Source organism: Anolis sagrei, chromosome 7 (genome assembly GCF_037176765.1).
Source record: "Anolis sagrei isolate rAnoSag1 chromosome 7, rAnoSag1.mat, whole genome shotgun sequence".
NCBI lineage: Eukaryota > Metazoa > Chordata > Lepidosauria > Squamata > Dactyloidae > Anolis > Anolis sagrei.
Window position 1 is genome coordinate 5,877,638 of NC_090027.1, and position 245,292 is coordinate 6,122,929.

The following is a 245,292-nucleotide window of genomic DNA, read 5'->3' on the forward strand; positions in this document are numbered from 1 at the left end:
ATAATATACTATAATAATATAATATACAATAATATACAATAATATAATATAATAATAATATAATAGTTCCCCTTGTCCCATTTGGAGTTTTTTTTAGCATATTGCGCAATCGCGTCCGCCATTAACGAATTGATTCGAAATTTACGAAATTTCGAAATTTTGAAAAGGACAATTTCGGAAGTCCAAAAAAAAAAAAACACGCCATCGCCCCCTACAAATTAAACGAGTTTAGAACCAAATTTTTCCGTTCTTATCCAAGCCTAGTATTTTCTGTTGGTCATGGGAGTTCTGTGTGCCAAGTTTGGTTCAATTCCATCGTTGGTGGAGTTCAGATTGCTCTTTGATTGTAGGTGAGCTATAAGTCCCAGCAACTACAACTCCAAAATGGCAAAATCACTCACTCCCCCAACCCCACCAATGTTCAAATTTGGGTGTATCTAGTATTTGCACCAAATTTGGTCCAGTGAATGAAAATGTATCCTGAATATCAGATATTTACATTACGATTCATAACAGTAGCAAAATTACAGTGACGAAGTAGCAATGAAAATAATTTTATGGTTGGGCGTCACCACAACATGAGGAACTGTATTAAGGGGTTGCAGCATTCAGAAGGTTGAGAAACACTGCTCTAGAACATGGCCATATAGCCCGAAAAAAATCTACAACAACCCAGTAATTCTGGCCATGAAAGCCTTGGACAATACATTGATTCCACTTTGCTTCCCTGCAAATCAACTTGAGGGGAAAAGGGGGAAAGGTAGGACTGCCCAGTCAATTTTAAACTGATTTTAAATTGACATTTTATGGATGATTTCAATCTGTGTTTTAATCTTGGATTTTTAATTAATGTTTTAAATGGTTATGTTTACCGCTGTGCTGCAGAAAAATCCTGCCGATCAAAGGTTAGCGATTCGAGCCTGGGTCGAGATTGAGCACCCACCGTCAGCCCACCTAGCGGGTCAAAAGCAGAAATGTGAGTAGATAAATAGGTACCGCTTTTAGTGGGGAGTTAATAAAGGTGCTCTTAAGGACATCGATCGGAGGAAAGCTCCTCGGCATGGAAGATGGAGCAACAGCACCCCCTGTGGCTAGAGTTGATGCTGAAAATAAGATGGGAGAAACAGACTTTACTTCTCAGTTCTTGTGGGGTTTTTTCGGGCTATATGGCCATGTTCTAGAGGCATTTCTCCTGACGTTTCGCCTGCATCTATGGCAAGCTTCCTCAGAGGTGAGGTCTGCTGGAGCTGGGAAAAAAGGGGTTTATATATCTGTGGAATGACCAGGGTGAGACAAAAGGCTTTTGTAGGTTGGGCTAGGTGTGAATCTTTTCAACTGACCAACTTGATTAGCATACAATGGGCTGACTGTGCCTGGAGCAAACTCTTCTTGAAAGGTGATTAGATGTCCCTGCCTGTTTTTCTCTCTGCTGTTTTAATTTTAGAATTTTTTAATACTGGTAGCCAGATTTTGTTCATTTTCATGGTTTCCTCCTTTCTGTTGAAATTGTCCACATGTTTGTGGATTTCAATGGCTTCTCTGTGTAGTCTGACATGGTGGTTGTGAGAGTGGTCCAGCATTTTTGTGTTCTCAAATAAAATGCTGTGTCCAGGTTGGTTCATCAGGTGCTCTGCTATGGCTGATTTCTCTGGTTGAAGTAGTCTGCAGTGCCTTTCATGTTCCTTGATGCGTGTTTGGGCAATGCTGCGTTTGGTGGTCCCTATGTAGACTTGTCCACAGCTGCATGGTATACGGTAGACTCCTGCAGAGGTGAGAGGATCCCTCTTGTCCTTTGCTGAACGTAGCATTTGTTGGATTTTTTGGTGGGTTTGTAGATTGTTTGTATGTTGTGTTTCCTCATCAGCTTCCCTATTTGGTCAGTGGTTCCCTTGATGTATGGCAGGAACACTTTCCCTCTGGGTGGATCTTCATCTTGACTCTCGTGGCTTGTTCTTGGTCTTGCGGCTCTTCTGATGTCTGAGGTGGAATATCCATTGGCCTGTAGAGCCCAGTTGATGTGGTTCAGTTCATCTTGGTTCTGTTGTGTTCTGTTCTTGTTAGTTGTATAATCAGCATTGAATGTGTGTCGTATGTGTGTTCTTTTCTCACCCCGAATCGCCCTCGGGGTGAGAAAAGCGGTATACAAATACTGTAAATTCTGTAAGCCACTCAGAGTTCCGTTCGGATTGAGAAGGGTGGGGTATAAATGCTGTAAATAAATCAATAAATCAATTATCTCTTGCATTTTAATTCTGTTGTTGTATCCCAGAGCAGGAACACCTCTGTCCTTAAGCAGCCCACCAGTAGAGTAAAATCAGCAAGCAGTTTATTGAAGGATATAAGTAAGCAAAGCAATAAACATGATAGAAACAGTATAGTCCAAAACAGTATTTTCTTAAGGGTACAAATATTCCATGAACTTCAAGGTATTTATTTATTTATTTATTTTATTTACAGCTTTTATATTCCGCCCTTCTCCTCACCCTGCAGGGGACTCAGGGCGGATTACAGTGTACACATATATGGCAAACATTCAATGCCAATTTTTGACATACAAACATATACAGACATACACAGAGGCTATTTAACTTTTTTTTTCTGGCCGCCAGGGGAGCTGTCACTTTCATCGTCCATCTGTGACGCTGATGAAGTACTTCCGCATTCCCTGCATGCTTCCCCGCTGGAATGCTTTGCTGGAGTCTTCTTTATGGCCTCATAAATCAGTTAATTTAGCCTCCCCACACTTTTTTTAAGGTGGTACCTAATTTTCCTACTTGACAGATGCAACTGTCTTTCGGGTTGCAAAGGTCGACAACGGGCTACACACAATTGGTTGGAAACCCACTCCAACCTGGGCTGGCTTCGAACTCATGACCTTTTTGGTCAGAGTGATCTTAATGCAGCTGACACTCAGCGAGCTGCGCCACAATCCCAGTACAAAGGTAAAAACACAAGATCCAAAGATGCAAAATCAGAGGTGGATACTTGCCATAGATGCAGGCGAAATGTCAGGAGAGAATGCTTCTAGAACATGACTATATAGCCCAAAAAACCTATGAGAACTTTTAGTCGATAGTCATCTAGCCCAGGTATGGGCAAACCTAGACCAGATGTGGCCCCTTGGGCTCTTTTCTCAGGCCCTCCTCTCTCACACCATCCTATCCTTCTTTCCTTCTCTCCCTCCTCCCTCCCTCCTTCCTTCTTTCCTCCCTCTTCCTTCCTTCCTTCCCTTTTGTCTTTCTTTCCTTCTTTCTTTCCTTCCTCCCTCATTCCCTTCCTCTTTCCCTCCCTCCCTCCTTCCTTCCTTCCTTCCTTCCTTCCTTCCTTCCTTCCTTCCTTCCCTTTTGTCTTTCCTTCCTTCTCTCTTTCCTTCCTCCCTCATTCCCTCCCTCTTCCCCTCCCTCTTTCCTTCCTTCCTTCCTTCCTTCCTTCCTTCCTTCCTTCCTTCCTTCCTTCCTTCCCTTTTGTCTTTCCTTCCTTCTTTCTTCCTCCCTCATTCCCTCCCCCCTCCTTCCTTCCCTTTTGTCTTTCCTTCCTTCTTTCTTTCCTTCCTCCCTCATTCCCTCCTTCCTTCCTTCCTTCCTTCCTTCCTTCCTTCCTTCCTTCCTTCCTTCCTTCCTTCCCCTTTGTCTTTCCTTCCTTCTCTCTTTCCTCCCTCCCTCCCTCCCTCCCTCCCTCCCTCCCTCCCTCCCTCCCTCCCTCCTTCCTTCCTTCCTTCCTTCCTTCCTTCCTTCCTTCCTTCCTTCCTCTGTTCTCTCTTTTCTTCCTCCTTCCTTCCTGGCATCATAGCAAAGGAGCAAACCAGAATTCAAGCAACCGGCAATTCATGTGCAGTACAATTAAACTATGTTACATTAAGTTTGTCTTTATTCATTTCTGTTTTCCTAGGATAGCAGCATACAGAAGAAAACACAACTATTGGGCTCATTCTGTGGACTGCACAGGCAACGAATCCTATATCTCCAGCTGCAAACTGGGCCGGCACATCAATCCAGGTCAGGTGAATGCTACCTGCGATCATGGGATTGCATTTATAGCAAGCATCCTCAGAACCTTACTATCTTTTATGGGGGGGGGGGGGGGGGGAGAGTCATGTTCGACTTCATTATGATTGGAGGTCACAACATGAGGAACTTTTTTAAGGGAGTCACGGCATTAGGAAGGATGAGAACCACTGCTTTTATTGATGCAAAATATATAAACAGTTTACACCCAATTTAACTCAATGGGGACGATAGAAGGGGTGGGTAGGCACAGGCAAAAGCAAACTGCTGCAGCCTTTTCTAACTTGTGTGCTCTTCCCCATTTATAACTTTTGACCACATCTTGATGCTTCTTGGCCACACGAGTGTTCACTTTCATCTGTGAAACACTGGATATTGTAAAGGAGGAAAGTGCTTCATACTTATCTCCCCATGAATGTGATGTAGAGATAAAAAATTGGAGTCTTTGCTAGGAGGCAGAGACCAATTAGACTCATCAAAGAGTTCTTTTTCCCTGGTGAGACAGAGAAGCATCACATATTTTTCCTTGATTTCCCAATGAAAAGTCTCACCAGTTGAAGAAAAGCCATCGAGGTTTAATGCGATTCAGCTGAAACGGATGCAGAACTGCAATCATTCGCCAAGCTAAGCATGAGGGGTGTACACCAATACAGTCATATTTATAGCAAATTCAAAGTTGCAGAGTTCAAACTCCCCGCCCCGGCTTCCCTGTTGTTCCCTGCCATGATTGGGCAATGGGCGAACAGCTGGGAGGTGGCCCTCCCGCCCCCGGTGCCTCTGGACCAATCAGGAAGCTCCAGTGGTCCATAGGATGCAATGGAGAGACCTCTGCCACCAGGTGGCGACGGCCAATCAGGAGAGATAGAGGCAGGATGATCTTTAAACAAAGGAAATGCCATGTGGCCGGCGAGACAAAGAGCTCAAGCAGGGCTGCTTTCAGTGTTGTGAATCAACATATGTAAAAATATCCAGATCCTTCCTGGCTGTGAGACAGGAAAACAAAGATGGCAGCCTGAGGTTAATGCTAAGTAAACAAAAGCAGAGGGGAAGATTTCCCCTTATCTTACAGAAACTTTTGTCAAACAATTCTTTACTCTAGTGGGCCATTTCCAATGCTAGAGATAAGAATTTCCTTCTTTTATCCATGCAAGTGTGTCTTTGGCAGGAGGTTTCAGTAACCGCCAATGGCTTTTGTTTCTGAAGGCCAGGGGGTTCCCTTACATATTTCTTTGGAGGGAGAAGGGGCAAAGGGTCAGGAATACAAGGAAACATAAAAATCATATAGAAATTATACACAGGGAAATCATATGCAGGTATCTTCCCATCCAATACCCCAGAGGGAAATTAATAATACCAATTATAAAAAGCAGATGATATCAGGACACAGCATGATTCATAAGTTGTCTTGAAGAAAGTTCATGGGTAGAGAGCGAGTCCTTGAAGAGAGTGAAGTCCAGGAATGTAGCAGAATTCAAAAAGCCACCAAAGGGAGTCTATGGAACTCCACTGGGCCAAGACACAAAGCCCTGCAGCACTGGAATGGAAGCCGGTCCCATGGTCCTTGGAAAACTACAGCTCGAAAGAGAGGCAGAGACCCCAAGCTCTAGCTATTCCCGAAGTTTCATGGGGTCCTCATTGTTGTTAAGGCCTTAGCAAATTGACCAAGACTTAACCCCTATTGTGCAGTCTGGTACCTTTGTCCTTTGCAGAACTATAAGTCACCATCCCTTGTTGGGGCGGGGGGCATGCTTGACTTCAAATGTGCCGGATGATTTCTGATACCGTTCCCCTTGACTACGTTTCCATTCCATTTACTTGCACAAGGGATATCGTTTTTTAAATTTTCTCAGTCTGATTTAGATGCTAGATGAAACCATACAACCACACAACTGGGACAGCTGTTGAGTCTGTAAATCTAATACACTGTCTGTTTGCAAAAAGCAAGAATTGCTTAGCTGTAGGTTTTTTCCTTTGCCCTAATTTCATTCCCACCCACCTCCCTTCCTTTGAGCAGCAGGGATAATAAGCCCTCAGTTTCTGGGCCGAGGAGGGGGGATGTCTAATGAAATAATGGCTTCTGCATACAAGGGCTGCAAATCCAATTGGGTCCCTCTGCTAATCATTGTGGGTTCCCGTATTGCACAGAACTGCAACTTCCCAGAAAGACTGCAGATAATATCTTATCAGAAATTAACTAGGTAAATAATGCAATGGCTTTCTGAATGATAAATGACAGTGTCAGATAACAGCTATAGGAGACATGTTATTCCCCACTGTTTACCAATGTCTCTGCAAAAGACTGTAAATAAATCATTTCAATCTGGGAACAAATATATTATGAGAAGGGGGAAGAATGACTTCTGTTTTTACTTCATTCCTTCCTCCAGGGACTGAGGCTGCCAAATACCAACAACTTTTGATCTAGAGCTAAAATTTAGGGGTCTTTGCTATGAGGCAGAGACCAATTAGACTCATCAAAGAGTTCTTTTTCCCTGGCGAGAAGAGAAGCACACAATATTTTTCCTGATTCCCCAATGAAAGGTCTCACCAAGTTAAAAAAAAGCCATCGAGGTTTTATTTGCGATTCAGCTGAAAAGGATGCAGAGCTGCAATCATTTGCCAGCAGAGCATGAGGAGAATACACCAATGCAGTCATATTTATAGTAAATTCAAAATTGCAGAGTTCAAACTTCCCGCCCCGGCTTCCCTGTTGTTCCCCGCCATGACTGGGCGATGGGCGAACAGCTGGGAGGCAGCCCTCCCGCCCCCCGATGCCTCTGGACCAATCAGGAAGCTCCAGTGGTCCGTAGGATCCAATGGGGAGACCTCTGCCACCTGGCGGCGACAGCAAATCAGGAGAGAGGGAGGCAGGACAATAGAACACAAAGGAAGCTGTGAATTCATTTTGAAAAAAATAATGCCATGTGGCTCGTGAGACAAAAAGGAAGTCTCCAGCAGGACTGATCTATTGTGTTCATGAGTGTTGTAAATCAGCAGGTGTAAAAATATCCAGATCCTTCCTGGCTGTGAGACAGGAGAACAATTGATGGCAGCCTGGGGTTAATGCTATCAATGGGAAGTAAACAAAAAGCAGAGGGGAAGATTTCCCCTTATCTTACTTGAAGAGTGATAGAAACTTTGCCAAACAATTCTTTACTCTTGTGGGCCATCTCCGATGCTAGAAATAAGAATCTCCTCCTATTATTCATGCAAGTGTGTCTTTGGCTGGAGGTTTCGGTAATCGCTAATGGCTTTTGTTTCTGAAGGCCAGGTGGTTCCCTTACATACTTCTTTGGAGGGAAAAGGGGGCAAAGGGTCAGGAATACAAGGAAACATAAAAAATCATATAGAAAATATACACAGGGAAATCATATGCAGGTATCTTACCATCCAGGACCCCAGAGGGAAATTAATAATACCAATTATAAAAAGCAGACAATATCAGGACACAGCATGAATTCACAAGTTGTCTTGAAGAAAGTTCATGGGTAGAGAGCGAGTTCTTGAAGAGAGTGAAGTCCAGGAATGTGGCAGAAATCAAAAAGCCACCAAAAGGAGTCTACGGAGTTCCACTGGGCCAAAACACAAAGCCCTGCAGCGCTGGGATGGAAGCCGGTCCCATGGTCCTTGGAAAACTGTAACTCTTTCCATCGGCTGGAGCCCAGGGACCAATCTACTCCCTGAAAGCCTCATGGGGTCCTTGCTGTTGTTAGTGTCTTTGCATATTGACCAAGACTCAACCCCTATTGTGCAGTCTGGTGTCCTTGCCCTTTGCAGAACTATAAGTTACTATCTCTTATTGGGGGGGGGGGGGCATGCTCAACTTCACTTTGATGCAATAATTCTCAGAGAGGAATTGTACATTGCAAAGTGTATACATATATAAGCCATATTTTCCTAGTTCCAACAGACCTCACTACCTCTGAGGATGCTTGCCATAGATGTAGGTGAAACGTCACAGGAGAATGCCTCTAGAACATGGCCATATAGCCTGAAAAAACCTACAACAACCCAATTTTGCTACTGTTATGCATCATCATGTAAATATCTGATATGCATGATCTGGGTAGCGGCATGACTTCCTGCTGTCAGCCCCAGCTTCTGCCAACCTAGCAGTTCAAAAACATGCAAATGTGAATAGTCAATAGATGCTTGGCTCGTGATCAGTACGTGTGAAAAAGATCTTGGAGTCCTTGTGGACAACAAGTTAAACATGAGCCAACAATGTGATTTGGCAGCAAAAAAAAGCCAATGGGATTTTGGCCTGCATCAATAGGAGCCTAGTGTCTAGATCTAGGGAAGTCATGCTCCCCATGCTCTATTGCGCTTTGGTTAGACCACTTTACCTGGAATATTGTGTCCAATTCTGCGCACCACAATTCAAGAGAGATATTGACAAGCTGGAATGTGTCCAGAGGAGGGCGACTAAAATGATCAAGGGTCTGGAAAACAAGCCCTATGAGGAGCGGCTTAAGGAGCTGGGCATGTTTAGCCTGAAGAAGAGAAGGCTGAGAGGAGACATGCTAGCCATGTATAAATATGTGAGAGGAAGCCACAGGGAGGAGGGAGCAAGCTTGTGTTCTGCTTCCATGGACATTAGGACAAGGAACAATGGCTTCAAACTACAAGAGAGGACATTCCATCTGAACATGAGGAAGAACTTCCTGACTGTGAGAGCCGTTCAGCAGTGGAACTCTCTGCCCCGGAGTGTGGTGGAGGCTCCTTCTTTGGAATCTTTTAAACAGAGGCTGGATGGCCATCTGTCAGGGGTGATTTGAATGCAATATTCCTGCTTCTTGGCAGAATGGGGTTGAACTGGATGGCCTATGAGGTCTCTTCCAATTCTGATTCAAGGATTTTATGATTCTCCTTCTCCAGTGGGAAGGTAAGGGTGCTCCATGCAGTCATGCCGGCCACATTATCTTGGAGATGTCTACAGACAATGGTGGCTCTTTGGCTTAGAAATGGAGATGAGTGCCAACCCCCAGAGTTGAAAATGACTGGACTTAATGTCAGGGGAAAACCTATACCTTTTCTTTTTTCTGTGTCTGTGACAATTCCATTTTGAACATTTTGGCTAGATGTGGAAATAAGCATTGGTGATAAACAGGGGCGGCTCGTCCATTACGCAAAGTAAGCGGTCGCAGAACACTTTTTTTGCCAGGGGCGCATAGGCGCCTCTGTAAATGCCCCTCGACCGCCACTTGAGGAGCGCCCCCTCAGCTCACAACAGCCCTACCAGTCCGGGGGGAGCCTCGGCTTTCTTGCCTCGCTGCCGGGCGATCCTCTTCCCAAAGGGGCCGGGCCCTTGAGCCTCACCTAGCCCCTCTCGTTCCTGCTCCATCCGGCCACCGGGTGCGCGAGCAGAGCCAGCGCTCAATCATTCTCCGCGTTCAATCCCTCCCCCATGGCCGGCTCCCTTTCCTGATCCCTCGACACTCTCCTCTCCCCAATCTGCGGGTGGGCCAAGGGGCGGAGCCGCCGCACCTGGCCCGCTTCGGGTCTGGAGGCGTGTCTGAAGACCCCAGCGTGCACACCAAAAGTCACCTCTTCTCCTGACTTTCTCTTCAGCCATTGGGACCAAGAGAGAGAGAGAGAGAGAGAGAGAGAGAGCCTACAGCTGGAGGTATCTCCCACCTCCGCTCCCTCCTTTGTTTTTGCACCTACCTTCAGGAAAGGTGGGCATCTCCACCTTTCTCTCTCTCTCTATCTATATCTCTCTTGTTCCCAATGGCTGAGGAGAAAGTCAGGAGAAGTGGTGACTTTTGGTGCACATGCCGGGGTCTTCAGGCACGCCTCCGGACCCAAAGCGGGCCAGGCAAGGGAGCAAGTGCGGCAAGTGTAGTTACTGGGATGTATAGTTCACCTACAATCAAAGAGCATTCTGAACTCCACCAATGATGGAATTGAACCAAATATGGCACACAGAACTCCCACGACGAACAGAAAATATATATCAATGATTGGTTGGGGGAGGGGGGGCGCCAAAATACTGTTTGATTACAGTTGAAAATTACCTAGGGCCGCCTCTGGTGATAAAGCTTCAGTTGAGACCCCTTTCCCCCATAATGACTTTCAGAAGTTAATTTCCTTTCCAAGGAGTGAATTTCTGCTGTCTCACCCTTGATCCTCACTATGAGTTGGATGTAAGTTGGATGTCTGAACTTGGGGACTGTCTGTATATAGAAAAATAGTTACTGCAGATAAGCAGAGCTCCGCTGGGGTTCCTCCCCCCTTCTTATAGATTTTGCTTGGAGACAAGAAAACTGCATCCTTCTTCAAAGCAGCCCCACACAACTTGAGGCTGTGAGCCCAGACATTGCACCAAATGATGTCAGACTTTCTTTTCTTATTTTCCCCCTTTCTGTCCTGGCTCACAGAGCGCTGAATTTACGACTCTCGAAATGAAATGGGAAGACAGCAGTAGAGCCAAGGCGGCTGTCTGAAGGGCAGCGGCAAAGAGCTGCATCTTAAGCAGGGTGTGTCCAACCCATTTCTGCTGCAGTCTGTGCTGCAGTGAGATTTTACATCACCGTTCAGACCTCGCTCTTTGGTTAACTCTGTCTGCCCCAGGCAGGAAGAAAAATGAAGGGGAGGGTGACAAATTCAGCCTTAGTGTTAGGCCAAAGTTGACAATGGCCTTCCTAATGCCACAACCCCTTAATACAGTTCCTCATGTTGTGGTGACCCCCAACCATCCCATTATTTTCATTGGGTTGTTGTAGGTTTTTTCGGGCTATATGGCCATGGTCTAGAGGAATTCTCTCCTGACGTTTCGCCTGCATCTATGGCAAGCATCCTCAGGTAGTGAGGTCTGTTGGAACTAGGAAAAAGGGTTTATATATCTGTGGAATGACCAGGGTGGGACAAAGGACTCTTGTCTGCTGGAGCTAGGTGTGAATGTTTCAACTGACCATCTTGATTAGCATATAATGGCCTGACAGTGCCTAGAGCAAACTTTTGTTGAGAGGTGATTAGATGTCCCTGCCTGCTTCCTCTCTGTTGTTGTGCTGTTGTAATTTTAGAGTTTTTTTTAATACTGGTAGCCAGATTTTGTTCATTTTCATGGTTTCCTCCTTTCTGTTGAAATTGTCCACATGCTTGTGGATTTCAGTGGCTTCTCTGTGTAGTCTGACATGGTGGTTGTGAGAGTGGTCCAGCATTTCTGTGTTCTCAAATAAAATGCTGTGTCCAGGTTGGTTTATCATGTGCTCTGCTATGGCTGACTTCTCTGGTTGGAGTAGTTTGCAGTGCCTTTCATGTTCCTTGATCCGTGTTTGGGCAATGCTGCTGCGTTTGGTGGTCCCTATGTAGACGTGTCCACAGCTGCATGGTACACAGCTGCATGGTATAGACCCACCAAACAAATCCAACCAATGCTACGTTCAGCAAAGAACAAGAGGGATCCTCTCACTTCTGCAGGAGTCGACCGTGTACCATGCAGCTGTGGACAAGAAGTCTCCATAGGGACCACCAAACGCAGCAGCATTGCCCAAACATGAATCAAGGAACATGAAAGACACTGCAGCCTGGAAAACAATATTATTATTACATTAATTATATTAATTTATATTAATCTATATAAATAAAAATATTATGTTCGTTTGTGGGATTAACAGAACTCAAAAACCACTGGACGAATTGAAACCAAATTTGGACACAAGACACCTAACAGTCCAACGTGTGTACATCACCCATAAACACACACACACACAAGCGGAACAGACTTAACCCCCCCCCCCCCAAAAACCCCAATGTATGTACTTCACTAAAAAAATGATTTTGTCATTTGGGAGTTGTAGTTGGTGGGATATAGTTCACCTACAATCAAAGAGCATTCTGAACCCCACCAACAGTGGAATTGAACCAAACTTGACACACAGTTCTCCCATGACCAAAAGAAAATACTGGGAGGGTTTGGTGGGCAGTGTCCTTTGGTTTTGGAGTTGTAGTTCACCTACATCCAGAGATCACTGTGGACTCAAACAATGATGGATCTGGACCAAACACTACAAGAATACTCAATATGCCCAAATGTGAACACTGGTGGAATTTGGGGGAAATAGAATCTTGACATTTGGGAGTTGTAGTTGCTGGGATTTATAGTTCAATCAAAGAGCATTCTGAACCCCACCAACGATAGGATTGGGCCAAACCTCCCACACAGAACCCCCATGTGGGCAGAGGCGGCCCTAGGTAATTTTCAACGTTAAGCAAACAGTATTTTGGTGCCCCCCCCCCCCCAACCAATCATTGATATATATTTTCTGTTTGTCATGGGAGTTCTGTGTGCCATATTTGGTTCAATTCCATGATTGGTGGAGTTCAGAATGCTCTTTGATTGTAGGTGAATTATACATCCCAGTAACTACAACTCGCATATGTCAAGGTCTATTTCTCCCCAAGAGCGCCTCAAGAGCGCCCCTGGGCAAAATCAACTATACTACGAATGCTTACTTTGAGTAATGGGTTGAGCCGCCCTGTATGTGGGCCACAGCAATGCTTGGCAGGGGATGGCTAGTATCGATATAAATAAAAATATAATATTCGTTGGTGGGATTAACATAACTGAAAACCCACTTGATGAATTGACACCAGATTTGGACACAATATACCTATCAGTCCAACAAGTGACCATCACTCATAAAAACACTAAAAAACACAACAGAAAAGACTTTAAAAGCCAAAAAATAAAAAAAATGCATTACAACGCATGCACAAAACCACATATATACACACTAGGCTTGGGCGATCCAGTTCGTTAATTTCGTAATTCGTTATTAATTAATAGTTAAATTAGCTTACGATCCAATATCGAATCATGCAGGAATAGTGTGAGGAGTAATTAAGAATCAAAACAATTTTCAAATTTTCGTAATTATTTCGTAATTATTTTTGTATGTCTGGTGCAAGTTTTACAATCTCGCATTTACCCCACTTCCGGTCCCTTTGCTCTGCTGCTTCCCTCCTCTTTCCTCATGCTTCTTCTTGCCTCAAGCTAATATACAATACTATAGTATAATATAATAATATAATAATATAATTATATATATATATATATATATATATATATATATAATATTATTATAATACTATTATATTATAGTATTGTATATATTATATTATATTATATATTATATTATATTATTATATTATATATTTTATTACTTTATTTATTATATTATATTATAATTGTATAATATAATATAATAATATAATATAATAAACAACAATATAATATAATAATATGATATTAATATAATATAATATACAATAATATAATATAATAATATTATAATAATATAATATATAATATAATATATATAATATATTATAATATAATATAATATACAATAATATAATATAATAATATTATAATATAATATACAACAATATAATATAATAATATTATAATAATATAATATAATATAGTTGTTGTTTTATCACACCAAGAGTCAACAACAGAGGGAGAGGGAAGCTTCAGAAGTTCCCCCTGTCCCATTTGGAGGTTTTTTTAGCATATTGCGCAATCACGTCCGCCATTAACGAATCGATTCGTAATTTACGAAATTTCGGAAATTTCGAAATTTTGAAATCTTAAATTTCGGAAGTCCTCAGAATTTAGAAACACTAACGCACCCTAGAAATGAAACGAGTTTAGAACCAATTTTTTTCTTGATCGCCCAAGCCTAATACACACATATATACACACAAAACACATATACACAGACTGGGCCACAGCAATGCATGACAAGGGGCGGCTAGTATATGTATAAATATCTATAGTTCCAATATCTCCACATCACTTGCAGATGACCAATTCTCTCACATCAGAAGCGACTTGTAGTTTTTCTCAAGTCGTTACTGACATGAAAAAAAAATCAAACTGCCAGTTCTGAAAGGCCTTTTACTGAGAAGGCCTGAGATAAAAGCTCTCTCCCGATAGTAATGCATCCATCTTTGGGAAGTCCCATGTCACAGTGGAAAGAGGCAGGAAATTGCTATGCAAGCATTATGCTGATTGATCTGTGCCTTAAGTAGACCTCACTGTCAGGACTCCAGTTGCCTTTTGAGAGTGAAAAAACCCTCCAAGGACAAAGTACGAAATGCAAACTATACGTTTTGGCTGATGACAACAAAGAGGGAGGCTTGCCTGCATTTTTAATAATCTCAAAACCTTGAAGGGCGGATGAACAAGTGGGCAAAGGGGGAAATCATCATATTAGCAAAGCCGGAGATTAATTATGGAAACCCATTTGGCGCCAAGTCCTGGACCTGTCTTTTGATTTCTCAAGTGGGTTGCAGAGTGCGGAAGGTGCCTTGTCTACATTGGCTGGAGATGATGGGAGCTGGACTCCAGAAGGCCGGCCATCGGATTGCGAGGATCTAAGCTGTTTTACAACTTTTTCACAGAGTTGTGCTGACCATAAGGTGACTCTTGTTCTTTGCAGCAGTAGGTAAAAAAATTGACATTACTGCTGATTCATCCACAACGTTTTGATCTTCACTTATAGGCGCTTTACTGCCACCCAGTGCCTATTTGCAGAAAAGGAGAATGTGTATTGTCGAAGGCTTTCATGGCTGGACACTTGACAATAAAAAGTTATGATTATTCCAAATAGTGTGAATGCTAATGAATCTCCAAAAAGAGTCACACTTCTAAAAGCATTGGAGATGCTGGTTTTCCAAAAGTTTATGAACTCTAACGATCATCAGTATGCTGATGATCGTGCCATCACCGCTCAAGCAGGGAGCTTTGAGATGGTTGAACAGAAGCTCTCCGAAGCTCTAGGTGCTCTTACGGCCTATTACAGGGAAAACCAGCGGATCCCTAATCCATCTAAAACACAGACATGTGCCTTTCACCTTAAGAACAGACAAGCATCCCGAGCTCTGAGGATTACCTGGGAAGGAATCCCACTGGAGCATTGCAGCGCACCCAAATACCTGGGAGTCACTCTGGACCGCGCTCTTACCTACAAGAAGCACTGCCTGAACATCAAGCAAAAAGTGGGTGCTAGAAACAATATCATATGAAAGCTGACTGGCACAACCTGGGGATCACAACCAGACACAGTGAAGACATCTGCCCTTGCGCTGTGCTACTCTGCTGCTGAGTACGCATGCCCAGTGTGGAACACATCTCACCACGCTAAAACAGTAGATGTGGCTCTTAATGAGACATGCCGCATTATCACGGGGTGTCTGCGCCCTACACCACTGGAGAAATTACACTGTTTAGCCGGTATTGCACCACCTGACATTCGCTGGGAAGTAGCAGCCAATTGTGAAAGGATCAAGGAAGAGACATCTCCAGCTCATCCCCTGTTTGGGCATCAGCCAACACGTCAATGACTTAAATCTAGAAATAGATTTCTAAGATCTACAGAGATACTCGCTGGAACACCTCAGCAAGTAAGTGTCCAAAAGTGGCAGGCTCAAACCCAGCACCTCAATCCATGAATGATACCACATGAGAGACTACCCCCTGGGCACACAGAGGATTGGGTGACTTGAAAGGTGCTGAACAGACTGCACTCTGGCACCACGAGATGCAGAGCCAACCTTAAGAAATGGGACTACAAAGTGGAATCCACGACATGCGAGTGTGGAGAGGAGCAAACCACTGACCACCTACTGCAATGCAACCTGAGCCCTGCCACATGCACAATGGAGGACCTTCTTGCGGCAACACCAGAGGCACTCCAAGTGGCTAGATACTGGTCAAAGGACATTTAGTCAACTACCAAGCTTGCAAATTTTGTATTTTGTCTGTTTGTTTGTTTTGTTCTGTTAGAATTGTAATACAATTGACTGGTTGCCCTGACACGACAAATAAATAAAATAAATGGCTGGAATCACTGGGTTGTGTGTTTTCCGAGCTGTATGCTATGTTCCAGAAGCATTCTCTCCTGACATTTCGCCTGCATCTATGGCAAGCATCCTCAGAGGTTGCGACCTCACAATGTCTGAGGATGCCTGCCATAGATGCAGGTGAATCGTCAGGAGGGAATGCTGTGTTTGACTTTCTATTATGTCATTTTGCACTGTTTATTTTATCTTGTTACTTTATGTATTTTGTCGTGATGCAATTTTTTGTTGTTTTGTATTTTATTTTGCTGTATTGTATCTTTGGGTTTGGTCTCATGTTAGCCACCCCAAGTCCTTTTGAGAAGATGGTGGCGGGGTATAAATAAAGATTATTATTATTATTATTATTATTATTATTATTATTATTTTACTGACACAAAAGCACAGTATGTCACAGCAAATGAGATCTATATGCTGGATTTCATATCACAATATCACAAGTTGAACACTTCCAAAGCATCTAGGACTGTGTGATGTATTTTCGAATGATGCGAGCATATCCAGTTAAGGTGACCTTGGCCTTATTGTTGTTGTGGTTGTTTGGAACATGGTCATACAGCCCAGAAAATTTACTTATTTATCCTCTCTTCAGATATCTGCCAGCACACCAATGCCTTAAATCAAGAAATATCTTCCTAAGATCTATAGCAGGGGTCCACAAACTTTTTAAACAGAGAGCCAGGTAACAGTCCTTCAAACTGTTGGAGGGCTGGATTATAATTTGAAAAAAACATGAATGAATTCCAATGCATGCTGCACATTTCTTATTTGTAGTGCAAACAATACAATAATCAAAATGAAGAACAATTTTAACAAACAAGTATTTCAATGGGAAGTGTGGGCTTGCTTTTGGCTGATGAGATAGGATTGTTGTTGTTGTTGTTGTTGTTGTTGTTGTTGTGTGCTTTCAAGTCATTTCAGGTTGACCCTAACAAACAAGTATTTCAATGGGAAGTGTGGGCTTGCTTTTGGCTGATGAGATAGGATTGTTGTTGTTGTTGTTGTTGTTGTTGTTGTTGTGTGCTTTCAAGTCATTTCAGGTTGACCCTAACAAACAAGTATTTCAATGGGAAGTGTGGGCTTGCTTTTGGCTGATGAGATAGGATTGTTGTTGTTGTTGTTGTTGTGTGCTTTCAAGTCATTTCAGGTTGACCCTAACAAACAAGTATTTCAATGGGAAGTGTGGCTTGCTTTTGGCTGATGAGATAGGATTGTTGTTGTTGTTGTTGTTGTTGTTGTTGTTGTGTGCTTTCAAGTCATTTCAGGTTGACCCTAACAAACAAGTATTTCAATGGGAAGTGTGGGCTTGCTTTTGGCTGATGAGATAGGATTGTTGTTGTTGTTGTTGTTGTGTGCTTTCAAGTCATTTCAGGTTGACCCTAACAAACAAGTATTTCAATGGGAAGTGTGGGCTTGCTTTTGGCTGATGAGATAGGATTGTTGTTGTTGTTGTTGTTGTTGTTGTTGTTGTTGTGTGCTTTCAAGTCATTTCAGGTTGACCCTAACAAACAAGTATTTCAATGGGAAGTGTGGGCTTGCTTTTGGCTGATGAGATAGGATTGTTGTTGTTGTTGTTGTTGTTGTTGTGTGCTTTCAAGTCATTTCAGGTTGACCCTAACAAACAAGTATTTCAATGGGAAGTGTGGGCTTGCTTTTGGCTGATGAGATAGGATTGTTGTTGTTGTTGTTGTTGTTGTTGTTGTGTGCTTTCAAGTCATTTCAGGTTGACCCTAACAAACAAGTATTTCAATTGGAAGTGTGGGCTTGCTTTTGGCTGATGAGATAGGATTGTTGTTGTTGTTGTTGTTGTTGTTGTGTGCTTTCAAGTCATTTCAGGTTGACCCTAACAAACAAGTATTTCAATGGGAAGTGTGGGCTTGCTTTTGGCTGATGAGATAGGATTGTTGTTGTTGTTGTTGTTGTTGTTGTTGTGTGCTTTCAAGTCATTTCAGGTTGACCCTAACAAACAAGTATTTCAATGGGAAGTGTGGGCTTGCTTTTGGCTGATGAGATAGGATTGTTGTTGTTGTTGTTGTTATTGTTGTTGTTGTGTGCTTTCAAGTCATTTCGGGTTGACCCTTAGTGAGGGCCAGGTAAATTACCTTGGAGGGCCGTTTCCAGCCCCCTGGCCATAGTTTAAGGACCCCTGATCTATAGAGATACTTGCAGGAACACCTCAGCAAGCAAGAGTCTAAAAGTGGCAGGCTAAAACCCAGAACTTCAATCCACTGCTGATACCAAAGGAGAGATTCCCTCCTGGGCACTTTGGAAGGCATTGAATAGACTGCTTCTGGTACCATGAGATGCAGAGCTAACCTGAAGAAATGTGGCTACAAAGTGGAGTCCACGACATGCGAGTGTGGAGAAGAGCAAACCACAGACCACCTACTCCAATGCAGCCTGAGTCCTGCCACATACACAATGGAGGAGCTTCTTGCGGCAACATCAGAGGCACTCCAAGTGGCCAGATACTGGTCAAAGGACATTTAATATTTCCAGCCCTGGCTACTTGATTGTTGGACTTTCCTTCAGAATGTATTGTCCTATGTGAGCCTGTACCTCAGCTATGTTCTTTATGTCAGCCATATTGTTTTGATGTTGTTTACAGTTGCGATTGTTTTTATTTTTATATCTGATGTTTTTAATCTGTTGTGTTTCGATTGTAGTTTTTGGACTTGTCCCTTGTAAGCCGCCCTGTATTCCCTTGGGAATCTGGTTGGCGAGATATAAAAATAAAATTATTATTATTATTATTATTATTATTATTATTATTTAATGCCAAGTTTAAAAACGTTTTTTTAAATACATTACAATTTTACCCTCAATACACTTCTGACATGATAAATAAATGCATGACACTTTATTATTATTATTATTATTAAACTTTATTTGTACCCCGCTAGCATCTCCCAAAGGATTCGATGCGGCGTACACAGGCCGAGGCCTCAATACACAACACAACAATACAAGCTAAGCAAATCAAACAATTAACAACAGAATTAAGCAAAATAAACAACAGGCACAATACAGTAAACACAATAAAACTGGGCCAGGCCAGAGCAATGGGTACAAGATTAAAAGTGCTGATGTGACAGGAGGTGTATATAGGGCTTCCAGGGCAAGTGCGATGTGCGATGTGCAGCAATCATTGGTTCTGATAAAGTGCTTATGGGACTTGGTATTGGAGATTTCCTAATCTGGGAAGGCGCATCGGAAAAGCCAGGTCTTCAAGTTCTTTCTGAAGACAGCCAATGTAGGGGCCTGTCTAAGGTCTTTGGGGAGGGTGTTCCAGAGTCGGGGGGCCACCATGGAAAAGGCCTTGTCCCGCGTCCCCACCAAGCGCGCTTGCGACGCCGGTGGGATCACGAGCACGGCCTCTCCAGATGACCGAAGAGAACGCGTGAGTTCGTAGATGGAGATGCGGTCACTTTAACTGCCATTGCTCAATGCTATGGAATTGTGGAAGTTGCAGCTTGGTGCAACTTGCAGTTTGGCACCAGCACTACGTGGCAGAGGAGGCCAAGGGCCTTGCAAAGTGACAAGTCCCAGAATCACAGAGCATTGAGCCATGGCAGTTAAAGAGATGCCAAAGCACATTCATTCTACAGTGTAGATGCACCCCTAGTTTCCCACTCAACATGTCCGTTCTCTGTGCTTTGTTGTTGTTCATTCGTTCAGTCGTCTCCGACTCTTCGTGACCTCATGGACCAGCCCACGCCAGAGCTCCCTGTCGGCCGTCACCATCCCCAGCTCCTTCAAGGTCAGTCCAGTCACTTCAAGGATGCCATCCATCCATCTTGCCCTTGGTCGGCCCCTCTTCCTTTTGCCTTCCACTTTCCCCAGCATCATTCCCTTCTCTAGGCTTTGCTGTCTCCACATGATGTGGCCAAAGGACTTCAACTTTGTCTCTAGTCTCCTTCCCTCCAGTGAGCAGCTGAGCTTTATTTCCTGGAGGATGGACTGGTTGGATCTTCTCGCAGTCCAAGGCACTCTCAGTGCTTTAGGCTTACGTAAATGCATCACAGTTGTCACCGAGTGCCATCTAGGGTTTATAAGGAGTCATGACAGGTGTACATGTGAGTTTATTTTGAAAAGAGCCGTAGATGTTGACAGGACTGCCTGACTCTAAAAGAGTGGCTCTTCTGCTCTTGAAAGTGGGAATTTAAATAGATAGATAGATAGATAGATAGATAGATAGATAGATAGATAGATAAATAGATAGATAGACAGACAAACAGATAGACAGACAGACAGAAAGATAGGAGGGTTGAATGAAAAGTAATGCCTCCACCTTCGTTACTTGGGTTTGGATGGGAATATTTTAATAAATCAAATGCAGAAATAATCCTTAGAACATGCTCTTTAACTACCACTATTCACTTTTCCACATAATCACCAGACAATTGGATACATTTCTGCCAACAATGAACAAGCTTTCTGAAGCCGTCACAGAAGAAGTCGACACTCTGTTTCTGCAACCAGTGTCTCACAGTTCTCTCAGTGTGCACAAATCTTCCAACAGCCAAGCAAAGCAATAATGTGATCCACACGTTCTTGTGAAATGCCGATTATGCTTGAAATTTCTGTCTGAGTGATACGACAACCGTCCTGAATCAATCTGTCAACATTTTGCTTGAGAAACTCAAGTGGTTGCTGTCACAGGACATCCTTTGTCACTGTTCTGTCATGTGCTGTTCCTGTAAAGAATTTCCTTTAGGACAGGACATGCAACCTTTGCCCAGCAGGAAGCCAGGGGGCCCAAGGAGAAGTTCTCAGAGGTTTTCCACCACAAATAGTCTTTAGATGGCTTGTGAAGTATAACAAAGTCTTTTATTAATGAACAATCAAACAGAAACTTCTCTTGTATTCAATAAAGCTAAACAAATGCTTCCAGGCTTTAGGCAACTGGTGACTTCCTAATCTTGCCCACGAAGGACAGTAACTTCTTCTTTACTTTAAATAAAAAAAAAACCCTTTTTAACTTCTCCCAGGCTGACTGTAATCTAACCCTTACTGATGTGGGCTCCGCTACCGGGGCGAACTGCGTCTCGAAGCACCAAGTGGACCTACCAGCAACTTTCTCGCCCAACAAGGCACAGTACTCACATTAACACAACCACCACAAACAGCTTGCATTCTCTGATGAATCTCCTTTGCTGTGACACCGTCTGCTGTCAAGAATTCAATGACTACACATTGCTTAAGTCACATTGACCAACCATCTGCGCAGGGTTCCATAATTTGCACTTTAACAACACAACCGTTCAATGCTAAGGCTTCCCGCCAAAATGGAACTGTAGAGGAGAGTCTACTGAACAAGCCAGTACTGCTGCATACCAGTACTGCCATCTGTTGAGGAGTTACGAAGGTGGAGGCATTACTTTTCATTCAACCCTCATAGCTAGATAGATAGATAGATAGATAGATAGATAGATAGATAGATAGATAGATAGACAGACATGCCAGCTTTCAGTGTACAAGGTACAAAAGATAAATTTGGACAGGTGTGAAAAGACATACTTAAAAGCTACTTCTTTGTCAGAGTATTTAACTGACAGTGCATCTACACTTTAGAATGAATGCAGTTTGACACTACTTTAAACACTTTGGCTCAATGCTATGGAATCGTGAGAGTTATAGTTTTATAAGATCTTTAGCACTCACAACTCACCAAACTACAGTTCCCAGGATTCCCTAACATTGAGCCATAGCAAGACAAGTGGTATCAAACCGCATCTATCTGACAGTGTAGATGCACCCTATGCCTGCTTTAGAGCATGAAAATCTAATTACTACATAAGCTCTGATGTCTTGTTTTGAGCCTTGGTCTTTAGTTCTGACTTTGTTTTCTGAAATTGCTTTTCTTTGCCTGCTATTCTTGGTTCCAAGCTTCTGGCTTGTTTCACATTGCGGTCTGCAAGCCCTGACAAGACATTGCATTTCAGAAAGTGTTTCTCCTCCACTACCAATCTTCTTCCTTTTTCTTTATTATTTACCTGCATTTTACCTGTGTATATTTGTTATATGGATTTTAATAGTGTTTTGCTTTATCTTGCTGTTTTAACAATGCTGTTTCGAGCCACAAGGAGAAGTGGGTTGTTGTTGTTGTCATTGTTATCTGGCCACAAGGGTCATGTTGATGGCCTCTATGGCCAGATCTACCCTGTCCTTATATCCCAGAATCTGATTCCTGATTATCTGCTTTGAAGTGGATTATATATGAGTCTACACTGCCAGATAATCTGGGACCATGTTCCAGAAGCATTTTCTCCTGATGTTTCACCCACATCTATGGCAGGCATCCTGAGTAGTTGTGAGGTCTGTTGGAAATGAGGCAAGTGGGATTTTATATATATATGTGGAATTTGCAGGGTGGACTTCTCAGCCAAGCTTTGAAGCTGCAAGGCCATTCAGTGCTAATCAAGTTGGCCAATGGCACCATTCACACTTGCCTCCAACAGACTAGAGTTATTTCTCCTACACTGGACATTCCACAGATATATAAACCTCATTTGCCTAGTTTCAAACAGACCTCAAAACCTCTAAAGATTTTGGAAAATGTGGCTTCTTGTTGAAACAAGGATTGGTGAGAAAGCTTCATTGTAGACTTCTTTTCCTCGTAATAATACATTTCCAGGAGTGAATTTCCGAGAACTGGGATGCCCTGGCTCTGGAGCGCTCCAGCTGGAGGTCAGCTGTGACCAGCAGTACTGTAGAATTTGAAGAAGAGTGAATGGAAGGTAAAAGAGAGAAATGTGCCAAGAGGAAGGCACCTCAAGCCAATCCTGACCAGGACCTCCTTCCGTCTGGAAACTGATGTCCTCACTGCGGGAGAACATGTGGATGAAGAATGGGGCTCCACAGCCACCGCCAAGACACCATTTCTGGAAGACCATCATCCTTGAGCTACAAGGGATCACATAAGTGTTGTTGTAGTTATTATTATTATTATTATTATTATTATTTTAATGACACTAAACCACAGTATTTCACAGCAAATAAGATATATATGCTCCATTTCGTATCACAAAATCACAAGTCGAATACTTCCCAAGCATCTAGGATTGTGTCATGTATTTTCGAATTATGTGTGCAGATCCAAGTAAGGTGGCCTTTTGCAGTTGACAGATCGTGATTTTGTCATTATTATTATTATTATTATTATTATTATTATCCTCTTGAAATAACATGGTGGAAGGACTCTTGCTGCTGTAGCAAGGTAGGCATGGTATACTGGTTTGTGTGTTGGACTATAGCACTTGGCCATGGAAACCCAGTGGGTGATCTTGGACTTACTTACTTAGGCGATCCCTCGTAGTCTGAGGATGATGGTCCTCCAAGTGTAGTGTCCTAGTGGTGGGCCCTATTCTTGATCTGCATGTTGTCCCACAGTGAGGGCATTGGTTTCCAGGTGGGAGGCGGTCTCGGTTGAGGATGGCTTGATGTGCCTTCCTTTTAGAACGTTTCTCCCTTTTGCCCTCTATTCGTGGCTCTTCAAATTCTGCAGCACTGCTGGTCACAGCTGACTTCCAGCCAGAGCGCTCAAGGGTCAGGGCTTCTAAGTGTCTATGCCAGAGTTTTTAAGGTTGGCTTTGAGCCCATCTTGGACACATCAAGCTCTATCAACCTCAGAAGGTTTGAAGTTGGGAAATAATGATTCTCACTTGACATTGCGGTCAAGGTGTGACGGCGCGAGTGGCGCCACCTATGTATAGAACTGTTAGTTGCAAGATTTAAACTGTTGTATCATGCTTAATCCTGTCCATTTTGCCCTGTTTATGTACAGTTGTATGGATCGGTTACTTATAGCTGTCAATCAGTACTATTTGGCTCCACCTCTTCCTGCAAGAGGGGAGAACTTCCTTTTTTCTTTTCATTCTGCCATCAGAGGTCCTACCAGATGGACGTGAGTAAACGACTTGATTCTAAAGGACCCTGATTTAAGTTACCTCTTAGCACCAGTTCTGAGGTTTTTTACCCTTGGGACTCATATTATGTCCAGATCGTCCTGGACAATTATTGAGGAAACCCAGGCGCCTTCAAGCCGGTTCTTTTGTCACCAAAGGAAGATCCTGAGTCTTCAAAACATAGGCCATCTGAACTGGGGTTGTGGTTTGCTTCGGCATTCACAGCTATTGAGGAAAGAGGAAACTTGGTGAGGATTCTCAGCTTCAAACCCCTTGGACCCAGGACTAATTGAGACTGTAACATATGTTTTCCTTCACCCCTCTAAAGTCTTCCAGCTCATTGCTTTGAAGAAATGACTTTGTGATCAATAAAACTTATTTTGAGCTATTTACAGTGTTTTGGGTTTTTGGGAGTTCCAGTTTCCTATAGGAGGGCAAGAAGCAATCCCCTGGGGGAAAGATGCCATGTTCATCCCTCCTTTATTGAGAATAATAGCCCCCAGGCGCGACGGCACACAAGGCATGATTGAGCACTCTGGCTGGAGGTCAGTTGTGACCAGCAGTGCTGTATAATTTGAAGAGGCATGAACGGAGGGCGAAAGAGAGAAACGTGCCAAGATGAAGGCGCATCAAGCCAACCCTGATTGGGACTGCCTTCCACCTGGAAACCGATACCCTCACTGTGGGAGAACATACAGATCAAGAATGGGGCTCCACGGTCACCTACAGACCCACCACCAGGACACCGAACTTGGAAGACAATCTTACCCGGACAAGGAGAGATCGCCTAACTCGCTCTTGCTTAAATGGCACAAGCTTTCATGGATTGGGAACCACTTCTGTGATTTTCATCCAGGAACTTACTTTTAATTCTTGGTTGATTTCTGTACTTCCTGTTGTGCCCAGGAGGTGGCAATAGACCCTTCTATATATATAAATTTGTTAGGGGCATCCAACGAGGAAACAAAACCCAAAAACCCCCCAACGAAACTTAACCAAAATTCCCATGCCCATAACACAACCCACAAGGTACAAACGTATCTACTCAAAATGAAAAACAACACAACAACACACTCACAAAACGGCAAAACAACTGAGCATGCGCATTGGCGCCCAGCCGCAAGTTCCCTGGCACGCGCACATGACCTTCCGGCCAACGTTCCCTCTGCGGAAACCATGCCCACTCCAAGCCCCGCCGCGCCGCTTCCCACACACACACACCCCCTGCCGCACACACACACGCAATCCCACGCTCCATCACTCCCGCCGCCGCATACACACACGCAACCCCACTCCCCCTGCCGCCACACACACACACGCAACCCCACGCTCCATCACTCCCCCCACCGCCGCACACACACGCAACCCCACTCCCCCCGCCGCCGCACACACACACGCAACCCCACGCTCCATCACTTCCCCCGCTGCCGCACACACACACGCAACCCCACGCTCCATCACTCCCCTGCCCCAATCTTACCTCCTTTTACTTCACGCCACCTCCAAACCCCACCCCGCCCCTTCCCGCCCTGTCAAAATCTAGGAAAGACAGGAAGGAAGGAAAGAAGGAAGAAAGAGAAAGGGAGGTAAAGAAAAAGGGGGAAGGAAGGAAAGAAATTGAGAAAGAAGAGGAGAAGGAAAGATGGGAAGGAAGGAAGGAGGGAGGGAGGGAGGGAGGGAGGGAGGGAAAGAAGGAGAGAAAGAGGGAAGATTGGCCACAGCAACACGTGACGGGTAAAGGTTGTTATTTCTATTATTATGATGATGATGCTATTGTTCCTATGAGACCCTTTTAGGGGGAATGGGAGAGGTGTCAGGTCCCAGAGGCAATGCATTGCATTATTGTTATTGTTATGATGGTGGTGAAATAAAAGGAAATAAAAAGTGAAAGAAGGAAGCAAACAGGGAGGGAAGAAAGGCAAAGGAAGAAAGGGGGAGGGAATGAAGGAAAGAGAGAAGGATGAAACCAAGTAGTGAAAGAAGGAAAGAAAGAAAGAAAGAGGGAGAGAAGGAAGAAAGGAGAGAAAGGGGGAGGAAAAGGGGGAAGGAATAGGTAGGGACATCTCTTTCATAATAGTCCAGATATCTACCTCAACTTTGATAAGTTTTACTATAGGCCACAGCAACGCGTGGCAGGGCACAGCTAGTTCTTTCTATTTCTAAACAAACTACCAAACTTTATTCTTCCATCTTTCAGTCAAAGGGTTTCCTTCACATTCTTTTAATACAGTGGTTCTCAACCTTTCTAAGCCCGTGACCCCTTAATACAGTTCCTCATGTTGTGGTGACCCCCAACCATAAAATTATTTTCATTGCTACTTTAGAACCAAAATTTTGCTACTGTTATGATTCATAATGTAAATATCTGATATGCAGAATGTATTTTTATTGTTACAGATTGAACCTAATTAATAGGCTTGGGCGATCCAGTTCGTTAATTTCGTTATTCGTTATTAATTCGTATTTAAATTAGCTTACGGTCTAATATCGAACCATGCAGGAATAGTGTGAGGAGTAATTAAGAATCGAAACAATTTTTTCCAATTTGCGTAATTATTTTGGAATTATTTCGTAATTATTTTCGTATGTCTGGTGCAAGTTTTACAATCTCGCATTTACCCCACTTGCGGTCCCTTTGCTCTGCTGCTTCCCTCCTCTTTCCTCATGCTTCTTCTTGCCTCACTCTGGGCTGCACTGGGCTACCTTCCTTCCTTCCTTCCTTCCTTCCTTCCTTCCAGCTGGCAAATCCCACATTCCCCCCTCCCTCCTCTTTCTCCTGGTATCCTTCTTGCCCAAAATTTCTCATTACTTTATTTTTCATACCCTCACTCTATGCCACAGCAATGCGTTGCCAGGTACAGCTAGTATGAAATATAATATAATATATTATAATATAAAATACAATTATAATATAATATATAATATAATAATATTATAATAATATAATATATATTATATTATATATTATATTATATTATTATAATACTATTATATTATAGTATTGTATATTATATTATTATATATTATATTACTATATTACTATTATATTATATTATAATTGTATAATATAATATAATAATATATAATATATTATATATTATATATTATATTATAATAATATAATATACTATAATATAATAATATAATATAATATAATAATATTATAATATAATATACAACAATATAATAATATTATAATAATATAATATAATATAGTTGTTGTTAGTTTTATCACACCAACTGTCAACAACAGAGGGAGAGGGAAGCTTCAGAAGTTCCCCCTGTCCCATTTGGAGGTTTTTTTTAGCATATTGCGCAATCATGTCCGCCATTAACGAATCGATTAGTAATTTACGAAATTTCAGAAATTTCGAAATTTTGAAATCTTGGAAGTCCTCAGAATTTCGAAACGCTAGCATACCCTAGAAATGAAACAAGTTTAGAACCATTTTTTTATCTTATCGCCCAAGCCTACTAATTAAAGCATAGTGATCAATCATAAAATCAACATGTTTCGGGAGTATGGACAACAGATGATGGGATTTGCAGTACCTTCAATCGATTCAGCTCTGACTTCCACAGACCACCGAGACCCTCACAAATTACAGAACTCGACCAAACTTGGCACAGAGAACCCACATGACCAACAGAAAATACTGGCGGGGTTTGGGAGGAATTGGCAGTGATTTAGGGGAGATGTAGTTCACCTACATCCGGAGATAACAGAGAACCCAAACAACTGTGGACCTGGACCTAACTTGGCACGAATACTCATTATGCCTAAATTTGAACACTGGTGGAGTTTAGGGAAAATAGACCCAGATATTTGGGAGTTGTAGTTACTTATTTATTTATTTTATTTATTTCGTGTACTTATACCCCGCCCTTCTCAACCCCCAAGGGGGGACTCAGGGCGGCTTACAAAAGGCACATCTTGGTGCCTACACAAATACAATAACATATAAAACCAGCAATTAAATGGTCAACAATTAAAAACACATAAAACAATATATCACACAATCGATAGCCAATCTCAGACACAGCGTTCGCCAACTCAGAGTTCATATTTTGTTCCACCATTGTCCAATTCCTATCTGTCGTCACAGTCCCTTATTCATCTGCCAGAGTGCCCAAACGCCTGGTCCCACATCCACGTCTTTAATTTCTTTCTGAATGAAAGGAGGGATGTTGCTGATCTGATCTCCCCGGGGAGTGAATTCCATAGGTGAGGGGCCACCACCGAGAAGGCCCTGCTCCTCGTCCCTGCCAATCTCACTTGTGACAAAGGCGGGGTCGAGAGCAGGGCCTCCCCAGAGGATCTCAGACTCCGAGATGGGACGTAAAGGGAGATGCGTTCGGACAGATACGCTGGGCCGGAATCGTATAGGGTTTTGTAGGTCAAAACCAGCACTTTGAATTGTGCTCGGAACTGGATCGGCAGCCAGTGGAGCTGACATAACAGGGGGGTGGTATGCTCCCTGTATGACGCTCCAGTGAGCAGTCTGGCTGCCTCCCGCTGGACTAATTGAAGTTTCCGAACAGTCTTCAAAGGCAACCCCTGGTAGAGTGCGTTGCAGTAATCTATCCGGGATGTAACAAGAGCGTGGACCACCGTGGCCAGATCCGACTTCCCAAGATACGGGCGCAGCTGGCGCACAAGTTTTAATTGTGCAAAAGCTCTCCCGGCCATCGCCGAGACCTGGGGTTCCAGGCTCAGCGATGAATCCAGGATCACTCCCAAGCTGCGAACCTGCGTCTTCAGGGGGAGTGGAACCCCGTCTAACACAGGCTGTAACCCTATACCCTGTTCGGCCTTACGACTGACCAGTAGGACCTCTGTCTTGTCTGGATTCAGTTTCAATTTGTTAGCTCTCATCCAGTCCGATACAGCAGCTAAACACCGGTTCAAGGTCTGGACAGCCTCCTTGGTGACAGGTGGGAAGGAGTGACAGATTTGGACATCATCTGCATAGAGATAACATCTCATTCCGAAACTCCAAATGATCTCTCCTTAGAACTACACACACTCACTCCGGTCATCTGGAGAGGCCCTGCTCGTGATTCTGCCCGCGTCGCAAGTGCGCTTGGTGGGGACACGAGACAGGGCCTTTTCTGTGGTGGCCCCCTGACTCTGGAACACCCTCCCGAAAGATCTCAGACGAGCCCCTACATTGGCAGTCTTCAGGAAGGAATTGAAAACTTGGTTGTTCTGATGTGCCTTTTCAGATTAGGAACCCCAGCACCATATCCTAAAAGCACCTTAGTAGAACCAAGATCACTGCACACCGCACTTATATTATAATCCTACATTCCTCCCGCCACATCAGCACTTTTAACTCTGTACCCCTACTCTGGCCGGCCCAGTTTTAATAGTGTCTTGTTGTATTGTTACTGTTATTGTTTTCCTGCTCAACTGTTTTTAATTTGCTTTAGGTATTGTATTGTTGTATTGTGTTTTGGGGCTTCGGCCTGTGTAAGCCGCATTGAATCCCTTGGGAGATGCTAGCGGGGTACAAATAAAGTAATAATAATAATAATAATAATAATAATTATTATTATTATTATTATTATTTACTTTGCTTCTATACCGCTGTATCTCAAGCCCGAAGGCGACTCACGGCGGTTCACAAACAGTAAAAACAGTAGAAACAGCAGTGGTTCTATACAACATATAACAATTGACTTAACACATTATCCATAAATTAACAATAAGCAATTACAATGCACAATTATTACAAAAAACAACCGTACCCAATCTTCTCATCATCCAAGCGTAGTCCAGGTTCGTCGTCCATTGTTCCATTCCTATGTTCCATTACCAAATTGCACTAAATTACTCAAACGCCTGCACAAACATCCAGGTCTTCACCTTTTTGCGGAATACCATTAGAGATGGTGCTAGTCTAATGTCCGTCGGAAGGGCGTTCCACAGCCGAGGAGCCACCACCGAGAAGGCCCTATCTCTCGTCACCGCCAGCCGAGCTTGAGAAGCAGGCAGGATCGAGAGCAGGGTCTCCCCGGAAGATCTCAAACTCCTGGTGGGTTCATAGGCAGAGATGCGGTCAGATAGGTAGCTTGGGCCGGAACCGTTTAGGGCTTTAAAGGCCAACGCCAGCACTTTGAATTCAGCCCGGTAGCAGATCGGTAGCCAGTGGAGTTGGCGCAACAGGGGGGTTGTATGCTCCCTGCGCTCCGCTCCTGTTAAAATCATGGCTGCCGAGCGTTGAACTAGTTGGAGCTTCCGAGCTGTCTTCAAAGGCAACCCCACGTAGAGAGCGTTGCAGTAGTCTAATAATGTTCACCTGTCATAAATGAGCATTCTGAATACCAACAACAATAGAATTGAACCAAATTTGGGATATAGAACTGACATGACCAACAGGCCTCGAAGGAGGTGAAAGGAGGATGGCATGGGGCAGCCGTTTGGAGGTCCCCAAAGGGAGAAGAGGAGGAAGAGGAGCCCAGAGGAGAAGGGAGAGGGGAAGCCTCGCTGGTGCCGCCGCCCCACACTTCTCTTGCCCCTTTTCGAGGCTTCCACCAGCGGCGGAGGTCTCGAAGGGGGAGAGAAGAGGCTGGCACAGGGGAGCAGCAGCAGGATGAGTCCCGAGAAGGAGCATTTCTGGCACCGGCAATGGCGGCAGGGAAAGCCTCCCCGCCCAGCCGAAGCCCTCCTGCATTGCCTGGCAGCTATTCCATGTAGTCCGAGGGGCAGGCCGAAGGAGACAGCATCGCGACCCCCCTGAAATGGCCTGGTGACTAGGCCTGGGTAACAACGGAAAAATTTGTTTCTAAAATCGATTCGTTTTTTGGGGTTTTTTGGGTTTTGTTATTTAAAATAATTACAAAATTTTCCTTTAAAAAAGTTCGATATTTACGAAATTTCGTAAATGTGAAAAAAATTACAAAACATTAACGAATCGATTTCCGAAACAATAACGAATCGATTCGTTAATGGCGGACGCGACCGCAAAATACGCTAAAAAACCTCCAAAAACTTCTGAAGCTTCCCTCTCCTTCTGTTGTTGACTGTTGGTGTGATATTATAATTTTTTTTCACTAATTAAACAAAAAACAACCATAAAACTTGCCCCAGACATGCGGAAACAATAACGAATCGATTCGTTAATGGCGGACGCGACCGCGAAATACGCTAAAAAACCTCCAAAAACTTCTGAAGCTTCCCTCTCCTTCTGTTGTTGACTGTTGGTGTGGTATTATAATTTTTTTTCACTAATTAAACAAAAAACAACCATAAAACTTGCCCCAGACATGCGGAAATAATAACGAAACGACCTCAAAACAATAATGAAACGAATACAATAACGAAATACGAAGCATTTACAAAACTATTTAAAAATTCGTTTTTTAAAAAAATTGCTCCAGAATGGTTCGTTATCGTTTTGTAATTGAAAAAATTAACGAATTATTAACAAATTACGAATTAATGAAACGAAACTGCCCAGCCCTACTGGTGACCCCTCTGGGGGTCGCGACCCCCAGGTTGAGAAACGCTGTTTTAAGAAAAATATCTTATTATTATCTGCATAGACGCAATGGTTTACCTGCCAGTTTTCATTATTTTATTGCGTTATTGTCATTTTAAGCTATCTTATATTTTTACTATCTTTAATACAGTTTCTAATGTTGTAGTGACCCTCAATGATAAAATTATTTTTGTTGCTACTTCATAATTTTGCTCCTGTTATGAATCGTCATGTAAATATCTGACATGCAGGATGTGTTTTCATTCACTGGACCAAATTTGGCACAAATATGCAATATGCCCAATTTGGAATGCTGGTGGGTTTGATTTTGTCATTTGGGAGTTGTAATTGCAGGGATTTATAGTTCACCTACAATCAAAGAGCATTCTGAACTCCACCAATGATGGAACTGAACCAAACTTGGCACACAGAACTCCCATGATCAACAGAAAATACTGAGCTTCATGGCCACTGACCTTGAGTTTTGGAGTTGACCTTGAAGGAGCTGGGGGTGGTGACGGCCAACAGGGAGCTCTGGCGTGAGCTGGTCCATGAGGTCACGAAGAGTCAGAAACTACTGAATGAATGAACAACAAACAACAATTTAGTTAAATTAGCCTCCCCCGCATAAGTGGTACCTAAATGTCCTACTTGACAGATGCAACTGTCTTCCGGGCTGCAAAGGTCGACAGCAAGCGAGACAAATGGGTGGAAGCTTACTCCAACTCAGGCTGGCTTCGAACTCATGACCTTTTGGTCAGTAGTGATTTTAATGCAGCTGACTCCCAACCAGCTGCGTCACAACCTGGTCCATTCCATTCAAAGCAGTTCAAAGCAGATAATCTGGAGTTTATATGGCAGTGCAGATTGGGCCTTAGGATCCTACCCCTGGATTTATGTTGGCAGCCAGAATTTCTGGTCCAATCTGTTCCTTTAATCACCAGATTGACTTTGCTTGTGCAAACTGCCTCCTTTTAGACCCACTGTTCATTAAATTCCCCAAACCTGGCCAATGCAGTCTTCTCTTGCTGGATTTAGAGAGATACAATTGCACCAAAAGTCATGAGTAAAGTGCTTGCAGCAAGAAGGCGGCTGCTTGGAAGCCAAAGAAGGAGAGACATGGCTGTGCGAAACCCATGTCTGTTTGGATAGGAAAGAAACAGCCTGATACCATCCAGAAGTGGATGACTAATGCATCATGCATGCAACAAACCCTTGAGCTACATATCCTGAGCACAGCTGACCAGGTGTGAGCAGTCCCGGATTTAAAGGGACAGTGCACCATTTTGAAACCCCAGAAACAATGCCTAACACATTCCATCTGCCAAAGACCATCTCATTATGAATGCATGGCTTCTGGAGGCCCCTTCTACACTGTCATATAAAATCCAGATTATCCACTCTGAACTAGATTATATGGCAGTGTAGACTCATATAATCCAGTTCAAAGCGGATAGTGTGGATTATGTGGTAGAAGGGGCCTGAAGGTGCATCTAGATTTGCAATGAATACACTTTGACCTATTGTTCAATGCTCTGGAATCCTGGGAGCTGTAGTTTGATGAAGAACCAGCAGAGAAGATGAAGGGCCTTGTAAAACTACAACTCCCATTGATCTGTAGCATTGAACCATGACTGTTAAAGGCTCCTTCTACATTTCCCTATATTCCAGTATCTGGCATGGCCCTTCTACACTGTCATATAAAATCCAGATTATCCACTCTGAACTAGATTATATGGCAGTGTAGACTCATATAATCCAGTTCAAAGCGGATAGTGTGGGTTATACGGTAAAAAGGGCCTGAAGGTGCATCTACATTGTACAATGAATGCAGTTTGACCTATTCTTTAATGCTCTGGAATCCTGGGAGCTGCAGTTTGATGAAGCACCAGCAGAGAAGATGAAAGGCCGTGTAAAACTACAACTCCCTTTGATCTGTAGCATTGAACCATGACTGTTAGGGCTCCTTCTACATTTCCGTATATTCCAGTATATGAATCGCAGATTATCTGCTTTGATAATCTGGATTATATGGCCATGTAGAAGGGCCCTGAAGGCATCTGCATTGTACGATGAATACAGTCTGACCTATTGTTGAATTCTCTGGAATCCTGGGAGCTGTAGTTTGATGAAGAACCAGCAGAGAAGATGAAAGGCCTTGTAAAACTACAGCTCCCATTGATCTGTAGCATTGAACCATGACTGTTAAGGGCTCCTTCTACATTTCTCTATATTCCAGTATCTGAATCGCAGATTATCTGCTTTGATAATCTGGATTATATGGCCATGTAGAAGGGCCCTGAAGGCATCTACATTGTACGATGAATACAGTTTGACCTACTGTTGAATTCTCTGGAATCCTGGGAGCTGTAGTTTGATGAAGCACCAGCAGAGAAGATGAAAGGCCTTGTAAAACTACAGCTCCCATTGATCTGTAGCATTGAACCATGACTGTTAAAGGCCCCTTCTACACTGCCATATAATCCAGTTCAAAGCAGATAATCTACACTGCCCTATATTCTAGGATCTGAATCCTAGATTATCTGCTTTGAATTGGATTATAGGAGTCTCCACTGCCAGATAATCTGGAATAAGAAGATGATCTAGGATTTTTTTTTCCATGACAGTATAGGTCTTGAGAAACGGCAAGTCGCTTCTGGTGTGAGAGAGCTGACTGTCTGCAAGGATGTTTGCCAGGTGATGCCTGGATGTTTTACCATGCTGTGGGAGGCTTCTCTCATGTACCTGTATTGGAAGCTGGAGCTGACAGACAGGAGCTCATCCCATCTCATGGATTCGAACCTCCGACCTCCAGGGTTTAACCCATGGTGCCACTGCGTCTCCTTGTGATTTGATATTTAATGTGATTTGATATTTCATGTTAGCTGCCCCGAGTCCCCTTTGGGGAGATGGTGATGGGGTATAAATAAATATTATTATTATTATTATTATTATTATTATTATTATTATTATTATTATTACTACTACTACTACTATTATAATACGGTTATTGTTTATTCGCATTGTGGTTTAATAATTTGAGCATTGGAATATGACTGTGGGAGGCTTCTCCCATCCTGTGGGAGGCTTCTCTCATGTCCCCACATGAGAAGCTGGAGCTGACAGGCAGGAGCTCACCCTGTTCCCCAGATTCAAACCGCTGACCTTTTCGGTCAGCAATCCTGCTGGCACAAGGGATATAGGGCAGTGTAGATCCAGCCTAAAAGGAGCCAAAATGGTGTCAAACTGCAATCATTCTGCAGCCTCAATGCACCCATTATTTTTGCATTTGTAACTAAATGTAGCCAAATAGGATGTTGCCAATCATCATCATTACTCAAAAAAAGAAATCAACAACAACATAACAGTTTACGAAACTTGAAACAGTTACAGCTAAGAATTTACATTGTATAAAAATTAAAATATAATCAAACCATCAATAAACACTTTAGAAGAACAACAAACACAAAGCAGAACATGAAAGGGTTTTTCTCCCTGAGAGGTCAACAAGGATTGGGGAGAAAGCTTCATTGGAGACCCCTTTCCCACAGGATAATGACTCTTCCAGGAATAAATTCCCTTTCCTTTTACTTCCTGTTGTCTCCGCCCCATTCTTAGCCATGAGTCGGTTGTAAATCGGATGTTTGTAACTCGGGGACTGCCTGTAATCCAGTTCAAAGCAGGCCCCTTTCACACAGTTGTATAAAAATCACATTGAACTGGATTATATGGCAGTGTGGACTCAGATAACCCAGTTCAAAGCCGATATTATGGGGTTATCTGCCTTGATAAAGGTAAAGGTTGTCCCCTAACATTAAGTCCAGTCGCCATTAACTCCCCGCCAGAGGCAGCCCTAGGTAATTTTCAACAGTAAGCAAACAGTATTTTGGCGCCGCCTCCCCCCCCCCCCAACCAATCATTGATATATATTTTCTGTTCGTCGTGGGAGTTCTGTGTGCCATATTTGGTTCAATGCCATCATTGGTGGAGTTCAGAATGCTCTTTGATTGTAGGTGAACTATACATCCCAGTAATAGTTCACCTTGCTGCACTTGCTCCCTTGCCTGGCCCACTTTGGGTCCAGAGGCGTGCCTGAAGACCCCAGTGTGCGCAACAAAAGTCACCTCTTCTCCTGACTTTCTCTTCAGCCATTGGGACCGAGAGAGAGAGAGAGAGAGAGAGAGAGAGAGAGGTGAAGATGCCCACCTTTCCTGAAGGTAGGCGCAAAAACAAAGGAGGGAGCGGAGATGAGAGGTACCTCCAGCCGGAGGGGCTCTCTCTCTCTCTCTCTCTCTCGGTCCCAATGGCTGAAGAGAAAGTCAGGAGAAGAGGCGACTTTTGGTGCGCACGCTGGGGTCTTCAGGCACGCCTCCGGACCCAAAGTGGGCTAGGCAAGGGAGCAAGTGCGGCAAGGTGAACTATTACTGGGATGTATAGTTCACCTACAATCAAAGAGCATTCTGAACTCCACCAATGGAGGAGCGGGCCAGGCGTGGTGGCTCCACCCCTTGGCCCACCCGTGGATTGGGGAGAGGAGAGGAGGCGGGTGGACCGCCAGGGGATCGGGAAAGGGAGCCGGTCATGGGGAAGGGATCGAACGCGGAGAATGATTGAGCGCCGGCTCTGCTCGCGCTCCCGGTGGCCAGTTGGAGCAGGAACGAGAGGGACTAGGCGAGGCTCAAGGGCCCGGCCCCTTTGGGAAGAGGATCGCCCGGCAGCGAGGCAAGAAAGCCGAGGCTCCCCCCGGACTGCTAGGGCTGTTGTGAGCGGAGGGGGCGCTCCTCAAGTGGCGGTCGAGGGGCATTTACAGAGGCGCCTCTGCGCCCCTGGCAAAAAAAAGTGTTCTGTGACCGCTTGCTTCGCGTAATGGACGAGCCACCCCTGCTTCCTGCTGAAGCGATACCTATTGGTGTACTCACATTTTTTTGTTTTCGAACTGCTAGGTTGACAGAAGCTGGGGCTAACAATGGGAGCTCGCCCCAAACCACCAACCACACAGTCATATCACCTAGAACCCTAACTCTGTGGTGCAGTGGATTAAACCACTGAGCTGCTGAACTTGTTGACCGAAAGGTCTCAGGTTCAAATCCGGGGAGTGGTGTGCAGTTCTGCTGTCGGCCCCAGCTTCTGCCAACCTAGCAGTACAAAGAACATGCAAATGTGAGATCAATTGGTACCACTTTGCTAGGAAGGTAATGGCACATCCATGCAGTCATGCTGACCACATGACCTTGGAGGTGTCTATGGACAATGCTGGCTCTTCGGCTTCGAAATGGAGATGAGCATCACCACCCCAGAGTTGGACACAACTGGACTTAATGTCAAGGGGAAGCCTTTACTTTTACTTATGGCTGTATGGAAGGGCCTGTAGATAATTAGGGCTCCTTTTACACTGCCATGTAAAATCCAGATTATGTGCTTTGAGCTGGATTATATGGTAGTGTAGGCTCATATAATGCAGTTTAAAGCAGATAGTGTGAGTTATCTGCTCTGATAATCTGGATTATATGGCAGTGTAGATCCAGCCCTAGAGGGCCCTTCCACACAGCCCTATATCCCAGAATATGAAGGCAGAAAATCCCACAATATCTGCTTTAAACTGGGTTATCTGAGTCCACATTCAGATAATGTGGGATTTCCTGCCTTGATATCTTGGGATATCTGCAGAATATCAAGGCAGGAAATGCTGCACTCGCAGAGCTCAGGCAGTGATGTATTTCAGTGTCAGTGTTGACTTTTGTGGAGAGGTGGCTGCCAAGGTAGTGGAAATGGTATATAATCCAGTTCAATGTGTATTTTACTTTATTTACTTAGGCAATCCCTTGTTGTCCGAGTAGGATTGTCTTCCAACATCGGTGTCCTGGCGGTGGGTTCGTAGGTGACTGTGGAGCCCTATTCTTGACCTGCATCTTCTACCACAGTGAGGACACCAGTTTCCAGGTGGAAGGCACTCCTGGTTGGGGTTGGCTTGACACGCCTTTCTCTTGGCACGTTTCTCTCTTTTGCCCTCCATTCGTGCCTCTTCAAATTCTACAGCATTGCTGGTCACAGCTGACCTCCAGCTGGAGCGTTCACAGAGCAGGGCTTCCCAGTTCTCAGTGTCTATGCCAGAGTTTTTAAGGTTGGCTTTGAGCCCGTCTTTAAATCTCTTTTCCTGTCCTCCAACATTCTGTTTTCCGTTCTTGAGTTCTGAGTAGAGTAACTGCTTTGGGAGACGGTGGTCGGGCATCCAGACAACGTGGCTGGTCTAGCGGAGTTGGTAGCGGAGGACCATCACTTCAGTGCTGGTGGTCTTTGCTTCTTCTTCCAGCACGCTGACATTTGTTTGCCTGCCTTCCCAAGAGATTTGCAGGATTTTCCAGAGGCAGTGCTGATGGAATCGTTCCAGGAGTGTGATGTCTGTAGACAGTCCAGGTATACAGCGGGGTTGGGTGGACAATAGCTTTATAAACAAGCACCTTGGTATCCCTACAGATGTCCTGGTTCTCAAACACCCTCTGCTTCATTTGGAAAAATGCTGAACTCACAGAGCTAAGGCAGTGTTGTATTTCAGTCTCAGTGTTGACATCTGTAGATAGTCCATGTTTCGCAGGCATATAGCAGGGTTGGGAGGACAATAGCTTTATAAACAAGCACCTTGGTCTCCCTACGGATGTCCCGGTCCTCAAACACTCTGTGCTTCCTTCGGAAAAATGTTGCACTTGCAGAGCTCAGGTGGTGTTGTATTTGAGTCTCAGTGTTGACATCTGTAGATAGTCCATGTTTCGCAGGCGTACAGCAGGGTTGGGAGGACAATAGCTTTATAAACAAGGACCTTGGTATCCCTACGGATGTCCTGGTTCTCAAACACCCTCTGCTTCATTCGGAAAAATGCTGTACTCACAGAGTTCAAGTGGTGTTGTAATTCAATCTCAATGTTGATGTCTGTAGACAGTCCATGTCTCGCAGGCATATAGCAGGGTTGGGAGGAAAATAGCTTTACAAACAAGCACCTTGGTCTCCCTGCGGGTGTCCCAGTCCTCAAACACTCTCTGCTTCATTTGGAGAAATGCTGCACTTGAAGAACTCAGGTGGTGTTGTATTTCAGTCGCAATGTTGACATCTGTAGACAGTCCACGTCTCGCAGGCGTATAGCAGGGTTGGGAGAACGATACCTTTATAAACAAGCACCTTGGTCTCCCTACGGATGTCCCAGTCCTCAAACGCTCTGTGCTTCATTCGGAGAAATGCTGCACTTGCAGAGCTCAGATGGTTTTGTATTTCAGTCTCAATGATGATGTCTGTAGACAGTCCACGTCTCGCAGTCATGTGGCAGAGTTGGGAGGACGATAGCTTTACAAACAAGCCCCTTGGTCTCCCTAGGAATGTCTCGGCCCTCAAACACTCTGTGCTTCCTTCGGAAAAATGCTGCACTCGCAGAGCTCAGGCGGTGTTGTATTTCAGTGTCATTGTTGACCTTTGTGGAGAGATGGCTGCCAAGGGAGCGGAAATGGTCAACATTTTCTAATGTTACACCATTAAGCTGTGTTTCTGGCATTGGAGAGGGATTGGCTGGTGAGTGCTGGAGGCGCACTTTGGTATTCCAGATGTGCAATGAACTACAAACTAGAAGAAAGGAGATTCCGCCTGAACATTAGGAAGAACTTCAGCAGTGGAACTCTCTGCCCCAGAGTGTATACAGCTGTATGGAAGGGGCCCAAGGATTCCATTATTCTGCCAGGTAGTAAGGCACCACCAAAGCCTTCCCGATAGATGGCCACCTAGCCTCTGCTTCCAAACCTCCAGAGAAGGAGGCTGAAGCAGCTGAAGTGGTTGGACCTTCCCCCTTGGGCAGTTCTATGGGGTGATGCTCCTCCTCCTGCTCCTTCTCTCTCTCTGGCTCTGTTCCTGGGAACGGGGAAGGGCTTTGGGACTGTTCCGCCCCCGGCTCTGCGGCTGCCAAGGCGGGCCAGCCCAGCTCCCTTCCTGCCTGCTTGCCTGCTTGCCCAGCATGGCCGGAGGAGAGGCCACCGGAGCCGGAGGAGGGGGCTGAGACCCCCAACAGATCCCGGCATGGCCCGCTGGATCCCCACCAAGCGGGAGAAGTACGGCGTCGGTGAGTGACACGCGTGTAGACTCTGGACCCTTCCCACGTGACACCCCTCCCTGCAATTGCACCCTATCCGTCTTCTCCCAGGTTTTTCTCCCCGGACACGCATCCCGGGGCCGTTCCCACGTGCAACACGCGTCTCGCCCGCCCTGCCTCCCCCCCTTGTTCCTCTTTGCCAGTACTTTTCCTTTCGCTCCAACTCTTCCTCTTTCCTCCTCTCCTTCAACCCTTTTGCACTTTGAATCCCCCCCCCCCCCCCCACCCTCTTGGTTTTCTTTCCTCCTCTTGGAGACCAATAAACTCAGTCATGTAAAATACAGATTTTCTGCTTTGAACTAGATTATATGGCAGTGTAATCCATTTCAAATCCATTCTAATCCATTTCAAAGCAGATAATGTGCATTATCCGCTTTGTTACTCTGATTTGTATCTGTTTATCCCAAATTATATGGCAGTATAGACACCAATAATCCATTTTAAAGTAGATAATGTGGATTATGCACTTTGCTATTCTGATTTGTATCTGTTTATCCCAGATTATATGGCAGCGTAGACTCCAATTCATTTCAAAGCAGATAATGTGGATTATCCGCTTTGTTACTCAGATTTATATCAGTTTATCCCAGATTATACGGCAACGTAGACTCCACTAATCCATTTCAAAGCAGATTATGTGGATTATCCACTTTGTTACTCTGATTTATATTTGTTTATCCCAGATTATATGGCAGTGTAGACTCCGATAATCCATTTCAAAGCAGATAATGTGGATTATCCGCTTTGTTACTCTGATTTGTATCTGTTTATCCCAGATTATATGGCAGTGTAGACTCCACTAATCCATTTCAAAGCAGATAATGTGGATTATCCACTTTGTTACTCTGATTTATATCAGTTTATCCCAGATTATATGGCAGTGTAGACGCCAATAATCAATTTTAAAGTAGATAATGTGGATTATTCACTTTGTTTCTCTGATTTATATCTGTTTATTCCCAGATTATATGGCAGCGTAGACTTCGATAATCCATTTCAAAGCAGATAATGTGGATTATCCACTTTGTTACTCTGATTTATATCAGTTTATCCCAGATTATATGGCAGTGTAGACGCCAATAATCAATTTTAAAGTAGATAATGTGGATTATTCACTTTGTTTCTCTGATTTATATCTGTTTATTCCCAGATTATATGGCAGCGTAGACTCCGATAATCCATTTCAAAGCAGATAATGTGGATTATGCTCTTTGATAATCTGGTTTATATTGATTTATCCCAGATTATATGGCAGTGTAGACTGATAATTCATTTCAAGGCAGGTAATGTGGATTATGCACTTTGTTACTCTGATTTATATCAGCTTATCCCAGTTTATATGGCAGTGTAGACTCTGCTAATTCATTTCAAAGCAGATAATGTGGATTATGTGCTTTGTTACTCTGATTTATATCTGTTTATCCCAGATTATATGGCAGGGTAGACTCAGATAATCCAGTGATCAGATTTGCTTTGATAATCTGATTTATATCTGTTTCTCTCAGATTATATGGCAATGTAAATGCCAATAATCCATTACTAAGAAGATTATATGGATTATGTGCTTTGATTATCTGCATTATATCTGTTTATCCCAGATTATATGGCAGTGTAGACACAGGGCCCTTCCACACAGCCATATAACCCAGAATATCAAGGCAGATAATGCACAATATCTGCTTTGAACTGGATTATCTGAGTCCACACTGCCATATAATCCAGTTCAATGTGGATTTAATACAGCTGTGTGGAAGGGGCCTCATATAATCTAGTGCAAATCATATAACCTGGGGTCAGATCCTGGGATATCGGGCAGTGTAGATAGCAGCCTTTAAAGTTGTTTTCTGTCAAAGTAAGAACCTTCCCTATTCTTTTGTGTATATATTGGGATATATTATAGCTAAAGGTAAAAGTTTCCCCCTGACATTAAGTCCAGTCATTTCTGACTCTGGGGATCTCAATTTCTAATCCAAAGAGCTGGCGTTGTCCATAGACACCTCCAAGGTCATGTGGCTGGCATGACTGCAATGGAGCGCCATTACCTTCCTATTGATCTCCTCACATTTGCATGTTTTCAAACTGCTAGCTTGGCAGAAGCTGGGGCTAACAGCAAGAGCTCATGCCACTCTCCGGATTTGAACCTGTGACCTTTCGGTCAGCAAGTTCAGCAGCTCAGCGGTTTAACCCACTGCACCACTAGGGGCTCCTAGGACATAATTATAGGATGCATCTACACTATAGAATGAATTCAGTTTAACACCATTTGAACTGCCATAGTTCAACGTATATAGTCTTGGGAGTCATAGACCCCTTTCTGCATTGCCATATAATCCAGATTATCAAAGCAGATAACTCACATTATTTTGATCTGGATTATATGAGTCTACACTGCCATATAATCCAGTTCAAAGCAGATAGTCTGGATTTTGTATGGCAGTGTAGAAGGGGCCATAGTTTTCCCAGGTCTTTCTCTTTCTCTGCCTGATTCTTCCCCCAGTCTACAACACCAGGAGCCATGGCAATTAAAGTGGAATCGAACAGTGTTAACTTTAGAGTGTAGATGCCCACCTAGTCTTATTTTTGATGTGCCTGCTGCAGACTCATCCTGAGTTTTGTAAGGGAGAGTCCTCAAGATCCTGGTAAGCAATGGGTAACCCATTAACACGTCTTTATCTCTGCTATGGGCAGGATGTTGTGGAAGCTGGAGAGAGAGAAGGAATGAATGAATGGCCAACTGGTTCTCCTTTCCCTTCCTCCTCCAGATTACATATTCAGACTGCAAAAGGGAATCCAGTGCATGCCAGGGACTGAAAATTAGAAATACAGAAGTGATGTACATGAGTGATATGTTCCTTCTATATGACTTACTAGCTGTCCCCTGCCAGGCGTTGCTGTGGCCCAGTCTGTTGATCTGGAAAATAAAGTAATGAGAAAGTGTTGGTTTCTAATATATTATTATTATTATTATTATTATTATTATTATTATTATTATTATTACTTGCACTTATTAACCGCCGCTCTCAGCCCTAGGGCGACTCGTGGCGGTGTACAACAACATAGAAAAGACAGTTTACAATAAATCAAGACAGTAACCAACATTCTACTACTACAGACATCTACTTATACTAAAAATCCGCTTCGTCATATCATGGGGTCATAGTCAGTCTCATAGGCGTAGTCCATTCCGGTCGTCATTTCCAATAACATAGCACTCAGTTGAAGGCCATCTCGAAAAGCCATGTTTTCAGGCCCTTACGAAAGGCCATAAGGGAGGGCGCCTGTCTAACTTCAGCAGGGAGGGAGTTCCACAGCCGGGGGGCCACCACCGAGAAGGCCCGCTCTCTCATCCCCGCCAGACGTGCCTGTGAGGCAGGCGGGACCGAGAGAAGGGCCTCCCCAGATGATCTCAAGGTCATCGTGGGCTCATAGGCCGAGATGCGGTCTGCAAGGTATTTTGGGCCGGAACCGTTTAGGGCTTTGTAGGATAACACCAGCACCTTAAATTGGGCCCGGTAGCAAATCGGCAGTCAGTGGAGCTGGGACAACAAGGGCGTTGTATGCTCCCTGCGCCCTGCTCCTGTTAACAACATGGCTGCCGCGCGCTGGACTAGCTGAAGCTTCCGGGCCATCTTCAAGGGCAGCCCCACATAGAGAGCGTTGCAGTAGTCGAGGCGGGATGTGACCAAAGCGTGTACCACCGTGGCCAAGTCAGACTTCCCAAGATACGGGCGCAGCTGGCGCACGAGCCTATATGTAATTTCTTGAAGTTTGTGGGTAAAAAAATATTTCTTTTTGTTTCTTTGTCAGTGTTGATGTGGAGATTGTCTGGTTTGTCTACTCTGGAACATGCAACATATCATTGTCCTTCTTCAGGGGTCCCTTTCAAATCTAGGATACTATATCTCTCTCTGTGTGAATCATCTCTATCTATCTATATCTATGGCTGGATGGCTCTTTGTCAGGAGGGCTTTGATTACATTTTCTTGCCCTAGTGAAGGGAATTGGACTGGATGGCCTTGAGTATTTTCTGTTGGTCATGAGGGTTCTGTGTAGGAAGTTTGGCCCAATTCTGTTGTTGGTCTGGTTCAGAACACTCTTTGATTGTGGGTGAACTATAAATCCCAGTAATGACAACTCCCAAATGTCAAGGTCTGTTTCCCCCAAACTCAATCTGTGTTCATATTTGGGCATATGGAATATTCGTGCCAAGTTTGGTCCAGATCCATCATTGTTTGAGTCCATGGTAGTCTCTGGATGTAGGTGAACTACAACTCGCAAACTCAAGGTCAGTGCCCACCAAACCCTTCCAGTATTTTCTGTTGGTCAAGGGAGTTCTGTGTGCCAAGTTTGGTTCAATTCCATCGTTGATGGAGTTCAGAATGCTCTTTGATTGTCGGTGAACTATAAATCCCAGCAACTACAACTCCCAAATGACAAAATCATAATTTTTTGAGTGATGGTCACTCCTTGTGTTGTGAGACGTTTTGTTGCCAAATTTGGTGTGATTTCGTTCATTGGTTCTTTTGCTTTTAAGGTACTCATTATGCACAGAGCATTTTATATATATAGATGGTGATGCCATGAAATTTAACGGAGTTTCTTAGAATGGAAAAGAGTACCATCAATGGAACTGGTATCTGTGGTTTCATTTATTGACATCCAACTAAATATGTCCTTTCTAAGCACACTATAAGTCAGTGTTTCTCAACCTGGGGATTGGGACCCAGGAGGGGGGTGGTCATGAGGAGATGTCAGAGGGGTCACCAAAGACCATCAGAAAACACAGTATTTTCTGTTGGTCATGGGGGTTCTGTGTGGGAAGGTTGGTCCAATTCTCTCATTGGTGGGGTTCAGAATGCTCTTTGATGGTAGGTGAACTATAAATCACCAACAGACCATCAGAAAACACAGTATTTTCTGTTGGTCTTGGGGGTTCTGTGTGGGAAGATTGGCCCAATTCTCTCGTTGGTGGGGTTCAGAATGCTCTTTGATTGTAGGTGAACTATAAATCACCAAAAGACCATCAGAAAACACAGTATTTTCTGTTGGTCTTGGGGGTTCTGTGTGGGAAAGTTGGTCCAATTCTCTCATTGGTGGGATTCAGAATGCTCTTTGATGGTAGGTGAACTATAAATCACCAAAAAGATCATCAGAAAACACAGTATTTTCTGTTGGTCGTGGGGGTTCTGTGTGGAAAGTTTCAATTCTCTCATTGGTGGGGTTCAGAATGATTTTGATTGCAGGCGAACCATAAATCCCAGCAACTACAACTCCCAAATGTCAAGGTCACTTTTCCCCAAACACTACCAGTGTTCAAATTTGGACATATTGAGTATTCGTTTGGTCCAGATCCATCATGGTTTGAGTCCACAGTGTTCTTTAAATGAAGGTGAACTACAACTCCAAAACTCAAGATCACTGAGTTGAGGTGGTTCAACAGAGAAATCAGCCATAGCAGATTGTTGTAGTTTTTTCGGGCTATATGGCCATGGTCTAGAGGCATTCTCTCCTGACGTCTCGCCTGCATCTATGGCAAGCATCCTCAGAGGTAGTGAGGTCTGTTGGAAGTAGGAAAAAGGGTTTATATATCTGTGGAAAGACCAGGGTGGGACAAAGGACTCTTGTCTGCTGGAGCTGGGTGTGAATGTTTCCACTGACCATCTTGATTAGCATTTGAAGGCCTGGCTGAGCCTGGGAAAATCTTTTGTTGAGAGGTGTTAAGATGTGCCTGGTTGTTTCCTCTCTGTTGTTTTGCTGTTGAAATTTCAGAGTTTTTTTAATACTGGTGGCCAGATTTTGTTCATTTTCATGGTTTCCTCCTTTCTGTTGAAATTGTCCACATGCTTGTGGATTTCAATGGCTTCTCTGTGTAGTCTGACATGGTGGTTGTGAGGGTGGTCCAGCATTTCTGTGTTCTCAAATGAAATGCTGTGTCCAGGTTGGTTCATCAGGTGCTCTGCTATGGCTGATTTCTCTGGTTGAACCACCTCAACTGGGCTCTCCAGGCCAATGGAGACTCCACCTCAGACATCAGAAGAGCTGCAACACAACCGAGAACAAGCCACGAGAGTCAAGACAAAGATCCACCCAGAGGGAAAGGGTTCTTGCCATACATCAAGGGAACCACTGACTGCAGAGGGAAGCTGATGAGGAAACACAACATACAAACTATCTCCAGACCCACCAAGAAAATCCAACAAATGCTACGTTCAGCAAAGGACAAGAGGGATCCTCTCACCTCTGCAGGAGTCTACCGTGTACCATGCAGCTGTGGACAAGTCTACAGAGGGACCCCCAAACGCAGCAGCATTGCCCAACACACGAATCAAGGAACATGAAAGGCACTGCAGACTCCTTCAACCAGAGAAATCAGCCATAGCAGAGCACCTGGTGGTATGGAGTCATGAGATTCGCTGTTATATGATGATTTTAGCCTTTTCTGCTGAGTGCTTCATCAAACATAACTCCCAGTCTTGAGCAGGGGTCCTCAAACTAAGGCCTGGGGGCCAGATATGGCCCTCCAAGGTCATTTACCCGGCCCTCGCTCAGGGTCAACCTAAGTCTGAAACGACTTGAAAGCACACAACAACAACAACAACAACAACAATCCTATCTCATCAGCCAAAAGCAGACCCACACTTCCTATTGAAATACTAATAAGTTTATATTTGTTAAAATTGTTCTTCATTTTAATTATTGTATTGTTTTTGAGTGTTTTTTGCACTACAAATAAAATATGTGCAGTAGGGCTGGGTAACCACGGAAAAATTTGTTTCTAAACTCGATTCGTTTCCAGGGAGCGCTAGCGTTTCCAAATTCTAAATACTTCCGAAATTTTGAGATTTCAAAGTTTCGTAATTTACGAAATTTCGTTAATTTCGAATCGATTCGTTAATGGCGGACGCGATTGCGCAATATGCTAAAAAAACCCTCCAAATGGGACAAGGGGAACTTCTGAAGCTTCCCTCTCCCTCTGTTGTTGACTGTTGGTGTGATAAAACAAACAACAACTATAAAACTTGCACCAGACATGCGAAAATAATTACGAAATAATTATGAAATAATAACAAAATAATTACGAAATAAATTGAAAAAATTGTTTCAAATCTAATTTACTCCTCACACTATTCCAAAATGGCTCAATATCGGATTGTAAGCTAATTTAAATACGAATTAATAACGAATTACGAAATTAACGAACGAAACCGCCCAGCCCTAATGTGCAGTGTGCATAGGAATTCATTCATATTTTTTTCAAATTATAATCCGGCCCTCCAACAATTTGAGGGACTCTGACCTGGCCCTCTGTTTAAAAAGTTTGAGGACCCCTGGTATTGAGCAATGGCAGTTAAGGTGGTCTTAAACTGCATTCATTCTACAGTGCAGATGTACCCCTTGGCAGCTGCTTCCCAACAAAGTAATGTCTCCAAGCTCTGATGTTAGCAGTAGTCTCCAGATCTGAGTGCTTTGCCTTTCTGGTTACTCTCTGCCTATAGTTGTTGTTACTTTGTGTCTCTGTCCTTATTTTTTCCACCCAAGTCATTCTTTCCACACCAGGCTTTCTGTTCTGTGTAGTGTGCATGAGTTGAACTCTACCTAGAATAGTCATTCTCAGCCTTCTCTTCAACTTGCTCTAGAGCAGTGTTTCTCAACCTGGGGGTCGGGACCTCTGTGGGGGTCGTGAGGGGGTGTCAGAGGGGTCACCAAAGACCATCAGAAAACATAGTATTTTATGTTGGTCATGGGGGTTCTGTGTGGAAAGTTTGGTCCAATTCTATCGGTGGGGTTCAGAATGCTATTTCATTGTGGGTGAACTATAAATCCCAACAATTACAACTCCCAAATGGCAAGGTCTATTTTCTCAAAACTCTACCAGTGTTCACATTTGGGCATATTGAGTATTTGAGCCAAGTTTAATCCAGATCCATCATGGCTTGAATCCACAGTGTTCTCTGGGAGTAGGTGAACTACAACTCCAAAAAACTCAAGGTCAATGTCCACCAGACCTTCCCAGTATTTTCTCTTGGTCATGGGAATTCTGTGTGCCAAGTTTGATTCAATTCCATCATTGGTGGAGTTCAGAAGGCTCTTTGATTTTAGGTGAACTATAAATCCCAGCAACTCCAGCATTACCAAATGACAAAATCAATCACCCCCAACCTCACCAGTATTCAAATTTGGGCGTATTGGGTATTTGTGCCAAATTTGGTCCAGTGACTAAAAATACATCCTGCATATCAGATATTTAGATTACGAATCATAACAGTAGCAAAATTACAGTTGTGAAGTAGCAACGAAAATAACATTATGGTTGGGAGTCACCACAACATGAGGACCTGTACTAAGGGGTCGCAGCATTAGGAAGGTTGAGAACCACTACTCTAGAGTCTAGTTGAACCATATATTGCATAGATGCTGCTTAAAAAAATCACACACACATACACACACATACACTAGCTTGGGGACTCCGCACTGCCCGGGTTATTTGAGAAAGGCATTGTTTGTCTGTGCTGCAAGTTTAGTCTAGATGCAATGTTGACTGGGTTCAGTGGGTGCAGGTGAAGTATAGCTCCATGGTCCATCTTCCTCCAAACCGCACCAAAATGTCATGAGGATGGGTCATGAGGGCTCTGGGTGCCAAGTTAGGTCTTGATCAGTCATAGATGTGGGTCACAATGGTCTCAGGAAGTGACTGAAGCTACTGCAAGTTCTCATCATCCCTGGTCCATTGGCCCACAAACCCCACCCAGATGTAGAGTGGGTCATGGGGGCTCTGTGTGCCAAGTTTGGTCTTTTATCGGTTATTGGTGGAGGGTCGCAGTGGTCTCAGGAAATGAGCGAAGGTACTGCAGGTCCCATCATTTGTGGTCCATCCTCCCGCAAATCGCACCAGAATGTTGAGTGGGCCATGGGGGCTCTGGGTACCAAGTTTGGTCTTTATCGGTCTTTGTTGGGGGCCACAGTGGTCTGTGGGAACCAAAGCGTTTGAAAGTACTACTAATCCCATTATCCATTGTCCATCCTCCCCCAAACCTCACCAGGATGTAAAGGGGTCATGGGGGTTATGTGTGCCAAGTTTGGTCCAGGTCCGTCACCTGTGCTGGTCGCAGTGGTCTGTGAAAGTGGGAGCCAATCAGAAAGCTGCCACATACACCACCACATACAAACATTTACTTTTATTATGTGTGTATGTATGTATATGTGTGTGTGTGTGTGTATATACACATACATATACATATATATATAGCGCTGAGGGTCAGACTGCTCCATCTGCAAGCTAAGATCCATGTCTTTGGAAAGATGTCTTCACATGTTGTGCCTTCCAGATGTCTCCTACTTGAACTCTCTTCCCACCAGATATCATGGGGATAATGAGAATTATAGTTTGGCCAGTCAGGACCCTGTCAGACTGGGGAATGCTGCCTTAAAGGTAAAGGTTTACCCTTGACATTAAGTCTAGTCGAGTCCGACTCTTGGAGGAGATGCTCATCTCCATTTCTAAGCTGAAGAGCTGGCGTTGTCCATAGACACCCCCTATGTCATGTGGCCAGCATGACTGCATGGAGCACCGTTACCTTCCAGCCGGAGTGGTACCTATTCATCTACTCACATTTGCATGTTTTCAAACTGCTAGGTTGGCAGAAGCTGGGGCTAACAGTGGGAGCTCACCTTGCTCCCTGGATTTGAACCGCTGGCCTCTCAGTCAGCAAAGTTCAGCAGCTCAGCAGTTTAACCTGCTGCACCACAAGAGGGCCAGATTTACTATATACATCCATACATTTATTGGGAAGTTTACTATTGAGCAAGCTTGGGCAAATTTCAGCCCTCCGGGTGTTGAATTGTGGGAGTTGAAGTCCAAAACACCTGGAGGGTCTAAGTTTGTCCACGCCTGGTATGGAGTCATAGTGGAAGACATATCGAAACGTAAAGAGGTTGCGCTCGGGTGAAAAAAATGCAGTAAATGTGGAGGGTTGACTCTAGTTTTGCTTTCTCTAAGTCTTGATGATTCCAGAAAATTGACATCACCGTTGCCTTTGATATCAGTTCGGGACTTGTTTGCAATATACGCATCTGCACTTATCTAACAATATGGGTGTGTTAAGCTTGTTTGCTCTGAACTTTGTTTCTTTCTGTAGCTGCGGATGATTCATTCAACAAACTGGCTTGGGTTGTGTTACTGTAGCTTCCATTGGAGGCTTCCAAAGGTGTGGTGTGATGGAAGTATAAGGTGCTTCAGTTACACATGAGACACACATTTCTCTCTCAGAAGAACACAATCTTAGAGCAGGAAAAGTCTTCCATACCAAGCAAAATACTGCAATGGAGCATTGCTCTCTCACCCAGTGTTTTTGAACTTTTAATCTCTGCAACCAGCCCTGCTCACTGTGGTCAACTTTCTGTGTTCAAATTTTGTGGTTTGTTTATTTATACTGTTTCTTGTATTTAATTTTATTTCCTTATATTTTTTCGTTGTATTCTTATGTGTATATTTGCATTGTTGTATTGCTGGCATTGGCCTCATGTAAGCCACCCCGAGTCCCCTTGGGGAGGTGGTGGCGGGGTATAAATAAAGTATTATTATTATTATTATTATTATTATTATTATTACTAGCAGTCCCCTGCCACGCATTGCTGTGGCCCAGTCTGTTTATATGTGTCTTGTGTGTTTATGTGTGTGTATATATATTTGTGTATATATGTGGTTTTTGTGTGAATATATTATGTGTACATGCATATTGTATATATGTGTGTGCTTGTCTATATGCATATTTGTGTGTATATGTGTGCATGTATGTGCATATATATGTGTGTGTGCATGTGTATATATATATATGTATATATGTATGCATGTATGTGTGCATGTGTACATGTATATATGTGTACATGTATATGTGTATATGTGTGTGCTTGTCTATATGCCTATTTGTGTGTATATGTGTGTATGTATGTGCATATATATGTGTGTGTGCATGTGTATATATATATATATATGCATGTATGTGTGCATGTGTACATGTATATATGTGTACATGTACATGTTTATATATGTGTGCTTGTCTATATGCATATTTGTGTGTATATGTGTGTACATGTATGCATGTGTACATGTATATATGTGTACATGTATATGTGTATATGTGTGTGCTTGTCTATATGCATATTTGTGCGTATATGTGTGTATGTATGTACATGTGTATATGTGTGTGCTTGTCTATATGCATATTTGTGTGTATATGTGTGTATGTATGTGTATATATGTGTGTGTGCATGTGTATATGTGTACATGTATATATGTGTGTATGTATATGTATATGTATGTGTGTATATATGTGTACATTTCTGTGCGTTTGTGCATATATATAAATCCGTGTGTGTGTATGAATGTGTGCATGTGTATATGTATATGAGTGTATGTGTATATGTATATATGGTGTATTTTGGGGGGATTTTAAGTCTGTTCTGCTGGAGTTTTGTGTTTGTGTGTGTGTTTAGGGGTGATGGATACTCATTGGACTGTTAGGTGCATTGTTTAAAAAATTTGTGTCAATTCATCCAGTGGTTTTTGAGTTATGCTAATCCCACAAATGAACATTACATTTTTATTTATATAGACTAGCCGTCCCCTGCCATGCATTGCTGTGGCCCACTCTGGTGGTCATGGGGGTTCTCTGTGGGAGGTTTGTCCCAATTCCATCGTTGGTGGGGTTCAGAATGCTCTGTGATTGTAGGTGAACTATAAATCCCAGCAACTACAACTCCCAAATGACAACATCAATTTTTTTGAGTGAAGGACATACATTGGGTTATTAGGTATCTTGTGTCCAAATTTGGTGTCAATTCGTCCAATGGTTTTTGAGTTCTGTTAATCCCACAAACGAACATTACATTTTTATTTATATAGATTTAATTTGTTATTGATATAATTGTTATTCAATTTGTTTTGTTTGTGAACCTGTGATTTCTCCTAAATCTTTGAATTGGAGACCCCAGTGTTGCAATTTGTTTAAACCCTTGTGCCGGCAAGACTGTTGATTGACAGGTCAGCAGTTTGAATCTGAGGATAGCACAGATGAGCTCCCTCTATCAGCTCCAGCTCCCCATGCGGGACCTGGGAGAAGCCTCCCACAAGGATGGTAAAGCATCAAAAACATCTGGGCATCCCCTGGGCAACGTCCTTGCAGACAGCCAATTCTCTCACACTAGAAGCATCTTGCAGTTTCTCAAGTCGCTCATGACACTAAAAAAAATTATAATGATAACCCTTCACAAAATAAATCCCATTTTCATTACTTTAAAATAGCCCTTTGTGTTTTTCTGTAATAGAAGCCTGTTTAGTAGCGTATTATTTTTAGTAACCCAAACATGCATTTTGCCCCTTGCTTTTCTTCCAGGCGCAAACCTTCAATTGCCTTTCTCTAACTTTTTCTTGGATGCAGAGTTATAATTTCATAGTGGTTTTGCAGAAAGCCGCTGGTGAGTGACATATTGGCCTTCCGTGAAATCTTTTTGCTTTTCTTAGCGCAAAGGTGGAGATCCAGAGATATTGTTGAGCTCTGAATTACACCTTTTGGTTTGGCTGACAGGTAATGGAAGAGGCAAGTTATTGGCATGGGATGGTTCCCACATTTCTGAATTTTCCTTTGGTCTATCTCTGGGGTTCTCAGACTTTTTCAGCCACGAAACCCTTTTTTGATACAAAATGTTTATATATTATTTTGTATCAGGCATGGGCAAACTTTTAGACCACTGTTTCTCAACTGTCCTAATCCTGCGACCCCTTAATACAGCTCCTCATTATTTATTTATTTATTTCCGGTACTTTTACCCCGCCCTTCTCTACCCCCCTTCTCTACTTACAGAGCGAGGCACCGTTTAATGCCTATACAGTTACAATTACACAAAATGACAATTATAATTAAAACAATTAAAACAATTATCATGGTTAAAACAAACGAAGTAATCAACAATCAATAAACACAACATATAGAAACTATATAAACACAACATATAGAAACTCACGTGCTCCGCATTCGTCATTCCGGGTTCCAGATTCCATTCCATTAGACCTTTCCTAGATAATGTCAATTCTTTACCTGCCCGTTTGGCCAAACACTTGGTCCCACACCCATGTTTTGAGTTTTCTCCTGAAAGAGAGGAGTGAGGTCGCTGTTCTGATTTCCCCGGGGAGCGAGTTCCACAGGCAGGGAGCCACCACCGAGAAGGCCCTGCTCCTTGTCCCCGCCAGCCTCACTTGTGATACTGGCGGGGTCGAGAGCAGGGCCCTCCCGGCCGATCTTAAACTCCGGGGTGGGATGTAAAGGGAGATGCGTTCGGACAGATACACTGGGCCAGAGCCATGTAGGGTTTTGTAGGTCAAAACCAGCACTTTGAATTGTGCTCGGAATTGGATCGGCAGCCAGTGGAGCTGACACAACAGGGGGGTGGTGTGCTCCCTGTATGACGCTCCGGTGAGCAATCTGGCTGCCTCTCGCTGAACTAGTTGAAGTTTCCGAACAGTCTTCAAAGGCAACCCCACGTAGAGTGTGTTGCAGTAATCTAATCAGGATGTAAAAAGAGCGTGGACCACCGCGGCCAGATCCGACTTCCCAAGGTACGGGTGCAGCTAGCGCACAAGTTTTAATTGTGCAAAAGCTCTTCCGGCCACCGCCGAGACCTGGGTTTCCAAGCTCAGCGATGAGTCCAGGATCACTCCCAAGCTGCGAACCTGCGTCTTCAGGGGGAGTGTAACCCTGTCTAACACAGGCTGTAACCCTATGCCCTGTTCGGCCTTACGACTGACCAGTAGGACCTCATGTTGTGGTGACCCCCAACCATAACATTATTTTCGTTCCTACTTCATAACTGTCATTTTGCTTTTGTTATGAATCATAATGTAAATATCTGACATGCAGGATGGGTTTTCATTCACTGGACCAAATTTGGCACAAAAACCCAATATGCCCAAATTCACGTGCTCCGCATTCGTCATTCGGGGTTCCAGATTCTATTCCATTAGACCTTTCCTAGATAATGTCAAGGAAAGGTGGGGTTGGGGCGGATTGATTTTGTCATTTGGGAATTGTAGTTTGTTTATTTATTTATTTATTTAACTTGTATACCGCTAATCCCAATTTGGCTCGGAGCGGTTTACAGAAACAGATTAAAACAATACAATTAGCATTGAAAATAACCATAACAATAACAATAGGCAGCGAGGACAGACATAGCCTGGGTTGTTCACCCATCAAAACTTGCTGGGTTTGTCCACCTACAATCAAAGAGCATTCTGAACTCCACCAAGGATGGAATTGAACCAATCTTGGCACACAGAACTCCCATGACCAGCAAAAAATACTGGAAGGATTTGGTGAGCATTGAGCTTGAGTTTTGGAGTTATAGTTCACCTACATCCAGAGTGTGCTGTGGACTCAAACAATAATGGATCTGGATCAAATTTCGTACGAATACTCAATATGCCCAAATGTAAACACTAGTAGAGTTTGGGGGAAATAGACCTTGACATTTGGGAGTTGTAGTTGCTGAGATTTATAGTCCACCTACAATCAAAGAGCATTCTGAACTCCACCAATGACGGAATCGAACCAAACTTGGTACACAGAACTCCCATGACCAACAGAAAATATTAGAAGGGTTTGGTGGACATTGAGCTAGAGTTTTGGAGTTGTAGTTCACCAACATCCAGAGAGCACTATGGACTCAAACAATACTGAATCTGGATCAAACTTGGCACAGATACTCAATATGCCCAAATATGAACACTGGTGAAGTGTGGGGAAAATAGACCTTGGCATTTGGGAGGTGTAATTGCTGGGATTTATTATTTACCTACAATCAATCAAAGAGGAGCCCCCAGTGGCGCAGTGGGTTAAAGCACTGAGCTGCTGAACTTGCTGACCGAAAGGTCGCAGGCTTGAATCCAGGGAGCAGTGTGAGCTCCCACTGTTAGCCCCAGCTTCTGCCAACCTAGCAGTTTGAAAACATGCAAATGTGAGTAGGTCAATAGGTACTGCTCCGGTGGGAAGGTAACAGTGCTACATGCAGTCATGCTGGCCACATTACCTTGGAGGTGTCTACAGACACTGCTAGCTCTTTGGCTTAGAAATGGAGATGAGCACCACTTCCCAGAGTTGGACACAACAAGACTTAATGTCAGGAGAAGCCTTTCCCTTTACCTGTGGATAGTCTAGTCCTAGCAATTTACAAACTGAGACCAGATCATAGAGCAGTGGTTCTGAACTTGGGGTCCCCAGATGTTTTTGGCCTTCAACTCCCAGAAATCCTAACAGCTGGTAAACGGCTGAGATTTCTGGGAGTTGTATGCCAAAACACCTGGGGACCCACAGGTTGAGAACCACTGCCATAGAGCAGTGTTTCTCAACCTGGGGGTCGGGACCCCTGGAGGGGTCGCAACGGGGTGTCAGAGGGGTCACCAAAGACCATCAGAAAACACAGTATTTTCTGTTGGTCATGGGGGTTCTGTGTGGGAAGTTTGGCCCAATTCTATCATTGGTGGGGTTCAGAACACTCCTTGATTGTAGGTGAACTATAAATCCCAGAAAGTACAACTCCCAAATGTCAAAGTCTATTTTCCCCAAACCCCATCAGTGTTCACATTTGGGCATATTGAGTATCCATGCCAAGTTTGGTCCAGATCCATCATTTTTTGAGCCCATAGTGCTCTGTGGATATAGGCAAACTACAACTCCCAAACTCAAGGTCAATGCCCACCAAATCCTTCCAGTATTTTCTGTTGATCATGGGAGTTCTCTGTGCCAACTTTGGTTCAATTCCATGGTTGGTGGGGTTCAGAGTGCTCTTTGTTTACATGTTAACTATAAACCCCTGTAACTACAACTCCCAAATGTCAAAATCAATCCCCCCAACCCCACCAGTATATAAATTTGGGCATACTGGGTATTTGTGCCAAATTTGCTCCAGTGAATGAAAATACATCCTGCAGATTGTTATTTACATGGCGATTCATAATGTTAGGGTTATGTTTGGGGGTCACCACAACATGAAGAACTGTATTAAGGGGTCGCGGCATTAGGAAGGTTGAGAACCACTGCCATAGAGGAACCTTTACCTTTACCTACAAGCATTCTGAACCCCACCAATTTTAGAATTGAGCCAAACTTCCCACACAGAATTCCCCATGACCAAAAGAAAATACTGTGTTTTCTGATAGTCTTTAGCGACCCCTTTGACACCCCCCTCGCGACCCCACTCGTCTCTACCCGAGGTTGAGAAGTTGATTTGACAACAATCATTTATGATAGCTAATTGCTTTAAAAAGAGCTGAGAACTACAAATCTTTTTTTGCTTATTCGTTTTTTGCGGCATTCCAAGTTCTTTGTATTGTCGAAGGCTTTCATGGCTGGAATCACTCAGTTCTTGTGGGTTTTTTGCAGGCTATATGGCCATGTTCTAGAGGCATTTCTCCTGGCGTTTCGTCTGCATCTATGGCAAGCATCCTTATGGCCATATAGCCCAAAAAAACCTACAACTTCCCAGTGATTCTGGCCACCTCACCGCTGAGGATGCTTGCCATAGATGCAGGCGAAATTTCAGGAGAAATGCCTCTAGAACATGGCCATATAGCCCGAAAAAACCCACAAGAACTGAGAGATTCCAAGTTCTTGTCTTTTTCCAAATGTTAATTCTTGCCTGTGTATTGATTCATAGAATCATAGAATCATAGAGTTGGAAGAGACCTCCTGGGCCATCCAGTCCAATCCCATTCTGCCAAGAAGCAGGAATATTGCATTCAAATCATCCCTGACAAATGGCCATCCAGCCTCTGTTTAAAAGCTTCCAAAGAAGGAGCCTCCACCACACTCCGGGGCAGAGAGTTCCACTGCTGAACGGCTCTCACAGTCAGGAAGTTCTTCCTAATGTTCAGATGGAATCTCCTCTCTTGTAGTTTGAAGCCATGGCTCCATTGCATCCTAGTCTCCAGGGAAGCAGAAAACAAGCTTGCTCCCTCCTCCTCCCTGTGGCTTCCTCTCACATATTTATACATGGCTATCATATCTCCTCTCAGCCTTCTCTTCTTCAGGCTAAACATGCCCAGTTCCCTAAGCCGCTCCTCATAGGGCTTGTTCTCTAGACCCTTGATTATTTTAGTCGCCCTCCTCTGGACACATTCCAGCTTGTCAATATAATTCTTGATTCTTTCTTGATTGAGTGCCAGCTCTCCCATCAATGCCTTTTCTGAACTGTATACTTGGAACAGTGGTTTCTTCAAAGTCATCATGGCTTATTATTTATTTCTGCAAAAATTGTATGATGCCCTTGCCTTAGAGTTGTATGATGTGCTTGCCTTAGCCAAGCGCACTCTGGGCGCATTACAGGCTGCTCTGAAGTTTAACCACGTAGGGCATGATGAAGTCATGGCGTCATGGTGCTGCGGTATGCCTGAAGAACCACAGAAGAGGTACAAAGCTAGGCGTTGGCTTGTCGAGGCAATTAAAACTAAGCCAAATTGTTGTCAGCAAGTTCTGACACACTCATAATCCGGCACCAGACAAAAATCCAGAAAGAGGCAAAAGGGAGATACAAAACCAAATGTGTCAACTTTGCAAATGCAGTGCTTGCCACAGTTGTTTATAACTAGCTTGGATACCCAGCATTGCCGTATACCATGCAGCTGTGGACAAGTCTACATAGGGACTATTATTATTATTATTTACTTTGCTTCTATACCGCTGTATCTCAAGCCCGAAGGCGACTCACGGCGGTTCACAAACAGTAAAAACAGTAGAAACAGCAGTGGTTTCCTACAACATGTAACAATTGACTTAACACATTATCCATAAATTACCAATAAGCAATTACAATGCACAATTATTACAAAAAACAACCGTACCCAATCTTCTCCTCATCCAAGCGTAGTCCAGGTTCGTCGTCCATTGTTCCATTCCTATGTTCCATTACCAGATTGCACTAAATTACTCAAACGCCTGCACAAACATCCAGGTCTTCACCTTTTTGCGGAATACCATTAGAGATGGTGCTAGTCTAATGTCCGTAGGAAGGGCGTTCCACAGCCGAGGAGCCACCACCGAGAAGGCCCTGTCCCTCGTCCCCGCCAGCCAAGCTTGAGAAGCAGGCGGGATTGAGAGCAGGGTCTCCCCGGAAGATCTCAAAGTCCTGGTGGGTTCATAGGCAGAGATGCGGTCAGATAGGTAGCTTGGGCCGGAACCGTTTAGGGCTTTAAAGGCCAACGCCAGCACTTTGAATTCAGCCCGGTAGCAGATCGGTAGCCAGTGGAGTTGGCTCAACAGGGGGGTTGTATGCTCCCTGCGCTCCACTCCTGTTAAAATCATGGCTGCCGAGCGTTGGACTAGTTGGAGCTTCCGAGCTGTTTTCAAAGGCAACCCCACGTAGAGAGCGTTGCAGTAGTCTAAACGGGATGTAACCAGAGCGTGGACTACCGTGGCCAAGTCAGACTTCCCAAGGTATGGGCGCAGCTGGCGCACAAGCTTTAGCTGTGCAAATGCTCCCCTGGTCACCGCCGAAACCTGGGGTTCCAGGCTCAGCGATGAGTCCAGGGTCACACCCAAGCTGCGAACCTGCGTCTTCAGGGGGAGTGTGACCCCGTCCAACACAGGCTGTAACCCTATACCCTGTTCGGCCTTGTGACTGACCAGGAGTACCTCTGTCTTGTCTGGATTCAATTTCAATTTGTTCGCCCTCATCCAGACCGTCACAGCGGCCAGGCACCGGACTACCAAACGCAGCGCCCAGACACGCATCAAGGAACATGAAAGGCATTGCAGACTACTTCAACCAGAGAAGTCAGCCATAGCAGAGCACCTGATGAACCAGCCTGGACACAGCATATTATTTGAGAACACAGAAATGCTGGACCACTCTCACAACCACCATGTCAGACTACACAGAGAAGCCATTGAAATACACAAGCATGTGGACAATTTCAACAGAAAGGAAGAGACCATGAAAATGAACAAAATCTGGCTACCAGTATTAAAAAACTCTAAAATTATAACAGCAAAACAACAGAGAGGAAACAACCAGGCACAGATTAACACCTCCCAGCAACAGATTTTCCCAGGCTCAGGCAGGCCTTCAAATGCTAATGAAGGTGATCAGCTAAACATTCACACCTAACTGCAGCAGGGAAGAGCTCCTTGCCCCACCCCAGCCATTCCACAGATATATAAACCCATTGTCCTAATTCCAACAGACCTCACACCTCTGAGGATGCTTGCCATAGATGCAGGCGAAACGTCAGGAGAAATGCCTCTAGAACCTATTGCCCGTATTATTTGAAAAAGTCAATTTTTAATTATACAAAATGCATAAGGTTGTGGGTGAACTACAGCTCACATCATGTTCGGTTAGCACTGGAGAAATGCAAAGGAATGCTATCCCATGCAGTGAAAAGGCAATGTAAATCATGCTCCTGGAAGATGGAACATGCATTTATAAGATAGGTAAAGATAAAGGTTTTCCCCTGAGACCAGATACATTTTTGGCAGAAAAAAATGAGATGCAAAGATACAGAATGGGGGACAATGCCTGGCTCGAGAGCTTGTACGTGTGAAAAAGATCTTGGAGTCCTCGTGGACAAGTTAAACATGAGCCAGGAATGTGATGTGGCTGCAAAACCTTACTTTCCAAATAACCCTCATAGTTTAGTGAAGTAGCAGCACTCTTTGGTAAGGTAAGGTTTTCCGCTGATATTATGTCCAGTTGTGTCCGACTCGGGGTTGGTGTTCATCTCCATTTCTAAGTCAAAGAGCTGGTGTTGTCCATAGACACCTGCAAGGTCATGTGGCTGGCATAAATGCATGGAGCGCTGTTACCTTCCCGCCAGAGTGGTACCGATTAATCTACTCACATTTGCATGTTTTCATAGAATCATAGAGTTGGAAGAGACCTCCTGGGCCATCCAGTCCAACCCCATTCTGCCAAGAAGCAGGAATATTGCATTCAAAGCACCCCTGACAGATGGCCATCCAGCCTCTGTTTAAAAGTTTCCATAGAAGGAGCCTCCACCACACTCCAGGGCAGAGAGTTCCACTGCTGAACAGCTCTCACAGTCAGGAAGTTCTTCCTCATGTTCAGATGGAATCTCCTTTCTTGTAGTTTGAAGCCATTGTTCCATGACCTAGTCTCCAGGGAAGCAGAAAACAAGCTTGCTCCCTCCTCCCTGTGGCTTCCTCTCACATATTTATACATGGCTATCATATCTCCTCTCAGCCTTCTCTTCTTCAGGCTAAACATGCCCAGCTCTTTAAGCCGCTCTTCATAGGGCTTTTTCTCCAGACCCTTGAGCATTTTAGTCGCCCTCCTTTGGACACTCAATATCTCTGCTAGGTTGGTAGAAGCTGGGGCTAACAGCGGGAGCTCATCCCGCTCCCTGTATATAAACCAGCAGCCTTTTGGTCAGCAAGTTCAGCAGCTCAGCAGTTTAGCCCACTTATAATAATAATAAAAATTCTTCTTTTATTATTAATAGTTATATTATACTAGCCATCCCCTGCCACGCGTTGCTGTGGCCCACATGGCTTTTCTGTGTAGGAGGTTTGGGCCAATTCTAATGTTGGTGGGGTTCAGAATGCTCTGTGATTGTAGGTGAACTATATATCCCAGAAACTACAACTCCCAAATGTCAAGATTCCATTTTCCCCAAACTCCACCAGTGTTCACATTTGGGCATATTGAGTATTTGTGTAGAGTTTGGTCCAGATCCATCATTGTTTGAATCCACAGTGATCTCTGGGTGTAGGTGAACTACAACTCCAAAACCAAACCCTTCCAGTATTTTCTGTTGGTCACGGGAGAACTGTGTGCCAAGTTTGGTTCAGCTCCATCGTTGGTGGGGTTCAGAATGCTCTGTGATTGTAGGTGAACTATATATCCCAGAAACTACAACTCCCAAATGTTAAGATTCTATTTTCCCCAAACTCCACCAGTGTTCACATTTGGGCATATTGAGTATTTGTGTAGAGTTTGGTCCAGATCCATCATTGTTTGAATCCACAGTGATCTCTGGGTGTAGGTGAACTACAACTCCAAAACCAAACCCTTCCAGTATTTTCTGTTGGTCACGGGAGAACTGTGTGCCAACTTTGGTTCAGTTCCATCGTTGGTGGGGTTTAGAATGCTCTTTGATTGTAGGTGAACTATACATCCCAGCAACTACAACTTCCAAATGACAAAATCAATTTTTTTGAGTGAAGGACATACATTGGGTTGTAAGGTGTCTTGTGTCCAAATTTGGTGTTAATTCATCCATTGGTTTTTGAGTTATGTTAATCCCACAAATGAACATTACATTTTTATTTATATAGATTATATATTATATTAATTTTTATATATTATATTATATTAATATATTATATTAATTCGTAATTATGTTAATTCGTCCATTGGTTTTTGAGTTCTGTTAATCCCACAAATGAGCATTACATTTTTATTTATATAGATTATATATTATATTAATTTTATATATTATATCAATATATTATATTAATTATATAATTATAATAATAATAATAATAATAAAAACACTTCTCCACCAGGGGCTCTACTCTTTGGTAGAGAGGGTGAAAGCCTTGTAAAACTACAAGTGCCATGATCCCATAGCATTGGGCCAAAGCATTTAAAGTGGTGTCAAAGTAAACGCACCCTAGGGAGGGACACCGTAATATCAAATATCACTTTAACCCATGTACTGGAGCCAGTATTCTTCCTGTTTTTGTAAAAAAAAAAAAGGTCTCTGTGAAAAATAAATTAAAACAAAACAAAAATACAAAGTATTGTCGAAGGCTTTCATGGCCGGAATCACTGGGTTGTTGTAGTTTTTTCCGGGTTATATGGCCATGTTCTAGAGACATTCTCTCCTGACGTTTCGCCTGCATCTATAGCAAGCATCCTCAGAGGTAGCGAGGTCTGTTGGAACTAGGAAAAAGGGTTTATATATCTGTGGAATGACCAGGGTGGGACAAAGGACTCTTGTCTGCTGGAGCTAGGTGTGAATGTTTCAACTGACCACCTTAATTAGCATTTGATGGCTTGGCAATGCCTGGGGGAATCTTTTGTTGAGAGGTGATTAGATGTGCCTGATTGTTTACTCTCTGTTGTTGTGCTGTTCTAATTTTAGAGTTTTTTTAAATATTGGTAGCCAAATTGTGTTCATTTTCATGGTTTCCTCCTTTCTGTTGAAATTGTCCACATGCTTGTGGATTTCAGTGGTTTCTCTGTGTAGTCTGACATGGTCGTTGTGAGAGTGGTCCAGCATTTCTGTGTTCTCAAATAATATGCTGTGTCCAGAGGATGCTTGCCATCGATGCAGACGAAACGTCGGGAAAAAATGCCTCTAGAACAGTGGTTCTCAACCTTCCTAATGCCGTGACCCTTAATCCAGTCCCTCATGTTGTGGTGACCCCCAACCATAACATTGTTTTTGTTGCTACTTCATAACAGTCATTTTCCTACTGTTATAAATCATAATATAAATATCAGATATGCAAGATGTATTTTCATTCACTGGACCAAACTGGGCACAAATACCCAATGCACCCATATGTAAACGCTAGTGGGGTTGGGGAGGATTGATTTTGTAATTTGGGAGTTGTAGTTGCTGGGATTTATAGTTCATTTATAATCAAAGAGCATTCTGAACTCCACCAGCAATGATTTTGAACCTAATTTGCCGCACAGAACTGCCATGACCAACAGTAAAACACTGGAAGGGTTTGGTGGGCAATGGCCTTGAGTTTGGGAGTTGTAGTTCACCTATATTCAGCGAGCACTGTGGACTCATGCAATGGTGGATCTGGAACAAACTTGGCACAAATACTCAATATGCGCAAATGTAAACACTGGTGGAGTCTGAGTAAAATAGACCTTGACTTTTGGGAATTGTAGTTGCTGGGATTTATAGTTCACTACAATCAAAGAACATTCTGAACTCCACCAACGATAGAATTGGCTCAAACTTCCCACATGGAATCCCCATGAGAAAATACTGTGTTTTCTGGTGGTCTTTGGCGACCCCTCTGACACCCCTTTGCGACCCCCTCAAGGGTCCCGACCCCCAGGTTGAGAAACATTGCTCTAGAACATGGCCATATAATCCGGAAAAGCCTACAACAACCCAAAAAGACAAAGTTACCACAAGTACCACAAGTAACATGAACTCAGAATTCCTCCGTTCACGTCTAACACTCTATCAACTCCGTGGTATTGACCCTGAAGTGACAATAGCCATTGTCTGTGTCTCCTTGTGGCTTGTTTTCTTCCTCAACAATGAATTCTCTCTCTTTTTTTTCACTCAGTTTTTTTCCATGGCACAAGTTTGAAAGGAAGGGAGGGGCAAGGCAAATGAGAGGATTTTTTGTCTCATGAGGATTGTTTAAAACCATGGCTTTTTATTTCTCCTCGGAGGAGCCAGAGCTGGGCACCTTTCAAGCACTCTCTTTGGATTCATTGCAGAGCATGTTGCATGCCTAGTGTGACCCTCATGATGTGTGTGCATGCATTTCTTGTGCAAATGGCTTGCCTGACTAAAAGAGCCATTGAATTGCTGGGGAGCCCATAGAAACTGATTGCAGTAACAATGGTTCCTTTCTCCCCTGTGTTGACACTTTTTTATAGCGTTGGGATTGTTGATATGTGCCTTCAAGTTGATTCAGACAATTCCTTGGCAAGATATGTGCCTTGCCAGAGAAAGAAAATATGTATTGTCGAAGGCTTTCATGGCCGGAATCACTGGGTTGTTGTAGATTTTTTCGGGCTGTATGGCCATGGTCTAGAGGCATTCTCTCCTGACGTTTTGCCTGCACTTTGGCAAGCATCCTCAGAGGTAGTGAGGATGCTTGCCAAAGTGCAGGCGAAACATCAGGAGAGAATGCCTCTAGACCATGGTCATACAGCCCGAAAAAACCTACAACAATCCAAAGAAAATATGCCACGCAGGTGAACAGTAAATAACAAAAAGTTTACTCTTCTTAATGTGATCATTTGCATCAACTCAAACAATATCCTTCTTTGAGAGATCTAAAATTGTCTTTCTTTGTCCATGTGGATAAACACCTTCATGAAGTAAGAGTATACTCCAAACTCTGCATCTCTCTGCTTCTCTCTTCTTCTCTCTCTGAGCACTTGCATAACTCAAACCTGAACAAAAATGTAACAGTAACCAAAAGTCCCATAACTCAAACCTGAACAAAAATGTAACAGTAACCAAAAGTCCCAGGCTCAGCCACCTCCCTGAGAATTGCCCGGCCATGGCAAATGATAGACTTCCAAAATTGTGCCTGTTGGAGCAGAAAGAAAATCAACATCAGTCCTCTTGGCTAGTTCTCCTGACAAAATATATTAGGATCTGTGGACTCCCGACTCGGTATCCGAACCTCTTAGAAGAGCTAGACCCAAAAATAGTTGCTCAACGAGTATTGGATATAGAAGGCCAAAAAGACATTGCTACTCTCAGTAAAGCTGGCTCATTGAAATGGTTAAGCCGCTTTAAACACACCTTCCAAACAGCTCGATATCTAAAAACAGATATGCCAGAACACCTTAGGAGGGTATTTACCAGAGCTCGTTTTGAGCAGCTGGATTCAATGGTCAAGCACGGAAGGTTTAATCAGGTCCCATACAACAAACGAGTTTGTATTTGCGGAGCATCAGAGGTGCTACTAATGAGTTACAAGCCACTCTAAACACCATCGCAGAACTAAACGAGAAGTTCGGCCTGTCACACAACATCGAGAAAACCAAAGTGCTCTTCCAGCATTCACCAGCCAACCCCTCTCCAATGCCAGAGATACAGCTTAATGGTGTCACATTAGAAAATGTTGACCATTTCCGCTCCCTTGGCAGACACCTCTCCACAAAAGTCAACATTGACACTGAAATACACCTCTTGAGCTCTCCGAGTGTAGCTTTTTTCCGAATGAAGCACAGAATGTTTGAGGACTGGGACATCCATAGGGAGGCCAAGGTGCTTGTTTATAAAGCTATTATCCTCCCAACCCTGCTATATGCCTGCAAGACATGGACTGTATACCGACGTCAACATTGAGACTGAAATACAACACCGCCTGAGCTCTGCGAGTGCAGCTTTTTTCCAAATGAAGCAGATAGTGTTTGAAGACCGGGACATCCATAGGGTAGACCAAGGTGCTTGTTTATAAAGCTGTTGTACTCCCAACCCTGCTATATGCCTGTGGGACATTGACTGTCTACAGACGTCAACATTGAGACTGAAATACAACACCACCTGAGCTCTGCAAGTGCAGCTTTTTTCCGAATAAAGCACAGAATGTTTGAGGACCGGGACATTTGTAGGGTAGACCAAGGTGCTTGTTTATAAAGCTATTGTCCTCCCAACCCTGCTATATGCCTGCGAAATGTGGACTGTGTACAGACGTCACATGCATCTCCTGGAACGATTCCATTAGCGTTGCTTCCGGAAAATCCTGCAAATCTCTTGGGTAGACAAGCGGAAAAATGTCAGTGTGCTGGAAGAAGCAAAGACCACCAGGATTGAAGCGATTGTCCTCTGCCATCAACTCCACTGGACCAGCCACATTGTCCAGATGCCCGACCACCGTCTCCCAAAGCAGTTGCTCTACTCCGAACTCAAGAACAGAAAATGCAATGTTCATGGGCAGGAAAAGATATTTAAAGATGGGCTCAAAGCCAACCTCATAAATTCTGGCATAGACACTGAGAATTGGGAAGCCCTGGCTCTTGAGTGCTCCAGCTGGAGGTCAGCTGTGACCAGCAGTGCTGTAGAATTTGAAGAGGCACGAATGGAGGGCAAGAGAGAAATGTGCTAAGAGGAAGATACATCTTGTTAACACTGACTGGGACCATCTTTCACCTGGAAACCAATGTCCTCACTGTGGGAGAAGATGCAGATCAAGAATAGGGCTCCACAGTCACCTATGTACCCACCTCCAGTACACTGATCCTACTTGGACAGCAAGGGATCGCCTAAGTAACTAATGAGTTACTTCCAAATCCTGTTCCATAACAGCTTGCCTTTGTGTCCTTGTTTATATCTGACTTATCTGACCTTATAACCCTTAGCATGCTCCAGGTCTGAAATGTCTGGGCACAGTAGCCCAAAACTTTCATTGGGAGATCAAAAGGCTTTTGTAGCAGCGAGGGACCTTTTCTGTGAGCCGTTCTTCCCTCCCTTCGGAGTATATTTGCCCTTGTTTGGGTGAAGCTTGGCACTTGCCCGTGCAACTCCCTTCCCCTCCAGCACCCTCCAAATGCCAGCTTTCAATGCATGGCTTGAAAGTGCATCAGTTCTCCTTGCCACACAATGGTTTGTGCTCGAAAGACGTAATGAGGCTGGAGATGTTCAATGCCAAGGCTATCAATGCGGCCCTTTGTCTGGCGACGAAAGCCAGGGATGGCCCGCTCTCGATTGGATTACGAGTTCAAGCCGAAATGCCACTGGAGAGGCTCTGAAAGGGAAGGCTTCTTCTGCCTCTCTTGAAGAATGGGATTGTTTTCTCAATCAGATGCAAAATCACGGAGATTGTGCTGCGTGAGATGCATGCTGGCATGGTTATTGGCTCCCAAGGTCGTTCTCTTCTGGCTGGAATTCGGCGGCGGAGATAGAATCATAGAATCATAGAATCAAAGAGTTGGAAGAGACCTCATGGGCCATCCAGTCCAACCCCCTGCCAGGAAGCAGGAATATTGCATTCAAATCACCCCTGACAGATGGCCATCCAGCCTCTGCTTAAAAGCTTCCAAAGAAGGAGCCTTTGGAAGCTTTTAAGCAGATGAAAGGCAATGGGGTGAAATCACTTTCAGCCTCTCTGCCTGGAGATGTTTGACCGCACACGCAATTGCCTGCTTTTTGTGCTTCTTAAAAAAGAAGCTTCTGCAAAAGCATCTAAAATCCATAGCATGTAATTCTGTATTTCTCAACCTTCCTAATGGCACAACCCCTTAATACAGTTCCTGATGTTGTGGTGACCCCCAACTATAACATTATTTTTGTTGCTACTTCACAACTGTCATTTTGCTACTGTTGTTAATTGTAATGTAAATATCTGATATGTAATATGTGTCTTCATTCACGGGACCAAATTCGGCACAAATACCCAATACATCCAAATCTGAATACTGGTGATGTTGGGGCAGGGGAAGGGGTGATTTTGTCATTTGGAAGTTGTAGTTTCTGGGATTTATAATTTACCTACAAAGAGCATTCTGAACTCCACCAATGATGAAATTGAACCAAACTTGGCACAGAGAACTCCCATGAGCAACAGAAAATACTGGAAGGGTTTGATGGACATTGACCGTGAGTTGTAGTTCACCTAAATCCAAAGAGCACTGTGGACACAAACAATGATGGATCTGGACCAAACTTGGCACCAATACTCAAGGGGAAGACCTTGACATTTGGGAGTTGTAGTTGCTGAGATTTATAGTTCACCAATCAAAGAGCATTCTGAACTCCACCAATGATGGAATTGAACCAAACTTGGCACACAGAAGTCCCATGACCAACAGAAAATACTGGAAGGGTTACGTGCGCATTGACCTTTAGTTTTGGAGTTGTAGTTCACCGACATCCAGAGAGCACTGTGGAGTCAAACAATGAAGGATTTGGACCAAACTTGGCACCAATACTCAATATGCCCAAATGTGAACACTGGTGGAGTTTGGGAGGGAAAAGACCTTGACATTTGGGAGTTGTAGTTGCTGAGATTTATAGTTCACCTATAATCAAAGAGCATTCTGAACCCCACCAATGATGGAATTGAACCAAACTTGGCACACAGAACTCCCATGAGTAACAGAAAATACTGGAAGCATTTGTTAGACATTGACCGTTAGTTTTGGAGTTGTTGTTCATCTACACCCAGAGAGCATTGTGGACTCAAACAATGATGCATCTGGACCAAACTTGGATGTCGGTGAATTGGGCCAAACTTCCCACACAGAATCCCCATGACCAACAGGAAACACTGTGTTTTCTGATGGTCTTTGGCAACCTCTCTGACACCCCCTCACAACCTCTCCAGGGGTCCCGACCCCCAGGTTGAGAAATGCTACTTTAAGAGGTTCATCCATTTAACTAATAGTCTTCCTAAAAGGCAAATAGCACTAGTAGGCACAGCCAAATCATATATTTAACGTATTGTCGAAGGCTTTCATGGTCGGAATCACTGGGTTGTTGTAGGTTTTTTTGGGCTATATGGCCATGGTCTAGAGGCATTTTCTCCTGACATTTCGCCTGCATCTATGGCAAGTATCCTCAGAGGATGGTCACCATAGATGCAGGCGAAACGTCAGGAGAAAATGCCTCTAGACCATGGCCATGTAGCCCAAAAAACCCTACCACACATATATTTAACAGTTTTAGCAGTAAGCTAGCATTCTTAAAACTACTAAAAGGATGTTGCTATCAGTTAATGGGTGTTCCTTATATAAAATGGCAAAAAATCAAGATTTGTCTTTTGGAAGATTTGGGGAAATATTTCCAAGCTGTGACTATAGAATCCGTGGGTAGAAAGAGCCAACTGTCCTGCTTTTAACCTTTTGTTATGCTGTTTCTTGGTAGATAGGCAAGGTAGAAAATAAACATATTTAGCATTTTAGTCAAATAAAATATTTTGTTTGATTCCAGAAGTTGGTTAATTTGCCAATGCTGCACCCCATAATATCTAGGAGCCCCCGGTGGCGCAGTGGGTTAAAGCTCTGTGCTGGCAGGACTGAAGACCGACAGGTCACAGGTTCGAATCCGGGGAGAGGCGGATGAGCTCCCTCTATCAGCTCTAGCTCCTCATTCGGGGACATGAGAGAAGCCTCCCACAAGGATGATAAAAACATCAAAATCATCCGGGCGTCCCGTGGGCAACGTCCTTGCAGACGGCCAATTCTCTCACAACAGGAGCGACTTGCAGTTTCTCAGGTCGCTCCAGACACGACAAAAAAACAAAACCCCATAATATTATTATTCTTACACTTGCATGTATTATAAAACTGGACTTCCCTGCCATTTTTTCCACAATCTCTCATGTAACAGCTGCTTGAAAGATTTTATATAGAGGGCTCTCTGTGTTCTCAGTCAAGGCAATTGGGCAAAAGTTGCTACTTCAAGTCCTGCTCTGACTGTGAGCTGCTCCACAATTATGTTTCCTTTGCTGGTACCATGGGGAATGTGGGGACATCCCCCTCCCTCAGGGCCAAACCAGGTATTGCTTTAAAGATATCCCCAGCAGCTATTCTTTCCTCTCTTGTATTTATGATCTCAGTGCAAGAGATAGATCTCTAGATGAAGGCTAAGGGACCTTTAACCTTGTTTCCACCGCAGTCCTTTTAGGTTGCGACATAGTGGTTCTATACCTTTAGCTGTCACTATTTGCCAGAGACAGCCCAATTAACCCTATGCCACCTTTGGGGGAGGTTTTTTTTTGTCATATCAGGAGTGACTTGAGAAACTGCAAGTCGCTTCTGGTGTGAAAGAATTGGCCGTCTGCAAGGACGTTGCCCAAGGGATGCCCGGATGTTTTTGATGTGTTACCATCCTTGTGGGAAGCTTCTATCATGTTCTCACATAGAAGGGCTCTCAGTCTCCTACTACCCAAATACCTGGGAGTTACTCTGGACCGTGCTCTTACCTACAAGAAGCACTGCCTGAACATCAAGCAAAAAGTAGGTGCTAGAAACAATATCATACGAAAGCTGACTGGCACAACCTGGGGATCACAACCAGATACAGTGAAGACATCTGCCCTTGCGCTGTGCTACTCTGCTGCTGAGTATGCATGCCCAGTGTGGAACACACCTCACCACACTAAAACAGTGGATGTGGCTCTTAATGAGACATGCCGCCTTATCATGGGGTGTCTGCGCCCTACACCACTGGAGAAATTACACTGCTTAGCCGGTATTGCACCACCTGACATCTGCTGGGAAGTAGCAGCCAATAGTGAAAGGACCAAGGCAGAGACATCTCCAGCTCATCCCCTGTTTGGGTATCAGCCAGCACGCCAACGACTTAAATCTAGACATAGTTTTCTAAGATCTACAGAGACACTCGCTGGAACACCTCAGCAAGCGAGAGTCCAAAAGTGGCAGGCTCAAACCCAGCACCTCAACCAATGGCTGATACCAAATGAGAGACTCCCCCCCCCCCCCCGGGCACACAGAAGACTGGGAGACTTGGAAGGCATTGAACAGACTGCGCTCTGGCACCACGAGATGCAGAGCCAACCTCAAGAAATGGGGCTACAAAGTAGAATCCTCGACATGCGAGTGTGGAGAAGAGCAAACCACTGACCACCTGCTGCAATGCACCCTGAGCCCTGCCACATGCACAATGGAGGACCTTCTTGCAGCAACACCAGAGGCACTCCCAAGTGGCCAGATACTGGTCAAAGGACATTTAACCAGCTACCAAACTCACAAGTTGTGTATTTTTCTGTTTGTTTGCTTTGTTCTGTTAGACTGGTTGTTCTGACACGACAAATAAAATAACAAATAAATAGTCTCCTACTTTCTCTCTTCATTCTGAGCTTTTATTTATTTAAAATATTCATTTTCCACCCTAATAATAATAATAATAATAATAATAATAATAATCTTTATTTATACCCCGCCACCATCTCCTCAACAGGGACTCTGAGCGGCTTACATGGGGCCAAGCCCGAACAACAACTTCAATATAAAAATACAAATTGCAGTAAAATTAAAGTGTAGCACATCAAAACATATGAAACAGTATACACAGAGCATAGAAACCGAACAAATGACAGAGAGCGGGTCGCATGTACATAAAATGAATTAAAAACTCCGGGTGAGATAAGGGGGCAGAACTAATTGTAAGGGAGAACTCATAGAGAGACAGGAAAATAACAAACCTTCATAGGTGGGGGGGGGGGGGGCAGGACAGGGAAACTCCTGGGACAAGAACATTGAGGGAACAGTAGTATAAATTATGTGGCTACTCTCCGAAAGCGCAGCAGCACAGCTAGGTCTTGAGACTCTTTTTAAAGGTTTCTAACGTAGGGGCTTTCCTAATCTCTCCGGGCAATGAGTTCCAGAGTCAGGGGGCAACAGAGGAGAAGGCTCTCTCCCTTGTACCCACAAGGTGAGTCTGAGGGACTGGCAAGGGCAAAAGGAGGGCATTGCCCAAGGATCGAAGAGTTCGGGCTGGTTCATGGAATGAGATACAGTCATGGCGGGTCCCAAACCGTTTAGGGCTTTATAGGGAACCTGTGCCTTGAATTGGGACCGGAAGATAGAATCATAGAATCAAAGAGTTGAAGAGACCTCATGGGCCATCCAGTCCAACCCCATTCTGCCAAGAAGCAGGAATATTGCATTCAAAGCACCTCCGACAGATGGCCATCCAGCCTCTGTTTAAAAGCTTCCAAAGAAGGAGCCTCGGGATGCTCGTCTGTTCTTAAGGTGAAAGGCACATGTCTGTGTTTTAGATGGGTTGGGGATCAGCTGGTTTTCCCTGTAATAGGCAGTAAGAGCACCTAGGGCTTCGGAGAGCTTCTGTTCAACCATCTCAAAGCTCCCTGCTTGAGCGGTAATGGCACGATCATCAGCATAGATGAAACCATCTATTTACCTGGGAAGGAATCCCACTGGAGCATTGCAGTGTACCCAAATAACTGGGAGTCACTCTGGACCGTGCTCTGACCTACACGAAGCACTGCCTGAACATCAAGCAAAAAGTGGGTGCTAGAAACAATAGCATACGAAAGCTGACTGGCACAACCTGGGGATCACAACCAGATACAGTGAAGACATCTGCCCTTGCGCTATGCTACTCTGCTGCTGAGTATGCATGCCCAGTGTGGAACACATCTCACCACACTAAAACAGTGGCTCTTAATGAGACATGCCACATTATCACGGGGTGTCTGTGCCCTACACCACTGGAGAAATTACACTGCGTAGCCGGTATTGCACCACCTGACATCCGCCGGGAAGTAGCAGCCAATAGTGAAAGGACCAAGGCAGAGACATCTCCAGCTCATCCCCTGTTTGGGTAGCAGCCAGCACGTCAGCGACTTAAATCAAGAAATAGTTTTCTTAGATCTACAGAGACACTCTCTGGAACACCTCAGCAAGCAAGAGTTCAAAAGTGGCAGGCTCAAACCCAGAGCTCAATCCATGATGAGAGACTCCCCCCTGGGCACACAGAAGACTGGGCGACTTGGAAGGCACTGAACAGACTGCGCTCTGGCACCATGAGATGCAGAGCCAACCTTCAGAAATGGGCCCACGAAGTGGAATCCACGACATGCGAGTGTGGAGAAGAGCAAACCACTGACCACCTGCTGCAATGCAACCTGAGCCCAGCCACATGCACAAGGGAGGACCTTCTTGCGGCAACACCAGAGGCACTCCAAGTGGCCAGATACTGGTCAAAGGACATTTAATCATCTACCAAGTTTGCAAAATTTGTGTGTGTGTGTTTTTATCTGTTTGTATGTTTTGTTCTGTTAAAAATGTAATACAATGTTCTGGTTGCGGATGACACGATAAATAAAATAAACCAACTGGGAATGACCCTCCAGGAGGGACCGGAGCCACAGGAGACTCAGGGCAGAGCACAACATATGTACGGCAAGCATTCAATGCCGGAACATAAAATAAGCGATAAATATACATAAACACTAAAATAAATTATCTCCGCTTTAAAATCAATTGTTTAAACTATCTCGGAAAAGCCATACCAGATCCGGTCATTTGCTCCAAACAGAGGCCTCATCTACACAACAACAACAACAACAACAATTTATTTATTTATATACCGCTCTATCTCCCCGAGGAGACTCAGGGGAGACTCTACACTGACATATAATGCATATAATATAATATAATGAATATAATGGATTTAATGCATTTTCAGAATGCTGATTAGCTGCATTGAACTAGATTACCTTGTAGGCTTGGGCAATCCATGGTTCTAAATGGTTCTAAAGTACTTACAAAACTAAAGTTCTGGTGGTGAAAATTTCAGAATTCTAACAAAACTTCCAAAATTTAATTATTATTTCATTATTGGTGATTTTAATGACAGAACCAATTAGGAACTGCCATTTATTATGAAATTTTGAGAGTTTTGTTAGAGTTCTGAAATTTCCACCACCAGAACTTTAGTTTTGTAAGTACTTTAGAACCATTTAGAAGCATGGATTGCCCAAGCCTATTACCTTGCAGTGCAGGCTCATATAATCCAGTTCGGTCTGACCACACAATGCAGTTCGAACTAGGACACTAGCACAGTTTTGTGCATAAGCCAGCAAGAGCTCTAACAACATCTGCATTATTCTGTTATCCTGATTTTTTTCCCCACAAACATGAAGCATAAGAGTTAGTTTGGGAAGACCTTTGCTTAAGAAATAGCAGACATAACACACAAAAGCAGAGAGGAACTTAAAATAGCTGGCTTTTAACCTAGCGTCTGAACTCAAAAAACTTCAGCCAACCATCTCTGTTTGTTGCCACGTTATTTATAGTTTCCTTGTTTGATGAGAACTTTGGGAGTTTATTGTTTCCTGTATTTTAACTTACAATGTGTCTGTTTATATGGGCTCCGGGCCAGGAAGTAATATACCTCACTATAGAGCTGATCTGGTACATTTATTTGGTGGTTACTTTCTTACTGATTTGTGTCGCTTCCAAAAAGTAATGTTTTCAAAAACATCCATAATCAGGTACCTCCAGTTTCCACCTTAATGTTGCCTGATATCCGTTTGCACCAGCCTTGTTTTCATTTTGAATTTTGGAATTCCAGATAAGGGATGCTCGACCAATACCAAAAGGTTGAACCCTGATCTCTTAAGTAAATGTAAAGGTTTTCCCCTTGACGTTAAGTCCAGTCGTGTCCAACTCTAGGGGTTGGTGCTCATCTCCATTTACAAGCCAAAGAGCCAGCGTTGTCCATAGACACCTCCAAGGTCACGTGGCCGGCATGACTGCATGGAGTGCTGTTACCTTCCCCTATTGATATACTCATATTTGCATGTTTTCGAACAGCTAGGTTTGCAGAAGCTGGGTCTAAAAGCAAGAGCTCACCTCACTCCCCGAATTCAAACTCCTGACCTTTCGGTCAGCAAGTACAGCAGCTCAGTGGTTTAATGCACCGCACCACCATAAGAAAGATTCTTCCAAACAAACTGAGGAATGAGGAAGGGTTTCTTTTGTTGTTGTTAAAGGCTCACTTGCTCTGTGGTTTATTGGTCTTTTGTTGACTCCATCAGCACCTGAAATAAATTTTGATTACATTTCCTTGCCCCGGTGAAGGGAGTTGGACTGGATGGCCTTAAGTATTTTCTGTTGTCATGGGGGTTCTGTGTGGGAAGTTACCCCAATTCTTTCGTTGGTAGGGTTCAGAACGCTCTTTGATTGTAGGTGAACTATAAATCCCAGTAACTACAACTCCCAAATGTCAAGGTCTATTTCCCCCAAACTCCATCTGTATTCATATTTGGTCATATGAAATATTCATGCCAAGTTTGGTCCAGATCCATCATTGTTTGCGTCCATGGTGCTCTCTGGATATAGGTGAACTACAACTCCCAAACTCCAGATCAACGCTCACCAAACCCTTCTTGTGCTTCTGTTGATCATGGGGGTCCTGTTATGCTACGTTTGGTTCAATTCCATTGTTGGTGGGGTTCAGAATGCTATTTGATTGTAAGTGAACTATAAATCCCAGCAACTACAACTCCCAAATGACAAAATCATAATTTTTTGAGTGATGGTCACTCCTTGTGCAAGTTTGGCTTTTGCAGATTTGATTATTTATGTCCCATTTTAGGAATCATAGAGCTGGAAGAAACCTCATGGGTCATTCTACCTGCGTGACCGCATCTCCATATACGAACCCACACGATCCCTCCATTGATCTGGAGATGTCCTGCTCACGATCCCACCTGCGTCGCAAGCACGATTGGTGGGGACAAGGGACAGGGCCTTCTTTGTGGGGGCCCCCGACTCTGGAACTCTCTCACCAAGGACATCAGACAAGCCCCAATGTTGGCAGTCTTTAGGAAGAGCTTGAACACGTGGCTGTTCCAGTGTGCCTTCCCAGAATAGGAATCTCCTAGCATCATGTCCCAAATGCACTTTATTAGAATCATAGAATCAAAGAGTTGGAAGAGACCTCCTGGGCCATCCAGTCCAACCCCTTTCTGCCAAGAAGCAGGAATATTGCATTCAAATCACCCCTGACAAATGGCCATCCAGCCTCTGTTTAAAAGCCTCCAAAGAAGGAGCCTCCACCACACTCCAGGGCAGAGAGTTCCACTGCTGAATGGCTCTCACAGTCAGGAAGTTCTTCCTCATGTTCAGATGGAATCTCTTGTAGTTTGCTTTAGGGGATTGAGCTTTTGGGGATCCCTGGCCAATTTAAAGGTTTGCTATCGACCTGAGCTGGAAGGGTACCAATACCCAAGCTTCCCATAATGCCCAAATCGTGTGGCAAATTCAAAATGGGAACTGGAAGATACCAATTGTGGTTGCTTGAAAGGGAGTCGAGAGATCAAAGGATTGCAAACGCTGGCATTGACCATGGTTCCTGATTCACTCTTGGCTTCTTCTCTCATTGCAGCCATCTACAACTATGACGCTGCCCAAGATGTGGAGCTTTCTCTGCAGGTTGGCGACACAGTTCACATTCTGGAGATGTATGAAGGTAAATGCTCCTTTCCTTGCTACTATGGTATGGGAAGGTTCTCAGTCCAATTCTATTCCAAATGTACATGTTTAAAGTTTTTTTTTCATGTCAGGAGTGACTTGAGGAACTGCAAGTCGCTTCTGGTGTGAGAGAATTGGCAGTCTGCAAGGACATTGCCCAGGGGACATTGCTCGGATGTTTGATGTTTTACCATCCTTGTGGGAGGCTTCTCTCGTATCCCTGCATGCTTCCCATAACAGTGGAGCCTTGGGACTGAATGTGACCTCTAAAACCTTTTTGGCTATTGACTGATCCAGGTATTTTTTTCCATTTCAGCAAGTCCCTGTGCCCATTACTCCAATGAATTTAAAGGGCTGACAGTACGAGGGTTGAATGAAAAGTAATGCCTCCCCCTTCGTAACTCCTCAACAGATGGCAGAACTGGTATGCAGTAGGTACTGGCTTGTTCAGTAGACTCTCCTCTACAGTTCCATTTTGGTGGGAAACCTTAGCATGGAACAGTTGTGTCATTAAAGTGCAAAGTATGGAACGTTGTACAGATGGTCAGTCAATGCGACTTAAACAAGGTGCAGTCATTGAATTCTTGACAGCAGAAGGTGTCACTCCAAAGGAGATTCATCAGAGAATGCAAGCTGTTTATGGTGATTGTGTTGATGTGAGTACTGTGCGTCGTTGGGCGAGTAAGTTCAAAGATGTTGAGGTGACACCTTCTGCTTTTTTTGTCATGTCAGAAGTGACTAGAGAAACTGCAAGTCGCTTCTGGTGTGAGAGAATCAGCCATCTGCAAGGAAGTTTCCCAGGGGACGCCTGGATGATTTGATGTTTTCATCATCCTTGTGGGAGGCTTCTCTCATGTCCCCGCATGAGGAGCTGGAGCTGATAGAGGGAGCTCATCCGCCTCTCCCTGGATTCGAACCTGCGACCTGTCGGTCTTCAGTCCTGCCAGCACAGGGTTTTAACCCACTGCGCCACTGGGGGCTCCTGTACACACCTTCTGCTGTCAAGAATTCAATGACTACATGTTGCTTAAGTCGCATTGACTGACCATCTGCGCAGGGTTCCATTACTTTGCACTTTAACAACACAACCGTTCAATGCCAAAATGGAACTGTAGAGGAGAGTCTACTGAACAAGCCAGTACCTACTGCATACCAGTACTTTCCATCTGTTGAGGAGTTACGAAGGTGGAGGCATTACTTTTCATTCAACCCTCGTAGTTCTTTTGGCTACTCTGTCTTTCAAGTCTCGTGCTAGGAACAGAGGCTCAGGCCCCTTCTACACTGGCATATAATCCAGATTATCTGCTTTGAATTGGATTGTATGAGTCTATACTGCCATATAATCCAGTCCAAAGCAAATAATCTGGATTTTATACGGCAGTGTAGAAAGGTCCTCAGCCAACCAAAGGCAGTGCAAAAGCACTTTCAACGTAGCCAAGCTATTAGAATCCCATCTATTTACTCAGCATTGCAGAAATCCTCTCTGCTTTAACCTTGACTCTGGAAGCAGCTAAGCAGAGTCTACGTATGAATTATCTTGTTTGTAGGAGATTGTTTTGAAGGAGAAGATGCAATGTGCCAAACGGCCCAAGCATTTGCTGACCTTGGGAAGTGGGGAGCGGAAAGAGAAAGACAAAGCAAAAGTTACTATTTATTAGATATTCTCATTAGGAGCCCCCAGTGGCACAATGGGTTAAATCCTTATGCCGGCAGGACTGCTGACCGAAAAGTCGGCAGTTCATAACTGGGGAGCGGGATGAGTTCCCGTCTGTCAGCTCCAGCTTCCCATACGGGGACATGAGAGAAGCCTTCCACGGGATGGTAAAACATCCAGGCATAACCTGGGAAACATCCTTGCAGATGGCCAATTCTCTCACACCAGAAGCAACTTGCAGTTTCTCAAGTCGCTCCTGACACACACACACACACACACACACACACACAAAGATACGAATCTTGCAGTCGCTCAAGTCGCTCCTGACACACACACACACACACACACAAAGGTAGGAATCTGGAGAGTGGGATGAGCTCCTATCCGTCAGCTCCAGCTTCTCATATGGGGACATGAGAGAAGCCTCCCATGGGATGGTAAAACATCCAGCTATAACCTGGGAAACATCCTTTCAGATGACCAATTCTCTCACACCAGAAGCAACTTGCAGTTTCTCAAGTTGCTCCTGACACACACACACACACACAAAGATATGAATCTCGGGAGTGGGATGAGCTCCCATCTGTCAGCTCCAGCTTCCCATACGGGGACATGAGAGAAGCCTCCCACAGGATGGTAAAACATCTGGGCATAACCTGGGCAACATCCTTGCAGGTGGCCAGTTCTCTCACACCATAAGCAACTTGCAGTTTCTCAAGTCGCTCCTGACACACACACACACATACAGAAAGATATGAATCTGGGGAGCGGGATGAGTTCCTATCTGTCAGCTCCAGCTTCCCATACAGGGACATGAGAGAAGCCTCCCACGGGATGGTAAAACAGCCAGGCATAACCTGGGAAACATTCTTGCAGATGGCCAATTCTCTCACACCAGAAGCAACTTGCAGTTTCTCAAGTCGCTCCTGACACACACACACAAAAAGATACGAATCTGGGGAGTGGGATGAGCTCCCATCTGTCAGCTCCAGCTTCCCATACGGGGACATGAGGGAAGCCTCCCACAGGATGGTAAAACATCCAGGCATAACCTGGGAAACATCCCTGCAGATGGCCAATTCTCTCACACCAGAAGCAACATGCAGTTTCTCAAGTCGCTCCTCACACACACACACACACACACACACACAAAGATACGAATCTGGGGAGTGGTATGAGCTCCCGTCTGTCAGCTCCAGCTTCCCATACGGGGACATGAGAGAAGCCTCCCATGGGATGGTAAAACATCCGGGCATAACCTGGGAAACATCCTTGCAGATGGCCAATTCTCTCACACCAGAAGCAACTTGCAGTTTCTCAAGTTGCTCCTCACACACACACACAAAGATATGAATCTGGGGAGTGGTATGAGCTCCTGTCTGTCAGCTCCAGCTTCCCATACAGGAACATGAGGGAAGCCTCCCATGGGATGGTAAAACATCTGGGCATAACCTGGGCAACATCCTTGCAGATGGCCAATTCTCTTACACTAGAAGCAACTTGCAGTTTCTCAAGTCGCTCCTGACACACACACACACACACACACAAAGATACGAATCTGGGGAGTGGGATGAGCTCCTGTCTGTCAGCTCCAGCTTCCCATACAGGGACATGAGAGAAGCCTCCCACAGGATGGTAAAACATCCAGGCATAACCTGGGCAACATCCTTGCAGATGGCCAATTCTCTTACACTAGAAGCAACTTGCAGTTTCTCAAGTCGCTCCTGACACACACACACACACAAAGATACGAATCTGGGGAGTGGGATGAGCTCCCGTCTGTCAGCTCCAGCTTCCCATACGGGGACATGAGAGAAGCCTCCCATGGGATGGTAAAACATCCGGGCATAACCTGGGAAACATCCTTGCAGATGGCCAATTCTCTCACACCAGAAGCAACTTGCAGTTTCTCAAGTTGCTCCTCACACACACACACAAAGATATGAATCTGGGGAGTGGTATGAGCTCCTGTCTGTCAGCTCCAGCTTCCCATACAGGAACATGAGGGAAGCCTCCCATGGGATGGTAAAACATCTGGGCATAACCTGGGCAACATCCTTGCAGATGGCCAATTCTCTTACACTAGAAGCAACTTGCAGTTTCTCAAGTCGCTCCTGACACACACACACACACAAAGATACGAATCTGGGGAGTGGGATGAGCTCCTGTCTGTCAGCTCCAGCTTCCCATACAGGGACATGAGAGAAGCCTCCCACAGGATGGTAAAACATCCAGGCATAACCTGGGCAACATCCTTGCAGATGGCCAATTCTCTTACACTAGAAGCAACTTGCAGTTTCTCAAGTCGCTCCTGACACACACACACACACAAAGATACGAATCTGGGGAGTGGGATGAGCTCCTGTCTGTCAGCTCCAGCTTCCCATACAGGGACATGAGAGAAGCCTCCCACAGGATGGTAAAACATCCAGGCATAACCTGGGCAACATCCTTGCAGATGGCCAATTCTCTTACACTAGAAGCAACTTGCAGTTTCTCAAGTCGCTCCTGACACACACACACACACAAAGATACGAATCTGGGGAGTGGGATGAGCTCTTGTCTGTCAGCTCCAGCTTCCCATACAGGAACATGAGGGAAGCCTCCCACAGGATGGTAAAACATCTAGGCATAACCTGGGCAACATCCTTGCAGATGGCCAATTCTCTCACACCAGAAGCAACTTGCAGTTTCTCAAGTTGCTCCTCACACACACACACATGAAGATACGAATCTGGGGAGTGGTATGAGCTCCTGTCTGTCAGCTCCAGCTTCCCATACAGGAACATGAGGGAAGCCTCCCATGGGATGGTAAAACATCCGGGCATAACGTGGGCAACATCCTTGCAGATGACCAATTCTCTCACACTAGAAGCAACTTGCAGTTTCTCAAGTAGTTCCTGACACACACACACACACACACACACACAAGATACTCTTGTTGACTCCTTCCTTTCTTCCTGGCAGACATTTCTTCTTTGCTTCCTGACCTTGCATGCTTACTGAGGAGAACATGTTTTGAATGGTCCTATCATGTATTCAGAGCAGACTGGGCTCCATTTAGCACTGCCGCAACTGCTCTATTTTGTCTTCATTTCTAAGATGAAAGGGGAAAAACATTAATATTTTAGCACTTAGAGTTTTAAAGGCCTTTGCAAATGGGCATGCGGCCCTTTTCTACCTACATCTGTATTCCCCAGACACCTCCTGCATGAAGATTAGAAGGAAAACAGTCTGATTCTCGATCCTGTTTATAGATTTCATTATTCACGGATATTATTAAAATGTTCTCTCTTGGGATTTATTGGTCCTCCACTGCAATTACAAGGGTCATGCTGGAGGACCTAAGGATTCCTAGAGACCAGATCTGTTTATTGGTTAGTCCTGTGATAATCAAAGACAAAAATCAAAATACACAGACAAACTTGGCCACGGTGGTCCACGCTCTGGTTACATCCCGTCTAGACTACTGCAATGCTCTCTATGTGGGGTTGCCCTTGAAGACTGCTCGGAAGCTTCAAATGGTCCAGCGCTCGGCAGCCAGGTTGCTAACAGGAGCGGCACTCAGGGAGCATACCACTCCTCTGTTGCGCCAGCTCCACTGGCTGCCAATCTGCTACCGGGCACAATTCAAAGTGCTGGCTTTAGCCTATAAAGCCCTAAACGGTTCCGGCCCTACTTACCTCTCCGAATGCATCTACTAAGGAGGCTGTTGAAGTCCTGAACCGGTGCTTGGCCGCTGTAACGGACTGGATGAGGGACAACAGATTGAAACTAAATCCAGACAAGACAGAGGTACTCCTGGTCAGTCGAAAGGCCGAACAGGGTATAGGGTTACAGCCTGTGCTGGACGGGGTCACACTCCCCCTGAAGACGCAGGTTCGCAGCTTGGGAGTGACCCTGGACTCATCGCTGAGCCTGGAACCCCAGGTCTCGGCGGTGGTCAGGGGAGCTTTTGCACAGCTAAAGCTTGTGCGCCAGCTGCGCCCGTACCTTGGGAAGTCTGACTTGGCCACGGTAGTCCACGCTCTGGTTACATCCCGTTTAGACTACTGCAATGCTCTCTACGTGGGGTTGCCTCTGAAGACTGCCCGGAAGCTTCAATCAGTCCAACGTGCGGCAGCCAGATTGTTAACAGGAGCAGGGTACAGAGACCACACGACCCCTCTGTTACGCCAGCTCCACTGGCTGCCGATCAGCTTCCGGGCACAATTCAAAGTGCTGGTTTTGACCTATAAAGCCCTAAACGGCTCTGGCCCAGTTTACCTGTCCGAACGGATTCTCCCCTATGAGCCATCAAGGCTACTAAGATCTTCTGGGGGGGCCCTGCTCTCGGTCCCACCACCCTCTCAATCACGGTTGGTGGGGACGAGAGACAGGGCCTTCTCGGTGGTGGCTCCCCGGCTTTGGAACTCCCTCCCACTAGAGGTTAGATCTGCCCCCTCCCTCCTGATGTTCAGGAAATCATTAAAAACATGGCTCTGGAATACGGCATTCAAAGACTGAACCTGGAACCTACCCTGTGATGAATTATGATGAACTGCGACTATGAATATGATTATGATCATGACTGGATTGGCGATTTGGCATAGGAAACTGTAATGATTTAATGATGTGGTTTTTATTGTACTGAGTTGTACTATTTTAATATGTAATGAGTTGTATTTGCTGTTTTATCTGATTGTATTTGATATGTATTGTAAACCGACCGGAGTTCCTCGTCGAGGTTGAGAAGGCCGGTATAGAAATCTTCTAAATAAATAAATAAATAAATCTCCACCTATGAACCGACTAGGACATTAAGATCGTCTGGGGAGGCCCTGCTCTCGATCCCGCCTGCATCACAGGCGCGCCTGGCGGGGACGAGGGACAGGGCCTTCTCGGTGGTGGCCCCTCGGCTGTGGAATGCCCTACCTGTAGACATCAGACAGGACCCTTCACTGTTGGCGTTCCGGAGGAAGGTGAAGACCTGGCTCTTCGAACAAGTGTTTGGCTAAACAGTGCAATTGATTATAGGAATACGGTGCAATCGAACATAGGAACATGGAACAAGGATTATGAGAATAGTTCTGATTTGGTGCTGAGGCGTTATGATAATGATTATTTGTTGATATTGACTGTTATGTATAATGTGTTTTAATTGCCTATGATAATCTCTTGTGATAATTTGTACTATGTAAACCGCTTTGAGTCGCCTATGGGCTGAGAAAAGCGGTATAGAAATAAAGTAAATAAATAAATAATAATAAATAAATAGACACTAGTCACTATGCTAAAATTCCTTTAATAGTTAACTAAAATTAAAACACAATAAAACTCAATTAAATAATATATTTGGTAAAATGGGATCACATTACAAGATGGAAACAGATGGAGTAGAGTGGTTCCCAACCTTTTTTTTGACCAGCGACCACTTGATCAGGGAACATTCTCCAACATTAAAAGGGTTACGAATCAATTTTTAGTCAACTTTAGATTCAGTTTGATTATTTGGATTGCTGATTCAGAAAATTGCACTGGATAGACCACATCAGCTCTAGTTTCTGATACAGAACATACGCCATCCAGTAGTTGCCATCTGCTCGCCCACAGAAAACCATAATTAATAATCTAGAGCTGATGTAGTACGAGGGTTATCCAGAAAGTAAGGTTACAAAGCAGGTAGCTCTTGGGGGAAGTTGGTATCACTGCCGTGTAGTGAGAAGCCAGCAGAAGTGAACGAGCAGTGCCAGTCATCAGTAGCTCATCAACTGGCATTGTGGTGAAGGTTAGAGATGAGTGTCCTCATTCCTTTTCCCTCCAAGTGCGAAGTTCGTGCTGTATGAAGGTTATCCGGAAAGTAAGGTTAAAAGGTACCTCTCATGGGGAATTTTCTCAGGGGAAGTTGGTCTCACTGCCGTGTAGCAGGAAGTCAGCGGAAGCAAACGAGCAGTGCCAGTTGTCAGTAGCTCATCAACTGGCATTGTGGTGAAGGTTAGAGATGAGTGTCCTCATTCCTTTTCCCTCCAAGTGCAAAGTTCGTGCTGTATGAAGGTTATCCGGAAAGTAAGGTTACAAGGAATGTAGCTCTCATGGGGAATTTTCTCAGGGGAAGTTGGTCTCACTACTGTGTAGCAGGAAGCCAGCGGAAGCGAACGAGCAGTGCCAGTTGTCAGTAACTCACAGATTGGTGTTCTGGTGAAGGTTAGAGATGAGCGTCCTCATTCCTTTTCCCTCCAAGTGCGAAGTTCATGCTGTATGAAGGTTATCCGGAAAGTAAGGTTACAAGAAATGTCGCTCTTGTGGGGAATTTTCTTAGGGGAAGTTAGTCTCACTGCTGTGTAGCAGGAAGCCAGTGGAAGCGAATGAGCAGTGCCAGTCGTCAGTAGCTCATCGATTGGCGTTCTGGTGAAGGTTAGAGATGAGCGTCTTCATTTCGTTTCCTTCCAAGTTCATTACTTAAAGGGCATGAACCATTGTGAAATCATTTCAGTTTATGGAGAGGATGTAATGTCAAGACAGCATGTGACAAAATGGGTACGGAATATATCGTGAGACCATGAAGAAACTTCGCAGAACCATCCAAAACAAACGTCGTGGGACGTTATCAGCAGGAGTCTGTCTCCTTCATGACAATGAGCGTCTGTCCGCACACTGCTCATTTAACATAAGAGTCATAAACTTCATTTGGTTTATTTATTATTTAATCTTTTGTGCCTCTCCCTTCCTGACATCCCAGTTGCTTTAGCAGTGTCGCTCTTGTTGCTGCGTTGTTTTGAGGCAACGGTGTAGTAATGGTGAGGCTGTGGACCATATTTTTGTTCTTGCGGGCCACTGGAGGTCCACGGACCATAGGTTGGGAACCACTGGGTAGAGTGACCAGTCTAAAAGAGTTGGTTGGAGAATTTGGATAAGTTCATCGCCATGACAAGGGACCCCATTTTGTGAGATAAAGAGTTCTCTCAGGTGGTTAGCTTTTATGATGGATTTGGCTACCTAGAGAAAACATTTTCAGTTTACAACAGAAATTGACTATAGAGTCATGCTGGAGGAGTTACATATTCCTGGAGAGGGTTAAAAACATAACAAATTCTTGATTTGTTGTTCTTCACTTTCACGGGTTTCCGGTGCTCCTAATCCCCAGTTAATATGGAGGACTGACTATTTCTGAGCAAGCCCAACACAATGCACATATTTAAACATGAATAGATAAAAGGCGTATATGTATTTAAAAGTAATATCCATAAGCATGCCCATGGGGAAAAGCTGAGTGAATGAAGCCGTTGTTCAAATCAGCACGCGCATGACTGCAAACACATTTTTGAAAACAGCCTTGACATACATTTCAGTGGGAAGAAAACACAAAGGCCAAATCCCAACTAGACTAGATAGACTGAATTTGTTTCCAATGTATTGCAACTTAAATTGATTTAATGAGCCTGATCTAGTCAGAATTGTGAATAGATTGAAGGTAATGTCCAGTAACCTGATACAGAATGAAGACAGGGGAAAAAAATACAAGCAGAGGTTGGTGAACTTAACTCAATCCTTAGACTATACGTTCCTTTTTTTCCCTGTCATTTGCTACCAACAGGTTTGTTGATTTCTCCCCCAGCTGATCCTGAGAGAATACTCATAAATACATTCAGAACTCATTCTGTATTTTTCCTTCTCTGGCAGATTGGTACAGAGGATATACGCTCCGGAACAAATCCAAAAAGGTATAGCAACCTCTTTCTCTCCATGTGTGTGTTTCTCCAAGAGTATGCTTTAAATGGAACTCTATCTGATTTGGCTCTTGTTCCTCTTCAAAGTGCTCTTGTACTGCTAGAATGTAACTTCCTCTTTCCTATATTTACTTTCTTTGAAATCTTTTCAAAATTAGAAATGTTTGCAAGCCAGACAGTTCTGGTTTTGCTAAATTTCCAAATGTGTGAATTCTGATATTAGACGAAGGAGTGAGGATAGGGAGACTCTGGCGAGACATAGTTCCAGGATTCATTCTTAAGCCATTTCTGCCTCCTTTGGTTTCAGAAACGATCCTAAATTGTGTTCAGTGCTTGGTAAAACCTGGGCAAATCAGAACAGCATTAAGCACAATTTGCAGTGTGTGGTGGGTTGGGTATCTCTGTGTGCCTTCAGGTAGCCTTTTGAATTAGATGATGGAAGGATATAATAGAATTAAAGCTTATCGAGGCAGGGTGGTCAGACAAATCCCACCGCTGCCACCAATATAAAGGAGTTAGAGCATTCAGCCTGGACAGGGTGGACACCACGATCACACCTCTGCCCTTAGATATAGCGGAGAACAAAAGGCTGACCCTATGTTGTAAATGCAAGTGACCGAAGTACTTGGTAGAAATAGCTGCCACCACCTCAGAATTGCTGGCCTGAGGAACCAAAAGGGTGTGAATGTATTTAGGTAAAGAGTGTTTGAGCTCTTGGACTTCTATGGCTTCCTCCCTAGCTGACTGGAGTGTAAAAATGTGTTGAAAGAATGAGTTCTGAGGGAAACCAATGGATTGAGGCAAACACCAGTTAAAAGTAAACTAATAAAGAGTTTATTTTAAACTTGATATTAACAACAACTCGTTGGAAATGAGTGGTACATAAAGCGTAATTCAGTTACAAAGGCTTAGCTGTTTAGACAGTTTTCCCTAAGAATGTAGCTTTGGGTTACTGTGAGTCTCTTTTAACTATACTGTTCAACTTCCTCCTGAAACAGTATATCACTGAGAACAGTCTCTCCTGTCTCACAGAGTAATTAGTCTCTAACTAATATTCTCCTCAGAGCAATAAGCATCAAGTGAACAAGTCTTCTTTACTGACACTCTGTACAGTAAACTTCAAGCCTTTTGTCCCTATCTTATTCTCTCTGACTAAAAGACTCACTCCCAAAAGCTCACTTTCACCTGTCTAAATTCTCCTCAGCTCTCCAGCCTAAAAATCCATCTACCCTCTTCACTGTTAAAATCCCTTCTCCCTCTCTGTCAAAACTCGACAGCTGCTTTCCCTCTCTAAGCTGACTCCTCCCCCAATTGCTACACCCAATCAGGAGTCAGCCTGACTCCTCCTCCTGCTCTGCTTGAAAACCAAGATGCCAGACACTGCTATGCAGGCTTCGGCCTAGCCGACTAAAAGGTAGATCTATCACAAAGGATGGAAGGATTGAGCAGTTTTCGGCTTAGGCGATCCCTCGTAGTCCGAGGATGATGGTCCTCCAAGTTCAGTATCCTGGCAGTGGGTCCATAGGTGACTGTGGAGCCCAATTCTTGATCTGCATCTTCTCCCGCAGTGAGGGCATTGGTTTCCAGGTGGAAGGCGGTTCCGGTTGGGGTTGGCTTGATGCGCCTTCCTCTTAGCACGTTTCTCTCTTTCACCCTCCATTTGTGTCTCTTCAAATTCTGCATCACTGCTGGTCACAGCTTACCTCCAGCTGGAGCGCTCAAGGCCCAGGGCTTCCCAGTTCTCAGTGTCTATCCCAGATTTTTAAGGTTGGCTTTGAGCCCATCTTTAAATCTCTTTTCCTGCCCACCAACATTCTGTTTTCCGTTCTTGAGTTCAGAGTAGAGCAACTGCTTTGTGAGACGGTGGTCGGGTATCCGGACAATGTGGCCGGTCCAGCGGAGTTGATGGCGGAGGACCATTGCTTCAATGCTGGTGGTCTTTGCTTCTTCCAGCACGCTGATGTTTGTCCGCTTGTCTTCCCAAGAGATTTGCAGGATTTTCCGGAGGCAGCGCTGATGGAGTTGCATGTGATGTCTGTAGACAGTCCACGTTTCGCAGGCATAGAGCAGGGTTGGGAGCACAATCGCTTTATAGACAAGCCCCTTGGTATCCCTACAGATGTCCCAGTCCTCAAACACTCTCTGCTTCATTTGGAAAAATGCTGCACTCGCAGAGCTCAGACGGTGTTGTATTTTGGTGTCGATGTTGATTTTGGTGTAGAGGTGGCTGGCAAAGGGAATGGAAATGATCAGCATTTTCTAATGTTACACCATTAAGCTGTATCTCTGGCACTGGAGAGGGATTGGCTGGCGATTGCTGAAAAACAGCACTTTGGTTTTCCCGATGTTCAGTGACAGGCCAAGCTTCGTGTATGCTTCTGCGAAGGTGTTTAGAGTGGCTTGTAGATCTTCTTCTGAATGTGCACAGATGACGTTGTCATCAGCATACTGGACTTCTATAACAGATGTTGTTGTAACGTTTGCTTTGGCTTTCAGTCTGCTGAGCTTAAACAGCTTGCCATCTGTCTGATAGATGATTTCCACTCCACTGGGAAGCTTCCCATCAACAAGCAGCAGTCAGGGTTGCCATGACAGATGGATGGGGAATTCTGTGATTTGTTGCAGGCCCCACCTACACTTCCATATAAAATCCAAATTATCTGTTTGAACTGGACTATATGGGTGTATGTGTGTATACATACACACACACACATTCACTCATATGAGAAGCCCCTGGTGGCACAGTGGGTTAAAGCGCTGAGCTGCTGAAATTGCTAACCGAAAGGTCGCAGGTTCGAATCCGGGGAGCGGCGTGATCTCCCACTGTTAGCTCCAGCTTCTGCCAGCCTAGCAGTTCAAAAACATGAAAATGTGAGTAGATCAATAGGTACCGCTACGGCAGGAAGGTAACAGCGTTCCATGCAGTAATCCCGGCCACATGACCTTGGACGTGTCTAAGGACAATGCAGGCTCTTCAGTTTAGAAATGGAGATGAGCACCACACCCCAGAGTCAGACAATGGGCTTAATGTTAGGGGAAAACATTTACCTTTACTATATGAGTCCACACTGCCATATAATCCAGTTTAAAGCAGATAATCTGGATTTTATGTAGCACTGTGAATTGGGCCGTAGGTGCACCCTAGGATAGACTCTCCTATTTTAGGCTATCACTCAGATCCAAAACTTGGGAAAAGTTACTTTGGGGAGCCATAGTTTTTGGAAACTTCCAACTACCATGCCCAATGTAACTATGTTGGCCAAACAATTTGAGGTGTATAGTCCAAAAAAGGGATTTTCCCAAGCTCTGTTTGGGGCCATACAAAAAGTGGATTTGAAAATCCACCAAAGCTTTGTATATGTTCAGGATCTGTTCAAATAGACAATGGGATGGGGCCTTCTCCATACCCCCCCCCCTGCCAAAATCGCATCTTTGTCCCTTCTGCTTTCCATTTACTGCACCAAATTTTCATTTCTCAAAACAGTATCTTATATTAGCTCAACCATGGACAGCAATGCGGATTTTTCATCTTGCATCCTGCTCCCTCGGAGAGCTTTTACAAGACTGCGGCTTGTGCCAGTGTGTATTTTCATGGCTAATAGAGTAGCTGTAATGCTGCCAAAACGCTCCATCCCTGTTGCCAAAATATAATGGAGGATATAATTTACTTTAATCAATAGCACCCCTTATGAGGTCTAAAAGAGACAATTCTCATCCTGTCTTATGAGTTGGTTTAAAGACTTTGAAGGACTCAGATTTGCTACATCCTGGTGATCTTAAATGAATATGTGACCTCTAAAAGGCTAGATTATTTGTTCTTAAAACTGGATAATATCATAGAAGCAATGTGTGTAAGCAGAATAGTGGCAAAGCTTGGAGTACAGTCCATATAATTGTTATGACAGGCTTCCAAGGTAATCCAGATGTGCATCTATACTGTCGAATTAATGCAGTTTGATAATACTTTAACTGTCATGGCTTAATACTACAAAATCCTAAGTTTTGAAGTTTTAGGAGGCCTTGAGGGTATGCGGTGACGCAATGGGTTAAACCAGTGTTCTCCACCTGTGGGTCCCCAGATGTTTTGTCCTTCAACTTCCAGAAATCCTAACTGGCTGGGATTTCTGGGAGTTGTAGTTCAAAACACCCGGGGACCTACAGGTTGTGAACTCCTGATCTATGCTGACGATCATGCCATCACCACTTAAGCAGGGAACTTTGAAGTAGTTGAACAGAAGCTCTCCAAAGCTCTAGGGCAATGGTTCTCAACCTGTGGGTTCTCAGATATTTTGTCCTTCAACTCCCAGGAATCCTAACAGCTGGTAAACTGGCTGGGATTTCTGGAAGTTGTAGGCCAAAACAGCTGGGGATCCACAGGTTGAGAACTCCTGATCTATGCTGATGATCATGCCATCACCACTTCAGCAGGGAGCTTTGAAGTAGTTAAACAGAAGCTGTACAAAGCTCTAGGGCAGTGGTTCTCAACCTGTGGGTCCCCAGATGTTTTGTCCTTCAATTCCCAGGACTCCTGATCTATGCTGACGATCATGCCATCACCACTTAAGTAGAGAGCTTTGCAATAGTTGATCAGAAGCTCTCCAAAGCTCTAGGGCAGTGGTTCTCAACCTGTGGGTCCCCAGATGTCTTGTCCTTCAACTCTCAGGACTCCTGATCTATGCTGACGATCATGCCAGCACCACTTAAGCAGGGAGCTTTGAAATAGTTGAACAGAAACTCTCCAAAGCTCTAGGGCAGTGGTTCTCAACCTGTGGGTCCCCAGATGTTTTGGCCTTCATCTCCCAGGACTCCTGATCTATGCTGACGATCATGCCATCACCACTTAAGTAGAGAGCTTTGCAATAGTTGATCAGAAGCTCTCCAAAGCTCTAGGGCAGTGGTTCTTAACCTGTGGGTCCCCAGATGTTTTGTCCTTCAACTCCCAGGAATCCTAACAGCTGATAAACTAGCTGGGATTTCTGGGAGTTGTAGGCCAAAACATCTGGGGACCCACAGGTTGAGAACTCCTGATCTATGCTGACGATCATGCTATCACCACTTAAGCAGGGAGCTTTGAAATAGTTGAACAGAAGCTGTGCTCTCCAAAGCTCTAGGGCAGTGGCTCTCAACCTGTGGGTCCCCAGATGTTTTGTCCTTCAAATCCCAGGAATCCTAACAGCTGGTAAACTGGCTGGGATTTCTGGGAGTTGTAGGCCAAAACACCCGGGGACCCACAGATTGAGAACTCCTGATCTATGCTGACGATCATGCCATCACCACTTCAGCAAGGGGCTTTGCAATAATTGAACAGAGGCTCTCCTAAGCTCTAGGGCAGTAGTTCCCAACCTGTGGGTCCCCAGATATTTTGTCCTTCAACTCCCCGGTATCCTAACAACTGGCAAACTGGCTGGGATTTTTTGTAGGCCAAAACAGCTGGGGACCCACAGGTTGAGAACTCCTGATCTATGCTGACGATTATGCCATCACCGGTTCAGCAGGAAGCTTTGAAGTAGTTAAACAGAAGCTCTCCAAAGCAATAGGGCAGTGGTTCTCAACCTGTGGGTCCCCAGATGTTTTGTCCTTCAACTCCCAGGAATCCTAACAGCTGGTAAACTGGCTGGGATTTCTGGGAGTTGTAAGCCAAAACACCTGACCATATTTTCATGTCTACTACTCCGTAATTGTGTAACTCCTTGTCCTTTTCATACAGTATTGTTGTCTTTCTCTTAGGGCATCTTCCCATCAACATACATCCATTTGAAAGAGGCAACCGTGCAAGATGGCGGGTAAGTAGCCACGATGTTTGGACCCAATGCCTAGATAGGAACACAGTTATCTGCCTTCTGTTAATGGCCAGATCTGGTTTGCAGTACAGTCACAGGCATGCAGAAAGATATCTAGCTCTTCTGCTTCAGCGTTTTGAAAAAGTATTATCTGGTTTCCCAATCCCATGTATTTATTTATATATTTATTTATTTGTTACTAGCTGTCCCCTGCCACACATTGCTGTGGCCCAGTCTGTGTATATGTCTTTTGTGTGTATATGTGTATTTATATATTTGTGTATTTATTTGCATGCGTTGAATTTTTTTTTTTTTTTTTGCTTTTTAAGTCTCTTTTGCTGTGTTTTTCAGTGTTTTTATGAGTGATGGTCACTTGTTGGCCTGATAGGTGTACTGTGTCCCAATTTTGTGTCAGTTCACCCAGGGGTTTTTGAGTTATGTTAATCCCACAAACAAACATTACAGACACACACACACATACATTCACACACTAGACATCCCCTGCCATGTGTTGCTGTGGCCCAGCTTGGTGATCTGGAAAATAAAGTAATAAGAAAGTGTTGGATTCTAATATATGTATTTTTTTTATGCTTGTGGGTTAACGTTTTCTTGCCCTGGTGAAGGGAGTTGGACTGGATGGCCTTAAGTATTTTCTGTTGGTCATAGGGGTTCTGTGTGGGAAGTTTGCCCCAATTCTGTCGTTCATGGAGTTCAGCATGCTCTTTGATTGTAGGTGAACTATAAATCCCGGTAACTACAACTCCCAAATGTCAAGGTCTATTTCCCCCAAACTCCATCTGTGTTCCTAGTTCAGTACATGGAATATTCGTGTCAAGTTTGGTCCAGATTCATCATTGTTTGAGTCCACAGTGTACTACAACTCCCAAATGCGACGTCAATCCTCACCAAACTCTTCTAGTATTTTCTGTGGGCCATGGGAGTTGTGTGCACCACGTTTGGTTCAATTCCATCATTGATGGAGTTCAGAAGGCACTTCGTTGTTGTAGGTTTTTCCGGGCTCTATGGCCATGTTCTGGAGGCAATTTTTCTCCTGACGTTTCGCCTGCATCTATGGCAAGCATCCTCAGAGGTAGTGAGGTCTGTTGGAAGTAGGAAAAATGGGTTTATATATCTGTGGAATGACCAGGGTGAGACAAAGGACTCTTGTCTGCTGGGGCTAGCTGTGACTGTTTCAACTGATCACCTTGATTTGCATTCAATGGCTTGGAAGCGCCTGTTCATTTTCATGGTTTCATGGTTTTCATGGTCTCTTCCTTTCTGTTGAAATTGTCCCCATGCTTGTGGATTTCAATGGCTTCTCTGTGTAGTCTGACATGGTGGTTGTGAGAGTGGTCCAGCATTTCTGTGTTCTCAAATGCTGTGTCCAGGTTGGTTCATCAGGTGCTCTGCTATGGCTGATTTCTCTGGTTGAAGAAACCATGAAAATGAACAAAATCTGGCTACCAGTATTAAAAAAACTCAAAAATTACAACAGCAAAACAACAGAGGGGAAACAAACAGGCACATAAAATCACTCTCAACAAAAGGTTCCCCCCAGGCACTTCCAAGCCATTGAATGCTAATGAAGGTGGTCAGTTGAAACATTCACAGCTAGCCCCAGCAGACAAAAGTCCTTTGTCCCACCCTGGTCATTCCACAGAGATATAAACCCATTTTTCCTACTTCCAACAGACCTCACTACCTCTGAGGATGCTTGCCATAGATGCAGGCGAAACATCAGGAGAAAAATTGCCTCCAGAACATGGCCATATAACCCGGAAAAACCTACAACAACCTAGTGATTCCGGCCATGAAAGCCTTTGACAATACATAGAATGCACTTCGTTTGTAAATTAACTTTAATTCCCAGCAACTATAACTCCCAAATGACAAAATAAAAAAAATGAGTGAAGGACATACATTGGGTTGTTAGGTGTATGCTGTCCAAATTTGGTGTCAATTGGCCCACTAGTTTTTGAGTTCTGTTAATCCCACAAATGAACATTACATTTTTATTTATATAGATTTACAATATTTATATTCCACTCTTCTCACCCTGAAGGGGAATCGGAGCGGATCACAGAACACAAATATGACAAACATTATATGCTATTATAAAATGACAAGACAAACAACTGTACATAGATAGAGGTATATATGAGCTTTTCCATCTTCGGCATCTTGGAGGCTGTGCTCGATTCCGACCACTGGTTGTTGTTGCTCCACTTTCCCTGCCAAAAACTTCCTCCTTGATCGAATCATTGGCATTTTTCTGGCATTTTGTTATGGACACCTTAAATACCTCTCTGCTTAAGCGGTACCTATTTATATACTCACAGTTGGGTTTCAAACTGTCAGCCTTTTGGTTGGCAGGATTTACTGCAACTGGTGGTTAACCAGCTGTGCTAAAGCTCGGTCCAGTGTCAGCCCCATTATGGAATTGCCAGATAGAAAACCAGAGCTGGCTTCTAGATCTTGTAGTTGCTAGGATTTATAGTTCACCTACAATCAAAGAGCATTCTGAACCCCACCAACGATATAATTGGACCAAACTTGCCACACAGAACCCCCATAACCAGGAGAAAATACTGGAAGGGTTTGGTGGGCATTGACCTTGAGTTTTGGAGTTGTAGTTCACCTACATGCAGACAGCACTGTGGACTCAAACAATGATAGATGTGGACCAAACTTGGCACAGATACTCAATATGCCCAAATGTGAACACTGATGGAATTTGGGGGAAATAGACTTGACATTTGGGAGTTGTAGTTGCTGGGATTTATAGTTCACCTACAAGCAAAGAGCATTCTGAACCCCACCAATGATATAATTGGACCAAACTTGGCACACAGAACCCCCATAACCAGGAGAAAATACTGGAAGGGTTTGATGGGCATTGACCTTGAGTTTTGGAGTTGTAGTTCACCTACATCCAGACAGCACTGTGGACTCAAACAATGATGGATGTGGACCAAACTTGGCACAGATACTCAATATGCCCAAATGTGAACACTGGTGGAGTTTGGGGAAAATAGATCTTGACATTTGAGATTTGTAGTTGCTGGGATTTATAGTTCACCTACAATCAAAGAGCATTCTGAACCCCACCAATGATATAATTGGACCAAACTTGGCACACAGAACCCCCATAACCAGGAGAAAATACTGGAAGGGTTTGATGGGCATTGACCTTGAGTTTTGGAGTTGTAGTTCACCTACATGCAGACAGCACTGTAGACTCAAACAATGATGGATGTGGACCAAACTTGGCATGAATACACAATATGTCCAAATGTGAACACTGGTGAAGTTTGGGGAAAATAGATCTTGACATTTGAGAGCTGTAGTTGCTGGGATTTATAGTTCACATGTAATCAAAGAGCATTCTGAACCTCACCAACGATAGAACTGGACCAAACTTCCCACACAAAACCCCCATAATCAAAGGGAAATACTGTGTTTTCTGATGGTCTTTGTCGACCCCTCTGACACCGTCCTTGTGACACCCCCCCCCCCCTTGACGTCCCTATCCCCAGGTTGAGAAATACTCCCTTAATGGTATTGGATCTATCTCTAATTTTTACTATAGCAACCCTATCCACATATGCATACTACTGACACCTTAAATTATCAAAGTACTGATTTGAAACCTTCTTTCTCCTTCTGCAGGCAACATGAAACAGTCATTCCAAATGAGCTCCCTTTGGTGCAGGAACTCACCTCTACGCTATGGGAATGGGCAGTTATTTGGCACAGGCTCTATGTGGTTTGTATGGTTATTTGTTTTCAATTTAGTTTTATTTGCGGAGAATCAGCATTCTACCCAGAGTGCAGGAGCAAAAAACCCCCAAAATTTAAAATCACGTGTGAAATTGGTTTGAAGTCATGGCTAAGCTTTGTGGGCCAAACGGTGACACTGCTTACTTTTGACTGCAAAACCTCTCCAACTTCTCCATCACTGCAAAAAAAAAAATTATTTATTTATTTATTTGCAGTATTTATATTCTGCCCTTCTCACCCTGCAGGGGACTCAGGGTGGATTACAATATACATATTGTAATCGGTTCACAAGACACAGGGCACAGCAGAATTCAACACCAATATAAATTTATTTATTTATTTCGCAGTTTTGTATACCGAGCTTCTCAACCTCGTTGAGGGACTCAGCCCGGTTTACAGCCATAAAAACATATACATTCATTAAAATATCATATATCACAAATTACAAAACAACTTTAAAAACACTAAATATAATACTACAGTGGTCAGTCGTCCTAATAAGATGGATCTATATCCACTTCCATCCAGAGTCCTATGGTGTTGTCTCATTCCTCGAAGGCCTGACTCCACAGCCACGTCTTCACCCGTTTCCTAAATGTTAGGATGGATGGGGCGGTTCTGGCCTCCAGAGGGAGAGAGTTCCAGAGTCGTGGGGCCACCACCGAGAAGGCCCTGTCCCAGCACTTGCGAGGCTGGTGGGACCGAGAGCAGGGCCTCTCCAGATGATCTTAGTAATCTTGATGGTTTGTAGGGGAGAATACGTTCGGAGAGGTAAACAGGGCCGGAGTCGTTTAGGGCTTTATAGGTCAACACTAGCACTTTGAATTGTGCTCGGAAGCTAATTGGCAGCCAGTGGAGCTGGCGTAACAGCGGAGTGGTGTGCTCCCTGTACCCAGCCCCCGTTAGTAATCTGGCTACCGCGCGTTGGACTTGCTGCAGCTTCCGGGCAGTCTTCAAAGGCAGCCCCACGTAGAGAGCGTTGCAGTAATCTAAGCGGGATGTAACCAAAGCGTGTACTACCGTGGCCAAGTCAGCTCTCCCAAGGTACGGATGCAGCTGGCGCAGAAGTTTTAATAAAACAGTTAATAACCTAATCTAATACACAATTAATACACAATTACTATGATAACCATTCACTAGTGTCTCATCACTAAAAACATGATCCAGATTCGTCATCTATTGTTCCATTCCTATGTCATTACCAGTCTTTGCACTCATTATTCAAATTATTATATACATGGCAAACATTCGATGTCATGGACACACAACATATATAGACAGTCAGTCAGAGGCTACTTAACATTCCAGCTTTTCATGAGGGTATTCTGGCCACCAGGGGAGCTGTCGCTTCACCGTTCATTTGTGTCACAGATGAAGTACTTCCTCAATCTTGGCATGCTTGCTGGAGATTTTTATGGCATCATAAATTAGTTAAATTAGGCTCCCTGCGTAGGCAGTATCTAAATTTCCTACTTGACAGATGCAACTATCTTTCAGGCTGCAAAGGCCATCTGTCAGGGGTGCTTTGAATGCAATTTTCCTGCTTCTTGGCAGGGGTTGGACTGGATGGCCCATGAGGTCTCTTCCAATTCTATGATTCTAAGGGAGGGAGAGCCACAGCAGAGGGTCTGGAGAACAAGCCCTATGAGGAGCGGCTTAGGGAACTGGGCATGTTTATCCTGAAGAAGAGAAGGCTGAGAGGAGATATGATAGCCATGTATAAATATGTGAGAGGAAGCCACAGGGAGGAGGGAGCAAGCTTGTTTTCTGCTTCCTTGGAGACTAGGACGCAATGGAATAATGGCTTCAAACTACAAGAGAGGAGATTCCACCTGAACATTAGGAAGAACTTCCTGACTGTGAGAGCCGTTCAGCAGTGGAACTCTCTGCCCCGGAGTGTGGTGGAGGCTCCTTCTTTGGAAGCTTTTAAGCAGAGGCTGGATGGCCATCTGTCAGGGGTGATTTGAATGCAATATTCCTGCTTCTTGGCAGAATGGGGTTGGACTGGATGGCCCATGAGGTCTCTTCCAACTCTTTGATTCTATGATTCTATGTAAACTCACAGCATGGCCATGAATGAGCATTCCAGCCAGTGTGCTTGGCAGCTGAAGTGTACCAAGTGTTTATTTTGGATCAGAGGTTTTGATTATGATGAGTTGTGCCTTGCCCATAGTGGGAAGAAGGAAGGAACAGAGTCATGAAAGAGACCCAGTCTCGTTGGAATGCATTGCTTGCTTAGTTATATTTATATCTTACCTTTTGTCCAATTGGCTCCAGTTGACGTAAAGGATTGCCCGTAAATGATTGGCTGAGAGGAGCATTGGGCCTTACATCCTGTTGTATAATGCAGAGATTTGTCTTAGTTTTGTTGTGTTTCTTGTCCTAACCTATTTCCTTATGAGAATGAAATACCATCCCCTCCATCCTTTGTGCATTTCTTTTGTATTATGTATACAACTTTGTGTGCATTTTCAAACTTACACAATTTTAGAATAGTAATAATAATAATAACAATAATAATCTTTATTTATACCCCGCCACCATCTCCCCAAAGGGGAGGTGGGGCGGCTAACAGAAGACCAAGCCCAAAAATAATACACAAAATAACAGAAAAATTCAATCACAACAAAATACATTTGGGAGTTGTAGTTGCTGGGATTTATAGTCCATCTACAATCAAAGAGCATTTTGAACGCCACCAACGATGGAAGTGAACCAAACTTTGCATACAGAACTCCCACGACCAACAGAAAACACCGGAAGGGTTTTGTGGGCATTGACCTTGAGTTTTGGAGTTGTAGTTCACCTACATCCAGAGAGCACAGTGGACTCAAACAATGATAGATCTGGACCAAATTTGACGCAAATACTCAATGTGCCCAAATGTGAACACTGGTGGGTTTGGGGAAAATAGACCTTGACATTTGGGAGTTGTAGCTACTGGGATTTATAGTTCACCTACAATCAAGAGCATTCTGAACTCCAACAACGATAGAATTGGGCCAAACTTCCCACACAGAATCCCCATAATCTTTGGCGACCACTCTGACACCCCCTCACAACCCCCTCGAGGGTCCCAACCCCCATCTTGAGAACCGCTGATCTAAGTCATTAATATAACTTGATGCCTTCTCCTTATGCCATTTTTCCTGACCTCCTCATAGGAGAACAAGAAGACACTCTTCCGCCATGTGCAGCAGATGACCTATGGCCTGATTGAATGGCGGTCCCAGATCCTCTCCGGAACGCTTCCCAAAGATGAGCTGGCTGAGCTCAAGAAGAAAGTCACAGCCAAAATCGACTATGGCAACAGGTGAGATCCACTCTCAATGTTTTGCTCTTCCTTTTGATGTGTTAGCAAGGATTAGGACTTCTAAGCATCATGGATTTCTTCACTGCCAGAAGAGAGAGATGGGTTTATCCATCACAAATATTAGTAAAAAGGTAAAGGTTTTCCCCTGACATGAAGTCCAGTCATGTCCCACTATGGTAGTTGGTGCTCATCTCCATGTCTAAGCCGAAGAGCCGGCGTTGTCCATAGACACCTCCAAGGTCATGTGGCCTGCATGACTGCCTGGAGTACCGTTACCTTCCCACCTATTGATCTCCTCGCGTTTGCATGTTTTCAAACTGCTAGGTTGGCAGAAGCTGGGGCTGACAGTGGAAGCTCACACCACTCCCCAGATTTGAACCTTAGACCTTTCAGTCAACAAATATTATTTATTCCTTTTGTAATTAAAAGTAATTTGGAATAACGTTGGTCTTGAATGAGCAATTAAGAGTCAAGCCCCTTTTTAGGACAGAATAACGTTATTTTCATTGTACATTGCACAACAACCTTAAATGCCTTCCTCACCACACATCACAAAACAACACACCCATCCCTCCACACTCCAATCACCACCTCACAGTCCCCAGTACCACATCAATGTGAAGCGATAGAGTTCAATATACCCTATATACTCAAGTATATAGGAGCCCCTGGTGGCGCAGTAGGTTAAAGCACTGAGCTGCTGAGCTTGTTGATCAAAAGGTCGCAGGTTTGATTCCGGGGAGCGGCATGAGCTTCCGCTGTCAGCCCTAGCTTCTGCCAACCTAGCAGTTCGAAAACATGCAAATGTGAGTAGATCAATAGGTACCGCTCTGGCGGGAAGGTAACGGCGCTCCATGCAGTCATGCCGGCCACATGACCTTGGAGGTGTCTATGGACAACGCTGGCTCTTCGGCTTAGAAATGGAGATGAGCACCACACCCCAGAGTCAGACATGACTGGACTTAATGTCAGGGGACTACCTTTACCTTTACTAGATAGTATATTGTGTATTGAGCTATATAGAGAAATTATAGATAAATAGAAAAGCTATTGAGAAAGTAGTGAGTATTGAGTTTATTGAGAAAGAACTATTGAGTTAGATAGATAGTAGTGAGCATTTGCCTCCAAAGCTAACTTTGAGCAATAGATAGGGGGAAAACCTGCTTTTTTCTGACCATTGGAGCTCAGGGTTAGGATAAGGGATTCCAGAATTCCGGTTACCTTTTGGAGGAAGGGAAAACTCATCTCTATGCTTTACCAATTGACTGTTTGTAACTTGGATGAACTGTGCCAAGTCTGCAAGGACTTTGTATAAATAAATATTCTTTTTTGATGTTTAAAACCAGTAGTAGCCTCAGTTGCTGAGTATCTCAAGCTTCTGAAGAAAGAAAGACACCCGCAGTTCACTCAGACATAGAGAGAAGCACGTCGCAGTTTTATTTTTATAGCATCTGGGTGGACGGCACAAGGAGGCTTATAGAAGGTTGCTATTTCCAAGGAATATAGAGGAATTTATAAAAAAGAAACTCAAAAGACAGAGAAAAAAAGAAACCGACGCTTTGTTGCTGTTGTTGTTCATTCGTTCAGTCGTCTCCGACTCTTCGTGACCTCATGGACCAGCCCACGCCAGAGCTCCCTGTTGGCCGTTACCACCCCCAGCTCCCTCAAGGTCAGTCCAGTCACTTCAAGGATGCCATCCATCCATCTTGCCCTTGGTCGGCCCCTCTTCCCTTTTCCTTCCAATTTCCCCAGCATCATTCCCTTCTCCAGGCTTGGCTGTCTCCTCATGATGTGGCCAAAGGACTTCAACTTTGTCTCTAGTCTCCTTCCCTCTAATGAGCAGTCGGGCTTTCTTTCCTGGAGGATGGACTGGTTGGATCTTCTCGCAGTCCAAGGCACTCTCAGAACTTTCCTCCAGCTCCACAGCTCAAAAGCATCTCTCTTCCTTCGCTCAGTCTTCCCTAAGGTCCAGCTCTCACATCCGTAGGTTACTACAGGGAAGACCATGGCTTTGACTAGGCAATGGATCTTTGTGGCCAGTCTGATGTCTCTACTCTTCACTATTCTATCGAGACTGGACATTGCTCTCCTCCCAAGAAGGAAGCGTCTTCTGATTTCCTGGCCACAGTCTGCATCTGCAGTCATCTTTGCACCTAGAAATACAAAGTCTGTCACGGCCTCCACATTTTCTCCCTCTATTTCCCAGTTGTCAATCATTCTTGTTGCCATGATCTTGGTTTTTTTGACGTTTAGCTGCAACCCAGCTTTTGCGCTTTCTTCTTTTATAAATTTATAAAAAAGAAACTCAAAAGACAGAGAAAAAAAGAAAACAACGCTAAATAGATTAAAAAGACTTCAAGACAAAAACAGGCTTTCGGCAAAATTGAACCTGGAAGCAAACTGATAGTAAAACCTACTTCTTGTTTCATCTTTTGTTTTTTGGGGGTTTTTTGGGGGTGGGGGGTGGGTTTTTTTTCTTTTTTCTCCCTCTTGTGCCATGCTTTTTCATATCAATTTTCCAATTTTTCTTTGAACTGAATGTTCTCCCACTTTAAATGTATTTTTTCTAAATCTACTGTATATACTCGAATATAAGCCTAGTTTTTCAGCTCTCTTTTTTTAGGCTGAAAATTTCCCCCTTGGCTTATACTTGAGTCAAGGTTATTTATTACTTTGCTCTGTACTTATTATTATTATTATTACATTTATTTTATTTTAATATTTTTTATTGATTTATCACATTTATTACATACTATTGCATTTTGTACATCAGCCTCTTTAACTTGTTGTTTTGTTATTTTGCTTTGACATTTCCCCCCCTTTTCTCTTTTTTCCTTTTTTCACCACAGTGCTCCCCTCCACCCGTCTCAAGCCACATTTCTTACATTTCATCTGTCCAAAATTTCATTTCTTCTTGTGATGGTAATTTTCCTTCCTTATTTTTTAATCCATTTCCCACAAATCTTCCCCATACAGCATCAAAATCGCTTTGTTTCCATATACCTTTTTTAACCTTTAATATACATGTCAATTTATCATTTATTGCTATTTTCCATGCTTCCTTATACCACTCCTCTATTTGTATATTCGTTTCTTTTTTCCAGTTCCTTGCTATGAGCAGTCTTGCTATAGTTAATAAGTTTGTTATCGCTTCTTTATCCTCCTTTTTCAGTTGCTTATTGTTATATAATGATGTTGTTGTTGTTCATTCGTTCAGTCACCTCCGACTCTTCATGACCTCATGGACCAGCCCACGCCAGAGCTCCCTGTCGGCCGTTACCACCCCCAGCTCCTTCAAGGTCAGTCCAGTCACTTCAAGGATGCCATCCATCCATCTTGCCCTTGGTCGGCCCCTCTTCCTTTTGCCTTCCACTTTCCCCAGCATAATTGTCTTCTCTAGGCTTTGCTGTCTCCTCATGATGTGGCCAAAGGACTTCAACTTTGTCTCTAGTATCTTTCCCTCCAGTGAGCAGTCGGGCTTTATTTCCTGGAGGATGGACTGGTTGGATCTTCTCGCAGTCCAAGGCACTCTCAGCACTTTCCTCCAACACCACAGTTCAAAAGCATTGATCTTCCTTCGCTCAGCCTTCCCTCAGGTCCAGCTCTCACATCCGTAGGTGACTCCAGGGAATACCATGGCTTTGACTAGGCGGATCTTTGTTGCCAGTCTGATGTCTCTACTCTTCACTATTTTATCGAGACTGGACATTGCTCTCCTCCCAAGAATGATAGTAAGGCTATACTAGGACTTTTATCTATTTTCATATTCATTATAGTTTCTATTTCTCTAAATACTTTCTCCCAAAAATTATTTACATATTTACATTGCCACCACATGTGTATATATGTTCCTGGTTCTTGACTCCCTCTCCAACAATTTGTTGAGTTATTTTTATTCATATATGCTATTCTTACCGGTGTCAAGTACCACTTCCATATTAACTTATAATAATTTTCTTTAACTCGTATCGATAATTTTTTTAAATGTCTTTGTCCCCATAACTGTTGCCACTCTATTTCACTTATATTTATCCCTAAATCCTCTTCCCAAATCTCCTTAAGGGTATACTTTTTTATTTTTTTCATCCTTCATTTCAATTAGTATCTTATAGATTTTGCTAATTATACCTCTCAAGTTTTCATGTTCTTCTACAGCCCTTCCCTTCTGTATTATTTGTTCGAATTGATTGAGTTGGCTTTCATTTCTATTGTTTTTTTCCCAGTTTATTAACCATTGTTCTAATTGTATACAATGAAACCATGACAATTTTATTTCTTTAAACTCTTCCAACATCATTTCCCTCTTCATTATTATTACATTTATAATTGTACTTTATTATTGTTATTACATTTATTATTTACATTTATAATTTTTATTTTAAGTTTAACCTTCAATATTTTTCTTTTTAAAAAGTATATGCAGGGGAGATGGATCTCCAAGATTGCTCTGCGCTTTCTTAAGGCTGCGGGACTTAAAAAGTTCTTCCAAAGAGGGGGAGAGCCCGGCTTCATATGTGTTTGTTTGGTGCAATTTTAGTCTAAAGAAGCACCTTTAAATCTCACTTGAGACTCAAATGCAAGGCAGGCATTGGCACAATAGCTCTCCGACTGCCAAAGAAAATGTTGGGCTCTGTGGGTTCCCCCCATGGCTCACAGATTGACTGCCTGTCATATCACTTCCTGGGCAGATAAGCTAATGAAGGAGACATTTGAAAGCAGAAGCTGAAAAATTATTGTTAAACCTGCTTCGGGAAATGTCATAAATTTGAGTAAGTGCACACACAGCGTCAGGAACTGTAACTGGCAGTTTTGTGGTTAGGCTTTAAGCCTCATTAATTCTAGCTACACTACAATGTCAGTTGTTGTTGTTCCTTTCTGGGAAGATCTTCCTTCCGCATAGTTTTGTGGTGATCAGAAGTAGAGATAACTGTAGCCTACTTACCTATCTGACCGCATCTCCCCATTTACTTATTTACTTACTTAGGCGATCCCTCATTGGCCGAGTAGGATAGTCTTCCAGGATCAGTGTTCTGGTGGTGGGTCCGTAGGTGACTGTGGAGCCCTATTCTTGATCTGCATCTTCTCCCTCAGTGAGGGCATTGGTTTCCAGGTGGAAGGCGGTCTTGGTCGGGGTTGGCTTGACGCGCCTTCCTCTTCTCTCTCTCACCCACCATTCGTGCCTCTTCAAATTCTGCAGCACTGCTGGTCACAGCTGACCTCCAGCTGGAGTGCTCAAGGACCAGGGCTTCCCAGTTCTCAGCGTCTATGCCAGAGGTTGCATAGAGGTTGGCTGTGAGCCCATCTTTAAATCTCTTTTCTTGTCCACCAACATTCCATTTTCTTGAGTTCGAAGTAGAGCTTTGGGAGACGGTGGTCAGGCATCCGGACAACGTGGCTGGTCCAGCAGAGTTGATGGCGGAGGACCATGTCTTCAGTGCTGGTGGTCTTTGCTTCTTCCAGCATGCTGACGTTTGTCCACCTGTCTTCCCAAGAGATTTGCGGGATTTTCTGGAGGCAGTGCTGATGGAATCGTTCCAGGAGGTGCATGTGACGTCTGTAGACAGTCCACGTCTCACAGGCATAGAGCAGGGTTGGGAGGACTATAGCTTTATAAGCAAGCACCTTGGTATCCCTACGGATGTCCCGGTCCTCAAACACTCTCTGCTTCATTCAGAAAAAAGCTGCACTCGCAGAGCTCAGGCGGTGTTGTATTTCAGCGTCGATGTTGACTTTGGTGGAGAGGTGGCTGCCAAGGGAGCGGAAATGGTCAACATTTTCTAATGTTACACCATTAAGTTATATATCTGGCATCGGATAGGGGTTGGCTGGTGACTGCTGGAAGAGCACTTTGGTTTTCTCGATGTACAATGACAGGCCGAGCTTCTCGTATGCTTCTGCGCAGGTGTTTACAGTGGCTTGTAGGTCTTCTTCTGAATACGCACAGATGACATTGTCATTAGCATACTGGAGTTCTATAATAGATTTTGTTGTAACCTTGGTTTTGGCTTCCAGTCTGCTAAGGTTAAACAGCTTGCCATCTGTCCGATAAATGATTTCCACTCTGGTGGGAAGCTTCCCATCAACGTTCGGGCAGATTGGTATCTCCTCATACCAACCTGTCCGAATGTTAAGATCTTCTAGCGAGGCCCTCCTCTTGTTGCCGTCACCATCTCAAATGCAGCTGGCAGTGATGAGAGAGAGGGCCTTCTCGGTGGCTGCTCCCAACTCTTTGGAACTTCCTCCCCAAGGAGGTTGAAACCGCCCCTTCCCTGACATCTTTTCAAAAGCAGCTAAAGACCTTCCTGTTCGTCCAAGCTTTTGAGGAAGACACTTAGCTGTAATGACAGGAAGGCGAGCTTTTATTGCAGTGTTTCTCAACCTGGGGGTCGGGACCCCTGGGGGGGGGTCACAAGGGGGTGTCGGAGGAGTCGCCAAAGACCACCAGAAAACACAGTACTTTCTGTTGATTATGGGGGTCTGTGTGGGAAGTTTGGCCCAATTCTATCGTTGGTGGGGTTCAGAATATTCTTTGATTGTAGGTGAACTATAAATCCCTGCAACTACAACTCCCAAATGTCAAAGTCTATTTGCCTCAAATTCTAGCAGTGTTCACATTTGGGCATATTGAATATTCATGCCAAGTTTGGTTCTGATCCATCATTGTTTGAGTCCACAGTGCTGTCTAGATGTAAGTGAACTACAACTCCAAAACTCAAATGCCCACCAAACCTCTCCAGTATTTTCTGTTGGTTGTGGGAGTTCTGTGTGCCAAGTTTGGTTCAGTTCCATTGCTGGTGGAGTTCAGAATGCTATTTGATTGGAGGTGAACTATAAATCCCATCAACTGCAACTCCCAAATGACAAAATCAATTCCCCGCCCAACCCCACCAGTATTCAAATTTGGGCACATTGGGTATTTGTGCCAAATTTGGTCCAGTGAATGGAAATACATCCTGAATATTGGATATTTACATTACAATTCATAACAGTAGCACAATTGCAGTTATGAAGTAGCAACTCCAGCTGGAACGTTCAAGGACCAGTGCTCCCCAGTTCTCAGTGTCTATGCCACAGTTTTTAAGGTTGGCTTTGAGCCCGTCTTTCAATCTCTTTTCCTGTCCACCAACATTCCGTTTTCCGTTCTTGAGTTTGGAGTAGAGCAACTGCTTTGGGAGACAGTGGTTGGGCATCCGGACAACGTGGCTGGTCCAGCGGAGTTGATGGCGGAGGACCATCGCTTCAGTGTTGGTGGTCTTTGCTTCTTCCAGCACGCTGACATTTGTCCGCCTGTCTTCCCAAAAGATTTACAGGATTTTCCGGAGGCAGCGCTGATGGAATCGTTCCAGGAGTTGCATGTGACGCCTGTAGACAGTCCACGTTTCTCAGGCATACAGCAGGGTTATGCACACTGCACATGTTTTATTTGTAGTGCAAAAAAAGTTTAAAACAATACAACAATTAAAATGAAGAACAGTTTTAACAAAGATAAAATTAATATTTCAGTGGGAAGTGTGGTGTTGCTTTTGGCTGATGAGGTAGGAATTTTGTTGTTGTTGTTGTTTTGTGTTTTCAAGTCTTTTCAGACTTCAGTTGACCCTGAGTGAGGGCCGAGTAAATGACCTTGGAGGGCCGTATCTGGACCTCGGGCCTTAGTTTGAGGACCCCTGGTCTAGAGAATGCTGGGAGCTGTCATTTTCATGCATGCACTGTATCATCATTTAGATTTTTTCGGTTTTTAAGTCCTTTCTGCTGGTTTTTTTGGTGGGGGGGAAGGGGTTTATGAGTGATGGTCACTTGTTGGTCTGTTAGGGGTGTAGTGTCCAAATTCTTGGTGCGAGCTCTAACATGCTAATCCTCCTTTTTTTTTGTTTTGATTGCTTTCCAGGATATTGGGGTTGGATTTGGTAGTGAGAGATGATAATGGGAACATTCTGGATCCGGATGCCACCAGCACGATAGCGCTCTTTAGGGCACACGAGACAGCCTCCAAAAGAATCGAGGAAAGGATCCAAGAAGAAAAGGTACACCTCTTATTATATAGTACAACCTCTTGGAAGTACTTTCTGTTAAAATTAGAAATGGATACCACTCTCTGGATTATCTTGTTTTGCAAATTATCCATACACACACCTCTCAAATCAGAAGGGAATCAAATCCCTTTTCAAGAAAAACAGCATTTTTGATGCTCTTCAAAGCATGCTCTAGCTCAGTGGTTCATAACCTGTGGGCCGTGGACCACCACTGGGCCGCGAGGACAAAAATCTGGTCCATGAGCCTCTGTCCTCTTTATTTTATTTTATTTATTTTATTTTATTTTTGCTCCTTTCGCACAACCTGCCACTCCTTCCCTGTTGCTGACTATGGCATATGTTCTGTATCAGAAACTAGAGCTGATGTGGTCTATCCAATGCAATTTTCTGAATCAGCACCGCAGGCTGAATCTAAAGTTGAATAAAAACTGATTTGTAACCCTTTTGGTACTAATGTTGGAGAGTGGTCCCTGGTCAAATTGGACCCTGGTCAAGGTGGTCCCTGGTCCAAGTGGTCCCGGGTCAGGTGGTCCTTGGTCCAAATGTTCCCTGGTCCAAGTGGTCCCTGCTCCAAGTGGTCCCTGGTCAGGTGGTCCTTGGTCCAAGTGGTCCCTGCTCCAAGTGGTCCCTGGTCCAAGTGGTCCCTGGTTAGGTGATCCTTGGTCCAAGTGGTCCCTGGTCCAAGTGGCCCCTGGTCAGATGGTCCTTCGTCCCAGTGGTCCCTGGTCCAAGTGATCCCTGGTTCAAGTGATCCCTGGCCAAGTGGTCCCTGGTCAAGGTGGACCCTGATCAAAGTGGTCCCTGGTCCATGTGGTCCATAGTCAAGGTGGTCCCTGGTCAAGGTGGTTCCTAGTCCAAGTCGTCCCTGGTCCAAGTGGCCCCTGGTCAGGTGGTCCTTGGTCCAAGTGGTCCCTGGTCCAAGTGGTCCCTGGTCAGGTGGTCCTTGGTCCAAGTGGTCCCTAGTCCAAGTGTTCACTGGTCAAGTGGTCCCTGGATCAAGTGGTCCCTGGTCAGGTGGTCCTTGGTCCAAGTGGTCCCTGGTCAAAATGGTCCCTGGTCCATGTGGTCCATAGTCAAGGTGGTCCTTGGTCAAGGTGGTCCCTGGTCAAAGTGGCCCCTGGTCAAAGTGGCCCCTGGTCCATGTGGTACCTGGTCAAGGTGGTCCCTGGTCAAGTGGTCCCTGATCAAAAAAAAAAGTTGGGAACCACTGCTCTAGCAGATGTTTTCTAAAGTCACTTTAGTTCTGGCACTCTTCTAACACTCACTTTCTCATTCTGCCTTTTTGTTCCAATCAGTCTCTTCAGCAGAATGTAGACTTGCGGGGACAGTCTATCTTCAACACTACTCACACGTACAGCCTCTATGTCAACTTCAAGAATTTTGTCTGCAATATCGGTGAGGATGCGGAGCTGCTTATGAGCCTCTATGATCCTGACCAATCCAAGTTCATTAGGTATGTTGGTAATACAATCAGTTCTCCATATCCGCATATTCTATATCCATGAATTCCATCATTCATGGTTTTAACAACAACAACAACAACAACAACAACAATTATTATTATTATTTGAAACACAAGAAGATAAGTCCTCACAAACATGATCACTCTGCTGGCTATTGTATTGAATCACATGTTGAACACTTCCCAAGTGTCTAGGACTGTGTGATGTATTGGCAAATAATGTGTGCAGTTCCCAGTAAGGTGGTCTTCTGCAGCTGGCAGATAGTAATTTTGTCAGCGCTGATTGTAATTAAGTGCAGGCCAAGGTCTTTAGGCACTGCACCCAGTGTGCCGATCATGCGACAAGGCGGCACCCAATGAAGGGGTTGTTGTTGTTGTTGTTATTATTATTATTATTATTATTATGTATTTTGCCCTGTCTCCCTGAGGGGACTCAGGGCTGATTTCAGCATACACAAACACAAAGGCAAACATTCAATGACTAGAAACAGCGAAACACAGATAAAGGTAAAGACTTCCTCTTCCAGCTCTGGGGGAGGTGCTCATTCCATTTCTAAGCCAAAGAGCCGGCGTTGTCCGGAAACACCTCCTAGGTCATGTGTCCGGCATTAACTTCGCACCGAGGCGCTACCTATTGATCTACTCGCATTTGCATGTTTTCGAACTGCTAGGTTGGCAGAAGTTGGGGCTAACAGTGGGAGCTCACTCCATCTTGTAGATTTGAACTGCCAACCTTCCTCTCAGCAAGTTCAACAACCCAAATAGTTTTTAAAAATCCAAAAAGCAAACCTTGAATTTGCCATTGTTTATAAGGGACCCATTTTATTGTACCATCGATATAAATAAAAATGTAATGTTCGTTTGTGGGATTAACATAAAAACCACTGGGCAAATTGACACCAAATTTGGACACAAGACACCTCTCAGGCCAACGAGTGAGCACCACTCATAAAAACACTGAAAAACACAGCAGAAGAGACTTTAAAAGGCAAGAAATAAAAAAAATATGCACATAAACACATATATACACATATACACAAATATATACACACACCTATACACATATGCACACAAAACACATATACACAGACTGGGCCACAGCAATGCCTGGCAGGGGATGGCTAGTTGTATATAATAAGATACAAAAGGACTGCTGTATAACATTTGCGGTCAGGCCCTTAATTGGTTCAACTCATTTCTCCGGAACCGGAGTCAACGCGTGGAGTACATGGATCAAGTCTCCGATAGATCCCCCCTCCTATGTGGGGTCCCCCAAGGTGCAATTCTCTCTCCTCTTCTCTTCAACATCTACGTTAGACCCCTTGCTAGTTTGGCTCGGAGTTTCGGCTTGGACTGTTACCAATATGCAGACGATACCCAACTCCTTCTGTGCCTAGAGCAACGTCAATTCCAGACAATTTCACCCTATGTCTGGAAACTCTGTCAAACTGGCTACGTGCTAGCAGACTGAAGGTGAACCCGACAAAGACTGAGACTCTCTGGGATGGCCGCCCGACAGGTCTGACTCCTCCATTATCCACCTTCAATGGTGCAGCCCTATCTCCATCGACCACTATTAAGAGCTTAGGTGTTGTCCTGGATTCGCAGCTGACAATGGAAGCTCAGGTCGCTGCTGCCAGCAAACAGGCCTTTTTCCATCTACAACAAGCGAGGCAACTGACACCCTATCTATCTGACGAGGCTCTGGCAACTGTCATCCATGCCACGGCCACGTCTAGGCTGGACTATTGCAATGCCCTGGATGTTGGCCTTCCGATGTCTACGACCCGAAAGCTCCGTATTGTTCAGAATGCGGCAGCCAGGCTACTCACAAGAACAGCCATGAAATGCCATAGAACACCAGTGGTGCAACATTGACATTGGCTTCCAACTGAGTACCGTGGCCTGTCTAAGATGCTAGTTCTGACCTTTAAAACTCTTTACGGCCAGGGTCCATCGTACCTTGGGGACCGCCTCTCCTTCTCCCATCATCGGAGGTCGCAATGACCAGCCCAACGCGACTTACTCCATATACCGGGTCCTAAAGAAGTGCCCTGGGAAAGGACCAGGCGCAGATGGGCTTTTTCTATTTCTGCCCCTACCTTATGGAATTCCTTGCCACCCTACATGAGAGCCATGCGTGATTTAGGACCTTTTACTCTCGCACTTAAGACCTGGCTTTTTACTAGAGCATTCGATCTCTGTTAATTTTTAATTTCTGTATGTATGTATTTTATCTTTTACAATTTAGCTGTAAATCGCCTAGAGCATTCTCGGATAGAGGACGATTAATCATAGAATCATAGAATCAAAGAGTTGGAAGAGACCTCATGGGCCATCCAGTCCAACCCCCTGCCAAGAAGCAGGAATATTGCATTCAAATCACCCCTGACAGATGGCCATCCAGCCTCTGCTTAAAAGCTTCCAAAGAAGGAGCCTCCACCACACTCCGGGGCAGAGAGTTCCACTGCTGAACGGCTCTCACAGTCAGGAAGTTCTTCCTAATGTTCAGATGGAATCTCCTCTCTTGTAGTTTGAAGCCAATGTTCCGCGTCCTAGTCTCCAAGGAAGCAAAAAAACAAGCTTGCTCCCTCCTCCCTGTGGCTTCCTCTCACATATTTATACATGGCTATCATATCTCCTCTCAGCCTTCTCTTCTTCAGGATAAACATGCCCAGTTCCCTAAGCCGCTCCTCATAGGGCTTGTTCTCCAGACCCTTGATCATTTTAGTCGCCCTCCTCTGGACACATTCCAGCTTGTCAATAATAAGTAATTAAATATGATGATGATGATGATGATGATGATGATGATTTGGAAAAAGATGTCTTACAATCTGCAAAGAGAGGGTTTAGCTCGACTTGGTTTTCCTTGTAAAGCATGTGTGGAAGAGAGACAAAGAAGAGGTGCAAGATTTTGGTCTCACGCATCCTTTCCTCTTTTTTTTTCTTTCCACATGCAAGTCAAGGAGACTAGAGGTATCTGCTAGCCAACCACAGTTTCCTGATTCGTAAAAATATAGGAAATAGCAACCTAGATATTCAAACTAGGGTTTCCTGCAATTGGAGGAAATGGAAAGCCATCCTTTGTTGCACACCGCTGCGTTGGGAACCTTTTCGTTTCAGCTTACATACAAAGAAAAAAGAAAGAAGAGTATGATGCCAAGTTTGTCTACAGACATTTTTGATATCAAGGAACTTGGGAGTCTATTACTTGGGATTTAGGCCATGATATACATGTGAGTGCATCGAGCATCATTACATGTTTTGAGAGCAATATTATAGTAGAATCATCAAGTGAGAAGTAAACCAAAAGGTCTATTCGAGTCTTAAGGCATAGAAGACATGTCTCAGATTCTCTAGAGCATGTATGTGCAAACTTGGGCCCTCCAGGTGTTTTGGACTTCATCTCCCACAATTCCTAACAGCAAGTCCCTTCATTGCATGAGGGTTTTGTGTGGGAAGTTTGACCCAAATCTATTGTCCGTGGGATTCAGAATGCTCTTTGATTGTAGGTGAACTATAAATCACAGCAACTACAGCTCCCAAATGTCAAGGTCTATTTTCCCCAAACTCCACCAGTGTTCCCATTTGGACATATTGAGTATTTATGCCAAGCTTGGTCCAGATCCATCACTGTTTGAGTCTACAACTCCAAAACTCAAAGTCAATGCCCACCAAACCCTTCCAGTGTTTTTCAGTTGGTCATGGGAGTTCTGTGTGGGAAGTTTGGCCCAATTCTATCGTTGGTGGAGTTCAGAATGCTCTTTGATTGTAGGTAAACTATAAATCCCAGCACCAACAACTCCCAAATGTCAAGGTCTTCCCCCCCCCCCCCCCAAACTCCACCAGAGTTCACATTTGGGCATATTGAGTATTTATGCCAAGCTTGGTCCAGATCCTTCATTGTTTGAGTCCACAGTGCTCTCTGGAGGTAGGTGAACTACAACTCCAAAACTCAAGGTCAATGCCTACCAAACCCTTCCAGGGTTTTCTGTTGGTCATGGGAAGTTTCGAAAGTCATAATGTCCCTGTTATAATCTGCTCTATCCTTATATTGTGACATAATCTATGCACTTTTCTGATTAGCCTTTTAAAAAAACCTGTTTGCACTCCAGCCCGCCTCCCACAGTGAGATTGCTTATGATGGTTGTCTTATTGTTTTATTATTGGTACTAACCATCCCCTGCCACGCGTTACTTTGGCCCACATGGGGGTTCTGTGTGGGAGGTTTGGCCCTATTATTATTATTATTATTATTATTATTATTATTATTTACTATATTTGTATACCGCCTTTCTCAGCCATATCGGCGACTCAAGGCGGTTTCCAACAAAACAGTATACATAGTATCACAACACAATTTAAAACATTACCATTACATAAACCACAACAGCAATAAAAATAACATCATTGGCGTCCCCTTATTGTAAAGCATTGTCCAATTCCATCGTCAATCATCGAATTCCTATATCATTTATCGATATCCGTTACTCTGTGTTTGTGAACGCTTGCTCAAACAGCCATGTTTTGACTTGCTTCTGAAATGTTAAAAAAGAAGGAGCAGATCTGATCTCTCTAGGGAAGGCCTTCCATAGCCGGGGGGGGGGGGGGGGCACTACTGAGAAGGCCCTGTCTCTCGTCCCCGCCAAACGTACCTGTGACGAAGGCGGGACCAAGAGCAGAGCCTCTCTGGATGATCTCACTATCATTGGTGGGGTTCAGAATGCTCTGTGATTGTAGGTGAACTACAAATCCCAGCAACTACAACTCCCAAATGTCAAGATTCTATTTTCCCCAAACTCTACCAGTGTTCACATTTGGGCATATTGAACATTCATGTAGAGTTTGGTCCAGATCCATCATTGTGTGAGTCCACAGTGATCTCTGGATGCAGGTAAACTACAACTCCAAAACCAAAGGACACTGCCCACCAAACCCTTCCAGTATTTTCTGTTGGTCATGGGAGAACTGTGTGCCAAGTTTGGTCCAATTCCATTGTTGGTGGAGTTCAGAATTCTCTTTGATTGTAGGGGAATTATAAATCCCAGCAACTACAACTCCCAAATGACAAAATCAATTTTTTTTTTGAGTGAAGGACATACATTGGGTTGTTAGGTGTCTTGAGTCCAAATTTGGTGTCAATTCGTCCAGTGGTTTTTGAGTTCTGTGAATACCACAAACAAACATTACATTTTTATTTATACAGATAATATTGTTTTTATATTCTTTTATATTACTGTTATATTTTATATGCTATGTTTTAACTCTGTGTTACTGAGCTTGGCCCCATGTAAGCCGCCCCAAGTCCATTATTATTATTATTATTATTATTATTATTATTATTATTTTGTGTCAAGTTTGGTTCAATTCCATCGTTGGTGGACTCCAGAATCCTCTTTGATTGTAGGTAAACTATAAATCCCAGCAACTGCAACTCTCAAATGACAAAACCAATCTCCCCAACCCCATCAGTATTCCAATGTGGCCGTAGCAGGTATTGGTGCCAAATTTAGTCCAGGGAATGAAAATACATCCTGCATACCAGATATTTACATTATGATTCATGTTGTTGTTGTTCATTCGTTCAGTCGTCTCCAACTCTTCGTGACCTCATGGACCAGCCCACGCCAGAGCTCCCCGTCGGCTGTCACCACCCCCAGCTCCTTCAAGGTCAGTCCAGTCACTTCAAGATACCATCCATCCTTCTTGCCCTTGGTCGGCCCCTCTTCCTTTTACCTTTCACTTTCCCCAGCATCATTCCCTTCTCTAGGCTTAGCTGTCTCCTCATGATGTGGCCAAAGGACTTCAACTTTGTCTCTAGTCTCCTTCCCTCCAGTGAGCAGCCGGGCTTTATTTCCTGGAGGATGGACTGGTTGGATCTTCTCGCAGTCCAAGGCACTCTCAGAACTTTCCTCCAACACCACAGCTCAAAAGCCTCTCTCTTCCTTCGCTCAGCCTTCCCTAAGGTCCAGCTCTCACATCCGTAGGTGACTACAGGGAAGACCATGGCTTTGACTAGGCAATGGATCTTTGTTGCCAGTGTGATGTCTCTACTCTTGACTATTTTATCGAGATTGGACATTGCTCTCCTCCCAAGAAGGAAGCGTCTCCTGATTTCCTGGCCACAGTCTGCATCTGCAGTAATCTTTGCACCTAGAAATACAAAGTCTGTCACGGCCTCCACATTTTCTCCCTCTATTTCCCAGTTGTCAATCATTCTTGTTGCCATAATCTTGGTTTTTTTTATGTTTAGCTGCAACCCGGCTTTTGCGCTTTCTTCTTTCACCTTGATTAGAAGGCTCCTCAGCTCCTCCTCACTTTCGGCCATCAGAGTGGTGTCATCTGCATATCTGAGGTTGTTAATGTTTCTTCCAGCCATTTTCACCCCAGCTTTGCATTCCTCAAGCCCCGCACATCCTCGCATGATGTGTTCTGCATACAAGGTGAATAGGTTGGGTGAGAGTATGCAGCCTTGCCGTACGCCTTTTCCAATCTTGAACCAGTCTGTTGTTCCGTGGTCAGTTCTGACTGTTGCTACTTGGTCCTTGTACAGATTCCTCAGGAGAGAGGGAAGGGGGCTTGGGATGCCCATCCCACCAAGAACTTGCCACCATTTATGATGATCCACACAGCCAAAGGCTTCAGAATAGTCAATGAAGCAGAAGTAGATGTTTTTCTGGAACTCCCTGCCTTTCTCCATTCTCTAGCATTGGGATATTGGCAATCTGGTCTCTCGTTCCTCTGCCTTTTCTAAACCCAGCTTGTCCATCTGGCCACTCTCTCTCCATGTATTACTGGAGTCTTCCTTCAGGATCTTGAGCATTACCTTCCTGGCATGAGAAATAAGGGCCACTGTACGGAAGTTGGAGCAGTCTTTCGCATTTCCCTTTTTTGGTATGGGGATATAAGTGGATTTTTTCCAGTCTGATGGCCATTCTTGTTTTCCATATTTGCTGGCATATGGCATGCATCACCTTGACAGCATCATCTTTTAAGATTTTAAACAGTTCAGCTGGGATCCCGTCGTCTCCTGCTGCCTTGTTGTTAGCAATGCTTCTTAAGGCCCATTCCACCTCACTCCTCAGGATGTCTGGTTCTAATTCATTCACCACACTGTCAAAACTATCCTCAATATTATTATCCTTCCTATACAGATCTTCTGTATAGTCTCGCCACCTTCTCTTGATCTCTTCAGCTTCTGTTAGGTCCCTGCCATCTTTGTTTCTTATCATACCAATTTTTGCCTGAAATTTACCTCCAATGTTTCTAATTTTCTGGAAGAGGTCTCTTGTCCTTCCTATTCTGTTGTCTTCTTCCACTTCCATGCATTGCTTATGAATCATAACATGCATTGCTTATGATTCATAACAGTAGCAAAATGACAGTTATTAAGTAGCAACGAAAATAATGTTATGTTTGGGAGTCACCACAAAAATGAGGAATTGGATTAAGAGGTCACAGCATTAGGAAGGTGGAGAAACACTGCTCTAAGGCAAAACTATTTCTGGATGTTCGTTCTGAGAAATGCCAGAACTTCCAGATACATATAACAGTAACACTGTCTTGTTGTTTTGTAGTGAAAACTACCTGATTCGCTGGGGAAGTAATGGAATGCCAAAGGAAATTGAAAAACTCAACAACCTTCAAGCTGTCTTTACGGTAAATCTGGTTGTTCTGGCTCGCTGAAATGCCATTTTCCTGCCTCACCTGCAGCAAAGTTATTTTCACTGTGCTCTTATCATTACGTCTTCATTTCCTTTTGTTTTCCTAAGATTTTAGGTCATTTTGCAAGAAATAGACAGAGGCTATTGGTGAATGCTGTTTAAATAAGAATTTGCCTATGTAATCTGTCAAGCACAGAGTTTTGGCAAGCTGTCCCTTGTTTGCAAAGCCAAACAAATAGAGAATGCCCTTTTGACATCCTTGCTTGTGGAGCTTTGCAACTGATTTCTCAAAACACAATATATAATGAAGAGTTGTGGAACTGATAAAACCACGAACTTTTATCATGTGGATTTTATAAGAATAGACAGTGAAATTATATCATTATATTCAACCAAAGAAAATAACCGTAAGGTAATAACAACAACAATAACAATAATAATGGGGTTACTGTGATTTTTTTTGGGCTGTATGGCCCTGTTACAGAAGCATTCTCTCCTGAAATTTCACCTACATCTATGTTAGACATCCTCAGAGGTTGTGGGGTTTCCTGCCATAAATGTGGGTTCAGTCATCGAGTCATCAGCAACCAGTCAATTATATTACGTTTCTAACAGAACAAAGCAAACAAACAAACAGACAAAATACAAAATACAGAATACAAAATTTGTGAGTTTGGTAGTTGATTAAATGTCCTTTGACCAGTATCTGGCCACTTGGAGTGCCTTTGGTGTTGCCGCAAGAAGGTCCTCCATCGTGCATGTGGCAGGGCTCAGGTTGCATTGCAGCAGGTGGTCAGTGGTTTGCTTTTCTCCACACTCGCATGTCGTGGATTCCACTTTGGGGCCCCATTTCTTGAGGCTGGCTCTGCATCTCGTGGTGCCAGAGCGCAGTCTGTTCAGCGCCTTCCAAATCGCCCAGTCCTCTGTGTGCCCAGGAGGGAGTCTCTCATTTGGTATCAGCCATTGGTTGAGGTTCTGGGTTTGAGCCTGCCACTTTTGGACTCTCGCTTGCTGAGGTGTTCCAGCGAGTGTCTCTGTAGATCTTGATTTAAGTCGTTGACGTGCTGGCTGATACCCAAACAAGGGATGAGCTGGAGATGTCTCTGCCTTGGTCCTTTCACTATTGGTCGCTACTTCCCGACGGATGTCAGGGGGTGCAATACCGGCTAAGCAGTGTAATTTCTCCAGTGGTGTAGGGCGCAGACACCCTGTGATAATGCGGCATGTCTCATTAAGAGCCACATCCACTGTTTTAGTGTGGTGAGATGTGTTCCATCTCACCACGCATGCATACTCAGCAGCAGAGTAGCACAGCGCAAGGGCAGATGTCTTCACTGTATCTGGTTGTGATTCATAAATGTGAGTGAAATGTCAGAAGAGAATGCTTCAGGAACATGTTCATACAACTCGAAAAACTCACAGTAACCCAGTGATTCCGGCCATGAAAGCCTTTGACAACATAATAATAATTTATTTCTATAGCACCAGGACTGTGGCACAGCTGGCTGGAAATTAGCTGCATTAAGATCACTACTGACCAAAAAGTCATGAGTTCGAAGCCAGTTTGGGTCGGAGTGAGCTTCTGATCAATTCTGTAACTTGCTGTCAACCTTTGCAACCTGAAAGACAGTTGCATCTGTCAAGTAGGAAATTTAGATTTAATTTAGCAGTTGTGTTGTTAAGTGCGAAGTATCGAACCCTACGCAGACGGTCAGTCAATGCGACTTAAGCAACGTGCAGTCATTGAATTCTTGACAGTAGAAGGTGTCACCGCAAAGGAGATTCATCAGATAATGCAAACTGTTTATGGTGATTGTGTTGATGTGAGTACTGCGTATCATTGGGCAAGTAAGTTTAAAGATGTTGAGGTGACACCTTCTGCTGTCAAGATTTCAATGACTGCACATTACTTAAGTTGCATTGACCGACCATCTGCACAGGGTTCCATACTTTGCAGTTTAACAACACAACTGTTCAATGCTAAGGGTTACTGCCAAAATGGAACTGTAGAGGAGAGTCTACTGAACAAGCCAGTACCTGCCACATATTATTTATTTATTTATTTATTTAGTATATTTGTATAACCCTCTTCTCAGCCCTCAGGGCGACTCAGAGCGGTTAACAAAGCAGATACAATTCTTAAACATGATAAAAACAGTTAAAAACAAGTTAAAAGAATCACATTATAACAATCAATAAGCATCATAACACCTCATCTCGTCTCATAGTTCAAATCAAGATCCAGTCTCATCATCCAAATGTTCCATATTTCTATATTCGTTACACTGCCTATTCAAATGCCTGCTCGAACAAACAGGTCTTCACTTTCCTCCAAAATGTGAACAGGGAGGGGGCTGATCTAATTTCTGTGGGAAGGGGTTCCACAGCTGAGGGGCCACCACTGAGAAGGCCCTGTCTCTCGTCCCCGCCAACCGTACTTGTGATGCAGGCAGGACCGAGAGCAGGGCCTCCCCAGACGATCTCAACGTCCTAGCTGAGACTGGTTCATAGGAGGAGATACGTTCGGACAGGTAAGTTGGGCCAGAACCGTTTAGGGCAGGGGTCCTCAAACTTTAAACCGAGGGCCAGGTCACAGTCCCTCAAACTGTTGGAGGACCGGATTATAATTTGAAAAAACATGAATGAATTCCTATGCACACTGCACATATCTTATTTGTAGTACAAAAAAATCACACTTCAAAACAATACAATAATTAAAATGAAGAACAATTGTAACAAATATAAACTTATTAGTATTTCAGTGGGAAGTGTGGACCTGCTTTTGGCTGATGAGATAGGATTACTGTTGTTGTTGTGTGCTTTCAAGTCATTTCAGGCTTAGGTTGACCCTGAGCAAGGGCCGGGTAAATGACCTTGGAGGGCCGTATTCGGCCCACAGGCCTTAGTTTGAGGACCCCTGGTTTAGGGCTTTATAGGCTAAGGATCTTAACAACCTTGATGGTTCATAGGGGAGAATCCATTCGGACAAGTAAATTGTGCTAGAACTATTTAGGGCAGTGTTTCTCAACCTGGGGGTCGGGACCCCTGGAGGGGTCGCCAGGAGGTGCCAGAGGTCACCAAAGACCATCAGAAAACACAGTATTTTTGTTGATCATGGGGGTTCTGTGTGGGAGTTTTGGCCCAATTCCATCATTGATGGAGTTCAGAATGTTCTTTGATTGTAGGTGAACTATAAATCCCAGCAACTACAACTCCCAAATGTCAAGGCCTATTTTCCCCACACCCCACCAGCGTTCACATTTAGCATACTGAGTATTCGTGCCAAGTTTGGTCCAGATCCATCACTGTTTGAGTCCATAGTGCTCTCTGTAGGTGAACTACAACTCCCAAACTGAAGGTCAATGCCCACCAAACCCTTCCAGTGTTTTCTGTTGGTTGTGGGCATTCTGTGTGCCAAGTTTGGTTCAATTCCATCGTTGGTGGAGTTCAGAATACTCTTTGATTTGATTGAACAGGAGCAAAATTACAGTTATGAGTTAGCAAAAGAATGTTATGTTTGGGGATCACCACAACATGAGGAACTGTATTAAGGGGTCGCGGCATTAGGAAGATTGAGAAACACTGGTTTAGGGATTTATAGGCCAACGCCAGCACTTTGAATTGTGCCCGGTAGCAAATTGGCAGCCAGTGGAGCTGGCGCAACTGAGGAGTTGTATGCTCCCTGAGTGCCGCTCCTGTTAGTATCCTGGCTGCTGAGCATTGGACTGTTTGAAGCTTCCGGACAGTCTTCAAAGGCAACTCCTTGTAGAGAATGTTGCAGTAGTCTATACAGGATGTAACCAGAGCATGGACTACCGTGGCCAAGTCAGACTTTCCAAGTACTGCCAACTGTTGAGGAGTTACGAAGGTGGAGGCATTACTTTTCATTCAACCCTTGTGCGAACATAATCATGACACAAGGCATGACATGCCTCAAATTTGAACTTTACAACCACAAATAGTTAAGAAAAAAAACAAACAATCGTAGTGGTGTCAATTAGCACACTAGGCTTATGGATCATCAAAAAGTTGTTGGAATCATGACCGTGAACTTTGTAGTTCTACAGTCAGGAGAAACTTCGGTAGCTGGTTCCACTAGACACATACTACAACATGGGGGAAGTCATGGATTCCTGTGCTCATACACTGTTTGTAAATTGAACACAGTGCTTACAACTTAGACCAGCACCATTCACCACCACACGGAACATCTCAGTCAACTGAAGAGTCAGAAATCAGATTCATAAGGCACTCAACCACAACTTTTTCTTCCCAAACCAATCCAAGCTATGATCTGATGTCTTCTGTCATTCTTTCCCTTCCTCTTCTAGGACCTTAGCAGTTCTGACCTGATCCGACCTCGAATTAGCCTGGTGTGTCAGATTGTGAGAGTGGGTCACATGGAGCTGAAAGAGGGCAAGAAGCACACCTTTGGCCTCCGGAGACCCTTCGGAGTAGCAGGTATGAATATCAAGCATTGCTTTTGTCCTGTTCTGAAACTTACAACACCAAGAGTGGTGAACGTCTGGGAAGTTCTGGTTTCTTCACCACGTCATACTTGACTTTCACATCCCTTATAGGATGCCTCACTTTCCCAACCTAAGAGGTTACAAACGATAATCATAGAATCATAGAATCAAAAAGTTGGAAGAGACCTCATGGGCCATCCAGTCCAACCCCATTCTGCCAAGAAGCAGGAATATTGCATTCAAATCACCCCCGACAGATGGCCATCCAGCCTCTGTTTAAAAGCTTCCAAAGAAGGAGCCTCCACCACACTCCGGGGCAGAGAGTTCCACTGCTGAACGGCTCTCACAGGAAGTTCTTCCTCACATTCAGATGGAATCTCCTCTCTTGTCGTTTGAAGCCATTGGTCCATTGCATCCTAGTCTCTAAGGAAGCAGAAAACAAGCTTTCTCCCTCCTCCCTGTGGTTTCCTCTCACATATTTCTACATGGCTATCATATCTCCTCTCAGCCTTCTCTTCTTCAGGCTAAACATGCCCAGCTCTTTAAGCCGCTCCTCATAGGGCTTGTTCTCCAGACCCTTGATCATTTGAGTCACCCTCCTCTGGACACATTCCAGCTTAGAGTCAACATCTCTCTTGAATTGTGATGCCCAAAATTGGACACAATGCAATCATAGAAGTTCCGGAGCAAGACATGAAAGGAGTCAGTTAATCTAGTTTCCTGAACTAGATTATATGAGTCTACACTACTATATAATTCAGTTCAAAGCAGGCAATCTGGATTTTATTTGGAAATGTAGAAGGGGCCTTAGTTTCCTTTAGGTGGCATGATTAGCTCTGGGCAATCATGAGATCCAGAAGCAGGAAGATCAGAGATTCCCCATCCCTGGTTTGAAATGAAATGATCATGACAAAGTATTGGTATATATATATATATTTAATTTGAAACCATCGTACTGGTATAGTTTTTTTATTATTTGAAACCATCTTATTGTGGCAATATAATTGGCTAACACGTGTGTTATTCTAGTGATGGACATCACAGATATCATTCATGGGAAGGTGGACGATGAAGATAAACAACATTTTATTCCCTTTCAGCAGTAAGTATTAATATGTTTTTGTTCAATGAAGCATAATGTATGGATAGTCTGTTTGCCCTATGTGTGGGATATCAAATTCTCCGGTGTATAAGATGACTGGGTGTATAAGACGACCCCCAACTTTTCTAATTAAAATACAACTCCCAAATGTCAAGGTCTATTTTTCCCAAACTCCACCAGTATTCATACAGTATTTGGGCATATTCATACGGTATATTTGCCAAGTTTGGTCTAATTCCAGCATTGATGGAGTTCAGAATGCTCTTTGATAGTCAGTGAACTATAAGTCCCAGCAACTACAACTCCCAAATGTCAAGGTCTAGTTTCCCCAAACTCCACCAGTGTTCACATTTAGACATGTTGAGTATTTGTGCCAAGCTTGGTCCAGATCCATCACTGTTTGAGTACACAGTGCTGTCTGGATGTACATGAACTACAACTCCAAAACTCAAGATGAATGCCCACCAAAGCCTTCCAGTATTTTCTGTTGGTCGTGGAAGTTCTGTGTGCTAAGTTTGGTTCAATTCCATCGTTGATGGAGTTCAAAATGCTCTTTGTTAGTAGGTGAACTATAAATCCCAGCAACTACAACTCCCAAATGTCAAGGTCTTGTTTCCCCAAACTCTACCAGTATTCATATTTGGGCATATCGAGTATTTGTGTCAAGCTTGATCCAGATCCATCACTGCTTGAGTCCACAGTGCTCTCTGGATGTAGGTGAACTACAACTCCAAAACTCAAAGTCAATGCCCACCAAACCCTTCCAGTGTTTTCTGTTGGACATGGGAGTTCTGTGTGCTAGGTTCAGTTCCATTGTTGGTGGAGTTCAGAATGCTCTTTGATAGTACGTGCACTACACATCCACAGCAACTACAACTCCCAAATGACAAAATCATTCCTCCTCAGCCCCCCCCCCCCCCCCCCCCAGTATTCAAATTTGGGCATATTGGGTATTTGTGCCAAATTCGGTCCAGTGAATGAAAATCAGATATTCACATTATGATTCATAATAGTAGCAAAAATACAATTGTAAAGTAGCAACAAAAAATAATGTTACAGTTGGGGGTCACCACAACATGAAGAACTATATTAAGGGGTTGTGGCATTAGGAAGATTGAGAACCACTGTCTTAGAGCTTTACCCTGTGTGCTTTGTGTTAGCCATATTCTATGGGTCTTCCTCCATCCACTGATCTGCAGAAGTCTTGAGTGATCACTCCAATAATCCTATCACCAGCCATACCATCTGAATGGCCAAGTCTGGAATGATGGGAGTTGTTATCTTTGGAGGACACCTTGCCAGAAAAGGCTTCTGCAAGTTGTCCTGCCCCAGATTGAACTCTGAGGTCATGCTAAAGAGAACAATAGCTGGGAAGTAGGCATGGTTAGGTTCGGTCAGAATCTTCGTAATTCAGAATAAATTTGGAAAGATTTCCTTTTTGAAGCAATTTCAAAGTTGTTAAGGAAACCGGAAGTCCCTTTGCCCTTTCGAAGTTTTTGCTGCCATTTCTCTTCTGAATCAGTAAGTGAGTCAGAAATGATTCAGCTTTCCCCCCGCTTCTGTTCCCTGGCCTCGGTTCAAGCCAGAGAAGCGTTCTAAACCAGTGTGGATTGATTCCCTTCCTTTCCTTTCCCTCCCGCGAGAGAAGCAGTTTTAACCAGTGTTGATGGTTTCCCTTTCCTTTCCCTCCTGCGTCAGTTTTAACCAGTGCGGATGGATTCCCTTCCTTTCCTTTCCTTTCCCTTCTGCGAGAGAAGTAGTTTTAACCAGTGTGGATAGATTCCCTTCCTTTCCTTTCCCTCCTGTGTTAGTTTTAACCAGTGCGGATGGATTCCCTTCCCTTCCCTCCTGCGAGAGAAGCAGTTTTAACCAGTGCAGATAGATTCCTTTCCTTTCCCTCCTGTATCAGTTTTAACCAGTGTAGATGGATTCCCTTCTTTTCCTTTCCCTCCCGCATTAGTTTAAACCAGTGTGGATGGATTCCCTTCCTTTCCTTTCCCTCCTGCGTCAGTTTAAACCAGTGTGGATGGATTTCCTTCCTTTCCCTCCTGCATTGGTTTTAACCAGTGTGGATGGATTCCCTTCCCTTCCCTCCTGCGAGAGAAGCAGTTTTAACCAGTGCAGATAGATTCCTTTCCTTTCCTTTCCCTCCTGTATCAGTTTTAACCAGTGTAGATGGAGTCCCTTCCTTTCCTTTCCCTCCTGCGTCAGTTTAAACCAGTGTGGATGGATTTCCTTCCTTTCCCTCCTGCATTGGTTTTAACCAGTGTGGATGGATTCCCTTCCCTTCCCTCCTGCGAGAGAAGCAGTTTTAACCAGTGCGGATAGATTCCTTTCCTTTCCTTTCCCTCCTGTATCAGTTTTAACCAGTGTAGATGGAGTCCCTTCCTTTCCTTTCCCTCCCGCATCAGTTTAAACCAGTGTGGATGGATTCCCTTCCTTTCCTTTCCCTCTTGCATCAGTTTAAACCAGTGCAGATGGATTCCCTTCCTTTCCTTTCCTTTCCCTCCCGCATCAGTTTAAACCAGTGTGGATGGATTCCCTTCCTTTCCTTTCCTTTCCTTTCCTTTCCTTTCCCTCTTGCTTTAGTCTTAAGCTAGAGAAGCGGTTTTAACCAGTGTGGATAGATTCCCTTCCTTTCCTTTCCTTCCTGTATCAGTTTAAACCAGTGTGGATGGATTCCCTTCCTTTCCTTTCCCTCCTGCATCAGTTTAAACCAGTGTGGATGGATTCCCTTCCTTTCCTTTCCCTCCTGCATCAATTTAAACCAGTGTGGATGGATTCCCTTCCTTTCCTTTCCCTCCTGCATCAGTTTAAACCAGTGTGGATGGATTCCCTTCCTTTCCTTTCCCTCCTGCATCAGTTTAAACCAGTGTGAATGGATTCCCTTCCTTTCCTTTCCCTCCTGCATCAGTTTAAACCAGTGTGGATGGATTCCCTTCCTTTCCTTTCCTTTCCTTTCCCTCTCGCTTTAGTCTTAAGCTAGAGAAGCGGTTTTAACCAGTGTGGATAGATTCACTTCCTTTCCTTTCCCTCCTGTGTCAGTTTTAACCAGTGTAGATGGATTCCCTTCTTTTCCTTTCCCTCCTGCATCGGTTTAAACCAGTGTGGATGGATTCCCTTCCTTTCCTTTCCCTCCCGCGTCAGTTTAAACCAGTGTGGATGGATTCCCTTCCTATCCTTTCCCTCCCGCGTCAGTTTAAACCAGTGTGGATGGATTCCCTTCCTTTCCTTTCCCTCTCGCTTCAGTCTTAAGCTAGAGAAGCGGTTTTAACCAGAGTGGATGGATTTCTTCCCTTTGCTTCTAACCCCCCCCCCCCTGTTTCTGGAGTAAAACAACTACTTTCAAAGTAAAGACCACCCAATGAAACAGGAAGTAACACTTTGAAACCCTTATCGAAGGATTTGGAAGTCTCAGAAGTTTCACAAAGTTTTGAACTTTTTTAAAGTGAAAATCGGAATTGACTTTAGATTCAAACCACCAGCAACCCCTACAACCGAAATGTGTTTTGAATTTTTTTTTTATCAAACAAGCCTACTGGAAAGTAGCTTCAGATGTTCTGTTTCTCCCCAGGATTGCCATGGAGACATACATCAGGCAGCGGCAATTAATCATGGCCCCTTTAATAACTTCCCACGTGATTGGAGAGAATGAACCTCTCACGTCTGTCTTCAACAAAGTCATCGCTGCCAAGGAAGTGAATCACAAAGGGCAAGGTATACAAAGCAAAAGAAAATATGATTGTGGAAAAACCACAACAAGTGGGAAATACAGTTGGAATTGGCTTGGGGAAAAGAGACACTCCATAGGTTAGGAAGCAAATTAATGGCTTAGGATGGGTCATTGGTCAAGGTCAAAGCTTGCATTGAAGGTATTAATAATTGAATTGTATTTAACACTAAGCTTTTGTATCTTTTTACTCATAGTATATGGACATTGAGCCCCCAGTAGCGCAGCGGGTTAAACCGCTGTGCTGCTGAACTTTCTGACCAAAAGGTCGGAGGTTTGAATTCAGGAAGCAGGGTGAGCTCCTGCTGTTAGCCCCAGCTTCTGCTCACCTAGCAATTTGAAAACATTCAAATGTGGGTAGATCAGTAGGTACTGCTTCGGTGGGAAGGTAACTGCTCCGTGCAGTCATGCTGGCCACATGACTTTGGAGGTGTCTAGGAAAATGCTGGCTCTCCAGCTTAGAAATGGAGTTGAGCACCAACCCCCTCAGGAATTGGACACAACTATACTTAATGTCAGAGGGAAATCTTTTCCATTATTATTATTATTATTATTATTATTTGAAACACAACAAGATGAGTCCACAGCAGACACTCTGCTGGCTGTTGTATTGGCTCACACAAGGGTCTAGGACTGTGTGATGTATCGGTGAATAATGTGTGCAGATCCCAGTAAGGTGGCCTTCTGCAGATGGCAAGTGGTAATTTTGTCAGCACCAGTTGTGTTTAAGTGCAGGCCAAGGTCTTAAGGCACTGCACCCAGTGTGCCGATCACCACTGGGACCACCTTTATTGGCTTGTACCAGAGTCTTTGCTATTATTATTATTATTATTATTATTATTATTATTATTATTATTATATTAGGAGCCCCCGGTGGCGCAGTGGGTTAAACCCCTGTGCCGGCAGGACTGAAAACCGACAGGTCAAAGGTTCGAATCCGGGGAGAGCACGGGTGAGATCCCTCTGTCAGCTCCAACTCCTCATGTGGGGACATGAGAGAAGCCTCCCACAAGGATGGTAACACATCAAAACATCCGGGCATCTCCTGGACAACGTCCTTGCAGACGGCCAATTCTCTCACATCAGAAGTGACTTGCAGTTTCTCAAGTCGCTCCTGACACGACAAAAAAAACATATTAGATATAGTATTTTACTCTATATGGACATTAATTTTGAAAGCTGCTTTTGGGCCCCAGTATTGGGGGGGGGGGGGGGGGAATAAATACTAGGCTTGGGCGGTTTTGTTCGTTAATTTCGTAATTCGTTATTAATTCGTATTTAAATTAGCTTACGATCCAATATTGAGCCATGCAGGAATAGTGTGAGGAGTAATTAAAAATCGAAACAATTTTTCCAATTTATTTCGTAATTATTTCGTAATTATTTTCGTAATTATTTCGTAATTATTTTCGTTTTATAGTTGTTGTTTTATAAGTTTTATAGTTGCTTGTTTTATCACACCAACAGTCAACAACAGAGGGAGAGGGAAGCTTCAGAAGTTCCCCCTGCCCCATTTGGAGATGGTTTTTAGCGTTTTTTAGTGCATTACGCAATCGCGTCCGCCATTAACGAATCGATTCGTAATTTTACAAAATTTCGTATATTTTGAAATTTTTTAAAGGTAAATTTCGGAATTCTTTAAAAAAAAACGAAACGCAGGGGCCCCCTAAAAACGAAACGAGTTTAGAAACAAATTTTTTTGTGGTTACCCAAGCCTAATAAATACATATTAATTTCTTTATTGCTCCATTTTGTATTAAGGTTAAGGATGGTAGAAAGGAACGACGAGACCCCCATACAGTATTTTTCCACACTGTTGCAAACATGGATTCGTGGGGAGGGGTGGTATTATATAGTTTCTTTATCAAGTTCATAATTATTTTCTGCAATATAATTCATACGGTTGCTTCCCTTTTTGTTTTGTTTTTCTGCCTCTTAGGCCTTTGGGTTTCTTTGAAGCTTCTACCTGGGGATTTAGCCCAGGTTCAGAAGGACTTTTCTCATCTTGTTGACAGATCAACAGCAGTGGCACGAAAAATGGGATTCCCAGAGATTATTCTGCCTGGTGGGTACTTTTTTCTTTGTGGAGACAACTTCTAACACAGCACAGTGGTTGTGGGATTAAAAGAGCAGATTGTGGTGGTTCCCAACCTGTGGACCATGGACCATCAGTGGTCCCCAAGATTAAAATGGTCCGTGGCCTCATCATTACTACACCGTTGCCTTGAAACCACACGACAACAAGAGCGACTGGTCTCGTGAAACCCTCTTAAAGTGCCGAGACAACGGAGATGTCGGGAAGGGAGAGGCTGACTACCCACAAAAGATTACTAATCCCTCATCAACTCTAGATTATTGAATATGGTTTTCTATGGGCGAGCAGATGGCGACTAATGGAAGGGCTGGTCCTGGGTGAGGTGTTTGGTCACAAATGGTCCTCATTCTGATTGTGCATGAGGATTGAGCCGGTTTATTACTCCTCTTTTCCACTGTTGCAGGTGAGGTTCGAAATGATATTTACATCACTTTGATGAACGGGGAGTTTGACAAAGGGAAAAAGAAGACACCCAAGAATGTAGAGGTCACCATGTCTGTTCATGATGAAGATGGCAATCTCTTAGAGGTAGGCAATGAACTTTTGACTGTATAGGTTAGAGACAGAAGTAAATCTTCACTCTGAGGGGGAAACACTTTCTTCAGTCTCCCACCTATTTATAGGCTTGACTGAAGATGATCTTGCAGCAGCTCAGAAGCAGAAAATATGCACTCACTTGTCTTAGTAAGCTCCTGCACAGAACACCCAAACATGTAACTGTTGCCAAAACTCCCAGGCTCAGCTAGCATCCCAGTCATGGGGACAGTTGCATTGACTCACACTATGTCCTTTGAGAGAACTTCAAATCTTCCTTGGGTGTCCATGTGAAGGAGCTTCTTCCAGCAGCTCAGAAGCAGAAAATATATACTGACTTGTCTTGGCAAGTTCCTGCACATAAAATCTAAACATGTAACTGTTGCCAAAACTCCCAGGCTCAGCTAGCCTTCCAGGCGTAGCACAACCAATCAGCTTGACTGAAGATGACCTAAATTTGCTTTTTTGGCATTCAACTCCTTCTACACTGCCATATACAATCCAGATTATCTGCTTTGAACTAGATTATTCTTCAGTGTACACTCATATAATCCAGTTCAAAGCAGATAATGTGTCTTATCTGCTTTGATAATCTGGATTATTTGGCAGTGTAGAAGATGTGGCAGAATGAAAATTACACGTAGTTCATGTCTTTACCAATCCACACACTGTCTTGCTAGAGAAAAGATATGCCACACAGATGTTCAGTAAAGAATAAGGTGTTCATCCTTTGTTATGTAGAGTAACATATATACAGTCATGGGGACAGTTGCATTGACTCACACTATGTCCTTTGAGAAAGCTTCAAATCTTCCTTGGGTGTCCATGTGAAGGAGCTTCTTCCAGCAGCTCAGAAGCAGAAAATATATATTGACTTGTCTTGTCATGTTCCTGCACAGAAAACCTAAACATGTAACTGTTGCCAAAACTCCCAGGCTCAGCTAGCCTTCCAGGCGTAGCACAACCAATCAGCTTCATTGAAGATGACCTAAATTTGCTTTTTTAGCATTCAACTCTTAGACTTCCAGATCCCTTCTACACTGCCATATACAATCCAGATTATCTGCTTTGAACTGGATTATTCTTCAGTGTACACTCATATAATCCAGTTCAAAGCAGATAATGTGGCTTATCTGCTTTGATAATCTGGATTATTTGGCAGTGTAGAAGATGTGGCAGAATGAAAATTACACGTAGTTCACGTCTTTACCAATCCACACACTGTCTTGCTAGAGAAAAGATATGCCACACAGATGTTCAGTAAAGAATAAGGTGTTCATCCTTTGTTATGTAGAGTAACATATATACAGTCATGGGGACAGTTGCATTGACTCACACTATGTCCTTTGAGAAAGCTTCAAATCTTCCTTGGGTGTCCATGTGAAGGAGCTTCTTCCAGCAGCTCAGAAGCAGAAAATATATATTGACTTGTCTTGTCATGTTCCTGCACAGAAAACCTAAACATGTAACTGTTGCCAAAACTCCCAGGCTCAGCTAGCCTTCCAGGCGTAGCACAACCAATCAGCTTCATTGAAGATGACCTAAATTTGCTTTTTTAGCATTCAACTCTTAGACTTCCAGATCCCTTCTACACTGCCATATACAATCCAGATTATCTGCTTTGAACTGGATTATTCTTCAGTGTACACTCATATAATCCAGTTCAAAGCAGATAATGTGGCTTATCTGCTTTGATAATCTGGATTATTTGGCAGTGTAGAAGATGTGGCAGAATGAAAATTACACGTAGTTCACGTCTTTACCAATCCACACACTGTCTTGCTAGAGAAAAGATATGCCACACAGATGTTCAGTAAAGAATGAGGTGTTCTTCCTTTGTTATGTAGAGTAACATATATACAGTCATGTGGACAGTTGCATTGACTCACACTATGTCCTTTGAGAGAGAGATTCAAATGTTCCTTGGGTGTCCATGTGAAGGATCTTCTTCCAGCAGCTTAGAAGCAGAAAATATACTAACTTGTCTTGGCAAGCTTCTGCACAGAAAACCTAAACATGTAACTGTTGCCAAAACTCCCAGGCTCAGCTAGCATCCCAGGCGTAGCACAACCAATCGACTTGACTGAAGATGACCTAAATTTGCTTTTTTGGCATTCAACTCTTAGATTTCCAGGCCCCTTCTACACTGCCATATACAATCCAGATTATCTGCTTTGAACTAGATTATTCTTCAGTGTACACTCATATAATCCAGTTCAAAGCAGACAATGTGGGTTATCTGCTTTGATAATCTGGATTATTTCACAGTGTAGAAAATGTGGCAGAATGAAAATTACAGGTAGTTCACATTTTTATCAATCCACACACTGTCTTTCTGGAGAAAAGATATGTCACGCATATGTTCAGTAAAGAATAAGGTGTTTATCCTTTGCTATGCAGAGTAACATATATACAGTCATGTGAGCGGTTGCTTTGACTCACACTATGTCCTTTGAGAGAGATTCAAATGTTCCTTGGGTGTCCATGTGAAGGATCTTCTTCCAACAGCTTAGAAGCAGAAAATATACTAACTTGTCTTGGCAAGCTTCTGCACAGAAAACCTAAACATGTAACTGTTGCCAAAAGTCTCAGGCTCAGCTAGCCTCCCAGGCGTAGCACAACCAATCAGCTTCATTGAAGATGACCTAAATTTGCTTTTTTAGCATTCAACTCTTAGATTTCCAGGCCCCTTCTACACTGCCATATACAATCCAGATTATCTGCTTTGAACTGGATTATTCTTCAGTGTACACTCATATAATCCAGTTCAAAGCAGATAATGTGGCTTATCTGCTTTGATAATCTGGATTATTTCACAGTGTAGAAAATGTGGCAGAATGAAAATTACAGGTAGTTCACATTTTTATCAATCCACACACTGTCTTTCTGGAGAAAAGATATGTCACGCATATGTTCAGTAAAGAATAAGGTGTTTATCCTTTGCTATGCAGAGTAACATATATACAGTCATGTGAGCGGTTGCTTTGACTCACACTATGTCCTTTGAGAGAGATTCAAATGTTCCTTGGGTGTCCATGTGAAGGATCTTCTTCCAGCAGCTTAGAAGCAGAAAATATACTAACTTGTCTTGGCAAGCTTCTGCACAGAAAACCTAAACATGTAACTGTTGCCAAAAGTCTCAGGCTCAGCTAGCCTCCCAGGCGTAGCACAACCAATCAGCTTCATTGAAGATGACCTAAATTTGCTTTTTTAGCATTCAACTCTTAGATTTCCAGGCCCCTTCTACACTGCCATATACAATCCAGATTATCTGCTTTGAACTGGATTATTCTTCAGTGTACACTCATATAATCCAGTTCAAAGCAGATAATGTGGCTTATCTGCTTTGATAATCTGGATTATTTCACAGTGTAGAAAATGTGGCAGAATGAAAATTACAGGTAGTTCACATTTTTATCAATCCACACACTGTCTTTCTGGAGAAAAGATATGTCACGCATATGTTCAGTAAAGAATAAGGTGTTTATCCTTTGCTATGCAGAGTAACATATATACAGTCATGTGAGCGGTTGCTTTGACTCACACTATGTCCTTTGAGAGAGATTCAAATGTTCCTTGAGTGTCCATGTAAAGAGTCTTCTTCCAGCAGCCCAGAAGCAGAAAATATACTAACTTGTCTTGGCAATCAACTGCACAGAAAACCTAAACATGTAACTGTTGCCAAAACTCCCAGGCTCAGCTAGCATCCCAGGCATAGTACATTCCGTGAACACACTCACCAACTGATTTTTACATGCTCCAACAGAAGAGACCCCAGTTACTATGGCCAATGGCCATAGGCACCCAATGTGGCACTGAGTAATTTCCAGGCAGAAATGGAAACATTTGTACGATCACTGCCAGTATTTGGTCCACCTATGCATACCATATCAAATGCTTAAGAGTTTTCTCTCTTGTTTGTGATTGATCACTACCTCTCATGATTTGTTCTTTGGTCCTTTCCCTGCTTTTTTCTTCCATGTCTTCCAAAGAAAGCTATCCATCCAGGTGCTGGTTATGAAGGTATCTCAGAATACAAGTCAGTTGTCTACTATCAAGTCAAGCAGCCTTGTTGGTACGAAACTGTAAAGGTGAGACTGTCACGTTCTTAGTGTCCTTTTTTGTGAGCAACAGCACATGTTCTGTATCACAGCCAAGAGCAACACAACGTCCATCTTTAGAGCCTCCCTAGCATTCTGCACAGGAAGGAAGGGAAACCCCTTCCTTCCCTCTTTCCTTTATCCTTCCCATCCTTCCTTCATCCTTCCCTTCCACCTTTTCAACCTTCATTCCCTTTTGTCTTTCCTTCCTTCCCTCTTTCCTCCCTCCTTCCCTCTCTCCTTCTTTCTCCTTCCATCTTTCCCTTCCTCCCTTTCGTCCTTCTTTCTCTCTTTCCTTCTTCCTTCCTTTCACCACTGGGTAGCCAATCATCTTAGTAGGGAGTTCTAGCATGCGGCCCACAAGTTATCATTTATTTATTTATTTACGGCATTTACATGCCGCTCTTCTCACCCCGAAGGGGACTCAGAGTGGCTTACAATATATATTTTCATACAATATATTATATTATTAGCATAGTACAATATCAGTATATATTACCATATTGCGCTATACCATTATATTGTAATATTATTAGTAATATTACATGTAATGTAAATATATAATTATAATTATTATATTTAATTATTATTACTAGTATTATATTGTATTACATTATAATATTATAAATATTATATGTATATACAATATACTATATTATATTATTAGTAAAGACAAGATGGAAGTGTCTTCTGCTCCCTTCTTGTACACCAGACAGGGCCAATCAATGAATCAGCAAGTCATGGTCCACGGTGTCGAATGCAGCTGTGAGGTCCAAGAGTACCAATAGCGCTGATCCGCCTCGGTCTAACTGACAACGAATTTCATCAGTAATAGCTACCAAGACAGTCTCTGTTATTATTATTATTATTATTATTATTATTATTTAGAGGTTTTATAACCCGGTCTTCTCGACCTCCAGAGACGAACTCGGGCCGGCTAACAACAGAGGATTCAATACAGTAAGATAAAGCAAATATACATCATAAATATAAAATACATTAAAATACAATTCATACAAATTACAAAAAAGTCAGTTCGTCAGAGTGAAATCACAAATTCATCGCCATCCGCCAGTAAGGTCAACAGTTATTGACTCAATCACCGTTCTGCAAATGCAGTATCCTAAAGCCATGATTTTACCAGCTTTCTAAAAGTTAGGAGGGAAGAGGCAGATCTAATCTCCATCGGGAGGGAGTTCCGGAGCCGAGGGGCCACCACCGAGAAGGCCCTGTCCCTCGTTCCCACCAAACGCAATTGCGAGGGTGGTGGGACCGAGAGCAGGGCCCCTCCAGAAGATCTTAACAACCTTGATGGTTCGTAGGGGAGAATCCGTTCGGACAGGTAAATTGGGCCGGAACCGTTTAGGGATTTATAGGTCAACACCAGCACTTTGAATTGTGCTCGGAAGCTGATTGGCAGCCAGTGGAGCTGGCGCAACAGAGGAGTCGTATGCTCCCTGTACCCCGCTCCTGTTAGTAGTCTGGCTGCCGCTCGTTGGACTAGTTGTAGCTTCCAGGCAGTCTTCAGAGGCAACCCCATGTAGAGAGCGTTGCAGTAGTCTATACGGCATGTAACCAGAGCCTGTACCACCGTGGCCAAGTCAGACTTCCCAAGGTACGGGTTAGAAAGTTTGCCCATACTTGATCTATATTATTGGAGTTCAGCCTGTGATTGTGTTTCAGGATCAGGGTGCTTTGGATGTGGGAAGTGATGCCAATGAATTTCAAGATGGCAATGGTTTGGTCAATGATACAGATTCAGAGAAGGACCAAGAGACCCCTGTGCAAAATGTAGTTTCCCATGAGAATGTCCCTGAAGGGTGTGGGGATGATGGTGTACTCCCTGAATTGTTACCCGAGAGTTCCCACGATTTGGGGGTTGAAAACAACTGGGTACCTGGCGCAACTGTGAGACCTAATGAGAAAATAGATAGGCAAGAGGAAATTAGTCAAAACAGGCAGGCTGAACAGAGCCTTTCGCGTTCTGCTAGGCTTCGAGAGAAAAAGATAAAGGGATCTCAAGTAAAACGAAACCAATTCCTGAGTGCGTGGAATAACTTAACGAGGGGATAAAAGTTCCAAGTATGGGAAAAATAGTCAGATGAAGCATCGTTGGAATCAAGTGTAGATTGTGCCCTTGTTTCATGCACGCTTTGCTTAGAAGATTTTGTCTAAGTATTTTCTTGTTTCATGGTTTGACTTCTTGGATTGTATGAATGCCTACTCATGCCTTGGATTAATGTTTCCCGTTTTCCTGAATTATATTTAGAGAAGTGTGGACTTTGTTTTACGGACTTTGCTGAACTTTACCCTGGACTATTTTTGCTCCTGCTTCTCTTCTTACCTAATTGGATTTACCTATATCTTTAAAGTGCTTTTTACTTGCTGCTTTTTAATTATCGTCAATAAAAAGGATTGTTTTCCAATCAACAGTCAGAGGGCTTTTCTTGTCCTGGAGTGCAACACATGTATAATTCTTTACTTGGGTTTCCTCTGAACATCTCACATTGCTTATGGCTTCTACGTAATTTTTACACATTGTTTTATTGCATACAGGTGTCCATTGAAATAAAAGAAGTTGGACACTACCACTTAAGATTTACTTTCCGCCATCGATCGTCACAGGAATGTAAGTACTGCAAAGAAGGACAGCTCCTGTTCTCGATATTTGGATAAATATAGAAGTGAATGGAATGGAATATGACGAACAGCAATCTTCCCTATCTGTTAGCCTTTTGTATTACTAGTGCTGGAGCTCCCAATTGGCGCAATGGGTTGAACCCTTGTGCCAGCAGAACTGCTGACCTGAAAGACGTGAAGGTCGGTGGTTCGAATCCAGGGAGTGGGTGAGCTCCCATCTGTCAACTCCAGCTTCCCATGCGGGGACATGAGAGAAGCCTCCCACAAGATTTATTTATTTATTTATTTATTATTTGAACGTATATGCCGCCACTCCCCTGAGGCTCGGAGCGACTTACAAGAACAGGCTAAAATTGAACACAATTTACAAACAATTTAAAAACAGCAATCAAAGATCAAAGGCCCGTCGAAACAGATATGTCTTACGTGCCCTGCAGAAAGCTGATAAGACCCGCAAGGCACGGACTTCAGGTGGCAGAGTGTTCCAGAGTGATGGTGCCACTGCTGTGAAGGCTCTGCATCTGGTTGCTGTTAGACACAAGGTCTTGACACTGGGAATTTCCAATAGATCTTGGTCCTCAGAGTGGAGGGATCTCTGGGGTTGGGAAGGGGTGAGGCGGTCCCTCAGGTACATCGGCCCAGACCATGCAAGGCCTTCAAGGGGAGTACCATCACTTTGAAAGTGATCCGGTGCTCAATTGGTAACCAATGCAGCTGTAGTAAGATTGGGGTGATGTGGCATCTCATCGGAATTCCTGCAAGAAGCCGAGCAGCTGCATTTTGTACCAAGTTGAGCTTCCGGATCACTGACAGAGGAAGGCCAATGTAGAGGGCGTTACAGTAGTCCAGTCTTGAGATGACCGTAGCCTGGATCACCGTAGCTAGGTCGTCCCTGGACAGGGAGGGGGCCAGCCGTCTAGCCTGCCGCAGGTGAAAAAAGGCAGTTCTGCTCATGATGGAGACCTGGGCCTCCATCCTCAGCAGAGGGTCCAAAAGGACTCCCAGACTCTTGACCAACGATGACAGGCGTAGCTCCTCGCCATCCAGGGTAGGCAGCTGGATATCTCCACTGCCCGGTTGACCCAGCCATAGGATCTCCGTGTTTGCTGGATTCACCCTCAACCTGCTGGCACGCAGCCATCCAGTCACGGCCTCGAGGCACTGATGGAAACAATCGGGTACAGAGTCCGGTCGGCCTTCCATCTTCAGCACCAGCTGAGTGTCATCAGCGTACTGGTAACACTCCAGCCCAAAACCTCAAACCAGCTGAGCAAGTGGTCACATATAGATGTTAAACAACAGAGGGGAGAGAATGGCCCCCTGAGGAACCCCACAAGATAGAGAGAGGGGACCTCTCAGAGACCAGGCCTCCCCTCTCCACTCGCTGTCCACGGTTGTGAAGGAAGGACAGCCAATTTAAAGCTCTCCCCCTGACTCACTCCCACAGCAGCAAGGCGGTGGGTCAGAAGACTGTGGTCGACTGTGTCCAATGCTGCTGTGAGATCCAATAACACAAGCAGCGCCGACCTGCCCTGATCAAGCTGGCATCGAAGGCGATCCGTGATGGAGACCAGCACAGTCTCTGTCCCGTGCCCCGCACGGAAGCCGGACTGGAAGGGATCTTGTCCGGCTGTGTCGTCTAGGAAAACATCCGGGCGTCCCCTGAGCAACCTTCTTACAGATGGCCAATTTTCTCACACCAAATGCAATTTGCAGTTTCTCAAGTCGTTCCTGACATGAAATTTTTTTTTACTAGTGCTGTGGTTAGTTGTGTGAGTGTGTGTGATGACTGGAGATTAACATTAAAAAATGACCTTGTTGTTACATGCTGTGTGATAATTCAGTTGCAAAAAAAGGCAGCAAGCAGTCCCTTTTTCTCCTTTCACCCTCCTCTTCTTTCCCACTCTGACAGCAAGAGATAAATCTGAAAAGGCTTTTGGAATGTCATTTGTGAAGCTGATGAATGCGGATGGCACCACTCTGCGGGACGGCAAGCATCATTTAATAGTCTACAAGGTACTTCCTAATCAGCGGGCAAGGGCTTCTTTGTGATCTCAGCCAACATCCCCAAGACACACCACCCTCAGACCCAGCTTAACACTCAGCAGCAAAACCTGTTTCACTTGCAGTAGGAGCACGATGGGGTGACATTTTTGGGCCTTTTCCATCTGCTGACTCAGTGTGATAAGGAACTGCAATGTAAATACACAAATGTCCTGTTGCTACAAACTTCAGCAAAAGTATCAGTTCAATTAAACATGAGAATACTCAGTTAATTCATATAGTTCACAAGCATAGGGAACAAATGCAATGAGACTATTTACTTACTTACTTAGGCGATCCCTCGTAGTCCGAGGATGATGGTCCTCCAAGTGTAGTGTACTGGCGGTGGGTCCGTAGGTGACTGTGGAGCCCTATTATTTATTATTTATTTACTTTATTTGTATACCGCTGTTCTCAGCCCTTAGGTAACTCACAGCGGTTAACAAAAGAACAGCAAAAATTTGATACTACAATAACACGGTATAAAAACAGTTGACATCATAACACCTTATACAATAATATACAATTAACAACAATAGCCATTCACTAGCGTCTCATCACTAAAAACATGATCCAGATCCGCCATCCATTGTTCCATTCCTATGTTCATTACAATCATTGCACTGACTATTCGAACACCTGCTCAAACAACCAGGTCTTCACTTTTTTGCGGAATACCATTAATGATGGAGCTAGTCTAATATTCATGGGAAGGGTGTTCCACAGCCGAGGGGCCACCACCGAGAAGGCCCTATCTCTCATCCCCGCCAGCCGTGCCTGTGAGGCAGGCGGGATCGAGAGCAGGGCCTCCCCGGAAGATCTCAAAGTGGGTTCATAGGCAGAGATGCGGTCGGATAGGTAGCTTGGGCCGGAACCGTTTAGGGCTTTAAAGGCCAACGCCAGCACTTTGAATTGAGCCCAGTAGCAAATCGGTAGCCAGTGGAGTTGGCGCAACAGGGGGGTTGTATGCTTCCTGCGTTCCGCTCCTGTTAGAATCATGGCTGCCGAACGTTACACTAGTTGAAGCTTCCGAGCTGTCTTCAAAGGCAACCCCATGTAGAGAGTGTTGCAGTAGTCTAAATGGGATGTAACCAGAGCGTGGACTATCGTGGCCAATTCTTGATCTGCATCTTCTCCCATAGTGAGGACATTGGTTTCCAGGTGGAAGGCAGTCTCGGTTGGTTTGACATACCTTCCTCTTGGCACGTTTCTCTCTTCCGCCCTCCATTCGTGCCTCTTCAAATTCTGCAGCACTGCTGGTCACAGCTGACCTCCAGCTGGAGCACTCAAGGGCCAGGGCTTCTCAGTTCTCAGTGTCTATGCCAAAGAATCATAGAATCAAAGAGTTGGAAGAGACCTCACGGGCCATCCAGTCTAACCCCATTCTGCCAAGAAGCAGGAATATTGCATTCAATTCACCCCCAACAGATGGCCATCCAGCCTCTGTTTAGAAGCTTCCAAAGAAGGAGCCTCCACCACACTCCGGGGCAGAGAGTTCCACTGCTGAACGACTCTCACAGTCAGGAAGTTCTTCCTCATGTTCAGATGAAATCTCCGTTCTTGTACTTTGAAGCCATTGTTCCCTTGCGTCCTAGTCTCCAGGGAAGCAGAAAACAAGCTTGCTCCCTTCTCCCTGTGGCTTCCTCTCACATATTTATACATGGCTATCATATCTCCTCTCACCCTTCTCTTCTTTAGGCTAAACAATCCGACTAATCATTTGGAAAACACGAATATTATGTTTGTTTTACCATTGTAAATAGTCCCATTGCATTTGTTCCCTATGCTTGTATACTATATGAATTAATTGAGTATTCTCATTTTAGTTGAATTGATACTTTTGCTGAAGTTTATAACAGCAGGACATTTGTGTATTTACATTGTTCTTATAGATAGCCGTGTAGTTAGAGTGATAAGGAACTGCCACAAGTATGAATACATAGCATTATGGAATTGTTGGGTTTCATCCCTGACTGCACAAGTCTTCAGTCCTCAATGAGTAGGTAGAAATACTGAGCAGATAGAGATCTGTAACTCTAAGATTGGATCCATAACAGCATTGGAAGAAACTAGTTGTTTCTATAAGTAGATGTACCCCAACCTGATATGCTTCATATGTTTTGGACATCATACCCAACTATCGAGGGTGGGGGGGGGGGGGTGGCGCAGTGGGTTAAACCACTGAGTTGCAGAACTTGCTGACCGAAAGGTTGGTGGTTCGAATCTATGGAGTGGCATGAGCTCCTGTCATTAACCCCAGCTTCTGCCAACCTAGCAGTTCAAAAACATGCAAATTTGAGTAGATCAATAGGTACCACTCCAGCAGGAAGGTAACAGCACTCCATTGAGTCATGCTGGCCACATGATCTTGGAGGTGTCTACGGACAATGCCGGTTCTTCGGCTTAGAAATGAAGATGAGTGCCAACCCCCAGAGTCGGACACGACTGGATTTAATGTCAAGGGGAAACCTTTACCTTTGCTTTACCCAACTATGATGCAAAGTGTGCTCCAACATATCTCAAAGGCATTAAGTTGGGGAAGGCTCATTATAGCAATATCAAATTCTCGTCTCCCTCTTTATTTTTGTTTTTCTTTATATCAATAGGGTGAGAACAAGAAAATGGAAGATGCCAAGTTTTATTTGACACTGCCTAGCACCAAAGTGGAAATGGAGGACAGGGATGGTCTGCTCGCCAAACATCCAGCGACTAACTTTACTGCATCCAAAGAAAGTACTAAGGATAGTTTCCAGATTGCAACCCTCATCTGTTCTACAAAGCTGACACAAAATGGTAAGCTGGTAAACCTGAGTAAATGCAAACAAGCTGAATGCAAGTGGTCTAACTGGAATATAATGTGCACGTTAAGACTGTCCTTGCCTATGCATTTGCTTATTCTTCATAAGTTAACTTCATTTCTCAGTAAAGGAGAAGGATTACACCAGCGTTTCTCAACCTAGTGGTCACGAGGGGGGTGTCAAAGGGGTCACCAAAGACCATCAGAAAACACAGTATTTTCTGTTGGTCATGGGGCTTTTGTGTGGGGAGTTTGGCCCAATTCTATCATTGGTGGGGTTCAGAATGCTCTTTGATTGTAGGTGAACTAGAAATCCCAGCAACAACAACTCCCAAATGTCAAAGTCTATTTTCTCCAAAATCCACTGGTGTTCACTTTTGGCCATATTGAGTATTTGTGCCAAGTTTGGTCCAGATCCATCATTGTTTGAGTCCACATTGCTCTCTGGATGTAGGAGAACTACAACTCCAGAACTCAAGGTCAATTCCCACCAAACCCTTCCACTATTTTCTCTTGGTCGTGGGAGTTCTGTGTGCCAAGCTTGGTTCAATTTCATCATTGGTGGAGTTCAAAATGCTCTTTGATTGTAGGTGAACTAGAAATCCCAGCAATGTCAACTCCCAAGTGTCATGGTCTATTTTCCCCAAACTCCACCGGTGTTCACTTTTGGGCATATTGAGTAATTGTGCCAAGTTTGGTCCATATCCATCATTGTTTGAGTCCACAGTGCTTACTGGATGTAGGTGAACTACAACTCCAAAACTCAAGGTCAATGCCCACCAAACCCTTCTACTATTTTCTCTTGGTCGTGGGAGTTCTGTGTGCCAAGATAGGTTCAATTCATTGTTTGAGCCCACAGTGCTCTCTGGATGTAGGTGAACTACAACTCCAAAACTCAGGGTCAATGTCCACCAATCCCTTCCACTATTTTCTCTTGGTCGTGGGAGTTCTGTGTGCCAAGATTGGTTCAATTTCATTATTGGTGGAGTTCAAAATGCTCTTTGATTGTAGGGGTACTAGATATCCCAGCAACTACAACTCCCAAATGACAAAATCAATCTCTCCCCAACCTTACCAGTTTTCAAATTTGGGCGTATTGGGTATTTGTGCAAATTTGGTCCAGTGAATGAAAATACATCCTGGATGTCAGATATTTACATTACGATTCATAGCAATAGCAAAATCACAGTTATGAAATAGCAATGAAAAGAATGTTATGGTTGGGGGTCACCACAACATGAGGAACTGTGTTCAGGGGTCATGGTATTCGGAAGGCTGAGAACCACTGATCCAAACCCTTTTCTCTGATCTATAAGAAGTCTGCTCTGTCCTCCAGGCTTCTAAGGCTTTATCTGACATTGCGTATTTGAATTAATCATAGCAGCAAAGGAGCAGACATATATTTTGGGCAGTTTTGGCTGGCCCCGACCTCTTAGTATGAATGGAGGCCAGAAATAAACCTTGTGTCCCTGTTCTGGTACAGGAGCTCCAATTTTATTTGCTTTGCATTAAATGTTTGCTTGCAGATAGGTGGCTTCCTTTGGTTGCAGTCATAGGGCAAGTCACCTGTCCATCATCGTTAAGTTTTGGTCCCACTCCTTGCTCAGGGCAATTGAGAAGGGAAGGGAGCCATTTCTTAGTTAGTCTCCGCAATGAAAGCTAATGCACAGGACGTGTGCAAGCTTCCCCTGTACAAAAGCTTCAACCCTTAAGACTTTCCGGGGGGAAACAGTCTTAAGAGCATCCAAGACTTTCCGGGGGAAAACAGTCTTAAGAGTCTCCAAAGATTTCCAGGGAAACATCCCTAAAGACCAAAGAACTCCAGCTGGAGAACATCTAAGCCTTTACTGGTAGGTCCACTCGGCGTTCGAGAAGCAGTTTGCCCTGGTAGCGGAGCCCACATCAGTAAGCCTGGGAGAAGTTAAAAAAAGGATTTTCCTTTAAAGTAAAGAAGAAGTTATTGAAGACAGTTGCCTGTCCTTCATGGGCAAGTTTAGGAAGTCACCAGTTGCATAAAAGCCTGGAAGCATTTGTTTAGCTTTATTGAAGGCAAGAGAAGTTTCTGTTTGATTGTTCATTAATAAAAGACTTTGTTATACTTCACAAGCCATCTAAAGGTCATTTGTGGTGGAAAACCTCTGAGAACTTCTCCTTGGGCCCCCTGGCTTCCCGCTGGGCAAAGGTTGCACGTCCTGTTCTAAAGGAAATTCTTTACAGACCCAGCGCGTGACAGAATAGTCCCTCTTAGTATTCTTCTGCAGCTACTGCAGTAAATTGTCTTTGTGACCCTATCTTTGTTGCTTTGTCATATTGTTAGTTGACCTGCTGGGTTTGCTGAACTGGCGCTCAAATTCCCAGAACATTGGCCACAATCTGAAGAAGCTCATGGAGGTAGAAGGAGGAGAAATTGTCAAGGTATGATTTGCAACTATTTTGGAGTGCACTTTGCCTGCCATTACTGTTTCTTTGTTCAAAACATTTTAGGTTCAGGAGGTTGGTTTCTACCAACTTTGGTCTGGAGAAAAGTCTCAGGCTCTGTGATCACAACATGGCTTACAAACTACTCCAACTTCTGAAGCTTCAGGGAGTTGCAGCACATTCAACCTGATACTGTTCCATCTCCCAGGAGCCTGATTTGCCTTGCTTTACAGTTGCTTGAGGTTGCTCCCTCTTGCATTTTCTCCCAGGGCTGCTTCAGCTTTGCAAGAGCCCTAAATAATATCAGAGTCTGCAAAGCCAGTCTGCAGGCCTCCTTTGCAGCTATTGGTTCAGAAAGGTATCTTTTTGGGTCTAGGGACCACCTTTTCTCCCAGGGAAGAGATCTCCATTTTGGAATCTCCCCTGCCTTTTCAGTTTAGAGGAAAGACTTCAGACGTGCTGATGGTTAGGCAGGAAAACTATTGCAAAAACTACATTATAGATAAGTATTGAGATAAATTGAGTTATAGATAAATATTACGCTATACATTATAAATTGAGTAAGTTATATTAAGCTATAGATAGTATATTATATATTATATATTGTGTATTGAGCTATATTGAGATATTATAGATAGATAAGCTTAATTGAGAAGATTGAATTATATAGTTATAGAGAGAGAGTCTTCACTGCTTTTTCTCCAGAACTAACCTTAAGTTATAGATAGGGAAAAAACCTTGCTTTTTTCTAACCACAACGGCTTAGGGTTAGGATGTAAAGATTCCAGGATCTTATCTGCCATCTGGAGAAAAAGTTACCTCTGTAACTGAAGAAAAGAAAGAATAGGGAAGGTTTACGTCTGCAAGAACCTCTTTTACTAGGAGGGTCTTCCCGCAAGTGATTGCCACCTGACTTTACTGGAAATTATGTTTCTTCACCAGCGTTTCCATCCAAACTTGGATAGGTCCCTATAATAAAGCAGCGATATAGAGTAGTAGTAAGATTTTAAATTAATTTTATTCTAGACAGGGGAAAATATATAAAATAAATCCCAACGTTGCTCAACCAAAATTATAACACTCACAAAAGGAAGAGGAAGTATGGTTGCTGAACCAACTCTATATTTAAAAGTTAGGAACTGGGAACCACTGGAACTGAGAGACTTAAAAATAATTTTTCAAATGAATTCCGCTGCCACCATTTCAATATTATTCAGGCTGAGGTAATATTTAGAGTTGGTTCTGTAACACACACTGTGTGACTATAGTTTCTTAGAGGCTACTGTGAAGCTGACTTTAATAATACTTTGACCACAAAGGTATTCACACTGAGGCTGGTATAAGTTGATAAAAATAACAAGAACATTTATTGAACAAGCTTGAAATATTCAGGTACAAATGCTTAATGGTTTCAGTAAAATCCTGGCATAAAAAACTTACGGTTGCATTAGAGTCAAAATCTTAGAATCTTCTAGGTTACAAGTCTTCAAAGTTCCACCACAGAAAATTATTTCAGGAAATGAATCTTTGAAAGTAACTCCCAAAACTTTCCCTCAGGAATCTAGCCAAAAATACCCTGAACTAGACTTCCCTAGGAATTGAACAGACCTCTAACGGGGTACTGCTCCTCCACAAAACAGTATTCTAGCTATTTACTCAATAGCCACTCTGAATACTTCACAAAAGACTGACCCAATCTTCTTCTCAAACCCAAACTCGCTCTCGCTAACACCAACACTTCTTCTCTCTAACAGCTCCAAACCCTAACTGTCTAAAAAAAGGACTTCAAGCTCCAGTTTAAAAGACACTTTTTTCCTCTAGCCCACTTAGGCTCTGTCCCCATCTTTCTAGCCAGTCCATTTTTGCCAAGTGGAAGGAACCTCAAATCCCACCCTCTTTATAGGAAGTGGTTTCTTCCATGTGTTTGGTTCTGTTTCTGGCTTTTGCATGGAACTGAGTGCAGGGATTAACAAAGGTCTCAGTTGACATCATTCCTTGCCTTACCTGGGTGACCTCGGCAAGAATGTGGACCTTCTTGGTGAATTCCCAATATATCATTACCTCTGAGCTTTCCCCCCCCCCCCCCTCCAGAGTAATGACATACCTTAAGTTATAATACTGATGCTCTTGTGGTTGCTTACACACAGCTGGACAGAGCATAAGTTGGGATCTAGAGAGTTGCAGGAAAATATCCTTAATTTCTATCTCTTTAGTGTCACAATCTCTGTGTTTCATCTCTAGTTCTTGCAAGATACACTGGATGCACTTTTCAGCATAATGATGGAAATGTCTGACAACGAATCCTATGATTTCCTTGTCTTTGATGCACTGGTAAGTATTTATTTATTTATAGTATTTGTATTCCGCCTTCTCACCCTGCAGGGGACTCAGGGCAGATTACAATGCACATATACATGGAAAACATACAATGCCAATTAGACATACAACAAATATAGACAGACACAGAGGAATTTAACATTCCAGCTTTTCCAGCTTCATGAGAGTATACTCGATTCCATCCGTAGGGGGAGCTTCACCGTCCATTTTTGATACCGAGTCCTTTGATGGAGTACTGCACATTGCTGGAAAGTTTTATGGTGTCATAAATTAGTTAAATTAGCCTCTCCGCATAGAGCGATATCTAAATTTCCTACTTGACAGATGCAACTGTCTTTCGGGCTGCAAAGTTTCACAGCAAGCTAGACTAAGGCCCAGAAGCTCACTCCAATCCAATCAAGATGCAGTTGGTTAGAAAATGGAGGAGTATGGATAATCCAAGGGCCCTCTGGTAACACATTGGGTTAAACCACTGAGCTGCTGAACTTGCCGACTGAAAGGTTGGTGGTTTGAATACGAAGACCGGGGTGAGCTCCTGCTGTTAGCCCCAGCTTCTGGGAACCTAGCAGTTCAAAAACATGCAAATGTGAATAGATCAATAAGCACCGCCTTGGCAGGATGGTAATGGTGCTCCATGAAGTCAGGCTGGCCACAAGACCTTGGAGGTGTCTATGGACAACGCCGGGTCTTCAGCTTAGAAATGAAGATGAGCACCAACACCCAGAGTCAGACATGACTAGACTTCATGTCGGAGGAACCTTTACTTATGGATAATCCAGTCTTAGCAATTTGCAGACTTTCCAGAACAGGCATGTTTGAAGTGAAGAGGTCTGAGACCAGACCATAGCAGAATAATTTTGCTTTTCTACAAAGATAACTTAGAAAAACACAACATTTCTGAGAACATTGTTGCCACCCTCATCTAGCTATTCTGAGGATGCAACTAAATAGAGAGAGAGAAGGAAAGCCAAAGGCGGATGGAAGATGACTTAATTATCCCTGCTAATGAGAAATCCTGTAACTTTGGCCTGGTGTGTGCTGGCGACACTTGAGAGCCAAAACACTGCCCAAATAAAATCAGTCGTTGATTCCACTTTAGCCGCAAAAACTCAGTATGGAACAAAACTGTAAATCATTTTGCCAAACCCTTCTTGTCAAAGGCCATGGCACTGAATGTCTTCCGTCTCTTTCTTTTAATAGGTATTTATTATTTCCCTGATTGGAGATATCAAGTTTCAGCATTTCAATCCTGTACTGGAAACGTATATTTACAAGCACTTTAGTGCCACATTGGCTTATTTGTAAGTAACTTTTTGTTGTTGTTGCTGTTGTGTTTGTACCACAAAGGACTAACAAAATTGGTGATGATGGAAATGTGTTGAACTAGACTACTGCCTGTCCAAAGCAGCATTGGCAGGGGTAAGGGATGATGGAACTTGCAATGGCTTGTTGTGAGTTTTCTGGGCTGCCTAGCCATGTTCCAGAAGCATTCTCTCCTGACGTTTCACTCAAATCTATGGCAGGCATCCTCAGAGGTTGTGAGGTTGCAATCTTATGACATCTAACTTGGAGGCCACAGGGTAGCACCCCCTGATAGGAGGTCTGGTTTCCCGATGATGGATGGATGGAAAGAAAGAAGGGAAAGGAGGAAGGAAAGAGAGGAGGAACGAAGGAAGGATGAATGGGAGGAAGGGAAGGGTAGAAGGAGAAAGGGGGGGGGGGAAGGGAAGGACTGAGGAAAGAGGGAAGGAAGGAAAGACTAAACAGAAGGAGGGAAGGATGAAAAGGTGAAAAAGAAGGATGGAAGGAAGGGAAAGATAAAGGAAAGAGAGAAGGAAGGAAAGACCAAAGGAAAGGAAAGGAAAGAGAAAGACGGAAGGAAAGGAAAGAGGTAAGGCAGAAGGAAAAATAAAAGGGACGAAAGTAGGGAAGGAAAGAGAGAAGGAAGGGAGGACGAAAAGGTGGAAGAGAATGGAGAGAGGGAAAAAGAGGGAGGGAGGAAATAGAGAAGGAAGGAAAAAGAAAGAGGAAAGGAGGGAAGAAAGTATGAAAGGGTGGAAGGAGAAAGATGGAAGGAATGGAAAGTGATAAAGCGGAAGGATGGAAAGAAGGAAGGAAAGACAAAAGGGAAGAAAGAAGGGAAGGACGAAAGGGTGGAAGGGAAGGATTGAAGGAAAGAGAGAGGGAAGGATGACGAAAGGATGGAAGAGAATGGAGAGAGTGGAAAAGAGGGAGGGAGGGAGGAAAGAGAAGGAAGGAAAGACAAAAGGAAAGGAAGGAAGGAGAAAGAGGGAGAAAAGAGGGAAGGATGAAAGGGTGGAAGGAGAAAGAGGGAAGGGAGAGAGGTAAGGCAGAAGGAAGGAAGGAAGGAAGGAAGGAAGGAAGGAAGGACAAAAGGTAAGTAAGGAAGAGGAAGGATGAAAGGAAAGAGAGAAGGAAAGGAAGGCAAAAAGGTGAAAGAGAATGGAGAGAGGGAAAAAGAGGGAGGGAGGAAAGAGGGAAGGAAGAAAGACAAAAGGAAAGTAAGGAAGGAGAAAGAGGGAGGAAAGAGAAGGAAGTATGAAAGGATGGAAGGAGAAAGATGGAGGGAAGGGAGAAAGGTAAGGCAGAAGGAAAGAAGGAAGGAAAGACAAAAGAGAAGAAAGGAGGGAAGGATGAAAGGATAGAAGGAAAGAAAGAAGGATGAAAGGGTGAAAGAGATTGGAGGGAGGGGGAGGGAGGGAGGAACGAGAGAAGGAAAGAAGGATGAAAGGGTGGAAGAGAATGGAGGGAGGGCGAAAGAGGGAGGGAGAAAAGAGAAGGAAAGAAGGATGAAAGGGCGGAAGAGAATGGAGAGAGGGAGAAAGAGGGAGGGAGGAAAGAGAGAAGGAAAGAAGGATGAAAGGGTGGAAGAGAATGGAGGGAGGGAGAAAGAGGGAGGGAGGAAAGAGAGAAGGAAAGAAGGATGAAAGGGTGGAAGAGAATGGAGGGAGGGAGAAAGAGGGAGGGAGGAAAGAGAGAAGGAAAGAAGGATGAAAGGGTGGAAGAGAATGGAGGGAGGGAGAAAGAGGGAGGGAGGAAAGAGAGAAGGAAAGAAGGATGAAAGGGTGGAAGAGAATGGAGGGAGGGAGAAAGAGGGAGGGAGGAAAGAGAGAAGGAAAGAAGGATGAAAGGGTGGGAGAGAATGGAGAGAGGGAGAAAGAGGGAGGGAGGAAAGAGAGAAGAAAAGGAGGATGAAAGGGTGGAAGAGAATGGAGGGAGGGAGAAAGAGGGAGGGAGGAAAGAGAGAAGGAAAGAAGGATGAAAGGGTGGAAGAGAATGGAGGGAGGGAGAAAGAGGGAGGGAGGAAAGAGAGAAGGAAAGAAGGATGAAAGGGTGGAAGAGAATGGAGGGAGGGAGAAAGAGGGAGGGAGGAAAGAGACAAGGAAAGAAGGATGAAAGGGTGGAAGAGAATGGAGGGAGGGAGAAAGAGGGAGGGAGGAAAGAGAGAAGGAAAGAAGGATGAAAGGGTGGAAGAGAATGGAGGGAGGGAGAAAGAGGGAGGGAGGAAAGAGAGAAGGAAAGAAGGATGAAAGGGTGGAAGAGAATGGAGGGAGGGAGAAAGAGGGAGGGAGGAAAGAGAGAAGGAAAGAAGGATGAAAGGGTGGAAGAGAATGGAGGGAGGGAGAAAGAGGGAGGGAGGAAAGAGAGAAGGAAAGAAGGATGAAAGGGTGGAAGAGAATGGAGGGAGGGAGAAAGAGGGAGGGAGGAAAGAGAGAAGGAAAGAAGGATGAAAGGGTGGAAGAGAATGGAGGGAGGGAGAAAGAGGGAGGGAGGAAAGAGAGAAGGAAAGAAGGATGAAAGGGTGGAAGAGAATGGAGGGAGGGAGAAAGAGGGAGGGAGGAAAGAGAGAAGGAAAGAAGGATGAAAGGGTGGAAGAGAATAGATGGAGGGAGAAAGAGGGAGGGAGGAAAGAGAGAAGGAAAAAAAGACAAAAGGGAAGGAAAGAAGGAGAAAGTGGAAAGAAAGGGAGGATGATAGGGTGGATGGGAAGGAGAAAGAGTGAGGGAAGGAGGAAGGAAAGAGAAGAAAGAATGGTAAGAGAGAGGAGAGCCTGAGAAAAGAGCCCAAGGGGCTGCATTCAGACCCCAGGCTGGGTTTGCCCATACCTACTATAGAGTCATCATAGGTCAGAAACAACTTGAAGGCACCCAACAACAACCTCTTCTGATGTTACACCTTAATTTCTAAAACATACCTCCCATTTGAGCCACTATTTTTGCCTAGCTTGAGTTGAATGATTTTGCAGTTGTAGTAAAGCCTGACCTGTGTGTATCCACTCTGCTCCAGGCTCCCCACCCAAGCGCTAAGCTAATACCCTGTTGTTACTGCATTGCAGAAAACCCATAATTGAAGTCCTGCTCTGCTTGATAAATGAAATGTCCCCTCCTGGCTTTGATTTACACGCTGGACGAACTTCAGCTACGCTTTCCTTTGCCAGCTCTGTGACATTGCTGTGTGACATTTACGTAATGCCACCCGGATGAAAGGACTGAATGCCAAGGAGTTTCAATTTGGGGCAGCCTGCCAGCAAAACAAGCCAACGGCAGCCTCAGAAGAAGCCCACACACTTGGCTTGACTGTTTTCAGACCAATGCTATGGCATCAGAGTCAGGGGAATTTCACATACTCATTGTAGGCCCTGTCTGCACTGCCATATAATCCAGATTATCAAAGCAGATAATCCAGATTATGTGCTTTGAAGTGGATTATATGAGTCTACACTGCTATAAATGGAGCCCCCGGTGGCACAGTGGGTTACAGCGCTGAGCTGCTGAACTTGCTGACTGAAAGGTCGCAGGTTCGAATGTGGGGAGTGGCGTGAGCTCCCGCTGTTAGCCCCAGCTTCTGCCAACCTAGCAGCTCGAAAATATGCAAATGTGAGTAGATCAATAGGTATCGTTCTGGTGGGAAGGTAACGGCACTCCGTGCAGTCATGCCAGCCATGTGACCTTGGAGGTGTCTACGGACAATGCCGGCACTTCACTTTGAAATGGAGATGAGCACCAACCCCCAGAGTCGGACACAATAAGACTTAATGGGTTGTTGTAGGTTTTTTCGGGCGATATGGTCATGGTCTAGAGGCATTCTCTCCTGACGTTTCGCCTGCATCTATGACAAGCATCCTCAGAGGTAGTGAGGTCTGTTGGAACTAGGGGGAAAGGGTTTATATATCTGTGGAATGACCAGGGTGGGACAAAGGACTCTTGTCAGCTGGAGCTAGGTGTGAATATTCCTGCTTCTTGGCAGGGGGTTGGACTGGATGGCCCATGAGGTCTCTTCCAACTCTTTGATTCTATGATTCTTTGATTGATTCTATGAATGTTTCAACTGACCACCTTGATTAGCATTTGATGGCCTGGCAGTGCCTGGAGCAATCTTTTGTTGAGAGGTGATTAGATGCCCTTGTTTGTTTTCTCTCTGTTGTTGTGCTGTTCTAATTTTGGAGTTTTTTTTTTTTACTGGTAGCCAGATTTTGTTCATTTTCATGGTTTCCTCCTTTCTGTTGAAATTCTCCCCATGCTTGTGGATTTCAATGGCTTCTCTGTGTAGCCTGACATGGTGGTTGTGAGAGTGGTCCAGCATTTCTGTGTTCTCAAATAAAATGCTGTGTCCAGGTTGGTTCAGCATTATATGCTAATCAAGGCGGTCAGTTGTAACATTCACACCTAGCTCCAGCAGACAAGAGTCCTTTGTCCCACCCTGGTTCCAAGCATGGAAAATACAATCAGATGAAGCATTGTTTAGAATCATGCTAAGTTTTTGTCCTCATCTTAGAGAAGCCTTGCTTGGAAGATTCATGCTTTCTTGTTTCCTGGTTTGTTTTTTTATCTTTTGTGATTACCTGCTCATTCATAGGATTACCTGCTCATTCATTCATTGGATCAATGTTTCCTGGTTTTTGTGATTACCTGCTCATTCATTCATTGGATCAACATTTCCTGGTTCTTTGGATTTTGTTAGAGAAGTGTGGACTTTGTCGAAGGCTTTCATGGCCGGAATCACTCAGTTCTTGTGGGTTTTTTCGGGCTATATGGCCATGTTCCAGAGGCATTTCTCCTGACGTTTCGCCTGCATCTTCGCCGGAAAATCCTGCAAATCTCCTGGGAAGACAGGTGGACAAATGTCAGTGTGCTGGAAGAAGCAAAGACCATCAGCATTGAAGCGATGGTCCTCCAACATCAACTCCGCTGGGCCGGCCACGTTGTCCGGATGCCTGACCACCGTCTCCCAAAGCAGTTGCTCTACTCTGAACTTAAGAATGGAAAACGGAATGTTGGTGGGCAGGAAAAGAGATTGAAAGATGGGCTCAAAGCCAACCTTAAAAACTCTGGCATAGACACTGAGAACTGGGAAGCCCTGGCCCTTGAGCGCTCCAGCTGGAGGTCAGCTGTGACCAGCAGTGCTGCAGAATTTGAGGAGGCACGAGTGGAGGGTGAAAGAGAGAAACGTGCCAAGAGGAAAGCGCGTCAAGCCAACCCCGACCGGGACCGCCTTCCACCTGGAAACCAATGCCCTCACTGCGGAATAAGATGCAGAGCAAGAATAGGGCTCCACAGCCACATACGGACCCACAAGGAAACCCATGATGGAAGACCATCTTACTCGTCCAACGAGGGATCGCCTAAGTAATGGCAAGCTTCCTCAGAGGTGAGGTCACCTCACCTCTGAGGAAGCTTGCCATAGATGCAGGCGAAACGTCAGGAGAAATGCCTCTGGAACATGGCCATATAGCCCGAAAAAACCCACAAGAACTGAGTGTGGACTTTGTTTTTGGACTTTGCTGAACTCTACCTTGGACTAATTTTGTTCCTGCTTATCTTCTTACCTAACTGGATCTACCTATTCCTTTAAAGTGCTTTTTTACTTTGTTGCTTTTACTTATCTTCAATAAAAGGATTGTTTTCCATATCCAACGTGTGGTGTTTTAAAGTCAGAGGGTTATTCCTGTAGTAGAGTGCAACAGATGCCTTTAAATCTGTCCTTGCTTCTGTCTCACCCTTGGAATGCGATATACATGTATAGCATCCCTACTTTGCGGATTTTCACTTTTCGTGGGTGGTCTTGGAACATGAGGGAACACTGTACACATGTTGTTGTTTTTCTTCTCTCCTCTCAGAAAACTCACCAAGGTTCTGAACTATTATGTTGGAAATGCGGATGATTCCAGCAAGACGGAATTGCTCTTTGCTGCTCTAAAAGCCTTGAAATATCTCTTCCGGTTCATCGTTCAATCAAGGGTGCTTTATCTGGGGTAAGTTGGAGGTGGGAATTGTGACTGCAACAATGGCAGTCACAATGTTTCTTTGAGTTTTCCGGGCAATGCGGCCATGTTCCAGAAGCATTCTCTCCTGATGTTTTGCCCACATCTACAGCAGGTATCCTCAGAGTTTGAGGGGTCTGTTGGAAACTAGGCAAGTGGGGCTTCTATATCTGGAATTATGTCCAGGGTGGGAGAAAGAACTCTTGTCTGCTCGAGGCAAGGGTGAATGTTGCAACTGGCCACCTTGATTAGTATTTAATGGCCTTGCAGCTTCAAAACCTGGCTGGTTGCTCCCTAGGGGGATCCTTGGTTGGGAGATGTTAGCTAGCCCTGATTGATTGTTGTAATAGACAGTAGTAGTAGTAGTAATAATAATAATTTTATTTATACCCTGGCACTATCTCCCCAATGGGGACTCGGGGCGGCTTACATGAGGCCGAGCCCAAAAATAATACAACAAAATAATATACAAAACGATAGAAAATTAAACACAACAAATGCAACAAAATAACATTGACAATGCAGAATAACATAATAAAATCAATCAAAAAGGGTGGGCCAAATGTGCAAGATAAAACGTTAAAACCCTGGGTTATTTATTTATTTGTCGTGTCAGAGCAACCAGTCCATTATATTACATTTCTAACAGAACAAAGCAAACAAAAAGACAAAATACAAAATTTGTGAGTTTGGTAGTTGGTTAAATGTCCTTTGAGCAGTATCTGGCCACTTGGAGTGCTTCCAGTGTTGCTGCAAGAAGGTCCTCCATGATGCATGTGGCAGGGCTGAGGTTGCATTGCAGCAGGTGGTCAGTGGTTTGCTCTTCTCCACACTTGCATGTCGTGGACTCCACTTTGTAGCCCCATTTCTGAAGGTTGGCTCTGCATCTCGTGGTGCCAGAGCGCAGTCTGTTCAGTGCCTTCCAGGTCGACCAGTCCTCTGTGTGCCCAGGAGGGAGTCTCTCATTTGGTATCAGCCATTGGTTGAGGTGCTGGGTTTGAGCCTGCCACTTTTGGACTCTCGCTTGCTGAGGTGTTCCAGTGAGTGTCTCTGTAGATCTTAGAAAACTATTTCTAGATTTAAGTCGTTGACGTGCTGGCTGATACCCAAACGGGATGAGCTGGAGATGTCTCTGCCTTGGTCCTTTCACTAATGGCTGCTACTTCCCGGCGGATGTCAGGTGGTGCAATACCGGCTAAGCAGTGTAATTTCTCCAGTGGTGTAGGGTGCAGACACCCCGTGATAATGCGGCATGTGTCATTAAGAGCCACATCCACTGTTTTAGTGTGGTGAGATGTGTTCCACACTGGGCATGTCCTGGGTGACATAGGAAGTAGAAAAAATGTATTTGTAAAGGGGGAGTAGTGGGGCTTGAGCTTCATTAGGGGTAAGACAGTAAAAACACCTAAAGTAATAGACAGTAAAAGCACCTAAAGCTTCGAATTCTGTTCAACCATTTTAAAGCTCCCTGCTTGTGCGGTGATGGCATGATCGTCAGCATAGATGAAACTCATAATGTCCCTTCTGGCCATGGCTGATCATCCATTTAAAAAGTGGGGACATCCATTCACCTTAAAGAAATTGAAAGGGAGCAGTGAAGTGCCTTGAATCCTGTACAAACATACTCATAATAATAATAATAATAATAATAATAACAACAACAACAACAACAACAACAACAACACTTTATTTGGACCCTGCTACCATCTCCCCAAGGGACTCGGTGCGGCTTACATGAGGCCGAGCCCAAACACAACAATACAAGCAATAATAACAACAATACAGCAGTTAAAATAAAGCATAGACAGTAAAAATACACATTATCAATAAGACAACACACAATTAAAACTGTGGAAAGTAGGCCTGGGTAACAACGCAAAAATGTGTTTCTAAAATCGATTTGTATTTGGGGGGTTTTTGCGTTTCGATATTTAAAATAATTACAAAATTTTCCTTTGAAAAAGTTCAGTATTTACGAAATTTCGTTAATTTCGTTAATTTCGTTTTTTTAAAAAAAAATTAAATTTTTTGAAGAATAAAAGAAAGATATTTTTCAGAAATATTTAAAAATGGAAAATTAACAATGCTTGCCCTGTTGTGGAGCGAACACAGCCACAGGACAGGGACAAAGTCACACACACAGCCACACAAGGGTCTTTTCTTTTTTTAGAATATTTTTTTAATTTTTTGAAGAATAAAAGAATAAAATAAAATAAAAATAAAGAATAAAAAAATAAAAAAATGCTTGCCCTACCCTGTTGTGGGGCGAAAACAGGGCAAAGCCTCCCCGCTGCTCCCAGCAATGAATGAATGAATGAATGCAAGCACAAGCAATGAATGAATGAATGCAAGCAAGCAGCCAAGAACCAACCAAGCCTCCCTCCCGCACCTCCCGTCTCCTTCGCAATGAGCACTGCGGCCACGCGGAGCCGCTTTTAAAGGGCAGCCCGCCCAATCACAATGAGCCACGGTGCTTGGGAGCGCAGGATTGGCTCCCGTCGCACCCAGCATCCTCCATCCCTAAAACGTCATTTCCGAAACGGGCGGAAGCCCGTAAAAAAGATGGAGGATGCCGTTTCGATATTTAAAAACACTTCCGGGTTTGAAAATATGTTTTGTAATCGTTTTGTAATTGTTAAAAATAACGAATATTTAACGTGGGTTTTTTCGGGCTATAGAGCCATGTTCTAGAGGCATTTCTCCTGACGTTTCGCCTGCATCTATGGCAAGCATCCTCAGAGGTTGTGAGGTCTGTTGGAACTAGGAAAATGGGTTTATATATCTGTGGAATGACTGGGGTGGGGCAAGGAGCTCTTCCCTGCTGCAGTTAGGTGTGAATGTTTAGCTGATCACCTTCATTAGCATTTGAAGGCCTGCCTGAGCCTGGGAAAATCTGTTGCTGGGAGGTGTTAATCTGTGCAACAGATTTTCCCAGGCTCAGGCAGGCCTTCAAATGCTAATGAAGGTGATCAGCTAAACATTCACACCTAACTGCAGCAGGGAAGAGCTCCTTGCCCCACCCCAGCCATTCCACAGATATATAAACCCATTGTCCTAATTCCAACAGACCTCACCACCTCTGAGGATGCTTGCCATAGATGCAAGCGAAACGTCAGGAGAAATGCCTCTAGAACATGGCTCTATAGCCCGAAAAAACCCACAAGAACCTAGTGATTCCAGCCATGAAAGCCTTCGACAATACATAGAATATTTAACGAATTACAAAATTAACGAACGAAACCGCCCAGGCCTAGTGGAAAGGCCAAATGTAAAGTTAAAATTACAAAGTGCTGGAGCATGGACGAAAGGTGATAGTGGCATTTGTGGAAGGGCATATCCTTAGTGCAATATTTTGTTGCAACTATCATTTTTCCAAGTTCTGCTTCAGATTCATGATTTATTTTGTGGATACAGTCATAGTATATCTATGCCATACATCTATGACTCTAAGCACTCCATGAAGAGCTCTCTCTAAACTTTCCGGTTGCCTTCATTATCCAGAAAAGTAAGCATTCCCACAGGTTCTAATTTTACAAATGAATGTTTGAGGAAGTGAGCAGTTATTTCTTTCTTTCCAGGGGGTTGGAAGCATTTCCCAGCATGAGGCGATCAGGGGAAAACCCACGTCTTTTCACAGTCAGTGCAAATAAACACTCTTTTTCTCATAGTTATATATGTCCCTTTGTGCTATTCTAAGGCTGCAGTCTATGCAATATTTTTATTAAGGAGTTGCACTGTTCAAAGTGGAATTTATGTCCTTTTTATTTATAACTAGCTGTACCTGCCACACGTTGCTGTGGCAAACCTTCCCTCCCTCTTTCTCCTCCTTCTTTTTCTCTCTCCTTCCTTCCCTCCCTCTTTCCTTCTTTCCCTCTTTTTCTTTCTCTTCTTCTTTCTTCCTTCTCTACCTGTTTCTTTTCTCGCTTCCTTTGCGGTTTGGTTTCATCCTTCCTTGTCTCTTTCCTTCCTTCCTTCCCTCTTTCGTTCCTTCTCTCCTTCCTTCCTTCCTTCTTTCACTTTTTTATTTCCTTCTCTCGTTCCTTCCTTCTCTACCTTTCTTTCTTTCTCTCCTTCTTTCCCTCCTCTCTTTCCTTCCTTCTCTATCTTCCTTCCTTTCTTTCCTTCTCTCCTTCTTTCCCTCCTCTCCCCTTCCTTCCTTTTCTACCCTGCTCCTCATCGTATTCCTCCCGCGACAGTGCGCATGCGGAGGGAGATTTGGGCACGGGGAAAGCTGGGAAATGGAGTCCTTCCTCATCGTATTCCTCCCACGGCAGTGCGCATGCGGAGGGAGATTTGGGCACGGGGAAAGCTGGGAAATAGAGTCCTTCCTCATCGTATTCCTCTTGCGGCAGTTTTTTGGGTATTGTGCGTTTGTGTTGTTGCGTATAGGTGTTTTGAGGGTTGTTGGTCATACCTTGGGGGGAGAGGTATGAGCAGGGCAAATGTGGTGAGATTTCGTCCGGTGGTTTAGCCGTTTTTGACCGCCTAATTACGACCTAAAGCTTCTTATATATATAGATATAATGTAATACAATATAATGTAATGTAGTACTGTATATACTCGAGTATAAGCCTAGTTTTTCAGCCCCTTTTTTAGGCCAAAAATGCTTCCTTCAGCTTATACTCGAGTCAAAGTTACTTATTATTTTACTCTGTTATTACTATTATTTTATTACATTTATTATTTTACTCTATTATTGACATCATTACATATGCATTATTTTACTCTATTATTATTTTATTACATTTATTTTACTCTATTTATTATTATTATTATTATTATTATTATTATTATTACATTCATTATTTTTATTGTTGTTATTACATTTATTATTTTACTTTCTTTATTATTATTGGAAGGATACGTAAGCACACTGCTTAGGAAAGATGCTGTACAATCATAAGTGCGAAAAGACAATAGGAATGTGGGTTGCTGTGAGTTTTCCAGGCTGTATGGCCATGTTCCAGAAGCGTTCTCTCCTGACATTTCATCCACATCTATGGCAGGCATCCTCAGAAGTTGTGAAGTCTGTTGGAAACTAGGAAAGTGAGGTTTATATATCTGTGGAATAATGTTTGGGGTGGGAAAAAGAACTCTTGCCTGTTTGAAGCAACTGTGAATGCTGCAATTGGTCACCTTGATTAGCACTTAATGGCCTTGCAGCTTCAAAGCCTGGCTGCTTTCTGCCTGGAGGTAATCTTTGTTGGGAGGTGTTAGCTGACCCTGAAACTGCAAATTGCTTCTGGTGTGAGAGAATTGGCCATCTGCAAGGACATTTCCCAGGGGATGCCTGGATGTTTTGATGTGTTACCATCCTTGTGGGAGACTTCTCTCATGTCCCCTCATGGGGAGCTGGAGCTGACAGAGGGAGCTCATCCGCGCTCTCCCCAGATTCCAACCTCTGACCTGTCGGTCTTAAGTCCTGCTGGCACAAAGGTTTAACCCACTGCGCCACCAGAGGCTGATTTAATTGTCCTGATATTATTATTATTATTATTATTATTATTTTACTGACACAAAAACACAGTATGTCACAGCAAACGAGATCTATATGCTGGATTTCCTATCACAAAATCACAAGTCGAACACTTCCCAAGCGTTGTTGTTGTTGTTGTTTATTATTATTATTATTATTATTATTATTATTATTATACTGCCCTATCTCCCCGAGGGGACTCAGGGTGGTTTCCAACATATGGAAAGCATTGCAATTACCAACAACCAAGACATACAGAAAAATCATTAAAAACAGAGACATAATATTATATAACACTCATACATATTTAAATTAGAAGCCAATTCAGTACTAATTTCCATTGGGCAAGTTCAATTACCAATGGCCACAATTCCAGAATTTTAAAATAGGAGTGGCCCTAGTCTGTTTAAGAAGGGAGTTCCAGAGCCTGGGGGCAACTACTGAGAAGGTCCTGCAAAACACCGTTTTGCTTACGGCTTTGACTTTCGCAGCTTTGATTATTCACCGATTGTTCTCCTTGGTCAACTTCTTCCAGTCATGCTGGACAATCTAGATATTTCTAGAGAGACTTTATTTATTTATTTATTTATTATTCAAACTTATATGCCGCCACTCCCCTAGGGCTCGGAGCGGCTTACAAGAACAGACTAAAATCTAAAACAATGTTAAAAAACAGCAAGATCAAAGATCAAAAGCCCGTCGAAACAAATATGTCTTACATGCCCTGCGGAACGGTGATAAGTCCTGCCAAGGCATTGACTTCAGGTGGCAGAGTATTCCAGAGTGATGGTGCCACTGCTGTAAAGGCTCTGCATCTGGTTGCTGTTAGACGCAAGGTCTTGACACTGGGAATTTCCAATAGATCTTGGTCCTCAGAACGGAGGGATCTCTGGGTTGGTAGGGAGTGAGGGGGTCCCTCAGGTACATTGGCCCCAGACCACGCAAGGCCTTAAAGGTGAGTACCATCCCTTTGAAAGTGATCCGTTGCTCAATTGGTAACCAATGCAGCTGCAGTCAGATTGGGGTTATGTGGCATCTCATTGGAGCTCTCGCAAGAAGCCGAGCGGCTGCATTTTGTACCAGCTTGAGCTTCCGGATCACCGACAGAGGAAGGCCAATGTAGAGGGCGTTACAGTAGTCCAGTCTTGAGATGACCATAGCCTGGATCACGGGAGCTAGGTCATCCCTGGACAGGGAGGGAGCCAGCCGTCTAGCCTGCCGCAAGTGGAAGAAGGCGGTTCTGCTAATGGCGGAGACCTGGGCCTCCATCATCAGCAGAGGGTCCAAAAGGACTCCCAGACTCTTGACCAACGATGACAGGCGTAGCTCCTCACCATCCAGGGTAGGCAGCTGGATATCCCCACTGCCCGGTCGACCCAGCCATAGCATCTCCGTCTTTGCTGGATTCACGCTCAACCTGCTGGCACGCAGCCATCCAGTCACGGCCTCGAGGCACTGATGGAAACAATCGGGTACAGAGTCCGGACGGCCTTCCATCTTCAACACAATCTGAGTGTCATCTGCGTACTGGTAACACTCAAGCCCAAAACCTCGAACCAGCAGAGCAAGTGGTCACATATAGGTGTTAAACAACAGACTTCTAGGTACTTACCAATATTCTTCCTTCTCGTAGATTTTATGGCAAAAGTGAAGACGGTGATGAGTTTAACAATGCCATCCGCAAGCTTTTCCTCTCCTTTAACGTCCTCATGGACCGGCCACTGGAGGAGGCTGTTAAGATCAAGGTTAGTGCCAACCTGTCAAAATGATCTGAACCTTGTCATGTATGTTGCCAATTCATATAATTTGCTTGCAAATAAGTCCTCCAATGTTGGTTGTCCTGCAGGATATTGTCTTAGCCTACCATACATAGAGTAGTTTGCATTTTCACTATAGTTGCAATCCTTCTGCAAAACAGAGATGCCTGGAGAGGCAGGCAAGATGTGTGTCAAACCAAGCAGGTTAGCTAGAGTAAAGAAAGAGATATCTACATTATTTCTTTCCTAGACTGGTACCATTTGTTGTATTTGTATGTAATCTTTCGTTTTCAAAGGGTAAAAAGGGAAAATACGATTTATTTCTCATGTCAAAGAAGCCGCTCTGAGTCCCCTTTGGGGTGAGAAAGGCGTATAAATGTCGTAAATAAATAAATAAATATAGCCAAGACAAAGCAAGCCTAACTAACTTGTGTCGTTGATATGTAATATAGTATGTTCTCAAATAGATTATTCTTACCTTTCTCCCTTTTCTGTATGTTGCAGGGTGCTGCTTTAAAATATTTGCCAAGCATAATCAATGATGTCAAACTGGTCTTTGATCCGGTGGAGCTCAGGTAGCTATAAAACCCAAAAGGAGTGCTTGCATGTAAATTCAGGAGTGTGTATCCCTAATAGGATGCCAACTAGGCCTGGGTAACAACGGAAAAATTTGTTTCTAAAATCGATTCGTTTTTTGGGGTTTTTTGCGTTTCAATATTTAAAAGAATTCCGAAATTTTCCTTTTAAAAAGTTTGATATTTACGAAATTTCGTTAATATTAACGAATCAATTCGTTAAAATGGCGGACGCGGTTGCGCAACTGAAAATAATAGGGGTGAGATCTCTATTCTGGTTTGACAATGCTTCCCAATAATAATAATAATAATAATTATAATTATAACAAACCACTTTCTGCCTTCCTGCATGTAAGGCACAGTCAAAGCACTACTGAAAGATGGCCATCCATTCCTAATAATAATAAATATAATAATAAATATAATAAATATAATCATTTTAACCTGGAGAAGGAAAGAGGGGGGGAAAGAGAGGAGGGCTGAGATCTCTATTCTGGTTTGACAACGCTTCCCAATAATAATAATAATAATAATAATAATAATAACAAACCACTTTCTGCCTTCCTGCATGTAAGGCACAGTCAAAGCACTACTGAAAGATGGCCATCCATTCCTAATAATAATAAATATAATAATAAATATAATCGTTTTAACCTGGAGAAGGAAAGAGGGGGGAAAGAGAGGAGGGCTGAGATCTCTATTCTGGTTTGACAATGCTTCCCAATAATAATAATAATTATAATTATAATTATAACAAACCACTTTCTGCCTTCCTGCATGTAAGGCACAGTCAAAGCACTACTGAAAGATGGCCATCCATTCTTAATAATAATAAATATAATAAGAAATATAATAAATATAATCATTTTAACCTGGAGAAGGAAAGAGGTTAGGCAGGCAACAGGCAGGTCTCTGAGTGCTGCACTGCTGTGTCTCTTTGCCCAATGCACGCAGGCCAGAGTGAGGAACGAGGTGAGGTGACGACAGGAAGAGAGGAGAATTTGATCCACTTAAGCAGAGGCCAGGGACCCGGAAGTGGGGTAAATGCCGACCGCTTGCAACCAGGGAGAGGGGAGGGAAACAACTATAAAACTTGCACCAGACATACGGAAATAATAACGAAACAATTACAAAACAATTACGAAATAGCTTTAAAAATTCGTTTCGTTTTTTAGTTGCTCCTGGATGGTTTGTTATCGCTTCGTTATCAAGAAAAATAACGAATTATTAACGAATTACGAATTTAACGAACGAAACCGCCCAGCCCTAATGCCAACCTATAGTGATACCAGTAGTTATTTTAATTGTTGTTACTGTATATTTTGGTTGTAAGGTCTAAAGCACAGTCTGGCTTTAGGCCAGGACATGGTACTGAGACAGCCTTGGTCGCCTTAGTGGATGATCTGCGCCGGGAACTGGACAGGGGGAGTGTGTCCCTGTTGGTTCTACTGGACCTCTCTTCGGCCTTCGATACCGTCGACCACGGTATCCTTCTGGGACGCCTCGCAGGAATGGGTCTTGGGGGCACTGCCTTGCAGTGGCTCCGGTCCTTTCTCGAGGGTCGCTCCCAGAAGGTGTCACTAGGGGACTCCTGCTCGACCCCTCGGCCATTGCACTGTGGAGTCCCGCAGGGCTCAATACTGTCCCCTATGTTGTTTAACATTTACATGAAGCCGTTGGGAGAGATCATCCGGAGTTTTGGGGTACGATGTCATCTGTATGCAGATGATGTCCAACTCTAACACTCTTTTCCACCTACCACTAAGGAGGCTGTTCAGGTCATGAACCGGTGCTTGGCCGCTGTCACGGACTGGATGAGGGACAACAGATTGAAACAAAATCCAGACAAGACAGAGGTACTCCTGGTCAGTCGTAAGACCGAACAGGGTACGGGGTTACAGCCTGTGCTGGACAGGGTCACACTCCCCCTAAAAGCACAGGTACGCAGTCTGGGAGTTCTCCTGGATTCATAGCTGAGCCTGGAACCCTAGGTCATAGCGGTGGTCAGGGGAGCATTCGCACAATTAAAACTTGTGCGCCAGCTGCGTCCATACCTTGGGAGGGCTGACTTGGCCACGGTAGTACACGCTTTGGTTACATCCCGCTTAGACTACTGCAATGCTCTCTACGTGGGGTTGCCTTTGAAGACTGCCCAGAAGCTGCAGCAAGTCCAACGCGCGGCAGCCAGATTACTAACGGGGGCTGGGTACAGGGAGCACACCACTCCGCTGTTACACCAGCTCCACTGGCTGCCGATTAGCTTCCGAGCACAATTCAAAGTGCTGGTGTTGACCTATAAAGCCCTAAACGACTCCGGCCCGGTTTACCTCTCCGAACGTATTCTCCCCTACGAACCATCAAGATTACTAAGATCATCTGGAGAGGCCCTGCTCTCGGTCCCACCGGCCTCGCTAGCGCGGCTGGTGGGGACGAGGGACAGGGCCTTCTTGGTGGTGGCCCCGCGACTCTGGAACTCTCTCCCTCTGGAGGCCAGAACCGCCCCATCCATCCTAACATTTAGGAAACGGGTGAAGACATGGCTGTGGAGTCAGGCCTTCGAGGAATGAGACAACACCATAGGACTCTGGATGGAAGTGGATATAGATCCATCTTAATAGGACGACTGACCACTGTAGTTTTATATTTAGTGTATTTTAAAGTTAATGTGTAATTTGTGATATATGATATTTTAATGAATGTATATGTTTTTATGGCTGTAAACCGGGCTGAGTCCCTCAACGAGGTTGAGAAGCTCGGTATACAAAACTGTGAAATAATAATAATAATAAATAAGGTTCGAGGGAAGTAGTTTTTGGAATAGGAAGCCAAAGTGGTGCTGAAAATGTCAATGGAATGAAACCTTTTTCTTCCCCATGCCCTTCTATTCAGTGTCTTGTTCAGCAAATTCATCCAAAGCATCCCTGATAACCAGCTCGTCCGTCAGAAACTCAACTGCATGACCAAGGTTGTGGACAGCGATCTGTTCCATCAAGCTGGTGAGTTGCCCTCTTCCTTTTCAGGGCCAGGGATCCTGACTACTTTTTCTGAGGTACGGGGGAACCAATTGGTGTAAAGCATTCAATAGAACATATTTATTTATTTACAGTATTTATATTCCGCCCTTCTCACTCCGCAGGGGACTCAGGGTGGATTACAACGTACATATACATGGCAAACATTCAGTGCCATAGACACACAACATATATAGACAGAAACACAGAGGCTATTTAACTTTCCAGTTTTCATGAGGGTATTCTGGCCACCAGGGGAGCTGTCGCTTCACTGTCCATTTGTGACACTGATGGAGTACTTCCTCATTCTTTTGCTTGCTTGCTGGAGATTTTATGGCCTTGTAAATTAGTTAAATTAGCTTCCCTGCATAAGCAGTACCTAAATTTCCTACTTGACAGATGCAACTGGCGGCAGCCAGATTACTAACCGGAGCGTCATACAGGGAGCATACCACCCCTCTGTTATGTCAGCTCCATTGGCTGCTGATCCAGTTCCGAGCACAATTCAAAAGTGCTGGTTCTGACCTACAAAACCCTATATGGCTCCGGCCCAGTGTATCTGTCCGAACGCATCTCCTTCTACGTCCCGCCTCAGAGTTTAAGATCTTCTGGGGAGGCCCTGCTCTCGACCCCACCGCTATCACAAGTGAGATTGGTGGGGACAAGGAGCAGGGCCTTCTCGGTGGTGGCCCCTTGCCTGTGGAATTCACTCCCCGGGGAAATTAGGTCATCGACATCCCTCCTCTCTTTTAGAAGTAAACTAAAAACCTGGATATGGGACCAGGCCTTTGGGTAATCTGGCAGATAGACAAAGGACAATGACGACTAGAATTGATAGGATTTGACAATGTGGAATGAACTACGGATTCTGAGCTGGCGAACATTGAGCATACTCTGATTGTGATATATAATTGATTGTTTTAATTGTTTATAATTGTTGTTGATATATATTTTATCTTATTGTTTATGTTGGCATTGAATTGTGCCTTTTGTAAGCCGCCCTGAGTCCCCTTCGGGGGTTGAGAAGGGCGGGGTAGAAATGCACGAAATAAATAAATAAATAAAATAAACTGTCTTTTGGGCTGCAAAGGTTGACAGGAAGCTACACACAATGGTTGGAAGCTCACTCCAACCCAGCTGGCTTCGAACTCATGACCTTTTGGTCAGTAGTGATCTTAATGCAGCTGACTCCCAGCCAGTTGCGTCACATAGGCAGTGGGTTCAAGTTTCAGCAGCATTTCAAAGCATTTTATGTGACCAAAATAAACGTCAATTCTCTGGGTAAACTTGAGTTCGTGAATAGATTATTTGTATAAGTAGTTGTAATCAGAATCGCAGAGTTGGAAGGAGATTCCAGGTCTATCAATTTAATCCCCCGGTGTATTTTGGGTCGACTCAACAACTCAGGGCCCTTTCAATCTACACAATTATAGCACAATAACCCCACCTCCTCCAAGATGAACTGAACCATCTCAACTGGGCTCTCCAGGCCAATGGAGACTCCACCTCAGACATCAGAAGAGCTGCAAGACCAAGAACAAGCCACAAGAGTCAAGACGAAGATCCACCCAGAGGAAAAGTGTTCCTGCCATACATCAAGGGAACCACTGACTGCAGAGGGAAGCTGATGAGGAAACACAACATACAAACTAACTACAGACCCACCAAGAAAATCCAACTAATGCTCCGTTCAGCAAAGGACAAGAGGGATCCTCTCACCTCTGCAGGAGTCGACCGTGTACCATGCAGCTGTGGACAAGTCTACAGAGGGACCCCCAAACGCAGCAGCATTGCCCAAACACGAATCAAGGAACACGAAAGGCACTGCAGACTACTTCAACCAGAGAAGTCAGCCAGAGCAGAGCACCTGATGAACCAACCTGGACACAGCAGATTATTTGAGAACACAGAAATGCTGGACCACTCTCACAACCACCATGTCAGACTACACAGAGAAGCCACTGAAATCCACAAGCATGTGGACAATTTCAACAGAAAGGAGGAAACCATGAAAATGAACACAATCTGTCTACCAGTATTAAAAAACTCTAACGCTAGAACAGCACAACAACAGAGAGGAAACAAACAAGGACATCTAATCTCCTCTCAACAAAAGATTGCTCCAGGCACTGCCAGGCCATCAAATGCTAATCAAGGTGGTCAGTTGAAACATTCACACCTAGCTCCAGCAGACAAGAGTCCTTTGTCCCACCCTGGCCATTCCACAGATATATAAACCCATTTTCCTAGTTCCAACAGACCTCACTACCTCTGAGGATGCTTGCCATAGATGCAGGCGAAACGTCAGGAGAAAATGCTTCTAGAACATGGCCATATAGCCCAAAAAAACCTACAACAACCCATAGCACAATAATTTTGCTTGATTTGGTAGGACAAAATCTAGTGGAATCTTGGGATCAGTGGTTTATGGAAGGTGATCTTGATTTCTCAGTTCTAGTAATCTCCAAAGTACAAATCTTAGAATTCCATAGGATGCAACCACTGCAGTTAAAGTGAAATTATAGGATTCTCAAGTATTCGACTCTTGTAATAATTTCTGCCAAGGACACAGTGGGATTAATCTTGTTTTTCCATACAATTCCTTTTGTTTGTAAACACCGAGATTCTGGGGAGAAGGGTTACTGAGTCACACAGGAGAGAGAAAGATGGATTCTTACATCCTCCTTATATAGCGACTTGAGAAACTGTAAGTCGTTTCTGGTGTGAGAGAATTGGCCATCTGCAAATACATTGCCCAGGGGACACTCAAATGTTTTACCGTCCTGTGGGGAGCTTCCCTCATGTCCCCACATGGGAAGCTGGATCTGACAGATGGGAGCTCACCCCGCTCCCCGGATTTGAACCGCTGACCATTCAGTCAGCAGTCCTGCCAGCACCATTGTGCCACCAGGAGATCGAGTAAAAATCAATAAATTGACAGGATCAAATTTTTAAAACCCTGATGTGTGAATTGACTGTCACATTTCCTTCTCCTTTTCGCAGAGTGCCGTGATGTTCTGTTACCACTCTTTGTAGACCAGTTAAGTGGGCAGCTGGATGATAATTTCAACAAGCCTGATCATGAAGCCTGTTCACAGCTGCTTAGCAATATCCTGGAGGTTTTGGATCGTAAGGAAGTGGTGAGTAAGTTATTTATTTCACTTACTTTATTTTTGCCCCACCATTCTGCTGACATTGGGATTCATGTCGCGGGATGTGGGCACATGAAGTGATTGATAGTTTCCAAATCATAACCTCCCCGAACTGCTGCAAGCTGGATAGCGAGTGTCCCCGAAGCAAGCAAAAACACATTTCACGGCGAACACATGTGCTTCAGCCTGTCTATCAGCAAAGTTCAACTGCCAGCATCTGACCTTATCTACACACACTGTTTATTAGTAAACTCATGGATTTAGGTTTTCATCCAAAATATCAAGAGGCTTTCATCTTCACTGTTGCAATATATACAAATATACAATCAGGATATGCCAAGCTTTAGCACAGCTGGTTAATCACCAGCAGCAATACATCTTGGCCACGGTGGTCCACGCTTTGGTTACATCCCGTTTAGACTACTGCAACGCTCTCTACGTGGGGTTGCCTCTGAAGACTGCCCGGAAGCTTCATTTAGTCCAACATGCGGCAGCCAGGTTACTAACAGGAGCAGGGTACAGGGAGCATACTACTCCTCTGTTGCGCCAGCTCCACTGGCTGCCAGTCAGCTTCCGAGCACAATTCAAAGTGCTGGTCTTAACCTATAAAGCCCTAAACGACTCCGGCCCAATTTACCTGTCCGAACGTATCCTCCCCTATGAGCCATCAAGATTACTAAGATCGTCTGGAGGGACCCTGCTCTCGATCCCACCGGCCTCACAGGCGTGGCTGGTGGGGATGAGAGACAGGGCCTTCTCAGTGGTGGCCCCTCGACTCTGGAACTCCCTTCCACTGGAGATCAGAACTGCCCCTTCAATCTTAACGTTCAGGAAACAGGTGAAAACCTGGCTTTGGGGATTGGCATCCAACGAATGAGCCATGATCCTGTGATATGGATGGATGACGACGAATAAGGACTTTGGTGACGACTGACCACTGTAATCATATGATTGTATTTTTGCCATTTTAATTGTTTCAATGTTTTAATGTTTTAGTGTGATTTAGAAATGTGATGTTTTAATGACGGTCTGTAATATTGATGTTGGAAACCGGCCCGAGTCCCTCGAATGGAGGTGAGAAGACCGGTATACAAAACTACCAAATAAATAAATAAATAAATAAATCTTACCAATCGAAAGGTTGGTGGTTCGAAGCCTGGGTTGTGAACACTGGTGGAGTTTGGGGAAAATAGAATCTTGACATTTGGGAGTTGTGGTTTCTGGGATTTATAGTTCACCTACAATCACAGAGCATTCCGAACCCCACCAACGATGGAATTGAACCAAACTTGGCACACAGAACCCCCATATAGGGCACAGCAATGCGTGGCAGGGGATAGCTAGTTGTAAATAAATAAATAAATAAACACAGAACCTAAGAAGATACTCACACTGAGTCATGCAGAAGAGAGAAAGGTGGATGTTTTCATCCTCCTGATATAGCCACCTGTTGATTGGTCATTAGTAAGGGACATTGATGTGGTAGCCATATAAGTATTTACACTCCAAATTTTACCAGTTTTGAGCTTTTTCTTGCTTAATTAGAAGTGTCCTCCTCCATTATTATGTGAAGCATACAGGAGTAGAGATCATTTAGAGAAGAACAATAGGAAGTTTGTCTGGTGGGCAAAGACTTTTGCAGAACCTGTTGCACTTCTGCGCGGTGCAAATCTATCTGGGAACAGCTGTGCCCAAATCCTGCCTGAATGGTTTCTGCTTGTTTCCTGTCTTCAGGGCCCTACCGCCGCTCACATCCAGCTCATCATGGACCGCCTGCTGAGAAGAATAAACCGGACAGTGATTGGAATGAGCAGACAGTCTCCACATATCGTGAGAACCATTCTCTCTGAGCTGTTTTCCTTCTGTTTTGATGTGTGTGTTCCTCGTTTGGTCACTCGACCCGTGCAGAATTTCAGTGTAGAGCTGTGGAAGTAATGCAGTTTAGCACCACCTTCACTGTTTTTTTCATATCAGGAGTGACTTGAGAAACTGCAAGTCGCTTCTGGTGTGAGCATATTGGCCATCTGCAAGGATGTTGCACAGGGGACACCCAGGTGTTGTATCATCCTGTGGGAGGCTTCTCTCATATCTCTGCATGAGAAGCTGGAACTGACAGATGGGAGCTCACCCTTCTCCCCGGATTTGAACTGCTGATCTTTTGGTCAGCAGTCCTGCCGCCACAGGTTTTTAACCCAGGTATGGGTAAACCCAAGCCCGGGAGCCATATGCTACCCCTTGGGCTCTTTTCTCAGTCCCTCCTCTATTTCACCACACTATCCTTCCTTTCCTTCTCTCTTTCCTTCCTCCTTCCCTCCCTCTTTCTCTTTCCCTTCCACCTTTTTGTCCTTCCTTCTATCCCTCTCTCCCTCTTTCTCCTTCCTTCCCTTTTGGCTTTCCATCCTTCTCTCTTTCTTTTATCCTTCCCTCCCTCCCCTCCCTCCTTCCTTCCTTCTTTTCCTCCCTCCATCTTCTCTTTTTCCTTCATTCCTTCCTTCCCTTATATCTTTCCTTCCTTCTCTTTTTCCTTCCCTATTTCCCCTTTGTCTTTCCTTCTCGCTTTCCTCCCTCTCTCCCTCTTTCTTCTTCCATCCTTCTTTTTCTCCCCCCACCCTCTCTTCTTCCTTCCTTCCTTTCATTCCTTTCCATCCATCCATCCTCTTCCTCCCTCCCTCCCTTCTCTTTTTCCATCCTTCCTTCCCTTTTGTCTTTCCTTCCTTTTCTCTTTCCTTCCTTTTCTCTTTCCTTTATCCTTTCTTTCCTTCCATCCATTTTTCCCTTCCTCCCTTCCTTCCTTCTCTTTTTCCTTCCTTCATTCCCTTATGCCTTTCCTTCCCTCTTTCCTCCCTCCTTCTCTCTCTTCCTCTTACTTCTTCCATCCTTCTTTCTCCCTTCCTTCCTTCTCTTAGTCATTCCTTCTCTTGTTACTTTTATTCCTTTCCTTCCATCCATCCATCCTTCTCTCCCTCCCTCCCTCCCTCCCTTCCTTTTTGTCTTTCCTTCCTTCTCTTTCCTTTATCTTTTCTTTCTTTCCTTCCTTCCATGCTTCCTTTCCTCCCTTCTCTTTTTCCTTCCCTCATTCCCTTTTGTCTTTCCTTCCTTTTCTCTTTCGTTTATCCTTTCTTTCCTTCCTTCCATGCTTCCCTTCCTCCCTTCTCTTTTTCCTTCCTTCATTCCCTTTTGTCTTTCCTTCATTCTTTCCTCCCTCCTTCTCTCTCCCCCTCTTTCTTTTTCCACCCTTCTCTTCCTTCCTTCCTTCCTTCTCTTTTTCCTTCCTTCCTTCCCTTTTGTCTTTCCTTCCCTCCCTCTTTCATCCCTCCTTCCTTCTTTCTTTCCTCCTTCCATCCCTCCTTCTTTCTCCTTCCCTTCCTCCTTTTTGTCCTTCCTTCCTTCTCTCTTTCCTTCCTCCTTCCCTTCCTTCCTTCCATCACCGGGCAGCCAGTCCTCCTAGTTGGAGTGCTAACACGCAGCCTACAAGTTAGAAACTTTGCCCATGCCTGGTTTCATCCATTGTGCCACCGGAGACTCCACAACCTTCACTGCCATGGCACAATATTGCGGAATCATGGGATTTGTAGTTTGTTTGGCAGAGAAGACTCAAGATGCTCTAATACTACAACTCCAATGATTCCATACCAGCAAAAGTGGCATCAAACCATATTCGTCCTGTAGTGTAAATGCACCCTTAATCTTCATGCTGAGATTAAATGTTGAGTCCCAGTTCTGGTGGAGCTGAATCCACCCCATTCATCCTGTCCCCATGTTGTTGTTCATTCGTTCAGTCGTCTCCGACTCTTCATGACCTCATGGACCAGCCCACGCCAGAGCTCCCTGTCGGCCGTCACCACCCCCAGCTCCTCCAAGGTCAGTCCAGTCACTTCAAGGATGCCATCCATCCATCTTGCCCTTGGTCGGCCCCTCTTCCTTTTGCCTTCCACTTTCCCCAGCATCATTCCCTTCTCTAGGCTTTGCTGTCTCCTCATGATGTGGCCAAAGGACTTCCACTTTGTCTCTAGTCTCCTTCCTTCCAGTGAGCAGCCGGGCTTTCTTTCCTGGAGGATGGACTGGTTGCAGGCCTGTAGCGAGGGGGGGGGTTAGGGGTTCAACCCCCCCCCCCCCCCCCGGAAATGTTTCAGGTTTTTTTTTAAAAAAACAGTTTACTCATTAATTTTAACTGGTTAACCAAATCCCCATGCTAAGTCTATGAGATGCAAAAAATTAAGAGTCCCTCCAGAACTACAAGCACTATCTCAAGCAAATATTTATTTATTTATTTATTTATTATTCGAACTTATATGCCGCCACTCCCCTGGGGCTCGGAGCGGCTTACAAGAACAGGCTAAAATCTAACACAATTTAAAAACAATTTAAACACAGCAATATCAAACGTTAAAAGCCTGTCGAAACAGGTATGTCTTACATGCCCTGCGGAAAGCTAGTAACTCCCGCAAGGCACGGACTTCAGGTGGCAGAGTATTCCAGAGTAATGGTGCCACTGCTGTGAAGGCTCTGCGTCTGGTTGCTGTTAGGCGCAAGGTCTTGACACTGGGAATTTCCAATAGATCTTGGTCCTCAGAACGGAGGGATCTCTGGGGTTGGTAGGGGGTGAGGCGGTCCTGCAGGTACATCGGCCCCAGACCATACAAGGCCTTAAATATTGACAATTTATTCACACTGTCATTACTTGCAGCAATAGCCGGTGTAGTGAAGCAACCAAGTTGGGTGTGTGTGTGTGTGTGTGTTGAATGCTCTCATTAAGGAGGCCAGACTTGGTGGAGGTGGTTAACAGGGGCGGAGCTGCAGGCTATTGAAGGATGCTCTGCTCCCTGATGTGCTCTTTGCTTCAGCGTGAGCTAGAAGGCAGGTTTCAACTCCCCCCCCCCCACAAAATTTTCAACCCCCCCCCCCCTGAAAATTTCAACCCCTCCCGAATTTTTTTTCTGGCTACGGCCCTGACTGGTTGGATCTTCTCGCAGTCCAAGGCACTCTCAGCACTTTCCTCCAACACCACAGCTCAAAAGCATCTCTCTTCCTTCACTCAGCCTTCCCTAAGGTCCAGCTCTCACATCCGTAGGTGACTACAGGGAAGACCATGGCTTTGACTAGGCAATGGATCTTTCTTGCCAGTCTGATGTCTCTACTCTTTACTATTTTATCCCCATGCTGACCTCCTTTCCATCCACCTGTCCTGCCACTGAAATAAAAGAGTAGGAGTTACGACCCTAGGGCATAAACCAAAGTCTGGAAACAGAGGAGAATGGGGGGGGGGGGGGGGGTGTGCCACACTTGCCAGAAACAAAGTGGTAGCGTATTGAAAGTAATCCCTAAAAAACAGGAGTTGGCGAAGGACGGATACAGCTGTTTTTGCAAGTTCTGTCTCCCACCCAGATCCTTCCACCTGTTCCGTCAAGAGGGGGAATTACTCGCTGCTTTTGGAAGCCCTAAAACAAAATATTTTATAGTCAAACAAGGCATGTGGTCCTGTTGTTGTTTATTTTTGGAGGGCTGGGGGTTGTGAAAAAGATGGCTACTGACAAGAGTTTTTTCTCCCTTGCTTCTTCCTTCTTTCTAGGGTAGTTTTGTTGCCTGCATGATGGCCATCTTGAAACAAATGGACGATGCCCATTACAACCACTACATCAGCACTTTCAAAACAAGACAAGATCTTATCGTACGTTTCCTTGCATTTCTTGGGTGGAATGCGATAAAATGCATTTGCTCACTGGGTTGTTGTGTTCTTTCCGGGCTGTCTGGCCATGTTCCAGAACCATTTTCTCCTGACATTTCACCCACATCTATTTATTTATTTATTTATTTATTTATCTATTTATTTACTTTATTTCTATACCGCTTTTCTCAGCCCTCAGGCGACTCAAAGCGGTGAACAACATCAGTACAAAATATCACAAAATAAGTATAGGGCAATTAAAAACAATTATCACATGAATCATTAACATCAGTATAACAATCATTAGCGCCTCAACAGTAAAATCAGAATCCAGTCTTGTCATCCATTATTCCGTATTCCTACGTTCAATTACACTGTTTAATCAAATGCTTGTTCAAACAGCCAGGTCTTCACTTTCCTCTGAAATGCCAGCAGGGAGGGCACCAATCTGATATCTGCAGGCAGGGCGTTCCACAGCCGAGGGGCCACCACGGAGAAGGCCCTGTCCCTCATCCCCGCCAAGCGCGCCTGTGTTGCAGGCGGGACCGAGAGCAGGGCCTCCCCAGATGATCTTAGTGTCCTAGTTGGTTCATAGGAGGAGATGCGTTCGGAGAGATACGTAGGGCTTTGACAGGCATCCTCAGATCTGTTCGAGGTGTGTGGTCTGTTGGAAACTAGGAAAATTGGTTTAATATATCTGTGGTATGATGTCCAGGGTGGGAGAAAGAACTCTTGTCTGTTGGAAGCAATTGTGAATATTGCCATTGGCCAAATTGATTATCACTAAATAGCCTAGCAGTTTTCCGGGGTTGTCTGGCCATGTTCCAGAAGCATTCTCTCGTGACATTTCACCCACATCTATGGCAGGCATCCTCGGAGGTTGTGAGTGTTGGAAACTAGGCAAGTGGGGTTTATGTATCTGTGGAATGATGTCCAGGGTGGGAGAAAGAACACTTGTCTGTTTGAGGTAGGTGTGGATGTTGCAATTGGCCATCTTGATTAACATTGAACGGCCTTGCAGCTTCAAAGCCTGGCTGCTGATGACTCAACTTGGACACAGCATATTATTTGAGAACACAGAAATGCTGGACCACTCTCACAACCACCATGTCAGGCTACACAGAGAAGCCACTGAAATCCACAAGTATATGGACAATTTCAACAGAAAGGAGGAAACCATGAAAATGAACAAAATCTGGCTACCAGTATTTTAAAAACTCTAAAATCAAAATAGTAAAAAATAATAACAACATTCAAAAAAAGCGATTTCCAGACAAGAAACAATCAGGGACAGCTAATCACCTCCCAACAAAGGATTCCACCAGGCAGTAAGAAGCCAGACCTTGAAACCGCTAGGCCATTAAATGCTAATCAAGGTGCTCCCTCTATTTTATCAGCGTTATACTTATTTTGTTGACCTTGTTTTGTTGAGCTTGTTAACCAAAAGGTTGCAGGTTCGATTCCAGGGAGCGGCATGAGCTTCTGCTTTCAGCCCTAGCTTCTGCTAACCTAGAAGTTCGAAAACATGCAAATGGGAGTAGATCAATAGGTACCGCTCCGGCGGGAAGGTAACGGCGCTCCGTGCGGTCATGCCGGCCACATAACCTTGGAGGTGTCTATGGACAACGCCGGCTCTTCGGCTTAGAAATGGAGATGAGCACCACACCCCAGAGTCAGACATGACTGGACTTAATGTCAGGGGACAACCTTTACCTTTACCTATACTTTTGACATGAAATAATAATACATCTTAAGTGATCGACATTTACTTGAATTTAATTTTTGGTCTCTTTCTTGCATTGAGTTATTTTGAGCTAACTCAAGGCCAGAGGAACTAACAGCAATAATACGACATGGAAAAATTCGGAAGCAAAAGGCAGGGTATCCGTTTGGAGGTTGGCATCTCTTTAGTTCCCTCTGGAACAAAAAAAAAAAAAAGGAAAAAAAGACATTGGGAGACCTGCCAAAAGCTTTGGAGATTTTGACTTTATTTAGTCCGATGGGAAGTTGGCAATTTGGAACCGCTAGGCTTGGCTTCCAGCTGTGTGTTGATGACTGTTATGGACATGTGACCCATTTCCAACTGGAATCCCCAGGCCATTCAGATCATAAGCAACGTCTGGGGATGCTTCTCCTTTTCATAATTTCCACTCTGGGATTGAATTACTCAAACGCTCCTTTAATGTTGATGATCTTAGCAAACGATGTGGGAAGTTGGCTTTGGAAGCAGTTAAAGCTGCTGCCAGTCGCCTAGTATACAGATTTCTGTTGGTTTTGGAGCCTCCCCACCCACAGCCTTCCAGTCTGCAATTGAAATCTGTTGCAATGTGTGAACCTCCCAGGCAGCGTGAGGCAGCCGCCTCCAGCAGTAGGTTTAGGATATAATGATACGACAGGAAAATGGTTAGGGATGTTGTTAGGCCAGCCATCCCTCCACATTCAGTTTTGATTTTTGCAGATTGTGATTATTAAAGGATTTGATTTTAAATGGTCTCTCTAACCATCTCTAGATCTATTGTCAAAAGCTTTCATGGTTGGAATTACTGGGTTGTTGTAGGTTTTTCAGGTTGTATGGCCATCTTCTAGAAGCATTCTCTCCTGATGTTTTGCCTGCATCTGTGGCCAACATCATCACAACCTCTGAAGATGCCTGCTGTTGCAACTCAGGCTAGTTTTCGCCTTGTTCCAGACACCACCACACCAAGGGTGTCAGTTTTTTGTAGTTTATTGAGAAAAGCAAAATCAAAACAAAGAAATAGAAATGCAATAGGTCCATAGGCAAACAGAGACTTAAATGTAAAGGCAAAGTTTCCAAGATCCAAAGGCAAAAAACATGAAGCATAATCCCTTAGCAATGGTCAAACAAAAGTCCATGGTAAACAGTTGAAAACAAGACCCAAATCTCAGAAGCCAGAAGCGTGCTGCAAAAAGCCAAGGAAAATCTCTAGAAGTTAACATGGGACGAGCAATGTTGGACTGACAACAACTGCCTGTCAGCTACAAGACTAACTTACTTACTTACTTACTTACTTAGGTGATCCCTCATTTTCCGAGGATGATTGTCTTCCAATATTCTTGTGGGTCCGCAGGTGGCTGTGGAGCCCTATTCTTGCTCTGCATCTTCTTCTGCAGTGAGGGCATTGGTTTTCAGGTGGAAGGCGGTCTCGGTCGGGGTTGCCTTGATGCGCCTTCCGCTTGGCACACTTCTCCCTTTCACCCTCCATTCATGCCTCCTCAAATTCTGCAGCACTGCTGGTCACAGCTGACCTCCAGCTGGAGCTATCAAGGGCCAGGGCTTCCCAGTTCTCAGTGTCTATGCCAGAGTTTTTAAGGTTGGCTTTGAGTCCATCTTTAAATCTCTTTTCCTGTCCACCAACATTCCGTTTTCCGTTCTTAACTTCAGAGTAGAGCAACTGCTTTGGGAGACGGTGGTCGGGCATTCGTACAGTGTGGCCGGTTCAGCGGAGTTGGTGGCGAAGGACCATCGCTTCAATGCTGGTGGTCTTTGCTTCTTCCAGCACGCTGACGTTTGTCCACCTGTCTTCCCAAGACAACTGCAGGATTTTCTGGAGGCAGCGCTGATGGAATCGTTCCAGGAGTTGCATGTGACATCTGTAGACAGTCCACGTCTCACAGGCATAGAGCAGGGTTGGGAGGACAATAGCTCTATAAACAAGCCCCTTGGTATCCCTACGGATGTCCCGGTCCTCAAACACTCTTTGCTTCATTCAGAAAAATGCTGCGCTCGCAGAGCTCAGGCAGTGTTGTATTTTGGTGTCGATATTGACTTTGGTGGAGAGGTGGCTGCCAACGGAGCGGAAATGATCAACATTTTCTGATGTTACATCATTAAGCTGTATTACTGGCATTGGAGAGGGGTTGGCTGGTGTCTGCTGGAACAGAACCTTGGTTTTTTCAATGTTCAATGACAGGCCGAGCTTCTCGTATGCTTCTGCAAAGGTGTTTAGAGTGGCTTGTAGATCTTCTGAATTCGCACAGACGACATTGTCATCAGCATACTGGAGTTCTATAACAGATGTTGTTGTAACCTTGGTTTTGGCTTTCAGTCTGCTGAGGTTGAATAGCTTGGCATCTGTCCAATAGATGATTTCCACTCCGGTGGGAAACTTCTCATCAACAAGGTGAAGTATCATAGTGATGAAGATGGAGAATAGTGTTGGGGAATCTGTTTGACACCAGATTCCACCTTAAATGGGTCACTTTGGGAGCCATTGCTGTCCAAAACTGTTGCCATCATGTCATCATGGAGGAGCCACAGAATGTTCACAAATTTGTTTGGGCACCTGATTTTTTGGAGGATGGTCCAGAGAGTGCTGCGATTCACTGTGTTTCATTGTGGGGTTTTTTTTCAGTGAAAAAAACAAGACTAAATATCCTTTGCGAACATGAAAGCATTGTGTTGACCTTGGGCACCTTTGGCTTCTCGCTTGCTGGCCAAGCGAGTGCTTCTCCAAAGCCTTAATTGCAAACTATCTTGTCCGCTCATTAATTCATTATCTGCAAGGCTATGCAACACCTTATTGGAGTCCAGCTGGGAGGGATCCTCCACCTGGCCGTGTGGGATTTCAATCTCGCTATCAGTCTCTCTAACTGCAGAAACATTCCTTTCCCTGGGGAACTGACTTGTTGTTTCTCCTTCAGCAGCCACACTGTCAGCCCCGTCTGAAACATGTACAGGAATCTGTAACCCATCAGCCTTCTCATCATCCTGCAGGAAATCGGGCTCAGATGGCCCAAAGTCAGGATCAGAAGGCCCAAACAGCCCAGCTTCAGACTCAGAGTCAAGCTGAGTCACGACACCTGCCACAGATGCAGGGGAAACGTCAGGAGAGAATGCTTCTAGAACATGGCCATACAACCTGAAAAACCTACAAGATCTCTAGATCTTCTGGTTTCCAGCCAAATTCCTCTAGTCAGTGTTTCTCAACCTGGGGGTTGGGACCCCTGGGAGGGGGTTGTGAAGGGGTTTCAGAGGGGTTGCCAATGAAAACATATTTCTGATGGTCTTAGAAACCTCTTCGGCAGAGAAGGCTGAAGATCTCTCTGCCTGTTGTTCACTTCATTTTGTTGCACTCCAGAAAGGAAAAGCACTCTGACTGTAAACATCACACCATTGATTGGAAAACAATCTTTTATTGAAGATAATTTAAAAAACAGCAAAGTAAAAAAGCACTTTAAAGGAATAGGTAAATCCAATTAGATAAAAAGATAAGCAGGAGCAAAAGTAGTTCAGGATAAAATTCAGCAAAGTCCATAAAAGCAAAGTCCACGCTTCTCTAATGTAATTCAGAAAATCAGGAAACATTAATCCAAGGCACGAGTAGGCATTCATACAATCCAAGAATCCAAACCATGAAACAAGAAAATACTTAGACAAGAATCTTCCAAGCAAGGCTTCCATACAACAAGGATGAGAACTTCCCTTGATTTCAAATGATGCTTCATCTGACTATACTTCCCATACTTGGAACTTTTATCCCCTCGTTAAGCTATTCCACGCACTCAGGAATCGAGATCCCTTTATCTTTTTCTGTCGGAGCCTGGCAGTACGCCGAAGGCACTGTTCGGCCTGTCTGTTTTGACTAATTTCCTCTCGCCTATCTATTTGCTCATTAAGTTTTGCAGCTGGGCCAGGTGCCCAGTTGTTTTCAAGCCCCAAATCCTGGGAACTCTTTGGTAGCAATTCAGGGAGTACACCATCATCCTCAAACCCTTCAGGGATATTCTCATGGGAAACTACACTTTGCAGAGGGGTCTCCTTGTCCTTCTCTGCATCAGTATCATTGACCAAACCATTGCCATCTTGAAATTCATTGGCATCACCTCCAACATCCAAAGCATCCTGATCCTGAAACATAATAACAGACTGAACTCCAACAGAACCCTCCCACCAGAAGCCCTCCTCTGCTGTGATTGGCCAGCCTCTCAGCCAAGGGGTGGGTTGTTTCTGAGACTCCAAGTGCGGAGGGGAGAGCAGGCATGCTTGGTTCATGGTAATGTGGGGAGGGAGAGCATACAAGGCTGGAGGGAGGCTCACCCCAGCGAGTCCCTTCAAAGCATGGGGGTTCTGTGTGGGAAGTTTGGCCCAATTCTGTCATTGGTGGGGTTCTGAATGCTCTTTGATTGTAAGTGAACTATAAATCCCAGCAACTCCAACTCCTAAATGTCAAGGTCTATTTTCCCCAAACCCAACCAGTGATTCACATTTGAGCATATTGAGTATTCGAGCTATACAGCCTGGAAACTCACAGCAACCCAGTGATTCCGGCTATGAAACAACACATTCTATAAACCTGAGTTGCCTCATTTCCGACCTCACAACCTCTGATGATGCCTACCATAGATGTGGGCGAAACATCAGGAGAAAATGCTTCTGGAACCCATACAGCCCAGAAAATGCACAGCAACACGGAATCTATCTGGTTTGTAACTTGGAAACTGACTGTATCTCAAGAATGGATGAATCAAATAACTCACATTTTCCTAGGGTTTTTAAAACATACTTTTTCTTGGGATGTATAGTACCTGGGAGGTGGCCACAGCTTTGGGACTTTACCCTACTTTTTTCTTTTCTTACTGCAGGATTTCCTGATGGAAACCTTCATTATGTTCAAAGACCTGATTGGGAAGAATGTCTATGCAAGTGATTGGATGGTCATGAACATGATGCAGAGCAGGTGAGCAAGAGATGTAGTTTCCCTCCAAGAGCGAGGTAAAGAATGTATTTGATTTAGGGCAGTGGTTCTCAACCTTGCTAATGCCATGACCCCTTAATGCAGTTGTGGTGACCCCCAACCATAATATTGTTTTTGTTGCTACTTGATACCTCTCATTTTACTACTGTTATAAATCGTAATGTAAATATCTAATATGCAGGATGGATTTTCATTCCCTGGACTACATTGAACACAAATACCCAATGTGCCCAAATGTGAATGCTAGTGGGGTTGGGGGGAAGGATTGATTTTGTAATTTGGGAGTTGTAATTGCTGGGATTTATAGTTCACCTGTAATCAAAGAGCATTCTGAAGTCCACCAGCGATGGATTTAAACCGAACTTGGCACACAGAACTCCCATGACCAACAGAAAACACTGGAAGGGTTTTGTGGCATTGACCTTGAGTTTGGGAGTTGTAGTTCACCTATATCCAGAGGAATGCTGTGGATTCATGCAATGATGGATCTGGACCAAACTTGGCACGAATACTCAATATCCCCAAGTGTGAACACTGGTGGAGTCTGGGGAAAATAGACCTTGACATTTGGGAGTTGTAGTTGTTGGCATTTATAGTTCACCTACAATCAAATAGCATTCTGAACTCGACCAACAACAGAATTGGGTCAAACTTCCCACACAGAATCCCAATGACCAACAGAAAATACTATGTTTTCTGATGGTCTTTGGCGACCCCTTTGACACCCTCTCATGACCCCCTCAGGGGTCCCGACCCCCAGGTTGAAAAACACTGGTTTAGGTAAAGGCAAAGGTTTCCCCTTAACGTTAAGTCTAGTCGTGTCCGACTCTGGGGGTTGGTGCTCATCTCCATTTCTAAGAGCCGACATTGTCCGTAGACACCTCCAAGGTCATGTGGCCGGCATGACTGCCGTTGCCTTCCCACCAGAGCGGTACCTATCGATCTACTCACATTTGCATATTTTCAAACTGCTAGCTTGGCAGAAGCTGGGGCTGACAGCAGAGCTCATGCCGTTCCCTGGATTCGAACCTCCAAGCTTTTGGTCAACAAGTTCAGCAGCTCAGCGGTTTAACCCACTGCGCTCCATATGTATGAGTGTTATATAATATGTCTTTATTTTTAATGATTTTCTGTATGTCTTTGTTGTCGGTAATTGCAATGCTTTACCTATGTCGGAAACCACCCTGAGTCCCCTCGGGGAGATAGAGTAGTATATAAATAAATAATAATAATAATTATTATTATTATTATTAAATCAAGACAATTAAATCAGCCCCTGGTGGCACAGTGGGTTAAACCCCTGTGCCGGCAGGACTGAAGACCGACACTTCAGAGGTTCGAATCTGGGGAGAGCGCAGATGAGCTCCCTCTGTCAGCTCCAGCTCCCCATGCTGGGACTTGAGAGAAGCTTCCCACAAGGATGGTGAAACATCAAAACATCCAGGCAACGTCCCCTAGGCAGCGTCCTTGCAGATGGTCAATTCTCCTACACCAGAAGCGAGTTGTGCCGGCAGGACTGAAGACCGACACGTCAGAGGTTCGAATCTGGGGAGAACTCAGATGAGCTCCCTCTGTCAGCTCCAGCTCCCCATGCTGGGACATGAGAGAAGCTTCCCACAAGGATGGTGAAACATCAAAACATCCAGGCAATGTCCCCTAGGCAGCATCCTTGCAGACGGCCAATTCTCCTACACCAGAAGCGACTTGTGCCGGCAGGACTGAAGACCGACACGTCAGAGGTTCGAATCTGGGGAGAATTCAGATGAGCTCCCTCTGTCAGCTCCAGGGCAGTAAATAAAGGGCAACACTAAAAAAAAAAAAAACAGGGAAATTCCAGACAGGAAACAATCAGGGTCAGCTAACACCTCCTAACAAAGATTACCTCCAGGCAGGAAGCAGCCAGGCTTTGAAGTTGCAAGGCCATTCAGTGCTAATCAAGGTGACCAATTGCAACATTCACACTTGCCTCCAACAGGCAAGAATTCTTTCTCCCACCCTGAACATTATTACACAGATATATAAACCTCACTTGCCTAGTTTCCAACAGACTTCACAACTTCTGAGGATGCCTGGCCTAGATGTGGGTGGATCGTCAGCTCCTAGGTTGGCAGAAGCTGGAACTAACAGTGGGAGCTCACCCCTTTCCTTGAATTCAAACCACCAACCTTTTGGTCAGCAAGTTCAGCAGCTCAGCGGTTTAACCCGTTGCGCCACCGAAGGCTCCTATATTTGATTTAAGCGTATAGATGCCCTGACAATTTGTGGTGTGGTTGTATTTGATTGACGCATGGTGCTTTGAATATCAGACCACTGAAATGACACAGTAGAGCTGGAATAGATTCAGAAGGGGACAGGCTAAGCACATAGCAATTCTCTTGTGTCTTGGCAGCAGTTTTATCCTACTACTCATAGCAATATATTAAATTATAAAGTTTCTTAACCATAAGTTGTTGTTTTTTTTTACTCTCAGAGGCATCTGCTTAACATTGTTAAGAGACCAAATTTCCCCCCAAAGAATGGCCCTATTGCTTAGGAAAGTAAAAAATATATAATGTCAAATACCTTGTGAACATGTTGTGGACCGTCTATGGTTTTACAGGATTGTGAGAGAAACTGGAGGCATTTTCTCTGACATTTTCTCATCTAGATCCACCCTATATTTCCAGGATTTTCCTTCGTGCCATCAACCAATACACTTCTGTGCTCAACCGGTACTTTTTGGACCAGGCAAGCTTTGAACTGCAGGTAAGGATGGGCATCTAAGGTGGGTCTCAACCTTCCTAATATCACAACCTCTTAATACAGTTCCTCATGTTGTGGTGACGCCCAACCATAACATTATTTTCATTGCTACTTCGCAACTCTAGTTTTGCTATTGTTATGAATCATAATGCAAATATCAAATATGCAGGATGTATTTTCATTCACTGGACCAAATTTGGCACAAATACCCGATACATCCACATTTGAATCCTGGTGGGGTTGGGGGAGGGATTGATTTTGTCATTTGGGAGTTGTAGTTGCTGGGATTTATAGTTCACTTACAATCAAAGAGCATCCTGAATTCCACCAACGATGGAATTGAACAAAACAACAGACAGGAAAGAATCAGGGACATCTAATCACCTCTCATCAAAAGATTGCCCCAGGCACTGCCAGGCCAGCAAATGCTAATCAAGGTGGTCAGTTGAAACATTCACACCGAGCTCCAACAGACAAGAGTTCTTTGTCCCACCCTGGTCATTCCACAGATATATCAACTCATTTTCCTAGTTCCAACAGACCTCACTACCTCTGAGGATGCTTGCCATAGATGCAGGCGAAATGTCAGGAGAGAATGCCTCTAGAACATGGCCCTATAGTCTGAAAAAACTACAACAACCCAGTGATTCCAGCTATGAAAACCTTCAACAATATATTTAGCATGAATACTCAATATCCCCAATTGTGAACACTGGTGGAGTTTGGGGTAAATAGATCTTGACATTTGGGAGATGTAGTTGCTGGGATTTATAGTTCACATACAGTCAAAAAGCATTCTGAACTCCACCAATGATGGAATTGAACCAAACTTGGCACAAAGAAATCCCATGACCAACAGAAAATACTGGGTTCGGTCGGCATTGACCTTGAGTTTTGGAGTTGTAGCTCACCTACATCCAGAGAGTATTATGGACTCAAACTATGATGGATCTGGACCAAACTTGGCACGAATACTCAATATCCCCAATTGTGAACAATGGTGGAGTTTGGGAAAAATAGACCTTGACATTTGGGAGATGTAGTTGCTGGGATTTATAGTTCACCTACAATCAAAGAGCATTCTGAACCCCACCAAGGATAGAATTGGGCCAAACTTCTCACACAGACACCCTATGACCAACAGAAAATACTGTGTTTTCTGATGTTCTTTGGCGACCCCACTGACATCCCCCTGCAACCCACCCCCAGGGGTCCCGACCCCAGTTTGAGAAGCTAATGATACAATACAATATAATATAATATAATATAATATAATATAATATAATATAATATAATATAATATATATATACACACACACACATAAGATTTATAATATTATAATGTAATGCAATATAATACTAATAATAATATGTTACTATAATTATATATTTATATGACGTGTAACATTACTAATAATATTACAATATAATGGTATTTATTTATCGTGTCATCAGCAACCATACCAGTGTATTACAATATAATGGTATAATACAATATAGTAATATATAATACTGATATTGCACTATGCTAATAATATAATATATTGTATGTATATATTCCTGGTAAGCCGCTCTGAGTCCCCTTTGGGGTGAGAAGGGTGGCATATAAATGTCGTAAATAAACAAATAAATAAATAAACATTGATCTAACCAAAGTTAAATATTCTTACCAGAGAGTTCCCTTGATAGGGAACATGAAAACAGCTCGGCACCTGTCCCAGCTGCAGAAATTAATGAGCAAATAAATAGTTGGAAGTCTGCAAAATCATGAAGAGTTATTACTTCCTGATTAATATTCTGATTTGCACCAGAATATTACTTATTTGCATATTTTATATTGCTCTCCCATGACTGGGGCCCAAGGTGGTTCACGGCTTGATTGAAATCCTAAAAAACTAAAAGCACCTTCCATTTGGACATCACTATACAATTTAACCATTTGTCATCATACAACCAACAAATTCAAAAGGGAGGGATCCACAGAAGATCAAAAGCCCATTTCTCAACAGCCGGATTGTGTTCACGTCTTGCTTTCTTTCACCAACAGCTCTGGAATAATTACTTCCACTTGGCAGTCGCCTTTCTCACGCATGGCTCCCTCCAGTTGGAGACCTTCTCCCAGGCAAAACGGAACAAGATAGTCAAGAAGTAAGTTTTCATGTGAGTTTCCCCCCTTTCATTCTCTTACCTTCTGTAAAGATACCCCCAAATGCAATGCACTGCAGTAGTCAAGATCAGAGAGTGTTTCTGACGAGGGTGATGGGACTCAGGTTCATAGTTTGGTTCAAGATGTCCCTGCTATAGACCAGGGGTCCACAAACTTTTTAAACAGAGGGCCGGGTCATAGGGTAGCCAGTCAGTAATATTACATTTCTAACAGAACAAAGCAAACAAACAGAGAAAATACAAAATGTGTGAGTTTGGTAGTTGATTAAATGTCCTTTGACCAGTATCTGGCCACTTGGAGTGCTTCTGGTGTTGCTGCAAGAAGGTCCTCCATGGTGCATGTGGCTGGGCTCAGGGTGCATTGCAGCAGGTGGTCAGTGGTTTGCTCTTCTCCGCACTCGCATGTCGAGGATTCCACTTTGAAGCCCCATTTCTGAAGATTGGCTCTGCATCTCGTGGTGCCAGAGCGCAGTCTGTTCAGCGCTTTCCAAGTCGCCCAGTCCTCTGTGTGCCCAGGGGGGAGTCTCTCATTTGGTATCAGCCATTGGTTGAGGTTCTGGGTTTGAGCCTGCCACTTTTGGACTCTCGCTTGCTGAGGTGTTCCAGCGAGTGTCTCTGTAGATCTTAGAAAACTATGTCTAGACTTAAGTCATTGACATGCTGGCTGAAACCCAAATAGGGGATGAGCTGGAGATGTCTCTGCCTTGGTCCTTTCACTATTGGCTGCTACTTCCCGGCGGATGTCAGGTGGTGCAATACCGGCTAAACAGTGTAATTTCTCCAGTGGTGTAGGGCGCAGACACCCCGTGATAATGCGGCATGTCTCATTAAGAGCCACATCCACTGTTTCAGTGTGGTGAGATGTGTTCCACACTGGGCATGCATACTCAGCAGCAGAGTAGCACAGCGCAAGGGCAGATGTCTTCACTGTGTCTGGTTGTGATCTCCAAGTTGTGCCAGTCAGCTTTTGCATGATATTGTTTCTAGCACCCACTTTTTGCTTGATGTGCAGGCAATGCTTCTTGTACGTAAGAGCTCGGTCCAGAGTGACTCCCACTCTGGACTGTGCTGCAATGCTCCAGTGGGATTCCTTCCCAGGTGATCTTCAGAGCTCGGGATGCTTCTCTGTTCTTGAGATGAAAGGCACATGTCTGTGTTTTAGATGGGTTGGGGATCAGCTGGTTTTCCCTGTAATAGGCAGTAAGAGCACCTAGAGCTTCGGAAAGCTTCTGTTCTACAATCTCAAAACTCCCTGCTTGAGTGGTGATGGCACGATCATCAGCATAGGTGAAGCTCTGTGTCCCTTCTGGCAGTGGATGGTCATTTGTGTAGATGTTGAACATGGATGGAGCAAGCACGCTCCCCTGAGGCAGGCAGTTCTTCTGTTTCCGCCATCTGCTTCTCTGGCCCTGGAACTCAACAAAAAAGCTCCTGTTTTGTAGCAGGTTTCCTATGAGGCGGGTGAAGTGGTAGTCCTTTGTGATATTATACATTTTTCTCAGGAGGAGGCGGTGGTTCACAGTCTCATAGGCTGATGACAGGTCTATGAAGACAGCTCCTGTGATCTGCTGCCTTTCAAAGCCATCTTCGATGTGCTGAGTCAGGTTCAACACTTGCGATGGCCGGGTCACAGTCCCTCAAACTGTTGGAGGGCCGGATTATAATTTGAAAAAAAAAATGAATGAATTCCTATGCACACTGCACATATTTATTTATTTATTTATATTTATTATTCGAACTTATATGCCGCCACTCCCCTGGGGCTCGGAGTGGCTTACAAGAATGGCTAAAATCTAACACAATTTAAAAACAATTTAAAGCAATTTAAAAACAGCAATATCAAAAATCAAAGTCCTGTCAAAACAGATATGTCTTACATGCCCTGCGGAAAGCTGATAAGTCCTGCAAGGCACGGGCTTCAGGTGGCAGAGTATTCCAGAGTGATGGTGCCACTGCTGTAAAGGCTCTGCACCTGGTTGCTGTTAGACGCAAGGTGTAATAAAGAACGTGAGGCGAGGTGTCTCTAACCACACCTGTGTGACAGGGGGGAAACCTTTCTATCCCCACCTGACACCACTGTATTAGAGAATGCTGACCGATCACCTTGTGTGACAGGAATTTGCATGAGGGAATGACTAATGGTGTGAGAGACTGATGATACTGGTAGATTTTTGCCGCCACCACCTCAATTTTACTGTTTGAAGAAACAAATGTGTGAATATATTCGAGGTAATATGCACCCAGGCTCCAGGTCCTTCTTTTTGGGCTCCTTTGCTTGCTGACTGGACTATAAAGAGATTTAGGTTGTCTTGGTTTCACTAAGTATGACAGACTGAGGCAGACACCAGTTAACGATGAACTAATAACAGGTTTATTGAACTTCAAGAAGATGACAACTCATAAAATGAGTGGTACACACGCGTATCTTTGTTACTGAGGCTTAGGCTTACTAGACATAAAGTTTCTACCAAAGGAGTAGCTTTTACTTGAAGTGAGTTCCCTTCTTCACACTATTCAACTCTCTGAAAGTGTGTTCCTAAGATCAGTCCCCCTGACTGTCTTACAGAGTAACCAAACTTTCTCCAGTCTACTCTCCGCTATAGGGCAATAAGCTCACTTGTACTCTCTATTAATACAAGTTGACAAGTCTTCTCACTGACTCTCCTAGTACAGTAATACTGAAGCCCTTGTCCTTTTTTTATTCCCTAACAGCTTGACTCACTCAAAAGCTTCCTTCTGCCTGTCTAAATCCTCCTACTCTGTTAAAATCCTTCTCCCTGTTCTCTCAGAACCCTTCCCTCTGTTCGTTAGAACCCTTCTCTCCCTCCTGTCAGAAGTGACAGCCTTTTTCACTCTCACCCAACTCCTCCCCTTGGTACTTAAACCAATCAGGAGTGGGCTGACTCCTCCCCTGCCTCCTTGCCTATACTAAGATGGAGACCCAGCCTACTGACTCTCAGGCTTCGGCCTAGCTGGCAAAGGTTAGAATCCATTACACAATGTCTTGACACTGGGGATTTCCAATAGATCTTGGTCCTCAGAACAGAGGGATCTCTGGGGTTGGTAGGGGTGAGGCGGTCCCTCAGGTACATTGGCCCCAGACCATGCATATCTTATTTGTAGTGCAAAAACAACTTTAAAACAATACAATCATTAAAATGAAGAACAATTTTAATAAATATAAGCTTAGTAGTATTTCAATGGGAAGTGTGAGCCTGCTTTTGGCTGATGAGATAGGATTGTTGTTGTTGTTATTGTTGTGTGCTTTCGAGTCATTTCAGACTTAGGTTGACCGTGAGTGAGGGCTGGGTAAATGACCTTGGAGGGCCGTATCCAGCCCCCGGCCTTAGTTTGAGGACCCATGCTATAGACAGTGAAGAAGAAGTGCAGTTTCCCACAGCAAGGCATGAGAGTGTTGATACTGAAGATAGCAGCCAGGTGCAGATTGACTCCGAGAAGGATTGTTCTTCACCTGGTTCTCAGCCTGTTAACGAGCAGATTGACCTTAATGATACGGGAACTTTAGATAGGGCCGCCTGTTTGGAATTCCGTGTTCGAAGGATTGAAAGGATAGCTAACAAGAGGGAGGCCAGAGGCCAAAGAAACGCCTTCATGTTTTGCAAAGGGTATTAAACAGGGTGTTTGAGACCAGATCTTTGTCAAAGCAACTTCGCGTTTACCTAAGGAGCTTGCCTAAGCTAGACTGGATTTACCTTGCAGTCTTTGTGTTCATGGTTCCAAGACATTGTCATGTTCTCTTGAGTCTTGCTTTGCTGATGCCTATTGGATTATGCTTCAAGTGCTATGTTATCCTGATCTTTTGGAACATTAAACTTTGCTTTTATGAACTTTTTACCGTTTATTTTTAATAAACCAAAAAGACTTCTGGCTGTGTGCAGTTTGGTGTTCTTCAGTAAGGTGAATCTATTCTGAGGTGCAACACCTGGGTCCCAGGCCTTAGTTTGCCCATGCCTGATTTACACTCTTTAGAACAATTGAAACCTCCTCTTAAAAGAATAACGTGGTTTTAAAAACATAACAGTCTCTTATAAACAGCTCCATTTAAACAATATAGCACTGTTTAGCCAGAAATGCTTTCTGTTTTTAAAAGCCTGTTGCAATAAATAGGGTTTTGCGTGCCAGGAGAAGGACAACAAGGAGACCAATTCTTCACAATGCACACTTCTCTGAATTTTGCAGGAGAAAGCTCTAATAAAAATATGGTGTACAAAAAAGATCTATAGTAGTGGAAATAGCAATAAATTGTGAAAATTGCTTGCCCTAAAAAAATGTGTTTTAAGCAGTTGTATACAATATATATATATATATATATATATATATATATATATATATATACATACTAGCTGTTCCCTGCCACGCATTGCTGTGGCCCCGTCTGGTGATCTGGAAACTAAAGTAATGAGAAAGTGTTAGTTTCTAATCTATGTCATGTCTTTCTGCTTGTGGGTAAACAGTATTTTTTGCTGTTTCTTTGTCCGTGTTGATATGGAGAGTGTCTGGTTTGCCTATTCTGGAACATACAAGTTATCATTGTCCTTCTTTAAGGATCCCTTTCAAATCTATAATACTATATCTGTGTGTGTGTGAATTATCTCTCTCTCTCTCTCTCTCTCTCTATCTTTATGGCTGGATGGCTCTTTGTCAGGAGGGCTTTGATGACGTTTTCTTGCCCTGATGAAGGGAGTTGGATTGGATGGCCTTAAATATTTTCTCTTGGTCATGGGGGTTCTGTGTGGGAAGTTTGCCCCAATTCGGTCGTTCATGGGGTTCAGAACGCTCTTTGATTATAGGTGAACTGTGAATCCCAGTGACTACAACTCCCAAATGTCAAGGTCTATTTTCCCCAAACTCCATCTGTGTTCATATTTGGGCGTATTGAGTGCTTGTGTCAAGTTTGGTCCAGATCCATCATTGTTTGAGTCAACATTGCTCTCTGGATGTAGGTGAACTACAACTCCCAAACTCAAGGTCAATTCCCACCAAACCCTTCCAGTATTTTCTGTTGGTCATGGGAGTTCTGTGTGCCAAGTTTGGTTCAATTCCATCGTTGGTGGAGTTCAGAATGCTCTTTGATTGTAGGTGAACTATAAATCCCAGCAACTACAACTCCCAAATGACAAAATCACAATTTTTTGAGTGATGGTCACTCCTTGTGTTGTGAGACATTTTGTTGCCAAATTTGGTGTGATTTCATTCATTGGTTCTTTTGTTTTTAAGGTACTCATTATGCACAGAGCATTTATATGTAGAGAGATTTAAGATAAATGCATAGCAAAATATGGACCCCTAACTTTGCAAAACTTAAAAAGTAAATCAGCTCTTACTTTCTCTGGATGTGTATTAAGCAAATATACAATCTCTCTTTCTCTCCCTTCCTCGCCTATTTGTCTACAGATATGGGGACATGAGGAAGGACATTGGCTTCAAGATCAGGGACATGTGGTACAACCTTGGTAAGCTCCTCATGACTTGTAGTGGCAAGTGTATTTGTGGAGTGCGTTGTGGTTGATAACGTTCTGGGATGTCAGAAGAGATAACAGCTTCTCCTTTTGTAAGTAACTTCACCCACTGCCTTGGGACTAACAGCCAGCCAGATATCTATCTTTCCATTCATTTCATCCACTCCATTTTTTGCAGCCTTTGCTGATGGCGAGTTTTGGAGAATTCCAGAAATTGCCCGCATTATGAAATTATAGTTACTCTGTCTGCTGACAATAACATCTATCTCTTCCAATAACATCTATCTCGTTCCCAGTCGGTGAAGCTGGGGGACTCCTGCTCGGACCTCTGGCCATTGTCGTGTGGGGTCCTGCAAGGATCTATTCTGTCCCACATGCTTTTTAACATCTACATGAAACCGCTGGGAGAGGTCATCCGGAGTTTTGGAGTACGGTGCCATCTCTACGCAGATGGCACACAACTCCACTACTCATTTCCACCAGACTCCAAGGAAGCCCCGAGGATACTGGACCAGTGTCTGGCCGCTGTGATGGATGAGGATGAACAAGCTGAGGTTCAATCCTGTTAAGACAGAGGTCCTCCAGGTCAGTCGCCTGTCTGACTGGGGTATTGGGTGGCAACCTGTGCTGGATGGGGTTCCACTCCCCCTGAAGTCACAGGTCTGCAGTTTGGGGGTCCTCCTGGACTCAGCACTGATGCTGGCCAGGAGAGCCTTTGCACAATTAAAACTCGTGCGCCAACTGCGACCATACCTCATGAAGTCTGACTTGACCATGGTGGTCCATGCCTCAGTTACCTCTAGACTGGGTTACTGCAATGCAATCTACGTGGGGCTACCCTTGAAGACGGCCTGGAAACTACAACTTGTCCAACTCTCGGCAACCAGATTAATAACTGAGGCAACTTACAGGGAGCGGTCAACCCCCCTATTTAAGGAACTTCATTGACTGCTGTTCATTTTCTGGTCCCAATTCAAGGTACAGATTCTCACCTATAAATCTCTAAATGGTTTGGGACCTGCCTACCTTCTTGACCGTATCTCTCTCCATGAACCAGCCCGAGCTCTTTGATCTTTGGGGGAGGCCCTCCTTTCGCCCCTGCCAGTTTCACAGACCCGTCTTGTGGGTACAAGGGAGAGAGCCTTCTCCTCTGTGGCCCCCCGACTTTGGAACTCATTAGGAAAGGCCCTACCTTAGAAAGCTTTAAAAAGAATCTCAAGACCTGGCTCTGCCGTTGCACTTTTGGAGAGTAGCCATACAACCTTACGCTACTGCTCCCCTCAACGCTTTTGTCCTTGGAGTACACCTCCCCCTTGTACGAAGGCCTGTTTTCTACCCCGTTTCCCTATGAGCTCTCCCTTGCAAATAATCTGCCCCTTTTATCTCACTCTGAGTTTTTAAATAATTTTATTGTACATGTGGCCCGCTCACTGTCATTGTAATTGTTCATTGCATTCCTATGTTTTGTTTTCATTGCTTACTGTATTCATCATGTTTTTGTATTTTACTGTGTTGTTGCTTGCATTTCGGTTTTTATTTTATTGTATTTTACTGTATTGTAATTTGCTGTTTGGGCTTGGCCTCATGTAAGCCGCCCGAGTCCCCATTGGGGGAGATGTTGGCGGAGCATAAATAAAGTTTATTATTATTATTATTATTATTATTATTATTATTATCTCTGGATTTTGGAATTTGGACCAAGCCAACACTGCCAACCTGTTTTCTGCCTTCTGAATTTTGCACTTTCCCTTAGCTCCATCTAGGAATTTGCACAAACCCGAGCCCTCTGAACTCAGCACTTTTGTCATTCTATATAATGTTATGCTTTATTGTGATATGTTATTTGGTTTTGTTTTGATTCTATCTTATACTGTTATGTTTTTAAATCTGTGCTCTCTGGGTTTGTCCCTTTGTAAGCTGCCCCGAGTCTCTTCGGGGAGATGGAGGCGGAGTATAAAAATAAAGTTGTTGTTATTCTTTTTGTTGTTTAAGCAGGAAATGTCATGTTGTGAAGCACTAGAGCTTGAAAACATTCTTAGAGGATTGGAAAAGGGTGCCTCATAATCCCCAGCCAGAACCTTTTGGAGCCAGCATTCCCCCTGAAGGCGCAGGTTCGCAGTCTGGGAGTTCTCCTAGATTCATCGCTGAGCCTGGAAACTCAGGTCTCGGCGGTGGTCAGGGGAGCTTTTGCACAATTAAAACTTGTGCGCCAGCTGCGCCCGTGCCTTGTGAAGTCTGACTTGGCCACGGTGGTCCACGCTTTGGTTACATCCCGTTTAGACTACTGCAACGCTCTCTACGTGGGGTTGCCTCTGAAGACTGCCCGGAAGCTGCAGCTAGTCCAACGCTCGGCAGCCAGACTACTAACGGGTGCTGGGTACAGGGAGCACACCACTCCGCTGTTACACCAGCTCCACTGGCTGCCAATTAACTTCCGAGCACAATTCAAAGTGCTGGTGTTAACCTATAAAGCCCTAAATGACTCCATCCCTGTTTACTAGGGCTGGGCGGTTTCGTTTCGTTAATTCGTAATTCGTTAATAATTCGTTAATTTTTTCAATTACAAAACGATAACGAACCATTCTGGAGCAATTATTAAAAAAAACGAATTTTCAAAAACGTTTTGTAAATGCTTCGTATTTCGATATTGTATTCGTTTCGTTATTGTTTTGAGGTCGTTTCGTTATTATTTCCGCATGTCTGGGCCAGTTTTATGGTTTAATTAGTGAAAAAAAATTATAATATCACACCAACAGTCAAGAACAGAGGGAGAGGGAAGCTTCAGAAGGTTTTGAAGGTTTTTTAGCGTATTTCGCGGTCACGTCCGCCATTAACGAATCGATTCGTTATTGTTTCGGAAATCGATTCGTTAATTTTTTACCATTTACGAAATTTCGTAAATATCGAACTTTTTAAAAGGAAAATTTTGTAATTATTTTAAATATCGAAACAAAAAAACCCCCCAAATACAAATCGATTTTAGAAACAAATTTTTCCGTTGTTACCCAGGCCTACTGTTTACCTCTCCATACGTATTCTCCCCTACGAACCATCAAAATTATTAAGATTGTCTGGAGGGGCCCTGCGCTTGGTCCCACCAGCCTCACAAGCGCGTCTGGTGGGGATGAGGGACAGAGCCTTCTTGGTGGTGGCCCCGCGACTCTGAAACTCTCTCCCACTGGAGATCAGAACTGCCCCTTCTATCCTGGCATTCAGGAAACAGGTGAAGACGTGGTTATGGAGACAGGCATTCGACGAGTGAGCCAACACCCTGAGATATGGATGGAGGATGATGACCAACGATTTTAGTGTGACGACTGACCATTGTAGTTATTGAATGTAATTGCTGTTTTAATGTTTTATTGTAATATGAATTATGATGTTTTATTGACTGTATGTGATTTTATGGTTGGAAACCGGTCTGAGTCTCTCAAGAGAGGTGAGAAGGACGGTATACAAAACTTTTAAATAAATAAATAACCTTTCCATGCCCTGGAAGGATTCTTTGAGTTTTGGAAGGAGTGAAAGAGAGGCCACAAATAGGAACAGAATCCAAAATGTCACTTTCTAGGGATGAGATTTCCACAATGTAGTTTCCCCCCTTCTCCCCAACCCCACTCCTGCACCCAGGGCATCTGTTTCATGGTAGCATTAATCTTGGAGTTCCCCATGGCAATGAGAGGAAGCAACCAGAAGCCACTCAATTGTACGTTTTGCATATGAAAGACTTGAATTGAAGGCAATTGAAGGCAATGAATGGGTATATGCCAGCTGCCTTCCCTTGTGCCCTGGAGATCTCCCAGAGGGCAAAACAGCCATCTGCTCTCTGCCTAATCCCTTCCTTCTTTTCCTCCTTTTCCAGGGCCTCACAAGATCAAGTTCATCCCTTCCATGGTAGGACCGATCCTGGAGGTGACCTTGACGCCAGAGCCTGAATTGCGCAAGGCGACAATCCCTATCTTTTTTGACATGATGCAGTGTGAATTCACCTTCAGTGGCAACAGGAATTTCCACATGGTATGGGATCATTTGTGGGGTGCTAAAGTGGGTTTATGGAATGAATGTATGAGGAAATTGTTGCACTTCAGGACAGGAATAATCCTCTGACTTTAAACACCACGTGTTGAAAAAGATAAAACAATCCTTTTATTAAAGATAAGTAAAAACACTAGACTAGATTTAGTAAACAGAGTCCCAGAAGAACTATGGACAGAAGTCCGCGACATTGTTCAGGAGGCGGCAACAAAATACGTCCCAAAGAAAAAGAAAACCAAGAAGGCAAAATGGTTGTCTGCTGAGACACTGGAAGTAGCCCAAGAAAGGAGGAAAGCAAAAGGAAACAGGGATAATAAGGGGAGAGATGCCCAGCTATATGCGCAATTCCAGAGGTTAGCCAGAAGAGATAAGGAACTATTTTAAATAAGCAATGCATGGAAGTGGAAGAAGACAACAGAATAGGAAGGACAAGAGACCTCTTCCAGAAAATTAGAAACATTGGAGGTAAATTTCAGGCACCTTAGGAGCCTTCTAATCAAGGTGAAAGAAGAAAGCGCAAAAGCCGGGTTGCAGCTAAACATCAAAAAAACCAAGATTATGGCAACAAGAATGATTGACAACTGGAAAATAGAGGGAGAAAATGTGGAGGCCGTGACAGGGTTTGTATTCCTAGGCACAAAGATTACTGCAGATGCAGACTGTGGCCAGGAAATCAGAAGATGCTTACTTCTTCCGAGGAGAGCAATGTCCAATCTCGATAAAATAGTAAAGAGCAGAGACATCACACTGGCAACAAAGATCCATTGCCTAGTCAAAGCCATGGCATTCCCTGTAGTAACCTACGGATGTGAGAGCTGGACCTTAGGGAAGGCTGAGCGGAGGAAGAGAGATGCTTTTGAGCTGTGGTGCTGGAGGAAAGTTCTGAGAGTGCCTTGGACTGCGAGAAGATCCAACCAGTCCATCCTCCAGGAAATAAAGCCCGGCTGCTCATTGGAGGGAAGGAGACTAGAGACAAAGTTGAAGTCCTTTGGCCACATCATGAGGAGACAGCAAAGCCTAGAGAAGGGAATGATGCTGGGGAAAGTGGAAGGCAAAAGGAAGAGGGGCCGACCAAGGGCAAGAAGGATGGATGGCATCCTTGAAGTGACTGGACTGACCTTGAAGGAGCTGGGGGTGGTGACGGCCGACAGGGAGCTCTGGCGTGGGCTGATCCATGAGGTCACGAAGAGTCGGAGACGACTGAACGAATGAACAACAACAAAGTAAAAACACAGTAAAGCAAAAGGCACTGGGTAAATCCAAGTAGGTAAGAAGATAAGCAGGAACAAATTAGTCCCAGGTAGAGTTCAGCAAAGTCCATAAAAGCAAAGTCCACTCAACTCCAATACAATCCAAAAAATCAGGAATACATTGATCCGAAGCTTGGATAAGCAGTCATGAAATCCAGGAATCAAAACCATGAAACAAGAAATATCTTAACATGAATCTTTAAAACAAGGCTTCCATGAACAAAGATGAGAACTTGACGTGATTCTAAACAATGCTTCATCTGACTACACATCCCAAACTTGTGACCTTTATCTCCTAGTTAGCTAGGAGATAAAAGCGGTCAGAAATTGGTTTATCTTTAATTGAGGCTTTGTTATTGTTTTCTGTCAAAGCCTGGCAGAGCGCCTAAGCCAGTGTTTCTCAACCTGGGGGTCGGGACCCCTGAGGGGGTTCCGAAGGGGTGTCAGAGGGGTCGCCAAAGACCATCAGAAAACATAGTATTTTCTGTTGTTCATGGGGGTTCTGTGTGGGAAGTTTGGCCCAATTCTATAATTGGTGGGGTTCAGAACGCTCCTTGATTGTAGGTGAACTATAAATCCCAATATCTACAACTCCCAAATGTCAAAGTCTATTTTCCCCAAACCCCATCAGTGTTCACATTTGGGCATATTGAGTATCCGTGATCCAGATCCATCATTGTTTGAGCCCACAGTGCTCTCTGGATGTAGGCGAACTACAACTCCCAAACTCAGGGTCAATGCTCACCAAACCCTACCAGTATTTTCTGTTGATCATGAGAGTTCTCTGTGCCAACTTTGGTTCAATTCCATTGTTGGTGGGGTTCAGAATTCTCTTTGTTTCCATGTTAAATATAAATCCCAGCAACTACAACTCCCAAATGACTGAATCAATTTCCCCGCCAACCCTACCAGTATTCAAATTTTGGCATACCGGGTATTTGTGCCAAATTTGCTCCAGTGAATGAAAATACATCCTGCAGATCATTATTTACATGGCGATTCATAGTGTTAGGGTTATGGTTGGGGGTCACCACAACATGAGGAACTGTATTAAGGGGTCACGGCATTAGGAAGGTTGAGAACCACTGGCCTAAGCCATTGCTCAGCTCTCCTGTTTTGACTGATCTCTTCTAGTCTATCTCTTGGCTTGTTATCTACTTGCTCATTAATTTTTGCAGCTGGGCCAGGTGCCGAGCTATTTTCATCTTCTCTCTCATCAGAACTCTGATAACAATTCAGAGAGCACACCATCATCCCCACACCCTTCAGGGACATTCTCATGGAAAACTACAGGGATCTCCTGGTCATTCTCTGCATCAATATCACTGACCAAACCATTGCCATCTTGAAACTCATCTTGAACTTCATTAACCTCATTTCCCACACCCAAAGCACCCTGATCCTGAAACACAATCACAGGCTGAACTCCAACAGAAATAGAGAATCGAGGAGGCTCTTTGAGAAACTGGAAGCTGTTCTCTGGAATCCAGTCATTAGTTCCTCTAAATCCAGACTGTCCGTTCTGACTGCATACAATAGCTCTCCAAAGCACACAAAACAGAATGTATTGTATCTTCTCATGAAGATTTGAGTGTTTCAAATCAGATTGTATTTATTTATTTACAGCATTTTTATTCCGCCCTTTACATCCCGAAGGGGGCTCAGGGCAGATCACAGAACACATACACAACAAACATTCAATGCTGTTAGACAGAACAGACAACAGGTAGAGGTATTATGTTGGTTTTTTTCCCAACTATGGCGTTCTGGAGGTTGTGCTCTATTCTGGCCACGGGGGGTGTTGTCGCTCCATTTTAACCCAAAATTTTCAGAAATGCTTCATATAGTTTGTCACTTTTGTTACAATCAAAGGCCTTTCAAATTACTTCCAGTCATTGTGCTTTTCTTTTCTTTTGGTTTGAATCATTAACTTACAGTTTGAAGATGAGCTAATAACTAAGCTGGATCAAGAAGTTGAAGGTGGCCGAGGGGATGAACAATACAAGATTTTGCTGGAGAAACTGTAAGTAGATGTGGTTTTGGGCATAATGTCTTCAACAGAAAAATCTAAAGTCTAATGTCAGAAGTAGAAATAACATCGAAAGAATTGATTTAGGTCCCTACATCACACACACAAAATAAGAGCAATTCGACATGATTCAGCAATTTCTTAACTCAAAATTAAAATATGCACATGCGATGTGGAACAACCAGATCATAAGTAAACACAAACATTTGAACCTTCTAAAGAACATAGAAAGTTTCTTTCGTTCGTACATTAGTAATACATATGTAACAGGGTTGTGCAAAAAATCGGAAGTTTCGGAAATCATAAGAAAATTGGAAGATTTGTAAGTCGGAAGCAATATTTGAAGTGTTTGTGTGTGTTGCAACCCAGAGCAGGAAACTGGACCCTCAGACAACAATCCACCACATTTGACTTTAGGAAAACAATCCTTTTTTATTGATGAAAGATGAATACAAAATAGAGGAAATATGCAAAGGTAAAAAGTCACAGTAAAAATCAGCAACAAGAAATGTCCATAAACAAGATCATGAAACCCACAGCAAAACTGCTGAATCCTGGAACCTGTTAGCAATCCACTAACCGTACTTGGAACAACTAGAAAACCTCCAAGGAACAAGGCCACTTGAATCAGGAGACCTGCAAAAGCTTGCCCATGAAACTGGAAAGCTGCATTCAGGCCAGGCATACTTAAGGCCGAGAAAGTTTTTGTTTGCATTTTCTTTCAATCTAGCTGACCTACATAAACATTGTGCTTCTCCCCGGCTCTGCCAAATCTGCCCCCGCCTATCCTCATTAGGCAGACCAGGTGTCAGATTCTCTGGAGAACTAAGACAGGGAGGATAAGGGAGTGAAACTTTTCCGCTCAACTCGGAATGCATGTTCTCATGGGAATTTTGACTTTCAATTTCCAAGACTGTAGGATTTTCACTACTCAAACCATCATCATCTAAATTGGCCTCAGAATTCATTGGCATCAGGGAATACAATCAGAGAATCAGATTCAGGTTCACATACAGGCTGAACCCCAACAGTGTGGTCCTCACAAAATATTTTAGAATCGAAACTTACCCCATACTTTTTCATTTTAGTTTTGTAAACCTTGAAAGGTTCCCAGAGTCAGTTTCATATTCAATGCAAGGCAAGGAAGCAAAGCCAAAGGCTGACTTAGTACCTTGCCACTCCTCCATGAAATTAGCAGCGGGCCAAAGAGGGAGCAGTGCATTTTGGGAATAGCACCGAACTCTGGGAAATGTAGTTTGGGAAGAGAGCAGCCCTATGCCAGAGAATTCAAAAGGCCTTGCCCTAAATTACATTTTCCAGACTGCATCAGCACCAGAAAACACCAATCAGGATAGCGGAGAGAGAGGTTTGACCCTCCCTAAAACTGAACATTCCCCAAATATCCATGGATAAGTGAAACGGTTCTGAAATTTGGTGGGCTAACAGTGGTAAATGTGTTCTGAAACGGTTCTGAAATTTGGTGGGCTAACAGTGGTAAATGTGTTCTACCATTGTAACAAGTTTCACCCCAATAGCTTTAAAATGAGGGAGAAAGGAGCCCCCTAATTTTCCCCAATTATAGTAATTATGCGCATGCACAATTACTATAATGAAGTAGTAACAATAATACAATGGAAATAAATGTCTTGCTTCACCCCAGCCTGGTTTACCCATGCAACTCCCCCTTTTTAGACAAGCAAAGGACTGCTTTTTTTATTAAAAAATCTAATTATATTCTATTTCTTTCCCCACTCAACACTCCCCTTCTTTTTTCTTTCTTTCCATTTTTCCAATGCACCTGCCCATAGGCTGCTGGAGCACTGTCGGAAGCATAAATATCTCTCAGGCTCAGGTGAAGTGTTTGCCCTGTTGGTTAGCAGCCTGTTAGAAAACCTGTTGGATTACCGGGCGTTCATGCATGACGGCAGCAGAGAAAACCGCATGAGTTGCACCGTGAATGTCCTGGTACGTGGGAAGTTAGACTTTCAAAATGTCTGAGTTTAGTTTGGCCAAATCTGCAGTAATGATTGATTGATTTCTCCATTGTGTCAGAAGCAGATTGAGAATAAAGTTATAATGTATAGAAAAACCACAAACAAAGTTGAAAACTTGGGATTATACTAAATTTCCTTTGACCAGAAGTTGGCCACTTGGAACGCCTCTTGTGTTGCCGCAAGAAGGTCCTCCATTGTGCATGTGGCAGGGTTCACACTGCATTGGAGTAAGTGGTCTGTGGTTTGCTCTCCTCCACACTCGCATGACTCCACTTTGTGGCCCCATTTCTTAAAGTTAGCTCTGCATCTCGTAGTGCCAGAGCACAGTCTGTTCAGCGCCTTCCAAGTTACCCAGTCTCCTGTGTGCCCATCTGATATCAGCCACTGATTGAGGCTCCAGGTTTTGGGCTGCCACTTTTGGACTCTCGCTTGCTGAGGTGTTCCTTCAAGTATCACTGTAGATCTTAGGAAGCTGTTTCTTGATTTAAGTCATTGGCTTGCTGGCTGATTTCAGAACAGAGGATGGCCTGGAGATGTCAATATTATTTATTATTTATTTATTTCGAGCTTTTATAACCTGGTCTTCTCGACCTCCGAAGAGGGACTCAGGCCGGCTAACAGCATAGGATTAAAATACAATAAGATAAACCACAGTAAACATAATACAATAGTACAAAAATGCATTAAAATACAATTATACAACTAACAAAAGGTCAGTTCATCAGAATAAATCATCAATTCATCGCCATCCGCCCATGTGGTCAGCAGTTATTGACTCAGTCATCATTCTGCAAATGCAGTATTCCAAAGCCATGTTTTTACCAGCTTTCTAAAAGTCAGGAGGGAAAGGGCAGATCTAATCTCCATCGGGAGGGAGTTCCAGAGTCGAGGGGCCACCACCGAGAAGGCCCTGTCCCTCGTCCCCACCAATCGCGATTGCGAAAGAGGTGGGACCGAGAGCAGGGCCCCTCCAGAAGATCTTAACAACCTTGATGGTTCATAGGGGAGAATCCGTTCTGACAGGTAAATTGGTCCTTTCATTACAGAGTGCTACTTCCCAATGGATGTCAGGTGATGCAATACCAGCTCAATACTCTCGTTTTCCCAGGGGTGTGGGGTGTAGGCCTAAATGGTTCTGGCCCAACTTACATGTCCGAACGCATCTAGGACTTTAAGATCATCTGGGGAGGCCCTGCTCTCGTTACCGCCTTCGTCACAAGTACGTTTGGTGGAAATGAGAGACAGGGCCTTTTCGGTGGTGGCCCCTCAGCTGTGGAACACCTTCCCTATAGCTATTAGATCGGTCACTTCCCTTTTAACATTCTGGAAAAAGGTCAAGACGTGGCTTTTTGAGCAAGCATTTGCAAATGCAGAGTAACTGAAACAGGAAAATGGAACGACTAGACAATGAGTCCGGACAACGTTTTTAACAAGGAGACACTATGAATTTATATTTTATTGATTTTTTTTAGTTTTTTTATTGTATGTTATATTTTTAATTGTATTTATGACATTGTAAACATTGAATTTTGCCCTGTTAACTGCCTTGAGTCGCCTATGGGCTGAGAAAGGTGGTATACAAATACAGCAAATAAAATAAATCAATAAATAGACTTCCTGAGATAATGCGCCATGTGTCATTAATAGCCACATCCACTTTTTAGCATGGTGAGATGTATTGTCGAAGGCCATGGTGAGATGTGTTCCACACTAGACATGCGTACTCAGCAGCAGAGTAGCAAAGCGCAAGGGCAGATGTCTTCACTGTGTCTGGTTGTGAAACCCAGGTTGTGCCAGGCAGCTTTCATATTGAAGCATAGGAAAGAGTATTATTATTATTATTATTATTATTATTATTATTATTATTATTATGCAGTAATGATCATGACTGGAGTTACCGTAGGTTAATATTGTCTATGGAATATTTATTTATTTTTTAACTTTATTTGTACCCCCCTACCATCTCCCCAAAGGACTCGGTGCGGCTTACATGAGGCCGAGCCCAAACACAACAACAAAAGCAATAAAACATCAATACAAGCAATTAAAAAAGATTGTGAAGAACCTTGTGTAAAGAAGTTATTAAACTGCTGCCACCAAATGTGAAGAAGACCGTTTTAATGCCACCAAATGCCACCAAATGTGAAGGTGCGAGTGGTAAAACACCCACTGCCACCTCATCTATGAGGGAAGCCAGGCAACGATCAATATCAACCTAGGAGCTATTTTATAAAGGGACTGTTAATTACAGAAGGCTTTATTTATTTGATAGCGTAGCGTTTACTTTCCTGGCTTGACTTTACTATTGCAGGCTGTTCAACTTAGGAGAAACTGTATTAGGTAAGGCTTGAGGAGAACAGTAACAAATTTATTTTAATAGGAGTATAACATGTTTAACTGTTTCTTCAAAAGAGGCACAAATCTTGATGGTTACATTAGAAAGGTTTCATGAGTAATCTCAGGCACAGACTTCAAAACGTTTCACAGCAGGCACAGCAGGCTTAAACCCAGCCAAACCTTGATTCTTAATTCAGAATCACCAACCCCCTGTAGCTCTCTCACTACCAGGTCCTTCTCTGCAACCACTTTGGTCGCCAATTGATTCCCTGAATCCCCAGCCTGAGATTCAGTCTTTCCTATAGCACACCGGCTACAGACACATTCCCTGAATCTCCACCCAGAGACTCAGTCCTCTCAGTAGCTCACTAGCATACTGACTGACTTTTTAAAACAGCTGCCTCCTGAAGAGGCAGTTGGCTCCACCCCTGTTGCTATGGCAACTCAGCTAACTCCAAGCCACCATCTCCCACAAAACATAATCTCCCATTCTTACCATCCCTAAACCACTGTCCAAACTACACATAACCAAAGAAATAAAACTTACACATCGTCACACCTTGTATGGGAAAGAGGAAAATGAAGCATAGGACGGAGCGAATAGACACTTTAAGACCTCCTTGCCCTCCCCTGAAATGTTCTATCTTACACCCCCCCCCCCCTTTGCCACTCTGAGCTGGTTAAATTGAGCCAATTGATTTGTGTATTGTCGAAGGCTCTCATGGCCAGAATCACTGGGTTGTTGTAGGTTTTTCGGGCTATATGGCCATATTCTAGAGGCATTTTCTCCTGACGTTTCGCCTGCATCGATGGCAAGCATCCTCAGAGGTAGTGAGGTCATGGCTATATAGTAGGCCTGGGTAACAACGGAAAAATTTGTTTCTAAAATCGATTCGTTTTTTGGGGGTTTTTGCGTTTCGTTATTTAAAATAATTAAAAATTTTCCTTTTAAAAAGTTCGATATTTACAAAATTTCGTAAATGTGAAAAAAATTACAAAACATTAACGAATCGATTTCCGAAACAATAACGAATCGATTCGTTAATGGCGGACGCGACCGCGAAATACGCTAAAAAACCTCCAAAAACTTCTGAAGCTTCCCTCTCCCTCTGTTGTTGACTGTTGGTGTGATATTATAATTTTTTTCACTAATTAAACAAAAAACTTGCCCCAGACATGCGGAAATAATAACTAAACGACCTCAGAACAATAACAAAACGAATACAATAACGAAATACGAAGCATTTACAAAACGTGTTTAAAAATTTGTTTTTTTAAAAAATTGCTCCAGAATGGTTCGTTATCATTTTGTAATTGAAAAAAATAACGAATTATTAATGAATTACGAATTAACGAAACGAAGCCGCCCAGCCCTACTATATAGCCCAAAAAACCCAAAACAACCCAATTGATTTGTGTTTGGTTTGATCTGCAAAACAGCGGAGATAATCGCAGTATGACTTTTTTTTTTTGCAGAATTTTTATAAAGAAAAGAAGAGAGAGGACATATACATTAGGTAAATCTTTACCTTTACTGTATTTTGGTGTAGATCATCATAGCATCGCGTTGGGGATGGGAAAACTGGGGACCGTTCTGGGGACCATTGCAAATAAAACAAAACAGAAAGATGGTCTTTAAAACTCACTGTAGCTTTTCTTACTCCACTGAACATACAGCTAAATTGAGTCAGAACACAGAGTAAATGTGTAATTCTTTTATCCAGGGATTTATTCAATTCTCTAGGACAGTGTTTCTCAATCTGGGGGTCGGGACCCCTCGGGGAGGTCGCGAGGGGGGTATCAGAGGGATCACCAAAGACTATGAGAAAACACCGTATTTTTATTTATTCTGTTGGTCATGGGGCTTCTGTGTGGGAAGTTTGGCCCAGTTCTATCATTGGTGGGGTTCAGAATCCTCTGATTGCAGCTGAACTATAAATTCCAGCAACTACGACTCCCAAATGTCAAGGTCTGTTTTCCCCAAGCTCCACCAGTATTCACATTCGGGCATATTGAGGATTCGTATCAAGTTTGGTCCAGTTTATTTTATTTATTTACAGTATTTCTATTCCACCCTTCTCACCCCGCAGGGGACTCAGGGCGGATTACAGTGTACACATATATGGCAAACATTCAATGCCAATTTTTGACATACAAACATATACAGACATACATATACAGACATACACAGAGGCTATTTAACTTTTACTGGCCACCAGGGGAGCTGTCGCTTTCATCGTCCATCTGCAACACTGATGAAGCACTTCCACATTTCCCGCATGCTTTTTGCTGGAGTGCTTTACTGGAGTCTTCTTTATGGCCTCGTAAATTAGTTAATTTAGCCTCCCCACACAAGGTGGTACCTAATTTTCCTATTTGACAGATGCAACTGTCTTTCAGGTTGCAAAGGTCGACAACAGGCTACACAATTGGTTGGAAACCCACTCCAACCCGGGCTGGCTTCGAACTCATGACCTTTTGGTCAGAGTGATCTTAATGCAGCTGACACTCAGCCAGCTGCGCCACAATCCCGGTGCCATAAAAATTTCCAGCCCTTGGGAAAAGAATGAGAAAGGGCTCCATCAAGGACTCAGTGCCACAAGTGGACTGTGAATCGACACTTCCTCCATTGACTGGAATTCGGATATACCCTCATAATTTTCCTACTTGACAGATGCAACTGTCTTTCGGGTTGCAAAGGTTGACAACAGGCTACACAATTGGTTGGAAGCCCACTCCAACCTGGGCTGACAATGTTCTCCGGATGTAGGTGAACTACAACTCCAAAACTCAAGATCAGTGCCTGTGAAACCCTTCCAGTATTTTCTCTTGATCATGGGTGTTCTTTGTGCTAAGTTTGGTTCGATTCTATCGCTGGTGGAATTCAGAATGCTCTTTGATTGTAGGCGAACTATAAATCCCAGCAACTACAACTCCCAAATGACAAAATCAATCCTAACACCACCAGGATTCAAATTTGGGTGTATCAGGTATTTTGGCCAAATATTTCATATACATCCTGCATATCAGACATTTGCATTATTATTCATAACAGTAGTAAAATACAGTTAGTTATGAAGTAGCAATGAAAATAATGTTGCAGTTGGGGGTCACCACAACATAAGGGTTTGCGGCATTAAGAAGGTTGAGAAGCACTGTTTCTATGGATCCTGAAAACAATTTAGGGGGCTACATGTACCCCAAAGGCCATGTAATTTCTGGTCACAGTGTAGATCCTTCTGTCTTTGTATGATGTCCTGTTGCTGTGTTTGGGCTTTCATGAATTACTGCAATGCACTCTACATGGGGTTGCCTTTGAAGACTGTTCGGAAACTTCAATTAGTCCAGCGGGAGACAACCAGATTACTCACCGGAGCGTCATACAGGGAGCACACCACCCCTCTGTTATGTCAGCTCCACTGGCTGCCGATCCAGTTCCGAGCACAATTCAAAGTGCTGGTTTTGACCTACAAAACCCTATACGGCTCCGGCCTAGCGTACCTGTCCGAACGCATCTCCCTCTATGTCCCGCCTCGAAGTTTAAGATCCTCTGGGGAGGCCCTGCTCTCGGCCCTGCCTCTATCACAAGTGAGACTGGCAGGATGAGGAGCAGGGCCTTCTTGGTGGTGGCCCCTCGTCTGTGGAATTCACTCCCGGGGAAATTAGATCATCGACATCCCTCCTTTCCTTTAGAAGGATATGGGACCAGGCGTTTGGGTAATCTGGCAGATAAATAAAGGACAATGACGAGTGATAGGAACGTTGAGCATGAGATTGATTTTATTGATTGTGAGTTATAATTGATTGTTTTTAACTGTTATAATTGTTTTAATTGCTGTTTATATATGTTTATCAGTATTATTGTGTAGGCATCAAATTGTGCCTTTTTGTAAGCCGCCCTGAGTCCCCCCTCGGGGGTTGAGAAGGGCGGGGTAGAAATATGCGAAATAAATATATATATAAATAAATGAAAATCTCCATTGTGTCCTTCTAGGTATTTGTATAAACTTCGGGACCTGCATACAGCCTCTGAAAATTTTACCGAGGCAGCATACACACTTCTTCTTCATGCAGAATTACTCCAGGTGAGTAGGTGAAATCCTCAGGAGCAGATTCACATGCAACACAGTTGTTTAAAAAGCTTAAAACAAAAAGAGGGAAAAGGTCCAGGAGCCATACTTGCCTCAAATGGGGAAAATTGCTTGACATCGCCCTTGTCCCAACCTGCCTTGTCCATTCTTGGCTACTGAGATACTTGCCTCAATCTGTATTCAGAGGCGGCCCTAGGTAATTTTCAATGGTAAGCAAACAGTATTTTGCCCCCCCCCCCCCCAACTAATCATTGATATATATTTTCTGTTCGTCGTGGGAGTTCTGTGTGCCATATTTGGTTCAATTCCATCATTGGTGGAGTTCAGAATGCTCTTTGATTGTAGGTGAACTATACATCCCAGTAACTACACTTGCCGCACTTGCTCCCTTGCCTGGCCCGCTTTGGGTCCGGAGGCGTGCCTGAAGATCCCGGCGTGTGCACCAAAAGTCACCGCTTCTCCTGACTTTTTCCTCAGCCATTGGGACCAAGAGAGAGAGAGAGAGAGAGTCAGAGGTGGAGATGCCCACCTTTCCTGAAGGTAGGCGCAAAAACAAAGGAGGGAGCGGAGGTGGGAGATACCTCCAGCCGGAGGGGCTCTCTCTCTCTCTCTTGGTCCCAATGGCTGAAGAGAAACGACTTTTGGTGCGCATGCTGGGGTCTTCAGACACGCCTCCACACCCAAAGTGGGCCAGGTGCGGCGGCTCCACCCCTTGGCCCACCCGCGGATTGGGGAGAGGAGAGGAGGTGGGTGGAGCACCGGGGGATCGGGAAAGGGAGCTGGTCATGGGGAAGGGATCGAACGTTTGAGAACGATTGAGTGCCAGCTCTGCTCGCGCACCCGGTGGCCGGGTGGAGCAGGAACGAGAGGGGCTAGGCGAGGCTCAAGGGCCCGGCCCCTTTGGGAAGAGGATTGCCCGGCAGCGAGGCAAGAAAGCCGAGGCTCCCCCCAGACTGCTAGAGCTGTTGTGAGCTGAGGGGGCGCTCCTCAAGTGACAATCGAGGGGCATTTACAGAGGGGCCTCTGCGCCCCTGGCAAAAAAAAGTGTTCTGTGACCGCTTACTTCGCGTAATGGACGAGCCGCCCCTGTCTGTATCTCAATCTTTAAGAATGCTAGAGTTGGAAAAGACCTTATGAGTCATGCAACCCCCTTCCAAAAAGCAAGAAAATCACATTCAAAGCACCCCCAACAGATGGTCATCCAGCTTTTGCTTAAAAGCCTCCAAAGAAGGAGCCTCCACCACACTGCGAGGCAGAGAATTCCACTGCTGAACAGTTCTCACAGTCTGGAAGTTCAGGTGGAATTTCAACAGAAAGGAAGAAACCATGAAAATGAACAAAATCTGGCTACCAGTATTAAAAAACTCAAAAATTACAACAGCAAAACAGCAGAGTAAACAATCCTAGAATCAGAGAGTTGGAAGAGACCTCCTGGGCCATCCAGTCCAACCCCATTCTGCCAAGAGGTAGTGAGGTCTGTTGGAAGTAGGAAAATGGGTTTATCTATCTGTGGAATGACCAGGGTGGGACAAAGAACTCTAGTCTGCTGGAGCTAGGTGGGAATGTTTCAACTGACCACCTTGATTAGCATTTAATGGCTTGGAAGTGCCTGGGGGAATCTTTCTTTGAGAGGTGAATTGATGTGCCTGATTGCTGCCCCTCTATTCTGCTTTGGTTAGACCACACCTGCAATATTGTGTCCAATTCTGGGCACCACAATTCAAGAGAGATATTGACAGGCTGGAATGCATCCAGAGGAGGGCGACTCAAATGATCAAGGGTCTGGAGAACAAGCCCTATGAGGAGTGGCTTAAGGAGCTGGGCATGTTTAGCTTGAAGAAGAGAAGGCGGAGAGGAGATATGATAGCCATGTATAAGTATGTGAGAGGAAGCCACAGGGAGGAGGGAGCAAGCTTGTTTTCTGCTTCCCTGGAGACTAGGACAAGAAACAATGGCTTCAAACTACAAGAAAGGAGATTCCATCTGAACATGAGGAAGAACTTCCTGACTGTGAGAGCCGTTCAGCAGTGGAACTCTCTGCCCCGGAGTGTGGTGGAGGCTCCTTCTTTGGAAGCTTTTAAACAGAGGCTGGATGGCCATCTGTCAGGGGTGATTTGAATGCAATATTCCTGCTTCTTGGCAGAATGGGGTTGGACTGGATGGCCCATGAGGTCTCTTCCAACTCTTTGATTCTGTGATTCTATAAATAAAAATGTAATGTTCGTTTGTGGCATGAACATAACTCAAAAACCACTGGACGAATTGACACCAAATTTGGACACAAAACACCTATCAGGCCTACAAGTGACCATCACGCATAAAAACACTGCAGAAGAGACTTAAAAAGCAAAAAAAATTACATTACAACATACATGCAAAACCACATATATACATATATACACAAATATATAGATACACATATATACACACACAAAACACATATACACACTCTGGGCCACAGCAATGTGTGGCAGGGGATGGCTAGTTTAACAATAACCATAAAATTTTCTTTAAGATGTAGACTTCACCTAGAGGGGTGGTTCTCAACCTGTGGGTTCCCAGCTGTTTTGGCCCACAGCTTCCAAAAATCCCAGCCAGTTTACCAGCTGTTAGGATTTCTGGGAGACCCACAAGTTGAGAACCACTGCTCTAGAACTTTCAGAAGAAAACGTGGAATGAATCCAAACCCTTGTTTTGTTTCTTCCCTTCACCCAAGTGGTCTGATAAGGCGTGTGCTCCACATCTGCTCCAGAGGGACAGCTACTATGTCTACTCACAGCTGGAGCTCAAGGAGAAGCTCTATGAAGAAATCATTGCGTTCTTCAACAAAGGCAAGGTAAGTCTGTCTTGCTCATCCTCACAGAATGATCGGAACTCTAAAGTATTTTTCGCTGAGTTCAGTGTTCCTTAAAATGGGTGGTCCATTTGCCTTCATCATCATCATCATCATTATTATTATTATTATTATTATTATCATCATTATTAATAGCAATTATATTCCGCCCTTCTCACCTTGAAAGAGACTCAGGGCGGAGCGCAACATATAAACAGCAAACATTAAATGCTGAAACATACTAGACCATTGTTGCAACTCAGGGTAGTTTTCACCTTGCTCCCAAACACCACCACACCAAAGCTGTAGATTTTGTAGTTTATTGAGAAAAGGGCAAAGTCAAAACATACTATAGCAAATGCAAGAGTTCCATAGGCAGGACACAGGCTTAGATGCAAAGACACAGTTCCCAAGATCCAAAGGCAAAAACATGAAGCATAATCCTTTAAGCAATGGTCAAACAAGAGTCCATGGTAAAGATGACCATGACAACGTCCATGATGAGGACCGCTCCGGTCGCCCTTCTTCAGACAATTACAGACAATTTGATTTGATCGCACACTCAAATCTTTGGTTTTTGTGGTCCTCTGTTAGGAGTTTCAGGACCCAACGGGAGCACAGTTTCCTAAACTTTACATGTTCAGAAACAATGTTGTAAAGCACTGATCTCGACACGTCAGGAAATTCGTTTATTGTGAAGCGCCTGTTCTCACGAATCCTCGCTTCAACTGAAGCCACCAAATCATCTGTAATCAAAGAAGGGCGACCGGAGTGGTCCTCATCATGGACGTTGTCACAGCCATCTCTGAATTGTTGGACCCACTTACGCACTTTGCTTTCACTCATAACAGTCTCACCGTACACTTCACAAATCTGTCGATGGATTTCTGCAGCAGGCAGGTTCCTTGCTGACAAAAACCGTATCACTGAGCGAACCTCACCTGCGGAGGGTGAGTTGATAGTCTTAAACATTTTCAAAGCACAGAACAGAACCGTACAGGTGAGCTACAGAGCGGAAACTGAGCACGGTTGTTCCCCAGGCATGCCGGTACACGACGCACACGCTCGTTGTGGTATGCGCGCAAACTACTAGTGTCTACAACAAAGCGGACCTTACTTTAAAAATACCCCTCGCATTATTATTATTATTATTATTATTATTATTATTATTATTTGAAACACAACAAGATGAATCCACAGTAAACAAGATCACTCTGCTGGCTGTTGTATTGGATCACACCTTGGACATTTCCCAAGTCTGTGTGATGTATCGGAGAATAATAATAATAATAATTATTATTATTATTATTATTATCATTATCATTATCATCATTATTATCATTATCATTATCATTATTTGAAACACAACAAGATGAATCCACGGCAAACAAGATCACTCTACTGGCTGTTGTAGTCAAATCATGAATCTTTAACCCTTAATCTTTTTCTCTTCTAATAAATGCCTTTTGTCCTTTTTTTGGTTGTTATTGTTGTTTTCCTGTCTCTTTGTGTTTTGAAGATGTGGGAGAAAGCCATCCAGCTGAGCAAGGAACTAGCCGAGATGTATGAGAACAAAGTTTTTGATTATGAGAGGCTTGGCAATCTCTTGGTAAGGCTGCTGGATTTTCTTAGTTTTCTGAAAGATCAAGAGGGGTGTGATGAAGGAGTAAAGAGCCTCTTGCCTGGAGATGATAGTCCCAAATTAGAAGCAAAAGATGGTGCAAATAGGCTAACTAAAGTGGAACAACTAAAATGTATGTCTGTGAATATTTCATGGCATGGGAATCAATCGATACACACACACACATTTGAGTGTTTGGGTCCCTGTTCTGTGAGCTGTTTTGTTATATAGAGGGTGATCAGTAAATAAAAGAACTGGTGCAGCCAACCAATTCTAGAGGAATTATTTATAGAACCAAAATATTGATCTCTAGAGATAAGAGACGCTCCTGGCTTCTTACAGTGGATGTTGCTGGGTTTTAACTCCATATAGTTGCAACCAATATTACAAGTGGTGACGGATTATGGCAGAAGGTGTTTTATAGCATCTGGTGGGTCGTATGCTACACATGTCCAACATGATATAGGAGTGTATGGTCCTTCTCACATCTGTTTTAGAACTCCAATATGCAGATGATAATGTTGTCTGTGCACATTCAGAAGAAGACCTACTCTACAAGCTACTCTAAACAACTTTGCAGACACATACGAGAAGCTCGGCCTGTCATTGAACATTGAGAAATCCAAAGTGCTGTTCCAACAGGCACCAGCCAATCCCTCTCCAATGTTAGAGATACAGCTTAATGGTGTAATTTTAGAAAATGTGGACCTTGGCAGCCACCTCTCATGCCAAGAGGAAGGCGCATCAAGCCAACCCTAACCAGGACTTACTTCCACCTGGAAACCGATGTAGAGCACTGAATAAATATGAAGAATTGCTAAGTAAGCTTAAAAACCAAGAAATAATGGGGAAAGGATTAATTGGGGAAATATATAATGCATTAATTGGCGAAGAAATAGGGCTGAAGCTGTTAGAAAAGGTATGGGAAGGCGAACTAGGGCCTCTGACAGATTTTGATTGGAAAAGGGTCTTGAAGTAGAGAGTGGTTAAGAATCTATCAATAAGATTAAAAGAAAATATATACAAAGTTATATGGAGATGGTATACCACAGCAGTCACACCAGGAAGGATATATTTATCGAAATAAACAACATCATAGGATCAAATATTACTCCGGATGCTAGGTTAGCATTATTAATGGACACGACGATGTTGAATTTAGAAATGAGTAAGAAAGAATTGGTGATTATTTTAGTCACAATGGGAAGAATGATAATAGCAAGGAACTGGAAAATAATAATGATAAACTTACAATGGAAATGAGGGTATTCAGGGGGGAAATTAACAGATCAGATTTTGAGGCATACTGGTCAGTCTTTATTAAATATGCTTCAGAGAGCGAACATGGAAACCAATATAACCTTGTTGGTCAGGAATTTTGGATATGACATTGGATTAATGGTTGATTTATAAATATGTGGCGAAGGAAAAGATACTTGTTCAGGCCTTGGTGGTGGGGCTATGTATTTGTAAAATGTTCACTGTTTTGTGTTTTGTTTACACTGTAAGTTATTATTGTATGTAAATAAAATCTCTATTAAAAAAACCCTGAAAATGTGGACCTTGGCAGCCACCTCTCCACAAAAGTCAACATCAACACTGAAATACAACAACACCTGAGCTCTGCAAGTGCAGCATTTTTCCAAATGAAGCAGAGAGTGTTTGGGACGTCCGTAGAGAGACCAAGGTGCTTGTTTATAAAGCCATTGTCCTCCCAACCGTGCTATACACCTGTAAAACATGGGCTGTCTACAGACGTCATACGCAACTCCTGGAACGATTCCATCAGCATTGCCTCTGAAAAATCCTGCAAATGTCGTGGGAAGACAGGCGGACAAATGTCAGCATGCTGGAAGAAGCAAAGACCACCAACACCGAAGCAATGCTCTATGCCATCAACTCTGCTGGAACAACCACGTTGTCCGAATGCCCGATTAACATCTCTCAAAGCAGTTGCTCTACTCCCAACTCAAGAACAGAAAATGTAATATTGGTGGACAGGAAAAGAGGTTTGAAGATGGGCTTAAAACTAACCTTAAAAACTGTGTCATAGACACCGAGAACTGGTAAACCCTGGCCCTTGAGTGCTCCAACTGGAAGTCAGCTGTGACTAGCAGTGCTGTGGAATTTGAAACGGCATGAATGGGGGGGTGAAAGGGAGAAATGTGCCAAGAGGAAAGCGTGTCAAGCCAACCCCGATTGGGTCCTCCTTCCACCTGGAAACCGATGTCCTCACTGTGGAAGAACATGTGGGCCAAGTATAGGGTTCTACAGTCACCTACGTATACTTGGAAGGCCATCATACTCGAACAATGAGAGATCACCTAAGAATAAGAAGTTCCTTTTTACTGGCTGCATTTTAACAGTACAATAAATCTTGGTTAATCTAGGGAGAGCAAGATTTTTATCAGATAGAAGTAAGATATAAGTATATGTTAACCGTATCTCTTCTTTGTTTTACACAGCAAAAGCGAGCCACATTCTATGAGAACATCATGAAGGCCATGCGACCTCAACCAGAGTATTTTGCCGTTGGGTATTTTGGACAAGGATTCCCCTCTTTCCTCCGTGTAAGAAGGATACATAGAAAATCTCTATTACCAGCATTAATGTTTATGAGGGTTGAATGAAAAGTAATGCCTCCACCTTTGTAACTCCGCAACAGATGGCAGTACTGGTATGCGGAAGGTACTGGCTTGTTCAGTAGACTCTCCTCTACAGTTCCACTTTGGCGGGAAGCCTTCGCATTGAACGGTTGTGTTGTTAAAGTGCAAAGTATGGAACCCTGCGCAAATGGTCGGTCAATACAACTTAAGCAACATGCAGTCATTGAATTATTGACGGCAGAAGGTGTCACCTCAACATCTTTAAACTTACTCGGCCAACGATGCACAATACTCACATCAACACAGTCACCATAAACAGCTTGCATTCTCTGATGAATCTCATTGGGGTGACACCTTCTGCTGTCAAGAATTCAATGACTGAATCCAATAAGAATTCAATAAAAATCTTTATATACCTTATAACAGCAGCCAGGATAAAATTTGCACAACTATGGAAAACAAACGAAATACCAAGTACAGATAACTAGCTATTGAAGATCTGGGGCATAATGAACATGGACTTACTCACACAAAGAATAGCGGAAACTAAAGACACAAAAAACAAATTGGGGAAAAATTATGGATTATATTATGATCGAAAACCCCAAAATAAACTGGCAATAGGAAGAAAACCTAAGGCAAAACAAGAGACAATGCAACCAGAGTCAACCTGGAAGCCATCTTAATCGCCTCCTGTATTTTACTTCCCCCACCCTCGTCTTTCTCTCTCTTTTTACTTTCTTTTTTGTACTGTTTCTTCTTTTTCCTTTTTATCTTCCCTATCTTTCCATTTCCTACTGTCTCAAAACAAATTCTTCCCACACTTTCACTGTATCTATTGGAGCTTTAATTTTATGTGCATTGAAAAAATCAATAATAATAATAATAATAATAATAATAATAATAATAATAGAATTCAATGACTGCATGTTGCGTAAGTCACATTGACTGACCGTGTGGGCAGGGTTCGATACTTTGCACTTTAACAATACAACCATTCAATGCTAAGGTTTCCCACCAACATGGAACTGTAGAGGAGAGTCTACTGAACAAGCCAGTACCTGCTGCATACCAGTACTGCCACAACCGTTCAATGCTAAGGCTTCCTGCCAACATGGAACTGTAGAGAAGAGTCTACTGAACAAGCCAGTACCTGCTGCATACCAGTACTGCCACAACCATTCAATGCTAAGGCTTCCTGCCAACATGAAACTGTAGAGGAGAGTCTACTGAACAAGCCAGTACCTGCTGCATACCAGTACTGCCACAACCGTTCAATACTAAGGCTTCCTGCCAACATGAAACTGTAGAGGAGAGTCTACTGAACAAGCCAGTACCTGCTGCATACCAGTACTGCCACAACCGTTCAATGCTAAGGCTTCCTGCCAACATGAAACTGTAGAGGAGAGTCTACTGAACAAGCCAGTACCTGCTGCATACCAGTACTGCCACAACCGTTCAATGCTAAGGCTTCCTGCCAACATGGAACTGTAGAGAAGAGTCTACTGAACAAGCCAGTACCTGCTGCATACCAGTACTGCCACAACCGTTCAATGCTAAGGCTTCCTGCCAACATGAAACTATAGAGGAGAGTCTACTGAACAAGCCAGTACCTGCTGCATACCAGTACTGCCACAACCATTCAATGCTAAGGCTTCCTGCCAACATGAAACTGTAGAGGAGAGTCTACTGAACAAGCCAGTACCTGCTGCATACCAGTACTGCCACAACCGTTCAATACTAAGGCTTCCTGCCAACATGAAACTGTAGAGGAGAGTCTACTGAACAAGCCAGTACCTGCTGCATACCAGTACTGCCACAACCGTTCAATGCTAAGGCTTCCTGCCAACATGAAACTGTAGAGGAGAGTCTACTGAACAAGCCAGTTCCTGCTGCATACCAGTACTGCCACAACCGTTCAATGCTAAGGCTTCCTGCCAACATGGAACTGTAGAGGAGAGTCTACTGAACAAGCCAGTACCTGCTGCATACCAGTACTGCCACAACCGTTCAATGCTAAGGCTTCCTGCCAACATGGAACTGTAGAGGAGAGTCTACTGAACAAGCCAGTACCTGCTGCATACCAGTACTGCCACAACCATTCAATGCTAAGGCTTCTGGCCAACATGGAACTGTAGAGGAGAGTCTACTGAACAAGCCAGTACCTGCTGCATACCAGTACTGCCATCTGTTGAGGAGTTACGAAGGTGGAGGCATTACTTTTCATTCAACCCTCGTACAATTATCACCTACTATTGTTCTGAATCTTCACAGTACTGATAGATCTTGAATTTGGTTATTTGTGACCAGATCGGTGGAGCGTTCTTTTTTCTCTGTTGAATGGCATGATCTTTCACCCGATGCAGGAAATGCACCATCGTTTATTTCTTCCTTTTTGCCTTCCTTTTGGCAGAACAAGATCTTCATCTACCGTGGGAAGGAATATGAAAGGAGGGAAGATTTCAATCTGAAACTACTAACCCAGTTCCCAAATGCCGAGAAGCTGAGCAGTACCGCTCCACCAACAGAAGAAATCAAAGCCTCACTTAAGCAGTGTATCTTTTCAAGGGGGGTTATTTATTTATCGTGTCAGGAGCGAACCAAACAGTTGTATTGTATTTAAAAAAAACAAAACACAAAGTTTGCAAACTTGGCATTCTATTAAATGTCCTTTGACCAGTGTCTGGCCACTTGGAGTGCCTCTGGTGTTGCCACAAGAAGGTCCTCCCTTGTGCATGTGGCAGGGCTCAGGTTGCATTGCAGCAGGTGGTCAGTGGTTTGCTCTTCTCCGCACTCGCATGTTGAGGATTCCACTTTGTGGCCCCATTTCTTGAGGTTGGCTCTGCATCTCGTAGTGCCGGAGCGCAGTCTGTTCAGCCCTTCCAAGTCGCCCAGTCTTCTGTGTGCCCAGGGGGGAGTCTCATTTGGTCTCAGCCATTGATTGAGGTTCTGGGTTTGAGCCTGCCACTTTTGGACTCTTGCTTGCTGAGGTATTCCAGCGAGTGTCTCTGTAGATCTTAGAAAACTATTTCTTGTTTTAAGTCGTTGATGTGCTGGCTGATACCCAAACAAGGGATGGGCTGGAGATGTCACTGCCTTGGTCCTTTCACTATTGGTTGCTACTTCCCAGCAGATGTAAACACATTGTAATTTCTTCAGTAGTGATTAGAGGGTTAGGGGGGGTGTAATGGATGGTGAAGGTAGATTATTATTATTATTTATTATTATTAAACTTTATTTGTACCCCGCTAGCATCTCCTGAAGGACTCGATGCAGCTTACAAAGGCCAAGGCCTCAACACAACAACAGCAAAACAATAACAATACAATTCAAAGCAAATTAAAAACATAAGCAATAACAAAACATTACATCATTACAGTTGTATAAGAGTTACTTTAAGGCCCATGGGATAGGAAATCTTTTGGGAACAGCAAAAGAAAATTATGAGAGAGGAGTATTTAGAACACATTTTTAATTAATTGTTCCAGGCACTTTCTCTGTGCTCTGAGAAACCCAGTGGTGCAGCGGGTTAAACCGCTGAGCTGCTGAACTTGCTGACCAAAAGGTTGGTGGTTCAAATCCTGGGAGCAGGATAGGAAATCTTCCATGAACAACAAAAGAAGATTATGAGAGAGGAGCATTTAGAACACATTTTAAATTAATTGTTCTAGGTATTTTCTCTGTGCTCCGAGAAACCTGGTGGCCCAGTGGGTTAAACTGCTGAGCTGCTGAACTTGGTGACTGAAAGGTCAGTGAATCGAATCCGGGGAGCGGGGTGAGCTCCTGCTGTTAGCCCCAGCTTCTGCTAACCTAGCAGTTTGAAAACATGCAAATGTGAGTAGATCAATACGTACTACTCAGGCGGGAAGGTAACAGCGTTCCATGCAATTATACTGGCCACATGACCTTGGAGGCGTCTATAGACAATGCCAGCTCCTTGGCTTAGAAATTGAGATGAGTAGTACCCCCCGGAGTCGAACACAACTAGACTTAATGTCAAGGGGAAAACTTTACAATGTGTATTTTGTTGTGTTTAATTTTCTATTATTTTGTATATTATTTTTGTTGTATTACTTTTGGGCTCAGCCTCATGTTCACCGCCCCAAGTCTCTATTGGGGAGATAGTGGCGGGGTATAAATAAAGCTTGTTGTTGGTGTTGTTATTATTATTATTATTATTATTATTATTATTATTATTATTTACCTTTACCTTCTTCACCTTGATATACGAGTTTAATTCGTAACTCGAAAAGCTCGTAACTCGGGGTGCTTGTAAGTCGAGGTCCCAGTGTGTAGTTTTCTCAATGCAGTTTGTCCCCCAGAATCATAAAATCCAATAGCAAATAAGATTTTTTTAAAAAAAAAAAATAGCTTTCACAATGAAAACAAAACTAGAGCTAGTGCCGGCTGAAGTAGCCAACTCCAGTCATTTGTGGTTTTGACTTTTCCAGATTTGATCATTCATGGCTTTGAATGAAATGTTCTGTCTAGGTTCTCCCATGTAACTAAAGTCAACTTCCTCCAGTTATGCTGGAGGACCTGAAGATGTCCAGAGAGAACACCTTTTTGGGGCTACCTTTGTATAACGGTATGGTCAGCTTCCAGGTGAAGTCAACCACAGAGTTAGAGGCTTTGAGTGTCATAGTCCTAAGTAAATCATTTTCCCCAACCTCTGGAGGTGTGCTGGTACGGCTGTACCAGGAACTCCAACTTTATTTTCTTTCTGTTATCTGTTTGCAGTCATAGGGCAGGCCTCCTGTCCATCATAATTAAGCTTTGGTTCTGTCCCTTGTTCAGGGCTCTGGGAGGGAAAGGAGCCATTTTTTGGGCAGTCTCACACAAGGTAGCTAAGCTATAGGACGTAGATCAGCTTGTCCTGTAGAAAAGCTTCCTTTCTCAATAACATCTGGGGATACAGAAGCAGAAATCTCAGGGGAAAGGTCTCAAAAGCTCTGGCTGAGAGCTCACAGCCTCTCAGCCTCACAGCAATCAGAGGGAAAACAGCCCTGAAGTTTTCAAAGAATTCTCTTAGGGAGGACAGCACTACAGATCCACGGAACTCCAGCTGAAATATCTTCAAGCCTCGGCTGGTAGGTCTACTCGATACCCAGACGCATTTGGAATCGGTAGTAGAACCCACACTGATGAAGCATAGATAGTAAACAGCCTGGGAGAGGTTAAATAGGGTTTCTTCTTACAGAGAAAGTACAGTTAATCGAAGTCAGGTACCACTCCATTGAGGACTAGACTAAGAAAGCCTTGAAGTGTTGTTTGAACCAATTGAAGATTTGTTGTTTGTTCCATAATAAAGACTTTGTTGTATCATTAAGGACTCTAAAAGACCAACACTTCAGAAAAATCCCTGAGAACCTCTCTTTGAGGCCCCCTGGCTTCCCGCTGGGTTAAAGTATACGTCGTATAGAAAAGTACAGCTGTTACAGGCCCAGCGCACAACAGAACAGGAGGGGTCGCAGAATTTCCTTCAATGGTCTTATTCAATTGAGAAAATTGACTGTTCTGTCCTTTCTGCCCACTTCTCCTTCTTTGGTTTCCTTAACGCATGTCATACAGACGTACAGTGCTTCATCGTTAAACCTGTAATGAACCTCCCACCAAACCTCAAGGACAAGCCTGTTCCAGAGCAGATTCTCAAGTAAAATATACACACTCAATTTTCTATCAGCTGTTTTTGTTTACATCTAGAAACAAAGTGCAAAATTATCAAACACTTCACACTTATTTATTTATCATGTCAGAAGGGCTGGGCTTTATCACAGCTGGTTAATCACTTGCAGCAATAGATCGTTCCCAGCCAAAAGGCTGGCATTTTGGAACCCCGGTTGGGGTGAGCATCCGACCTTCAGCCTAGCTTACTATCCACCTAAGTCAGGGGTCCTCAAACCTTTTAAACAGAGGGCCAAGTCACAGTACCTCAAACTGTTAGAGGGACGGATTATAATTTTTTAAAAAACATGAATGAGTTCCTATGCACACTGCACGTATCTTATTTGTAGTGCAAAAAACACTCAAAAACAATACAGTAATTAACACAAAGAACAATTTTAACAAATATAAACTTATTAGTATTTTGATGTATTGTCGAAGGCTTTCATGGCCGGAATCACTGGCCCTCGCTCCAGGCACTGTCAGGCCATTATATGCTAATCAGGGTGGTCAGTTGAAACATTCACACCTAGCTCCAGCAGACAAGAGTCCTTTGTCCCACCCTGGTCATTCCACAGATATATAAACCCCCTTTTCCTCATTCCAACAGACCTCACTACCTCTGAGGATGCTTGCCATAGATGCAGGCGAAATGTCAGGAGAAAATGCCTTTAGAACATGGCCATATAGCCCGAAAAAACCTACAAAAATCCAGTATTAGTATTTCAATGGGAAGTGTGGGCCTGCTTTTGGCTGATTGTTGTTGTGTGCTTTCAAGACATTTCAGACTTAGGTTGACCATGAGCGAGGGCTGGGTAAATGACCTTGGAGGGCCGTATCCCACCCCCGGGCCTTAGTTTGAGGAGTTTGAAAACAGCTGTGTGCTATGAGTAGATAAATTAGGTACCACTTAACCAGAGAGGTATTTTACGGCACCATAAAAAAGCTGGCGATCAAAGAGCAGGAAGGAAAGTATGTGATCGAAAAGCCTTGATGTTATAAAGGATGAAGCGGCAGCTCCCCCTGTGGCTGGAATCCAGCATAACCTCCAGGACGCTGAAGTTGGAAAAACGTTAACACATACCTCTGTCTGTCCTGTATGTCTAACGGTATTGAATGTTTGCCATGTATGTGTTCTGTGATCCGCCCTGAGTCACCTTCAGCATGAGAAGGGCAGAATATAAGTGCTGTAAATAAATAAACAAAATTGAGAATACAGTTAGAATGCATACAAAAACGACAAACAAAGTTAAAAGTTTGGCATTGTTCTGAATTTCCTTTGACCTGAAGCTGGCCACTTGGGGTGCCTCTAGTTTGACTGTAAGAAGGTCGTATTTACTTGCTTACTTATTTAGATGATCCCTCGTAGCTCAAGGATGATTGTCTTCCAATGTTTGATGACAGGCTTCTCGTATATTTCTGCCAAGTTATTTAATGTGGCTTGGCGGTGGATCCGGAGGTGACTGTGGAGCCCTATTCTTGCTCTGCATCTTCTCCCGCAGTGAGGGCATTGGTTTCCAGGTGGAAGGGGGTCCCGGTCAGGGTTGGCTTGACGTGCTTTCCTCTTGGCATGTTTCTCCCTTTTGCCCTCCATTCGTGCCGCTTCAAATTCCACAGCACTGCTGGTCACAGCTGACCCCCAGCTGCAACACTCAAGGGCCAGGGCTTCCCCGTTCTCAGTGTCTACGCCAGAGTATTTAAGGTTGGATTGAGCCCATCTTTCAATCTCTTTTCCTGCCCACCAACATTCCGTTTTCCGTTCTTGAGTTCAGAGTAGAGCAACTGCTTTGGGAGATGGTGGTCGGGCATCCAGACTACGTGGCCGGTCCAGTGGAGTTGATGGCAGAGGACCATCACTTCAGTGCTCATGGTCTTTGCTTCTTCCAGCATGCTGACATTTGTCCACCTGTCTTCCCAAGAGATTTGCAGGATTTTTCGAAGGCAACACGGATGGAAGCATTCCTGGAGTTGCGTATTACATCTGTAGACAGCCCACGTTTCGCAGGCGTAGAGCAGGGTTGGGAGGACAATGGCTTTATAAACAAGCACCTTGGTCTCCCTATGGATGTCCTGGTCCTCAAACACTCTCTGCTTCATTCAGAAGAAGGCTGCACTCACAGAGCTCAGGCAGTGTTGTATTTTGGTGTCAATGTTGACTTTTGTGGAGAGGTTGTTGCCAAGGGAGCAAAAATGGTCAACATTTTGTAACGTTACACCATTAAACTGTATTTCTGGCATTGGAGAGGGATTGGCTGGTGACTGCTGGAAGAGCACTTTGGTTTTCTCAATGTTTAATGACAGGCCGAGCTTCTCGTATGCTTCTGCAAAGGTGTTTAGAATGGATTGTAGGTCTTCTTCTGAGTGCGCACAGATGACATTGTCATCAGCATATTGGAGTTCTATAACAGATGTTGTTGTAACCTTCCTTTTGGCTTTCAGTTTGCTGAGGTTAAACAGCTTGCCATCTGTCCGATAGATTATTTCCACTCCGGTTAAGAAGGTCTTAACACTTGATTGAGGGGAATAGGTTTTCATTTAGCTCTGTAGGTGAGGATTTTGCAAGGCAACTAATGATGACATACGTGATTATTTTCCCCCTGTTTGCTCTTTCAGCTTCTATAGGGCCAATGAAGTGCAACAATTCCAATATTCCCGCCCCTTCAGGAAAGGAGAAAAAGATCCAGAGAATGAATTTGCAGTGAGTCCTTCATGGTTGGAACCAAGCCAGCTGAGGCAATAACATGAACGTTGAGTTTTGGGTTAGATAGAAAGGGTTGGTTACATGATATTGGGGATGGAATCAAAATGCTAACTAACTAGGGATGAAAACAGATTTTCACATGTACCATGACTAGAGATGGGAATACCTGGGGGAAAAATGGAAAATTGGGGGGAAACCAGTTTTTTTCCACACACAACCCCCATTTTTCCATTTTATCCCTGTTTTTCCCCAATCTTTCCGTTTTTTTTTTTTCAGGCCTTCCCCTCTCTAACCTCAACCAAATTTTGGAAAATTGAATTTATAACCTTTAGGAAATTATAACTTTTAGAAAAACATGATCTTTCAGAGAAGAGCCAAAAAAAACCAAAAAACCTTCAGAGTAGAATCTTCTCTTGTGGTATACTACCAGATATAATTACGCAAAGCAATGGTTTCAGTTGTTAGACCGAATAACCTGTGATTTCTGATCTGTTAGGATTTGGTTGTGCATAAAAACAGCGGTGCTTTAGAAGTGTTTTTCAGTACCCAAAATATATATACTCTCCCATAAAACAACTTGTTTTATATAATGCTCTCAAGAGACAAAAAGGAAGTCGACTTGGATAAAAGTAACTTATCTGGTTTCCTCACAACCTTCATGTGTTCAGCATACACTGATACCAAAATGTATTAGTCCAGTTTCAGATATGTTTGAGATAATTCTCTGTGCCATTCGGCCAGGACATCTCTTACGAGTGAAACAGTAAGCAAGTGTATGATCTGAGGTCTGAAATAGTCTGTAGTCAGAAGTTGTCTGTCTGAAGTGATCATGTGGTCTGCAGCCCCTTTTATAACTTTTCAAGAACCATAGAGTAAAGGAAGCTGCATATCAGAACATACATACGGGAAACAATAAGCAACAGGATCCTAGATAAACATTACTAGAGAAAGTTTGAAGAAAGTTGTCATTTCCAGCACTAACAGTTGCAGCTATCTCAATAACTTCTCTCTTTCTGTCTCTCAACTTTGATTCAGACAATGTGGATCGAGAGGACCACGTACACAACTGCCTATTCATTCCCAGGCATTCTCAAATGGTTTGAGGTGAAACAAGTTTCAGTGGTGAGTTTCTAAGTCAGTGTTTCTCAACCTGGGGGTCGGGTGGGTCGTGAGAGGGGTCATCCAAGAGCATAAGAAAACAGTATTTTCTGTTGGTCATAGCGGTTCTATGTGGGGAGTTCGACCCAATTCTATCATTGCAGTCATGATGGCCACATGACCTTGGAGGTGTCTACGGACAATGCCAGCTCTTCGGCTTAGAAATGGAGATGAGCACAACTCCCCAGAGTCGGACACGACTGGACTTAATGTCAGGGAAAAACCTTTACCTACCTTACTTCACAGATTTTCACTTTTTGCGGGTGGTCATGGAACGTAACACCCACGATAAGTGAAGGAACACTGTAACTCCCAAATGGCAAAATCAACCCCCCAACCCCACCAGTATTCAACTTTGGGCATATTGGGTATTTGTCCAAATTTGGTCCAGTGCATGAAAATACATCCTGCATATCAGATAATTTACACTACGATTCATAACAGGAGCAAAATGACAGTTATGAAGCAGCAATGGAAATAATGTTATGGTTGGAGCTCACCACAAAATGAGGAATTGTATTAATAGGTCGATGGAGATGTTATAGGAGATGGTAGAGTTCCCATATAAGGATCGTACCACCTCGCAAAAGAGTTGTATACAAATGGGTTATGAATGAATTTTTGTGCAATGATATGGCTCTTGAATGTTGGAGCTTTAAGTTAGCTTCCATTGACAACTGCTGAGGAATTAGTTAGGGTTTCACGTTCTCCTGTATCCGTATTTCTCAGGAGGAAATCAGCCCTTTGGAGAATGCCATCGAAACCATGGAGTTGACCAACGAGAAGATCAGCAACTGTGTGCAGCAGCACGCCTGGGATCGGAGCCTGCCTGTGCACCCGCTTTCCATGCTGTTGAATGGCATTGTGGATCCAGCTGTTATGGGAGGATACAACAACTATGAGAAGGTTAGTCATTTCCTTGGAGTCGGTGATAAATCCAAGAGCTGATTTTAAGAAAGAGAGAGAAAACGGGATGAGTACCTGCCTTAGATGGCTTCGTTTCCAATCTTTCCTTTTTGGGCAAAGTCCTAGAACGTGTGGTGGCCTCGCAACTCCAGAATCTCAGAAGACATTGACTATCTAGATCAGTGTTTCTCAACCTGGGGGTTGGGACCCCTGGGGAGGGGTCGCAAGGGGGGGGGGTGTCAGATCATCAGAAAACACAGTGTTTTCTGTTGTTTGTGGGTATTCTGTGTGTGAAGTTTGGCCCAATTTTATCGTTGGTGGGGTTCAGAGTGCTCTTTGATTATAGGTGAACTATAAATCCCAGGAACTAAAACTCACAAATGTCATCTATTTTCCCCAAATTCCACCAGTGTTCACATTTGGGCTTATTGAGCATCTGTGCCAAGTTGGGTGCAGATCCATCATTGTTTCAAGTCCATAGTGCTCCCTGGATGTAGAACTACAACTCCAAAACCCAAGCTCAATGCCCACCAAACCCCTCAGTATCTTCTATTGGTCATGGGAGTTCTGTGTGTCAAGTTTGATTCAATTCCATCGTTGGTGGAGTTCAGAATTATCTTTGATTGTAGGTGAACTATAAATCCCACCCAACTACAACTCCCAAATGTCAAGGTCTATTTTCCCCAGACTCCACCAGTGTCCACATTTGGGCATATTGAGTATTCATGCCAAGTTTGGCCCATCAGATCCATCACTGTTTGAGTCCACAGTGCTGTCTGGATGTAGGTGAACTACAACTCCCAAACTCAAGGTCAATGCCCACCAAACTCTTCCAGTATCTTCTGTTGGTCATGGGAGTTCTGTGTGAAAAGTTTGGTTCAATTCCATTGTTGGTGGAGTTCAGAATGATATTTGATTGTAGGTGAACTATAAATCCCAGTAACTACAACTCCCAAATGACAAAATCAATCCCCCCCTCAACCCCACCAGTATTTGGTCCAGTGAATGAAAATACATCCTTCATATCAGATAATTTACATTATGATTCATAACAATAGCAAAATTACAGTCATGAAGTAGCAACGAAAATAATGTTATGGTTGGGGGTCACCACAACATGAGGAAATGTATTAAGGGGCCATGGCATGAGGAAGGTTGAGTACCACTGATCTAGATCCAGCGCAGTCTGGCTTTAGGCCGGGACATGGTACCGAGACAGCCTTGGTCGTCTTAGTGGATGGTCTTCGCTGGGAGCAAGACAGGAGGAGTGTGTCCCTGTTGGTTCTGCTGGACCTCTCATTGGTCTTTGATACTGTTGACGTCTTATGGAAATGGACCTTGGAAGCACTGTTCTTCAGTGGCTCCCGTCCTTTCTGGAAGGCCATTCCCAGATGGTGCTGGTAGGGGACACCTGCTCGGCCCCATGGCCTTTGTACTGTGGGGTCAGTATTGATTGTTCCTTCTGTTTCCTCTCTCCAGGCCTTTTTCACAGATAAATATATTCAAGAACACCCTGAAGATCAAGAAAAGATCGAACAGCTCAAGCAACTCATTGCTCTACAGGTATCAGTTCCAAGGAGATGGTGTGGGTGGCGAACACTGCAGTGCAACAACATCCACATGAAGCCACTGGGAGAGATCACCCGGATTTTTGGAGTTTGATGCCATCTGTATGCAGATAACACTCAACTCTATTACTCCTTTCCACCTGCTGCTAAGGAGGATGTTCAGGTCCTGAACCAGTGCTTGGCAGTTGTGACAGTCTCTCATCTGGTATCACCCATGAATTGAGGTGCTGGGTTTGGGCCTGCCACTTTTGGACTCTCGCTTGCTGGGGTGTTCCAGCGAGTGTCTCTGTAGTTCTAAGAAAACTATGTCTTGATTTAAGTCGTTGACGTGCTGGCTGATACCCAAACAGTGGATGAGCTGGAGATGTCTCTGCCTTGGTCCTTTCACTATTGGCTGCTACTTCCCGGCGGATGTCAGGTGGTGCAATACCGGCTAAGCAGTGTAATTTCTCCAGTGGTGTGGGTCGCAGACACCCCGTGATAATGCGGCATGTCTCATTAAGAGCCACATCCACTGTTTTAGTGTGATGAGATGTGTTCCACACTGGGCATGCATACTCAGCAGCAGAGTAGCATAGCGCAAGGGCAGATGTCTTCACTGTGTCTGGTTGTGATCCCCAGGTTGTGCCAGTCAGCTTTCGTATGATGTTGTTTCTAGCGCCCACTTTTTGTTTGATGTTCAGGCAGTGCTTCTTGTAGGTCAGAGCACGGTCCAAAGTGACTCCCAGGTATTTGGGTGCGCTGCAATGCTCCAGTGGGATTCCTTCCCAGGTAATCCTCAGAGCTCGGGATGCTTGTCTGTTCTTATCTCCGGTTGCTTCTGGGTTGAGAGAATCGGCCGTCTACGAAGACGTTGCCCAGGGGACGCCCGGATGTCTTGCAATCCTGCGAGGAGGCTTCTCTCATGTCCCCCTCTGGCACCACGAGATGCAGAGCCAATCTTAAGAAATGGGGCTACAGGGTGGAATCCTCGGCATGCGAGTGCGGAGAAGAACAAACCACATTTGGTAACCCAAATTTCGGAGGTGGCCAGGGGAGTTTTTGCACAATTAAAACTTGTGTGCCAGTTGCATTCATACCTTGAGAAGTCAGACTTGATCTTACACGTTTGTTCCACCAAAGAGTAGTCTAGCTGTACATGGCAGTTGGCCTTTCCGTGTCTGTCCTTTCTCATTACGTTTGTTTCTCTTCCAGATGCCTTTGTTGGCTGAAGGGATCCGGATTCATGGGAAGAGATTGACCGAACAACTGAAGCCTCTTCACGACCGCCTGACCTCTTGTTTCAAGGAGCTGAGGGAAAAAGTGGAGAAGCTCTACGGCGTGGTAACCCTAGTAAGGATCACTGCATACTGCATACTACGGATATGTATTTGTGGGAAGGAAACCCTCTCCATCTGAAGAGAGATGAAAAATACTCATAGGTAGACTGATCTCCCTAGGAACAGGGTAGTTATTTATTTATCGTGTCAGGAGCAACCAGACATTTGTATTACATTTTTAACAAAACAAACAAGCAAACAGACAAAACACAAAGTTTGCAAGATTGGTAGTTGATTAAATGTCCTTTGACCAGTATCTGGCCCCTTGGAGTGCCTCTGGTGTTGCCGCAAAGAGGTCCTCCATTGTGCATGTGGCAGGGCTCAGGGTGCATTGCAGCAGGTGGTCAGTGGTTTGCTCTTCTCCGCCAAGTTTGGTTCAGTTCCGTCATTGGTGGAGTTCAGAATGTTCTTTGATTGTAGGTGAAGTATACAGTGTTCCCTTGCTACTTTGCGGTTTGCTTTTCGCGGACTTGCTGTTTCGCAGGTTTTTGCCTCCTGGGAGAGAGGCTGTTATGACTCAGCTGGAACCACAGAGTGGTAGTGTTAATGGTTCTGATTTATTTATTTATCATGTGAGGAGCGAACCAAAACAGTTGTATTGCATTAAAAAACAGACAAACAAACAAAACACAAAGTTTGCAGACTTGGTATTCTATTAAACGTTGTTTGACAAGTATTTGGCCACTTAGAGTGCCTCTGGTGTTGCTGCAAGAAGGTCCTCCCTTGTGCATGTGGCAGGGCTCAGGTTGCATTGCAGCAGGTGGTCAGTAGTTTGCTCTTCTCCACACTCGCATGTCGAGGATTCCACTTGTGGCCCCATTTCTTGAGGTTGGCTCTGCATCTCGTGGTGCCAGAGCCTTCCAAGTCATCCAGTCTTCTGTGTGCCCAGGGGGGAGTCTCTCATTTGGTATCAGCCAATGATTGAGGTTCTGGGTTTGAGCCTGCCACTTTTGGACTCTCGCTTGCTGGGGTGTTCCAGCGAGTATCTCTGTAGATCTTAGAAAACTATTTCTTGATTTAAATCATTGATGTGCTGGCTGATACCCAAACAAGGGATGGGCTGGAGATGTCACTGCCTTGGTCCTTTCACTATTGGCTGCTACTTCCCAGCAGATGTCAGGTGGTGCGACATGCGAGTGTGGAGGGGAGCAAACCACTGACCACCTGCTGCAATGCACCCTGAGCCCTGCCACATGCACAATGGAGGACCTCCTTGCGGCAACACCAGAGGCACTCCAAGTGGCCAGATACTGGTCAAAGGACATTTAATCTTGGAAGTCACTGAACAGACTGTGTTCTGGCCCCACGAGATGCAGAGCCAACCTCAAGAAATGGGGCCACAAAGTGGAATCCACGACATGCGAGTGCGGAGAAGAGCAAACCACAGACCACCTGCTGCAATGCAACCTGAGCTCAACACCAGAAGCACTCCAAGTGGCCAGCGACTGGTCAAAGGACATTTAATCAACTACCAAACTTGCAAATTCTGCGTTTTGTCTGTTTGTTTGTTTATTTTTGTTAAAACTGTAATACAAATGTCTGGTTGCCGATGACATGGTAAATAAATAAATACTAGGGCTGGGCGGTTTCACTTCGTTACTTCGTAATTCGTTAATAATTCGTTAATTTTTTCAATTACAAAACGATAACGAACCATTCTGGAGCAATTTTTTTAAAAAACGAATTTTTAAATAGTTTTGTAAATGCTTCATATTTCGTTATCGTTCGTCACATGTCGCACCACCTGACATCCACTGGGAAGTAGCAGCCAATAGTGAAAGGACCAAGGCAGTGACATCTCCAGCCCATCTCTTGTTTGGGTATCAGCCAGCACGTCAACTACTTAAATTCGTTTCGTTATTGTTTTGAGGTCGTTTCGTTATTATTTCCGCATGTCTGGGCCAGTTTTATGGTTTAATTAGTGAAAAAAAATTATAATATCACACCAACAGTCAACAACAGAGGGAGAGGGAAGCTTCAGAAGTTTTTGGAGGTTTTTTAGCGTATTTCGCGGTCGCGTCCGCCATTAACGAATCGATTCGTTATTGTTTCGGAAATCGATACGTTAATGCTTTGTAATTTTTTTCACATTTACGAAATTTCGTAAATATCGAACTTTTTTAAAGGAAAATTTTGTAATTATTTTAAATAAAACCCAAAAAAACCCCAAAAAACGAATCGATTTTAGAAACAAATTTTTCCGTTGTTACCCAGGCCTAATAAATACATCAATTGGATAGAAAAAGCAGTTAAATACACCGTAACGTAATGCAGTGATCACTGTATTTATGAATCTAGCACCAAAACAGCATAAAGGACAACCATCTACTTCTGTCTTCATTCATGATTTTCCGTTCTTTCACAATTGAAATTCCGTACCCATTTTGCCACATGCTGTCTTGACATTATGTCCTCTCCGTAAACTGAAATGATCTTGCGATGAATCGCAGCAGCGTTCATGCCCTTAGCATTTAGGTAGCGTATTAAAGTGCGAAGTTCACACTTGGAGGGAAATGGAATGAGGATGCTCATCTCTAAACTTCACCACAACGCCAGTTGATGAGCTACTGACGACTGGCACTGCTCGTTCAGTTCCGCTGGCTTCCCGCTACACAGCAGTGATACCAACTTCCCCGTGAGAGCTATGTAATCTTACTTTCCGGATAACCATCGTACATCTATGCAAGCTTTCTCTTTTATTAACTAATAAAAGCATTGTACCAGAAACTACTCAAATGGAACACAGAGTCAGAGCTAATCAAAGACAACATGTTAAAGTGGGCCAAGGACTTTGGGCACTCCATCTTGCTCAGAGAATGGGAGAGTATTTGGAAGGAAAAAATCAAGTGCACAAAGACAGCTAATATAATAGAAAACTGGAGAAAAATGTTTTTTCATTGGCATATTACTCCGCATCAACTTTCTAAATTTCAAAAAGGAACAAATAACAATTGTTGGAAGTGTGCCAAACAACTAGGTACCTACTTTCACGTATGGTGGCAGTGTCAAAAAGTAAAAAAAAATTGGCTCGAGATACATAAGCAAGTGCAAAGAATCTTACAGATCAAATTTGAACCCAAACCGGAGTACTACCTACTCCACTTGCTGGACTTTAACACGGATAAAAACAAGGATATGTTATTTTACCACTTGATGGCAGCAGCAAGAATTTTGATTGCTAGCATGTGGAAAAAGAAAGAATTACCAACAACAGAAACATGGCTGCTTAAAATAAGAGACCTGATGGAAAATGATTCTCTGGCAAACATAGTATTTGACAAGAGTAAGAAAAATAGAATAGACTGGCGCCCGATAAGGACATTTCTAAAGGAAAGGAAAAATATATTGTTGCCAGAATAGAGAAGCGAAAGTGATAAAGAAGACAAGAATTACACAACGACAAGTTTTTCAACCCGCAATCTAGATTGGAAGTCTAGATTGTTTTTTAAATTGATTCACCTACCACTACCTATCCATTACCCTCACTTCCGGCCAAATCACCTCCACCCCAATTCCCCTCCCTACCACCCCCCCCTCCCCTATAGCAGGTTATACTTGATGTATAATGAAAATCTGTTAATAAAGATATTTTTAAAAAAATCTATGCAAGCTTTCTCCTTGCAAACAACATCACTTTCCCCTTTATATTCCCATCACAGCCTTCTTCACTGATCGAGAGAAAACAGAGCAGGTCTGGGCTGGTGGTTTTGCCGTACATCATGTCCTCCACTTTGAGGAGACTCTCCGTTGCCTCGGTGACTTCCTCTGTGGGATCCACATCGTCTACCTCTTCAGACAGTACTTCCTCCAGACCAGGGTCAGATGGGTGAGTTGTGGCATCTGTAGAAAGCAGAGTGAAATATAAATTAGAATAATCTGGTTTGTTTTAATCAGAAGTAACTACAGTAGACCTTTAGTATCTTATGTGTTTGTTGCAGGGCTCAAGTCCAATTATGTATGACTAGCCGTCCCCTGCCACATGTTGCTGTGGCCCAGTTGCTGTGCCCTCCATGATTGTTTTTTTGTGTGGCATCTACAGGTCCATCCTTGAACCCCTTGTGGAAAGGAGGAGTTCAGCATCCTCCAGGATGGATGACCTCTTTACCAAAGAGGATGGTGAAAACCAGACGAGTAAATTCAGGCGGAAGAACTGGAGCCTCAGCAAATCTCAGGTTATGGCGGAGAAGGAGTCCGAAACAGAATTGACATCCAAAATGGTAATATAAATGAATAAAAGCATTGTTGGGCTTTCCAAACAAAGATTAAATATTGGTGGGGCCATGGTGGCACAGTGGATTAAATCTCTTAGTTGCAGAACTTGCTGACCAGATGGTCGGTGGTTCAAATCTGCGGGGCAAGGTGAGCTCCCAGTGTTAGGCCCAGCTTCTGCCAACCTAGCAGTTCAAAAACATGCAAATGCGAGTAGCACTGGGACTGTGACACAGCTATCTGAGTGTCAGCTGCATTAAGATCACTTCTGACCATAAGGTCATGAGTTCAAAGCCAGCCCAGGTCAGAGTGAGCTTCCGACCAATTGTGTAGCTTGTTGTCGACCTTTGCAACCCGAAAGACAGTTGCATCTGTCAAGTAGGAAAATTGGGTACCACCTATGTGTGGGGAGGCTAATTTAACTAATTTACGAGGGCATAAAAAATAATCAAACAAAAGCATGCGGGGAATGCGGAAGTACTTCATCAGTGTCACAGATGGATGATGAAAGCAACAGCTCCCCTAGTGGCCAGAAAAAGTTAAATAGCCTCTGACTGTCTGTCTCTATCTGTTGTGTATCTTTGGCATTGAATGTTTGCCATATATGTGTACATTGTAATCCGTCCTGAGTCCCCTGCGGGGTGAGAAGGGCGGAATTTAAATACTGTAAATAAATAAATAAATAGATCAATAGGTACCATTTCAGCAGGAAAGGAACGGTACTCCATGCAGTCATGCCGGTCACGTGACCTTGGAGGTATCTATGGACAACGCCAGCTCTTTGGCTTAGAAATGGAGATGAGCACCGGTCCCCAGAGTTGGACTTGACTAGACTTAATGTCAAGAGGAAACCTTTACCTTTACCTTTAGTAAGTGTCTTTTCCTTAGGTGCCACATTTGAATTGGGGGAAAAGGAGGAGATAAATCAATTGTAGCATCCAGGGAAGTCATGCTACCCCTCTATTCTGCCTTGGTCAGACCACACCTAGAATCATACTGTGTCCCATTCTGGGAGATGGTGACAAGCTGGAATGTGTCCAGCTGGAGAACAAGCCCTATGAGGAGCGGCTGAAAGAGCTGGGCATGTTTAGCCTGAAGAAGAGAAGGCTGAGAGGAGACATAAAGAGGGCCATGTATAAATATGTGAGGGGAAGTCATAGGAAAGAGGGATCAGGCTTGTTTTCTGCTTCCCTGGAGACTAGGACGCAATGGAACAATGGCTTCAAACTACAGGAAAATAAGGAGATTCCCCCTGAACATGAGAAAGAACTTCCTGACTGTGAGAGCTGTCCAGCAGTGGAACTCTCTGCCCCAGAGTGTGGTGGAGACTCCTTCTTTGGAGGCTCTGAAGCAGAGGCTGGATGGCCATCTGTCGGGGGTGCTTTGAATGTGATTTTCCTGCTTCTTGGCAGAATGGGGTTGGACTGGATGATGGCCCACGAGTTGTCTTCCAACTCTAGGATTCTATGATAATATGAGTCTTTTTATGAGAAATGGCTTCAAACTACATGGAAGGAGATTCCACCTGAACATGAGGAAGAACTTCCTGACTGTGAGAGCTGTTCAGCAGTGGAACTCTCTGCCCTGGAGTGTTGTGGAGGCTCCTTCTTTGGAGGCTTTGAAGCAGAGGCTGGATGGCCATCTGTCGGGGGTGCTTTGAATGTGATTTTCCTGCTTCTTGGCAGAAAGGGGTTGGACTGTATGGACCACAAGTTCTCTTCCAACTCTATGATTCCATGATAATATGAGTCTTTTTATGAGAAATGGCTTCAAACTACAGGGAAGGAGATTCCACCTGAACATGAGGAAGAACTTCCTGACTGTGAGAGCCATTCAGCAGTGGAACTCTCTGCCCCGGAGTGTGGTGGAGGCTCCTTCTTTGGAGGCTTTGAAGCAGAGGTTGGATGGCCACCTGTCGGGGGGGCTTTGAATGTGATTTTCCTGCTTCTTGGCAGAATGGGGTTGGACTGGATGGCCCACGAGTTCTCTTCCAACTCTATGATCCTATGATAATATGAGTCTTTTTATGAGAAATGGCTTCAAACTACAGGGAAGGAGATTCCACCTGAACATGAGGAAGAACTTCCTGACTGTGAGAGCTGTTCAGCAGTGGAACTTTCTGCCCTGGAGTGTTGTGGAGGCTTCTTCTTTGGAGGCTTTGAAGCAGAGGCTGGATGGCCATCTGTCGGGGGTGCTTTGAATGTGATATTCCTGCTTCTTGGCAGAATGGGGTTGGATTGGATGGACCACAAGAAATGGCTTCAAACTACAGGGAAGGAGATTCCACCTGAACATGAGGAAGAACTTCGTGAATGTGAGAGCTGTTCAGTAGGCTTGGGCGGTTTCGTTCGTTAATTTCGTAATTCGTTATTAATTCGTATTTAAATTAGCTTACGATCCAATATTGAGCCATGCAGGAATAGTGTGAGGAGTAAATTAGATTCGAAACAATTTTTTCAATTTATTTCGTAATTATTTTGTTATTATTTCGTAATCATTTCGTAATCATTTTCGCATGTCTGGTGCAAGTTTTATAGTTGTTGTTTGTTTTATCACACCAACAGTCAACAACAGAGGGAGAGGGAAGCTTCAGAAGTTCCCCCCGTCCCATTTGGAGGTTTTTTTAGCATATTGCGCAATCGCGTCCGCCATTAACGAATCGATTCGTAATTATACGAAATTTCGTATATTTCAAAATTTTTAAAAGGAAAATTTTGGAATTGTTAAAAAAACGAAACACAAGGGCCCCCCTAAAAACAAAACAAGTTTAGAACCAATTTTTTCCGTGGTTACCCAAGCCTACTGTTCAGCAGTGGAACTCTCTGCCCTGAAGTGTAGTAGAGGCTCCTTCTTTGGAGGCTTTTAAACAGAGGCTAAATGACCATCTGTCGGGGGTGTTTGGAATGTAATTTTCCTGCTTCTTGGCAGAATGAGGTTGGACTGGATGGACCACAAGGTCTCTTCCAACTCTAGGATTCTATGATTCTATTGCTTGTTTGGGGAAAAGGTCAGACCAAAGCATTTTGCTGCCCGAGGCAATAAATAATCAGAGAATGTGCAGTGTTTTCTCTCCTCTCTTTCTGTCTTTCCAGAACACATCAGGAAAGACACTGAGGCCAAAGAGTCTCCAGCTGGGAGAGAGCAGACTGACGCTTCTTCAGGGCTCTTTGCTCCAACAAACCATCCCTCTCAGCCCACCGCCCAACACTCCCAAAACGCCAAGAACCCAAAGTACGTTCTGGTGCAAGAAAATGGGGTTCATGCATCTCATCTCTTTTCAGACCAATTTTTTTTAGCACCGGGGAACTGCATTCTAATAGTTTTGTCAATACAAAACCAGATAGATCTCTATAATAACGAGGGCTGGAGAGGCTGAGGGAAATGAGTCACAGGCTGGCAAAGGCACTCCACTCCATTTCCCCATAAACATCCAATTGCAGAACTCCATCTGTATCGTGACCAGAATAGTAATGTGCATTAGGTATTATGTTCTTTTAACCTTGGCTAAATAGGACCTGAGCCCGCAGTGGCGCAGCGGGTTAAACTGCTGAGCTGCTGAACTTGCTGACTGAGAGGTCGGTGGTTTGAATCTGCGGAGCGGGGTGAGCTCCCACTGTTAGCCCCAGCTTCTGCCAACCTTGCAGTTCAAAACATGCAAATCTATATATATATAAATGCTCTGTGCATAATGAGTACCTTAAAAACAAAAGAACTCTCTCTTTTCTTCCTTCCCTCTTTTTCTTTCCCTTCTTCTTCCTTCCTTCTCTACCTGTTTCTTTTCTCGCCTCCTTTGCTCTTTGGTTCCATCCTTCCTTGTCTCATTCCTTCCCTCCCTCTTTCTCTCTTTTGTTCCTTCTCTTCTTCCTTCCTTCCCCCTCTCTTTCCTTCCTTCCCTCTTTTTCTTTCCCATCTTCTTCCTTCCTTCTCTACCTGTTTTTTTCTTACTTCCTTTGCTCTTTGGTTCCATCATTCCTTGTCTCATTCCTTCCTTCCTTCCCTCCCTCTTTCTCTTCTTCCTTCCTTCCCGCTCTCTTTCCTTCCTTCCCTCTTTTTCTTTCCCTTCTTCTTTCTTCCTTCTCTACCTGCTTCTTTTCTCGCCTCCTTTGCTCTTTGGTTCCATCCTTCCTTGTCTCATTCCTTCCTTCCTTCCCTCCCTCTTTCTCTCTTTCGTTCCTTCTCTTCTGCCTTCCCTCTCTCTTTCCTTCCTTCCCTCTTTTTCTTTCCCTTCTTCTTCCTTCCTTCTCTACCTGTTTTTTTCCTCACTTCCTTTGCTCTTTGGTTCTATCCTTCCTTGTCTCATTCCTTCCTGTCCAAGTTTCATGTCTATTCATCCAGTGGCTTTTGAGTTATGTTAATCCCTCAAACGAACATTACATTTTTAATGTATTATTTGAGAACACAGAAGTGCTGGACCACTCTCACAACCACCATGTCAGGCTACACAGAGAAGCCATTGAAATCCGCAAGCATGTGGACAATTTCAACAGAAAGGAGGAAACCATGAAAATGAACAAAATCTGGCTACCAGTATGAAAAAAAACTCTAAGATTACAACAGCACAACAACAGAGAGGAAACAAACAAGGACATCTAATCACCTCTCAACAAAAGTTTGCTCTAGGCACTGTCTGGCCATTATATGCTAATCAAGGTGATCAGTTGAAACATTCACACCTAGCTCCAGCAGACAAGACCCTTTTTTCTAGTTCCAACAGACCTCACGACCTCTGAGGATGCTTGCCATAGATGCAGGCGAAACGTCAGGAGAGAATGCCTCTAGAACATGGCCATATAGCCTGGAAAACCTACAACAACCCAGTGATTCTGGCCACGAAAGCCTTCGACAATACATTCAGGTGGAATGTCCTTTTAGGTGGACCTTGGGAGCAATCCATTAAAGAAAAATTCCCCCAGGCACTTCCAAGCCATTAAATGCTAATCAAGGTGGTCAGTTGAAACATTCACACCTAGCTCCAGCAGACAAGAGTCCTTTGCCCCACCCTGGTCATTCCACAGATATATAAACCCTTTTCCCTAGTTCCAACAGACCTCACTACCTCTGAGGATGCTTGCCATAGATGCAGGCGAAACGTCAGGAGAGAATGCCTCTAGTCCATGGCCATTTAGCCAGGAAAACCTACAACAACCCAGTGATTCCGGCCACAAAAGCCTTCGACAGTACATTCAGGTGGAATGTCCTTTTAGGTGGACCTTGGGAGCAATCCATTAAAGAGAGATTCCCCCAGGCACTTCCAACAGACCTCACTACCTCTGTGGATGCTTGCCATAGATGCAGGCGAAACGTCAGGAGAGAATGCCTCTAGAACATGGCCATATAGCCTGGAAAACCTACAACAACCCAGTGATTCCGGCCACGAAAGCCTTCGACAGTACATTCAGGTGGAATGTCCTTTTAGGTGGACCTTGGGAGCAATCCATTAAAGAGAGATTCCCTCAGGCACTTCCAACAGACCTCACTACCTCTGTGGATGCTTGCCATAGATGCAGGTGAAACGTCAGGAGAGAATGCCTCTAGAACATGGCCATATAGCCCGAAAAAAACCTACAACAACCCATTACATTTTTGTTTATATAGATATAATATTTTGCAAAAGCCACAGAAAATCTCATCAAGGGTTTTGACATCCTGGCTGTTTTGGCCTTTCCACTATAAACAAGTTACTATTAAAAAGTTATAATAAAAAACTAAGAAAATTGAGAGCATTTGATCAATTTCCCTTCTGCATTCATATTGAGACAAACTCTTCTCGACTTGGCCAAAAGTTTTGGTAGATTCCCTCTCCCATCACTAGACATCAGAGTCTGGGAGGCTACAAGGGAGGAACTCCAATGTGAAGGAAAACCCCGCCAGGCTTTTCTGGTGTCACTCTGGATTCTATTTTCTGTTGTCCCAGGTGTGCATTTTTCACATGTGCTTAGATTCATATACTTGAAGCCTGGAGACATTTCGGTTTGGGGAATTGCAAGTGGGATTCCAGGCTGACACATCTGTTCAGAATCAGCTTCTCAATGCCATGTGTGCGTGCACCTCGGTTTACAATTGGCACAAGAGTGCTTCCATCCGAACCCTGTCTTTCATCCGTGGCCTTTGTTTTTTTGCAGCCTCAACAATCTGTCTTTTCTTTTCCTCCTCTCCAGGTTTCCCTTCGTTGCAAACAGAAGGATTAGCCACCATTCTTTCGCAGAGCACTCCGCCCCCACCTCCGCCCAAATCCAAACCCTACGAGAATAGCAACTCTAGGAACTCCGCAGAGGTAAGGAAATGCAAAGTGACACCTTGATTTATTTATTTGGATCCTGTCACTTGAGAGGAAGCAGAGCCGGTGGAAATTTCCCTGGGGCTTTCCAGGCTGATGCTGTTCTTGAAAAGTGGCTCTCTGGTTAGTCCATGGACTCGTATCCTGAAACGACCAGTAGGTTAGGAGAAGTTTTTCCATGGGCCAAAAAAGTTGTTCTGAGAAGACCTACATCAGTGGTTCTCAACCTGGGGGTCGGGACCCCTGAGGGGGTCGCGAGGGGATGTTAGAGGGGTCGCCAAACACCATCAGAAAACAGTATTTTCTGTTGGTCATGGGGGTTCTGTGTGGGAAGTTTGGTCCAGTTCTGTTGTTGGTAGCCTTCAGAATGCTATTTCATTGTGGGTGAACTATAAATCCCAACAACTACAACTCCCAAATGGCAAGGTCTATTTTCTCCAAACTCTCCAAACTCTGTGTTCACATTTGGGCATATTGAGTATTTGTGCCAAGTTTGATCCTGATCCATCATTGCTTGAGTCCACAGTGTTCTCTGGATGTAGGTGAACTACAACAGAGAGGAAAAAACCAGGCACAGATTAACACAGATTAACACCTCCCAGCAACAGATTTTCCCAGGCTCAGGCAGGCCTTCAAATGCTAATGAAGGTGATCAGCTGAAACATTCACACCTAACTGCAGCAGGGAAGAGCTCCTTGCCCCACCCCAGCCATTCCACAGATATATAAACCCATTGTCCTAATTCCAACAGACCTCACTACCTCTGAGGATGCTTGCCATAGATGCAGGCGAAACGTCAGGACAAACGCCTCTAGAACATGGCTCTATAGCCCGAAAAAACCCACAAGAACCTAGTGATTCCAGCCATGAAAGCCTTCGACAATACAGTATGTTGTGTTGGTCATGGGGGTTCTGAGTGGGAAGTTTGGGCCAATTCTATCATTGATGGGGTTCAGAATGCTCTTTGATGGTAGGTGAACTATAAATCCCAGCAACTACAACTCCAAAATCTCAAGATCTATTTTCCCTAAACACCACATTTGGGCATGTTGAGTATTTGTGCCAAGTTAGGTCCAGATCCATCATTGTTTGAGTCTGGATCTAGGTGAACTACAACTCCCAAACTCAAGGTCAGTACCCACCAAACCCTTCCAGTATTTTCTGTTGGTCGTGGGACGTCTGTGTGCCAAGTTTGGTTCAATTCGATCGTTGGTGGAGTTCAGAAAGCTCTTTGATTTTAGGGGAACTATAAATCCCAGCAACTACAACTCCCAAATGTCAAGATCTATTTTCCCTAAACATCACATTTGGGCATGTTGAGTATTTGTGCCAAGTTAGGTCCAGATCCATCATTGTTTGAGTCTGGATCTAGGTGAACTACAACTCCCAAACTCAAGGTCAGTACCCACCAAACCCTTCCAGTATTTTCTGTCGGTCGTGGGACGTCTGTGTGCCAAGTTTGGTTCAATTCGATTGTTGGTGGAGTTCAGAAAGCTCTTTGATTTTAGGTGAACTATAAATCCCAGCAACTACAACTCCCAATTGACAAAATCAACCCCTTGCCCAACCCCACTAGTATTCAAATTTGGGTATATTGGGTATTTGTGCCAAATTTGGTCCAGTGAATGAAAATACATCCGGCATATTGGATATTTACATTACAATTCGTAATAGTAGCAAATTTATAGTTATGAAGCAACAACGAAAATAATATTACGGTTGGGGGTCACCGCAACATGAGGATCTGTATTAAGGGGTTGTGGCATCAGGAAGGTTGAGAAACACTGACCTACATGCTGCTGAGCAAAAGGATGACTCTCGAACAAATCGGTAATGCCCTGCATTATTTGCTGTCTGCTGTCTGCCTTGGAGTCTCATTTATTTATTATTTATTTACGGTTTTTATATTCCGCCCTTCTCACTCCGCAGGGGACTCAGGACGGATTACAGTGTACACATATTTGGCAAACATTCAATGCCAATTTTTGACATACAAACATATACAGACATACACAGAGGCTATTTAACTTATTCTGGCCACCAGGGGAGCTGTTGCTTTCATCGTCCATCTGCGACGCTGATGAAGCACTTCCGCATTCCCCGCATGCTTCCCCGCTGGAATGCTTTGCTGGAGTCTTCTTTATAGCCTCATAAATCAGTTAATTTAGCCTCCCCACACTTTAAGGTGGTACTTTATTTTCCTACTTGACAGATGCAACTGTCTTTTGGGTTGCAAAGGTCAACAACAGGCTACACACAATTGGTTGGAAACCCACTCCAACCCGGGCTGGCTTCGAACTCATGACCTTTTGGTCAGAGCGATCTTAATGCAGCTGACACTCAGCCAGCTGCGCCACAATCCCGGTCTTGGTAGTAATGAAAACTCGAATTCTCTCTTTGGCCATCTGTTTCTAAATACATTACCACAATTTAAATATCATAATTAGTGTACTTATTATTCAGTGTATAAATACGATCCTCCTTGAACATTTCAAAAGCCAGCAATAAATACAAAATAGATCTAATTTAGTTCTAAAGTACTTACAAAACTAAAGTTCTGGTGGTGAAAACTAGGGGGCGCTGGTGCTTTTCTTCTACAGTGTTGCTAAAGTTTTGGTGGTGAAAATTTAAGAAATCTAACAAAACTTTCAAAATTTCATTATTATTTCATTTTTGTTGATTTTTATGACAGAACCCATTAGGAACTGCCATTTTAAATGAAATTTTCAAAGTGGTGTAAATGTTCAGAAAGTTTCACCACAACTTTAGCAACACTTTAGAAGCAAAGCACCAGCGCCTCCTAGTCTTCACCACCAGAACTTTAGTTTTTTAAGTACTTTAGAACAATGGATTGCTCATGGGCAATCCATGGTTCCAAATGGTTCTAAAGTACTTATAAAACTAGGGAGCACTGGTGCTTTGCTTCTAAAGTATTTCTAAAGTTCTGGTGGCGAAAATTTCAGAACTCTAACAAACTTTCAAATTTTCATTATAAATGGCAGTTCCTAAATGGTTGTGTCATAAAAATCACCAATAATGAAATAAGAATGAAATTTTGAAAAATTTGTTAAGAGTTCTGAAATTTTCACCACCAGAACTTTAGCAACACTTTAGAAGTAAAGGACCAGCACCGCCGAGTCTTCACCACCAGAACTTTAGTTTTTTAAGTACTTTAGAACAATGGATTGCACATGGGCAATCCATGGTTCTAAATGGTTCTAAAGTACTTACAAAACTAGAGAGCGCTGGTGCTTTGCTTCTAAAGTGTTTCTAAAGTTCTGGTGGTGAAAATTTCAGAACTCTAACAAACTTTCAAATTTTCATTATAAATAGCAGTTCCTAATTGGTTGTGTCATAAAAATAATCAACAATGAAAGAATAATGCAATTTTGAAAGTTTTGTTAGAGTTCTGAAATTTTCACCACCAGAACTTTAGAAACACTTTAGAAGCAAAGGACCAGCGCCCCCTAGTTTTCACCACTAGAACTTTAGTTTTTCAAGTACTTTAGAACAATGGATTGCTCATGGGCAATCCATGGTTCCAAATGGTTCTAAAGTACTTATAAAACTAGGGAGCACTGGTGCTTTGCTTCTAAAGTATTTCTAAAGTTCTGGTGGTGAAAATTTCAGAACTCTAACAAACTTTCAAATTTTCATTATAAATGGCAGTTCCTAAATGGTTGTGTCATAAAAATCACCAATAATGAAATAAGAATGAAATTTTGAAAAATTTGTTAAGAGTTCTGAAATTTTCACCACCAGAACTTTAGCAACACTTTAGAAGTAAAGGACCAGCACCGCCGAGTCTTCACCACCAGAACTTTAGTTTTTTAAGTACTTTAGAACAATGGATTGCACATGGGCAATCCATGGTTCTAAATGGTTCTAAAGTACTTACAAAACTAGAGAGCGCTGGTGCTTTGCTTCTAAAGTGTTTCTAAAGTTCTGGTGGTGAAAATTTCAGAACTCTAACAAACTTTCAAATTTTCATTATAAATAGCAGTTCCTAATTGGTTGTGTCATAAAAATAATCAACAATGAAAGAATAATGCAATTTTGAAAGTTTTGTTAGAGTTCTGAAATTTTCACCACCAGAACTTTAGAAACACTTTAGAAGCAAAGGACCAGCGCCCCCTAGTTTTCACCACTAGAACTTTAGTTTTTCAAGTACTTTAGAACAATGGATTGCTCATGGGCAATCCATGGTTCCAAATGGTTCTAAAGTACTTATAAAACTAGGGAGCACTGGTGCTTTGCTTCTAAAGTATTTCTAAAGTTCTGGTGGTGAAAATTTCAGAACTCTAACAAACTTTCAAATTTTCATTATAAATGGCAGTTCCTAAATGGTTGTGTCATAAAAATCACCAATAATGAAATAAGAATGAAATTTTGAAAAATTTGTTAAGAGTTCTGAAATTTTCACCACCAGAACTTTAGCAACACTTTAGAAGTAAAGGACCAGCACCGCCGAGTCTTCACCACCAGAACTTTAGTTTTTTAAGTACTTTAGAACAATGGATTGCACATGGGCAATCCATGGTTCTAAATGGTTCTAAAGTACTTACAAAACTAGAGAGCGCTGGTGCTTTGCTTCTAAAGTGTTTCTAAAGTTCTGGTGGTGAAAATTTCAGAACTCTAACAAACTTTCAAATTTTCATTATAAATAGCAGTTCCTAATTGGTTGTGTCATAAAAATAATCAACAATGAAAGAATAATGCAATTTTGAAAGTTTTGTTAGAGTTCTGAAATTTTCACCACCAGAACTTTAGAAACACTTTAGAAGCAAAGGACCAGCGCCCCCTAGTTTTCACCACTAGAACTTTAGTTTTTCAAGTACTTTAGAACCATGGATTGCACATGGGCAATCCATGGTTCCAAATGGTTCTAAAGTACTTACAAAACTAGGGAGCACTGGTGCTTTGCTTCTAAAGTGTTTCTAAAGTTCTGGTGGTGAAAATTTCAGAACTCTAACAAACTTTCAAATGTTCATTATAAATGGCAGTTCCTAATTGGTTGCGCCATAAAAATCACCAATAATGAAATAAGAATGAAATTTTGAAAATTTTGTTAGAGTTCTGAAATTTTCACCACCAGAACTTTAGAAACACTTTAGAAGCAAAGGACCAGCGCCCCCTAGTTTTCACCACCAGAAATTTAGTTTTTTAAGTACTTTAGAACCATGGATTGCACATGGGCAATCCATGGTTCTAAATGGTTCTAAAGTACTTACAAAACTAGGGAGCGCTGGTGGTTTGCTTCTAAAGTGTTACTAAATTTCTGGTAGGAGAAAATTTCAGAACTCTAACAAAATTTCATTATAAATGGCAGTTCCTAATTGGTTGTGTCATAAAAATCACCAATAAGGAAATTTTGGAAATTTTGTTAGAATTCTGAAATTTTCACCACCAGAACTTTAGAAACACTTTAGAAGGAAAGCACCAGCACCCCCCTAGTTTTGTAAGTACTTTAATCTGAGATTTGGCTAGGTCGTATGGTTCTAAAGTACTTAAAAAATTAGGGGGTGCTGGTGCTTTCCTTCTAAAGTGTTTCTAAAGTTCTGGTGGTGAAAATTTCAGAATTCTAACAAAATTTCCAAAATTTCATTATTGGCAATTTTTATGATACAACCAATTAGGAACTGCCATTTATAATGAAATTTTGAAAGTTTGTTAGAATTCTGAAATTTTCACCACCAGAACTTTAGAAACACTTTAGAAGCAAAGCACCAGCGCCCCCTAGTTTTGTAAGTACTTTAGAATCATACGACCTCGCCAAATCTCAGATTAAACAATGAATAACAGACATTGAGCGCCGATCGGACTTAGCCAGCGTCCCATCCTTTGTCACGACTGGATTTAATGTCAAGGGAAAACCTTGACCTTGACCTACTTGAAATGAGATGTAATTTTCCAGTCTGATTGTCCATCTCTCTGCGTTTGGCTTGTTGCAGGTTGCTCCACCTTTGCCCACCAGGCGGGAAGTCAAGCCTCCTCCTCCTCCTCCCAAAGCAAGGAAATCCAGTGTCGTTTCTTCAGATTCGGGGTTGCAATGACAACTTCACAATGACCAGCTCCTCCCCTTGGACCTCTTCTGTTGTCCTGTTTCCCACAGATATCTTCCTCCCTGGATTTCCTTATTATTTCCTGCTGCTGCACAGAAGAACAGTTTCGTCCAGATGTTCTCTTGGGCCGAGACCAAAACAAGCCATCTAAACTATTATTGGTGCTTCTGAACTTAAGTTTCCTGGTTGCAAGCCAAGACAACAGGTCCTTCTGGCCTTCTCCCAGAACTATAAATCTGCCTGGTCATCTGTCTGGAGTAAGACCAAGAGTTTCTCGTTCGACGCCCATTGGAACAACATCACTCAAGTTTTTCTACTTAGAGAAGTCTCTCAATAGTTAAAATTGGCCTTGCCCTTTAAACAGTGGTCTGCACCAGGTTGTGAAACATGGCCTTGACTTAACATGAATGGTTCATCCTTTTCCAACTGGGGAAAAGAAAAGAAGAGTCTGGAAAATAGACAACACACAAATCCACAACACATAGAATCATAGAATATTAGAATTGGAAGGGTTGGTAGAGCCATCCAGTCCAACTCCCTACCAAGAAGCAGTAAAATCACATTCAAAGCACCCCTGACAGATGGCCATCCAGCCTCTGCTTAAAAGCCTCCAAAGAAGGAGCCTCCACCACACTCCAGGGCAGAGAGTTCCACTGCTGAACAGCTCTCACAGTCAGGAAGTGCTGGAGCCATGAAGTCCAACTTCCTACCAAGAAGCAGTAAAATCACATTCAAAGCACCCCTGACAGATGGCCATCCAGTCTCTGCTTAAAAGCCTCCAAAAAAGGAGCCTCCACCACACTCCGAGGCAGAGAGTTCCACTGCTGAACAGCTCTCACAGTCAGGAAGTGCTGGAGCCATCAAGTCCAACTCCCTACCAAGAAGCAGGGAAATCACATTCAAAGCACCCCTGACAGATGGCCATCCAGTCTCTGCTTAAAAGCCTCCAAAGAAGGAGCCTCTACCACACTCCGGGCAGAGAGTTCCACTGCTGAACAGCTCTCACAGTCAGGAAGTGCTGGAGCCATCCAGTCCAACTCCCTACCAAGAAGCAGGAAAATCACATTCAGAGCACCCCTGACAGATGGCCATCCAGCCTCTGCTTAAAAGCCTCCAAAAAAGGAACCTTTGCTACACTTCAGGGCAGGGAGTTCCACTGCTGAACAGCTCTCACAGTCAGGAAGTGGTATAGCCATCCAGTCCAACTCCCTACCAAGAAGCAGGGAAATCACATTCAAAGCACCCCTGACAGATGGCCATCCAGTCTCTGCTTAAAAGCCTCCAAAGAAGGAGCCTCTACCACACTCCGGGCAGAGAGTTCCACTGCTGAACAGCTCTCACAGTCAGGAAGTGCTGGAGCCATCCAGTCCAACTCCCTACCAAGAAGCAGGAAAATCACATTCAGAGCACCCCTGACAGATGGCCATCCAGCCTCTGCTTAAAAGCCTCCAAAAAAGGAACCTTTGCTACACTTCAGGGCAGGGAGTTCCACTGCTGAACAGCTCTCACAGTCAGGAAGTGGTATAGCCATCCAGTCCAACTCCCTACCAAGAAGCAGGAAAATCACATTCAGAGCACCCCTGACAGATGACCATCCAGCCTCTGCTTAAAAGCCTCCAAAGAAGGAGCCTCCACCACACTCCAGGGCAGAGAGTTCCACTGCTGAACAGCTCTCACAGCTAGGAGTGGAGCCATCCAGTCCAACTCCCTACCAAGAAGCAGTAAAATCACATTCAAAGCACCCCTGACAGATGGCCATCTGGCCTCTGCTTAAAAGCCTCCAAAGAAGGAGCCTCCACCACACTCCAGGAAGAGAGTTCCACTGCTGAACAGCTCTCACAGTCAGGAAGTGCTGGAGCCATCCAGTCCAACTCCCTACCAAGAAGCAGGGAAATCACATTCAAAGCACCCCTGATAGATGGCCATCCAGTCTTTGCTTAAAAGCCTCCAAAGAAGGAGCCTCCACCACACTCCAGGAAGAGAGTTCCACTGCTGAACAGCTCTCACAGTCAGGAAGTGGTAGAACCATCCAGTCCAACTCCCTACCAAGAAGCAGGAAAATCACATTCAAAGCTCCCCTGACAGATGGTCATCCAGTCTTTGCTTAAAGGCCTCCAAAGAAGGAACCTCCACCACACTCCAGGGCAGAGAGTTCCACTGCTGAACAGCTCTCACAGCTAGGAAGTGGTAGAGCCATCCAGTCCAACTCCCTGCGAAAAAGCAGCACCCCTGACAGATGGCCATCCAGTCTTTGCTTAAAAGCCTCCAAAGAAGGAGCCCTCCGCCACACTCTGAGGCAGAGCGTTCCACTGCTGAACAGCTCTCACAGTCAGGAAGTGGTGGAGCCATCCAGTCCAACTTCCTACCAAGAAGCAGGGAAATCACATTCAAAGCACCCCTGATAGATGGCCATCCAGCCTTTGGTTAAAAGCCTCCAAAGAAGAAGCCTATACAACACTCTGGTGCAGAGAGTTCCACTGCTGAACAGCTCTCACAGTCAGGAAGAGGTAGAACCATCCAGTCCAACTCCCTACCAAAAAGCAGGGAAATCACATTCAAAGCACCCCTGACAGATGGCCGTCCAGCCTCTGCTTAAAAGCCTCCAAAGAAGGAGCCTCCACCACACTCTGAGGCACAGAGTTCCACTGCTGAACAGCTCTCACAGTCACTTTGACAATTCCTATCACTTCTGGACTTAAAATGAAATCGTCCTCCATCTACACCAGCCAAACTCAGTCCTACCACTGCTTCCACTAGAAGAGGACCATGTTATGCCCACCTGAAGGATGATGTGGTCCATTATCTCAGACCAAAGAAATTGAGTTCCGGTTTAGCCTAGGGATTCAAATCTAGACTTATGTAGAATTAGAGACTTGGAGCCTTCAGCCTTGATAAACAAGTCCCTCTGTCTGTTTTGATTTCTCTCAATTTTTAAATACAGTAATCACAAGTTATTTTTCTCCTGATTTTTTTTTTAAAATTGAAAGAATGACTTTCCTCGTTTTTGGAGATTTTGAACCTCAAACTGGTAAACTCTGAGGCTGAGCCATGGTGGATGAACTACCATGGACTGAATGTTTTAGGTACAGAAGGGTTGCCTTATTATACGGAGTCAAAGCCGAAATGTATAATTTTTATATAATAATAACACTTTATTTATATTCCGCCCTATCTCCCCAAGGAAACTTTCAGTGCCATTTTGGATAGACAGGACAGAGACAGACAGAAACAACAGAAAGGAGGTACGTTGCGTCGACGTCCAGCTTTTTGGCTCCTTTGGAGGTTGTGCTCGAATCCAGCCACAGGAGGGTGCTGTTGCTCCATTCTCTATAACAAAAAGCCATCAAGATTTCCTCCTTCCTTTTTTGTCGCTGGGCATTTTCTGATCTTTTTCCTTTATGGTGTTGTAAAATACCTCCCCTGCTTGTTTTAGCGGTACCTTACAGCTCAAGCTGTTTTTGAACTGCTTAGGTCAGCAGTAAGCTGGGCTGACAGTCAGGAGCTCATGCCAACCCGGAGCTTTGAACTGACAACCTTTCATTTGGTATATCTTATCATTGCTGGAGATTTAGCAGCCCATCTTTCAGTCTTTATCTGCCTAACTTCTACAGGTCTTAAAAATGTTGCTTTTTGGAGTATAGCTTGAAAAGTTGTAGAGATTTCTGGCAGTTGTTGTCCAAAAGAAGTATTTATTTCAAGCTCTGCTTTTGTTTGCAACCATAACTACTGATCACAGCAAATCTTCATCAGAAGGTTTGGATTCAGGGATTACTCCTGGACAGACCTTGACGAGTCCAAGCAACTTTGCTAGTGAGAAACGTATTGTTTCGCTTTGCCAAGTCCTCAGAAGATGTCTGATACCTGTCGATGGAGAAAAGGACACTATCTCTGGAGTTGAATTAACTTACCTTGAAGGTCTCAAGAGTTTGGCAGCATTGTAACTGATGCCATCAATTCCTCATTTTGTTTTCTACTCAGACTTTGAATATAAACAGGATTGTGTACACCACAACCACTTTTCCCCATCTTGAAATCGTTGGTTTACATTGAGTTTTCTTTTATGTAATAATGGGTTGCCTTAAGACTGAACTAAAAGTATGATTTGCCTTCTGAATTCAGAGCCTAGATTTGTGCATGATGGTGCTTCTTGGCCTCCAAAACCAATATTCATAAACAAGACCTTTCATCGGATAAGTGTTTCTCAACCTGGGGGTCAGGACCCATGGGGGGGGGGGGGGTGTCGTAAGAGAATGTCAGAGGAGTTCCAAAAGACCATCAGAGAAGACAGTATTTTCTGTTGGTCATGGGGTTCTGTGTGGGAAGTTTGGCCCAATTCTATCTTTGGTGGAGTTCACAATGCTCTTTGATTGTAGGTGAACTATAAATCCCAGCAACTACGACTCCTAAATGCCAAGGTCTATTTCCCCCCATACTCCAGCAGTGTTCACATTTGGGCATACTGAGTATTTGTGCCAAGTTTGGTCCAGATCCATCATTGTTTGAGTCCACAGGCCACTCTGGATGTAGGTGAACTACAACTCCCAAACTCAAGGTGAGTGCCCACCAAACCTTTCCAGTATTTTCTGTTGGTCACGGGAGTTCTGTGTGCCAAGTTTGGTTCAATTCCATTGTTGATGGAGTTCAGAATGCTCATTGACTGTAGGTGAACTATAAATCCCAACAACTACAACTCCCAAATGCCAAGGTCTCTTCCTCCAACCCCCCCCCCCCCCCAAACTCCACCAGTGTTCACAGTTGGGCATACTGAGTATTTGTGCCAAGTTTGGTCCAGATCCATCATTGTTTGAGTCCACAGTGCAATCTGGATGTAGGTGAACTACATCTCCCAAACTCCAAGTCAATGCCCACCAAACCCTTCCAGTATTTTCTGTTAGTCACAGGAGTTCTGTGTGCCAGGTTTGGTTCAATTCCATTGTTGGTGGAGTTCAGAATGCTCATTGGCTGTGGGTGAACTATAAATCCCAGGAACCACAACTCCCAAATGACAAAATCAATCCCTCCTCCACACCACCACTATTCAAATATTGGCATATCAGGTATTTGTGCCAAATTTGGTCAAGTGAATGAAATTACATCCTGCATATCAGATATTTACATTACCATCCATAATGGTAGCTCTGTGTGCCAAGTTTGGTTCAATTCCATTGTTGGTGGAGTTCAGAATGTTCATTGACTGTAGGTGAACTATAAATCCCAGCAACTACAACTCCCAAATGACAAGGTCTACTTTCCCCAAACTCCACCAGTGTTCACATTTGAGTATTCATGCCAAGTTTGGTCCAGATCCATCATTGTTTGAGTCCACAGTGCACTCTGGATGTAGGTGAACTACAATTCCAAAACTCAAGATCAGTGCCCACCAAACCCTTCCAGTATTTTCTGTTGGTCACAGGAATTCTGTGTGCCAAGTTTGGTTCAATTCCCATTGTTGATGGAGTTCAGAATGCTCATTGACTGTAGATGAACTATAAATCCCAGGAACTACAACTCCCAAATGACAAAATCAATCCCTCCTCCACACCACCGCTATTCAAATATTGGCATATCAGGTATTTGTGCCAAATTTGGTCCAGTGAATGAAATTACATCCTGCATATCAGATATTTACATTACCATCCATAACAGGAGCAAAATTACAGTTGTGAAGTAGCAACAAAAATAATTTTATGATTGGGAGTCAACACAACACGAGGAACTGTATTAAGGGGTCGCGGCATTTCCTAATGTTGTTGAAGGCTTTCATGGCCAGAATCACAGGGTTGTGAGTTTTCCGAGCTGTCTGGCCATATTCCAGTAGCATTCTCTCCTGACATTTCACCCCATCTATGGCAGGCTTCATTAGA

At 43.8% G+C, this 245,292-nt stretch overlaps 1 protein-coding gene across 2 annotated transcripts; it reads left to right on the top strand.

Annotated features, from left to right (window-relative positions):
• The first annotated feature begins 39,153 nt into the window (after positions 1–39,153).
• DOCK5 (dedicator of cytokinesis 5) lies at positions 39,154–243,542 on the top strand. 2 transcript variants are annotated; one of them, XM_067470674.1, is made up of 52 exons: positions 39,154–39,361; positions 75,006–75,089; positions 84,405–84,445; positions 90,179–90,234; positions 93,901–93,997; positions 97,176–97,324; positions 105,210–105,345; positions 106,650–106,807; positions 114,394–114,475; positions 118,812–118,941; positions 119,979–120,051; positions 123,626–123,768; positions 125,721–125,846; positions 126,280–126,404; positions 130,403–130,501; positions 133,067–133,139; positions 135,063–135,166; positions 137,800–137,986; positions 140,308–140,405; positions 142,650–142,739; positions 143,946–144,046; positions 149,884–150,018; positions 157,138–157,249; positions 157,766–157,836; positions 160,726–160,832; positions 163,851–163,987; positions 165,734–165,829; positions 169,569–169,667; positions 176,268–176,362; positions 179,047–179,125; positions 181,170–181,270; positions 186,704–186,762; positions 190,631–190,785; positions 193,991–194,076; positions 195,891–196,047; positions 199,890–199,930; positions 202,408–202,498; positions 205,221–205,340; positions 206,857–206,946; positions 209,424–209,528; positions 211,978–212,119; positions 215,136–215,217; positions 217,842–217,926; positions 218,965–219,051; positions 219,817–219,993; positions 221,473–221,556; positions 222,756–222,893; positions 226,540–226,706; positions 226,920–227,097; positions 230,182–230,320; positions 233,248–233,363; positions 239,318–243,542. In XM_067470674.1, the coding sequence occupies exons 1-52, from the start codon at positions 39,319–39,321 to the stop codon at positions 239,417–239,419; spliced, it is 5,628 nt and encodes a 1,875-aa protein (XP_067326775.1). In that variant the 5' UTR covers positions 39,154–39,318; the 3' UTR covers positions 239,420–243,542. The 2 variants fall into 2 exon arrangements, with proteins under 2 accessions (XP_067326775.1, XP_067326776.1); XM_067470675.1 differs by lacking the exons at positions 190,631–190,785; positions 193,991–194,076; positions 195,891–196,047; ... (15 more) ...; positions 233,248–233,363; positions 239,318–243,542 and having other exon boundaries at positions 181,170–181,282; positions 186,704–186,763.
• The last annotated feature ends 1,750 nt before the right edge of the window (positions 243,543–245,292 follow it).

What these genes read in the sequence shown, in the direction of transcription:
- DOCK5 (XM_067470674.1), top strand. Translation starts at nt 39,319, where the DNA reads ATGGCCCGCTGGATCCCCACCAAGCGGGAGAAGTACGGCGTCG. An exon ending in AAAGGATCCAAGAAGAAAAG is followed by an intron (nt 105,346 to 106,649) that starts GTACACCTCTTA and finishes TGTTCCAATCAG; the next exon opens with TCTCTTCAGCAGAATGTAGA. An exon ending in AGGCAAGCTTTGAACTGCAG is followed by an intron (nt 179,126 to 181,169) that starts GTAAGGATGGGC and finishes TTTCACCAACAG; the next exon opens with CTCTGGAATAATTACTTCCA.